Here is a 216,206-nt window from a genome sequence, read left to right on the forward strand (position 1 = left end):
AGTCTGTATGAACAGGTGAGTGTAAACCTGGGTGGGCGGCCCGGGTCCTGAGGAGGAATGGGTGGACCTTGATAAGGAGAGAGCCAATCAGGGCTGGAAAAAGGACCGTGGCTCCTCTAGGGGCAGGGACTGTGGCAAAGGTATAAGGGCAGTGATGAAGGTGCAGCTTCTCTTCATCTGAACAGGCGAGAGAGCACGTGCCTGGAAGTTGCGCGCGGTGCGTCCGGCAGGTCTTCTCCACAGAGACAGAGAGCGCGAGAGTGAGGATGAGTAGCAGTGCGCTGCGCTCCGAGATGAAGGTCTCCTGCTCCGCTGCTGATCCGCGCTGCGCGCGCGTGGACACACTGAGCACGCGGAGCCACATGGAGCTGGACATCCATCCCGCAGCTACAGTGAGTTCCCCCGTGCTCTTTATCACCACGGTCCAGAGAGAGAGAGACAGACGGAGATAAAGACAGCTGTGTCTTGAGCGCGCTTTCTTTCTTACGTTTTCTTTCTTCCTTGGTCTCTCACTTTCCATTCACTTTTCTTTCTCTTTCTCTCTTTTTTCTCTATTTATTTATTTATTTTTCACTTATATTCACACTTTCACCCCCCTTTTTTCTTTCTTCTGTTCTTCTTTAATTTTTGTTTATTTTCTTTCTTGGTCTCACTTCCATTCACATGCCTCTCTCTCTCTCTCTCTCTCTCTCTGTCTACCTATCTATCACTTCCATTCACCCTTTCATCCCCTTTATTTATTTTTTTCTGCACTTTTATTTTTATTTTCTTTCCTTCTTTTTATTTCTCAGTTTCTCACTTCCATTCACTTCTTTAACTGGATAAGTGGTTACAGATAATGAATGTATGAATGAATGAATATAAATGAACTTATTTATTAAGATAAGGGTCAGTGGATCTGGGGAAATTTTAGCTTGGCATCATTGCTTCACTGGAGTGTGCAGTGTGTTGGGCTCCTGTATGTTGTAACTGTGTAAGCCTGGGTCCTGGTGATTCCTCATACAGCCAACGCAGAGTCTATCCCTGAATGGGTAGATGACATTTCTCTGATCTCAAGCACATTGTTGGTGTAGGTGTTTGTTAAGTAACATAATAGTTCTTAAAACAATAGAATGATTCAGGAAAGACGGTTGTAAAAACATGGGGTTTCATTAATTGATATTAACAGAGGCAACTTCATTTACATCGAAGGCTGTGTATTTAAATACATACATTGGTGTTCTGTTTAATTCTGTGACTCTGCTGTATCCGGAGCCTCGCCTGCTTCGTTACTGTAAAGACACCTATTTCCTCAAGTTTTTGGAGATTTTTTTTCTCCTTTTGCTTACCCTTCTCCCGCTCTTTCTTGCTCTTTTTCCCTCTCACAAACACCCACATTTACCACATCTCTTTATGAACTCCTCCTGTCTAATCTCCGTTTTTGGTGTTTTACACTGACTCTGAAACTTGATGTGACACTTACATTGGGACTGTTCATTTTAGAGCCGACGTACAGCGTTTCACTACGGTCCATATGCTGTCTTTTAAGCTTTGGTGTTTGGTCAAGCCATGGCCTAATGGCTGAACATGGGGACAGGGGCTGTTTCTCAATACAAAGTATGTCAAGTTCGAACTGCCGTTCTTGGTTGTACAAACTTTGCGAGTTCGGCTCGCGAGGACGTGGTGGTCATTAATGTATTTGGAACTCCGGCGTACTTGATGAGTCACCATCTCCGTGGCGCGAAAAAACTAATAGCGCTGAGGTTGGTGCGGAATGCATTGTGGGATATCTGACTGACTCACTCGAGTCTACAGAAGTCACGTCCCAGTGCATCCTCGACAAAACTGGTGGAGCAAGAACTGTACTTAGCTAGATGTGGACTTTTAAATGGAACCCCGTAAACATTTAGCCGTTGATTCAATGTTGAAATAACGTAATGACTGCCGTCTAATCAACGTTTGCTTAAGGTTGAAAATGAAAGTTGAAAAGATGTCCAAACACAGATGTCGAAATGACAACTATCAAACGTTTTTTGGATGTCCATGGACGTTATTAAATGGCCCCGAAATAACTGACATGTTTAAAATGCATTTTGGACGTCCGTTAACATTAACTGGTCATAACTTAACTGACTTATTAAGATTGATTTTGGAGGTCCATAAGTCCTTGACGGACAGAATATTTTAGACCTATTTTGATCGTCCAGGGACGTTCCTTGTTTACTGGGACAGTACTTGGGCTGAGACTGATGACGTTTCCCAAGAACACGAGAACACAAGTACAGACAAGAATTGAGAAACGGCTAGGGCAGGGGTCGGCAACCTGCGGCTCTTTGATCCCTCTGATGCGGCTCAGCTTTTGAAAATAATTACGGAGTATTTAATTAAAATGTATTTTATTTTGGTTTGTTCATTTTCAAAATGTAATTTTATGAAGATTATGGCGATCTTGTAACATCTAAAATATTTTAATATTTAAAATATTTTGTCGCTCTTAATACACGTCACAACTTCCAACGTACGACACCCGCCAGTGTGCGGTTTCTTGAACTTTTTGACCGCTGACTGCACGGCGCCAGTAAAAGGATGACGGCACACAGAGAGAGGACAGCATTTTTGTTTGCTGCCAGTGGATAATTTAAGTTCAGCGTTTTTTTCATTATTACAAGGACTCAAATAAACATTGAGTATTTTACTTAACCGTCAACACAACGTCTTTTTTTCGGAGTTAAAAATGTTTTGTTGCATACAGAAAGGTTATTTCATTTTTCTGCAGTCGTTCATCAATTTCATAAATGTAACACAGTATAGTTTGTTTATACAAAGCACAAAGGCAAAAAAAAACCTGTTATATGCAGTGTTATTTCATGTAAAATTTCAAAAGTATTTTTTGGCTCCCAGTGTTTTCTTTACTGTGTTAAACGGGTCCAAATGGCTCTTTGAGTGGAAAAAGTTGCCGACCCCTGGGCTAGGGTCTGACTGACCTTGATTTAATGCTCAAGAGTTTTATTATGGGCGGCACGGTGGCGCAGCAGGTAGTGTCGCAGTCACACAGCTCCAGGGACCTGGAGGTTTTGGGTTTGATTCCTGCTCCAAATGACTGTCTGTGAGGAGTTGGTGTGTTCTCCCTGTGTCCGCGTGGGTTTCCTCCGGGTGCTCCGGTTTCCTCCCACAGTCCAAAAACACACGTTGGTAGGTGGATTGGCGACTCAAAAGTGTCCGTAGGTGTGAGTGAATACGTGTGTGTGTATGTGTGTTGCCCTGTGAAGGACTGGCGCCCCCTCCAGAGTGTATTCCTGCCTTTCGCCCAATGATTCCAGGTAGGCTCTGGACCCACCGCGACCCTGAAATGGATAAGCGGTTACAGATAATGAATGAGTTTTATTATATGCAAAATCGTCACTGTTCAATGACAAACATGTATCTCCATTTTTAGTTTATGACATCATTTGAACATGTCATGATAAAGGGGCCAATAGAAATACTCCAGAATGACTATTTTGGGGGAAACATTGTATTGTTGTATTTCTGTTTTGAGAAGGTGGTTCATGAATAATTGACAGTGGACAGTGCATGGGGCTTGTACATTTCTGACATGACATGTGTAAAAAAGAACACACAAACAAAAACACACACACCTCAGTAAGTTGTTAGCTCTGCAGACGGTGGACTCTAACAATATCTAACAGTGTTTTTCAGGCATTTTGTGAGGTGTAAAGCAAATCCTAATCATTACTGATAGTAAGTAAAGATGGAAGGCTGTGAGAGATGTGTGAGATGTATTTTCCCAAGTGTGTTCTGGGTGACTGAGCGTGAAATCCACAGGGAAATTCTACACAGCAGAAGAAACTGTACACACTCAGTACACACAGTTGATGTCTGAAAGCATACCCTAATTATGTTGATTATTTTTGTTTGACATCTGTAACTATTCAGAATATCAGTGGAGGTCTCTGCTGTCTGTTTACACAGAGGAGAATTTTTAATTGCTCACAAGTTACTTGTTGATGGTTGGGGAGACTTGATAGTGACTCTTAATCTTAATGTTGATGTGCAATGATTTGTCATTGTGCAATGTACAACGAAATGTGTCTTCTGCATTTAACCCATCTGTGGCAGTAAACACACACACACTAGTGCACTAGGGGTTGTGAACACACACCCAGAGCAGCGGGCAGCCATCCCCGGTGCCCAGGTAGCAGTTGTGGGTTTGGTGCCTTGCTCAAGGGCACCTCAGCCGTGGACAGTGCTGTTCCTTAACTCCCACCGCCCCCAATTTTCCTGGACCTTTCAGTCCATAGTCTTCTCAAACCGTTAGGACATGGCTGCCCAGCCATGTTCTTTGAGCTCTGCCCAGCTCCTGTCACACAGCTCCAGGTGTGAGGACTTTGTTGTGCTCTCTCCATGTCTGCCTGGTGTCTAGAAACACATGTTGGTGGGAGGATTGACCACTCTGAAGATTGTCCATAAGTGTGATTGTGTGTATCTAGCGCTATATATGTGTAACATTATTATTATTATTTCCTTCTCAAAATTAATTAATTAATTGTCTGCAACTGCTTATCCAGTTCAGGGTCGCGGTGGGTCTGGAGTCTATCCGGAATCACTGGGTGCAAGGCAGGAGCACATTCGCTCACACCTACGGACATTTTTGAGTCTCCAATCCACCTGCAACGTGTGTTTTTTTGGACCATGGGAGGAAACCGGAGCACACACAGGAAACCCACGCAGACAAATGGAGAACACACCTTACTCCTCACAGTCACCCAGAGCAGGACTCAAACCCCCAAACCCAGATCCCTGGAGCAGTGTGAAGGCGACACTACCTGCTGCGCCACCATGCTGCCCTTGTGTATAGTCAGAAATTAGTTTGTGCAGTTGAGTTTCATTCCAGCGGTAAATATTCTTTCAGCTCATGCTTAAGCCTCAAGCCACAGCTTTCAAGCCTCAAGCCTTCGAGGACTCATGCTTCGGTCAGTTTCACAACTGTTTGTTTAGGCTCCTGTACCAGTTTGGTCCATTCTTGAGCAGAATGCACCTGTTTGTGCCAAAAAATACTACAAAAGGCTCGATGCCATGAAGCCCTAAATGTACATTTATGAACCTAATAAAGTGGCAATGTATAGATGACTTTCATCTTCTGTCACTTTGTTCTCTGAAAAAGATTCTGAGAAAACAGCCGCCGGAGAAGAAGATCCCAGTGACCTCTTCAGACACTTCTCAGTGAAATTATCTGAAAAAGAAAGAAAAAAAACCTAGAAGAGCTGGAAATAGAAGGCAGAAGGACATGCAGGCCAAGAGGGCTGGTTCAGATTAAAGAGCTGGAGGGTGAAACGGATGGAGCAGTTTTACTCTGGTGAAGAGCATTAGGATTCACTGCTTTACATGTTTACATTTATCGCATTAGGCAGACATTTCCAAAGCTGTGTACGATTTTATTCATGTTATAGCTGTGGGTGAATGCACTGTTGGGAGTCATGCCTTAGGACACTTAGTGTACTGGAGTGTACATGCCTGAATTAGGAATGGAACCTAATTCCATTATGGACCCTGGGGGTGTGTGTGTTGAAGGGGGCATTTGTCAAAGCCCACTGCATATATATTAAAATATATTAGCTAGCTAAGAGCTGATTCCTATATTGATAAGGCAGTAAAATACTGCATTTATAATGATGTGGAACAACATTTGATTAACGTTAACGTTGGAGAGTGAGGCTGTGTCCCAAACAACATAATATGGAACTTACACTACAGAAAACCTTGATATGGGTGGTATATTATTTTGTTATACACTATTCAGTGCAGTTTGGGACACGGCCAGAGACTAATGTTAACTTGCTGCATGTTTAGAGAGCTCTCTCACAACCTGAACACAGCTAACGTTCACTAACTCTCAGATCCTCCTGTGTTTCCCTAACAGCTACATACAAGCTGCTTTCAACTGTAATTTAGCGGTCATTGTTATTTGTTGTCTGTGAGGAGTTGGTGTGTTCTCCCGGTGTCCGCGTGGGTTTCCTCCGGGTGCTCAGGTTTCCTCCCACGGACCAAAAACACACGTTGGTAGGTGGATTGGCGACTCAAAAGTGTCCGTAGGTGTAAGTGTGTGAGTGAATGTGTGTGTGTGTGTGTGTCTGTGTTGCCCTGTGAAGGACTGGCGCCCCCTCCAGGGTGTATTCCCGCATTGCGCCCAATGATTCCAGGTAGGCTCTGGACCCACCGCGACCCTGAATTGGATAAGCGGTTACAGATAATGAATGAATGAAAATGAATGTTATTTGTTGTGCTCTCAGCCCAGAGCTGGTAAGAACTAACTTTATAAACCAGACTCTGACGGTGAATCGGAGGCTAGTGAAGCTAATGATTGAAGCTGCTTTATATTTGAACAGTCTTAACGAAGGCTGAAATAAGACCCACCTTTTCTGACTCTGCCAAAATGCATGCACTTTCAAAATAAAAGTTTGCAAAAAAAAAAGCATATATTTTCTTTCCGTGGTGGAGGACAAATGCAGCTGTTTCCAATTTTGAAACCATGCTCCTCCAAAAGTTACATCTTGCAGTTTCTGCAGTAATGTATCAAAGGCAGAGGCTCTGTTTGGTCAGATCAGTAAAGCATTCCAATGATTTTGGAAGCTGTAATTTTAAGATGAAATTTGACCTGTTACATATTAATAAAAATGCTGCTGGACCTTTTTTGTTTACTATTATTATTTGTCAAAATTCATTCTGTGTTTCTACTTTATTGTAATCCATGTTATCATTGGCTTGTATCAGTGTTACTGTGCTGGACCCAGAGAGGGATCTTCAGCTTAATGCAGTCCTGAACATTTGAGAGAAGGAAGTCAAATAGTTCCAGAAAGTCAAATAGTTTCCATCATTCCGTCCAAGGCTGTTTTTTTCTTTAATCAAAATCTGTTTGTTGTAAATTTTTCTTCAGTGACAATATTATTCTTATATTTCCCCAGAGGTCAAGCATACAAGAAATCATGGCGCCACCAGCTCTTCTATTTATCATCTTAATTGACCAAAAGCTCCTTATGTAAATCCAGAGATCTGATGGAATGCCAGGTTGCCAGATGCTGGAATCTAGTTTTTTATGTTGATAACAGTTTTTTTCAGATATATGTTAATGCAGCAAAGCATATAGACCGCCTGCTAAATGTGGCCAAACCTTTATGATTTAATGTGTTTTAAAGAATATATTTTGCAGTTTTGCAGTCTTGATTATGGCTGATCTAATAGCATTTATCTACAGAAACGCATATTGGTGTTGGATACATAGTTCTGGATTACAAAGAACACTCCAGCTCACCCCAGATCCAGCTCGCCAGAGAATGTAGCTCCACTGCTCTAACGCTTAATCGTTTACTATCATTTAACATTTCTGTTGGCTCAGTCCTGCTTGTTATACATTGTCTACAAGAAACAGACACTTCACTGACTATTCAATACATTCCAGACATTGACATAATTTATTATTTTTATTTAATATGAGCATTATCTGAGGTGTGGGGCAGCAGGTAGTGTCGCAGTCACACAGCTCAAGGGACCTGGAGCTTGTGGGTTCGAGTCCCACTCCAGGTGACTGTCTGTGAGTTGGTGTGTTCTCCCCGTGTCCACGTGGGTTTCCTCCAGGTGCTCCGGTTTCCTCTCACGGTCCAAAAAACACGTTGGTAGGTGGATTGGCGACTCAAAAGTGTCCGTAGGTGTGAGTGTGTGTGTGAGTGTGTGTGTTGCCCTGTGAAGGAGTGGTGCCCCCTCCAGGGTGTATTCCTGCCTTGCGACCAATGATTCCAGGTAGGCTCTGGACCCACCGTGACCCTGAACTGGATAAGCGCTTACAGATAATGAATAAAGGTGGCACGGTGGGGTTTTGTGTAGTGGCATTGCCCTACATCTCCAGGGTCCTGGTTTCAATGCTCATCACAGATCATTTTGTTCATTTATTTTAAAGTTTATTTAATAAGGAGCAGTTGTTGTTTTGGCCGAGGTGAAAGCCTATCAAGAATGTGTTGCATTTTATTCATTTTAATCTTATCTTAAAATTGTAGGTATTTTGTGGCCGCGTTTGACCCTAAGTACAGACAAAAAATTGGAAAGAGTCCATAATGTCTTCTAATACATTGTGTAATAGCGTCTGGGAAAATGAAGCCTAGCATTTCGGGCGATCAGATGGCTGTATAAATGTTTTGATGGCAGAGACAGAGCCTCCAGTGCTTGGAGTGAATTTGAACTTTGATTTTAGGGCTTTGGCTCTGCAGTGTGGACACTGACTGCTAGTGCTGGGGATCTTTTATAAGGGGGGGCAATAATCTCACATTTTATTGGTTGCGTAACTCTGTGAGAAAGCCATGTTAATCTTAGCCCTACTTTATAATTTCCCAGGCATGTTTGACCTAGACTTTCGCACAAACTGTCTTTTTACATCACCGTCAGATGTGTTCGGTGATGAGGTTTAAGTCAGTGGTTGGTAATGACCAAGTGACCAAGTCAGAGGGCTACCAAAGTGGGGCAGATATGGACAGAGTAGTCTAAACCCATACTCAGGTTGAAGTATTGTTACTTGGGTAAAATAAAGTAGAAAGTATTTAAAGGTACTCGAGGTAAGAGGGCTTGGCTCCCTCGACAGTAAGAGTGTAATTCACTTTTACAGCACTGTCCTGAAATCAAGGAGGGAGGGGAAGGGAGATGAGTTTTTTTCCTACCCTCCTCCACATGTTACATAGTGCACTTTCTGCAGTGCTGAGTCTGGAGTAGCAACGAATGAGGCTCTATTGTCTATATTCTTGTGAAGGAATATTCTTTTTCACTGAACTTCACTTTTAAATGATTTCCAGTTGTATTTGTAATAGCATTTTTCCCCATAATGCTCCATTATTGTAATTAAATCACTTATTTTATGTGCTTTTATGTGGCGCAGCAGGTAGTGTTGCAGTCACACAGTTCCAGGGACCTGGAGATTGTGGGTTCAAGTCCCGCTCCGTGTGTGTTCTCCCCAGTTTCTTCCAGGCGCTCCGGTTTCCTCCCATGGTCCAAAATTACATGTTGCCAGGTGGATTGGATAGTCAAAGGTGTCCATAAGTTTGAGTGTGTGTCACCCTACAAAGGACTGGCTCCACCTCCTGGGTTTGTTCCTGCCTTGCGCCCAGTGATTCTGAGTAGGCTCCGGACCCACCACGACCCTGGACTGGAGAAGCGGTTACAGACAATGAATGAATAAATGAATGAATGTCTGCATCACATTTTTGTGTTTCTGTGAATGACAAAAAAAAAAAATCCTGCACTTGCCTAGACTTTACAGACTGTGAGAGCACTATTCATCACTCCCTGTTCAATCTACCTTCTTCATAACTTCATAAGTTCATAAGAGCAACGTAAGAGTTTTGTTGCTCTTCTACAAAATAAATTAATGCTCACTCAGATTTGCAGTGAATGCACTCAAACTTTAACTGCTCACACAAAACACACATCGGTTTTGCAGGTAATACTTGTCAATGCCTCCTTGCCTCACCTGATGCAGTTGATCCTGAGGCTGATGTTGGGATGGGGGTATGCGTTTTTGTTTTTCATTACCTAATAGAAAGTTACCTTAGGAAAAAAGGTATGTTATAGGTACATTAAGGGTCACTAAAACTACACAGTGTAAATGTAATGTTTAAAAATAAAAAAGCTGTTTTAGAGTACAGTAATGTTCCCTAAAGACATATTACATTTTCATCTCCAGTAAAGATAAATATTTGTAACATTTTGTTATAGAATTATGTAAAATAAAAGAACATAATATAATGGGGCATATGAAATCATTCATTCATTCACCATCTGTGAAGGACTGGCGCCCACTCCAGGGTGTGTTCCTGCCTTGCACCCAGTGATTCCAGGTAGACTCCGGACCAGCTTCTCAGAACATTTAAATTTACATCTACACATTGAAAAAAAGGCATTCTTTTATAAAGACATTGGCTCTTTTTACTTGGCGGCCATCTTGGAAATGCGATAGTTCAGTTATTTCAAAGCAATTCAGGCTCCTGTAATTGAATGTGGATAGAATTTTAAACACAGAGATTTGCACCCTGTTAGGAAGAGGGCATTTTAAATGTTGTAAAAGCTCAAATTGCCCTGACAGCAAGAATATATTGGCACACCACTGACCGTAGACCACTACTGGTCCACCATTGGACCACTCAGATTACTGTCCTGTGTAAAGGATATAACTCATTTTTAATTTCCTCAAACAGATTTATTTTCTGGAAAACAAATTAATACATATAGTAATATATATAAAACAATTAGTATGCCTGATATAAAATGATTTTTCTAAAAATGTTGACACTGTGCTGTGTGCTGTAGACTAAAATTATTTACTAATCTAGTTTATAAAGAATTAAAAAAAGAATTTTCAGTCATTGTCTGAAACCACTTATCCAACTGAGGGTCGCGGAGCCTACCTGAAATCAGTGGGCACAAGGTGAAAACACACCCTGGAGGGGGCACCCTTCACAGGGTGACACACACACTCACACCTAAGTACACTATTGAGTCACCAATCCACCCACCAATGTGTGTTTTTGGACTGTGGGAGGAAACCGGAGCACCCGGAGGAAACCCACGTGGACACAGGGAGAACACACCAACTCCTCACAGACAGTCACCCCCGGAGCAGGACTCAAACCCACAACCTCCAGGTCCCTGGAGCTGTGTGACTGTGACACTACCTGCTGTGCTAATGTGCCACCAAAAAAACTAATGAGGTTTAGTCATTTGGTCAAAGTTAGTCATTTGGACTGTGAATGAAAAAGTGCAAAACTGTGTCATTTTGTCTAAAATTCTGTTCTCAGTGGGGCTGTTTAGACAGGTGGAGAATATGTTGTTTGATATTTGTGGCATTTTGAGCAAAGCATGGCACAGATGTTTCATTAAGATCCCAGAACAGTTCACTTGTGGAAAACGAGTATAAAATGCTGTCTTGCACCCAATGATTCCAGGCTCTGGACTGGATAAATGGTTACAGATAATGAATGAATCGGTGGGGACCTATGAATTTGTTATAGATATATAAATATGTGGATGTGACAATGCTTCTTGTTGGTTTATCTTCTGTTTTCTTACTCTTCATTCTCTCTGTATTGATATTTCTCATAATTAGGGTGACCAGACGTCCTCTTTTACCCGGACATGTCCTCTTTTTTAGACTTAAAAAAATGTCCGGGCGGAATTTCACAAACGTCCGGGATTTTGTTTTTCTAGAGCTTACATAGAACTTCGAGAAGCATTTCGTTCACAAACTAGTCCCGCCCTCCCCTACTCCGATTGGTTCGCTTGAGTGAGAAGGGGGCGTGGTGAAGTAGCCTAAAATCTTCTGATTGGACAGTCTGACTGTAGAGCTACCGTTATTGGTCGATAACCTTCTCTGTAAACATTTAATTGGTCAGTCTGCACGTCAGTAGTCCTTGTTTACCTCAGGCAAAGCTCATGTACCTACCCTCATCTCGAGCAGCTATGCCGAAACGTAAATGAAAGTTCTCGGAAGAATTAAAAAAAATTCCCATGTTTTGTGTAGCAAATAAAGGTGTAAAGGAGCGAGGGGCGTGACCTCATCACCCCCCCCTCGAGACGTGTCCTCTTTTTCACCATCTCAGATCTGGTCACCCTATCTTAATCTACTTTAATATATATCCTTCCTTAAAATTTCAAAGGAACATGATAGAACTGGCAGCAGACAAGCTTCTAAGCCTCTCTCTTGCTCTCTTCCCCTCCCTCTCTCTCTCTGTCTCTCTCTCAAACACACACACACACACACAGTCCTGAGAAAGCACAGCGTGAGAATCTGAAAATGCATGCTTCTGAACATGCCCATCTCTAGTGGGAAACCCAGACAGTGTACCTCTGTGATTGGTCCAAAGAATTTTTGAATCATCCATTCCACTTTGTTGTTTTGTCTGTTCTACATCATTTGCATAAATCATTTGCACATTTGTTATGTATCACTTGCCGCTAAATGTTATCTATAGATCGGCTGATCTCATAAGATTTGATTGGTCAGCATCAAGTGTGAACAGGGGTTAAGACTGCATTAGCCTACATGTGAATAAGAGAATCTGCCAAATGCAGAAAATATTGGTGTAGGTGAGTGAGGTTTGTAGGTGCAGAAGTGTGATATGGTCCAAAAGTATTCCTGAAAAATCCAACACAATGCCTCTGAATTTTCTGACTATTTCAGGCTTTATATGTGACACAAAACAGGGCACACAAAGCAAGACCACCCACACACACACACACACACATACACGTTTTAGTGTGCTTAATTTCCTCATAACTCAATAATCCTCTAACCAAAAATATCAAATAGCTCAGCTTTAACAAAATAAACTTCTATAATCACATTATGTCTTCAAACTACTTCAGTGTCTTTAAAGAATTTTTTGCCTTAATATTCCTGCTAGTCACCCTCTGAATTTTCTTAGATGACACAATGCTGGAGAGATTTATTTGGACTGGAACTCACTAAATCAACTGACCACCCATAAACACTTTTTTTTCTCTATGCAGATCAGCAGATGAGTTGCCAACCTAATATTATTACTGAAGATGTAATGGAAATTTGTGTTCAGCATAAAGCAACTTTTTCTCAATGATTAACATGCAACTTTCACAGACAATCTGGATGAGGCCTAGATTGAGGACTGACTGCTAAATATTCATATGTCATACTGAGGTACTGTTATAAAGTTAGGAGCCCAAGGACTCTTGGCATAGTGTGTCTTGTCCTGTGCATAGAAGGCAGCACTCTTTTTCCTTATGCCGTAGCAACCCATTTCTTGCAACGTAAAATATCAGTACCGCTGTTTTAATTTCAGGAGAAATTGTTGTGTGTCCTGTGTGTATTTTTAGGTTGCCATGGTGCAGAATGCAGTTCAGCCCTTCCCCACTGTGGACGTTCCTGACCATGCTCATTACACTATTGGAGCAGTCATCCTGGTCATTGGTATCACTGGCATCGTGGGCAACTTCCTGGTCATATATGCCTTCAGCAGGTGAGAGGAGTGGAAAGCTATTGGTTGTAGGGTTCAGGTTTGATGCTTGCTTACTGTTGGTATGGGCAGGATGGCCTTTCCCCTCACCTATCACTCAGCAGTTTTTTTCCAAGTTCTCAAATTAATACAGTGCATTTTTCTGGCCTGAACTAGGGCTCCAGGTAGACATAATGGGTGTTTGTCAGTAGACATAACAGAACTGGGAGATCATGTTCTCCGCCAAGTGTGTAAAGATGTGAAGTGATATTGTACTTGAAGTGGTATGAAAAGAGGTGGTGATCGTCTTCACATGTCTCAGATAAAACATGGGCTGGCCTTTACTTTCCTAGTTTGGCAGTACTGTGTGATTCAGGGAGTGCTAGATAATTGGAAGCAAGTGGGAAAAAACATATGAAAAAAATATTGTGAGAAATACACTGCCTGGCAAAAAAAATAGCAGTCTAATGTTTTACACTTTATATCCATTGTATCAGTTCCACTTTTCTTGTAGATTGCATGCTTTGTTTTACCCCTACCATCCTTATGTTATTATTATACAGTGCTTATGCTGTGTTCCATTTACCTCATCAAATGTTGAACCTAGGTTATCATTGTTAGCTTGTCCTCAGTTAGCATTGTTAGAGATACAAGCTGATAAGAATGCATTATGTGATATTTTACGCATTCAAACACCACAGAAACACGTCCCCATATACAGCATGTGGGCAATACTGTGTGTACGACTGATTTAATGAGACAAATAGAAAGAAGTGATAATTAAATGTTTAATACTGCTGCTTTTTCACACTGTTGATGTGTGGGCAGCCGTCTTGGAATCCGAAATTGGGGTTTGTGAGGCTCACAACTTCCCAAAAGGAAATCTGATTGTGGGGACATTTCAGTTGAAAATATCTACTTGGAATTCTAAAATTCTGGCCTCTGAGTTTAAATGGAAGGTAACATTAGTGGGCCAGGACCTCCTGTGTGGTGATGGTTTGTTTTTGTCGCTTGTAGTACAAGCGCATCAGACACAGCAGTCCTGCTGGTGCTTTAAACAGTTTAGTAGACATACCTGCTTTGTTGGTCCACCTTGTAGATGTAAAATCAGAGGCAGTAGCTCGTCTGTAATTGCACAGTTTGTGTGTCTTCTGATCCTTCATCAATGGTCACAGGACCGTTTGAGCAATGAAGAATGGGGTCTAGGTGACTAATAAAGCATGCCAAACAACAGATGGACAATGTGCATGTCTAAAGACAGTGAAGCTTATCAGAAGGTCAGTGAGTTTAGAAAAAAGAAATGCTGCTACATGAAAAAGTGTGAGTACGCACAACAAAGCACATATGACTCTTTAATAAAAAAAAAAAAGATTAATGAAGATATAAGGACTGATATGTGGAAGCTTGAGATAGAAACATTATGAGTGACAGGGAGCAGCTATAATGAGCTTATGTGAACAATGAACCCAATTGAACTGAATAGTAACTGTTCTCCAACTGTGTTGAGCTGTCCAGGCTTATTGTGTTAGCAGCAGTTTGTAAAGAAGGTGGCTGGCTTCATGCGTTTGTGTGTATATGTGTTTTTAGGAGCCGCACCCTGAGGACCCCTGCCAACATGTTTATAATAAACCTGGCCGTTGCAGATTTTCTCATGTGTGTCACTCAGTCTCCAATATTTTTCACAACCAGCATGCACAAGAGGTGGATTTTTGGAGAGAAAGGTAACACCCCCCTCACACATACACCTATACGGACTCCTTCATTCAGACCAGCTGACAATGTTTTATCTGAAGGATATGTTGTGTTTGCGGTGGATATGTTCAAGACAATTCAATTTTATTTATAGAATGTGCTTTAAAGCTTGTCAAAAAGCAGGTTTACACAAATTCTTTGGGCCTAGACCCAAATGAGTATCACTCAGGTGACAGTGGCAAGGAAAATCCCCTCAGACAAACCTTGAGACTAACCAAACTCAAAAGGGAATGCTTCCTTCTGTATTTGACACCAGAGCAAAACAATATGCAAAGAGGAGATGAAATTATAAAAAATAAGCTAATCAGCTAATGGTGTGTTCACCCCGTGACTGTGTGGGTTTCTTCCGGGTGCTCTACACTGTAAAATATTGCTGTAAATTTACAGCAAGTCTGCTACAGTATTTTATTGTAAATCACAGTATTTACAGTAAAGTATTGTATTACTCAATTACAGTAATATGCTGTAAATTTGAAATACAGTAGTGTTTCAAATTTTTTTTAAAAGAAATTTTTTACAGTGTAGATTTCTCCCATAGTACAAAATCAACTACTGTACTTTATGGTCTGTATTCAAACACAAACACTAATTGCAAACATTGTCATTTTACAGATATCTGTATTTACGTTATTATAATAAGGTCTGATAGCATTCTTCATGTATTATTTTCAAGACATATTTCTGTGGACATTAGATACATGCAACATCATCCCCCTCACTGAGAAAATCAAGTTTCAAAAAAGTGTTTGCAGATTGCAGAGTGGTCTCTGACTTTTGCAGCATATTCTATGTAAAGTACAACATTAGATACGTAGGACACTGGTGCGCAGATTTGGTTCTGTATGGTTCGCATTTGCCCCTGATCTTCTTAGATGTCATGTAAAGTTGTGTGGCATAGTGGAGGTCTTACCACAGCATTACGTCACACATCATCACTCACACGACACTGAGATTGAAATGCAGCAGCTCCTGGTATTTAGCCTGATGTTCTGAGCAGCTGTAAATGTCAGCTGTTATCTGGGAAAAATCTTAATTACTTTCTTGAGGTCTGGCTGTGAGTGATGGAGGCGGTGAGGTTTTGCCAAATGTAAACACTGTGAGGATGTTAAAAGACCCCAGGACTGTGTTTTGCCTCTGATCCTAATCTCAGGCTCTGGGTTCATTTGCTGATCAGGTAGAAAGCCTCATGCAGCTGACACTAAAAAGTCTGGGGAAAAAAAAAAACAGGTCACCCAAATTCACACAGTGGAATCAATACAGGATGCTGTAATGGAACATGCTCCTGCCATGAGCCCCATGATTCTGTGTAGTGTAATAGGGACACAATTATAAATAGCATCAAAAATGATTATGGCAGTTTACTCATGCTTGACTCACTTGAAAGCAATCAATTAGGCCACGTTCCAAATAATGCACTCACCCTGAATACATTAGCATGAAAGCATAATCTACCACTCGACAGAGCAGGTGCTCTATGTTTTGTGTTGTATTCTCTTAGAGCCATACAGCGCTAGAATTTACAAGCCATGTAAGAAAAAAAAAGAGATACAAAGTTTTGCTCTGACATTGACAATATTTACCTGTGTGTACAAGGAACAGTTTTGTTCCAGTAATGCTTGATAAACATTTTTCAAAATAAAACTAAATTGAAGTATAGCTTTAATGCACTCATTGATTGACAGATATTGACCGATAAGTCATTCACTCACATAAGTCATGTTTAGCAGGTTCAGATATCTCCACAAGGGGGTGCCATTAGCAGTTAACTAGTTTATATAGGTGCTTCATGAGAGCAGTACTTCGCATCAGTTGCACTATTATGCATGTTTAATTTTGGCAATCTTTAAATATGTTATAGCAGTAAGAATATTAACCCCTTAAACTCACTAGCTTATAACATCAAATCTTATTGTTAATTATTAACAACATGTACTACACTGTAAAGTGTCTTAGTTGACTTAAATTTCTTAAGGCAGTGAGGACTTGTTGGTGGGTCCTGTCCAGTTTAAAGATCAAAAGGGGTTTTACTCAGCATTAAAGAGTTATTAATATATTTAAGTTCTTTGCCTCTGACAGTATTCAGATGGACTAGAATCATATGTTGTCTTGAAATGAATTCATGAACCAGAAATTTTGCATCTTTCAATGAGATGGTAGGGGGCAGACGTGCAATATTGCAGAGTAGGAAAAAATATTTTGGACCAAGTTCTTAATATAAGGCTTGGAACATCAGTGTTGAATTTCTGAACGTTGGCACACAGGTTTCGAAGGGCAAAGTGTGCAGATGGGCAAAGTGGAGGTAGTTTTGATGCTATAAATGTGTGTCATCAGCATAACTGTGGAAATTAAAGCCACAACTGAGAATGGTCAGTGAAAATGATTGAATGACCAAGGAGTGGCATATTTAAATGATGAACAGAAGAGGGCTTAGACTGAACCCTGGGGAACTTTGCACTGAAGAAGTTGTGCTTGCCTAGGACAACAAAGTGAAGTAGGAAATAAACCAGAAAAGTGAAAGTTTAAAACCCTCAGTATGACAGTCTCATTACTTGGTATTGTACAGACTGAAAAGGCTCAATATGAGCATTTTTTATCAGGAGATTATACTTGTTGATGTGACATCGATCTAATAGCACACCCTTGCTACACCCATATCCCTGTTATTCCTGCACCTTTTGAAGCTATTCAGTCATAACCGAATGTTGTGTGCTTTAGTCACTATGTCCAACCTGACAGCGCTGGGGTGTACTCCTGCTAATAACACTGCAGAATCAATATCTGGCTAAAATACAAAACAGCTCAATTTTTGGTATTTGCAGGGATGTGCAATACAGTTTTTTGATTGATAGAATTGATGAAAATTAAAGTGGAATGTGTATAAAATGTTCAAGTTTCACAATTTGGAATGTTCCACTATAACAGGTGAATATAAAATGTATAATAGGAGCATTCAGCAAAGGCTGTCAGTCATTGCAAGCAAAATTGTGTCTCACCACCCCATGATGGAATTTTCAAACAATTGCAAAAATAAAAAAGAACATTTCTCGAAGCAAGATTCCAAAGACGTTAAGTGTTTCACCATCTGCTCCACAAAATACTGTGAAAAGTTTCTGGAAATCAGTAGAAATCTGAGTCCATGTAGTGCAAGACCAGACACCATCGCTGAATATGTGTCCTTTAAGTCTTCAAATGGCACTGCAGGATAAATCATTATGAATATAGCCACAGGCTCAGGAGTTCTTGGGAAAACTGTTGTGACTTAACCCAGTCAGAAGCTGCAACTAGAAATATTATTGGGTTTTCTATCATTCATTGACACTAATTATTATTTAGCTACAACAAAATCAAATGTGTAAGAAGTTTTAAGAAATGAAGAAATGAAGGGTTGTAGTACAAGCTCCTTGAAGGTTAAGACTTTAAATCAGGAAAGTCACAAAATGATTGCAGAGACACAGTAGCAAGAGCACAGTAAATCACTGCAGTAATATTAAACCTGACCTAAATTTGTAGAGTGTAATCAGTGGTTGCGAATCTAACCTGTTGCTGTCTGTCTTGGTCTCATCTGCAGGCTGTGAGCTGTATGCCTTCTGTGGAGCTCTGTTTGGAATCTGCTCCATGATCACCCTCATGGTCATCGCTGTGGACCGCTACTTTGTTATCACACGACCCCTGGCCTCCATCGGCGTGCTGTCCCAGAAGAGAGCCCTACTGATCCTGACATGTGCCTGGGCCTACTCTCTGGGCTGGAGCCTGCCACCCTTCTTCGGCTGGAGTGAGTGCTGACGGATGTGTTTGGGACGAGTTTTATCAATGGTGCAGCTATTTCAGTACAAATGATCTTCTTTGGCAACCTGTGTTCGTTTAGTTAAAGATGACATTCACCATTTTAATAAAAACCCTTTTTTTATAAAATTTTGTTTCTTCACCATTTGCTCCTTTCTAGTCTGTTTGTGAGTTCAAATCTGGTCTAATGTGTTTGCGAAGCGTCGTTGTCTGAAAATGAGTTTAAAAAACAAAGTGTCTCGGTCTGGTATGCTAGGTTTTCCTCTCTGTATGCTCATGACAGTGTAAAGCATCTGGAGTATTTTAGACAATGCTGAGGACACCAAACTTTGAAAAACATGAACAGAGATGGTGATATTGTTTTTTGCCTGCTCCATAGGTGGGTAATTCACTTATTTTTTCTGTGTCAGATTATTTATGTAGGAGCACTTTCTAAATTTAGGAGTAAAACACAGACCAAAAGTGCTACAAAACAAGATTTTGGGCAATTCAAAAAGTGATTAAAAACTTACAGGCAAGTTCAATTTCATACAGCCATACAAACAGCAGTTATATTTCTTCTCAAATATACCGTTGCACCCTAAAAGACGCAGAGCTTCTGAACATAAACAAACCAGTAAGAACGGCATGTCCGTTTGATAGATGAAGTCCTGCTGATTGTTCTTATGTGTGGATCTTGTTATTTTTTTCCTAGTCTTTTATCCCCTCAAACATACCACTTCAACTTAAAAGATGTGGAGCTTCTGAACATACACAAACCAGAGAGAACAGTATTTCCCTACAGTCGTAGATGTAACTTTTAACTCATTGAACCAGGGCCAAAAAGGTTTTTTTTAAAAATGTTTCCATAGAAGGACTTGATGTCCTTGAATGTACATGCAATAAGAAGAACCCTATTAACATTCATTCATTCATTCATCTTCTGCAACTGCTTCATCTGGAGCACTGGCACTAGGATTTCACCCAGGATAGAGTGCCAATCTATATCTGGGCACACACACATTCACTCACACATACAGACATTCATTTACATACACGCTCATTCATTCACACACTAGGACATATATTGAGTGTGTGTCACCCTGTGAAGGACTAGCGCCCCCTCCAGGGTGTGTTCCTGCCTTGTGCCCAGTGATTCCAGGTATGGGGCGACCCTGAACAGGATAAAGCAGTTACAGAAGATGAATGAAGGAACGTTGATGATGCATTCTTTTTACTCTACTTGATCAAGGCTGATCAATGTTTTTGTACAGTAGACTGATGCTGGTGTGACAGAGAGTAATGGTCCCTCAGGCACACACTGTCTTTGGGTCTCATGCATCAAGCTCCAAAACTGAACTTATTACTGGAGTGGCATGTCCTTGTCTGCTGTTGTGAAGGGCACCTGTCTCTTTGAGTCTTTCTGTCAGCTGTTTTGTCTCTATACTGTTTGGCATGTCAGCCATATTCTGCAGTGGAGATGGAAGACTACCACGACCTGCTGATGGAAGTTCCTTTGCTTTCAAAACAGGCAGCATTTTGAATGCCCTAGGCTTTTGCCATTGTAATCATGTTCTAGCTTTGATGAGACTTCACTGACAAAAGACAAAGAAGTGAAGCATGTTTTTCCTTTGTTTTTTGATATCCTTCTGTTTGTCTTATTAGGTGCCTATGTGCCTGAAGGGTTGCTCACTTCTTGTACATGGGACTACATGACCTTTACCCCCTCAGTACGGGCCTACACTATGCTTCTCTTCATCTTTGTCTTCTTCATTCCTCTGATTGTTATAATCTACTGCTATTTCTTCATCTTCCGGGCCATTCGCATCACAAATCAGTGAGTAGGCTGTAACCCTACACTCTGCCCAAATGTCTGAAGTACAGGATGGTTATCTTCTAATTTTGTATGTTTATAGTTTTATATCTTAAGTTTGCATTAAAGAAATACTTCACATAACCCTTGAAAAGTTTTTTTATTACAAGATGTTTCTGTGTCCATAACATAGAGACGTGGAGAAGATAAATGGGAACAACACCAGGGACACAATTAAGAGATTTCACAGGCTGAGGAATGAGTGGAAGATGGCTAAGGTGGCCCTCATTGTCATCCTGCTCTATGTCATCTCGTGGTCTCCTTATTCAACCGTGGCCCTGACAGCGTTTGCTGGGTAATTGCACATTCATTCACACCTACACATGTTCACAAATACATGTGGTCAGGACACAGTCAGTATCCTTTTATTGGGCCTTAGCTGCACTTTTATCTCGTGTTCCAGGAACACTGCGTAAGTCTCTTTCAGAGAAAAGAGAAGTTGTTTTAACCCAGTGAACCCTAGGCCACAACTTGTAGTTTGACATGTGAACAGCTTATTCAACCTATTCAACCACACCTTGATTATTAACATCTGACAAAGCATAGCTGAGTAATTCGGCTTGGTTTGCTTAAGAAAAATGACTACTGTTTGTTTGTCAGTATGAAATTGAACTTTAACTGTAAGTTTTGAATCACTTGTAACACTTTTGGTCTATGTTTATTTACATGCAGTTAGCGCTCTCCTAAATTTTGAGTTGGTTCCTACCTAAATAATCAGAAAAAATAAGTCAATTACCCACCTATGGAGCAGGAGCAGGTATCTCTTTTCAGGATTTCCATTGTTTGGAGGGCTCTCTGCTGTTTTTTTCTGCCGTGCACAGAGAGGGAGGACAGGACTAGTGTGTCTGACTAAGCCACTTTGTTTTTTTTCTTAATTTTTTTACAGACACTAGGGTTTCATAAACATATTATGAAATGTGTTGCACACTAGACACAGATTGAAGAACTAGCAAACGTCTTGTGTTAGCATTGTCATATATCACAATGAAAGTAAGGGATGGCCAAGGGTCTCCTGAATAGGTTGTTTTCAGTCATGTGATCCTGACATGAAAATGAGTGTACTGGTTACACATATCCCGTTTATGTCATGGTTACATCCAGTTACTGTTCACAGCACAAATACACTTTAAATTGCAGTGTCCCCCCCCCCCCCCCCCAAAAAAAAAAAACTATTGTATTGTATTGTGTTGTATTGTATAGATATTGTTTTGTATTTTCTTAACCATGTCTTTTGCACTTTAATGTGTGTGCACTGTTTTATGTTGCACTAGCTTTGCACTAGTTGCACTTTAATGTTGTGTATTGATTTATGTAGCACCTTGGTCCTGGAGGAACGCTATTTCGTTTCACTGTGTACTGTAAACACTGTATACTGCTGAAATGACAATAAACTTCTTGAACTTGAACTTGAACTTGAAAATAGGCAGTAAGAGAGAAACAGAATGGAAGCGATGGAAGCAAGAAGCCTGTATATTGCTAGTTTAGAGAAAGAATGTACATCCAGAAACATCATCCAGAGGTGATGTTTATTTTATGGGGAACAGTTTTTAACTTAAGATTAGCTGCTATTGAGGCAGTCTGAGAACATCTTCCTCTCCAGGTGTATTTTAACTCATGAACACTAATGAAACTAAACAAAAGTTTAACTGTTAACTGTTGTGTGGTTTGCTTTTATTGGACTGTGGATTAAAAGAGCAACAAATACATTCAGCTCAGTGACTTGCTGGGAGTTTCATGCAAGCCTAACATCACCAAGCACAATGCCAGGCTTTGTGCATTTCCCATTGAAGTTAGGAAATTGTCAGTGTGCAGTTGACCAACTTTCAGTGTGAACCCAGAAATTAAAATTAAAGCTAAACATTATCTGGTCTTATACTGTTTAATTTATTGCTGATGAGTGTATTTTCTCTGTGCCCTCACAGGTATGCGGATATGTTGACGCCGTATATGAATTCAGTACCCGCTGTGATAGCCAAAGCTTCAGCCATCCACAATCCAATCATTTACGCCATCACCCACCCCAAATACAGGTACAACAGATGGACAACCTTCTGTAATTGTCTGATTATTGTATTTTAAAAAAACAATTGAAACAAAAATCCATCATTTAAACCCCAACATTTGGTAATTTCCTTACACCTACATAATAGACATGTAATTATGTAATAATGATGTGAGATAAACATAAAAGCTCTGGACTGCTGAGTGTAATTCTTGCCTCGGATGGAACTGGAAGTCTTAATAAATGAATATGGGTCATATACATGACCTCACCTTGGCACATTAATCTGAACACACGTCAGAAGGCAGTTTTTTTTTGTTTTAATTTCACTAATGTGAGTGTGGCTCAGTGAAGTGTTTAATCATGCCATAATCAATCGCTTCTGAGAAGTGTGTGTGTGTATGTGTAAGGGTCCCACTCTGGGGTTTGCACTCCATTTTGACAGATGTAATTAACCTGAATGTTAATTCAAGCACATGGATTTATTAAAACCAAGAGAAACATGAAGCTGTTCACACACTGACTTAAAAGGGACACTACTTTACAGCTCTAATACATCTGTCCATGAGATATCATCATATTAGCATTTATTGCAACATTCGCTAACGTTACTAGGATCCAAGCTCTTTTGATCCATGAACAACAGGCTCTTAGCACCTCTCTGTATGGATTATTCTAAGATGATTTTATCTATCGTGCTGCTATAATCAGGATTATACAAGATATTGTAAATTTTTCAGATTTATTTACCCACTAGTCCAAAACTAGACTTTTATATGTTTGTCGTGTCTGTTGTACAACATTACGTCCCTTAACTTCATCAGTGTGACAGAATTCACCATTCTTTAAATGGCTTTATTCAACATTGTTTTCCAACTACAATACCCAGCATGCATTGCACAGATCATCATATCACCATTGAGAATCCCAGTGGTGTTAATTACTGGTAACTGCTAGCCTTACTACAGATATCTGGGCTAATATATAGAACCAACCTAAACTTTGTAGCCTCCATTGACAAACAAATTTGTGAAAAAAAACCCACTGATTTTATATTCAGCACATAATAGTCACCAACGACAGGCTTTACTTTTTTAGCTAGAGAACAGAAGCAAAGCATAATGTAATGTAAATAGCCAGATAGCATAGCCTAAGGCAGTTCCTGTTTAAGTAATATATTCTATATAAACTTATAACTTGTCATGAAATAAAATTGAAGCCAGTTACTACAGTAAGTGGCTGTATCAAGTGTATTTATTTTCTTAGCAGTGGCCTGAAGTTTTAGACGGAGAAGAGGGCCTGGACTGAAAGGTTTTGAGTGTGATCCATTGAACTGGATAGAAATAATTGTGCGGGAAAGAGATTAAATGATAAATGTGTACTGCAATTTTCACATTTTTATGATTTCACCTGCTAAATATTTTCAAACATCACAGATTTCCAGTAAACACTGTAGCTCCAAAAATAGCATTTTTTTTGTATTATTGTCTGCACTGTTACAAGTGCTAATACCTTTATGTTAAGACCTTATGCTGTGTTATGTTGTATTTTTTTTTTTTTTTTACGGCATTTGGGGGTGGTTTCTCAGATACAGGAATTTTGAATTGAAAGGAGAATATAGTCCAAGACTAGGCTTAATCCCTTTCTGGGAAATCTGCCCATAACATATGATAAAGATCTATCCAGCTAAAGGAGAAAAACATTAACTAACCCAACAATCCACCCCTGTGCAACTGTAAGTTTCTAAAGTTCAGTGGAGAGGTTTTTCTAGACTTTAAACTGGAAAAATACTGTGGTATCACTTTGGGATGCAGATGTAGTGAAGTTTACATGATTTGGTGTGTATGTGTGTTTCAGACTGGCAATAGCGAAGTACATCCCATGTCTGCGTGTGCTGCTGTGTATTCCTGAGCGAGAGCTGCTGTCTGTACGCAGCAGTTTTATGTCCACTCGCCGCTCTACTGTCACCAGTCAGAGCTCTGACATCTCTGCAAACCTCCGCAGAACAAGCACTGGAAAATCTCGCCTGTCCTCTGCCTCTGACAGTGAATCTGTGAGCATATTCAAAGAGGTTTTATAAAAAATTGAATTTACAGAATATTGCCTTTGGGCAGCACAGTGGGTCTGGTCTGGGATGGTTTTCTTCATGTGCTCTGGTTTCCTCACACAATCTAAATACAAACAAAAATGTGGATTGGTTGTGTATAATTGTGAGTAACTGTGTTAGTGTGTGCCCGGCAATAGACTGGTGCTCTGTCCAGGCTGTGTTCCTGCCTTACATCCAATAAATGTAGTCTGTTAAGTTAAGACATGTTAAAGTCAGAGTTTTACAGGAGCTATGAGGCTAATGTAGCAGTTAAAGGATATTATAGCCACCAGATTAGCATCATGTCTGAGTAATAAAATGGCAGTCATTGTCTTAAACAATGTCAGGAAACACAAAATCATAATGAATTATATAAAACTCAAACACTATAATACACCACAGAAAGAAATAGACAGCTAAAAACTCCAGCATGTGTGTATGCTATTTCAGGACAGATTTGTTGCAGGTTTACAACGCCTATGGTTTTTCGCTCTGATATTCGATCTGGCATTTTCTGCTGGTATGTGTTTGCACCTGGAATTGGATCAGTGCCATCTCTAATCATACTGCTGTTGAATCATGATTCATGGAACAAAGGAGACAAGAGGGTGGAAGCATTTGCTGAGGTGGTGATAATTAATAAAGTCAAAGAATACTCAGGCATAGACTAAGATACAGTAACCTAGAGCCTGAGATACATATTAACATAATGAAAGAAACAAAACAGAGACAGGAAACATAGGAGATCAGAGCCTCTGTTGTTGCCACTTTGGACTCAGAACTGTAGAAACTGCACTATGTAACATGTTGCAGTGAATAGAAAACCACCTCTGGTATTGGTTTAAATACAGTGCTGTAAGTATGAATTACATTAGCAAGATCCCCAGGGAGCCCCAGAATTGTTGCTGCATTAACTTCTTAATAAAAACCCCACCACCATATACAAACCATGTCTTAGTGAGTTAACAGCTTTGGAACTGGAGTCAACTAAAACTTGGTAGATAATTCAGCAAAAACATGGGATAAATACATTTCAAAAGGAATGTATATTAAAGAAATATTTGCTTGAAATATTAAGTATACATACAGCTATATATACACACAGTACTGTGCAGAAGTCTTAGGCACCTAAGGTAATTATATATATATTTAATTTAAACAAATGATTTGTCAGTAAGTGTGGTGCTTGTATAAAGTTATATATAATCACAGTAAAAAAATATAATATAAAACAAATGAGAAATATAACTTTTTGTTTTTCTATAAAGTAGTAAGTGTGAGTGAGTTTGAAGAACAATGTTTTGCTCAGAATCTCCTTGATTGCATGAATTTGTTAAATCAACAGCACAAAATATTTAAAACCATTATTTATTAAATAATAAATACTAGGTACTGGACGATAACCTCAAATAATACGGAGTGCCACAAGGACAGATTTGGAAAAAGTTAAACCAACACTTTCACACACAGAATATCACACTTTACTGGAATAATGTTATTTGGTTTTATTCTAATGTTGGCCATTATTTGTTATATGCTTGTTCGTTTTTTAGCAAATCAACACTTACTGCTCAGATAAATAGCTTTTTAAATCTCATCCTCTCTGGTGGCTAAAATTTATTTAAACTTATTCAGTTCAGGGTCACGGAGAGTCCAGAGCCTACCTGGAATAATTGGGCGCAAGGTGGGAATACACCCTGGAGGGGGCACCAGCCATTCACAAGAGTACTGTATATATAAATTTTTATACATGTACAGGTGTGTGTATTTATATTGTGTGTTCTTGCCGCTCTAGGGCTGGACAGACACAGAGGCCGACCTGTCCAGTATGGGCTCAAGGCCAGCCAGCCGGCAGGTGTCCTGTGACATCAGCAAGGACACAGCTGAGTTCCCAGACTTCAAACCCGGCAGTTCATCCAGCTTCAAGTCCAAACTCCGGAACCATGATTCTGGCATCTTTGAAAAGGTGACAAAAAGAGATGGCCGTGTATTTGTGTGTGAAGCTTGATTTGTAAATGCTACTAATTTAGATTATGTAAGAAATATCTGCATGGCGTTTTGGCTGTGGGAAGGAAGTATCTACAAGGCTTAAAGACGACATTCAGGATTTTAATCAAAAAGCACATTTTATAAAATTCTGAGTATGTTTCCTCACCATTTGCCTGCTCTCAGGACTGTTTGTGTGCTCAAAACTGGTCTGATGTTTTTCTGAAACCCTTGTGTCAGTAAATGGCTAAACAGAAAGTTGGTCTGCTAGGTTTTCTCTCTCTCTCTGCTCATGGCAATGAAAAGGCATCTGGAATATTTTTGACAACAAAGAGAGCTCCAAATATTGAATAGCATGAACCAAAATGAGGGCATTACTCTATTCCTGCTCCATAAGTGGGTAATATTGACTTATTTTGCAGATTACTTAATGTGGAATTTATGCTAAATTTGGGTGACTGCTAACCGCATGAATGTAAACACAGGCCCAATGTGCTACAAAAACTAAACAACTCGAGTTACATATTAGTTTTTGTGGTAATTCGCACAGTGAATAAAAGAAGATAAGTTAAACTTCATGGGTGGTGGGTGATGGGTGATGACCATGGCGGCCATTTTGAAGTCTGCCATTTTGGATCCAACTTTTTTTTTTCAATGGGAAGAGGGTCATGTGACACATAAAATATACTGGAATGATACTGGAAGCCTGTGCTAGCATTTCTCCTGTGGTGTTGCTATCAGTGTGTGAAGAGTGCGAGAATAGGGTTGCATTGACAATCCAACACAATGGACAGCACTTTGAACACATTTTAGTGGTCAGAAACAAGTAAATATCTCATGAAAGAATAAAGTTACATTAAAACCATAGTTTTATGTGTCACATGACCCTCTTCCCATTGAAAAAACAAAAGTTGGTTCCAAAATGGCTGACCTCAAAATGGCCACCATGGTCACCATCCATCTTGAAAAGTTTCCCCCCTCCCATATACTAATGCGCCACAAACAGGAAGTTAATATCACCAACCATTCCCATTTTATTAAACTGTATCCATATAAATGGCCCACCCTGTAGTTTTTTCCTCAAAGATGTGGAGCTTCTGAATGTAAACAAACAAGAGAGAACAGCATTTCCCCACAATCATAGACATTCCAGTTAAAGACATTTCTGCAAGTTTTTAACAGTAAGCTAGTGTAATGTAATTTTGAACTGAAACAAAACTCTGCCACTGTGTAAATACTCACAGAATGCTGTATACATATGCGGCAGATTATGCTTTGATTCTATTAGGGGTTTTTAAAATAATGGAGAGATCTAGTTTATTATCTGAATTAGGAATTCCTCTGAAGACCATAACAAGTGAACCACAAACCCTCATCTTAGCCATAATCCTCTATGACTCAAATAAAAATGACCTTCCAGTCTCAAATTCCCTTAAAGATTACCACCCCGTACCGTTTTGTCTTGATCTTTTGCTCAGTCTTAGACAACGTTCTGCACTGTGTTTTACACCTTTTTCTTCAGTTTCAATATCCTGATATTAGTAGTCTTAACCAGACTTCTTTATCCCCTGAAAAAAATCCTTTTAAGATCCTTAGACAGAGCTTCTGAGGCAGTATTCTAATATGTATTCATGCAGACTCATGTGGTAACCTTTTAAATGACACAAAAGAAAATGTTAACTTAGAGGACATATTTAACTCTAATTTAACTTTTTTAAAAGTGAACATGGGTTAAGTTCCCTGGCGTCTTAATAAAACATCAGTGACATACTTAATCGACGCAGCATTTTTTTGTCCCTGTCTAAAGAGAAGTACTAGTTTCATCACCTGTAGAGAATATGCCTTTATTTACTTTCAAGCACGAGAGCCCAGTAGTGAGGTGTGAGGAAAAGAAACACTGATTTTTAGTCATTTTCACATTGTTTCTATATCTTCTTTGTTCTAATTTTCTATGTTTTTATTCAGTATCAGGGCGGCACGGTGGCGCAGCAGGTAGTGTCACAGTCACACAGCTCCAGGGACCTGGAGGTTGTGGGTTTGATTCCCGCTCCGGGTGACTATCTGTGAGGAGTTGGTGTGTTCTCCCCGTGTCTGCGTGGGTTTCCTCCGGGTGCTCCGGTTTCCTCCCACAGTCCAAAAACACACGTTGCAGGTGGATTGGTGACTCAAAAGTGTCCATAGGTGTGCGTGAGACAGGTGTGCGTGTCTGTGTTGCCCTGTGAAGGACATTGCGCCCCCTCCAGGGTGTATTCCTGCCTTGCGCCCAATGATTCCAGGTAGGCTCTGGACCCACCGTGACCCTGAATTGGATAAGCGGTTACAGATAATGGATGGATGGATTATTCAGTATCCTTTTTTTTTTTATCTGGGCCTGCTGTGTTTGATTTTTTGCTGAGATAATCCTTCTCTTTGCTCTATACATAAACATGGGAACAATATTGTTCTTGGAGACACAGACATAAGACACGGGACAAAATCAGAATGACATTTTATCTCATGATTACAGACTCTTTACAGGCAGATCACAGAGAACTGGCTGGTATGTTTATTAAACAGTTAGTGGGTTGGTAAGGGCTCCATAACCCAAAATTAATGTACTAGTGCACTCAAAAGGCGCACATTATTTTTTTCATAATGTGTCCACTTTAAGGGAGCACCTTTAATTATATTCCTTTGATTAGACACAGTCCAGCGGCCTTGCACTTAGCAGGTTTATTATTTAGACATTATATATTTTCTATTTATTAATCATATTGTTTTTCAGTTGGGCGTCAGCTGGCACACAGCTCCAGGGTAATGTGGTCTGGGGTTCGAGCCCTGCTCAGGCCACTGTCTGTGAGGAGTTTTGTGTGTTCTCCCCATGTCTGTGTAGGTTTCTTCCGGATGCTCTGGTTTTCTCCCGCAATCCAAAAACACATGTTGATAGATGGATTGACAGGTGTGAGTGTTTGAGTGACCGGATGAGTGTGTGATCCCCTCTGATGTACAGGTGCCCTGTCCAGGGTGTATTCCTGCCTTGCACCCAGTGATTCCAGGAAGGTTTGTGGACCCTCCACAAACCTGAACTTTATAAAACATGATGGGAATTAACAGAGAGTTCCCCAATTGCTGCCAGTAACATCTTATACTTTCTCCTCACCTTGCAGACGTCCTGTGATATGGAGGATGTATCACTGGCATATGCTGACCGTGTCTTTGCTTCTGCTGTAAGTACAAGCATATTAATCAAGGATATTATCAATAGCAGCTAATGGCTCCAGTAGCTGATGTACATGACGTGGTGCTTTAACTCTCCTCAAACTCCTAACACACATACAGTCCCAGGATTTAAAAAGGACTTATCAAACAATGTCACGGTCAGTCATTTCACCCTGGACTTGCTCCCAGTTTCATCTCCACACACAAAATGTTCAGCTTTAATGTGTTTAATGAAGCACTGCCTCCTGACCCACACACAAGGGGTCAGTAGTTGATGAGGTGAAGGGAAACTTTTTCTTCTTCCCAAAGCATATGTGCTTTCAAATATATATCAGCAATGAAGGTCTATCAGGAGGCAATCACACACGCCTGATTCTGAATGAAGCAGATAAGAGATCTTCAGATGGAACCCCATGGCTGTATGCTGTCCTATTTAACTAATTATAGAAAGGGTTTATTGTATGTTCTATGAGATATATTTAATATTATATTAAACATTAAATATCCCTAATAGCAAACATGCCAAAAGTTTCCAAAGAAATCAACATTGATAAAATGATAAACCTGATTTAATTCGAGATACAGGTATTAAATAATTCTATTATGCTAATACTGCACAAGTTTAATATTTGAATAATGAATGGAGCCGGATATGACTCTGGAATGATTGATGAAGCTGAATAACATTGGGAATTACATTAAAATACAATTAATAAGGAGACAGACATATTAGGGAGTGGTATTTTAAAAAGCCATTAGCCATTGTAGTGTAGCAATATTAATATTACAAAATTCATCCCGTCAAAGTCTGTTTAAGTAACTTTCTGTAAATCTGTGTGTTTGTGTGTTTATAAATATAACGGTGTATTTCTGGGGTGGTCTTTTTGTGTATGTGTGGGTGGTCTAGTGTTTTTTGTAACATAACTTTCTGTTGGCAGGGAGTCCACAGCTCAGACGGAGGTATGATTTCTAGAGGTATGATTGGTCGGATCCCCAGCATCGTCATCACATCTGAGTCCAGTCCCTTCCTGACCTCTGTGAGGTCCAACTGTCGTAACGCACACTCGGGCATCTCCAGTGACAACGCAGGAGTCACCACAGGGGGTGTCCAGCAGGGGGCAGCAGTTCACTCTAACACTGCTGAATCACCTGCTCCTGCTCATAGTCCGGGCTCTGTCCCTCCTCAATAATGTCTCTGACCAATACTTTGCCTCACAGTTCTGAGCAGGTTCAGATATGTTTCAAAAGACGCATATCTCACACCAAGGGGAGGCACATTTCTAGCTTGAGATTCTGACTCAGCATATTGCTTACTTTACAGGAGCATGCAGAAAATGGAGATATCTGTCACTGCTGTGAAGAAAACCCGGTATCTCCAAAATAGTAAGAAAATACTGGGAAAATGGTTCACATACATACAGTAAAGGGCAGCAGGCATTATTTTCAAATGCTATTAAATATATGATGGCAGTGACATGATTGACATCTACAACAGTAAACAAACAGACAACTGAATTTTTTTATGATGTTTGGTGGAAGTACATTTTTAAGTTTGTTTATTTAAATGATAGTCTTCTGCAAACCTCTGAGACCATGAATTGTAAATTCCAACACTGCAGTAAATTCAGATTAATTTATTGTTTACTGAACAACTGAATGTGCAAACACCTGCAAAAATCAGGAAAAATTGATTTATTTACAAACGTATTTCATCACCCTCCAAAGTGAATTACACTAGGAAGTCTAACAGCAGGTCATATTTGTTGGCTCCTTATTTTGTGCATCCGACTGCATGTCCCTCCTAACCCTTCCATTTATCCGCACAGTCCTGTCAAATGCGCAGTAACATGGCAGCTCATCTATCAGTAAAGTACTGTTATTATACAGTATTGCACTGTAAAACAATTAACTGTAATTCTATAACAGAGCCTCAGTTCACCGCAGCTCCTTCAGTGAAAAAATGCATGGTATGTGTTAATGTTGTGAAAATTAAAATGTAACTTTATTTTTCTCATATTAGATCTGTTAAAATTGTAGGTAATTCTAGGATAGTTACATTTTGAGGAACATATGTTTGAATGCACTGAATTCATAAGTGATTAAGTTACAGCAATTTACTGTAAAATTACAGAAAACGTTTAAAGTGCAATCTTTAAATCAATCAGTTAAAACAGTGCCCTATCAAACAAAAGAGACAGAATTCATAAAACATTGAGAGGACATGAAAAGAAATTTACTCTCTCACATCTGCAGCAAAACTGAAAGCAAATCTCATGAAAATAAAAGGGAAAATACAACAAAGGCTGTTTTCTTTTGAAGTCAAAAATGTTCTTAATTTATAATGCTGATTAATGTGAAGATTTTATTTTTTATTGATTTTGAACAATTTCTGTCAGTCCAATATTCTCTGGACAGTAGAAGCTGATGTGATCAAATGTTGCAGAAAAAGGAAATTGTATTATGGTTACGTAGAAACAGATTCCTTTGCATAGCAACCATAGGTTTTCAGCTTTTTTATGCTACTAAAAACATATATTTACTGGGAATTTTTATTTTTGGAAGGGTGGTCTAGAGAAAGGGGATATATGAATAGTTTGTATTTTCAGTTTAGAGCCCTATCATTGTATCCAGATTACAGTCAAACTGATTAAACGGATACAGTTTGTCATAGTAAGTGTAGTGGTCGGTGCACTGGGTCTGTCTCTGAACCGAAGCACACAGAGTCAAAGCCTTTTTTGTTGTATTAGCGAGGCTGAGCTGCTTAGCGCTGATGTCCTGTGGTGACTCAGTGGGTGGTGAGGGCGCCCTGCTGGGCTGAAAATCCTCGGAGACCTCTGCTTTCCCATGCTCCAGGTGAACACTCATGTTAAAGCAAACCCGCATACTCTACTACTCTACAACAATCTAAATGTGTAGACAACAAACAGGGTCCAGGCAGACTGACATCAGGAGTATGTGGAGAATTCCATAGTTTTTTGTTTTTTTTTAAAGATCTATGACATAGATTTTGAAGAGTCAGCTGTCCAGTTATTATTTGCTAGTTTGGTATCAGAGCCTATGAATCCTGTCTTTGGAAGAATAAATGTGTAATATAATTTTGGTTTTGCAAAGATCTGGATGGATCTGGAGGATAATGTACCTGACTGTGAGGAAGCTGCAGAACGTTATAACACTCTTCTGCCTCTTAAGCAGATTCTGAAGAAGTTCATTACTGCACAATTGTGTTATAACGAGGGGTGTTGCCAGGTGGGGAAAAGTTAGGACGATTCTAAGTGCCTGGCACTGACAGGGGGCCCTTTGAGGGCTATTAATATTATTTTAATAGTGTTGCCTTGTGTGGGTAGGAAGCATCATTCATGGCGCCCAAGATTTCTAGCGGCACCCCTGGTTATAACTGCTGCCTCTGAAGTAGTTACTGAATGTCACACCGTAACAATCTGCTTTCTCAGAGACAGACACTAAGACAAAGTGGAATAGCACATGACTGCTGCCTCTGAGGAAACAGAACATTGTTATGTGCCATTCTGCAGCTTCTTCAGGGGCAGCAATTATAAAACAAGTTTCTTTTTAGATATGTTATTTGAAAATCTCCACCCAATATATACTAAACTTTCACGCACATCCCTGCCTGTGGGCTGGTAACCAATTACATTTGTTCTGCTGCAAAGCAAGCAAGTGTTAAAGTATATAGACACGTGATCCTGTAAAGTCAGCTGTTTAATGACCTGTTCGGTTACTGTCTTCTTTGCTGTGTTGTTAAATTTTTGGCTGTTGGTTCCTTCCCATGTGTTTTCAGAGTGGAAGAATATTTGTCTTTTCCTTTGTCGTCTTGTACGTCTTTCTGTTGTCAGAAATGGAAAGTAGTGGATAAACGGAAGGCAGTAGTCTCAATCCATTGTCTTCTAAATTTTGTCATTTTCTTGTAGCACTGTGTTGTCTGTTTCTGTGATGGTGATTATATATGCCTTTAAGAATATGTATCAAGCATTGAAGAGAAATGGAAAAGACCAGTGTAATTTTTCATGTGGTTGTTCTTATTTATTTTTTTAAATAAATATATACGTTTGAACCAGGTGTTCAGTTAAAATTAAAATGCATCACTCCTTTATTGTCTGTAACAACTTATCAAGTTTAGGGGAGCGGTGGGTCCAGAGCCTACCCGGAATCACTGGGCACAAGGCAGGATCACACCCTGGAGAAGGTGCCAGTCCTTCACAGGGCGACACATTCACTAACACCTATGGACACTTCTGAGTTGCTAATCCACCTACCAACATGTGTTTTTGGGCCATGCGCACCCGGAGGAAACCCATGCAGACAAGAGGAAAGCACAACAAACTCCTCACAGATAGTCACCTGGAGTGGGACTTGAACCCACAATCTAAAGGTCCCTGGAGCTGTGTGACGAAGACACTACCTGCTGTGCCACCGTGCCACCCTAAAATTCATCATCTTTCCTAATTTTGGAATAAGCCATGCTGTCCTCACTCTCAGGTCTCTTTCACTCTCTCTAGTGAACTGGCCATGCAGGGTAACAGACAATTTGATTGACTCATATACAGAGTGAAGCTATTGCTGTATTAACCAGATTAACTGAGCCTGTAGACAGCTGTTGATGACTGAGACTTAAATCATTCATTAACACACATGAAAACATGTTTGCTTCATGAACATTATTTATTCTTGTTAGTTAATTGCAAATAGATAGAACCATCTGAAGACTGAGGTCTGCTTTTTCAGTGATACACTATATTGCCTAAATTATTCTCTTGGCCGCCTTTGCTAGCATATGAATTTAAGTGATATCCCATTCTTAATCCATAGGGTTTAATATGATATCGGCCCATCCTTTGCGGCTATAACAGCTTCAAATCTTCTGGTAAGGCATACCTCAAGGTTTAGGAGTGTGTTTATGGGAATTCTGACCATTCTTCCAGAAGCACATTTGTGAGGTCAGACGCTGACGTGGGACGAGAAGGACTGGCTCGCAGTCTCTGCTCCAATTCATCCCAAAGGTGTTCTATTGGGTTGAGGTCAGGACTCTATGCAGGCCAGTCAAGTTCTTCAACACCAAACTAGCTCATCCATGTCTTTACAGACCTTGCTTTGTGCACTGGGGCACAGTTATTTTGGAACCTGAAGGGGCCATCGCCAAACTAATCCCACAAAGTTAGGGCCATGAAATTGTCCAAAATCTCTTGGAAGTTTTAACTGGGCTGAACCCAACTTCTGAAAAACAACCCCATACAATAATCTTCCTCCATCAAATTTTACACTTGGCGCAATGCATACAGACAAGTACGGCTCTCCTGGCAAGTGTAAAACCCAGACTTATCCTTCGAATTGCCAGACAGAGAAGTGTGATTCGTCACTCCAGAGAACACATCTCCATGGCTCCAGAGTCCAGTGGCGGTGTGCTTTACACCACTGCATCTAATGCTTTGCATTGCGCTTCGTGATGTAAGGCTTGGATGCAGCTGCTCAGCCATGGAAGCCCATTCCTTGAAGCTCTCTGTGCACTGTTCCTGAGCTAATCGGAAGGCTACATGAAGTTTGGAGGTCTGTAGCAATTGACTCTGCAGAAAGTTGGTGACGTCTGCGCACTATGCATCTCAACATACTTCGCGCTGTCATTTTACATGGCCTACCATTTTGTGGCTGAGTTGCTGTCATTCCCAATTGCTTCCACTTTGTAATAATACCACTGAGTGTTGACTGTGAAATATTTAGTAGCGAGGAAATTTGCATAAATTTCATAGGTGGCATCCTATCGCTGTACCACACTGGAATTTACTTAGCTCCTGAGAGTAACCCATTCTTTCACAAATGTTTGTACAAGCAGTCTTATACACCTGTGGCAATAGAAGGAAACAGAACACCTAAATCCATTTTAGATGGGTGAGTGAATATGTTTGGCAATATAGTGTACCTGGTATAAATACTCGCTGAGCATTCTTAGCTTTAACCTTAAAAGCAAAGAAACAGGTTGTTTCAACAGCAGCAGCCCTGTTTAAATTTCCATTTTGCCACAGCCATCCTTGGTAAAATGTCCAAAAGAGCAAAATTAGCTTAGCTCTCTCTGGGTGGGTACATTGTCAGAAAAACTGTCACTGTGGGAGTACCCACAAGGGTACATATCCAGTACCTTTAGTTAGGGAACATCCATCCATTTTCCACCGCTTATCCGGGTCCGGGTCACGGGGGAAGCAGTCGGAGCAAAGAAACCCAGACCTCCCTCTCCCCAGCCACCGCCTCCAGCTCCTCCGGGGCTATACCGAGGCGTTCCCAGGCCGGTCGAGACATGTAGTCTCTCCAGCGTGTTCTTGGTCTGCCCCGGGGCCTCCTCCCCGTTGGACATGCCCAGAACACCTCACCAGGAAGGCGTCCAGGAGGCATCCGAACCAGATGCCCGAACCACCTCAACTGGCTCCTCTTGACCTGGAGGAGCAGCGGTTCCACTCCGAGTCTCTCCCGGATGTCCGTGCTCCTAACCCTGTCTCTAAGGGAGAGTCCAGACCAGAGAAAACTCATTTCAGCCGCTTGTACCTGCGATCTCGTTCTTTCTGTCACTACCCAAAGCTCATGACCATAAGTGAGGGTTGGGACGTAGATTGAACGGTAAATCAAGAGCTTTTCTTTTCTCAGCCCTCTCTTCATCACAACGGACCAGTACAGAGCCTGCATTAGTGCTGACGCTGCACCAATCCGCCTGTCAATCTCCCACTCCATCTTTCCCTCACTCGTGAACAAGACTCCGAGGTATTTAAACTCCTCCACTTGAGGCAGGATCTCACTTCCAACCTGGAGAGAGCACTCCACCCTTTTCCGACTGAGTACCATGGACTCGGGTTTGGAGGTGCTGATCCTCATCCCTACCGCTTCACACTTGGCTGCAAACTGGCCCAGCAAGAGCTGGAGGTCCCGGCTCGATGAAGCCAACAAGACCACATCATCCGCAAAAAGCAGTCATGGAGTCCTGAGACCACCAAACCGGACACCTTCTGCCACTTGGCTACGCCGAGAAATTCTGTCCATAAAAATTATGAACAGAACCGGTGACAACGGGCAGCCCTGATGGAATCCAACTCCGACTGGAAAGCAGTCGGACTTACTGCCAGCCATACAAACCAGACTCCTGCTCTGTTTATACAGGGACGGAGTGGCTCGTAGCAAAGAGCCCAGTACCCCATACTCCCCGAGCACCCCTCACAGAATACCCCGAGGGACACGGTCGACTGCCTTCTCCAGATCCACAAAACACATGTAGACTGGTTGAGCAAACTCCCACACACCCTCCAGGATCCTAGCGAGGGTAAAGAGCTGGTCCTGTGTTCCACGACCAGGGCAGAATCTGCATTGTTCCTCCTGGATCCGAGGTTCAACTATCAGTCGGACTCTCTTCTCCAGTACCCTCGGGGAGACCTTACCGGGGAGGCTGAGGAGTGTGATCCCCCTAGAGTTGGAACACACCCTCCGATCCCCCTTTTTAAAAAGGGGAACCACCACCGCAGTCTGCCAGTCCAGAGGCACTGCCCCCGATGTCCACGCGATGTTGCAAAGACGTGTCAGCCACGACAGCCCCACAACATCCAGAGCCTTGAGGAACAAACATGGAACATCATTTTACCATATTATTTTATAATTGTGTTGATTTCATACACCCCATTTAATCTCCAGGACATATATTATGTTCTTTTATTTTACACAGTTCTAAAATGAAAGATTACAAATTATTCACCTCTCCTGGAGAAAAGAATATAATGTACCTTTGGGGAACACAACTGAAATTTAAAACCACTAGTGTACCTTTAAATATACATTTACACTGTGTGTACCTTCAGTGACCAATAATGTACCTCACCTATACCATTTTTTCTAAGAGTGTTTGCCCCTTCACTCAGACTGATGCTAGCAATTTGCTACCATATATTAGCTAACATAATAGAACAGGGTAATTACTGTTCCTCTCCAGTTTGTTCTAGTGAAACGTTAGTTCAATTTAAAAAAGGCACAATAATAAGCTTCATATGTCTTAGAGAAAAATGTGTCATTCTTCATCCTCCTAGCTTGGTAATGCTATGTGCCTGCTGGAGATCTAGCTAATGCATGAACTGGCAAATGATCAGGGCTAGAATTATGAGCCAAAAGACTTTTGCCTTCAAAAAACCCTTAAAGAGGCTATTAAAATCTTGTGACAAGTCAAGAGAAAAGTAAATTCTTCCTTGGTGCATTTGGACAAAGTGTTATTACCACACAGAAAACATAGATGATGTTACTGACCCAACATATTACTGACCCAGACATGGAAAGAGAGGTCAGTCTTATATGCTTGTGAAAGTTCTGAGTCGATAACAGAGATTCACTAAATTCATGAAAGCTTGGAGAGCAAGACCATAGTAGTCTTTTCTAAAGGATTCTTCTCATTCTGTTTTAACATTTCTGCACAAACTCAGTGGCATCGTCTGAATTTCATTCCTGTGATTCACTTTTAAAGGAAAATAGCCTCAGCAGAATGGATGAGCTTTCTCAGACCTCCACTGCTTTATCCAGAGGCATGCTTGTCCCTCATCTCTGCAGTTGGCTGGCAACAAGAGGTTCGATGGATCCACTATATCTTATATCTTGTTCATTTTTTAAATGAAAATATGTAAACACCAGCTCTGCAGTAATCATTTTTACAGAGCAAAATTTTTTCCAACAGTTAATATGAGGTTTAATGAATGCTTTCTGTGTGATGTAAATGTATTAATGTACAACATTAAAATAATAGTATAATAGTATGTAAATAGTAAATAGTCATTGTATGGACATTAATTAGAAGGCTTTCTATAGATTGTTTAGAAATCTTCACCAACCCTTCTTTGCAGAATGCTTTCAATAAGGCATATTATTATAAATAATCACATTTCCAGTTTGGGAATCTATAGCTCATAAACTCTGAATCAATTAGTTCCAGTCAATTTTCGTGGTCTGTTGTCACAGTATCTCCAATTACAATGCTGGACTCACAATTATCTGAAAGCACAAAAACTAGGTCAAACAAAGCAAAACAAACAAAAAAGTGTAAATAATTTTGAGTACTGGTTAAATGTTGCAAAAACGACAATGGAAAAAAGATAACCAAATGAAATTGGCTAAAAACGAGAGCTCAAGCTCCTTGCTCCTGGACTGTCATGCTAAACATAACCTGTCGTTCTGAACAGGGCTGTGTTCAGACAGTGTCGGAATGGGGCTGTGTTGTTTGATCCTTGTGATATTTTGACCAAATTATGTCACAGATATTTCATTAAGACTCCAGGGAAATGTGTATACTTATGGTATACTTTTAAGTTGTGTGAAAGAAAAATCAATAAAGTTATGAATGTTCTGAGACTTTTCAACAGGTTGTCCAAACCCACGCACAGCTTGCACAGAATTCACAGCTTGAGCAGATGTGACCTCCTCCGGCCAGAATGTGAGTAGACTGATACATGAGCTCCAGTGTCTATACCCTTCTAAAGGCCTTGAGTCAACAATAAAGGAATGAAGCCCCTTTAAACCCATGGTTGCCATGATGCAACCTGAACCACTGACCATCACTATCACTATCACTGACCTCCAGTTTTAGATTTCCAGTTGGGGGATATATTTTGCTGTGGATATCAAGGCAGACCACAGTAAAGCAGGCTGAGGTCACTGGACTGAAATGAGCTCACAGGATACCCAGAGATTTTATGGCGCTTTAGAACTGTCATGCAAAAAAATCTCCGCAATTTGCTCTACAGCAGCAAACTGAATCTCCACTGTGAGGGCATGTGCCAGGAAATCAGTGTGGAAACAGCCCCAGATTTTGTGGGGTTCATCTATGTGCTTTACTGTACTCTTAGTACAGCCTGGATGGAAACATCCTCCAGGCTTTCTCAGCACATAAGTTAGATATGTGATATGTTTTTTAACCATTTCAACACAACATAAATATACAAATGTCTCAAAATGGTGTTTGGAGTTAAAGTAAGGGGATTTCATCTGTGCTGTCTGGTACTCTGAAACACTGAAGAACTATTTTGATGTCTGCATTTGAGGATACAACAAAAGCCACATTACTAAAATACCAGCAAAGGCAAGGTTTAGAGAAACATTTTCTCAAGTGGAAACAGTGAAAGCAGTTGTGTTTTTCCTTTTATGACATGTGAAGGTTAAAGAATTCACTATGATAATGCCTGTTTTCTTTAGATAGGATGTTTTAGACACCTTTTTTAAAAGAATTTCCAAAATGGATAGGATTTTTTAGAGGCATTTTTTCTGAAGTTAAAACTAATTCACCTTGAAGGCAAGAAATGTGACCATGTAAGTGATTTTAGGTGCATGAAAAAAAAAATACAGAAAATGCATAATTATTTCCAAAGAAATATGAAAATTGTAAAGAATTTAGAATAGTGTTTTGTGTCATATTTGATAACAGGCCTAACCCAATGACAAATTATTTCTTTAAAATGTTATTTTAACTAGGGTGACCAGACGTTCTATTTTACCCGGAAATGTCCTTTTTTAGATTTAAAAAAATGTCCGGGCGGAATTTTACAAACGTCCGGTATTTTGTTTTTCTGGAGCTTACATAGAACTTCGAGAAGCGTTTAGTTCACAAACTAGTCCCGCCCTCCCCTACTCCGATTGGTTCGCTTGAGTGAGAAGGGGGGCGTGGTGAAATAGCCTAAAATCTTCTGATTGGACGGTCTGACTGTAGCGCTACCGTTATTGGTCGATAACCTTCTCTGTAAACATTTTATTGGTCAGTCTGGACGTCAGTAGTCGTCCTGTGCGTCAAAGGAGAAAGTACTAAGTAAAATTAATAATGGCATTATCAGATAACTGTGCCAACCTAGCGACTCTTTAATTGCTAATGCTAAAGCAGCAGACTAGTAAATATTAAAATTTGGGCTCAATAATTTACTTATATTTTATGAAAATGTGGGCACATACTCTGTTTGTCCATAAATATGTGGACAGATTTATTATTATTGTAGTTCAGTTACTGCAAGTCAACCCATTTGTCACAGATATTCATCTGTGCCCTCACACATTGAATTTTTACAGAAAAGCATGTAATGTAATAGGGCACTCTTGAGATGTGAGCTAATGCCAAGTATTAGCTAGAGGGGACTAAATCATCTAGCACCTGACCTCACAAATATTTGCATGGCTGAAAGTAAATCCTCACAGATATGTTTCAACATTGCTGTTATTGCAACAAAGGTTGTAAAGCTACCTATTTATACTGCAGAAGTGTCAAAGAAATAGTCAGAGGACACTATTATTATTATTATTATTATTATTATTATTATTATTATTATTATTATTCATGGATGCTCTTTATTATGTCCTAACAAAGGCATAGGGAACAAGGGCATAGAGCAGTTTGGTCTTGGTGTATCGTGGTGCTTTGTTGATGGTGGATAATACTCTGTCTATACATCCTTCCATACACCATCCCTACACACACATGCATGCACACACATCAACTCAACATAAGCAAACCACAAATAAATGGCCCAACACATAAATAACACAAAAACAACACCAAACTGGGGACTGAGCAAATTTAGAAAATTGGTACAGACCCCCAAAAAGTCCAAAGCTACAATACCCTTCATTCCGGACATGTTGGATTAACAGGTGTCTATAATTGTTTGGGCTTAGTTTTGGCCGTATAGTACTTGTGCCTCACTGAACTGAAAAACCACCACCAACAGCCATGACAAAACTCTATTATATTTAGTGGTTTGCTCAAAAAAAGCAAAGCTGGTGCTTTCATAAACTGATGATGTGGCTTAAAGTGTCTAAAGAGTGTCACTCACCTCAACCTTTCTGCCTCTAAGACCTCCTCTGGGACTCAGTGTTATTCTCCAGTCTCTGAGCCCTGCCACCAGAACAACAGGAGAGCCTATAAATACAGCGGCCTTTTCATTCATCACCTTCAGCACTCTGATCAGCTTCTCACCACAGAGACATAATACCACACTCCTTTTGTAGTGGCACGCCAATTCTAATCCACAACAACAAAAACATCAGGGCTCTACTTATTAGAGCTCTTCCTGGAGAGCCACTTCAGCTTCAACCTAATATTGATTCTCTCCATCAGTGCCCTGTAAGGAGGCTGAACCTGCTGGATCTGAGGAGATGTCCAGGACAAGACCTGGTCACTGCTACTTGAGGGAAATGATATTTCTCACCACAACTACAGGGCAGGTGAAGTGTTAAAGGAACTCTAGGTTGTATTTTTACTTTAAAATTGCAGCATCATAAAAGAGTTGCTTCATTGACCTGTAATAAGGAGAACAGAGCCTCTGTTGTGGCTACTCCTGGCTCAGCACCGCAGACACTGCACTATGTAACATACGGAGGAGGGTAGGAAAAGATCCCCCTCCATTTTTTCCTTCTTCTTAATTTCAGGACAGTGCTGTAACAATGAATTAAACTATGCAACTATATATAAAAAATGCCATATCTCACCTAGTGTTCCTTTAACTTTAAGTCGTTTAGAAGTTGGCAATTACATTTACTCAGTTCTGATTTGTCTTTGAATGATATTAAACACAAAAGTTGTACATGTAATAGTAGTTGGATATATGAAATGGAGTGTTCTCGAGCCGATACACATGACCAGCTGCTAAATATCATCACTCTTAATACCAAGTGTCAACTAGAGGGATGCAAACCCTGCACCATGGGCAGTGGAGCAGTGCAGTTGCATTGTTTGGGTGATGGAGGGCAATTATATTGAGGTATGTATGTTGTGTCTGAGCCCGGAGCTAATCATCCAATACCAGAACATGACCCATCTGAGGTTTTCAAGGCTGAATGCCATCAAATCCTCACAGAATAGTCCCAACATGTGAGGTAAAGTCAGAAGGAAGCCGTTGCTATAGCACAAATCATAATGTAATGTAATATATCCTTCAGTTGGGTCATCACTTGAGCTGCTTCGTTTTTGCTTATTAGCATTTACTAAATGAAAGTAGAAAATAATATTAAGGTTTGTTAATGTGTTCTATATGTGGGATGAGTTTTTTGTGCTTGTGTGCAAGTGTCTCTTCAGTGCCTTTCTGTCTCTTTAATAATTCCCTTAATGAGAAGCTCGCCGCCCCACGACACACATGCTGACGTATGTCAGGTCTCCGCGGTCTTTTCCCTAATCGTTTTCAGACAGGCCCCGCCCCCTCAGCCAGGATTGGCCGGTAGTTCTGCTTCATGCAAAAACAGAAGACTTATTGTATTATATTATATTTGTATTATAAATAAATAAAAAAATACGTGACCACTGGAGCCATTGGTATTGTTAGTGTGTTTTCACAGGCAGCGGGAGTCCTATATATTTTACCACTGAATAAATTACTATATTTAATGGATTTAATGATATTTAGATATGAAATTTAGAATATATAAAATATTTACAACATATGTGCATTACACATACTAAGATAAACAATGTGATTTAGCTTGTTTAATATAGAATAAATGTATAATATGTTCTCCATAGTAGGTTTATGTAAAAAAGTTTCAACCGCCCTCACCCACACAAGCCCCGCCCACCTGGAATAAGATTGACCAGTAATTCACATTCACGAACTGTAGCTACTGTTGTGTGTTTGTGTATGTTACTGGTCAGTCCTATAACAGGTGGGCGGGGCTTGTGTGGATGAGGGCGGTGTTTGTCTGAAAACCGACGGAATACGTGTGGGGTTTTGTCTGAATACGGGTGTGATAAACAATCTGGTCTCCAGGGAATCGGATCAGGATCAGGCAGTCCGCCGCTGAATGACACCGCTCACTTCGCCTCGGCTCGGGGAAAAACGCGAGAGAGACCCGCGCTTCTCACCGCCACCTCACCGCAACAAAAACACCAGCCATGAAGTGTACGGTGATGAGTAACGTTACTTTCTAGCTGTACTTTCTAAACTTTTGTGGTACAACAGACACCAGCGAACACACAAACGAGGCTGAAGTTACCTTCTTATTCGCCTGGTTCTCACCCAAATGTTCCGTTCCACCTTAAATGGAGATTTATATACATCCCGTAACAGATATATTTAAGGTGGAATTGAGAAGCTGGGTAATGAGAAGCCAATTTCAGTCTCAGTGAACACCCGCCGTCTGTTCAACAACCGACGGTGCACCTGCTCTCTGCTAGCATTTGTAGCCAAACACAGTTTCTCAAGGTTTGTTCTGTTACATAATGTAGCACAGTTGTATGGTGAGTCTAGAACCAAACTGGACCTGCTGTGGACAGTTCAGTTTTAAGTCTTTAATAGCATATAAAATGAATGAATGCTGGACGGGCTTTTCAGCATCATGAGGCGTCTTCAGCCTGAGTGAGATGTGGAGTCAACTGAACCGGTGCAGTTGAGAATATTGTGAGATAAACACTAGATACTTCTTATTTTTAAAAGTATAGAGCAAATTCCTCAATGTTGAATTAACAATCAACGTTTAGTTTCAATATAAGCACAGCAAACGAGGTAATTCAGCCCTGTGAGTGTTAATTTAGCTGTATCTGTTGTAAGTAGGAATTAATTATTATATTTTAGAATCTGTAGTTCATTTCTAAAGTTCATAACTCGTATGTCCAGAACATATCAGTTAAAAAATGACACACATACACTGATCCACCATAACATTATGACCAACTCCTTGCTGCCATGCTCACACTTAGTGTGTTTGAACTTGAGTTGTTTAGTTTTGAACCACTTTCATGCATTTTGCAGAAAAATTTCCAGAAAATGTCGAGTGGGTGCCTTCCTAAGTCAATATTACCTGCGTATGGAGCAGGAACAAAGCAATATTGTCATCTCTTTACATGATTTTCAATGTTTGGAGGGTTTATTTACTGACACCTTGGCTTCGTGAACCGTTTGGAGAGCTAGCAAATGGTGAGGAATTGTATAAAAAGTGTATTTTTTTTTTTACTACAATCATGAACGTCACCATTAAAGTGCAATGACCTTTTCAGCAAAAACAGTTTTTTAATTAAAAATATAAAATATAAATGTTTACCTATATTAAATATGTAAAACAAGTAAAAAAAAAAACCCACTGTTTTCAAACAAATAGCAGAGAGAGTGTCTAAAATGTTGGTGATTTCATTCGTTTATAAACAAACACACAGTTAAATACAACGGACAACACTGAGATCCACAAAAATTATTGAGAAAATGTCCACTTTATATAATTTTAAACAAAAGTCCAGTGCTGTAAATGATCAGTTATGTTAGGAGTACTTATTTTCTTTAGTCGAGTTGACTTATGCTGAACAGTCTTATGGTTTGATCATGGTAAATAGTAAGCCTAGCCAGTGAGGGCCATATATTGATAAAGAGTAAACAGTACAGAAAAACCCTGCAGTGCTCTCTGTGATCATCCTGCTCTGTGTGTTTGTCCTGGCATTTGTGTTAGTGTTGAATGAGATTAGTGTGTCAACGGGTGTATATGTGTGTGTATGTATGTGTGTGTGTGTATGTAAAGAGAGACATTCTCACGCTAGAGAAGTGTAATCTGCTGACTAGCTGATAATAACCTGATAATAGCAAGGCTTACATAATAGCACTTATATATATAACTGGAGATCAAAATTAGACAACACTTTTATGAACACTTTTTTTAAGAAATAATGTAATCTACATTGGTCAACATTTAAAGGATTTTTTGTAAGGGGTACACCATGCCAGTAGAATGTTTTTTACAAAATAACCAAGGTATTTTAACATAAAACCTTCATCATAATTAGAGAACAGCAATGACTGTAGCACAGAGAAGGATTTACAACAGTCACCAATCAGTTCAGGCTGTTGCTTTGAATGACTTCAGCACATCTGCGGCCACCGGACATCACTAGTCTCTCACACTGCTCTGATGTGATTTTGGTCAACTCTTCTTCCAGTCCCTTTCACAGTTCGATGACTGTTGTGGGTTTCTTGGTCATAACTTTGTCACCAAGGATTTTCCAGAGGTTTCCTATTGGGTTTAGATCAGGACTCACAGCTGGCCGTTTCAGTGTTTTCAGTTTCAAGGAACCATTTTACCTATTTTGCTGTGACAAGGTGCATTTTCCTGCATGGAAATTGCTGGCTGATTGAGTGATGAAAGCGAGGAAGGAACCATATGTTGTTGAAGAAGGTTCTGATACACACTTGCATTCACACTGCCATGTAGCTGTATGAGAGGTCCAAAAAGCATTCCCCAAACACTTCCTCCTCCACCTTTCACTGACTTCTTTACACACTTTGGGTTAAGTCTTACCCCAGTTTGTCGACAAACATAACGTTTCCCATCAGACCCAAATAAATGAAACCTGCTTTTATCACTAAAGTGAACTCTGGACCACTTCTCCTCTGTCCACACATGTTCCTCGGCAAAGTTTAGTGTCGCTTTTTGATTCTTTCTGCTAATGAGAGGTTTGGTCACTGCACTGGGTGGGCTTTCAGTTGAAATACTCTTAAACGTCGAGACACTGTAAGACGAGACAGATCCTTACCCTGTTGAGTGCTGAACTGGCGAGCAATTCCAGCAGCAGTGTTGAACCAATTACCCATGGAGATTCTCAGCATTATACTGTCCTTACTTGCATTTGTCTTTCGTGGGTGACCAGCCTTCATGGGGGACTTGAATGAGTTTGTGATGTTGTAAAGATGCAATTTTCTAGAAATCACAGACTTGGAACGACCAACTTCTCTTGCTATGGCAGATAGGGTCACCCCTTTGGCCTTCATCTGGACCAGATGCTGCCGGAGGGTTTCAGTCACTTTGGAAAGGCTCACCATCTTGCAAAGTCAGTGAAAACTGGAAAGTTATGCTGCCAGTTATATAGGGTTTGTCAGCTAATTCACTTGTTATCGACCTTGTGTCACATCTGGGTCCAAACCACTGCCTGGTATAGCCATGTTAGTGATTTTGCTGCTATATTTAGTGACTTTTCAGACCATCTAGCGAAATACAAATCTTAGCTACTTCATGTTAGATAATGTCCAACTCGTTAGAACACCAGGACTGACCAAGTGCGGGAGGCATCTCCAGAGACGGAGCAATGGGAGGCACGTCTGTCTCTCCGCGGTTCATCGTCTCCCAGAGATAGAGCTGCAGCATCTCTCTCTCCTAGAGGCAGAGCACATAGTTCGCCCGGCAGATCACACAGATCAGAATGAGCTGCGAATATGTAAACAGTGCTGCCAAAGTCACGTTTGCTTCATTTCACTTTTTAATTTATTCATTTTAAGGAACCCCTGAAGCAAGATAACATAATTGACTTTGATATTAAGCTTTAATCAAACCATAAACATATGCCTTATGAACGTAAGAGATGGGACCAAAGGAGAGATTGGACCCGGAAATGGTAAAACGTCACGCGTGGCCTCACACTTAACAATTTACTTATCAGAACACTTATCGGTGTTCCTTGTCAGTTATCTCATTTAAGTTTTTTATACTGTGCTTTAGAATATGTACAACTCTTGAAATAAGCTTAAATTACTGCTGTTTTACTCCCGGTAGAGTAAATTCACATAGGACTACACAATGACCTTGACATTTAGGAAATTGTGTGTTGTCTAATTTTGATCTCCTGTGTGTGTGTGTGTGTGTGTGTGTGTGTATATACAGGAGGTCCTCGGGTTACGTCAGTCCCAAGTTACGATGTTTCGTGGTTACGACACATCTCCCATTTACTGTTTAAAGCCTTGTTTCAACTTAAGTGGTTTTGCGTCGTTAACGTCGTAACGCGAACTTCGTGTTTGGTGTGCGCGGCGGAAGGATACACGGTTACGTGGCTCGGGACCGAGGAGGATAGGTGTTAGGATAGGATAAGTGCTTACAGTATGTTATTTACATACAGTACGTATGTATGTTCCGACTTACACCGAAAATCGGTTTACGACGCGACGTAGGAACGGATCAACGTTGTAAGTCAAGGACCCCCTGTATATATTTAACATGTGAAGGGTTTTAAAGGAATAGATCAATTTTTCCACAATACACTCTGTTTATTAATATTATTAATCCTATTTTCTTATAATCCAAGTGTAAACTAGAATTTAAAGTGTAAACACTTTAATAACATTCAGTCAAGTACATTTTCTCTAAAATGGATTTTTAGACAATCCTTTTCACCATTTTAGCCATTGTCAATGACCACAAAATTGTCCCCACCCACCTAATGTCAACCGACAGGGTCAAAACCTAGCACATGCTACCTCAGAATCATCTACCCAAACTTCTGCTAAGACAGCTCAGCATGCCAAGAGGTGAACACCAACTGTCAAGTGGTTGCTTCTTTCACATCCAAGCTTTACCTGATGTAGGTTTAGATTAATATTTTTTTAATTTCCTCTGTCCAAATAAGCCTTGGTAAGCATTTCCACTTTGGAAATTCAGTGTGTGTTTCAAAGACTAAATGGATGAATTCAGACAGGATTTCTTATGTCATAAAGCTAAGGAACCAATTCAGTCAATGGATATGAGGCAGGTAAGTGTCGGAGGGGTTGATGGACTAATTGCACATATATAGACCTCTGTGTACTGAATACAGGCAAAAGTGTAGGGATTGTGTACTGGATTAGGAACACCTATCTACACATATAGACCATTTTATCAGCTCCACTGACCATACCAGAGCACTTTGTAGTTCTACAATTACAAACTAGTCCATCTGCTTCTCCACATACTTTCTTATCCCCATTTCATCCTGCTCTTCAATGGTCAGGACTCCCACAGAGCAGGTATTTTTTGGGTGGTGGATCATTCTCAGCGTTGATGTGTTAGCGTTTGTTGTGTTAGTATGAGTGGATCAGACACAGCAGGACTGCCAGAGTTTTTCAGGCATTCAGTGTCACTATGGGACAGAGTCCTGTGATGAAGAACTAGAGGGTGACCAACACAAATTGTGCAGCAAAAGATGAGCTACTGTCCCTGACTTTACATCTACAAGATGGACCAATGAGGTAGATTTGGACAGTGAGTGGACACAGTGTTTGAAAACGTAGCACTGCTGTGTCTGATCCTCTCATACCAGCGCAACACACTCAAATACACCACCACCACCACGTCTGTGATCCCATTGTAATAGGAACTCGATTAGCGAACACTCAAGTATTACTTCACATTCTTCCATTGACAAAGTGGTCTAAATTTAGCCACTCAATGGAGGTCTCCCAAATTAGGCAGGACAAACTGACAGGCCTTAAATGATTATTCTTTTCCCCTATGTCACAGCCTGCGCTGTGGGACTACACATTCACTTTCTCTTATCTATTCGCTGGGAACAGAAAGAGCGGAACAGGCATTATTCAGAGGCTCACTTCTGAGAGATCTCTGGAAACCTGTTACTGTTCCTTGGGGAAGAGGGGAAAACTTTAAGATCTAGCTCTCAATTTTAGATGTGCTTTTACAGAGAGGTAATTCGTTATGACTGGATTTTTTTATTATATTGCTTTATGATGTATGTAATAATACATGCATCATTAACAGCATATCTACACCACTGTGGGTGATGTGACACAACAGGGGCAGACCAGAAAAAATGGTTGAGATAAGCTTGATCTACCAGGGTCAGCAAGGATGACCAGCAACAACAAGTCTAATAATGGAAGCATTTGGAGGAAATGATTAGTAATTAATCAAATTTATGTGACAGAGATCTAGTTTGATAAGGTTACACATTTTGGTGTATATTTATTTTAAATATTTAATGACAGTGATAACTGCAATTAACAGCTTAATTATAAATAATGACACTAATAGCTGTTAAATTCATATTCCCAATGCTGATTGTGTTGGAAAAATGATTGTTTTATCATTAACGAGACCAAATAAAACAAGGAAATTAAAGTATAAACATTTAAATAATTTAAAAACATATTTACAAACAAGCGTGTTTATATATATATATATATATATATAATACAATTATTTCAATTGCCTGTATATACTTATTTGTATTGTTGAAGGTATAAGCTGATTTACATATTGTAGCTTTTGATGCATTTGGTCCAAGATTATTTGCTGCTTGATGTAAAATATAGATTCTGCTGATATTCTGTTCAGTGTAAAGTGAAAAATAATTGCTATTTTACTCAAAGTGCTTAACATGTGGAGTCCATTCTGGCACAGGACAGCGTGAGTTTATTGGGGGATGCCCGATACCACATGCCATTCTTCAGGTCAATCTATTTATGTGGTAGAGGAAGGGAGTCCTGACCATAGACCATTTAACCACAGTCCCTTTTATTGCTGCACTTGTACAAGGCACCCCATCATGACATTAGTGCTGATATTCTCCATTACACATGGCATACATTCTTTATTAGTGGTGTTTCCGTAGCATTTTGTTTCATATTTTCTGCCTTGCGTTGATTTTTCTTTAAGAAACTCTGGGGAGTATATATTATTTTTGCTCCTGGGCCCCCCCTACTGTTGCAGAGTGTGATTGATTTTTACAAGCACTCTCCTGAAATCTAGGGTGTTACATAGAGCAGTTTGTGTAGAGCTGAGCCTGGAGTAGTCTACAACAGAAGTTCTGATCTTCATAATACAGGTCAGTGAAGCATCACAACGATTTTGATCTAGTGGTGAGGCTGTCAAGTTCCCCTCATTCACACCTTTCTCTCTCTCTCTGTCCAAAAACACAAAAGACACTTTCTAAAGCTAATGTTCAGTTTGTCCAATCTGGGCTACTATAGTAACAGCAGTGCAGCATATTCCGGCTTCTGCCTAAAGGCAGGCCTCAGTCTACATGGACATGAAAGGCTTATTCCGAGCTAACATAGCTTGTGTAGATATGAAGTGCTTATTAGTTACAGATGATTTTACACATATGAAACATGTTTTTTTAATATTCTGTATTCCGTTTTTCAAAAGAAAAAAAAAGTCCTCCAAATCTGACACAATACATATTTATGAACTGCATGCATTTATCAGCAACTTATGAGTTGAGTTGAATTCATTTTCTGTTCGGTTGGATACACTGCATGGGCATCATATTGCAGAATTATAGTGTACTTTAAAAGGTTTTGCTTACTGTAATAAAGAAATCATGTAATTCATTCACTAGCATCAGTTACCCTGTTTTCTGCACTGGCTACAGTGCAGGCCCCTTTTGTTGATAAAGTGCCCTCGGAAAGTAGTCTAGAAACATCCCTTGGCCTAAGAGAAGGCTATATTAGCCTTGTGAATCATGGGAGGCCTGGCATTCTGGGTGTCCCCTTACACACCATATAAGGCCCCCCCCCCCACAATGCTATCGTTTTCTGCAGAAGGCCAGCTATTCTTAGGCTGTCACTCCAGCTCATCTGAGCAGGCAAGCACTCTCTTCCTCTTTCCAGCTCTTTTCTAACTAGTGCGCTCTTTATTTTGCTTTAGGTATAGACATAGTACATCAATCATTTGGGCTAAATTTGTTGTGATATATATTTTTGCATATAGTCATTTACTCTTTTGATATTTTTTTTTTGGTGCGTAAATTGCTGTTAACATTTTTTTCTCATACATTTTTCACTTTTTTCTTCTTTCAGAGGCTACTTGGCACCTGCTGCACTTCCACCTCCATTTTTCCCATCCATTTGGAGGAAGACTTACAAACCAAATAAGAACAACCACCTAAGCTTTTTCGAACAATGAGTACTTACACTGTGACGCTCAACGGACCTTCACCATGGGGCTTCCGCTTGCAGGGAGGCAAGGATTTCAACATGCCCCTCACCATATCCCGGGTAAGAAAGCCCACAAAATCTTACAGGTGTACTTATGTTTGTACCACTGGTTGTTGCAAACCCTTCAGACTAACACTCTAAGTCTGCTCAAATAGATCAGAGTGTGGCCCGAGTTTGAATGAGAGTACTATGTGTCTCATTCAAATATCCGCAAAGTAATTATGGAGTTTCTATTGCAAGATTTGCAGCAGGTGCAGAGGATGTTGAGTGTCTGTTTGGTTTTGTTTTTATCTGGTTCATTCATTTACCTACATGCTATTCCATGAAGTGCGTGGTTGACTTTTGCCCTGGTTTTATACTTTTAAGAAATAGTGGTCAGTTAGCTGAGATCAGGCCATTGTCCATTTCTGCTAAAACTTGTGTGTATAGACCCATATGTTTTCTTTTTTGTAGCCTATATTTTTGTTAATAGAATTACTCTGAAATATGGTAGTGGTTTACTAGCTTAAAAATGATCCAGTATCAGACTCTATTAGTTTAAGTATCCTTTTATTTTGGGCCTTAAGAGGGACATATACCCCTTTTACCACATATTAACACTGTTCTCTAGGGCTCTTAATAATCCCTCTGTGACATGCCTAATATAAAGCATTAACCTCGTCTTTACATCTCATGTTAACATAAGTCCAGTGCCGTGATTGGAGAGGCTCAGATGAGGGGGGGGGGGTCACTCAGATGTTTCTGTTATCTACAAAAAATGACTAATTACCTCCCACGTCCTCAGGTTGTTTTATTTCACCATTTGTTGGTTGGTAGGTGCTCTGGATCCTCAAATGAATTTGTCAAGACACTAAAAATTTGATCATAGTGTTACAAAAATATTATATTCCCATCTTTGAGTTTGATGGAATTACAGTGGAGAGAAGCTACAAGACAGTTAAGAGATGTAACTGTTTGTTATGGTGAAGTACTATGACAGAAGCAGGTGTGGGCTTTTTACTGGAACTGTTTAGTACTTTCTTCTGTTTTCTTGACCTATGACAGTGTGTGCACTGTGGTTTCTTGTGGTAAAGAAAAGCTCACTACTGGATTGACAGGTTGGGTCCTGAAAGATAGACGTGTGTAAAGAGATAAGGGGGGCAAACAGTGTAGGTTGGATTTGTTCCACTGGCAATGATGCAGTCCCATTCTGTCACCCCACTAACATACCATGTGCTCAGTAACAACGTGCGTATGCTCGGCCACCACCTGTGTCATTCTCTAGTGACGTAAACACCCTTTTGTGGACTGGCACCTAAAGGGATTGTGCCATTTGTGCTGCATGGAAAGAAGCCGTCAGAGCTGTAGAGTATTTACTACTGGTTTGACAGTGTCATGACATCATTGTGGGGAATGGACATGTTAACCCTCTGGAGTCTATAAATGTGACCACATGACCAATGATCGACCGATATGGGTTTTTTGATGGCCGATGCCAATTTTTAGACAGCAGTAGTGGCCGATGGCTGATATGTAAAGCCGGTATTCCCATTTCTCAGGCAATGAATAAACTAGAGGCATTATCATGATTTATTTTTACAGAAAACCCTTCAAATTTGTAATAGAAACCATTTAGAGGTCCTGAAATATATATGAAGTGGTCAAAAGATTATGAAAACCACAAAAAATTGTAGGCGCTTGTCTTATTTTTGTAAAAAAAAAATGTTAGTGACTATAAACTGAAGAGTTCATGAGTCCCATTACTTTTACATTACTTTTCTTTTTAAAATTGTTTCTCCAGGGGTTTACTTTCATCAGGTCAAATTTGGACTTGATACCTCCTACTGATTTGAAGTTATTGGAGCTGGAGCAGACAGTGGACAGATGGCCTTTCCATGTGTCTCTTTAGACCCCAAGCTCTCCATAAGGAAAATGATTACTTTTGCTTCAAAAATACAGTGTATATATCTTGTCGAGACCTAATGTCAACATCTTAGTGTTTTTCTTTACTTTCTATGAGAAACTAGTCTCCTGTCCCTCACCAAGTGGCCATTCACCCCTCACCAAACAGTAAAAACCCTTAGTTATGGTGTGTTGTGGCCTTGTGGACTCTTCAGGCTTCGAGAATCAGCGGTTTTGTCATTGATGAGGAAGAAATCTGAGGAAAATCTGATATTTGGAATATCTTATTTTTTTGGCTTTAATTTCTTAGTCCTACATTTTAGCGTATATCCTCATGATCCTGAGAGTCTGCCCTTTCGATTGGTGTATGATATGTACACATTACTCAAATATGGCGCCGTAAAAAATCTGAAAACCTGACTTATTCGAAGCTTGTCAACATCTTTATTAATATCTTTGTGATAATTCAGCACAGAACCGACAGTAGTGTCGGTCACACACCTCCTGGGTCCTGGGGTTTTTGAGTTCAAACCCTGCCTCAGGTCACTCTCTGTGAGGAGTTTGATGTGTTCTCCTTGTGTGTGTGCGGGTCTCCTCTGGGTGCTCCGATTTCCTCCCACGGTCCAAAATCACATGTTGGTATGTGGATTGGATACTCAAATATGTGCACAGGTGTGAGTGTGTGTGCGTGGGCATGTGAGTGTGTTGTGCCCTGTTCAGGACTGTCTATGTTCTGCCTTGCATCCAGTGATTTCAGACAGGCTCTGGACACAATAAAGACGCTACAGAAAATAAGTGAATGAATGTACACTTATAATAATAATAATAATAATTATTATTATTATTATACATTTTATTTATATAGCGCTCCTCAGGATACTCAAAGTTGCTTTATATGCATAAATTTAAGTTATAGACTTATAAGCTATGAAGTGTACCTGGCATATATCAGATACACATCATCTGCCTTTCACCATTGATGATGTGTGTTTAAAAAAAAAAACAAATTTTTATCAACTGCGTTTAAAAGTGAATTTAAGATAATGTCCAAGAATCGGAAAATGCCATTAGACTTCAGAATGTTAATTATGCATATATTCCATGTGCAGTATCTACACAATGCACATGTATTAGACACACAATAACCTTCTGAGGTCTAATGGCATTTTCTAACGGCACCCAACCAACATAAATCTACTAACTACTCTTTCTCTTCCTGCCTCCCAATTGTAGGCTTGATATTAAGTTGTGTAACAAGTTGAAGTGAATCATACCAGATCAGTATTGGATATCTGGTCCAATTATGGGCTGTATTGTGGGTGTATTGTTACACTCTTTGTATTTATATAATTGCTTTTGTATGTATGTATGTGTTTGTTTGTTTTCACATCATAATAGGTTTGTCTTTAAATGATGTCTGCAAAATATATTTCATTTGTCTACTCATATGTCATAAATGACCAGTCACATTGGTAGTGTGTGCTATAAGCACCCTGGCCAGTCAAAGCTCTGATGAGTGTTTTATATGTATGTATATCATGACAGAACTTATGTAATGTTGTGTAGCTTTGATTTCTGTCCATTTTAATCTATTTACTTTTTATTAGAGCTCATTATCCGGCTTTAGTGTGTGCCTGTGGTCATTAGTAAGCATGGCTAAAAGCAGCTGTGTGAGTCAGGGCAGAGGCTTGAAGGCTTTCCCCCTGCAGTAAAAGCCCAGTAGCAGAAGGCCTAGTCAGTCACTGCAGTGACAGGTGAGAGCCCAAGTTCCCCTCAGCTCAAGGCGCCGGAGAGCCCAGAGGGGGGTGTTCCTCTAAAAATATCTCAGAATAATCACAATTTCAGCTACGTCCAGGGGGTGTGCTCCTGCTAACACCAGGTGTGAATGAGACAGAAGGAAGTTTGCGTGTGCAGGTGGCTTTAGATCAAGGCTCTCACTGTCGGTTATGATCAAGTAATGCTAAAGCTAATGAACATGTTCAATATTAATTGTCATTAAGATTCTCAGGATTCTTGAAAAAGTCTAACTTAGACAAGCCATGTAGATTTCTTTGGGACATGGCAGAACCATTCCACATCATCAGGTTACACTCTACACTACACTCTACACATCAGGTTACACTACAGGAAACATACAGAATGTTAATTTGATGTAACACAGACATTCATATCTGCTGTAAGCTGTGATATGGATACTATGTAATGTGCAGGGTTGAGTGTATTTGAAGATACTTGGGTTTACCCCAGAAAGAAGCACATTGAACAATGAAAAAACAATGTGCAGTGCATGACTAAATACTTTAGTTCATTTCAGTCCATTATAAACACTGGGCACCCAGTGTGGCCTCATTATAACTCAGGCTTATTAAGGTCAGTGTTGCTAATATAAAATTATATAATGTGAAAATACATGTTGTTACTAAGAATATAAATTTAACAAGAATAAATTGGTTAAAACAAAACTAAAGCTTTTACATATCCCATAGCAGTTAAGCCCCTCCTATTCACCTATTTTTACCTCAACTGCTTTTTAAATGAGGCATAATTCTGGGCAGCCAGTAAGAATAGCAGTGCCTCAGGCATAAAGTAACAGGGATGAAAACAGCCTGTTTATCTGGTGTGAATGACTGTTTTGGTATAAATAATCACCTCAAATAGAAAATAAGACTCTGGGGAAACAAGGTGATTTACAGAATGCTCTTGTGCAAACCTGCAGAAAACCTACATTTATTATTTTTTAATGTACCGTGTCTTATTTCTGAGTGAGCAAAAATATGAATTTCAGTTAGAACGTGAGTGGTATTAGCCCTGTGCTCTTTTGGGTTGGTAATTCATATTTTCACTGGGATCTTTGTGTAAGTCAGCTCACTATTGAATATCAAGGCCTTTTGAAATAAAGATATTTGATGGCAGACAACAGTAAAACAAGAAACACATGGCACATTGAAAGCATTAGCATGCAGCCCACTTATAATTGAGAGCAGCAGATGACAGATATAAATACCTCTGTGATTTGAATGAAAAGGAACTGCTGATAAAAGCAAATATGTTTGGAGCCCAGCAATCTCATAAGCCACGAATAGTCAAGTGCTGATTTACAGACGCTGTGAGTTTTATCCACAGCTGGGATGGTTCTTTAACACAAAATAAGCCACTCAAGGGCATATGTTTTGATGCTCTCTCTTGTAGTTTCAAAAGAGAATAGAAAACAAACTTCTTTTTTTCAATGAGGCATAATACTGAACTGTATACAGTTAGAAGGCCATCATTTGCATTCATTGAATCAGTGATAATAGAATATAAATTAAAACGGGCAGAAAAAACTCGACTGTTTTTGGCATATATCACCTAAAGTTAAGAACATAGACAATTGGAAAGGATACATAAGTTGTGACCTTTTCAGCATTCAGCAGTTGAGCCCTACCCACTCATACTAAAGTAAGAAATAAAAGTGAAGGAGTGTTTCAAACCCAGCTGCTATTTGAATGAGGAATAACACTGGACTGCCCGTGAGAATAGTTATCACTGACAGTGTTTTAAGTTGTATTTGGATGTTCATTAATTCATTCATTATCTGTAAGCGCTTATCCAGTTCAGGGTTGCGGTGGGCCCAGAGCCTACCTGGAATCATTGGGTGCAATCATTGGGAGGGGGCGCCAGTCCTTCACAGGGCAACACACACACTCACACATTCACTCACACCCACGGACACTTTAGAGTCGCCAAAGTCGCCAATCCACCTACCAACGTGTGTTTTTGGACTGTGGGGAGGAAATCGGAGCACCCGGAGGAAACCCACGCGGACACGGGGAGAACACACCAACTCCTCACAGACAGTCACCCGGAGCGGGAATCGAACCCACAACCTCCAGGTCCCTGACTGCTGTATTTGGATGTATTTATTGTATTTTATAATTGCGAGTTGTTCATGAGATCATACAGGGAACAAAGAGGAGCCATATATCAATAAAAAACTAGCTTTTGCTTTTGACTCTTATGCCTGTGTAATGTAATCCTTTTTTGAAAATTAAAAGTGTATCATATGTAATATTTGCAAATAGCTGCCATTCTAGGTTAAGCAGTGTATTTTTTATTTTTTTTAATGCTGCTTGTGTAATATTCAGTTTGCTAGGTATCAGTAATCTAGGAATAAAGTGAAGGATTTTCCTTAACAATTGATGACTGAAATGCAGCTGTGTAGTTCTAGACAGAGGTGCAGAAACAGGCACAAGTTGAGGCCTTTAAAAGCCTGTAATTCTGATTCTTGATAAGACTCTTCGATCACAAAGGGGCAATTTGGGAAGTTGTGGACCTGAAAAAGAATAACTATAATTGTGATTTTTCAGATCAATACTGTAGCTGTGATTTATTTTTTAAATATATAAATGTACTTTTTTGTGGGTTTAAGTGTGATGTTATTGGGAAAAGAGGTGTTTGATTGCTTTTGAATGGTCTAACAGAGTAGTTCCCAAACTCTTTCACCCTCCCGATATTGACACATTTACACATCTTTTACTTCCAAGCCCTTCAGTTGATCTTCAGTTCCACAATCAGTTCATTCATTCGTTGTCTGTAATCGCTTATCCAGTGCAGGGTGGCAGTGTGTCCGGAGCCTACACGGAATCACAGGGTGCTAGGCGGGAACACACCCTGGAGGATGCGCCAGTCCTTCACAGGGTGACACACACTCACACATTCACTCACACACTCACACTTAGGGACACTTCTGGATCGCCAGTCCACCTACCAATGTATGTATTTGGATCATGGTAGGAAACTGGAGCACCCAGAGGAAACCCTTGCAGACACAGGGAGAACACACCATAATCCTCACAGACAGTCATCCGGAGTGGGGCTTGAACCCACAACTCCAGGATCCTGGAGCATATTTACAATACAAGCCTTGTTACTGAACTATGAGGGTCAAAAATACAAAAACAAAATAATCGTTCATTAATTATAATTGTGTTAAAATGAATTACAATTAATTGTGATATTGATTTGCGCTCATATTCCTCCAGCATTAATATATGGTAATACTGCTGGGTTGGGTTCATGTACCAAGCGAGCGGAGCGAGCTAAGCTAGGTTTAAACACAACAAGGTATCTTGTAGAGTGGGCATAGGGAGTTTTAATTCACACCAGGGTAGCTCGTGGAGAGGGCAGATCTAGGTTTACTGGGGCTTCGCTTGTATAGCTTTTTTTCTGCTTTCCCTATCTGTGCGTAACATCTCAGAATAGTGTAGACAAAACATATGTTTTGGATGTTCCTGTCTTATGGTGAGCCAATATAAACGAGAAGAGCATTTCTATTGTAGGGGTTCTTGTCTTGCAGGAATGTCCCTCACTGTAGTTTACAAGAAAGACATGGAACAGAAATTTGTCATATTATTATTTTCGTTTACTGCCATGATTTTCAAATACTGGTAACTTTTATCCAATATGTCGGTATATTATATTATTGTCATATTTGCTAAACCTAGTAGGCACATGTATATTCCTAGGCAAGAATGCAGGATTGACCGTAAATATGGCTAAATAATGTTGAGGCAAACGATGTCTGGTTCAAATGTGAGAGACAGTAGATTATATTACATTCATTCATTGTCTGTAACCCTTATTCAGTTCAGGGTGGCGGTGGGTCCAGAGCCTGGAATCAGTGGGCGCAAGGCGGGAATACACCCTGGAGGGGGCGCCAGTCCTTCACAGGGCAACACACACATTTTCACTCACACACTCACACCTACGGACACTTTTGAGTCGCCAATCTACCTACCAACGTGTATTTTTGGACTGTGGGAGGAAACCCACACGGACACAGGGAGAACACACCAACTCCTCACAGGACAGTCACCCGGAGCGGGAATCGAACCCACAACCTCCAGGTCCCTGGAGCTGTGTGACTGTGATACTACCTGCTGCGCCACTGTGCCGCTCCAATTATATCACAGTTTCCTCTAATTATTTTAGATTGTATCTCTGCCCTAATTAAGTCTAATTTCAACTGATCACTACATTTTTTATGCAAAAATAAGTATGATACACTTTAAATCCCATATTAGTGCTTAACCTATTAAAAATAATTGTATTGAAATATTCTGGTTAAAAATACTCTGAGGGTTTTTTTCACATTTTAATTAATTTGTTTACATTAAATATTGCACAGACCATTTTGTTTAAACAAAGGTTAGCAAATAAACAACAAATTAAACTACATTTACTAAAGCAAATTAAAGTACATCAAACTGTATATGAGTTTCTTCTCTGTAGAGGATGTGGAGAACTCCTTAATGTAGAAATGAACAAAGCTGCAATTTAATCAGTGCTGTCCAAGCTTTTGCATACGGCATTGATTGTATAAAGTGGTAGACTTTTAGCGTACATAGTTTTTACTGTAGTGAATCACTCTTCTTGGGTGATGGATATCAAATTACTGCACAGGATTGTCTGACCAGTGATTGTCATTCTCATCCAGGGTTATGTTTCTAATTATAAGGTTTCTAATTATTGGTATAAGGTTTGATCTGATCGATTTCATAATGGCTGGACTATAGCAAAGTTCTAAAATTACTGTACATAGACATGTTAAAGTAAGGAAAGGGCCTTGTTCCCTTGTAAAGGTGCTATTTGGAGATACAAGGTTTTTGCCCAGCCCCAATATATTTGTGTGTGTGTGTGTGTGTTAAATGGCACACATGGCTTGAGCTAAAGGTGCTAAATTGTTTTTCACACATACCATTCCATCATCCTTTGCACAAGGGCACATATTAAACAGGTGTTAAGTGATCTAATGCTTATAATTCAAACTGAGTGCATTGGAGTGTTGCCATTAATAACCATGAGCTGAAGACTAGGCTAAAATTACAGAGTTACATCGATTATGTGAGGATTTTATTTTTTATTTTTTTAAGTTTAGTGAACTTTGTGTTGGTCATGAGAGCATAAATGGTGGTGTTAATTTCTCTCATGTCTCAAGAATTCTGCTCTCTACTTTTTGACATTTCATATAGCCCTGATACGACTGTGGAATAGAGGAGCACCAATGGCTAGAGTGAAAATAGACTACATACTTTATCTGTTTAGATTTTAGAGTTAATTTGATCACTCTTATTGCTATTCTTGGCCTCTTATCTCTGCATTATATTTTTTCCAAGCAGCAGTTGATGCTGATGGAACAAAATGGAACTTAATGTATTTTACTAAACCCAAATCTTCATTTAAAATAGTGTATACAGGGGTTGGACAATGAAACTGAAACACCTAGTTTTAGACCACAATAATTTATTAGTATGATGTAGGGCCTCCTTTTGCGGCCAATACAGCGTCAATTCATCTTGGGAATGACATATACAAGTCCTGCACATTGGTCAGAGGGATTTTAAGCCATTCTTCTTGCACGATAGTGGCCAGGTCTCTACGTGATGCTGATGGAGGAAAACGTTTCCTGACTCGCTCCTCCAAAACACCCCAAAGTGGCTCAATAATATTTAGATCTGGTGACTGTGCAGACCATGGGAGATGTTCAACTTCACTTTCATGTTCATCAAACCAATCTTTCACCAGTCTTGCTGTGTGTACTGGTGCATTGTCATCCTGATACACGGCACCGCCTTCAGGATACAATGTTTAAACCATTGGATGCACATGGTCCTCCAGAATGGTTTGGTAGTCCTTGGCAGTGACGCGTCCATCTAGCACAAGTATTGGGGCAAAGGGAATGCCATGATATGGCAGCCCAAACCATCACTGATCCACCCCCATGCTTCTCTCTGGGCATGCAACAGTCTGGATGGTACGCTTCTTTGGGGCTTCTCCACACTGTAACTCTCCCAGATGTGGGGAAAACAGTAAGGGTGGACTCATCAGAGAACAATACAGATTTGCGCTCCTTGCACCATTGAAACCAACGTTTGGCATTGGCATGAGTGCCCAAAGGTTTGGCTATAGCAGCCCGGCCGTGTATATTGACCCTGTGGAGCTCCCGACGGACAGTTCTCGTGGAAACAGGAGAGTTGAGGTGCACATTTAATTCTGCCGTGATTTGGGCAGCCGTGGTTTTATGTTTTTTGGATGCAATCCGGGTCAGCACCCAAACATCCCTTTCAGACAGCTTCCTCTTGCGTCCACAGTTAATCCTGTTGGATGTGTTTGGTCCTTCTTGGTGGTATGCTGAAATTACCCTGGACACCGTAGCTCTCGATACATCACAAAGACTTGCTGTCTTGGTCACAGATGCGCCAGCAAGACATGCACCAACAATTTGTCCTCTTTTGAACTCTGGTATGTCACCCATAATGTTGTGTGCATTGCAATATTTTGAGCAAAACTGTACTCTTACCCTCTGCTAATTAACCCTTCACAATCTGCTCTTACTGGTGCAATGTGCAATTAATGAAGATTGGCCACCAGGCTGGTCCAATTTAGCCATGAGACCTCCCACACTAAAATGACAGGTGTTTCAGTTTCATTTTCCAACCCATGTACATATTAATCTGTGCTGGTTTAATATGTAAAAAATGACATTTAGATATTTTTTGACATCCTTTCATCAATGACTGGTATTGTCTTATATGGTGTTCAGGGCTGACTACAAGCTTGAAACTTAAGTAAGCCTGTTCATCTATCCATCCTTTTGTTTGTCCTTCCCTTGGTTCATCCGTAATTTCATCAATACATCCGCACATATATATCCATATTCTATAATGAATGAGTTATTCTTCCCATTCTTTCGGTTTTCTTTGTTGTATTATGTAAACAAAATGGATCTGAAGTTTAAAACATATTTTTTAATTTTCAGTCAACTCCATAGAGAGTGGATGTATAAACTAATCTCCAGAAACAGTCTTTTTTTTCATTCATCATTCATGTTTATGACATCACAACCATTAACACACACAGAATATAATGGAAACAAATGGCTGCCAATTCATAATGAAGTGAGAATGAATCCTATTATGTATTAGGTGTACAAATAGGTTTTTAAAGGTTTGTTTATTTATTTGTTTGTTTGTGTAATGTATAATTGTAATTGAAAATTCACATTCACATTTTTGGTTTTGTAGTATTAAAAATGACAATTTTAAGATATTTTGCAACCAAAACATGGACATGAATTTGTTCTGTTCTTAAAGATAATATTGTATCCAAAAGTACAAGTGAATATTGGTGCAGATTATTTTATGTTAGCAATCATGAGCGTAGCGTATTAAAATTTATTTTAGGTTTTGTTTTAAATACAGTAACATTTGCTCTAGGGCGGCACGGTGGTGCAGCAGGTAGTGTTGCAGTCACACAGCTCCATGGAACTGGAGGTTGTGGGTTAGATTCCCGCTCCGGGTGACTGTCTGTGAGGAGTTGGTGTGTTCTCCCCGTGTCCGCGTGGGTTTCCTCGGGGTGCTCCGGTTTCCTCCCACAGTCCAAAAACACACGTTGGTAGGTGGATTAGCGACTCAAAAGTGTCCGTAGGTGTGAATGTGTGTGTATGTGTCACCCTGTGAAGGACTGGCACCCCCTCCAGGGTGTATTACTGCCTTGCACCCAGTGATTCCTGTTAGTGACCCTGAACTGGATAAGCGGTTACAGATAATGAATGAATGAACATTTACTCTTTTTAAATACTACACAATAGTTGCCATAAAAGGATGAATTTAAATTAGAATTGCAACACAAAATGTTTTATAATTTATTTGTGCACCTAATAAATATTAAAATAAAGTTTTAATATTTTCAGCATGTTAAGAACCATTAGAGAGGAATCTACAATGTTCTGTATGGCTTGTCTTGTATGGCACTGATTAATGACATAAAATCAAATCCCAATATATATATATATATATATATATATATATATATATATATATATATATATATATATATAATATTTAGTATACAAAGCCTTAATTGTTACCCAGTTATGATTTTGTCTCAACTCCTATAGCCTTCTACTCTTGTAAAAGCTTTAAACTATGCTGTGCATTCCTAGCTCTTCCAGCTACCCACCAGATAACATGCTACTTATATTTGCCTCTACTGGACAGACCACCCGCATATCAACACATCTGCAGTCCCCTTGCCTGGTCTGTACCATGACTGCCATTAGCTGAGTGTGCTGACAGGCAGGACTGTTTTTAGCATACTGTTGAAGGTCAGGTCAGCACTATTGGAGAGACTATGTAGGTTATATATACCAGCAACTCCATCCCAGCTGTGGTGGCTGTCATGGATCAATTAGAAGCTTGTAACCTAGTGGGTATAATGGGTATACAACTGAAAGCTTGTAACCCAATGCAAGTAATTCAACTGAAACAAAATCGTTCTTCATCTTTCACATTAGCTATTGCGCTTTTCCCCTGCATGGAACCTACACGACTCGGGTCTGCACTTTCACTTTTTCAATATGGTCCCTGGAACTTTACCTCGAGATGTTTTGAAGATGTTTATATGCTCCTTGGGCCTATGGTAGAAAAGCTGAATGCTGAAAGCTGAATGCGTAACAAGGAAGACTGATCTGTGAGATCTGGGGTGTTGAGCCGTGTTCAGTCCAAAAAGCAAATACAACACACGAATACACTGAGTAAACAGGCCAAAATTTACCCCTGTCATTTTTGTGGTTTTCAAAGCCCGTGATTCCTGTTAGAGACTGGGATTTGTGACGTCACTGGCTCCATTTTGCGGGGGAGCTGTGCTAGTGGAAAAGCAACAGGCTTTAAGCAAGCTGAGCCGTGCTGAGTCAAGTCAAGTAGAGCCGGACCCATACAGTGGAAATGCAACACTAGATACGAGACAAGCTTTTTATGTGTAAAAAAAAATAATGGAAATTACTTATTATTTGGGGACAATTTATACACCTTTCAAACAAGTTAACCAAAGTCTTAATGAAAAGCCTTTGACATGCTTTGGTTAAAAAAAATCAAGCACCACAACATCATTCTCCCCACGTTTAAATAGTCATGTTCAGAACGACAGGTTTCAGCGCCTGTTCTTTTAAATGACAATGAGTCACAGCTCAGTTCAGTGAGAGAGCCCAGGAGTGAGGAGAATATGGTCTGGTTTTTAGTCATTTTCGCTTGGTTCTCTTTCTTCTGTGTTGTTGTTTTTGCCGTATTTAATCGGTGCTCATTTTCCCCCCTCATGTTTGCTGTGTTAGTTATTTCTCTGTTTATCCTTGATTATTTGCTCTTGCATAAATGTGGGTCCAGCGCTGTGATTGGAGAGACCCAAACAAGGAGGAGGGGCAATTCTGAAGTCTCAGCATCTGACGTAGGAAGTGGAGAATTTTTCAAAGTTTTCTCATCTGGACAGACTGTTTTTCTGTCCAGGTGAGAAAACTTTGAAAAATTCTCCACTTCCTACGTCAGATGCTGAGACTTCAGAATCTGAAGTCAGAAAAAGGACTATATTGTTTTATTTCACGGTTTGGTAGGCTCTCCAGATACACACATTAATGTGTAAATACACTGATAAATGAAGTAGTTATTAGGCATAAATGTTTTTACTAGGGCTGTAAAACATGTAAAATGATTAATCACGTAATTTTGGGTATTTAATCATGATCTATCACAATTGTTTTATTTGTTCATATTTGACCCTACTTAAAATTTCTGCATTGAGTGGACAAAATTACCTTCTACAGAATGTATTTATTCTTTTCACAAACATAGTTGTCTAACGGTTGTTGTAGCATACCATCTCCAAGATGGAATATTTACCTCAAAGAGCAGCAGAGACAGGCCAGTTTCCTTTTAGATTTACTGATGAGAATATCTGTGTGCCTCTTTTCTTTACAGATACCAACAGCACAAACATAAAACATTATTTCTGAGGAAATATATACTGGCTGAATAACATGATGTAGAAAAAAACTAACAAGATTATGCATTATGATGGTGATTAACACCGGAGACCATATTTTTACCTTGTGTTCAATATGATTCATTATTCTTTCATTAGTATTGTGCAATTTAGCGAAACACTATTTAGTTCACTAAGTAGTGTTAAAAACAGTAGTGAATTCAGACAATTCCACTGTCCATTGCTTAGTAGCAAAGAAACTTTGAAGCTCATATAGTGAGCTCCGATGTATACTATAAATTACCACTGCATTATGGGAGGTTATAGTGCCCTCAAAATCACACTTGAATGCACTTTACAATAAAAAAAATGGCTGATGTACTCAATAGTGCTTTAAAATGTAAATAGGGGGCCATTTAAATAATAGCTTAGTTTTAGACACCACTAGAAAATTGAGAGTACTGGGCCATTTGTTAACAGTGAACAATTTTCAATGCACTCAAACAGTGCAAAGTAGTGTACAAATGATGTAGCCTAGCGGATAATGTATACACAAAATGCACTGTGTTGTATAATGCCTTATGTTAGTCTGTTTTTTTCTTGAAAACCTCAAATGCGTTATTATCAAATGCTAGTACTAGCAGTAGCCCATGTGTTTTTATTCAGCTCTTCATACTCTACAAGTATAGGTGTTACTAATGCAGTGGCAAATGTCAACAACTATTCCAGTCCCCACTCCCAACCTCTGTCTTCTGAGCTATTGTCCATTTATCTGTATCTCCTCCATCTTTCTCAGTGCCCCACTTTCTCGCTCTCTGCTTTTTTGTGACCTACAGAGCAGGCCTTTTGTGTGTGTTTGTGAGCGAACAGGAGATTTGAGCTGGCATATCAGCCACCCATTCACCCAGGCATCAATTGGAATGAGCTGAGAGTGGAGAGTCCTGGTAATCCTCCCCTCACCCTCTCAAAGCTTTTGTTTTCCCGTGCTCCTGTCCTTTTCCTCTCCCTGTTAGCTTTGCTAAACCAGACACAAAACACAACTATAAGTGTATACAAGACACTGTTGAAATGAAACAGTGGTTAAAGCCTTTGTCTGATTATTAGCACTTAGACAAATAACAGTGGGCCCAGGTGGATGGGCTTCTAGCCTACATTCAAACAGCAGGTAAAAGTGGCCCAAATCTGATTTTGTGATAAAATGTTTTTTGTTTTGCTTTTCATTCTGTCTATAAAATGTGACCAGATCCTGATGTCTTTAAGAAAAGAAAATTTCCAACCTCTGTCTTTGAAAATATCCCCAATGAGACGAAATGGTTGCATTATCATGCCAGACCAAAAGGGGGACATAGTATCTATTAAATACATCAAAACACGAGAGAAACACAGATGTTTGATCTTAATCACTCCATATTCTCTATGTGGTGCACTACACAAGGCATGAAATTACTGAATCTAGATCTTAATAGTGCAATATATATTTTTAATACAACATCATTTTATATTTAACTGTATGTGAGTATCTGAAATCTGGTGCTATCTGCATGTATAAGTTGTAGTTTTATTACTTATGGAATTCACAATATAGGGAGTGAGGTGAATTTCAGGCAGAGACAAGCACATTGTTTGACATCGGTGTTTCTGAAAAGATGTATTTTGGCCATATACACAACGACACTGACAATGGTGTTCTGAGTGGACGCGAGGACAAAATCCCTTCGTTTTAAAAAGTATCTGGATTCGTGTGGACGGGCCACATTCTCACTGACCAGATGAAAAGGTCTGTCTGTTCCATCTGTAATGCATTCTTTTTTTAAATGAAGGAACTGTATTTGTGTTTACTGTGCAGGGTTGTATCACAAAACTACCTTTATTTATTTATTTTTAATGATTTCTATATAAATACATACATGGCTTTTCTAATAACTGTCCTGGTGTGTGAGTGAATGAGTGTGTATGTGAATGAATGTCTGTATTTGTGAGTGAATGTGTGTGAGCCTAGATATGGATTGGCGCTCTATCCTGGGTGAAATCCTAGTGCCCGATTCAGTCCTCCAGGTGGACGGTCGTTCCTGGTTGAGAGTATGCTGTGCGCGTTTGGCTGCCGCTTCTCGCCAGTGTGTGGATTGAGTGTTCTGAGCGTTCTGAGCAGTGTGGATTGTAAAGCGTCCTTGGGTGTCTAGAAAGGCGCTATATAAGTGTAAAGATACATTAAATACTTAAATATAAATTAATTTCCGAAGTTGGTGGTTATGCATTGGCCAGGTGTGTGAATGTTTCTTTCACTCTAAATGCAAAATTGCCAGGTCTCTCACAAACAAGAGGTCTCCAAAAAGAGTTGAGCACAGACAAAACAAGCTTAATATTTCCATAATCTACATTTGAGCAGCTTTCATATAGACATTAACAATATAAAATTGATAAAGGATGATTTGACCAGTCCATTTCCATGTCTTAAACACTTTAGATTATAGCGAAAATACTTTAGAACTGAGTCTAAAGCAGTGGCGATTGCTCTAAGACTGCAAGGGAAGCTCAGCTTCCCCTAAAATGTAAAAAAATAAGTGATCAAATATATACTGTTGTGTGTACATGTCATTGAATAAATATGCACTACAACGTGCTCAACTTTTGTTCAGAATCAGCTTCTTATCACTGGTAAAGACGCGGCTTTCCCGCAGTTTCACAGTGATTTAAACAGTAAGGACGCTGAGCGTCCACAGAGTTCAATAGCGAAGCAGCGAAGTGCAGCGAAACGAGACGAGTCATTGGATAAATGCTGGGCTTTGTCCCGCCCATCGGACACTCAGCATCTCTGGGGTTCTATGGGGCAGTGGGCTGGCCTCGGCTGGCCCAGATGCTCAGCTTCTGCATGATGATTGGATGATCTGTCTGAGGCTGAATCCCTTTTTGACTGACAGCGAAATGAGCGAATCAGTGATCCTTTGGTGTAAAGATCTGTGGGAACACAGGCGACACACTTCACATGGGCCAAGGCCGTTTAAGCAGCCTAGCTCTGCTGGCCATTGACAGGACACTAGTCAAGTCCCTGGAAAAGACGCCTTGTTGGTACGACAGGGTCACAGATCATTTTCTTGAAAAGGAACGGAGGGTAGAATTTACGTATAAATAAACCGACACATTTTATGATGTAGGCCGAAATTGAGCTTCCCCTCCTTGAAAGACCAGCATCCGCCACTGGTCTAAAGGTATCATTCTCAACCTCCATGGATTGATGTATAAAGCCACATGAATTCTGATCCAGCTGTTAAGACAGAGTTGCATTGCTAAAAATGGATTGGATTTAAATACCAAATATGAAAGTGGCTCAAATCCAATCTAAAAAAATGTCTGATTCAATGCAATTTTTTCTGTTCACACAGCAACACAAAGTGACACATCAGCAGTATAGTCCGGCCCATTAACTCGAGTGTGTCAGGATGGACAGCATTTTGAATACAGCTCAATTAAGTGCAAGCAATCAGAACAAATGTCATCTACTGTTAGCCTTAAAGGCACAGTAACAAAACACAAACTATGAATGTTTTTAGCATCAGACAACATTAATACTGGAGATCAGGGCAAGAAATTAGGTAAAGGATATGGTTTCTAAAATTCTTGTAGTTCTACACTATCATTTAACATTAAATGGAATGTGGCGTGTACGGATTGGATGACTGTGATGAGGCTTATGGGACGTTTAGCTGACCACACAGCTAAAGATCTCGCACTATGCAGCTAATGGTCAGAGGGCAGAGGTCACTCACAGGTTTCCAAAGAAGGTTCCTTCGAAACATTGAGTCATCAGCCAGAAAGCAGCTCTGCCATCACCTCTAATGTCACCACAGTAACCTTTACAGAGATGTCAGCAGTCTCCCACAGGCACATGTGAAAAATAGAGATGACATTTACAGTATGGAGGCTGGAATTTACAGTACGGAAGATTCTCTGTTAAGTCTTCTCTTCACTGTAATATATGGCATCAATATAGGGCCAAAAATGTTGAGAACCAAAAAGTAGAATCCTTAACCGAGAAATTCAATTTCTAAAAGAGAGGACTGTTATTAATAAAGAGAGTTTTAAAAACAGGTTTGTAAACTGATTGTACAGTATTTCATTTTTTGTTTTGTATTTTAACTTTTCATTGCGCTTCTCCTCAGTTACGTGTCTCTGTCTCGCATTCAGTTCTGGAGCTCTGGCCCTGTTTTAAAGGGAGGGCGGGATCTAGTCAGCCATTGGCTGCTGGAGATGAGCTCCACTCACCAAGTATATTCAGCACTCCCTGGTACTTTTTGGGTGTTGTTTGTGTTAGACAGCGGAGGTGGGAAGGGTACTCTGTATGTATATGTGTGTGTGTGTGTGTGTGTGTGTGTGTGTGTGTGTGTGGTGTGTGTATAGTGGTGGTTCTGCCATTACACAGGGGCTGTCTACCCCAGCCCTCCCACCCCCCACCCCCCAAAAGCGAGAAACATCTGGAGGTGACAGCAAGACTGTCATATGTGAGACAGTAAGACAATTATATACAGAAATATTCTGTTTACAAACCTGTTTTAATAACTCTCAACATTAATGACAGTTTTCTCAATCACCAAATGTAATTTATTGGTTATGAATTCATTTTGTTTTTTGGTTCTCAGAACTTTAGAACCTATTTTGACGCCATAGAGGACCGTGTGTATGTATATGTATTTTGTCGTAGTGTTGAGCATACAATGTACTCGGTGAGCAAGCTTTATTTCCAGCAGCCAATCACTGACAAGATCCAGACCTTCCATTAAAACAGGGCCAGAGCTCAGAAGCAAGAAGCTTTTCGAACTGAAAGCAAGACCACAAAACCCAAAGCAAGGTTTTGAGACTGAGAGGAGCGTAACTGAGAAGAAGTGCAACGAAAAGTGCAAAATACAAAATAAATGATTCAATATTAAATATATTCTGTTTACAAACCTATTTTTAAAACTCACAATATTAATAACAGTCTTCTCCTTTTCAAAATTTAATTTCTCGATTATGTATTCTGCTTTTTGGTTCTCAATTTTTGGCCGTAATTTAATGTAAAAATAATGATTCATGCAAAAAATTTTGAGAGTTCAGCTGTCGTCCTGGAAAGGTACCCACCTACAAATCAGGACAAGCAGATCTAGCTTTAAACCTGCTCTAAACAGAATGACAGAAAATAGCACTCTAAATATTTCTGCTTCTCTCCCAGCCAATCTACACAGACTTGACATTCCAAAGATGATTGAACCAGTCACCAGACTGAACCAGAGACAAGTTAATCCAGAGGAATATTCAATTAATCCCACCCTCCATTAAATGATCATGGTTTATTTTGACAGGCCTGCACCTAAGTGAGTGTATGATACAGTCTTAAAGTATTTGTGAAGTTGTTCCAACAGCTAATCCATCCTTAGACCTCAGAGGGTAGTTATAGAAAGATCATGAGTGGTGGGCTTGAACATGATCAGGGTCATTAATAGTGAGGGGAAAGCCAGTGAACAGTGAACAGTGCCAGCATCTGCAAGTGGATATGAAGTGCTCTATCAGTGGTTTACACTAATTAGGACAACAATAACAAGACACATGATTCAACCTGGTGTGGGTCGGTACTGGTTATGGCAAACTTATGCTGAGCATGGATGTTAAATACAGCTGTTGTGTATGGATGTTTGTGTTTATTATAGGGACCATACATGGTCAAGTTATGCTTTAAATAACCAATGACTAATGATCATTTCCAAGCTACTGTTCTATTTTCTATGACAGAACTAATATTATAGGTCTCTATGGGAGTGCTGGAAAACTAATAGGAACCATATGGGTGATATGTAGATATTTTGTACTGTTGTCTGTTTAGCTTCCTGTAGAGACTGCAGCCTTGTCACTTCTACTTTTGACGCACACACTTGGCTTGGCCAAGAATGTGATGTGTATCCCAAAATACACAGCTGAAAATCCCAATGGATTTAACAGGTTAGAGGAGAAATGACATCCCCTCCAGTCCCACACTGGTTCATCTTAATATCTGACTCAATAACTTATTTGTTCTTTTTGATTATTATTGAGTGGTATTTTGAGTGTAGATTTTTCAAAATGCCCAGAAGCTTTGTCTGTTGGGAAAGAAATGTGAAAACATGTCTAGGAGTGTTAAGGGTGGAAATATGAGCTCCGGGGTTATTAGCTAAATCTGATTATGTGCTAACAACAAAAGTCTGCAGGGACACTAGTCCTAATTTTACCACTTTCTTTAGAGAAATGCCATGTCAGTCAAGATTTTTAATGAAACTGAACCACACATGAATGAGTTATGAACAGGTTAGTGTTACATGAGCTGAGTGGATCGTGGATCAAATGAATAGCAGGACGTTATAACAGCTCTTATGTTTTTGATGACACTTGTGCATTCATTAATGGTACTAATGGATTGCAACTATAATCAGTATTATTTTGAGCAATCCTAAATGCTATCTACTGAGTGTGCCATTTCATATCCTTGGACTACCATTATGATGTGTATCTTTTATAAAGGTCTGAATCATTGATTTGCAGATCAATACTGAGAGAAGATTGCTCTCAGTACTTAACTGGCTCAGTGTGGTGCACACCCAGCTTGTATAATCTCTGTAGAATAGAGGGAAATGAAATGAGAAGCTGGAGCAGCTGTACATGAATTTAAGTGGATTTTAATGTCTATATGTTTCAGCTTCTAATAGCTATTATGCAGATATACTGAGAGGTTTTTAAAAGAACCAGTCGTTTTGTAAAATATACATCTGCATCATTGTCATCAAAATGGTCTAGTTTGATTAAGGGATTTCTTTTGCGTAACCATTTTTACAGTGTTGTGTCTTTCGGGAAAAAGACGCAGTGGATTTCTTTTTGGTTGAAGTGTTAGGAAAAGCCCTTGCCATTCTCAAAAAAGCAATATTGAAAGTCATTGCACAACCAAACATGCAATTTATGTCACTAGGGTGACCAGACATCCTCTTTTACCTGAACATGTCCTCTTTTTTAGACGGGCGGAATTTCACAAACGTCCGGGATTTTGTTTTTCTATAGCTTACATAGAATTTTGAGAAGCGTTTCATTCACAAAATAGTCCCGCCCTCCCCTACTCCGATTGGTTCGCTTGAGTGAGAAGCGGGAGTGGTGAAGTAGCCTAAAATCTTCTGATTGGATGGTCTGACTGAGGAGCTACCGTTATTGGTCGATAACCTTCTCTGTAAACATTTAATTGGTCAGTCTGCACGTCAGTAGTCCTTGTTTACGTCAGGCAAAGCTCATGTACCTACCCTCATCTCGAGCAGCTATGCCGAAATGTAAAAAATGTAGGTTCTTGGATGAATTAAAAAAGAAATTTCCATGTTTTCCCATGTGTAGCAAATAAAGGTGTAAAGGACCTAAAAGCACACATAGCCTAGCATTTTGTAAGTGTTTTTACAAGGCTGTTCGCCTGTTCACTATCTTTTGTAAATAATATTTTTCACACTTTGAATAGCATTTGTGCATTTAGTCATCAGTGTGCCTTCTCTGTTTAACACTTGGTCGTTCATTCTCAGTATCTACTTGGGAGACTGGGATGGGACTTTATAATTATCCAGAAGAATGAGATAAAGCTGAAATGCCTTCTGTCATTATCTCTTGGCAAACCTACCCTGCCAGACTTGTGTAGTAGAAGCTGATAAAGCCTACTTTCAGACGCATACTGTGCTGTATTTATGAACATGATGACATGCAAGAATTCGGCTAACGTGATGGTGATGTCCATCCTCAGATCACACCTGGGAGTAAAGCAGCTGCAGGGAACCTGGTGCAGGGTGACGTCATTGTAGCCATCGATGGAGTCAGCACTGATGGGATGACACACCTTGAGGCTCAGAACAAGATCAAAAGTGCTAACTTCAACCTGGCTCTCACCATGACAAGGTACCGTCCCTGTGTGTGTGTGTGTGTGTGTGTGTGTGTGTGTGTGTGTGTGTGTGTGTGAGAGTCATTGTAATTCTTCTCTTGACCTGGTATACAGCCTTTCTCTCATAATAGTGAACATACATACACTTTCTAAACCTTTGTATATTTCAAAACATGGAAAACTACATTTCAGTTAACTACTATTTTGTTATGATTCATATTTATATTATTTTCACACAAATTGCATTTACACTTTGCCATTTGGCAGACACCTTTATCTAGAATTGCTTACAGTTCTAATCATGTTCCAGAGGAACAGTACGGCAGTGTTAGAGTCTTGCCCAAGGACTGTATTGGTGCAGCATGTTACACCTACACGAACTGGCTTGGTTCCCAGTTTCTCTTCTGCATAGTAGGCAGAAATGTTTACGCTACAACAAGAACAATACAAATTAAATATAATCCACAGATGCCGTTTTGTCTTTCACAGAATTATAAAAGACACACATTAATATGGATTCATTACTGTCACTAAATCAAGACACTGTGCTAAAATATATGAAAATTCCAAATAAGGTGAATAGTGTCTTTGTATTCAGTGTTGCTGAGTAAAGACACTGTAAATGACATAAATGATACAAGAATATGTAACGGTGCCAAATACTTCTTTGTGTATACATGTGCGCGCCACAGTTAGTCCGCCCTGCTATTAGTGAGCCGCTGTCAGTCCTGTTTAGTCTTACAGTAATAGAAGATCAGACAGAGAGATTTAGTGTTACATGTCTAGGGGTGATATTAAATTTCATTGTGGCATGCTGACCAAGCAAGTAAGGCCCAGACTGGGGAACCTGCTTTCAGAAAGTAGCGGCTCTCAGGATGTACAGTCATGCTATTAGAAAAGACCTATTTTCAGTTTCATAAGATATTTACATCTTTGACGGTTACTTTTATTAATACAATTAAACAGGGTTAGGTTTTGCCTATTAGAAAAAGTGAACTGTAATTATTTGCACTGCTGTTTAAAGGTGCTGTATATAAATCTGGAGAACTCACCCCTCCTATCAGTGCTCCTTCAGAATAAGTATCAGTTTGAATTACTACAGAAGCTCATTTGCAACTCAAGCTGTTTAGTTTGGTAGCACACTCGGTGTGTATTTTTGGCAAATCTGGTTGTCTGGATTTTGCGTCCATCCCACCTTAAATAATATAACTTTCTGCATCTTTTAAGGTGGAACGGTAGGTTCGAATAAAAGGCAAACTGTGGCTTGTTTGTGGTTCAATTGAACGTGCCTGTAAGCTTTTGTTTTGCAAAAATAAGTCCATGTGACCCACCTATAGAGCAGGGATAGAGCAACATCCTCATCCCTTTTCATGCCTTTTAATGTTCAGAAGTCTCTCCAGCATCTATATGCCTCTAGATTCTGTGTCTCAGCCCTGCTACAGTAAGTGATGGAAGAAAAGAGCATTGGAGTCGGTGACGGAAAGGAATATTGCCTCTTACACTGTCCTGTGCACAAGCAGGAATGCCCTCTTTTGCTGACAGGCTGGAGTAATGTTTTTGTTTTGTTAGATTCCCTTTGAGTGAGCCAGGGCTGTGTACAAACACTGGACTTTTTTCAACCTGAAAACTGACCAGAGAACTAACAAATGTTAAAAAAAATATTAGATTGAATTTGTATACCACACTATAAATGCAATTATGAAATTTCATTAACTTTCTTTCAATTCATTTTTCAGAGTTAGTTACTACACAGTATAGACTAAAGAATAGATGGTCTTTCCCTTTTGCTGCTGTAACAACTTCTACTCTTCCAGCCCAATACCTGGGGGCTTTATTTTCCTCTAATTCCTTCTTAGAAATAGGTGTGGCCTCCTCAATGCTCATGTGCAGCTGCTCCAGAGCATCTCATTTCACCTCAGTGCTTTTCTATGAACTTAATACAAGCTACAAGTATGTTTATAAAATTCTATTAACAACAGTTAACATGTCATATCTGATATAAATTCCAATTAAAGAAGACTATTTTCATAGTTTTTAATGTTCTTTAAGTACAAACTCCTGTAAAATGGTGTTCCCCTGGTTGAACAATGAGACAACACTAATTACACTTACTACAGGTGTAGGGTTGCCCTGAAGCTGTGACTTTCGTACATTAGTTCTCAGTCACGCTTGCTGGCTTTGTTTTTATTATAAATATAGTGTAAATATACAAATGCCAGCACTTTTTGAGGGGCACCCCCAGCAGTGGATTTGTGTGTGTGTGTGTGTGTGTGTGTGTGTGTTTATACTTGTGTTAGGAGGAGGTGCCAAAGTTTAGACAGAGAAAAGGTCACAGGGCTTAATTTCTGTATTGTTTCCTCTTGGTCCATTAGCCAGGCTCATGCTGCAGGCTGTTGTGTTCAGTGGGAAAGATATGATGTGGAGACCAAGCCCCGCTCTCGCACGCACACACACACACTCACACACACTAAATCATAGCCTTCTGCTTCGCCATCTTACTCAGAGTAAGTAAGTTTTTTTCAGTGGAACCTTTGAAATATATCAGTTTCACCTCAATATACTGTACAAGCCTGGTGCAATCAAATCAGGATCAATGCTAAAAGGGGGTTAGGAAGCAGTGCTTGCCCCACGTAGCCTGTTATGACCCCTAACCCATCCCCAAAAGAAGAAAAAAAGAAATAAATATTTTAGATATACTGTTTAGCATGAATGGTTTAATATATGTTGTTTTGATTTTTGCTTGACTCTAACGCAGAATTTGTATTTATGGTGGGGATAAAACAGGCAAGCATTTCGGTGCAGAATTTATAACTGAACACATTCATTTACTGAATGCCTCATTTAAACAACAGATCATTAGCAGCAGACCTTTACTACGAATAAGATCACTGCTGTGATTGAGTTGTGTTCATGAAATGACAGAGCACACTCCTTGCCAAGGCCCCTTCCACTGTCCTGTGCACAAGCAGGAATGCCCTCTTTTGCTGACAGGCTGGAGTAATGTTTTTGTTTTGTTAGATTCCCTTTGACTGAGCCAGGGCTGTGTAAAAAATTTTTTCCATCTGAAAAAATTCCACCTCTTCTAATAGCATGACACTGCAGAGTTGAACTTTGTTCTCTCACTCAGCACATTTATGGAGACCAGAAAGTAACTGCCTCACCATTTAAATGGAATGTCAACAATTGTGGGGGAAACACTGTTCTCTGGTTTGTTTACATTCAGAAGCGCCACATCTTTTAAGGTAGAACAGTATGTTGTTAGGAGAAAAAAAGAACGACTGGTCTCCCAAATTTAAAATCAGTTCCATCTATGGAGCAGGAATAGAGCAATGTCCTCATCTCTGTTCATGCTTTTCAATGTTTGGAGGTCTGTTTGATGTCTAAAAACCTCCAAAATTAAAATGTTCTGCTGTGAACAGAGAGGAAAGAGAAAACCTGGCATACAGGACTGAAACACATTTTTTAACCCATGTACAGACACTGGGGCATGTAAACAATTTAGACCCGTTTTGAGCATGCAAACAGACTGGAGAGTTAACAAGTGGTGAGGAAACATCCTCTGAATATTATAAAAAGTGTTTTTGATTCAAGTCCTGAATGTCATCTTTACAGCAGAATGGAGATTCTAGGAGCTGGCAAATAAGGATCATATTTCATCTTTTTTTTTCTTTAATTAAAACCTAAATTAGTTTTGACTGACTGGGTTTTCTTGTTTCACAGTTTGTGGGTTGATAGGGTCCAGATCCCCAAATTAAAGTGCACATGCTCTGAAAAGGTGATTTATTTTTCTCCCATATTATTTCCTCTTTTAAAAAGCCACCTCAAAATAATATGCAATTAATGTCAACAAATGTTTGTTAATATTTTTAATATTAGAGAATCGTATCTTCAAATTTCAAACACACTTATTCATATGCAATATACTGCTTCAGTAACTCAGTAACCATTATAATGGTTGTGGTTTATTGAAATTCAGTATCTGTCATTCTTTTATAGTATTATTAAGAATGTTAATTCACAGTCAAAGTTCATTCATTGACTTGCTGAACCCAGATAATTCTGTGGCTGAATTGTGTGATATAACCCAGCACTTATATGTGGGTTAAAGCTGTTTATTCAAGTGATGCTTCATCTGTATGCAGTGGTCATTCTACTGAAAACTCGAGGCATTAACAGTGCAGGCCCGTGGCACTGTTTTGAGGAATATAATACGATTAATTATGTGTTTCTATGGAGACCTGGGAGTGCTCTTAGTAATGGGTTGTGGTGTTATGAACACATCTTCAGACCTTCCTGTTCTTTCATACTATTAGTGTCACTGACAAGGCTAACACACTTCGGGGGAGCAGGCAGTTTTGGAGTTAAAAGTCTCTTCGTCACTGATCTACCCAAATTAATTTAATCAAATAAATATTTAGTATTTTTTAGGTTTGTTAAGAGTACACAGTTCTCTTAAATTCAACATATTTAAATTCTTACGGGAGCTTTTAATATTGTTCCACATAATATTTCACAATCTTTCTGCAGAAAGCCTTTACAACTGTTGAAGTTCATAATTATTATAAGAGAATTTTTCTGGATATGCATGCTAAGTAGCCTGTAGGGGATGAAGCAGAGATGATTTATAATAAATAATTTTTCTGTCAATTGTTTTCTTTTTTTTTTTTTTTGCCAGGCCTAGCTTGTCATGAAGTGCTGCTACCGAAATATATTTGAGAGCACTTTATTGGCTTACTTTATTTTTATGTTTTGCTGATTTAATATTTGGGGGCGGCACTGTGGCGCAGCAGGTCGCAGTCACAGCTCCAGGGATCTGTAGGTTGTGGGTTCGATTCCCGCTCTGGGTGACTGTCTGTGAGGAGTTTGGTGTGTTCTCCCTGTGTCCACGTGGGTTTCCTCCGGGTGCTCCAGTTTCCTCCCATGGTCCAAAAACACACGTTGGTAGGTGGATTGGCGACTCAAAACTGTCCGTAGGTGTGTGTGTGAATGTGTGTGTGTCTGTGTTGCCCTGTGAAGGAATGGCGCCCCCTCCAGGGTGTATACCCGCCTTGTGCCCAGTGATTCCAGGTAGGCTCTGGACCCACCGCGACCCTGAACTGGATAATGTTCCTGAACTGGTTACAGATAATGAATGAATAATTTAATATTTTATTTTTATATTTAACTGAAATTGTACAAATTAATTTTAGTATATCAATTTCAGTTGTTTATGGATATCTGTGTGTTGTCAGACTTGTGCCCAGTGATTCTGGGAAGGCTCCGGACCCACCCTGACCTGAACTGAATAAGCGGTTACAGATACTAAATGAATGAATAAAATGTGTGTTGTCACAATTAAGTATGACAGGGATTAACTTGGGCTTCTCATTGAAAGACTACATGATAGTGTGTGCTAACTAATCTGAACTTTCCTTTATTAACTATGAATGTCTTATGTTTTACTCTAGGTCAAAGCGCCCCATCCCTGTTTCAATGTCCACGCCAAGAATCGACACTTCAATACCTATTATCCCTCACCAGAAGGTATGCACAGGTTAATAATGAATCATCAATTCATCACGAATAATAGACTCTTCAAACCAATCAAATTCCTGTTCTAATCTCCTAGCTCTTATTGTATGATTTGAGGAGTTCCACTTATGGACTAAATGCCCCAGGGTCAACATTAGCTAAAGACCTTGTGCTAAGACAAGGATTCAGTTTTATTTAGAAGTGTTTTACAAAGGATTCATCTCTTTCTCAGAGAAACACCAACTTTTTCATTTAATGCCTTTGTGTTAAAGTCCTATATTGCCCCCTAGTGGATTTAGCACGAGATGCAGTCTGTCCATCATAGCCGCTAGATTTAGGGCTGAACAATTTGGCCAGCATTTCTAACTGCACTTTTACTGACCATTTCTCTGGCTTTGATTTGAATTTAGATTATTTTCTGTAAAGATTCAGAACATACTTGCTTTACCCAAAAAGACCAGCGTATGCACTTACACTGATCAGCCATTACATTATGAACACCACCTTGTTTCTACACTCACTGTCTATTCTCTCAGCTCCACTGGACTATACAGGAGTTCTTGTAGTTCTACATTTACATAATGTATTCCATCTCTTGCTCTGCATACTTTTTCCCCATTTACCCTGTTTCTTAATGGTTAGGTCCTCCACAAGACTACCACAGAGCAGGTATGATTTGAATGGTGGATCATTCTGAGTGCTGCAGTGACACTGACAAGGTGTGTGTGTTGCACTGGCAAGCGTGGATCAGACACAGCAGTGCTGCTGGATATCTTTTAAATACTGTGTCCACTTTATTAAACACACCTACCTCGTTGGTCCAACATGTAAATATAAAGTCAGAGACAGCTGCCGGCTAGATCTTTTTGAGTGGTGTGAGCACTGCTGTGTCTGATCCACTTGTACCAACACAACACGCACTAACACAACCCCACACCGTCATTGTCGCCGCAGCACTGAGAATGATCCACCTGTCAAATCCCTGTGAGGGTCCTGATCACTGAAGAACAGGGCTCTGCTTCAGTGTTACTCCTCTTAAAAATGATTATTTTCTTTAACCTCCACATTTGTTTAGTCAATGTGTTGTTCTATAAGATTTTGTGTTCTGCTATGAACAAGACAATATGTTCTGCCGCTGTCTTGATGCTCTGCAACCATGACAACAGAACCCTGATTGATCAGTCTGATTTTAATGCATCTGTATGATGCAGAAAATAGAACAGGCTCTAATTGAAAAAGTTTCAGACTCTGTGTGAAAGACGCCATTAATATACATATGGTATTTTTTTTTTTTTTTTTATTTTTTTTTTTCAGAATTTGACGTGTAGTTTCTCATCTGTGTGAATAGGCCTTTAGTCTGATATCCAGTTCATCTCCTCATGTCCCGTTTTTTTTATTCACATGTCTCCTTCTTAAAGGGCCAGTCTAATCAAATCAATGGTGGCCTTTATGCCTCTGCTGAAACAGAGTCCTACACTTTCAGCAAAAAGGAGCTCAACCAGTCCTCACCATCAGCACCTTCCTCAGGGGGCAAATCCACCCCCACCCAAAAGAAACAGCAGTACAACTCTCCCATTGGCCTGTACTCAGCCGAGACGCTGAGAGAAATGGTCATGCTGCAGGAGAGAGTTAAAGGCCTGGCTTCAGGCGAGCCACTGGGGTATGTAAGAAGGCACTGAAACCTAGAGGCAGCAGCCATGTGTGGTGAGACCCTACAAAGTCGGTTGAAGGATGGCCGCTGGTAGCATCACGCAACCTATAGTGAATACCGAATAGGGAGTAAAGAATTCACCTTATGTAGCGTGTTGTGAAGGGAAATGCTACCAGCGGTAACTTGCTTGTCCTTTTTATTTTCTGACACTTCAGTGTTATATCCTTAATTTTAAAAGAATGAAGTCTAAATCTGGTTAAATATCTGCAGACACTAAATTGAAATCTGACCAGATGTGTTTAACCACTGCCATGGTTCCTGCTGGATAAATAGCAAGGGGTTTCACGCACCTGACTGTTGACTGGCATTTGTTGTATGACAGAAGGATGACAGCAGTGAAAGTGCAGTAAGTCGTCTGTAAAAGCTGTGGCTTCCTAACCGTCCAGGATTAACAAGGACTCTGGTTATGTTAATAATCAATTTCACATACTGCGGAGGGAGGGGGGGAATGAAGATCTACAGCTACCGATCCCCTGCTGATGTATACGTACCTCACATGTCACCTGTATGTGTATGTTTCCAAGAAATACTGTCTGTTTTTAATGGTAAACTACAGTGTAGAATTCATTCATTCATTCATTATATATATATTATATTTTTTATTATATCATAATTATATAGCTAAAATATTTGGTGAAATTTAGAGAACCATATGGCCACATGCCCTTTTTTAAATAACCTGAGTGGTCTTTACCTACATTGTAAAAATATGTGAGTTTATCAACAAATGATAAATATACTATACTTAATCAGCGTGAATATTTTGATGCCCATTGAGGGAGTGGCTCAAGTGTCCAGCCAATTTAGTATCACAGACCTTAAACAAGTCTGTTAGAGTTTGTGCCCCTTAGGATTAGCTTCCTTGCCTCTTTCAAGTAATCTGACCTGGATTCCTAGGGTGATGCATGCACCAAAAACGTTCACGCATAAGACCTATTCAGGCGGGGTTCGTTATACGTGGGCAGCTGGGGTAATATAATTTTACCAGAGAACGTCAGTAATGTTTATGGTGGCTTCGCCCTGGATAAGAAATCTTGGTGAAAATAAGAGATGGGAGTAGCTCCTCAATGTATCATCTCACAGTGTGGATCAGACACAGCAGAGCTACTGGAGTTTTTAGACTACTGTTCTGAGTACAGCCTTTCCACCAGAAATATACAGCCCTCAAAGTCCTGATCATCTAGTAATCAATGTAAACAAAAGTGACAAAAGTGACAAAAATGACTGAAAAGGTCTATTCAAATGGAATTTTAAAAACAGGAATACCCCATGTCCACAGGTAAAACTAATCCTGTCCTAAACTGATCTCTAAAGTTTCTAATGATATTCTTCAGGATGTTAAATAAACTAGGTTAAGCATGATTAGAATTTGACAGGGATGTATACTCTTTCACCATACATAGCTCAAAGATCTTCTTTCATTTGTCTAATTTATAAAATATTTTTGAAATAGTGACCAGGTACCTGTCCTGGTCCAGGGCAGAAAGAGCTGGCATTTGTTTTGCACATTTCAATACCTTTTTAACAAGATCTGTGCAGTGAATCATCTCTGAATGTCTCATAGCACAGTGGGAATCTCATAACCATAAAGTGATTGAGTTTCGCTGTTACCAAGACCAGAGAGAGAGAGTGCACCTGTCGCTGGTGACTCTAAAAAAGGCTGTGGACTGACAGAGCTCCGGTTTCTTACTGTCACATTCCTAACTATGACAGCACTATATCTCTCACTCTCACATAGACTTCACAAATCAGCCCCTTTACCTTGCACCATTTTAGCAATCCATCATTTAAAAAGGTGTCTAACTGACACTTTATTTGCTATTTCTTTGTATTTCCCTGTAAATTGAAATACTCACTGATATTTCTGTGCCCACAATCAAATTTCCATAATCAGAATTACCATTTAATTCATTTGACATTGAAGATACACTTCTATTTGATCAGATTTTCAGTCCACACCAGAAGATTGAAGCGCAAATCCAGTCTAAAGCTAGAAATATACTTGGTGTGAACAACACGTTGGCGTACACATGATGGCTGCCTCGTGCACGTCCTCAGAAATCAACGTGACGCATACACAGTAGGGGCAGTGCAGGCACTCAACAGCATCATAATGGCAATAAGTGTTGAAGAAAGGCTGAGTCCTTGCCACTGCATTGACAAATATGCTTCTCAGACCAGCTGGTCTGTCTTTTAGTGGAAGCTTCCAGTAACACTCGTAGTACAGAGACAAGTATGTGTGACTGATAGGCTCCAGGGTGGCACATGCTTCTAAGCGTTGGCCCTATCACCAGGGGATTGCAGATTCAAATCCAGGCGATCCCTGAGTCATCCAAGACTGGGAGTCCTAGTATGTGCAATTGGCCTTGTTCTCTGGGTGAGTATGCTGGGGCCCCCTTCTCCCCTAAAACCTGCCCGTGGTGCTGACTAGAATCTTTCAGCTGATGTGACAGATTTGGACAGTTTGCATTCTCATCTGAGTTGCTTAAGTGTTCAGGATCACCAGTTTGAAAAGAAGTGGTGGGCTAGCTTCAAGTGTCTCAGAGAAAGTGTGTGTGTGTGTGTGTGTGTGTGTGTATGTATATAATGATCACAAAATCCCACGTTATACAGCATTTCAATCTATAACTTGCTAAAATTAGATAAGCCACATGAAATGGCTTGGCGAACTAAATACAACTTTTAATTAAAAAATTACTTATATAAAAAAAACTATTATTCAGGCTTTCATAATATTTGGGGCCCATTCGTTGAATATTTACAGTGTACAGACTTAACCCAAGTGATGGAAAATGCTGTGTAAATGTTCCTCTAAGCTTTACTCTACAGTTAATTGATACCCAATACCCAAGCCTAATACCTGAATATACACCAACACAACTATAAACAAAATTGTGTTGAGTTTTTACTTTTTTTCTTTTTACTGTAAACCTTGGAACTAATAAAAACCATGTTGGCAAAATGATGGGATGACTTTGCTGGAATGGCAGCTGCAGAAATGTTTTTACGCTTGCTAGGGAAAAATATACTAAAGCAGCTGACAACTGATGCTTGTTGAAATAAGTCTTTATAGGTATTAGACCTACCTTGAAAACCTCTCAGACCAAGCAGTGTATACAAGATGCCATATGTAAAGGTTCAACATGCCAAAGTCAGCTTATGATAAAAAGTTTAATGTTGGACTGTATTAACTTCGGCCATGAGAGGCAACAAATCTTAACTGCAAAGTCCATACTGAATTATTCAACAATATGGAAGCGTCAGCACTCCTAAAATTCTTGTCAGTAATGAAACTTAGATATAGATGACAGCCTCAACATATCTAAGATAAAATTGTATTAGTAAATTACTAACATCTTACTACATTTTTGCCATGAATGTGGCCAATGGGCAGATATGGCATTAAATACAAACTACCGATCCTAACTTTATAGGTATTTGTGTAGATTTATGTCTGTTGTCTAGAAATGTATGGATGTCATGAATCAAAATGAACAAACTCCTGCATTAAAATGTAAGTAAAATGTCAATCAGTTGCTCTGCATACTTTGGTAACCCCTTTCACCATTTTTTATTAGTCATAACCCCCACAGAACCTCCAGATAGCAGGTTTAATTGGGGGGCGGTGGAAGATTCTCAGAGCTGCTGTGACACAGATGCAGTTGTGGTGTGTTTGTGTTTGTGTTTGTTGAGCTGGTACGAGTGGATTTGACTAAACAGCCCACTGTATTAAACAGAGCTGTCTTGTTTGTCCATCATTAATAATAAATAATAAAAAGACAAATTGGATGAATTCATTTTTTATATACATACGCTGCCGTTGTTTGCACATTGTCATATGAATATTCGATTAGTTGAGATGGAAACAATGCAACTCCTGTATTCACACTGTTGCATGCTTTTTATTAATAATTCAGCCTTCTTGACAGGTAGCTGCTGTGGGTGTGTAGGAATATCTCACCCTCTCACTCCCCTCCTGCTCTTACATCACTCTTTATGTCTTCTTTTTTGGTTTCCACCTTAAAGGATCTTCGCACATCTTTCAGCATTGTCATAAACCCTTAAAGCTGGATTGTGACGAAGTGGCTAACAGTTGTTTTTATTCTCTCTCTCTCTCTCTCTCTCTCTCTCTCTTTTCCTACCATAGGTTATTACCAACACACCTGCCAAGTTAGTACAATGCCTCTGGGTGCTTTAGTGCTGTGTGTGGTTTATCTGCATGCACTTTATACCGTGTCTTTGTGGAGTCTAGTGTCCCATAGCGACCCACTATGGTATACCCCAGATACAGAGGTAAACTCTGCTGCTGCTTTCTTGTGTTTCCTACCACCGCTTGATATCATATCGCAGCAGTAAAACAGCAGATTTAATCTGGCTTGCGTTGGGATGTGATGGTGTGGGTGTTTGGCGCTATGCTGGGCTGTGGTGGGGTCAGGAATGGTTGGACTGCAGACAAGTTTGCCTGATGATCTCTGCTGCTGCTGCATGTCAGTTATTTTTCAGTCTTAATTCCAGAGAATAGTCTGGTGTCAGCATGATAGTCGCATAGAACTGATGGGGTGCTGTGACCCAAACTGTTGATGTGATGCGCTTGTATTCATAATTATTTCTTCTGGTATTTAAAGGAGCTGTCTTGTGTTCATTAATATATATTTTTTGATATTTAATATAAACTCTTATAGGATCTCCATATATTATAACAGTCATTGGACTGGGCATTGAGGTTCAGTGCCTAATTATTATGGTACCCATCAGTTTTTAAATAGTAGGTGTTTGCATACATATTCAAAGCCCTACAAATCCCTTTTGGTTAAGAAGTGTTTATTCTAAATCTAGACTTTATATTGGGTGCCTATATTCTGATATAAACATAGTTAAAATACATTTAATTTACTCTGCAATCCAATGTGATCAATAAATATACCCACTTTAAGCAACTCTCATCGTGTTGGGGTAATTCCACACCTGTTTTAGATTTAAACATTTTTTTTAAATTGAAGAACTGATGTAGAATTTTATATTTTATCTCGATATTTAACTTGTTGGACAAAGGATTAAAGCAACACTACACAGTATTTTCACCTTGAAATTACAGCTTCAAAATCATTGTCCTGCTCCACTGACCTACAATAGGGAAAATACAGCCACGTTTGTTACAACTCCAGACTCAGCACTTTATGTAACTGTATCAAACTGTACTATGTAACTTTTGGAGGAGGGTATGAATCCTACCGCTTCCTCCTCATTGATTTTAGTTCAGTGCTGTAAAATTATTATACTGGGGGAGCCCCAGGAGTAGAAATGACAGGCTCTAATCTCCCTATTACAGGTCAGTGAAGCATCGCAATAATTTTGAAGCTGTAAATTATATCAAAATATTACACAGTTTTTCTTTAAAAGATACAGAAGCTACAAAATACTGCAAGAAGCAGATTAGCTCCTTTAAATGGTTCTTCAAGAAACTTCTTATGCTCTCACTATTGCCTGTCTTATCCTCTAGCCTTCAGGCCTGCAGCACTCATTCCCAATTCACCCTCCCTTCCTCTCTCTTTTCCACCACTCCCCCCCCAATATTGAAATAACTCCACCACCACAGCACCGAGTACATGCCCAGTTTCAACCCCATTGCCCTGAAGGACACTGCTCTTTCCACCAACAAGCCCATAGAAGTCAAGGGCCCTGGAGGCAAGGCCACCATCATCCACGCCCAGTACAACACCCCCATTAGCATGTACTCACAGGATGCCATAATGGATGCCATTGCTGGTCAGACTCAAGCCAAGGGTTCTGAGCTTTCTGGGTAAGAGCGTGAGTGCCATATCTTTGTCGCCTGCTTGCATGAGCCACCCTCCCTCTTGCTAGTCCATTAGCTTTTTTTTATCAGACTACAGCTGTGTGCTAAAGTTCCTTTAAACTGATTCTAGATACTTGATCTTACTTTGCTATCCTGCATTCTCCTGTTTCTAATATGGTGGTGATCTTGGTTGTTGGTTAGTTGGTATGTTCCTTTTGGGTTGATAGTAAAACAGAGCACATGGAAAGCATTTAGTCAGTGGAATAGTCTGAGATGACGGGTGAGCATGATACTTCTAGTCACATTTCCTTTAGGATATTTTATGATTGTTATCTTCTGTAGAAAGGGTGTTAGACTTTGTTGTTTTGGTATGTGTTCCGATATGTTGCTTGTTGCATTGCTTTAATGTGATACTGTTTGTTTCATACTAAAGTGAAACAGAACAAGCACAGGGAGTTTTTCTTTATTCTATTCTATTTAAAGGCTATTCCTGCTTTTTTGTTATGCCTTTTTTTACACTCATAAATTGCACAGTGTTTGAATGAGTTTGATCTGTGTGTGTGTGTGTGTGTGTGTGTGTGTGTGTGTGTGTACCTTCTTTAAAGTAAAACGTGTATTCCTGACACAATAGAAATTTTGTGGGCGATGTATAATTCCAGAAATAATAGAGATAAACCATAGTATGTAATTATAAGAACATGTGATTTTAAGAACATTTTATGCCACTGATACAATGATAATATAATAGCATATTAACGCAGTTCAATGTTGCCAAATCTTTTTAAAGAAAAGTAGCTAAAGCTTGCTTGAAAAGTCGCTAGATGATGCAATGTGCTAATTTTCATCACCACGTCGTATTCACATATTCCACCTAGCAGGAAATCACATGATCACTTGTTTGGCTGAGACCGTTGGTTGATTATTGAGAGAAACCAGCCGCTACAACAGCACTTAATTTATATGATAGGACACCCCGGCTGTACAGGATAAACCATACAAACTGACTATGTTTACAAAGAACAACTTCTCTAAACATCTGAGAAATAGAAGCAAGAAGAGGAGTGGAAACACACCAGATTTATACTGGAGAGAAGCAGGAGCAAGTATGTGTGTGAGAAAGACGTAGAGCTGTGAGTTTATGAGATTTAAGATGTTTCAGCATGAACAAAATGTAATAAAAACTTCAAAATAGCGACGCCACATTTACCTTATTAAATAAAACAGCTAATACACCACTAGGCTTTGTGAAAGAGTATATTTATGGATTTAGTCAAACTTGGTCATTTGATTAATTTGCAATTAAAAGCACACACTTGTGTACATAGTGCGAGAACTGAGTCTCATGGGCAAATTTAGCGACAGGAAGTAGTTAAGGTTTGTACAAAAAGTCACTAGATTTGTCACTAGTCACTTTAAAAAAACTCGCAAAAGGGGTCTGAAAAGTCACTAAATATAGTGACTTTTAAAAATAAATATATTTTTAAAAAAGAAACTAAGACGCTAAGTTGGCAACACTGACAATTACACCCCTTCAAAAAGCATTTAACTGAACTTAAAAAAAAAAAATACATTCAGAAATTGGATTTAGCATATAAATATCCATAATTACATAAATAAATAAAAACAACAAATCGACATAACTGCTTCTGAGAAATCCAGAAAACAAAACTTCTATTGGCAAAAATATTGGTGAGGTTCATGCTTATGTATACCATCACACAAGTTACTCAATGGTCAGTATTAAATCAGCCAAAAATATTACTGGAAATATGCATATATGGTACAAAAAAAGTACGCAAAAAATTGTACGTAAATTGGCAGGTACATGTAGGTGGATTGGCTGTGCAAAGTTTTTATAGATGCGAGTGTGTGATCCTTTCTACGGTGTGTATCTGCCTTGCACCTAATTATTCAGGGTTGGCTTTGAACCCACCCTGACCACTCCCTCTCTTGTGCATCTCGTGTATATACATGGCTTTCCCCTGCTCCTCCCAATGCCATTTCTCTTACCTTTGCCCACTTTCTCTGTACTGCACTGCTGTCTTCACAACAAAGACTTTACAATTTACATAAATTAATGAAGGAGGGTCTATAGATGTAAGCATTGCTCTACCTTTGCATTTGAGAATTAATGCCTTTGGTGATTAATTTTCCGAATTGTTTTAGGCTCATATATTATATACATATCTTTTATATCAGACACTAAATACTGGAAACCACAGTATCACTGCTGTCATCCTTCTGTGAAAATGATTGCTATAAACTGATAAATTCTTGCATTTGTGCTTATAAATTAGACATGATTTTGCTATTTCGATACTGCTTTTCCTCTTCTGTTTTTGTGAATGCTTGTTGCAGGTGCTGCCCATTTCCCCTGGCATCTGTTTTTATATATTTTTTATGAACAGTTTATGGATCCACAGCCAAAAAAAAAGGCTTACACTCAATGACAGTTAATCTGCATGATTACATTCAGGCATATCCCTGTGTAATTAGCATCAGGCACATACAATAAACAGAGCTTAACCCAAGCAGCTAGACCTGTGACCGTGCTGGCTGTGTTTGATGGGTGCGACTCTCTCTGTGGTTGCAGTAGTCTGCCAGTTAAAGAGCGTGTTGTAGACAGTACTACCCCAGTGTATCAGGCTGTGCTCCCCAGCGAGAACCAGGAGCTGGAGCCCGCTGAGTGGGCCAGAAGAGCCGCCCAGCTGCAGTCCAAGTCCTTCCGCGTCCTCGCGCACATCACTGGCACCGAATACAGTGAGTCTGCCCTCCGGACTCACCAAGAGTTTATCTCACTTTCACTCAAGTCTCACGTCAGAATATGCTTCACTGATCACAGTTCAGTTAGTTACGCAGATCTGTGCTGGAAGGTCTGCATCTTGTGTGCTCATTCTCAGAAAAAAACAAGGTATTAAAATAAATTCAGTATTGATTCATTATAAATAAATTTAATATTAATGGTTAAGCCACATAACCCATGGAATCAGAAAGTATTGATTCCTAAAGTTGGTTTGCAGTATGTTAAATTTGTTAAAGTTTCATATTTAATTCAAATGTGCACTGATGAAATGGTTTAGATACTGAATATAATCATTTAACAGCCAAATAAACCCCCCACATTTAAAGGGATTAATTGAAAACAATTATAGCTAAACAGAGCAGAAACCCTGTTATGGATTATTTAGAATAAAGCCCACAGAAATAAATAGTGAGCTGTTACTCTCACTGTAAATGCTGGTGAAACAATAGCAGGTTCATAGCTAGGCTGGCCTTACATATGTCATCTATCCTAGCCCTTGTTTACGATAACATTCTTCTCCCTTTTCTTCTCATTTTTCTTCCACACAGTGCAAGACCCAGATGAGGAAGCTCTTAGAAGATCAAGGTAGGCAGCTAGCAGCAGCTCCTGGTGGCCAGTCAGAGACACCATCAATTGGTTGGTGTTGAGAGCCAAATTCAGCACCACTTTGGAATATGTGATCAGCCAGACCCTCCTAGTCTCACTCCTCTCTGTGTTGAACTTGAAGCTAAATTACAAAGTTGTCCTTATATTCTATATACACAGAAAGCTCACACCAGATCTAACCATGTCAACTTTCTTTACATTCAAATCACACCATCTCAGAAACCCTGTGGAATAGTGCTAGTATCATTCTGCATGGTTAGTCAAACTTAAAAGGACAAGAAACACTACAGGATGCTCAGTGCATTTGAACTCTCATTGATATTGAGTAGAGGAGTGGAGGTCACTGTCCCTAATCCATTTCTCCACCCCTCCCTGTTCTCTGTCTGTCTTTCTCTTTCCCTCTGTTTCTCTCCCCTCTGTGTCTGTCTTCCCGCCATAGGGAAATGTTTGATTCGGAAGCTAAAGGCCCTCGTTTTGCTAAATTGAAAACCTGGCACAATGGCCTGTCTGCCCAAATTCTTAACGTAGTCCAGTAGAGCGCACAGGACAGACAGCAGTAAACAGGTGGCATTGCTCCAGAAAGCATACAGGCAAAGCATGTGAGACAGAGAAAGAAGAGAAGGATAAAGAGAGAGAATGGAATGCTGGCGAGAGACGAGAGGCTTTTTCAGCACCAGCACATGGACGGATTTCATATTTAAGCTTGATGCTTACTCTTGGGTGAAGTTTGAGAGTTCTTTGGAATGTGGTGGTTATCATGTTATCTGTCTCTTATATAACTTGTATCTGATATTGAGTGAATAAAAGCTGTTGCTCTGTGTACTGAAAAAAGCAATCCTGTTGGTGGCTTGTTGGCATTTTGCTTAGATTTTGTTTGTTGAGCTGTTGAAATTAGAAGTATTTAGAGCTGCAAAACAGAACTGAATTATGAGAGGAGCGAAGAGAGAAGCTAATATTTTAGATTCAGTACTGTGCAAGTCAGAGACCACCCTTCATATATTTTATTACCAGGCAAAACCATAAATTCAAAAAGGCTCAAGGACATAGTATTTTATATGCAACATACTGAATAGCACCCCCTAAATGTGAGTGAGTGGCACCACTTTGTTAGAAGGTTTAGACTAACACTTAGAATTTTAGGCTAACAGAGAGTGAGCGAGCTATCGTTGCTTAGCTTAGCATCTAATATTTTCTGGAATATCACTTGAAATTGAATACAATGTACTTGGTGACCATTTTGATTGGAAATGAAATAAAATAATAATAATAATAATGGTCTTTTCATTTAGCACAGTACTGTAAATTATTTAAAAATATACTGTAGTCTCCTGAATCACAACAAGAGTCTGTGTTACCATGTAGCCAGACAGTCGACTGCTGCGCTAATGTCTGGACTGTGCACTGCAGAGCCACGTTCCACAATCTCTACTTCATTCTTGCAGCTCTTAAATACAGTTTACTACCCTTTTCTGCACAGGTTGTTGAGAAAAGCTTTATTAAGGCAGGACAGTCTGTTTCTGGAATTAACATGTAGTCAATGCTAAGTTTATCTTCTACTTAATTAATTACAGGCATCCATGTCCATTAAACTGACACACATTGACATGATATATAGCTCAGTAGAGCTTAGCAAAGCATTAGATATAGATCAGAATCTCTGATACAGCATACCTCATGTTTTAGTCACTTCATTGCTGCTCTACAGGCAAATACAGTCACTATAAGGACAGAAGCCAAGCTGTATCAAGTTAGTTATCAAAAGGGCTGAAGCGCAAAGTTTAAATACCTGTGTATTAGGTTTCTTCGGCTAGGATTAGCAGCCTCTATGTAGATCTGTTGTGGCTAAGAGGACATTTGAAGGAGATGGAAGCCCTAAGATCCCCACACCTTTGGACTTCTGTTCATCCCTCCGGCCAAAGGGATAATACAGGACAGAAAGGAGTCTGTAATGTGTGAGTAGAGAGGGGGGTGTACGTCTTGCGAAGGTAATTCTGCTTGTGATTGTGACGTAGGGAAGTTTTGCTGTCTTTGCCATGGGTTGTTGCTGGCTGGATGGTTTGTTGTTTGTTAAAGTGGATGCGTTTGCTAACTGCCTGGCCACCCTCATCTCATTCCATCTCTTGCTTTTTCTCTGCTACCCTTGACCCCACCTCCTCCCTCCCTACATGCAGTGCTTGCTGAGTAAAATGTGTGTCCTCACTATAGTCTTTCTCTCTCCTGATGGCTGGCCCTTCTCTCACTTTTCATTTCTCTTCCTCTTCTTCAACCCGTCATCTTCATAGAAATACAGCGAAAGCCAAGTTTTGAAAAATATATTTCATACTTTGTATCATTTGCTGCTAAACCAACTTCATTTCCCTTCATTTCATACCTGTGCGGGTCCTGTCCTTTGTCATTAAACAAGTACATAGTAGGTTAGGTTTAGTGTCAGTGGTTTGTTCAGAGTTTTGTATTATTAGTGTTACTGTATATAGTTAGTCATTAAAGGAACACTAGGTAGTATTTTTAATGTAAAATTACAGCTTCAAAATCATTGCGAAGATTCACTGACCTGTAATAGGGAGAATAGAGCCTCTGTCATTGCAACTACAGGCTCAGCACTACAGAAATTGCACTATGTAACTTTTGAAGGAGGGTAGGAAACCACAGCTCCACTTGCTTAATTTCCTCACAGTGCTGTTTAAATTAATTTAGCCCAGAAACATAAATACCAAATCTTACCTAGTGTTGCTTTTATAGTAACAATTGTTTAAATATGTCTTCTTAGTTTGTTCCTTTTTTTTTTGTCAGTTATGATATTTCTATTTTTAGGGCTTTTTCCCCTTAGGTTTTACTTGCTTAGGGTCAGGAGCTTGGGTTATGTTAGGTTGATGGTAAAATCGAACAGATTTTGTATGTGTGAATGGGTGTTCTCTGAAGAGGCACCAGCAGTTTCAATCCAGCAGTTTAAGGCCAGGTGGCACTGCTGTAAATAAAGGCTCTGATGGCTTCCATTCTCTCCAAATTTAGTCTTCTTTAATGTCTGGATTACATGTATGCTTAAGAGTGTTTATAAATATTCTTCGGATTGACTCAAATTCATCCTTCACTGACCTGTAATCTGGAGAAAAGAACCTCTGTTGCTGCTACTCTGGGCTCAGCACTGCAGAAACTGCACTATGTAACCTTTGGGGCAGGGTTGGAGACCACTCTCCACTCCCTCTCCTTCCCTAATGGTGTCAGTACAGTGTTGTAAAATTGAATTACAGTAGGAGGAGCTCCAGAAGCAAAAAGCCCAAATCTTACAAAGCGTTCCTTTAAGTATCGTTAATTATTGTACACTTATTGTAAAGTGTCAGCACATGTGTGAGTGTGAATAAACGTGTAGGGTGGCATAGGTTTTTATCAGGTGATCATTAGAGAGAGCATACTCATGATGGATCTCGTGTGTATGTGTGTGTGTAACTTCAGTAACAGTCAGTCCTATAGTTGCAGTGTATTTTTTATGCTCTTGGCCACCTGATATGTTTTCTACTGTATTTCTCTTCACTCCCTCACCGCTGTCTTTCTGTGTCTATCTTCTGCCTCCACTCAACTAACTAGATCCCTTAGTGATTGATCTGTGATGATGGATTAATTTAGACTTAATCCCCCCTTCATGGATATTTTTTAAACACAGATGTTACTTACACACATAACAGAAATGCACTGAGCCCACCTGACATGTTCACCACAGAAAGTGATGAAGGCTTCCTTATCACCAGCAACCACCATCTCCAAATCAAACCAAGATTTGACTCTGATACAGTGCCAAACTCCTTCATTTCTTGGGATCCATGTATTTGTCATTTATGGCATTTGGGAAGTGATAGAGGTTATTAAAAAAAGGGTAAACATTTTGAAATTGGAGAGGTGGATGTGCATTTGTATGTGAGAAAGGGTCAGCCATCAGTCCACCACCAGGCCTGCTGCTGCTAGGTGCCTGCCTCTTATCTTTTCTCCTCTGCCTGGGCATCTTCCCCTCCCAACAGATTTTCCCCACTCACCAAATGTTTGCAAGTCACTTCACTGATTCTAAGCCACCAAGACAGGAGTTTGTGGTTTATCGTCTCCACACTTTGAGTCTGGGAGAAGTTATTTTTCCTAACCCTACTGTAACCACAGAGAATGTGTTTTTACTTTCTTTTGCACTCCAGACACTGATGACCTGAAACATTTCTGCTCATGGGGGAATATTAAAGTTCCCCTCCGGTCAACAGCCGAAACCTTAAAAACAGTCCGCTCATGACTTTAAAATGGATTAGATGTAATTCAGCACCTTGAACTTCATTCAGTCTGCAGGGATGTATGAATATGCAAATAGACCCCACATATATCCAGCCTCTGCTCAAAAAAATCTGCTCCACAAATTAGTGGTATTGATTCACAGCTACTTGATTAATTGCCACCAGAGTCACTGTTATTTAGCTTGATCAGACTTCATAAACTGGGTTGCCTAGTAATATTTAGTTAGGATAAGTGGATTACAATAACTGGAGTTGAAAATTGAATATGGTGGGTATGTTGTCTCATGTCATGGAGCCTGTTGTGCTCTCATGACAATTATATATATATAATCTGTCTTATCTGTTCAGATTTTTGGGGAATAATGTCATAGCTGTAGATCTCTCAGTTTGTGTACATAAACCTGAATAGTATCTTACACTTCTCTGTTTTTGCTAGTCTCTTATTTCTTTGAATTAGGCTGAGTCATAGTCAAAACTCTTATTTGCATGAGATTAAGACAGACGCCTTGCTGTAAAAGCATGTAGACCCAACCCTGTTGTGTGTGTATAACAGTATTTGTGGGTGCCCTTGGTCAAATGACATATTTTGGTGAATTTGGGAGATTATTTTACAATACAGCAGTTGTCAGACAGTCTTATCCACAGTGGTCTACAGTTTGAATCATGTTACAGTGGGAAGCTAATGTAGCACTGACGATCTTCTGCCTGCGTTGGGATTCAAACCCCAGACTCCCAAGCCGATGGCAGTGGAGTTACTCAGTACAGCACACCAACCAGTCAACTGCGAAGTGAACTTATCATTCGACCTTGGGTATTTAGACTTTGGCACACAGCTGTATGACTCTGGCTTTATGTATGATTTTTTTTTAATGCACCATAAACTCCTGTGCAGTACGCCTGTGCAGCATGCTCCAGTCTCCACCAGCTCTACGCCTGCCGCTCTGCCTGCTTTGCCCAATCAGCTCGCCAGCCAGCCGCAGATAGCCAATCAGGTGCCTAGGCTTGATGTTGAACAACCTCCAGAACCCACCCCTGTAGACCCCACTCGAGAGAGGTAATACTGCATGCTCCTGAACTTGCCCGCTCTGTATAATGTTGTGCCAATGATTAGTCTCTCTTTCTGCCTTTGCTTTGTTGTACTGACATGTGGTGTGTGTGAGAGAGAGAGAGAGAAAAAACAGGCCTCTACACAATGTTTGATGTCTGATTTAATGTTACTTTGATTATATATGTCATTATGTATGTGTTATATATTTTAGGGGGTGGGACATTGTATTGTCATAAAATGTAATTTTATTACAGTATTTAAACATGTGATATGGTGAATTGTGTAATACAACATATGGTTTTTACTGCATTAGCACATTATACATTAAAGCAACAGTAGTTAGTATTTTTACCTTGAAATTACAGATTCAAAATCACTGTGATGATTCACTGACCTGTAACAGGGATAATAAACCCTTGGTTGTTGCAGTTTTGAGCTTAGAACTGCAGAAACTCTAATATGTAACTCTCCCAGAAACTTAATATGTAACTCTCCCTCCTCTCCCCTATAAAAGTGAATTATATTCTGCAACTGTAGGGGGCAACTGCCCAGGAGTAAAAATAGCAGATCTTACACAGTATTGCTTTAATTTGGAGCTGGAGCCTACTCACTCAATAACTGTGAAATAAGACCACCCAGTCATTTGTTTATGGGCGGTATAAATCATAAAGCATGGGCTTCAATGAGCCGTTCCTATTTTGCTCCCAGTCTGGAGACATTTTAGAATGGTCCCACCTCAAACATAGCTGGGCCTGAGTTTATGTGAGAACACCTAAATGATGTTAATCCACATGGAAATAAAACATAACAAAATGGCTAAAGAGAGAACCGAGTCAAAATGAGAGCTTCTTCTGCTCACTTCTCCTTGTTTCAAACTTGAGGGTGGGGTGACCAGTTACTCATTCCCATTTAAAGGAACAGGTCCTAAAACCAGTCATTCTGAACAGTTTAGACTGGGCAAGAACAGTCATGTGTTGTTTGATCCTTGTGGCATTTTGAAAAAAGCTCTTCACAGATGTTTCATTAAGACCCCAGGGGAGTGTGCTACCTTGTGGAAAAGTGCTATAGCATGTCACCTTTAAAATTAATCTAAAAATACTGTGTGTTAATTTTATAAAGTTTAATCTTGCATATATTTCTCAATTAAAAACAAATATATTTTGATAAAATGTTAGTCAGACTATAGACGTAATAAACAATGAAATAATTTAAAAATTATAATAATAAATAAATAACATTAATTGATCGTTCATGTGTTAAAACTATTTCTAATTCCAAACACTTTGTGATGTTATACCTTATCAATATTTACCCTAACACCTTACGTAGGAATTTTTAAACTGACCAATGTCGAGACCCATTAAAATGATTCAAAACTCATTTCTGTTTAAAATGGTAAACTATAATAAGGTTTAAAAACAAATTCTTCCTTATGAAAGGTAAGTATTCCAAATTTGTGATTTCTTAATTAATTAGGGTTTTTACATTTTCCAATTAAGGGAGAGGAGATTGTGAGTCCTTTGTGATTTAAAATGTGTTAGAACAGAGAGCATCTCCATTGTTGAGAGTTATACCTCCAGTCCAATTAATGCTGTAACCAATAACGTATAACTTTTGTTCAGCTTTGACTTTAACAGCAGTTAAAGCGCCCCGCACTGCAGCTGCCTGTATGCTACAGAAGGCCTTCACTGCTACAGATACCCCACAGCAGTACAGTGTATATATCATTTGTCCAGCATCAGTGTTTTTCAGGGATCTGAGAATGTGGTTACCAGAATCATTCAGAATGTTTTCAGTTTAATTTGAAGCCTTTGAGTCGAGATAACCTGCAGCCCATTTCAGCTGTAACGCCACATGCTGCTGAACTTGCAGTTTGCTCATGCTGCAGTGTCTAAGGTTTTCTATGTGTAAGCTAACATTGCATTTAGTGATCCCACAGGTGGCTTCCTCATCATTCTCCATTCCACTGGCTTTCATAACTCTGCTCTGTCTTCTGCAGCTCAGTGTCACACCCAGAGCCAAAGCCCTTACCTCCCCCTGCCCCCGCAGCCCCTGCGGGACCCCAACACCTGACATTTGCAGCCACAACTATTTCAACTGCTTTATCTACTCAGTCTAGGTACACCAATTGCCCCTCCTACTCTCCATACTGTCTTTCACCCAGTTGAGAATTGACCCCATTTACTCTAATATGATCTTACTTTCTCTCATTTTTCTGCTTCTCTTTTTTTAAGTGGAAAATGAATATTAAGGTCCACCCATGGCTGCATATTTTCTTTACAATGTCAGGGCACTGTAAGATGGCTTTTAAATGGCTAGACATGGAATAGCAAATAGGAATAGCTTATTTACATATTTTCAATTTAGCAACCAATTTCCAAAGTGGTTTATTCTGAAATATATGTAAAACATTAGAGAGAGAAAGATTCATAATATAAGTCTGATATTATCTGAAAGTCTTAAGAAAAGAAACTTAGCTGTATGTGATCTTTAAAATGAAATACATTTTAAAATTAACTCATAGTTATTAAACACCAAGTATAAGATTTTTTCCCCAGTTGATATATCCCCATAAATGCTAACTGACATCCTTGGTACATTCCTTCACATCCATATATTGATGTTTGAGTGAGGCGAACTCATTTCCCATTCACCTAAAATGAATCTGTCATGCCTTTCTCACTGGCTTTTATTAAGAAACCATGCTTATAAGAAAGGGCCGCCCCCCACATCTGCGCTGGAGGCCCTGTCAATCACCCCATTCTTCAGAACCAGATCTTTGCCCAAACGCAAGCCTTCCCTCCCCTCAGGAAAACCAAAGGGGCTGAGGTACAGACACACAGCTGATGAAACAAACTAGAGGGATGTGCAGAGTGGCTGAGGATGCTGGGATACAGGGCTAAGATTGTATTTTATTGGGGGTGTGACTTCAGAGGTTGGACAAAAGCATCTTGAATTTTGAGTCAGTACTGTGCTGTATAGCTACTTTATGGCCACTTATGTTGGGGGTAGGATGATATTCAGCATTTGCGCTCAGCTGTCTGTCAGTTTTATCGTCACAACCTTCTTGAACAATGTTTTCATATTGATGGAGATGGAATATTTGCCCCTAGCATGGGTGGACTTTAAAAAGCAAGGATGACACACAACAACTTTTTATTGGAACTTCATTAATTTCAAAGTTAGTTTTAGCACAGGACAGAAAGTTGATCAGGCTAGACTACACTCAGCACATTTTACTCTCAACTCCATAGCTATGGCCAAATTCTAGTGCAGATGATTGGTATAGTATAGGGGTGAATACCGTTCCTCACACTAGACAATCTAAGGTTTGAGTCCTAGCTTGAGCAGGAAAACCACATTATTCTAATGGCACTTTTCCACTGCATGGTACCTACATGGCTTGGCCTGACCCAGCTCTCAATTTAGTCCCTGGTACAAGTTGGTTTTCCATTACAATGACTCCCTAAAAATGTAGAGGGTGATGTCACAAAACACCATTGCTAACAATAACCGCAGGCTTTGGAAACCACAACAACACCAGCGGTAAAATTAATTATCATTTACTCGTTGTGTGTTTGTTTTTTAGTTCAGGCAGATTAGTAGAGATTTTTTGTTCCTTGTTGCACATACAGCTCTTGCTGGATTGTTTTGTTAACCTTCAATCCAAGGAGCGTTTAAACCTCTTCACAACAGCACAGTGTAGTATTTTGAGATGCCATTGTGAAGCGGATTATAAAAAATGAGATTGCCACTGTAGTGTGGACAACAAAAGCTTTTCTAAAAAAATTGCGCTGGATGTCTGCATTTCGTTGTGATTGATAAAGTCCTCTAGCCAATCGGTGCTCTGCAAAGATTACCTGTCCCTACTTGACTCTCTTGGAACCATGAGTGAGCAGGTCCTAAAAATGTACCCTATCCTAGGTACCAGATTTGCCTAATGCAAAGGCCAAAAACTCGAGTTGAGTCAAGCAGGTACCATGCAGTGGAAAAGTGCCATAAGAATGCTATATCAGCAATTAATATTGCCCATACCTAATTTGGAAGAATGTACTTGAAAGGATATGAGAAGACCAACACTGTGGAGTTACTTCTATTAACCTAAAACTGTTTATGGATCTGTTCACATCCTATCATAACAACACTAAGTGAAAATGTATAATGCTTGGAATGATGTAACTGAAATTATTCAGTTGCCTCTAGACACATCATCAGTCTTGGATGTCTTTACTAAGAGGTTTTTAACTACTCTGTAGTCCCTGACACTTTATCTACATGGTCTCTATCCTCATGAGTGTTTAGCTTGATGTATTTTACACTTTCTCTGTTTTATGCACTTAGCTTTAAGGTCATATTTCACGACCAATAAAGTGTGCAGTGACAATTTTTATGATGTCACATCTTTTAGACAAAAAACAGAGCTGCTTAATGCTGAGGAGAGTTACGATATTTCACAGTCACTTCAGAGGGTGTGACAGTGAAAGCTAATGTAGCACACAGCTCCTACATCCTACGCTCACCAACGTTCACTCTGCACGTCCCCTACACCAAGCATGCTCACACACACACTCCAGCAAGGCCTCTAGATCCCGCATGCTCACACAAAATAACTAAACATTATCTATACACTGTAAAACCTAGTTATTACTTGTTGATGTTATCTCCATTAGATCTAGGGTAAATCCCATTTCTTAATTTTACACCTATCACTCATTTTTAAGTGTTATTTTGCCCCTTGGTAGAGGGAATCTTCCCCTACAATAGAGGTCAAACCTTTAAGATGTTAACCTCTAAAACATAGAGTTCCACCTTAAATGCTACATGTAACCACAGGTGATTAAAAGTAGTTGCTTCAGCATTTAAGGGGTAACTGGAAACTAGCGATACGTTATGCTTGTTGTGAAATAAAGGGATATAACGAACTGAAACTATATTAAACTAAGAAAATATCACAGTTTTTAAAGGAGAATATACTGACATTTTTGGCTTTATTTGATTACTTGCGCCACCATCTTGCATGTGCATAGAGTGGCATAGCTAAGTAGTACCGCTAATAAGTGAAATAATATTCACCCTCTGGGCTTTTCAGTGGTAGCATGTGGCTACTGATTATGATTAATAGGTCCTCTCAAACTGAGTAAACAACCTAGTTTTTACAGTGTATTTTCACGCACACTCAAGGACAGGAGTTCTTTCCCAGTCATTTTGGAATCTGATGGAGAGCTTCACCCTGCATGCTTGCCTACCATCTTTGCTTAACTTCTTTCATCCTCACTGTCTTTGGTTAACCTTGAGATTGATTGTTTGTGGACTGGAGTGAAACTGAAATTTAATTGGTTATTTCATACCAATTTACTGACATTTCCTGCCATGGATTTCCATAAAATAAACATCAATTTTGTTAATGCGACCAGACTCTTCTACAAATATTAGGTGTACAAATAAGTTTTAAAGAATTTTTTTTTTGTGATTTATAATTGTAATTCAAACATTCACCTGCTCATCCATCAATTTATTGTAACTGTTGCATAGTATTACAAATAGCAATAGTCATTTCATTCAACAAAAAATGGCCTAAAAATGAAGTAGTTTATTCTGAGAATTTGTTGCGAGTTCTGAGATCAAGGAAAAAGTGCTGCATGTCAATTTGTTCTGATCTTAGGGGATAGTATTGTATCCAAAATATGTGAGAGTTTTGGTTTAGACGTAATGTGAATGTAGCGTATTAATCTTAATACTTTTTTATTTTTTATTTTTTATTTTTTTTTTTACATAAAATGATAATGTCAATTGTGTTCTCCCCGTGTCCGCGTGGGTTTCCTCCGGGTGCTCCGGTTTCCTCCCACAGTCCAAAAACACACGTTGCAGGTGGATTGGCGACTCGAAAGTGTCCATAGGTGTGAGTGAATGTGTGTGTGTCTGTGTTGCCCTGTGAAGGACTGGCGCCCCCTCCAGGGTGTATTCCCGCCTTGCGCCCGATGATTCCAGGTAGCTTCTGGACCCCCCGCGACCCTAAATTGGATAAGCGGTTACAGATAATGGATGGATGGATAATGTCAATTTTAATATTACACAGCAGTTATGATAAAATCACAAATAAGCGAGAAATTGTTTGAATTTTGTTACATATGAAAAAAAAGGAAAACATTTCAAAAAATTCTTTAAAACATATTTGTAAACTTAATAATTCAGATGTTATGTATCTAAATTTTTGCCAAAATATTACCAAGATTATACCAAAAAAGTACAAATAGCTTTTAATACTTGCTTTGTTAGTTTTAGAGTAAATCTCTACTGTGCTACAGCATGAGATGTTGATACTATGATAATAGTGTATTATACTATGAATGCTACATGTTTTTCATAAAAATGTGGACTTGGAGCAAATCTGTTTTACCCAATCTACAGTGCAACATTTTATGAGGGGTAAAGCTGTATGAAGAAAATATAGACTCAGGTGTACTAATTTCTTAATATGTCTTGATATGTTTGCAATATATCAGCATTCGGATATCTCTCTGCAATTTTGTGTTCTGTTGTTCGCAATAATGTGTTTGTTCTTCTGCATCACACTCTTTACCTCACTGTATTCACCTTCGGCATTTCTGGGTTGTTTAAAATGTACCCTAAGCCCTATCTGGATGGGAATACATTTCCAAGGGGTCCTGGGATGTTTTTCTCTTTTATTTGGGATCCTCTGTAATTTTATTTCTATCCAAATCAACCATATATGTGTTTTCCCCCCAACGTCCTCTGAGAAAATTACAGGCTGAATTGCCTACTGTTTGGATTCAAGACTTCTGAGCTGAAGTATCCATACATACATTTTTATTTTTTATTATTATTATTAATACATTTTTATCAATGAGAAAAGGGAGATCACACAGGATGATAAATGTAATGATTCTAATGGCAATTGCATTTTCATCAACATTTTTACAAACTATCCTTTGACTAAAACAACTTAAGTGATTTAACTTAACACAATATGATTTTTGAATCAGAAACTTGTTTGTATTTTTTTAGTTTTTCATTGCTGTCTGGAAGTGAGAGTTTTATCACAGAAGAGGCATGTAAACATTTTTATTACAGACAAATACCCAAAAAAACAAATCCAATCCTAATGGGGCTTTATGTGCACTGGAGCTTTTTTTTTGTAATTCAAATATTTATAAAACTGGCGCTTTTTAAGAAGTACCGTTCTCCAGCAACTTGCTACCAAGGTACTAGGAACACATTAAAAATACACAGATCTTAGCTAGACACAAATATGTGAAATGATTAGTTATTGAAGTTACATTGGTCGACTAGTTTGCCATCATCCGGTAATCAAGCAAAGTTGCAGACTTTATCATTTTATATTTCCTGACAGATTAATCCCTAACATTACTATTTAATTATTCAGTGAGCTGAGGAACTGCTGTTTGATGTTTATATCAGAGAGAGTCCAACTTGACAAACTCATGTAGATGGACTAATCAGTTCTTATATTGCTGAGTGAGTGAGTGAGTGCATGTTTGAAATCTGTCATTGTGACCTGTTTACTGCCATGTCCACTCATATTCATCCTAGTGTTGTGGCTCCAGACATTAATGTACATGCACAAATTTGTACATGAAGAAATACACACACACATATAAAACATGATATATACAAAATATATGAAGCAACACCATGAATGAACTGATAATATTTTGCATTGATACAGCCATTTTGGAAGTGTTCAGTAATGAACTCTTTACCCCATTTTCTAAGTTAAAATCCAATTCACTAGCTCAAAGTATGTTTAACAATAACTAGTATGGGTGAACATGGCTCTGCTGGACATCTGAAAAGGTATGTTAACTGACACACATTGTCTGTCTCTCTCTCTCTCTGTCACCCACTGTGTCTCACATTGTAGCTTCAACATGCAGTCCGCATCTGGTTACAGATCACAGTACCAATCCACTACTTCCAGGTACTGGCGTGGTCCAGCTTTCAACCCCCCTCCCCCGTCCACCCCCTGCCCCACTCTTCTCACTTGCTCTGTCAGAGTAACTTATCTATCTTCTCATGTGGAATAACAAAGCCCTTCTTCCTCTTCTGTTTCCAGCCCACTGACTCGCAGGACAATACTTATGCTTTGAAAAAAATCTTTAACCATGTTGTCTTTTAACCCTCTCTGACCCATATGTATGTGTAAAGGAACTGTGCTTACTTATCTGTGGCAATGGAGGCTCTCTCTTCTAACACTGTCTCTTTGATACCAGGCTGTCCCCTCTCTCTATCTCTCTGTGGGTCTCGGCTGTTTAAACTCAACACTAACTTTTGCGTTAAAACTTTTTAATGATGAAGGGGAAAGTGGCAGGTAAGGCATGGTCACACCTTGATGGTCTCCAGTATCCTTCACACAAGAAAACAGTCTCCTGTTTGTATAGTTCAAGAAGTATGGAGAAGTATGCAAAGGCAGTAATTAAGTTAAATCTCAAGGATGTATGTAGCATTTACTTTGGAGATATTTACGTAGAGAAATATTGGGACAAAAATATGTTAACTTAAGACTTGTCAACATTTAATTAGTTTTACCAGGAGAGCTACTGTAGTTTCAGTTAGGAAATATACATCCTTCAGTCACTGGGCCTTGGAGCATTGCAACTGCATTTTTTGGGGTGATGGAACTCCATCCAATACAATTAGGATGAGTTGTAGTAGCTTTTGTAATCTAGAACTAATCGTCCAAAATCATTAGCTGACCTCATTGTTGTTTTGAGGCTAAAAAACAACAACAACTCCTTACCACAGTGTTCCAAAATATGGTACAAAGCCAGTAGCAGCTTTTACTGCAGCAAAAGGCAAAATCGAGGTTATAAATACCCATAATTTCAAAAGAAAATGTGGGCAAACGTGTTCACACACTTGGCATTAAAAATGTAACTGTTCAATCCTGTACGAATGGTTCAGACAGATTAATTTAATAAAAACCTTCTTAGTAAATCTACTCCAACTTGAATAGTGCTTCAGTGGCGTGTGTGTTTATGAGGTCATATGAGTTGTGGTCATTTTTTCTACAGTGCGTACATGCAGCCCCCTCCCATGCATCAAGCCCCGCCCATGCAGCAGCCCATGCCAATGCCCATGTCCATGCCCATGCCCATGCAGCACAGCTCCATCCAGATCCCTATGGGTCCACCCCCACCTAAAGTTGTCAGCACTGCCACCATTGTGCCTACTGCTTATCCATCTGCTCCAGGTAGCTGTTCTAAACACACACACACACACACACAGACTGTCCTTATATGAAATTTATGATGATGGTAAAATAGCACAAAGTGGGCATATATACAACATTCATTAAAGCTGTTGGATATTACAATGATGATGATGATGATGTGAAAAGCAATAAATTGTTAACACTGACTCAGATTGGTTGTGAATGTTTGAAGCTGATTATTTTGACTATGATATATTATGGTTAACTACAAAAGCCACATTTACTCTTGTGCAAAATATAAATTATGAGCAGAAATATTAATATCTGCTCAAAACTGCAGAAACATGGTATTGATAAATGGTACTATACCAATATTTTAGCTGCTGAGTTTGTTGGTTTAACCCTTTCTTGATCTCCTCGGGCAGTCCGGTATTATTTGGGGTGATAATCCAATACCTAATTTTACTGATTAATACATATTTCATTATCTTTATTCAAGTGTGTGTTTGATTTATGATAAATCCATACGATGAAGAATAAGATCTGGAAACTTTGTACTTCACACCAGCTCATAACCAATCTACTTTTTAAGAAAAATGTATTTTAGTCTACTTTTTTTTGTTATTGAAATTATATATCATTTTACATAAGTACCATGCTTATTGAGAAGATAAATAAAGACTTTAGCACAGTACTGAATAGTTTAATCTACATAAGTCTTACATATATAGACACGTCTATTTGTAAATCAAAAAAACAAATGCATCCTTATATGTTGGTATGGTGAAAGTGGCTTTTACAGCTTAATAAATATACAATTCAAATCTATGTATAGTCATCATATTTGAAGCTTTTTACAGATAAGTATTCATGCTTGTCTTGATGTATTCACACCTTTCTTCTCTTTCACTGGCAGCACATGCCCCAGCACCCGCCCCAGCACCAGCCCCAGCACCAGTTTACATTCCCCCACATGCTCCTGCCCCACCTGCTCCTGGATCCGCTCCATCCGCCAACCGCCCCCCTTGGGTCATAGACGACACTTTTGCCCAGAAGTTCGACCCCAGTAAGACTACCACCACCAGTGTCAAAGTTCAGCCTCTACCCACAGCTGCTCCACCACCACCTGCCTACATACCCAACCCTGCTCCTGCCCCCAGCCCTGCTTTCAACCCCTCCTCAGCTCCCTTCAACCCAGGACCATTCCCCCCAGTGGCACGTGGAGTCGCCCAGAGAGCTGAGCGCTTCGCAGCTAGCAACAGGACGCCAATGTGTGGAGCCTGCAATAATATCATCAGGTGAAAACATGCCACACAGATTTAAGATTAGATATGAGATATTAGAATGGTGAATCAGAAATTGAATATTTTCTAATATAGCATTACGATGCACAGGAGACTTTTCTCTGGTGTTGGTGTTAAAGTATAATAAATCTAACAGTAAATTAACATATTTGGGAAGGTTATTTTACACTTGTCCCAATAAAACACATTCTAGTCCCATTGTTGTTTGTATAAAACAACTAGTTACTAAAACATAGCTTTCTACTTCCTGACTGTTTTCCACACTTTGTCAATGCTGTTAATTGCTCTAAATTTGTAATGTATTTTTAATCTGATCACTTTTAGGGTTTTTTTTTTAGTTGTAAAGAAGTACATTTAACTTGCATGTACTGTTTCTATTCAAGTCTAAATCAGTGTGCTGTGAATGATATTTAGTTATATATTATACTTACCAAGGCTGTGTACTTTTGGAATAAATATGAAAGAATTAATCAAATATCAGTACAAAAGCCACAGTCACACTGTGCAGTCCATAGCTACAGTCGTTTTATTGTGGCTGTCTATTTTTATTTCTTTCTTTTTTTTGTGATCGCAGAGGGCCATTCCTAGTGGCTCTGGGCCGCTCATGGCATCCGGAAGAGTTTAACTGCCACTACTGCCATACATCCCTGGCGGACACCAGCTTTGTGGAGGAGCAGAATAATGTTTATTGTGAGAACTGCTACAGAGAGTTCTTTGCTCCCACGTGTGCCCGCTGCAACACTAAGATCATGGGGGTGAGTCTGAGCCCTCACACAAGCAAACAATACATACCCTACCGAAGGACATGTCCAAACATGTTTCTGTACATGCAGTAAATGGACAAGCAGTAACTATGCCCACTGTGCCCTAAACAGGAAGTGATGCATGCTCTGCGGCAGACCTGGCACACCACCTGCTTTGTGTGTGCTGCGTGTGGGAAACCTTTTGGAAACAGCCTTTTCCATATGGAGGATGGGGAGCCTTACTGTGAAAAAGGTAGTGAAACTCTTTGTCCTGTTCTTTGAGAATGAAATGTGCCCAAACTAAAAGACCCCAGGAGCCACAAAAGAGTAACTTTTACCAACAGAAAGTAGCAACAATATTTGATAATGTGATTATGTATTATTGTTATATTTCTGATAAAGTGTAACGCACATGAGATGAACAATCAGGTTGTTTGTAGGCCCTGAATGAATCGTTTTATGCCCCACTGGGTGGGACAGCGAAATGGGCATGACAGAACCATTTATTTAAAGAGCACTTGTCTTCCTGGTTGTCTATGACTGTGAGGAACTGCAGTTCTCTCTGGTTTGTTAACATTCAGAAGCTCTGTGTCTTTAAAGACATGTACATGGCTGAATTCTAACTTGTTTGTAAGTTTGTTTAAACAGTTTTTATTCACTGTTTGAATTACCACAGAAACACATTTGTAACTTGAGTTGTAGTACTTTTGGTATGTTAACTCTCATGCAGTTAGCTGTCTCCCAGATTTTGAGATATTTCCACATTAATTAATCGCAAAACAGCAAAAATAAGACACTATCACCCACCTATGGAGCAGGAATAGAGCAACATCCTCATTCATTCATTCATTATCTGTAACCGCTTATCAAATTCAGGGTCACGGTGGGTCCAGAGCCTACCTGGAATCATTGGGCGCAAGGCGGGAATACACCCTGGAGGGGGCGCCAGTCCTTCACAGGGCAACACAGACATACACACACATTCACTCACACACTCACGAGCAACATCCTCACTTGTCTAAAATAGTGCAATATTCTCTCTTGTCTAAAAAAATTAATTTTCACAGCCATGAGCAGAGAGAGAAAGGGTAGCGTACTGGACTGAGACACCAGGGCTTTGCAAACACATTAGATGTGTTTCGAACACACAAAGAGACTTAAGAGCTAGCAAATGTTGCAAAACATTGTCGCCTTTAAAGCAGATTTAATGCAGAAACTGCTGTTGCACCTATTGCAGCTACATACATTCAACTTTGTACAAACAGCTTGTACAACCCCTACATGAAACGGGATGCTCTGGAACAGCTGCACATGAACGTAAGATCACCCCGCATTATGCCAAACCACATTCCTGAACTAAAACTGTGTTTTACTCCGTCGCTATCTGCCCAAACAAAGGTGGATTCATTTTTCCAGTGGAAACAAATGGTTGGCTATAGTGTGCTTTGAGATTCAGAAACATTGTTTCTGTAAACTATGGTAAATATACCTCTTCTGTATGTTGTATGCTGAGTTTATTTTTTGTTTTTTTGGTCAGATTACATTGCTCTCTTCAGCACTAAGTGCCATGGCTGTGATTTTCCTGTGGAAGCTGGTGATAAGTTTATCGAGGCTCTTGGCTACACATGGCATGACACCTGCTTTGTTTGTACGGTAAGAACAACCGCAATGAGAAGAATCTGTCTATTCCTTCTTCTATTGTGTATTTAATAAGAAATAGTCAGCTCAATTGTTTTTTACAGGTATGCCACATAAACCTGGAGGGCCAGCCTTTCTACTCCAAGAAGGACAAGCCTTTGTGCAAGAAGCACGCTCACGCCATCAACGTGTAGAACCCATCCTACTGGCCATTGCGTTTGCCTTTGAATTGGCTCGGGCTCTTTTGGGGAAGGACTCAATGCCAATTCAAATTATAAGGAACATATCAAACAGCTCACATATTTAATACTAATTTTAATAAGAGCTGAGAAAAAATAGATTGTTTAATTTAATAAAGAACTGATGAGTATTCATTGTGTGCTCTGATATGTGCATATCTCTTGAGGCCAACATGCACTAAGGGCTCTACGTAAATTAAATATAATAACTAAAATATATATTATTTCTAACAAAACCATATGGTATGATTGTATAATTGTGCATGTTGCATTTTTATGAATATGATACATGCTGATGTTACTTTGGGGTGATGTTTTATTAATTGTCACTTTCTGTTTAAGTAGAATTTGTTTCTTTCTAAGCTTCTGTTTTGAGGGTTTAGAGTTGTGTGGATTTTTTTTGCGCTTTGGTGAATTAATACAGCACAAGGCTGTAGTGAAGGGAGTTTGTAGTATTTCAATTTAATAATGGCTTTGTAATTAATATTGTTGGGTGCTGGGTATGTATTTTAAGCAGGATGTTGTAAAATTACTTGTGCCCTGGTTTTGTCATGACTGATGACAGGATTCTTTCTTTAAATTCAAACAAAAGCCTCTGTGTACCTTTGTGTCTGAGTGTGCCTTAAGCCCTAAATGAGAACCTTAATAATCTTATTTTTATGTCATGAGCGTGCATTAATTGTATGCACTGAAGTTAATGAGACCTAAAGGAGAGTCATTTTTTCATGCTAGCATGACACACTATACTGGTGTATAGTCTTTTTATTGTGAGTTGTGAGTCAGTTTTATACATGCAAATGTGCTATTCATTTATTATTTTTTGCTGGTGTATGTGTGTGATGGCCAATGCATGGATTTGCTTATGAGTGCATATGTAATGCCCAGCGACACTGTTAGTTTTACATGTGTATGTCAGATATTTTCACAGTTTCTGATCTGGCATGTTCACTTTTGAGTCAGTATGGATTTTGCACCCTTAATCAACATGTGTCTCTTCTGACTTGTACCGAATTAACTATTAAATATTACATAGATTAGGTAGATATAAATAATATAAGTTAAATTACAAAGGAAATTCAGAACCTGACTGGTTGTTTGAGAAATGCTTGCAGAATAAACTTAAATAGCTTTCAACTGCTGAAGTGTATATATGAAACATTAGCATTTAGAATGTTCTGTCCTCTTATTTATTGTGCACATTGTCTTAGGGAAACCACTGGTCCCACAGATCCAGCTCCTCAGACTCCAAGGAGCTCTGAAACTTGGGAACTTGAAAGAGGGGACAGGGAAAGGCAAAGGGAAACTCCAACCAGGAGGAAGAGGGAGGCCTCGCCCTTAAGCTTGGGAATGCCTTGCACCCTGCAGAACCCACCACAGTCTGGAGGAATTGTCTTTAAGCAAGGGGAGTTGATGGATGTCTCTCGAGATTGTAAGGGTTCATAGGGTATTAGGCCACCTCCGGGTTGGAGATTCATCCAATTTTGAGTTCCTGAATGCTGAGATAAATATCTATTTGCCAGATTTACAGTTAGCTTAGTTGATAGTGTGTCGGTCCCTGACACCAAGCAAACCCACGTTCCACAGATTGGAGTTTCCCTCTCCAGAAGATTTCTTAGCTCTTTTCTAAGGTTCATATTTCCCAGGGATCTCAAGTGATTGGATCTGAGGAAGCACAAGCTGACCAGTGCTATTGTGTTAACAATTTCAACCCAGAAATGAACAGGTTTATAAGGATGAAATTCCAAACAAATGAGTTTTTCATGTAAAACACTTTTGTTGATTTGAATTAAGAAAATCCATTACCACAACCACAATTAAAAAATGTTTGTCTTTGCTTAATTCATGTGTGCTACTTGCATTAATAAATTCTGTTTCTGTTTAACTACAAATATTACTTGAAGTTACACAATCTATTTATTGCATGCACAAACAAATACTGTCTTGAGATCATTGTTTTGCTTAATTCACTGAACTGAGTAATTTTGAGATGGTAAAAAAAGTAAAAGTTACTGTGAAATTTTGTTTTGGGACGTTAGCAACTGTATGGTTGCATAGTTGCCATGTTCACATTTGTGATATTACTGTGTCACAAGCATTTTGAGTTTTTCTGAACCACAAACACAAGTAGAGAATCTCTGATGTTTCTAGTGTATTGCGGAAATCCTTTTTTCTCAGCCATTTAAGGCATGGGGTAAACCCTATAGTCATTTGGAGCAGGCCTAAAGGTTTCTGGGCCTAATAATATGTTGTATTTTGATAGTGAGAGTTTTAACATTGTTAAGTTTTTATTGGATACACATTTTTTTAGGCATCTGTGTTTGATCTAGAACAGCCAAAAACTGCCCTGCTACTTAGCACTGATATAGTATAATTCCCATAGAGGTGCTATCGTAGTAATATTGATGCTAGAGGTGCTATCTTCTTATTTTTGTCACTGATCTCCCAACTAAGGCACAGCTGGAATAATCATTGTAGCCACTGCTATAGACATATTAAAAGTTCTGTAGTTAAAGAGAAAAGTCTGAAGAGAACTATATATTAAATTATATTAATGACCATCAGTGGTGTGTTGAGATACGTTATTTTCATTGCAGTAATATTGGCTGTTGTAAAAATATAACATAGAAATTCTCTTGTTTTATGGGACATGTCACTAGCGACAAAATATTATTTATACAAGAGGTAAAAAAAAATTAATCCACCATTTTCCCACATCCTCCAGGATGTTTCTACAGCCCCGTGTAAAATTATTCATAGAATTTTAACCAATTTTGAGAAAAATTGAGAGAATGGATTCACCAGATGCTGCTAGTCTATTAGCAAATGCTAGCTAATATTGTATTGTTTGTACTGATTTTCTAGACTTGCTAAGTAATAGCTTAACTAAAATAAGTTGTTACTTTCAATCAAATCAACATGACTGGACACATTTATGATGGTGTGGCTTCATTTGTAATTTTACTTGTTGCCTAGGGTGACCAGACATCCTCTTTTACCAGGACATGTCCTCTTTTCTAGACTTAAAAAAAATGTCCGGGCCGAACTTCACAAACGTCCGGGATTTTGTTTTTCTAGAGTTTACATAGAATTTCGAGAAGCGTTTCGTTCACAAACTAGTCCCGCCCTCCCCTACTCCGATTGGTTCGCTTGAGTGAAAAGGGGGCATGGTGAAGTAGCCTAAAATCTTCGGATTGGATGGTCTGACTTTAGAGATACCGTTATTGGTCGATAACCTTCTCTGTAAACATTTACAGAGGTCAGTCTCAGATCTGGTCACACTATCATTGCCTGAGCTAACATTAAAGCTGCAGCAATCTCTAATCTGAAGCGCATGTGAATTACAGGAGCAGTTTTAACTGATAAGTGTGAGATTAATTTGTAGATACTGCAAAACACATTTGAATAGGCAACCCAGTTTCATGAGTTTGGCTTTTCTACAGTCAAACCCTTCTAATGTAGATTATATATATGTCCATATGTTCTGACTACTTCAATGTATATTCATTGCTAAAGTAGCTCATCAGTTGTTAACAGGTTAAGGTTCAGAAACAAGCATTGTCAATTCCATGGTATGCTCTAGAGCAGCTGCAAAGTAGCCTAAGGTCACTATGCCCAATAACAAATGTGGGCAAGAGGGGCATGAAGCCCTCCACCCAACTTTACACTGTGGAGTAGTGGAAAAGTGCACTCTGACAGATGAGTGATAGAGCTGAATGCAATCAAATCTTCACAACAACATTTGGGCAAATACTGCATTCAATTTATTTTAAAAACCAACAAAATTTTTTAATTAATTTAATTTTAATTAATTTTTATGTAGTACCATGTCACCTTTTTATTATTTAGATTTTGTTAGTGGCTTACTAAAACATGAAAAGTGAAAAAAACTATTATATCTATAATATCTGTTATGGTTATTTATGTCTAAAATGCACTGAAATGCCTTAAAGGGGCATTCTGGCAATAATAAAAAATGCAAGCATCAATACATTGGTTGAAATGTGATTACTTTCCTTTGAGTGCTTCTGCAGTCCTTTCCAGAGTGAGATGTTCCAGTTAAAGTATGAGTAAATCCCCTTCTGATGTTGTGCTCTGAAAGTGGGAGGAATTACAACTAGACAAAATAAATGCAAAAGTATGAAATCTGTTTAACCCCTGCTGCTCTGTAGAATATCACATGGCAAGAGCAATGGCCATTTTCTATAGTGTTGTTCTGTAGTGCAGGTATATATTTTTTAGTTTAGTGTTGCCAAATACTAAATAAATAAAAATAAATTCTGGTGTCTAGCTTTAATTCTAATTTAAATTTAGTTAAATAACAGGAATTATTAATACGCCCCCTTCAGGGTGTATTCCCGCCTTGCGCCCAATGATTCCAGGTAGGCTCTGGACCCACTGCGATTCTGAACTGGGCAAGCAGTTACAGATAATGAATGAATGAATGAATTAATAATATGTCTCCAATATGTTTGCATATATTGAACATTTAGAACATTTTAGAAATGTGAAAATAAACAATCCTGCTGCTCAATTTTTTAGAGTTGTTTAAAGAATCAGTTAACTCAATGACATCACTATAGTTGAATGTTAATGACAAAAACACGTGTTGGTAGGTGGATTTGTGACTCAAAAGTATCTATAGGTGTGAGTGTGAGGATTGGCGCCCCCTCCATGGTGTGATTCCGCCTTGCGCCTAGTGATTCTGGGTATTCTCCGGACCCACCGTGGCCCTGAACTGGATAAGCGGTTACAGACTTATCCAATGAATGAATGAATGTTAATGAGAAATTTCCCTGAATGTCCATAATTTCTGCCAAGTAGTTATATAATGTTGATAATCATTGTTATGTTGGTCAAAATAATTCATAGTGGTGGTCTTAGGAACCAAACATCTAAGGTGTTTGCTGATTATATAATCTACATATCAAATTATTACACTAAATGGTGTCTAAGTTGTTGTTTTATGATCATTATGAAATAAGGTTGTGGCCTAAAATGCGCCAAGGTTTCTCAACTAATATTAGTTTGGTAAATATGACCAAACTGGGTTCTAAAACACATTTGTTATTGCTTGACACTTTTTCGTTCATTTTTGTTCAATATTAACAAAAAATGGAATGTTTAAATGGTGGTGCAGCAGGTAGTGTCGCAGTCACACAGCTCCAGGGACCTGGAGGTTGTGGGTTCGATTCCCGCTCCAGGTGACTGTCTGTGAGGAGCTGGTGTGTTCTCCCCGTGTCCGTGTGGGTTTGCTCCGCAGTCCAAAAACACACATTGGTAGGTGAATTAGCGACTCAAAAGTGTTCGTAGGTGTGTGAATGTGTTGCCCTGTGAAGGACTGGCGCCCCTGCCTTGCGACCAATGATTCCAGGTAGCCTCTGGACCCACCTGAACTGGATAAGTGGTTACAGATAATGAATGAATGAATCTTTAAATAAAGGGTTAGGGTTTATTCACTCAGTACAATGACTGAGTATAAAAACACAAATCTTAATCATTAAAATTAATAAGGGCATTTATTTGTTTAGTGTTCTCCCCGTGTCCGCATGGGTTTCCTCCGGGTGCTCCAGTTTCCTCCCACAGTCCAAAAAACACATGTTGGTAGGTGGATTGGCGACTCAAAAGTGTCCATAGGTGTGAGTGAATGTGTGTCTGTGTTGCCCTGTGAAGGACTGGCGCCCCCTCCAGGGTGTATTCCCGCCTTGTGCCCAATAATTCCAGGTAGGCTCTGGACCCACCGCGCCCCTGAACTGGATAAGGGTTACAGATAATGAATGAATTAATTTATTTGTTTACTTTCTGCAACCACTTCATCCTTTGCAATTCCGTGTGGGGTCCGTAGCCTGTCTGCAGTCATTAGGCTTGTAGATGGACTGGTGCTCTGTCACAGTGTATTCCATCACTTAACACAAAACGTTCACCCTTACAGAGACTTTCAGCATGTGTTTTACGATCATGAGAGGAAACATGAGCACTCGGATGAAACCCACACAGACACAGGGAGAACAGATCAAACTCCTCACAGACAGTGACCCGAGATGGGGTTTGAACCCACAACCCCAGGACCCTGGAACTGATTTGAGAGTAAAGGGCAATAATTTCAAAGCTTAAAGAAAATTGAGATTATCCATGAACTTTTCTGGGTGAAATAGTTCTTGCTTAGTATTGATACAAAGCACATGTCAGTGGTCCACAGACCATAGAATCATGGCTTCACCGTGGTCATCTGAGAGAATACCAGAGCGTGGACTTCCATATGCATGCTGGCTCTCATCACTGACTCAGTTAGTAACACTTTTTACAGTGCACCATTTCACAACAAAACACTCTGATGGATGCGGTTTCCATTTACGACTGAATTACGCAGGAAGTTTTAAGTATGGGTGGACTCGGCCTTTACTGTGTTTACTGAGGGACGCGGTTCGCAAGGCGGCGCAAGTGAGCTGTGAATTCCCAGCGCATAGATTCGTCTGCTCCTGCGTCTCTTCTGATCGGGTGTTAAATATTTTAATGTTTGATGGTTGCTGGACACTAGCAGCAGACCTGCGTGGAGCAAACCTTATTCTTAACTGGTACAAGAACACAAGCTCCTACCGTTTGGCTCGATTTATGTGTGATTATCAGAACAACACCGTCCGTCCTTCGCACTGGATCAGTCTCTAGGTTCTTGGCCCCGTGTGAGAAGTTTAGAGAAAAGCGCCTCAAATGATTTGGATACACGGAGAAATTTCGTTTAAGCTCGCTTTATCTGGTAAAGACGAAGTATGAGGGTAAGTAAAAATGCAATCAATAATACACATTTGTACCTGTTTTTAAATTATTTGTTATTTCTGTACGTGTTCTTGGAAGTTTTTCCTACATGTTTATGTTATACCTGTGTCTGTCTGGCCATCTTACCTGTGGGAAGGGTGTGAAAGAAATTGTATTTAACGCTTTACACACTTTAGACATTTACAGTCATGTTTGTCTACGTTTGTGTTTTAACCAACTTTCACAGAACATGGTTTGAAATGAAAGAATTGACTTACTAAGATGAGCTAGAACGAAGCTTTGCTGAGGTTTTTCTCGTTCATCTGTTTTTATACGACTTCTTCCGTTCTACCTTAAATTGCGCAGTAGTAAGGGCACGATTTAAGGTGGAACGGAAAATTCGAATAAGAAGCCACCTTCTGCCTCGTTTAATGCTGCTAGTCTGTTAGCGAACACTAGCTAACTTTAACGTTTTGTTGGTTTTAATTTTTTTGGCTTACTAAATAAACCACATTTAGCAACCTGAAATTAACTGAGTCTGTTACCGACGACTTCTCCTAGTTTGACTGGATATATGTTCTTGTTATTAGGTGTTCATTTTTAAATTGTCGGAGCTAACGGCTAGTAACGACTTCGTAGCTCTGAACTGAGGTAGAGAAATGTGCACGAACGTTTTCGAGTTAGCGAGTTATTTGTGTTTTAGACCGTGTTGCTAATAGCTAAGTTAGGGAATAAATACACGGTCTAGTTTACTTTTAGCTTAATTACTTTTAGCGTGTATACACATGGTTTTAAAAATAAAATCATTTGGGTAATAGATTTTCGAAGTTACATATCTAGCATTGTGGCCTTTTTGTTGAAAGTACTTTTCTGGTTTGTTAAATTTGTCAACGGTTACACATTGTTGCGCCTGCAGATAATAAATGTATGCCTTCGGGTTGTGATATTAAACAAAGAACCACCAGAGACACCAACAGCTTTTTATTTACACAGTTAAAGTATTCTTATTAGTCTGATATCATTGTGGTTTTGAGAGTTGTGGGTCAATGTCCGTATGCGATATTTTTCCTGTAGATAATTTAAACAGACTTCGACGCAAGGGTGCCTATAAATTATAAAAATTAAGACAATGTGCAGACATTGTAACAGAGTAGCACAGGATACCTTAAATGTTTCCCTCAGTCAGATATCTGTCTTAAAAGCTCATCTCTGTTCATGAAAATTATATATTTACAAGTTATTCAATATAATTTGTATATTATATTTTGATATAATATATCAAAAATCCCATAGTGTATTTAATGTGACTCTGAAATGTGGCTTATGTAGTTAGTCCTAACCTCTATCCTCACTTACACCCCCCGCTGCTCACCTGTGTCTCGAAAGCATCAACCCTCCAAGTGACTCAATTTGTTCCCTAGATTTGTCATTTAAGATATCTTTGCTGAATGAATTTGACCATTTTAGACTCTTGACATTCAAAGTGAATATGCTCAACTCTGGGGTTGACTGGTGTCTTCTTTCATGTAAAAACACCACACAGACATTGTAAGAAGGTAAAGAACTTGAGAGGGTGTTTTAGGTAATATTTGGTTACAATCATTGTTCATATTTAATTATTTGCAATACTTTTATGAGTAACATTAAATCCTTTTTATTCTTCCTAAAGTTCTGCCTTCCACTTAGCACTCTAAAAAGCTGTTTTTAATTTGCAGATGTTGGGGGGAGGGAAGGAGCCTTTGCCTTTTGTTCCTTTGCCTACCGTCTCTTACCGAGTAAAAGTTGTGAAGGCTACACAGGGGGTCAAAAAACAGATGGCACCTAAATACCATGCATCTGACTCAAGACAACCAAAGGCAAAATAATCGAAAAAGGCAATTTACAAAACTGAAAGTTAGATACTTGCTGTGTACATATGCCAGACAGCTGTGCATTCCACAGCTTCCATCAAAAACTTCAGTTACGGAAATACACTATTAGTTAATATCATATCTGAAAAAAATCAAATCCATGATGGGTGAGATTTAGAGAGACGATATGCATATGAATGTTTTCTAATCATTATGATATCAAAGAGGTTTTATCTATTTCATCACCAATTTTTTATTATTTATTTATTTTTACTATTATTATTATTATTTTTTGTGGAGAAAGTGAATTCCAGATTGAGCTGTCTTAGGAGTTTTAGGCATGCTTATGCTGATTTCTTGGTAGTAATGTTTACAATGATGAGGGTGCTCTGAGATCCTTTAGTTTTGGAAGTAGTTCTTATGTCACTATTCAGGTTTTTAGTGCTTAATTAATTTTTACAATCTGTCCTCCAATCAGCCACAGCATTATAGCCACTGACAGCTGAAGTGTATATCATCGATGATCATTTTACTGTGGCACCTGTCACGTCATATGATAAATGAGGCAGCAGGTGAACAGTCATGTTTTGACGTTTGTGTTGGAAGGACAAGCTTAGGGATCTAAGAGACTTTGACCAGGACCAAGTTGTAAAGGCTAGACCACTTCGTCAGAGCATCTCTAAAATAGCAGGCAATTTGGGATGTTCCTATGCAGGGTTTAGTACCTACAAAGAGTGTTTAGGGAAAGGAAAGCTGGTGAATGGGGTCATGGGTGCACACAGCTCACTGATGTGTGATGTGTAGCCCATCTGTTCCAATCCCACAGAAGATCCAACTTGTAGTGTGACACAAATTGTGGAAAATGAATTCTGGTTATGATACAAGGTGTGAGAAAACATGGTGCATTGCAGATTCATTGGCATGTGATATGACTTTGAATGCTCAGATGTCACAGTGCTTCCTACATAGTGCACTGCATTGGTGATGGAATTATGAGTTCTGCACCAAAATATTACATTGAATGTGAGAAAAGGAGCATTGCAGGTGGCAGCTGAATATAAATGGACTTGTTTTAGACATATTGCACAGCAGATGCCAGTATTTAAAGACTTTCATCATGTACTACAGAGGTCTTATGGACTAGTACAATGCAACATAAATGTATCAATATGTGCATGCATGCCAGTTCCAGGGACAGATTTGTTCACATTGCCGTCAGATACAGGTCACATTTATGAATTTGAACTGTCAGAAGAGCCAAATCCAATTTGAGAAAAATGGGTGTAGTTTAATGAAGCTTGTAATATGAGCCCAAGGCACCAGCATGAAATTGATCTTAAGTAGTGTGTAATTTTCAACCTAATGCAGTCTTAATATCTGTGCACAATTAGCCATCTTCACAGATGGCAACTTACCAGCACATCCAGATCATTACCTGACTATGCACTGTAGGTGCACTAAATATGAATACATGTCATGTCACAGTATGCATATTAGTGATCCATTGTTCTCATCCCTGTACCCTCACCCTGAAGATGCTCTCATTGTTGCCACGCCTGTGCTGGACGTTCAGATCTACTTGGACTTATTCCTCATTGCATTCCACCAGAATGCTTTGGTTTCCTCACCACATGGGTATTTCTTTTATTATAGAAACGAAACAAAAAAGCAATGCAGCAGAGCCCTGCCACTTTCAACAGCATCATTTATGATGGCCCCTCCCACTACAATGCTTTTCACAGTTCACATAAAGCAGTTGCGTAAAGCATAATGAGTTGGCTAAATCAAGGGGTCAAAACACCTTTAGAGGTCTTGTGGGTTCCATGCCTTAAAGTCTGTTTGCGGAGATCTGCAGTGCTTTCTGGTTTGTTTACTTTTAGAAGCTCTGCATATTTTAAGGTGGAACAGTGTATTTGCTGTGAAAGCTGAGACTGTTGTTTGTATGTGGCTGAAGTTTAACTTGTTTAGGTTTGTATTTACTATTTGAATATACATTAACGCATTTAGCGGTTTATCAAATTTACAGAAGGTTTCTACCTAAATACTCTGAAAGAGCAAAAGTAAATCAGTATTACCCACCTATGGAGAAGGAATACATCAATATCCTCTTCTCTTTTCATGATTTGCGACCTTTGGAGTGCTCTTTGATGTTTTCCTTCTATGAACAGAGAGAGGGGAAGCCTAGCATGTCTGTCTGAGCCACTTTGTTTTATTTATTTTTTTAACTTACTTACCTACACCAGGGCTTCGTAAACAGACAGACTGGCAACTAGCAAATACTAAGGAATATCTTCTGAATTGTATAAAAAGGGTTTTTGGTATTCATGTCACCTTTTAAAGGGCAAAAGCCGTTTCTGGCCACTTGAGTGTGATAGACACAGTGTTGGGCAGATGTTTTAATGCTATGAATGGTTGGTTTTTATCAGTTGATACGCTTTTTGAGCAGGGGCTTAATGCTTGCTGTTTACCGCCAGCAGTCTGTCCTGCTGTTCTAAGAGGTACATCCTGGTTTATAACAGGATTTAAGTTATGACAGATTTGTTGGATTCCTTACACAAGAGTCAGTGAGAGTGATTTATAAATCTCTCGCTTTATTGTTTTCTCATGGTACTCTTGCAGAAATCCCTGTGGTATGTCTTCAATTTGTAAAACAAAGCATAGTGTATAATACCTGTTCACCATTTGGGCTTCTTTTGTAGTCCTTTTTTTTTTTCCTTAAAATGCCAGTATTTTAATCTTTTGTGTTAGTTTAAAGAACTATCTAAATTCTGTCAATAGGACACATTAGTTAGCTGTGTCCAAAAAGCCCCATTCCTGGAACTGTGGGCTTATTTAGGATTAATGGATGCTTGTAATAAGACCCATTAGCAATATTTTGAGTATACTTAGAGAATGTTACTTGTACCCTTGGATTGATTATAGCTAATTCTTGAATATCACAGTAATTTAAATAAATACAGATGTTGTGCAGATTTCTTTTTCTTTCTTTGGGTTTATTCAAACATTGGCTTTGTTCAGACATTCTAAAGTATGTTAAGGTGAAAACATGCCAGTGAAATACTGCTTGTTAGAAGAATATCGCCAAATTAACTACATGAATACTACCTTGTAAATTTAAATTTTCAGTCTGACATGGATTGTTATGGAATATGCAGATGGAGCAAAGAAGCTCCTGTATATACTTACTCTTCATTTAAAAGTAAAATGGCTAGTTAAGAAAAGGGTGCCATTGCCCAATTTGCTAGTATTTTGGTTTCCAAAATGTCGTGGACCAAAGGATGCCATGTGATACTTTGCTGCTTTGCAGAATGTAATTGCATTATTGCATAATCATTACAATGTTAAGTAATATTAGAAGCTAAGCAATAATAATATACTATGATGATAATGTTTTAATTACATATGTCATTGTTTATGCTTAGTCCTGTAGCCAAGTTTCACGGACTGAGCCTAATTTATTGGGATGTTACTAGAATCAAACTTATATATTTCTTATATATCAGATATGCACTGTTAAACAGTGGTGAAATACTTCACAAGTTAAAAATTTACTGCTGCTTAAAAGTCTGTTGGACAGCTCTTTGGGTTCACACTGCAGGAGTTTCAGTTAGGAATTCAAATGAAGTTGGCATTTTACCCAAGAGAGCTCAGTATGCACTGCAGTGGTCTTTAATTGGCTTTGAATTGGGTGCATTTTCCCTGTGATCATGAAACCTTTCTCATGCTATTACAAGGGCTGTCCCTGCTTGCTCAGTGCAAGTTGTCACGTATATGGAAAGATATGAACATATCTGTGCCGAAATAAAATTAGAATGACTGAGTTGTACTGAAATGATAAAAGCTGATTGCATAAGTGATGATGATCTGTGAAATCCAACAGAACTTCTTACACAAACTTTTCTCCCCCCTCCTAGCTTACTCATTATGTTTGAATCTCTGTCATTTCCAGCCCAGATTGAGTTGCCCAATGCTTCTAGGAGTGTATTTCAATCTCAGCAGGAGAGAGGATCAGATTGCTTTGTGCAGGCTATGACGAGGTAGCACTGGGGAGGAAGGTAGTTGTTGGAGGGGGTGGGGGAGCTTGGTTAGATCAGATTTCACATCCCTGCCTGAGTTCTTTAGCCCTCTGCACCTTCTAAAGTACTCCCACCCCCCCACTCCACCCCACCACTCTGACTAACATTGGAGACAGGATGGCTGAGCAGGAAAGGAAAACATTCACTCCCTTTCTTATATCATCTACCTCAGGCCTGAGCCCATATGTGGCATAAAAACATATCTATCTAACACGTGTGACTGGCATCTTATTACTAAAGGATACCTTTAGGGTTTTTTATAGTTTAGAGAGGAAGGTAATTGAGTCTTCAATTTCACGCTTTCAGCAGTATCCAAAATGAAAAGGTTAGTAAAAAAACAAGTGAAGATTTGAATACAAACTGTTATCATCTAATTTAAGCAACTTTAGTGCAGTGTGGAAACAGGCAGAGATTTGAGAGCTGTTGATGAATCAGCTTCAGTGCACGATATCAAACACCAGCCAACGAGTGTCTCACTAATGCCTTCCACACTACATAACTTGTTTTATCATCACCTTGACTCTAAGTGTTTTTAATTGGTAAAATGCATGACTAATCAGCGACAGTGTCACAAATTACAAAATCTTTCACCAGTGGGGAAGCCCCAGAAAGACTCTGGTCTCCAAAAATAATTGGGAGGGTTGGATGTAAATAAATAATTAGTCATAAAAACATAGTTGCCTGCTCAAATGACATGTGCACAGAGAAAGTGCAGTAATTAAGAATAACAATAAATATGGGACAGAAATAGCAGTCATGGCACAGTGTAGGTCTTGTGCATTTCTAATGTACTACTTTCCCCTCACCCCATGTCTTGTGATGTCATTGGCTGTGGCTTGTCAACACACTTACTGCCAGTCACAACACTATTCACACTACAGGAATTGTCAGCAGGTCCAGATATTAAATCGGCTGTAATTTTGTCAGTTGTTTGCATGGCAGTGACAATCAGTTAGCAAGCCGTCCTATCAAATCTATCAGTGGTTCACATATAGCGACTGAGTCAGTGCAAAGTGAACGTTGATTGCCTCAGGTCAGAGCTTAATCTCCACAAGTCGTAATGTTAACCTGGCATTACACATTCTTTACATGATACACACCATAATTTATGTGCATGTTTTTGTTGTTAGCCAGTGAAAAGATGAAAACTTTTCCGGAATAAGAGAAGACTTTTTATCTGGCTGTTAACAGTAAAAAAATTAACCACAGATAACGCGATTTATACCCATTACAGCTCAGAAATATGTTTATTGGGACACATGTCCAAAAGTGTATGTAAAATGGACTTGCATATATTGATAAACACTGATTTCTTTTAGTGAATTCCAACGAGCCTCCTCCGTGTAACCACAGCCTGCAGCGTATTCTCCAAATACACTGCTTCTATGAATCAATGTTTTAGCAAAAGCAGAGTCTATCATTACTATATTTGATTAAAATCAGCATATTTAATAATTATTCTGGTTAATTATAGCCATGCTGTTTTAATATTTCATGTGAGGAAATGTAAACAGTTGTTAACATTAGCATGGACACACAGACAACACCGGGAGAGGTGGGAGACAGGTCTAGCAGCCAATGGAGATACTTGTTGAAGAAAGTGATTTTTCAGCTTTTCATGGGTCAATTTGATATTAGCTGCTCTATGAACAGATAGAGATTAATACCCACATGTAACATGTAATATTATTAAACAGAACATGGAATAGATGATGTGTGTCAAACATGACTACATCTACTTTTGGAATAAATTTGAATGCAAATTGTTAACTTTTTTATTTTGTTTTTGTTCGTTTTATTTTTGATATTAGATTGTAATTTTTTTATTATTTAACAGACATTTTTTCCTGTTGTTAAACCATTACCCTCAAATTTACAATTCTACCAGACATGTGTTTCGTCTTATAGATTCTCCAACGATGAAAGAAGATTTTGTGCATGCTCAGTGATCAAACGCTTTATGATCAAATTTGACTGTATGCAACTTTGATGAATTAGGGTCAGTGTGGAGCTTGTATTAGTCTGAAACATTGCCTCTTCTATTAGGAGAATGGTCTCAGTGTATTGAGTAAAGCCCCAGCTGTCCTTTAATGGTATTGATCTTGCTTTAAATACTCTCAGCTATCAGAGTAAATTATTTAGAGTGGCACCAGATATGCAGAATGCAAAGATGGGTTGGAACCTGGGCTAGTCCAAAAAGGATTGAAATTGTTTGTCCTCAGTAAGAGAGCCTGGAACTTTAAAACTCACTTAGTTTCTGGGGGTTGTGGTGTTCTAGTACCATGAATACACTGAGCATGATTTTATTTATTAAATTAAATGTTAAAAAAAGAAACGCTTAAAAGGGATCTTTGCTTTCAAAGCATTAGCTGCCATATCTGCGGAGAGCATATAGTTGTGGTTCAAATATAGGATAATGGAGATTAAAAAGTGTGTGGTGCATATGGGTCTAAACAGTAGTTTCCTTTACTTTCCTGTGGTGGGACGGTAAGTTAGGCTTGATTGTCTCAGTAGTGAACATTTCTGTATAGCTAGGTCTTTATCCATTTGAAACAATAACTCATGCCTGTCTCTCTTACATTTTTGACACACTGACACTCAAAGGTGGAGTGTGTGAGCTTGGGACTTAATTTTACTCACTCTCTATGCATATTTCTATAACACTAATATGGCTTATTATAGGGGTGAGCGATATGACGATATCAGATTGTGAACGATAAAAATTTGCCCACGATACACCATCACAGGGAGATTGTTGGATTGTGCTAATGCACACACAGTCTTATAAGTTGTTTGCGCACTCTGTACATATTACACATCAGTCGAATGGGCAGACTCTTGGGACACCAATAATGTAAGTCACTACTCAAACGTGCGACTCCTGAATTAAAACCAAAATAATTTATAACTCCATACATGAGATCTCTTCCTCGCAAGACAAAAAAAATCTGTGGCACCATGAAGCTTGAAGAGCCCACAAACACACAAAGGATACCAGCGCTTACGTAGGTTGTTCCCTTCAAAACAAGACCAAATATGAGTCTTTCCGTCAATCCACTCATTAGTAATCCTCATGTTGGTGTAAAGAGGACTTGCAAAAAAAAATATCACCAGTTCAAAATAAAGTACAACAAATAAAAAGAAATATATGTGGATCTCCGCTATGGCTGTGTAGCTTGGGCTCTCAGCTTTAACGGCGTGTCCATCAAGTCTGTAGCCCAATCAGGGGGAATGCTCAACCAAGTGGGCGGGGAAGCTTTGGCGCCTAACGGATGCGCACCACGAGAGACAACAAAGACAGTTTTATATGGCAACAGCAATCAAAATAAACAACAATCAAAACAATAAGTAAGTTTTCAAAGTTTAGATCCCTTTCACCGTCTGCCCTTTCCCTACTGAGACCATTTAAACACAACCAATCGAGAAAATTCCCTCCTTCCAACACGTCTGACCTTAAAGGGGAAGTGCACTGGGTAAGAAATGACTATATGAGAATAAATCTAGGCGTTTGGTCAGGGTAAAAAGCCATTTGGAGAGGTACCTGAGATTAGTCAAGGAAGGTAAAATGTAAAATGTTGCCATTAAGCTTCGATAATAACACATATATTTCTGCAGTAAAATTCATTTAAAAATATATATATTTTCCTTATGGAGAGGTTGGGGTCTTTGAAGATTCCAAAGGAAGATTATTACAATAAAAATGAGAAAACTGCCTGAAATATTTACTTGTTTTGGTCATATTTTGACCTCTAAAGAGTCAACTTACTGAAAATTCTGAAGGCTTTTCAGTAACATTACTTCATAAATTTTTTCATTGCCTCTAGTTTATTCACTGCCTCAAGATTTGAGTATGTAATTTCAGGTGGAAAATGGAAAAAACACTTGGAGCGTTAAGAGGTTTAAAACCAGCATGAAAAAGAATTGTGATAAAATCAAGATTGTGATTTTGCGAAAAAAAAAAAAAAAAAAAAATATATATATATATGTATTTTTGCCATATGGCCCACCTCTAGCTTATCATTTTGAGAAATTTGGTCACTGTCAAAACAGCAGGACTTGAAAGTATGAAAGTGAGGGTATTCATCCCTAACATTCAGCCCTTGTGTTTAGTAATGTAGCACCTACTTTTGTAGAGGGTCTGACCTCACTGATCTTAGTAGCTATTGTCCAAGGCATAACTCTGTAGTAAATTGTTTGGCTAAAGTCCTTAGCTATGAGTCCAGACTAATTATGTGAAAAGGGCAGATTAAAAAACAATTAACTGGCAGCAAAAAGGATAAGTGGGTATTTATTGCTAGTTTGATTCTTTCCAGTGCAGTGTTTAGCAGGCTTTCATTAAAGAATTTTGTGAAATATATAGTGTGTGCAAAAAAGGATACTGATGAGCAGAGTTGTTCAAAAATGTCCCTTGATAGAAACACATTTTCCAGATAAATCTAATGGAAAGAATGCATAGAATTTGTATGCTGCAGCTGAGAATTTGGTAAAGAAAGAATCAAAGTAAGCATCATGGTGACGCTTGTGGTTTGTTTCTAATCACGACTTATATTCCTCCTAAATATAAGATTCCAAATCAAAGCAGTGCAATACAAAGGTGTTTTCACATACAGTATTTGATTCTGAGGTAAAAACTTTAAAATCTTTTATTTCAACAAATGACATTAGTAATAATAGAAATTAGTATCTTTATGAAACAGTGCACGTTTGTTTAGGGAAAAAAAAGTTTATATGAAACAATAAGATTCCTGGATTTGATCACTGACATTTGTTTTCACAAATGACAAACAATGCAAGGTTGTTGATAGAGACTGAGCTGTTGTTCTTCACTTTTTGCAGTGAGAATCTGGATGCCACTTGGACATTTTGCTGTGTAACTCTGAATGACTTCAACAACCTGTTCCCGTGTTCACCACATGTTCTGGCAGCATGGCTCAGAAAAATGGATGTATCATAATGGTATGTAAACTCTGACTCTGTAATCATTAATACTTACTTTATACAGGCCAACAAACTGAGGACCATTTGTTTGATAAATAGGGAATGCTTTTAAATTTTTCACTGAAAGGGTCACTAGATAAAATGGGGCAAAATATCTATCATTATCAAAAAATGTGTGAAAAGAGCTTTCAACTTATTTATTTGTTATTTAATAAAAAATATCCACAAAGCATCGTTGCACAAATTTGTAAAATACCCACTTGTAAGAAGAGAAATTTTGGAGTTAGTAAAATTTTTAAAACATCTGCCTGAGTGTAGACTGATGGATATCTTTGAAAATCTGTAATAAAGTTATACACATGCATTTATTACTTTATTTATATATAACTGAATATAACTGAAGGTGCCTTAAAGTGAACTGAAATGTCCACAATTCATGTTGACTGCATTTTATAATCTCCAAACGTTTTATGTTCCACTGAATTGCCACTGCATTGCTAACCCTTCTTGTTGCAATTTTTCAAATTGCTTTGTGGCATACGTTAGATGTTGACATTTGTGATGAGATCAGTTAAGGTTGCCTTCTGATGACCCTCACATGTATATAATAATTGTGCCTTCCACTATTTCCATTCCAGCCTCTAGATCCTTGGCAGTACTTCTTTGCATTTTGTTTTTGAAAGGTTTTCTTTCAACCCAAACTTTGGTTTTTTAATGACATTTCAGACAGTGAAACTTTCACGCAGTCATAGTTCATATCTTATTCATTCTCTTCTCTTGATTTGTAAGAGTGAATAATTCTTCTTGTCAGCTTTTTAGAAAAGGTCATAGCTGTTGAGTTTAACCACAACATTCTGAGAGATTTGAAGGGTGACACAGTGTATTACACTCTGGAACTGTCTACGCCAGACCTGGATTTTAGGCCAAATAAGCTCTGAGGCCTTAACAAAAACACTAGTGGATCAACAGAAAGTCTGGACTAACGTTTGAAAATGCCAACTTTTATTTTCGCTTCCAATATATTAAATTTGGCAAATAATTAACCAGCATGTTTTAAAATACTCCCCATCTGCACTACACTTGAAATGTACTCCTTTTTTTTCTCTCTCCCCTCAGTGGCACCTTTTTTAAACAGGCATTTGGCATTGTAGTTATTGTTTTCCAGTTTATTTTTTGACACTTGCAGTAAAGGCCACCTATCAATAACTATGTATAAATTACTCTGGCAATATTTGTTACCTGCACCTGCAGAAGCATTTCCTTTGCTATTTGAAGTAGCTTAATTTTTTTAAATGTATGCCCTATTGGGATTAGAAGAGAAATCTCTAAATAGAGGAAAAAAAAACTCCTCTGTAATAAGGTTTCTCATTCAGTTAGCTATGAAAATCCACAAGGAAAGGGGTTTCAAATTCATCTATAGTTTAATGTATTTTCTTTCTCTTTCCACTATAGATAGAATGGAGATAGTTTTACCACCCTGACCAAGTAAATGGTTGGGGTTAAACATACTTTGTTTTGCACTCTGGGAAGTATTTAATATGGACAAAGACTAGGAGAGTAAAAAGTATAAGGTAGATTATAATATACTTTATAATGTACCCCTGCTGTCTGCTCCCCTGTATGAATTTACCAGAAATCTCAAATAAATAATAATGGACATTTAGGCTAGCTAAACTCTGTAGTCCCTTTGTAGTTTTTTTTTAAGCGTTCTTTGTCATGGCTAAAGGCCAATTTATACTTCTGCGTTGACTCCATGCAGAGCCTATGCCGTAGGCTATACAAGAGCCCCATGTCACTGCAAGCGTTTGCAATTACACTACTAGGACTGAATCTCAAACGTCTTCCTGTACACTATGTAGTGGTGCAGTAAAATTACTTTTATAAATCTTTAAAGTGCACTATTTAGGGACTAGGTCATTTTTTGGGACAGAGCAGAGTTTACATGAGATGCGAGGAAATTAACTAATACAAATCTGGCACGTTTCTCCCACATGGTATCCCTTCTCATTGAGGTTTTTTTTTTTTCCCGGAGACCTTCATTATTTTTCCTTTGTTCAAAATTTTTATTCGTCCCTGACGCCTACACAATGCCTGAGGATTGCCTGTTATGAATGTGCTGCTGCCTTGTGCCTGTGTGTGGAGTTGAGGTCATGTTTCTGTACTACTTTGGTTCTCCACAAACGATGTGCGTCCAACTTCTGACCAATCACAGGCATTGTGGTGTGTGATAATGCGGCGCATAGTTACGTTTTGGTAGAGGTGCTCGGCAGGCTATGCGGTAGGCTACGGCACAGGGTTCGAGTTGATGCGTAGCCTACGACGTAGGGTGGGTGCAGAAGTATAAATTGGGCTTAAGAGCTCATATTGCACCCAGGTGCTCCACAAATTAACTTTTGTTCTTTTCCTGTCATGTATTGTGGTCAGAAAACTCAGACATGCTCACTTTTGCAGCCCTAACTATGCCTGGTCAGCTAACTCTCCGGGAGGCATTGTTATGATGATTAATTGTATTGGCCTGCAGAGAAATGGAGGGACAGAGATGAGAAGCAGAAGGAAAAGGGAGAATGATGGAGAGAGAGCCGGTCAGGGGGCACATCTCAGTGTGCCTCAGTATTCTTATGCTAATCCATTCCCGGGATGAGGCGCAAAGCAGCCAAACAGACAATGGCAGTGGAGCCAGAAAGTCTGCCCTGCAGTGTAGCAAGCCTTGAAAGGCATTTCGGGCAGGACGCCGACACTGAGGGAAGGTAGCCGCAGCACACTGAGCTCTGCCTGCAAGGAGGGGCCCCAGGAGGGACCAGCGAGCCTAGCCAAGCCAGGCGAAGGGAGGAGGGATAAATAAACACCACACCATACTGGGCAGGCAGTGGTAAAATTCTAAGAGAAGGTTTGAACACCACTAGTCTGATCATGGGAAAGTAAGGCTTCTACAGGGAACTTCAACATGGCATAATTTAAAAATTTGCATTATGCTGTGCTTTGTCCACAGGCATATACAGGTATATGTTTCTATGTAACGCCAGTATTTTAAAGGCGACGTTCACAATTTTAATCAAAGACGCTTTTTATCAAGTGTAGGGTTGCAAAATTCTGGGAATTTTCAAAATTGGGAAATTTACCATGGGAATTAATGAGTGATTGGGAATAAAATGGGATCATTCAAAGCTAAAAGTGAGAAACTTGCATCATCTTTTGGCTGCTTCCTCTAGTCAGAGGTCACCACAGTGGATCAACTGTGATCCTCCCTATGTATCCAGGCTTTGGGACCAGCACTGCAACGTAATGCGTTCCAATGGCTAGGTACACACATTAAAAGAACTACCAAAGAACTACCTAAAGTCAGGTAAGTTCTGACAAGGTTCATATTTTTATTGACAGTAATATTATTGAAACATTTAAGCAACTATTAAATCAAGGTGTAATCTCAGTTGCTTGCTATCTGGTAAATTAGAAAAGCTTAATGAGCAAATTTATTTAAGCGACTAGTTGTTTACCAAGGCTAGCAAGAGATTAGCTTACCAAGGCTAGCATAAGCTAGCTACCTATATTTTTTTACCTGGAATTCTGTGAAGCTGCTTTGTGACAACTTGTGAAAAGCGCTATATAAATAAATTTGATTAGATTTTTTTTTACCTCAACATGTTTCTGTATTCAAGAATTAATCCTTAATAATTATTTATTTAATATTTTGAAGACAATTAGCTTTAGTGTTTTTAAACTTTTGTCATTTTATTCAACAGAAGAATTACACATGCATCATCTGATGTGTGGAGATGTTTCACACCAGCGGGAAAGTCTGTTTTGTTTGTTTCTACATTTTGAATGGCACCTTTTTTTGAGGGGTTTGGTGGGTGGGCAGGAGTTGCATTCTTTTGATTGTTTTTTTTTATTTTACTTTTGATTGGTCATTGAAAGAATTAAGTATTTATAAAGTTCTGCCTGCAACTAACTGTGTCAGTTATTATTTGTATTATTATGCCCATGTCTGCCATTGTCTCAGTCTGAAATCTTAGACTTTCTCTTTCTCTGCTCATGGCATTTAGATGTTTTTAGATGACCACTGTACCTCCAAACATTGAAAAGCATGAACCAAGATAAGGAAATTGCTCTATTCCTGCTCCATAGGTTTGAGAGAGTGCTAAATGCATGAAAGTAAACACAGATTAAAAGTGCTACAAAACAGAACAAGGACAAGTTACATATGTGTTTGTGGTAATTCAAACAGTGAATTAAAACTTATATGTTCAACTGCCATGTGTAAACAGTTGTCTTTTTTTCACCCTCAAACATGCCGTTCCACCCTAAAAGACGCTGAGCTTCTGAATGTAAACAAACGAGAGGGAGGTTGTGTTTCCCCACAATCGTAGGTGCGCCATTTAAAGCGTACATTGTATACCCCTTTCCTAAATTTAATGTGGTCTCCTGGGGTCACTTTAAATGTCTGCTATATGCTTTGGTCAAAATACCACAAGGTTCAAACAACACACCACCTTTTTTACTCTGCCTAAACACCTTTTTTTTTTTTTTTTTAAATGAGAATAAACCACAGCTCACCTTAGTGAAAGGAGCAGAATCTTTTATTTTTAAGTACACTTATTTCCACATGCTTTGTTTGTTTTGCTCCACATTTTTTGATTGGGCTTTCACAAATCTGGACAATTCTAAATGCTCTGCGCTTGACAAAAGAAGCAACACAAAATTAGAATGACTTGTTTTATTCAATGCTTCTTGACTTAGTTAAACCACAAGAATCAGAATCTCTTGTCTTATATTGGTAGGCACTCCAGATTCCCAAATTAATGTGCAAATTCACTGAAAATTATTATTTTTTAAAAATATGCCCTATATAAGTAAGCAAACCTATCATAGCTATCTGTAAATGTAGAAAATAGTTGAAATCCCAAATGAAACACATCTCTCAAAACAGTCATGCAGTTTTATCTGGACTACCCAAACTATATATATATATATATATATATATATATATATATATATATATATATATATATATATATATATATATATATATATATATATATATATATATATGTTGTGTGTGTGTGTGTTTCACTGTACTGCTGTATTCTGTACTGTTGTAAGCTTTTACAGAGTGTGAAGCAGAACATATTTCTTTTCTGAATGGCTGACTGTAAGAATGTACACAGGTGCTCCATGGTTACACAGTACAATACCCTCTTTGATTCTGCTGCCGTTTACAGAAATGTATGGCGCCAGTGACCGCTTGATTTCCAGCAATGTATAATGAAACACTAAATGTTATCTTATCTTAACACTGTCTGGTTCAGTGAAGTTTTCAGTGAGTGATTACATTGAATTCTGATTATACTGACACAGTTTTTGTTACATTTTAATATTTGTGCAAATTAATATCTCATTTATGAAATATTAAACATAACTAGTCATTACTTATAATACGGCTACAATGAGCTGCTTGTAACTATTGTCTTGCACTGATGGGTAGATAGTTTGACCTACTCTTTCACATGCACCAGAAGTTGGAAGTGTTTATTATAACCAGCTATAATGTAAAATACCCTTACCTTGGTTTACCTGGTTTGCTTCATGTTGTAGGTCATATGAGGTCTCTTAATAGCTTTTAGTCTAATTCATCCCTATGGCACCCAAAAAATTCTCAAGAACATACTGTAGGGGAGTTTTTTTGTTTTTCTTTACAGTAAGGGATGTCTTCATTAAGCCAGGACATGTCTGTGCTGGCTGAGCTGTTCATACAAAGTGCTTGTGCAACATCTCTGAATAGTTGTGATAAAATACAAAAAGATTACAAGATACCTCAGTTGTGTATCTTTTTTTAAAAGACTCAGTTTTAAAGCATTTGTGGCCCAGTCTAGTAACATGCTGGCAATACAATTTAAAGATGCCTTTGCTTTTAACTCTCAAAGGTACATATCGTCACTGTTCATTTGAAAACGTACATCTCCATTTTTGTAGAATATAAAATAATCTTCACTCTCTACAAGGATTGTAGGGAAATTAACGTCATTTTACTCAAAGTGAAGTGAGATCATATTTTTAAACTTTACAAGATGAGGAGGACTATGTAAGAGTTTAAAAGTGCTAGTTGTGCTCTGCTGTAGTGCATTTCTTATCCATTACTCCGATTAGTGGCAACATTTTAACCAGTTCTCTGTTTACCTGCCTAGTGCGTCCAATATGCAAAGCACACCCTGGCTTCGAATGCCATTTAGCACTAGCCTGCAGCTTATACTTTATTGTTGGGTCGGATCGAGGTCAGATCATATTCACACCAGAGTTCGTTTGGGACCAGACCGAGACCACCTCCTACCAAGGGTCTCGGTGCAGTTGATTTGGTCAGCATCCGAGTGCGATTACTTCTTTCACACCTACCCAAGTGAACTGCACCAAGGGTGAAAATTAACAAGAGTTTGATTTAACTGGGCTAAAAAGTGCAGGTGTGAAAACACCCTCAGACACTTTCATGTTCTCTACTATGAGTAGTCATTACTTTAACAAATTGAAACTTTTGCCTTGGCTTGGCCCTCCACAGAGTATCGAGTGTTTCCAGCTTTTACTGATGCTTAATTTATTCCTTGACTGCATGTATCTTCCATTCAGGGAGGTTCAGTTTTGCTAGAGGTGAAGACCGTCATTAAAAGTGGGCAGGCTTTTTTTCTACCTTCTCTTCCTAATAATGTACAATTGACAAGCTACTTGCTATCCTCACAAGCAAAATACAATGCACACCTCGTGAAGGAGGTGATGTTCATAAATGTGCCATTTCATAGAAGGATTAATTCACATTAAAGAAAAATACAGGCCACTTACATTTAGGAAGGGGAACTGTCAAGACGGCCAAATCCAATCTGAACAAAATGTGAATGTAACCTTAAACTTTCCGAAGTCTAGTTTGAGGTCCTTAGGGGACTGGTACTTTTTGTTAGTTTTCTTTCAATTTCCCTCAACTACAGATGTAACTACAGATAAACACATTTGTGGGTGGAGTAGGGACTGAGGAGATGGCTGGTATTCGGTAAGTGAGGTGTTGTGTCTTCCAGGCATGATGCTTCTACACAGACCTGAACATCCCGGTGGTAATCAGTTGTTACTCTGTGCCTCTTAATCTTCAAGGCAGCACACACACTTGGACCCACACAAACATGCGACTTGGCCCTCTGTGAAGGTGCCTCGATGGCTGTCTTGTCCCCTTGCCTTGAGGAGGTGCACTTTGTTCTCTTGTTATCCAGTCAGGGATGTGTGAAAAGTGGGGCACAGGTCGGGGCTCTTTGTCCCCCTTGGGCAAATCAAAAGTGACAGACACTGGCCCACGTCGCCACTAATTTGCACCCCTCCGCCCCTCCTCGGCAGAGGCTCTGCTCTGAGCCACTAATTGCACAGAGACATACAGGCCTACAAGGGAACAGACACATCATGTTATTAACGCTGGATAGGGCCAGTGCGGGTAATTGCGGAACATCCTTCAACAAATAATTTGGGCATGTTACGGTATTCAAGAGTAGCGCCAGTCTGACAGGGGTGGTGGGGTCAAGTCTGGAAAAAAGGGGGAAAAAACAAGAGGTGATGATAGGCAGTGTTACAAAAAGAGGAAAAAGATTGATGAGTGAGTATTTCAGCACCTTGCCTTTCAGGTATGTGCATCAGTGACACTAAACCTGTCCATCTGTTGGAGCCAAGAATCCAAAGAGTCAACGTTGCCACTAGCCTAGAATCAGTCACTTTAGGTAATTCAATAAATCACCCAAATGGCTATAGGTTTACAGTGTTTGCATGTTATGTACATTTGATTACATCTACAATACTTGCAAGTTGGCTCTGTGTGAGTAAGCACTGCAACTTCTTGAGGTGATAGCAAGGTCTTAACAAGGTAATTGCAGTGGTAATTGCAAGGTAAGTGCAGTGATGTCATACCAACTGTATGTTGTTTGAGTGTTTATATAGTTGGTTGTGTGTATTTTATTTCTTTTTGTACTGTTACCCGCTGCTCTTCTGTTAGAGAATATCAGTCCATGAGCATTTTATATAGATATTAATCTGTAGATATTAAGGGCGCTTCTTCCTTGCAGAGAAATACCAAACATTTTATTACAAAATGTTAAATATTTAAGCACCGTCCCACTCTTACAGAACTGAAAGATGAATAGTTTTTAGCGATATCTCAGTCTGAAAGAATGCAATCTTCAAATTGCAAGAGCTGCAGATTTACTTCCAGTCTACATTGTCAAGAACCGTGTCTAAAGTTTATATTTAAGTGTTGGTCCAGTCTCATGTATGTAACTGTTATATTAAAAAAAAAAAATAAATAAAAAAATAAAAAGGACTAATCAGGGATCCAACCAATTTTGTGTATTTAACTACAATTTCATGACAGTCTGGCAATCTACACTGTGTTCAAAATTAAAGTCAGATGATCTTGGTTATAAACACAAGCCTGGAACTTAGTTTATAGAAAATAATCGCAATTTAAATCACAATTGCAGTATTGGTTTGAAAAAGTGTCATTCGATTTTTTTTTTCCCCCCAAGCTCTACAATGTTGCCCAAATATTTTGCTGTTTTTGAGAAACATAATTAAAAAAAATCATATTTAAATCCAATTTAAACATCTGTCCAATGCTCCAATTCTGTAATATAAACATGTATTTTACCTATGGATTGCACTTAGCACAAGGTGCATTTTACTGTAATTCCGTATTCTACATGGAATTTACTGATTTCATCTATTTTGCATGATTGGGTCTTGCCAATATTTAAGTCTCGAAGTGTGAAAAAGTATAGATTATTGCACTGTGGAAGTTTCACTTATTAAACCTTTGTGGATATCTTTTCTCTTTTTCATTTTTTGTTTTTCTGCAATTTCAAGTAAAAGGACTGCAGCATATAGATTTTGTGCTAGAACATTAAGTAAATGTTCAACCAGTTTAGCTTTAAATAGTAGGGTCAATTGGTCATCTTGGAATGTTTTTTGAGGACCAATATTTTTTGCAATGCCAGTTTACTCTCTTCTTGTTATAGTGCTGTCTTAACAGTGGTGTGACATCACAGGGGGACCATATTGGCCTTAAGTTATTTTCCTGATGCAATTGCCTTTTCTCATCCTTTTCAGTGCTGTGGAACCGAAGAACTTGAGGACAAAGCTTTGAGTTTCTAGTGCCATCACAACGTTTCCTCTGTCCTCTCTGGTCTTCTTGCTGGGGCACCACTGGATGTCCTCAAGCCCAATTTCAAGCATCCCAAAGACCTCCAGGAGACAGAAGACTGAAGAGTCAGACACCTGCAAGTCTTAAGTTGCTGTTTGAGAATGATCCGGTTCCGTTTTTTCACTATTGTTCTGGCTGGAATCTACCTTCTTCTGTGCCCTATAGCTGAAGGTAAGGCGGCCCCTAATTTATGTGGTTAATTCATATAAATGTTGTTTGGAACCGTTACCCATTTATACTTTATTAAATATATATTGTAAGAATTATTTGCAGAAATATTGGCTTCTGACTGGCCATGCTCATACTTAAAGCTGTTTCCTTGTAATGCCGTAATGAATGTTGATTATTTTTAATGTGACCATTATGTAATGCGCTGTAATTGTGATCAACAAAGTTCCTTCCTCATTGGCCTGGAGACATGAAAACATGACCATATTGTACTGTCACATTGGTAAACATAATCAGAAAACATTGGTTGCTTTAGTAATTTTATTATTGTGCGATTGCAAAAGCTGTAGCCAAATAGTCACCAATTTAAAAGATTAGATCTTAGACTGTTGGAGTTCAGATTTCAGATTGATGCTATATCTGAAACAGAATACTCTAATGCTTTTGTCTTTTTTCCTTTTTAATTTATTTTAGTTTTTTAATTGTCATAGAGATAGAGGACTGAGTTATGGTTCGGGTTTATGCCTCTTTTTTTAATAATGTGCCCCCTGATAGCATTGTTTGGTAGAGGTCAATAAAAAGTACTTACTTTGCTAGTACTCCAAATGAAGCCTACCAGAATTGGTCTACTCCCTCAGTACCGTAACTCGCCTGGAGCTGCTATAAAGATGAGTGTACAAGGCTTGTAAAGTGTTTCCTCTGAACATTCTGTGAGATGAGCAGAAATAACAGCTGATTGCTCCAAAAGCATTATTATGTAACTTGTGCTTTATAGGGTCTTGAAACTGAGTATTTGTTTGATGTAATCCCAGTAAGCTGTGCTTTTTGTTTTGATATAAGGTCAGGTTTTAGGCAAACGGACTACTGTAATCTCAATGTCTGTGCCGCTCACATATGTTTTCACATATGAACACATAGGAAAAAGTATGACGAATCAGTTCTGGTCATTTTCTGGAGTTGTACTTTCACACATGTAGCACTAGAGCGAGACAATATTTCAATACCAATATATCGTTATATAAAATATTTCAATAACGATATGGTTTTTAAACATTTGCAATATTTTTAATTTAAATTATTTAATATGTCTGCGTTACAGATTGATGTTAATTACAGGGCGCTGCCGTAAGTTCAAGGCACTTAAAATATAAAGTTTGTTTAAAAATATGAATATTGACAAAGCCAAAGTGTTTGTTTGTCGGCGATGTCATGTATCTTGTTTGTTGTGGAAGGTTTTCAGTGGGTTTTGTCATTGTTTATTTCAATATATGGAAATATATGGTATTGACCGAAATTAAAAAATGTACAGTGATATAATCTTGGCCGTATAGTCCAGCTCTTTGTAGTGCATTATATTTGGAAATATTAAATATATGTATTTAATATTTGAAAGAGAATGACAGAAATGTTCTCTGTGGCATGTTCAGACATGTTCTCACATTTGGAAATGTTCTGCGTACAGTAGCAGAGCAGCATGTGCATTTTTTGCATTTTTGCCTGACATTCGATGCATTTTATACAATCCATGGAAAACAATGTGAATTCCAAATAAAAACAATAACACATTTGCAAATGTATTTAAACATAATTGTGTATATAATTAAGCACAAAAATAGGCTTTCTGGACCAATTCCATGTTATTGGCCGTTGATTTGCTGATTAGTTTTTTAGTTTTTTTAGTTAAAAATGTCAAATACTCTTGTATTTCTGTTGTACTTGGGCTCATGGTTCACCAAGTCATAAATCAAGGCTCTCTCTGCAGTCCCCTGAGCAGCACTACTACAGGAAGCTGTTGGACTGATTATTGCTGCTCTCTCTTCCTTTTTTGCACATTGACTATTTCCTGTATAACACTGTCAGACCTGCTCCGGGGCAAAGACTCTTCCAGACCATTGTTCTCAGGAAATACTCTTTTTTTCTCTCTCTCTCTCTCCCCAGAGTGAATGAAAGTACAGCTCATTTTAGGAATTACCTAATTGAGATGAAATATTTAAATCATTCTTTAGTCTTTTCAACTAACAAAAATTAAAATAAAGTTGGTTTATATATTTTCAGTGCACCTGTTTTCCTGACTCTTCAGAAATGGTTCAGGTGAAATTACAGGCAGCTTTAAAACCCTGAAACTTAATCCTAAGGGTTGTGCAAGGTCACAACGAGAAAAGCACAGCCCCTGTTAGGAGCTCCATTTATTCATACCACTGAATGCTTATGTTAGGAAGATACATACAATTGTTTTAATTATGATGATATTATAATTAAAGCAAGGTGGCTATGTTTTTTAAACAGTCTAAACTATTTATTTATTATTATTAATTTTTTTCCGGGGTTGGGGGCTGTTCCAGAAGGCAAAAATTATGAGTCAAATAGATAGTGTTAATAGTATGGAAATGCCCCCCAGCTCTGTTACTGTTGGATATGTTTGGTTTGAGGCATATGTTGTCTGGCTAAACTGAGAAATCCTGCAGGGACACACCCTGGACAGGGCATCAGTCCATCACAGGGCTTCACACATTCACTTTTTGAACAAACAGTCCTCCTACCAGCATGTTTTGGGACTGTGGGAGGAAACCGGACACAAAACTCCCCACATGCAGTGATCTGAAATGGGGTTTGAACCCACAACACCAGAACTCTGGAGCTGTGTGACAACAACACTATTATTGCAATAGTGACACCCCTTGCCGTTACATTACAATCTCTGAGTATAACACTGTTAAAACTGTTAATGAATTGCCCCCCCCCCACATTATTATTTATGCAGTTTGGATTGTGTGGTAAACGTGAGCAAAACAAATGGAGTTTTGTATATCACCATGTTCAGCAGTAGCAGGAAAGGCCGATTCAGACTAATATAGCCTGATATATTGATTATTAGTTAATCTGGACCTAACATTAATCTAACTGAATCAAACAAAGACATGAAAAGCTGATAGACCAGTCTATTTCAAGTTCAGATTGAGTTAAGTGCTAACAGAATCTGACTTTATAACATGAAACGCAGTTAATGGTGCAGTCATTTTTGTCCCTGTACCACTGTTTAAAAAAAACATTGTTCCTCTTTTTTCTTTTCTCCTTCCATGTACATTAATGTCATATGTTATCTATGGCTGAAAAACTTATAAACAAGCCCTTTTTACCAAAAATACATTCCTGTCACATTTCGCCACTTGTGTTTTGGTTTAAAAAGCTTAGTTATGAAAAAAAGAGCGGAATTTTACCAAATCTGTGTTGTTGTTGTCAGTGGTTAGCTCAGCATAAATATGTCTACATCTGTTTCCATGTCTAAATAGTCTGCAGAATTTTGGCAAGTATGAACGTTACTCTTTTCAAATACCTGAGGTTGAATCAAATGAATTGTTTACATTTTACAGTGAATGATGCCAGTACATCACCAAACTCATATTATAAGTATATTTAAGACACTTATAGACTTCTTGCTTTTGTTTTTCTTTCACCCAATATAGCCATGAAATGGGTTTCCTTGTGTCTTTAAGAAAATAGTAGGTGTGTGTATGTGTGTGTGTGTCTGGCAGTAAATGGAGAGGCTCATTAAGGGGGGGGAGGGTGCTTTGCCAGACCTCAGACTCCACCGTGACTGTAGGCAGAATGAAGCACACATGTGGATATGGAGGCTGGGAGCTCAGATGTTTCCTGGCAGCTTGACAGGCATCCGGCTCTGTCTGTCATGGCCTTTGGCCAATCACAGAGCAGCAACTGAGACCAAGGATTTGGACATTGCCAAATGTCTTCACTGTTGTCAAGCTTGAGGACCTCTGATGGGTTAGGTCTCGAGAGGTGCTGCTTTGGTCAGAGTGCAGTTATCCAGATGTTGACAGTAGTATTGTGTTGTTTCCGTTACCTTTTATACATGCCAACGTTACAGCGAAAATGACCTCTGTCGGGTGAAAGTGGGGTTCTTTTTCAGGACATTGTTTGGGGCACTTTACAGTCATGGCACTGCTCAAGAGTCTAGGAGTAGTGAGTGGGAGTCCACTGCAGCGAGGGAGAGTGGGAGGCCTTTCTGGTTTCTATTTGAGGCCTGGCTTGTTTGATCCCTGTCCAGGCCGTTCCTTACTCTAACTTTCCACCCTGGCTCCGCAGCGCTCTATCCTGAACTCCGCACTCGTCATCAGGGGGACCATTTCTCTCAGCCTGGGATCAAGGTCATGCCAGTGCTTGCACAAGGGTTATTGGTTAGCTCTGTTACAGAAATGACCTCACTCACATTTCCTGAGTACTTGTATTAAGTCTAGACATTCTTAATGTGTCTTGCTGAATTTGTATTTACATCATGGTAGGTCAGAACGAGTAGGCTGTATGCAGTCCATTTACCAAGCAGAGAGAGCTGGCCATCATTTACAAAGTATCCAAGTGTACACCTTCCATATATGGAAGACAAACAGGCGTCAGCAGGATTCTTCCTCTGAGAGGTTTGATACATAGGACCATGGAGCCTGTTCTCACTCCCAGCAGAGCTTGTAAGTTTGTAATCTTGCTGCTCTTTTCCCCATGCTGATAGAGTGTGCACTTCAAAGGCATGGTCTCTCAGCTTCGTGATTAGACCGCATTTTATCAGTCCATATAACTGCTCCGCATCCATTAGGTCATATTTTCTCTGGGTGTTTCCCTTGCCTTGTTATTTGTACAATTGCCAACCATTTTTGTGTGTGCCTTGTTCTAGCATTCAGCACAGTAAGTTGATTTCAGTGGAAATATTTTGTATTAGATGGTCAGAGATCAAATGGTATGGTTTTCATTAGTTAGTATATTCAGCAAGAGAAATATAGATGAGATTTATAATAGATCTATAAGTCATCTAAGTAAATAAAAGTTAAAAACAGCCTCCCTTATCTGCACTTAACCAACCTTGAGAATCAGATTGGCAGTAAAAATTGTTCTTTGAGATTGGAACACTGTGTACATCGGATTATTAGAATTAATAACCATAATTTTATCTCTGAGCTTGGCTTACACCTAATTGTTATTTAATCGTTCTTGTTGTTTTCAGTGCTGTAGGTTGTAAACCAGTCAGGCCAGTCTGTCTGTCGACTTAAAGGAAACATAGATGTTTCTGAAGAACTACTGTTCTTACAGCAAAACAAACTCCCCTGCCGTTTGTGTTCATTTGGGACTTCCGCATCTTTTAAGGTGGAATGGTATGTTTGAGTAAGACTCCAGCAATAGGTTGTTAGTGGTTGTGTAGGTTTTTATACACTGTTTGATTTACCACAGAAAGTCATTTGTGACTCAAACTTGTAACTTGATTAATTTTGCGGTCTCCCGAATTTGGTGTCAGCCCCTAAAGTTATTCAGCTGTAACAGCAAAAATAAGTCAGTTTTACCCTCATATGGAGTACGAAGGAAGCAGCATCCACATTTCATACTTTTCAACCTTTTGAATTCTCTCCACTGCCAAATGTCTCCAGATGCCATTTCTCAGCCATGCTAGAGCAACCATGCAGAAACGGCATAAGACGATAACTTAAGCCATTCATGGAGAGAGAGATTCTTAGGCATGGTTTGGATATCAAGGAACAAATAAAAAAAATGGAACAAAGAAAAAATACAGGCATCTCCCAAAAAAAAAAAAAAACCTCAATGAGAAGCAGTACCACAAGGGAGAAATGTGCCAGCTTTGTAGTTGTTTCTTTCCCGGCACCTCATGTAAATAATGCCCTGTCCCAAACAGCACCTTACTCTCTCAATAGTGCACTTTGTAGGTTTATAAAATTAGTAGTAATACACCACTACGTTATGTACTACTCAGTGTAGAGAAAGATGTTTGAGATTCAGCCCTAGTGTTGTGTAATTGCAAAACAACGCATCCACCAACTCTCAAGTATAAATGCTCAGAAGGGCGTAGGGTTCTTGCATAGCTTACGCCATGAGATCTGCTTCAAGTAAACACTCAATCATAAATCAGCCTCAAGTGTCTGTTGCTCTTGTATTGAGTTTTAAAACAGTGTCCACGCACTGTCCGCTCTTAGACACCCTTACCTTTTTGGTCCACCTGGTAGGTGTAAAGTCAGAGACAGTAGCTCATTTGTTGCTGCACAGTGTGTGTTAGTCCTTCAGCAGATGACACAGGATGATGTTGGTTGAATTTTTTTAGTTGGTGGGCTATTCAAGGGTAGGTAGTGACGTTGACATGCCTTAAAAACTCCAGCAGCACTGCTGTGTCTGATCCACTCATTTCAGGGCAACACATGCTAACACACCATCATGTCAGTGTCACTGCAGTGTTGAGAATTATCTACCATCCAAATACTTTTGGGGTTCCTGACCGTTGTAGAACAGTGAAAGGGAGCCAACAATGTATGCAGAGCAACAGATGGGCTACAGTCTGTAATTATAGAACTACAAAAGTGCACCTGTTTGATCAGTGAAGCTGACAGAATGGACAAAGCGTGTATATAAAAGGAGCTCTGTTTAATGGTTTTGCTGATTGGTTTAAAAATGAAAAATGTTGGATATTTGCATCAGGGCGTATACAAGTGTATCCAAAGTAGAAAGACATAAATATGCACTGACTAAAGGTCAACAAACCAATCCTTAGGCCAAAAATCTGAACTTGTGACAAGAATCAAATCATTTCTAATAGATTTTAGTTTAATTAGATAAGTCAGGAGTCCTTTATGTTCACTCCAGTCTTTCAAGGAAACCTCATGAAGGCATCCTTACAGTTTATAATACGGCGAGACTTCTCCTGACCCGTTCTGCCGCTCTACTGTCTGTGAATTCTAATTCTCCATCATAGTCTAATTTGATACAGTTATCCATGTCTGATCCAACAGACCTTACCTCTGGCACAGTAGGGTTTTAGTTTTATTGTTTTGTCAGTAATAGTGGATATTCTCCTTTGAATAATAATGTAACTGGACTGACTTTTTTTTATAATGAAATTGAACTAACAGCAAAATCTCCATGGCAGGTGACTGCAGGCTCTTTATATTTAGCAGCTACATTTTGAAATATTATAGCCGATTGCTGGACAGTGGCCTGTTCCACAACCCTGGACATATCCATGCTTGCTGCATATCTTTATTTGTTTCCAAAGGGTAACACGTTGAGTCAGATTGAGTTTGGATTTTTGAAGTATATCGTGCATGAAGTACCATTTTTGTTGAGCCCTTATAGAACTATGACCATTGCATTCTTTGTGTGTACACAGTATGAAGTGAGCCGAGCTGCAAGAGAGGCTCCTTTATCTCCCCTGATCGCAATTTAATCACTGAACCTTAATAGAATTTGCCTTAAGAGTAGAACCCAGTCAGAATTCCAGATCACCAGCAGCCAAGAGCAGCAGGAGTGCATGGATGGACAAGGCAGAATAAGAGAAGACAAGCTGGTAATGAGATCTGAGAGCGAAATTCAACTGATAAACTATAGCGCCATGTTGCTGAGCCTCTGAGCTCCTCACACAGCAGCTTGGGGAGTGATTAGCTGTCTTACCGACAAGTCAGGACTAGAAAGGCTAGAGTAGACTCATGCTTCAGAGGAAGTACTTGGAGCAGACGCAGACACACACACACAAACACTCTATTTCCTCAGCGTCTGGTTGATCAACTGCCACTTCAAAACAAGAGGAAAGGAGGGAGGAGATAAAAAGAAAATGAAAGGGATCTGAGGTTTAACTCAGCAAAAGCTGATGGTATCCAGTCAGTAGTGTGAAAATGGATGTGATTAAAGGATGATGTCACATCCTTTGGAGATTTGATTCTTAGTCAGATTACGGCCACCTAAAGAATATTAGATTTTTAAGTGGTTTAGAGCTCAGGGATTTTAATCCACTTTTAATTTAGTTTATTGGCTTCTTGAGGTGTTCTCAGTAGTTTTTTAAATTTTCTTTTTAAGGGCCTATTATTAGGGTGTATTTGTAATTCTACTCTAATTCACCAGGACTGACAGTATTCTAATTTCAGTAAGCGTGTTGTACAGCTACTAGTACAGGAGGTCCTCGGGTTACGTCAGTCTCGAGTTGAGATGTTTCGTGGTTACGACACATCTCCCATTTACTGTATAAAGCCTTGTTTCGACTTAAGTGGTTTTGTGTCGTAAACGTCGTAACGCGAACTTCGTGTTTGGTGTGCGCGGCAGAAGAATACACGGTTGCTTGGCTTGGGATCGAGGTGTTTTTTGATAATTACTGTGTTAGGATAGGATAAGTGCTTACAGTATGTTATTTGCGTACAGTATACGTTTGTTCCGACTTACACCGAAAATCGGTTTACGACGCGACGTAGGAACGGATCAACATCGTAAGTCGAGGACCCCCTGTACCATATTTGTAACATGTGATAAAAGACAGCTTCATACAGCTTCATTGCACCTCTAGATACTTTATTTAAAGTATGGCATAGTGATATTATTTAATTTTTGTGACAAGCAGCACATTGCATAAATGTTTATTGCAGTATCTGTATTGGGGAGGTCTAGCCAGTAAATAAATTTAGCATCATATTAGTAGTTTTTTTTTTTTTTCCTTAGGATGCAGACATTCAAAGATGCATTTACGTGTATTCTCTGTGATCCAAATCAAGCAGAGATACACTGTCCTCCCCTTGTAGGTAGTACTTCATGGAGTTTAATCAAAACCTGCCCAGTTGTTTGACATGGACTGTGCTGATATAAGACAATAACAAATATTCCCTGTGTATCTTGTTTGTTATTTTTGAAACTAACAAATGCATTTTTCTTATGCCCTTTATGTTAATAGTTATTTTATGTTTTTGTATTGCCGTTACTAAAATTAAAACAGTTCAGTGTTCTACAAAAACAAAAGTTACTTTTGCTATTGAGGTAGACTTAGTGTTCTTTCCTTTATGCTCCAGCAGCTGGACAAAACCCAGACCATGTGCTGCAGGGAACGGGTGTGAAGCACGGACCTGATTCCAGAAAGCCAGGGGCTGATACGACCGTGGAGCCTGAGGATGCCCCACGCTTCCTTAGCTGCTACTGCTCAGGCCACTGCCCTGAGGATGCCAAGAACAACACATGCCGGTGATTGACCACATTCTTTTCACTGATTAAACTCACCAAACGAGTAGAACCTGTGCACTAAAATGAGCAGAAAATAAAATTGTTTGCTTCCTTATATGTATTTTTTTCCCCTTTTTTAAAAACATATTTACACCTCGAAAAGGAACCAGTCAGTTTTGAATATGATTAATTCTCTGCAAAGGAACTAAATGCTTTAAAGGGAAAAAGGGAAATCATATTTTATAGATCTAATTTACAATGATGCATTGGTATTGCAGCACAAATGGCCAGTGTTTTGCCATCATTGAAGAAGATGAAAGTGGAGATGTTTTCTTAAGCTCCGGCTGCATGAAGTATGAAGGCTCACATTTTCAGTGCAAGGTAAAATATACCCCCCCCCTCCCCTCCTTAGTATCATTCAGTTTTCACATTTTAACTAGTGTTTTGATATGGAGCATTATCTAACAGCAAATAAACTCCATTTCCCAGGATTCACAGTATGCCCAGACAAGACGAACAATTGAATGCTGTCAGTCTGACTTCTGTAATCGGGATCTGAAGCCTGAGTTACCTCCTCGAAACGCAGGTAAGATTCCACTCCACTACTACACTTTGGTAGAGAATTCATGGGAGTAAACCTATATGCTTCTGTCACTTTAAATGACCAGATTTGATGTCTTCTTGATGCAAACTTGTGTTGAAATCTCTTATGTAGAATGTGTGGGCCTTAATTATTTTTATAAATCCCATTTATAATTTCCATTATTTGTTTTGCAGAGACGTACTTTGGTCCTCACTGGTTGGCTTTCCTCATCTCAGTCACAGTGTGCTGCTGCACTCTCGTCTGTGTCACTGTAATCTGTTACTACAGGTAAGACTGTCAGCTGGTATCTTCTTCTAAAGTCAGCGGGGTCAAGGATATGTGTAGCTTTGAGATTCTAGGATTGTAACACTCATTGTCCACATTGTACCATCAGGGTCAGCACACGAGATATATTTCTTTATACATTGTATGCACTTGCATTGCCAGCAGCTGAGTTTCTAAGTAGTCCTTGTTTTGTGACATGATAAGCTTCACTGACACAATGGAAAATCAAGCAATAAAGCAACACATGAACTGGTTGGACAGGGCAGTGGATAACAACACAAACCCACACGCAATAGTTTGAAGATTGATTCCCCATTCAGACAGGAAATGTTTTTCATTAAGAAAAATTCCACTAATTTAGCTGATTTAAATCACTATTAATTAGACTTCCTTCTAAAAATAAATAAATAAATAAATGTTCTGTGGAAAGTAAATATTGGGTATAGTAATTATTTTCCAGTTTTCTATTTTTAATGTAATTTAAACATGCCTTTCCAATGAATTTCAATCTAAATTTAATAGTGAGCCTGTAGAAGAAAAACAGGCACTGAAATGCACCTTTGAAGATGCCCTCATCCTGGTACATGGGCCATTTAGAAAACAAGATGTTATGTAGATAATGCATTTTGTACCAAAAATATAGAGAATGCACTCTTTCACTTTTGATTGAAATGAGAGGGTGAAAAGCATAGGCTGTGGGCAGCTAGTGAGACTGTGATCTCTACTGGAGATGAATTATGTGCATCTTGATCAGATATAAGTGGAAGACAGAGGGGCAACACTACCACAGAGACCTGGAGCAGAATGAAGACCTCCTTCCAGTGGGAGAATCTCTCAAAGACCTTATCAACCAGTCACAGACCTCAGGCAGTGGTTCTGGGCTCCCTCTGCTGGTGAGCAGTTTCAAATGCACACTGCTTTTTTTATGAACTGGTAGAAATGATATAGTATCTGCCTTTTTTGAGTGAGTTATCATTTTCTGCTCAATCCTGAGTCATTTTAAATGTCTCCGTTTCCAGGTTCAACGCACCATTGCAAAGCAGATCCAGATAGTGCGTCTGATAGGTAAAGGCCGGTATGGTGAGGTGTGGCTGGGTCGATGGCGGGGAGAGAAAGTGGCAGTGAAGGTGTTCTTCACTCGTGAAGAGGCCAGTTGGTTTAGAGAGACCGAAATCTATCAGACTGTCCTCATGAGACACGAAAACATACTGGGTACGTGTATCATAGATACCAACTTCCTCTGTGCTACTGTGTTTTCTATTGTTGTGTATAATGTATACAAGGCTTCTTTTTCTGTTAGACATTTGAGAGCAGAATGGGACACACTTCAGATGTAAACATCACTACTTCAACACAAAACACAGCGGCGTAAAGCCAAACTGGGCTTAACTCTACAGTGTGTTATTGGTTTCGAAATCATAAATATTTTGAAAGTTCTTGAAATAATTTATAATAATATCTTACGCATGTTTGGAGGCCGTGACCATCAAGCTTTTAGAGAAAATCATAGTCTCTCTTTACAATCCTCACCAACACACTGGATACATCTGTTAATGTTAATGCTAAGTTCACCACAGCTTTTCTCTCAGTCAGGTCTTGCCTAGTCTCAGCCACAGATGCTCCACACTCAAAGTGACGGAGAGTCTGATATTTTCAGTGCTGAAATCTGGCCTCACTGTCAGGATTCTGCCAGTTGCTTTCTGACTGGCTGTCTGTACATCCGGGTATACGCACTTAAGTGTATCATTCTGGCTTTTGTATTGGTATGACATGAAATGCCTCCTCCTACACGTCATGTCAAAATAGCAATTTTGATTGGTCCTTTTTTGTGTGTGAGAGTCAAATTTATTTTCCTGCAGTGGTAGGCGGTTCTTGGCCACGTGAAGTGGTGAAAGGCACCAGACTCTCCCTAGAGAGTCTGGCAATGCGAGACTAGGTCTCACCAATCAGAGGTGAGAAAATTCTCACGTGGTTTGCTGTGACGTGCTTTGGTGCGCTTGGATTTTTCCATGTGAAAACAAAACAAACCAAGGGGGGGAAATGACAAGATTACAAACTACCTAACTGATTCGGAGAAGAGCAAATGAACTACAAGTGTGAAAATGACCTAAGAAGAAAATCAAATTAAAATGGCACTTGTGTATTTTTATATTCCTCAGAGTAACAGTAAACGACCAATAAAAGTCTTTATACAGTGCCTTGCAAAAGTATTCGGCTTTTCTACCTTTTGCCACATTTCAATGTAAAGATATAAAATTGTAATTTTTTGTGAAGAATCAACAACAAGTGGGACACAATCGTGAAGTGGAATGGAATTTATTGAATGTGTCAAAAAACTGAAAAGTGGGGCGTGCAATATTATTCGGCCCCCTTGCATTAATATTTTGTAGAGCCACCTTTTGCTGCAATTACAGCTGCAAGTCGCTTGGGGTATGTCTCTTTCAATTTTGCACATCGAGAGACTGAAATTCTTTCCCATTCTTGCTTGCAAAACAGCTCGAGCTCAGTGATGTTGGATGGAGATCGTTTGTGAACAGCAGTCTTCAGCTCTTTCCACAGATTCTCGATTGGATTCAGGTCTGGACTTTGACTTGGCCGTTCCAACACCTGGATACGTTTATTTGTGAACCATTCCATTGTAGGTTTGGCTTTATGTTTTGGATCGTTGTCTTGTTGAAAGATAAATCTCCGTCCCAGTCTCAGGTCTCTTCCAGACTCCAACAGGTTTTCTTCCAGAATGGTCCTGTATTTGGCCCCATCCATCTTCCCTGTCCCTGCTGATGAAAACAGGCCCAAACCATGATGCTGCCACCACCATGTTTGACAGTGGGGATAGTGTGTTCAGGGTGATGAGCTGTGTTGCTTTTACACCAAACATTTGGTTTTGCATTGTGGCCAAACAGTTTTGCTTTCATCTGACCAGAGCACCTTCTTCCACATGTTTGGTGGGTCTCCCAGTGGCTTGTGGCAAACTTGAAACGAGACTTTTTATGGATATCTTTGAGAAATGGCTTTCTTCTTGCCACTCTTCCATAAAGGCCAGATTTGTGCAGTGTACGACTGATTGTTTTCCTATGGACAGACTCTCCCAACTCAGCTGTAGATCCCTGCAGTTCATCCAGAGTGTTCATGGGCCTCTTGGCTGCATCTCTGATCAGTCTTCTCCTTGTTCGAGATGAAAGTTTAGAGGGACTGCTGGGTCTTGGTAGATTTGCAGTGGTCTGATACTCCTTCCATTTCAATATGATTGCTTGCACAGTGCTCCTTGGGATGTTTAAAGCTTGGGAAATCTTTTTGTATACAAATCTGGCTTTAAACTTCTCCACAACAGTATCTCTGACCTGCCTCGTGTGATCCTTGGTCTTCATGATGCTTTCTTCTTTGAACCGAACCCTGAGACTATCACAGAGCAGGTGCAAAGACTTGATTACACACAGGTGGATTCTATTTATCATCATCAGTCATTTGGGACAACACTGGATCATTCAGAGATCCTCACTGAACTTCTAGAGTGAGTTTGCTGCACTGAAAGTGAAGGGGCCGAATAATATTGCACGCCCCACTTTTCAGTTTTTTGTTAAAAAAAAGTTTAACACATCCAATAAATTTCATTCCACTTCACGATTGTGTCACACTTGTTGTTGATTCTTCACAAAAAATTACAATTTTATATCTTTATGTTTGAAGCCTGAAATGTGGCAAAAGGTTGAAAAGTTCAAGGGGGCCGAATACTTTCTCAAGGCACTGTAGTTTCAAATTGGAACGACAAATGGACACAGCTAGAGCAATCATAAATCATGATATTAACAGTTAGCAGTCAAAAATGTTTAAATAATGTGCCTTTAATCTGTTGGTTATGTTGTTCTACTGAAACATTTGCATTCTGGCATTTTCACATTTATAATATTTTGATTCTTCCTCAACAGGTTTCATAGCAGCAGACATAAACGGTACAGGAGCCTCCACTCAGTTGTACCTGATTACAGATTACCATGAGAATGGCTCTCTGTGTGACTACCTGAAGTTCACCACTCTGGACACGCAGGCTCTGTTGAAACTGGCCTTTTCTGCAGCCTGCGGCTTGTGCCACCTCCACACTGAGATCTACGGCACACAGGGCAAACCCGCCATCGCCCACAGAGACCTAAAGAGCAAAAATATTCTCATTAAGAAGAATGGCACATGCTGTATAGCAGACCTGGGATTGGCTGTCAAGTTCAACAGGTCGGCAGCCTCTTACCATTACACCCAGACACCCGTCTGACAGTTTTCTGACACAATGTTTGCTGGGCTGGTTGTTTTTTTTTTTTGTTTGGTCTGAAATTCTGGTCAGCTCTACCCACCTAGTACCATAATTCTTTTAAACTTCTTGCCTCCATTTATTTGCCCTTCTGTTCTTCCTCAGTGACACTAATGAAGTGGACATTCCTCTGAGCAATCGGGTGGGAACCCGGCGCTACATGGCTCCAGAGGTTCTTGATGAGACCCTGAATAAGAACCACTTCCAGGCCTACATTATGGCTGATATCTACAGCTACGGCCTGGTTATATGGGAGATGGCCAGACGCTGCGTCACAGGAGGTACTGATTAAAATTGTGTTTAAAACTAAACAAATACAAAACAATTTGCTTTATAGACCGTTGCACATTGATCTATGGCTGCAAACAGAAATCAAAGCTTTCCTAATGCCTGTTGCAGAAATACAAACATGGATAATGGCTTTTAAAAGGGGATAGTTCCAGTATTTATCGATCTGTTACTGTTCTCAGGAATAGTTGAAGACTATCAGCTTCCGTATTATGAGATGGTCCCTCCAGACCCTTCATATGAAGACATGCTGCAGGTGGTGTGTGTCAAAGGCCTTCGGCCTACTGTATCCAACAGGTGGAACAGTGATGAGGTAAGTGGGAAAGACTGATCAATTCATTATTAATGATGTTATTACTGTTATTTCTGTTACTACATAATGAAACTATTCAGGAGAAGGAAACATACAGTGACATAGACTTAATCCCTTGCGTAACATAAGCATGATGTGTTGTTTTTTTCTGGGGGGGGGGGGGGGGGGTCCTGTTTTTATTTAGTCACCTTCCTTCTTCATTTGCATTTTTACATTCTTGTTTGTGTGATATGGTTACTATATTACTGTGATGAGGGGGCAGTACAGTTCTAGCCTCCATACTTAAAGCTAATTTCACACAAGAAGCAGTATGTGTGTAATAGGCTGAATGATTACTAACGTGTGACTTATATTGCTTTCTCAGTGTTTGAGGGCCATGCTGAAGCTGATGTCCGAGTGTTGGGCACACAATCCTGCATCCCGTCTCACCATCCTCCGAATCAAGAAAACTTTAGCCAAAATGGTAGAATCACAAGACATTAAAATCTGAGCTGTGACCTCATTCGGTCTGCTGCAAAGAACAGTGTGCATGGTTTGACTCTCCACTCCTTATTGTTACTGTGTCCCCTCACTTGAAGAGATGAGGACCATGAGAAACCGCTTCAGCTGATGTCCTGCATACCCCAGGGTGGCAAGGGGGTCAAAACCTGATGCTGAAATGCATTCTCAATCCAGTTTTCCACCGTCTTTGCTCTTCCTGCTCGATCTGTGGATTAGACATGGAGTCATGTATTCTGCTTTCTGTGAAAGCTGCACGATAACAGGTTTTGAAAGAAGGGGACTCAGACAGACTTAAACAGACTCGAACTGCCCAGAGGAGTCTTCCAGAAGTCTTGGGAAAAGATGGAGACCTGACCTTTCTGCCTTAGCGAAATTCACACCAAGCCAGTTGTTGTTTTTTTGTGTGTCTCTCTCTCGTGTATTCACATTTGTCTCTTTATTTTTTTGGGATAAACCTCAATTCCTGCCATATGGAAAATATTCATAACTTTATTCAAAGAGTAAATATACGGTGACTTGTATTGATAAGTAATGATAAAATATGTAAATAAATTTGTAAGTTTAGAATGTATGCAGAACTATACAGATTGAGAAAGTGTAGCAGCGGTCAAAAAGACCACAGATGGCGACAGGTAAAATGCTTCCCCCTCTGTGTGGGTTGATTTTACGGTTGTATGCAAAAGTTTGGACACTCCTGGCCAAATTTACGTTTTGTTTTCTTCTTGAGAAAATGTAACAAATCCTTGCACATTTGATATTGTATTGTTTATGCCAGGGGGGTAAACTTAGTAAACTGTAATCGCGCTTTACAATGTGTAGTTAGTAAACAAATAAACAAAACATAATTTTTATCAGGGATCCAAAACGTTTGCATACATCTGTTTGTGGATACCATCAATTCGTCAGCACTGACAAATCTGAGGTATGTCACTCTTATAAATGGGAATCGTGTCTAGAAATACTAACCTGTATTTCTTGTTTTTAGGATTTTTTTTTTATCGTAACAATTTAAAAACCTCAAATTTCTCCTAATTGGGTAACGTTTTTTTTGCAAGTGTCAATTGATTGCAATGTACCATTCCCCAACAAGCACAGAAATGTAACATAGTCCATGCAGCATTAAATTAAATGCACACCCTTTATCTAAAAACACATTAGTGAAGTAAAATCAAGATTTAATTTTACACATATTTATTATTACTTTGTGCCACTGAAAACCCCAACCTCTAGCTTCGCAAAAAAATACACCGTCTTCTCTGTTAAAGCATCTCTGAACACAGGAAGAATACATCAGTTTGGTGCCAGAGTGATTATGCTGCTTTATCAAATAATGCCAACTTTTTAAATGCAGAGGAAAAAAATAAATTGTTATAAAGAAACTCTTCAGGAAAAATAAATCTGCTCTAGAATTATAAATACAAAACACTATAAAATCTGGATCACTTTATAAAAACACACACTACCATCCAAAAGCTTGGAATCAACATTTTCAACTATGTAATGCAACTTAGTTGTGAACAAGTATAAAACTGTAGGTAATGCTCAAAAATGAACATGAATCCAGGTAATCACTGAAACCCCGTATAGCATCAAGGGTTCAACGACCCGAAAGAAAAGCCCAAAGTTGAATAAATTCCAGAACAAACTGTAGCTGTCCAATTAAAAATACGTATATCCATTTTTGTAGAATTTTAGTTTGATGCACCATTTGAACACAGCAGCCGTCATGTGGAAATGTCTAGAAGAATGAACCAATAGAAACGCTCCAAAGTTATTTTAAATAAAATGTGTTTACGTAGACTTCCATTGAAAGGTTTTTTTTTTTACTATTCTGGGAGATGCATGTTGTTGTTTTTTTTGGACAGTGATGGATAACTTACAAACATTAAAATAGAAGGATACAGATGTAATAACTTGTTCACAGAACAGATATCTAAAATGCCTTTGAGGAAGCAGTTCACAGGTAACATTTAAATCTACGTTGTAAGTCATTTTTATATAAATAGCCAACATTCTTCTCATGGAATGTGCTTCCAAACTTTGAACGGTAGTGTGGGCTCCAAATGTCTCAGACCACTTTGGAAAATGTGGGATTTTTATTACTGTTACTGTACTATTGTTTATCATTTGAACTTGAAACCTTTATATAAAGCTCTTTTTTTTACATTTTGAAAAAGAAATGTACAAAAGCAAAGTAAAACAACATCTGTCTCATTGACCGTGTTGAGAACAAAAAAAAGTTTGTGTTATTTCTTCAGTTGACCCTGGTATTCAGAGACTCTTAATTTGAAGGATCTGCTTCGCTGAGGTTGATATGGTGATAGAGTTCATAATGGAAAATGAATAAAATAGAAAAGCATTTTCACACATGGTCTCAGGCATTTGGAGCTCATTGTATGAGACAAAAATGCAACAGTGTTTATTACAATAGAAAAGATCAGAAAATAAGGAAGTAAATACATGCCTTAAGAGTCTTTTAACAATCCAACCGTTACTTTAAGAGTGATCTGTGGCCTAAAACAGAACATTTGAAAAGCAGTGAGCAGTATTTTCTATACGCACCTTTTGTGCTGTTTCTATTTACTTCATATGAGCTGACGTTCTCAACTGAAAAAAAAACCTACAGTGGCTTTACCCCCTTATTTAACCTTGTGTTTCTAAGCACGGCTGAGCTCTGAATTTGAGCTGTTAGGACATTTTTGACTATTGTCTTTTTATTTTTATTATGCTTTAACTTTATTTTCTATGACATTGTGCATCTTTGGAGCCTTCACAATTGAGATGTAGCATCTGTAAAATGATGTAGATATTTAAATGTGCTTTGCCATTGCATTACCCAGCCCTCTGTGTTTGTTACAGCCCGTCTAGGTGAGTCGTATAACATACGTAATACATAGCTACTTAAAAACACCCCCTACCCCGTGTGGAATTGTCCCCTGTTTTTTACAGCTCCTGTTTGAATGGGTGCCTTATGATTTTGCCAAGAGAATACAGATACCACATGTATAATATCTGTCCAATGTATTCAGTAAATACTTAATTTTACTACGCAAGTCTGACGAGTGTTTTTGGGTAATTTCAGAAGAGTTTGAAGTCCTGGTTGTTGTTGTTATGTCCAAATAATTGCACTGACGAAAAGTCCAGTACCTCTGGGATGGTGTGGAGTGGTGGAAAATCAGTACTGAGCTGATTAGTGTTAAAGAACACTAGGTAAAATGTGTTTTTTTTTTCCTCATGGGGCGCCCCCTAGTGTAATTAATTTGTAGAGCACTGTACTATAATCAGTGTGTGTGTGTGTTGGAGGGAAAGTGTCTGTTGTGATGAGATAGCAACATCAGAGGGTCTGTTCTCCTTATTATAGCTCAGTGGAGCATCACAATGATTGTGAATCTGTAATTTTAAGATAAAAATATTACATATTGTTCCTCTAATGGAAGAAGGTAGTGGGGCGAACACCCAGTTCATTTCAGTGACGTAGGTGTCCACAAATTTTGTTTATGTACAAGCGTGCGATTATGTACTTTTTTATTATATTTCCCCTCCTTTTGCTATTCAAGAACATTTATAAAACACACTTTATGTACACAACATATATCTCTGGAAGGAAAGGACCAGTCTCTTGTTACACATAGACACGTATGTGTGTTCAATTTTTTTTGCCATTTTAAAAAGCAATCAACTTTTATAATAAACGTAAAACATCTGGCGACTACCTACTCTCTGATCAGATAGAAATCTCTATGGTCATAAATGTGAACTCAGAGCTGCTGTGTGTCGTTCATCTTTCATCTCTTTATCCCAGTGTGTGTCTCTCTACACCTTTAGACCGGAAGGAGCAACCTCAGGTCGTCTGTAGGATCAGGAGTCCTGCGAAGGTATTATCCTGTGGGTTGCTGTTCTCCAGAGTCCCCTGCACTATCTCCAGCTGGAGCTCCTCTCCTTGCTCCAGCTGGAGAATGCAGACGCGGGTGGCAGGTCCTGTTGGTTTCCTCAGGCTTTGATGAAGGGAAGCTGCCACCTCTTCTCCTCTCTTCAGCTGTGCTAAGGAAGGTCCAGGTCCAAAGTCCAGCGTCAACACAAGCAGGTAAACCCCTGCCGTGGGGGCCTTAAATGTGCCCGTTTTGGGGGAGTACATTTGCCCGCGGTTTAGAGACACCGTCTCGAACACCACCTTCCCGGTCACGTTGACCCCATCTCTCCTGCTGGCCAGGAACATGAGGGGGCTGTCAGGAAGCTGGCTGAGCACTAGGAAGAAAAACAGAAACCTTTAGCAACATATTTTTTGAAGGAGCTCGAGTGTTTTTTTTTTTTTTCAATCTAACCTCTGTGTGTATCATATGGTCGTTTATCACAGTCACTGCACATTGAAACTGAAAGTGCGTTAAATCAAAGCCGTTATTAGAATACAGCTGATGGTTGGTAATTGAATTTGCAGCTGCTCTCCACAAGATGGCGCCGAAGTCACACTTAACTCTCCAATGGAAAAACCTATGTCCACTTTTGTCAAGGTTTAGCTGTTTTTGCTACACAAAATGTTTAAAGAAATCTTCAAAGACTAGCACTGCCAAAAGAATGGGACACTCTGGAGTAGCTGTACATGAGCTCACACAGTTCACGGTACCAGCCATGTACTGAACTGTGTAGTGGAACTTCGGTCCAGAGCTGATCATACACAATGTACCTGACTTCACCAATGTTTGTGTCTGGATGCTTTCAAAAGATTAGAGGAATACAACAGCAAAGTGGGACAAACCCGCTATTAAGACTGTTGATTTAATAAGAAGTATTGGGTGAGCAAGTGTCTGTAGACTTTGGCAGAAATATAAACTATGGGCTTGAATCTGTGGTGTTCTACCTGTAGAGGGCAGTGTTTCTAGCATTGATGCTAACATTAGTTAGCACAAATGCGTTTTAAACCGTTTTTGTGTAATGTATATTTGTATTTCACACATCAAACATTCTCCCACTCTTTTGTCTTTTTATGGTAAATGTATTAAACCTGGCAATTGTCATGATATTTTAAAAAACAACAACATAACATCACCCTCACAATTGCTAACCTTGAAATCACCATCTTTAATTGTCTAAACCTAGACTGACCAGACGTCCTCTTTTACCCGGACATGTCCTTATTTTTAGACTTAAAAAAAATGTCCGGGCGGAATTTTACAAACGTCCGGGATTTTGTTTTTCTAGAGCTTACATAGAACTTCGAGAAGCTTCGTTCACAAACTAGTCCCGCCCTCCCCTACTCCGATTGGTTCGCTTGAGTGAGAAGGGGGAGCGGTGAAGTAGCCTAAAATCTTCTGATTGGACGGTCTGACTGTAGAGCTACCGTTATTGGTCGATAACCTTCTCTGTACACATTTAATTGGTCAGTCTGCACGTCAGTAGTCCTTGTTTACGTCAGGCAAAGCTCATGTACCTACCCTTATCTCGAGCAGCTATGCCGAAACGTAAATGTAAGTTCTTGGATGAATTAAAAAAGAAATTCCCATGTTTTGTGTAGCAAATAAAGGTGTAAGGGGCCTAAGAGCGCACACAGGTTCAGCTAAGCATACAACGACAGGGAGTGGCGAGAGTTGATCACCCCACTAACCAGAACTCAAAGATTTGTGATGCTTTTGCAGCACGTTTTTATAATTATTATTAAAGAACAAATTCTTCTTGCTTACCATTTTCAAGCTACTTAGGTTTAGGTTATTTTTGTTGAATAAAATAAATAAAATGGTCATTTTTAATACTATTCAGCAGTTAAATGACAAAAGAGTGGGGGAATATTTTAATTTATAATTACATTTATATGTTACACAAAAAGGCTTCAAGATGTATATGTGCTCTTAATATTTTCCTTTGAAAACTAAACCTATACTCTTAAATATAAAAATGCTACAAGGGGTATTTTGAGCAATGCCACAGAATAACCACTTTTGTTTCCATAAAGAACCACGTTAGTTTAAGAGATGTGTGAGTGTGAGGAACTTTTAAATGTGTCAAGTGATTAATTTCTAAACGTTTATAATGTTATTAGCCAAAATGTTTTTTCATGGAAACAAAAGTGGTTTTATTCTGGCACCACTCAAAGAATCTTTTGTAGCACCTTGATTTATGAGTGCACTGTAGTGTCCCTCTTTTTACCTGCTGTTTCCAGAGATGCGTCCCTCTTGCTTCGAAGTTTAACATGCTCCCCAGAATGATCTACTCTTGCATCTGACCTCTTCTTTTGCCTGTTTCTTTTCTGTGTGGTGTCTGATCTCTTCATCAGAGCAGACAGCTTATCCAAGTCCACTGTAGCTTCAGACTCAAGCAGATCTTCTATATTAGTAAAGACACTGCCAAAAATCCTGAGATGGTCCTGAAGGTTCTTCTGCATTTCAGTCAGCTCAGCTCGCAGTTTCAACTCCAGGTCTCCGGGGGTAGCACTTTGCAAACAGCTGCAGCGCTCCTTTTCAAGCTGAAGAACCTGCACTTGAAGCTGTCCCACAGTTTTTTCCAAAGCAATGAAGTCGTCGTCTGTGTAGTCTGGCAGTTCCCCGGACAGATGGTCAAGTTTCTGATGCCCTACTCTCCTTTTGCGATCGACCGAGGACCAGTCAGTCAGTAAAGATGGTTCGTCTGCAGCAGTATCCTCAGAGTTCAGCATGGAGGCCAAGCTTTCGCTGTGTCTGACAATCTGTGCTTGCATCACCTCCATGCTCTTATTCAGTGCACGGATGGAATGGGCCTCCCTCACCTGCTCTGGCAATTTCATAAATACCAGCACCTCCTCACCAAGCAGGGTCTCCAGGACCATAGTAAGCCTTATGGCATCCTGCAAGACTGAGTTGAATTTACCAAAGAGTTGTGTTATATTATTATTCATTATTCTGTTTTGACTTTGCAGGTCTTCAATGTCCATTTGTCTTTTTGAGATTGAGGCTTGGACATCTTTCAAAATTTGCTGCAGTGTCCTGCTCTTGTCTTGCTCAAAAGCCACGGAGTTCTGCACATTCTGTAAACCTAACTTTAGATCTTCCACCGATGGGTGCCAACTGTCCACCCCAGCCCTATCCAGCACTCGCTTGTTTTCATCAGCAAGTTCCTTGACCTCAAACACGTCCTCTCTTAAGTGAGCCACACTAGTGCCGAGGGTTTTACAGTCACAGAATCTACTACCAGAGCTTATGTCCTTGTACAGTTCGTTCATGTCTTCCTCCATCTCCTCCAGGAGGTCACTGATGTTTTTGACCTTGTTGTCAGTGAAGGTATTAACCCACTCCTTGATTCCATCCACTTCCAGGAAAGCCTCGATGTATCTGTCCTCATATTTTCGGTCAGTTTCGGTTACGCGCTCCTCCAGTGACTTTAAGAGCCTCTGAAGTTGGGCAATGTTTTGAGATATCATAACTTGGTCTTCATTAATGGTGCTGAGTGTCACACTGTGGTTGACCACTTTTTCATCCAGTAGGGAGATGGCCTTCCAAACAGCCGTGTTCTCCTGTGGTTGTTCCTGACTGGGAACTGTTATTGCAGGAGTCTGAATCATCTGAAGTTCCTCTTTCAGATTCTCCTGCTCCTGCCTCACTTCTGATAGTGAAGAGTTCAGGTAGTGAAGGTTCGTCTGTGATGAGAGAATGTGATCTGATGAGCCAAATATGCATGCAATAAATGGGTAAAGAGTTGCTGCATTATGTTTAGAGAGTACTAACACCGTAGTAACATCCGTACTTGGTTAATGGCTGTCTAGATTCTAGGCAAACCCACATTGTATATGATGAATAAAGGGATGGTAACTAGATTTCTGATATCTAAGGCAATTTGCTGCTACTTGAATATCCTTCTGAATTACTATTTCTATCACTGTTACTGAATGGCTACTGTATGGCACACCCTGTGTTTCAATTCTGGTTTTAATTTGCCCTCGCCCATTTCCCCTCAGGGGAATCCATAGCAAATTCCATAGCAACGGCAGCCTAAAATCCATGCTGCTACATTTCACACGTGCCACTTGTTTTTTCTATTTAATATTAAAATTTTATAAAAAGCCAACGTGACTAAATTAACAATTTTATGACCTGCATTTGCAATCTCACATCACAACCACACCCCCCAGCATTTCCTTAATGACTTTTGCCTACTCCAGCATTCCATTAATGGAGTGTACCATTCAGTATTAATGCATCTTATAGTAACAAAGAGAATAAACCATTCTGTAATGGTAGATTTTTCACTTGCTTTCTGATATTTTTCTGTCAGTTGGAGTTTTTTCCCGTAGTTATTACCCTGAGGATTTGGCTGTGGGAGGAATGTCCAAGGGTTTTAAGGATCAGGGAACATTACGGAGTAATACAGCTTACTGGAGAAAGGTTGTAGTCTTGTATTCTTGCTCACTTATGTGTGTAAAAAATGGAAATTGTTTGTTCACAGGAAGTTAGGTGGGCTGTTTGAACTACCCCCAAAAAAACTAAATCGTCTCAATTAAATTAGTCAGTGCATTTATCCCAGTGATAATGCTTTAAATAGTTTACAATAATAAGCTAAAATGTTTAAATGGTTCCAACGTGGGCAAATACAGGCCGTTCCACCTTAAATGGGGTGACAGTTTCTTCAGTTTTCCCTCATAGGTATGAAAATGTAACTGCTTCACTTTTTAAGGTGCCATGGAATATTTGAACAACAATGTTATTTAATATGAAGCCTACATAAACTTTAGCTTTGTTATGTGTTTTATTTATAGGTGCAATGGATGTGCCTGCTGAATGTTGGATGGGGCCTAGGTTAAAGCCCTCTCCTTAAGACTGTTTGGATTTGGGTGTGTTTTCAGTGGACATTCCAGGCACGGGTTCCAAGTCGGCATGAAACGGTAGGGTTGCATCAGGAAGGGCATTTGGCGTAACACCAGTGCCAAGTCTAATGTGGGGATCACTAGCTGGGTTGTAGTGGTGTCCCCAAAGATGGATCAATAACATTTGCTTTAGTTTGACTTTTTTTAATACCATTATTGAGAGGGATGTAGTGTTTTTAAGGTGGTATCCAACTGGTAGCTTTTCTTAAGCACTGTCCCCTTAATCCTCCCCATTTAGAGTGATCAGAACCTGCCATCCCTTCTATTATTCTGGCTACACCCCTGTGTTTTACATGAATGATATTGATGTTTAATCCCACCTGTAGCATCTTCTGGTTTCGTTTGATTTTGACGTCCAGGTCAGTCTTGATGCTGGTCAGGTTGTAGACTAGTGTGGTCTGCTGCATGTGAAGTCTTTCGTCCATCTCATTGCGCATCTCACCCAGCTGTATCTGGAGCATCTCCAGCTGCTGGACGGTGCCAGTCAGTTCGTGTTCATTCTGCTGAAACTCTTCACCTCCACCACCTCCTTCTAGCTCCATATACTTCTCCTGCCTCAGCATTTCCATGTCCCTTTGCAGACCTCTCACGTCATCGGACAGACGCTCCAGGGTCCGGTTAAAGCCGTCCAGCACTGGCTGAAGATGTGACATCATCAGGTCCTTCAAGTAGTCGAGGTGCAGGAGTCCAGGGTTTGGTTGAACTTCAGCTGGAGGAGGTGCTGTATATTTCACACCAAAGGCATCTGATACAAGAAACAGACTCTTAATCTGTATCTTAGCACAGAGCATTAACATCATTTAAACTCCTAGTCTCAAGGAGGAGGTTAGACTATAAACATCATGAGTACTTAAAATCCTAACCTTCATGACCTTAAAAAATAATTGCTTGTGCTTAAGATTTAAATAAAACATGACATTAGAATAATTTTTATCATGAAACCACTTAAGAATAGATTTGGAAACCATTGTACATTGTAAAACAAATACTCAGGGATTATACTAGGGCTAGTGAACCCACATCCAGAGTGCTGGGAATCCATCCCTGGGACCTAGGGGAACCTCAGCCATCAATGGAGTCATCACTTGTGGAAAAATGGTAGAATATGTCCCTTTTCTGCACACTTCATAGGAAGCATAGCAACATCTGGACAGTTTTCCTGACTTGGCCCAGAAAAAAACCTCATGTTTTGCAGCTGGTAGATTGTCCAGACACTGAAAAAAAAACCATGGGCATGCATCCACTGTAATGTGTCCATTCTTTATAACTTCCAAACAGATTCCATTCTTTTCAAGGTCATTTCTTTCCATTTTTTTAAAGTAATCTGCAGAGATTTTCCACACCGTCCACAAAGTTCTGTTTTTGAAGTTGGCTTCATTTTCTGATCCTCACAGTCCAAGAATTCCTGAATATAATGGGGCTGAAATCTGAATTCTAGAACCCGATGCCTAGTAAATGTTCAGACACTGGAAGGAATTGACTGAAGAAAGAGTGGAGCTTGATATTCCTCTGGCTCTCAATGATTGAAACTTCAAGTTCTATTGTTATGATGGAGTTTGATGGTCTGCTAGCTCTCGCATCATTGTTAGGAGACCCATTTTCACCCACCTCCCCCTCTAACACACACACTATCTATGACCAAATTGTAGCTAATTGCTGTCGTGAATGAAAAGTAAATACATGAAAGGGTGTTCTCTGACTCTTACTGTTATGGTTAACTGTCAGTAAAGGAAACAGATTTTACAACATGGTTTGACCTAGCTTTCAAAACAGTGGATTCATTGTCATGCAATTTCACGTATAAACTCATTAATGACAAACCTGAGGTCATTTCTACAACCCTTGACTCCCTCAGTGTTTCCAAAATGACGAGAGAAACATGAAGCAGTTATTCATGTTGTAATCAAAGTGAGGTGAGATAAGGAAATGAGTTGTATGAGTGTTTGTGTGTCCAGCTGTGTGTGTGCTGAGACTGATCTGGCCTCATGGGAGCTGTCCAGGCCCCGCAGTGTTTTCTCTGTCCTACTACGTCTTGTTTCCTCTTAAAGTGAGATACAAGCGATAGGGGAGTGTTTGTCACTAGTGGGCATTCTCCACACCGAATTACAGCTCCAAAGAAACAGGAAAGCCTCTGGTTAGAGTCAGTCTCCAAGACTCTGGGCCCAGCTTTTTTTTTGTTGGGGGGGGGGGGGTAGCTAACGTTACTCTGAATACAGCAGAGGTTTGAGTCTGAGTTACTGTCGTATGCAAAGTATTGGGAGTTCCTAAGTGGAGGATATATGGAATATGGTAACCATGAAAAACATTAATTTTTGTTTAACATGTAAAAGATAATTGGGCATATGGGCATTATTTTAAATATCTAGAGTGCTATACTCTTATACTGTGTAACAAAAACAACCCAAGCAGGTTTTGTTGTTTGCCTAAGTCAGTAAACAAGGGATATAATGGACCATTGTGATTTTGTCCTGCTTCTTATGAGTGTATGCACTTCAGAATTATACAGCCTTCTGTCTGAGCATCTCCAATCCCAGCACCAGACCCACGAGCAAAGGTGGAGTTAAACCATATAACACAGACATGAGAAGAATGCAGAAGTGATAAAATGAGTGGAGACTGAAGACGACAGAGTTATAAGGTGCTTATAACTGTCACACTGTGCACCGTGTGAGCGCTGAGTGAACGATGTGTGACTCATTTTCATTTAAAGGAACAGGTGGTAAAATTGTTCATTCTGCATAGGGCTCTTTAGTCAGTGGGAGAACGGTGCTGTGTTGTTTGATCTTTGTGGTATTTTGACTAAAGCAAGTCACAAACCTTTCCTTAAGACTCTAGAAGTGTGTTAACTTGTGGTAAATACAATGGACCTTACCTCGGAAATAATTTTAGACCATTTTGTATTGGTTGGTTTATTATGAAAATCTAACACAATGTAATATAAGTTCCCTCTGGAGAATATCTTAATGTATTCTGACTTTGAACATCAGCGCAATCTGAGTTGAGCCTGTGTGCTTAAACGTCTGCATATGACGGGAGCATTGCGATGCATTTCTGAAACCGGTTTGGGACGGAAAGGCTGATCCATAAACTAGCATGAAACCATTGCTCCATATTCATGTAACTCCTCGTTTCATTCCATTAGTGCTCCTTTTTTGAGAACTTTGGAGCTCTTTCAGTGAAGGCCACAAAGAGTTTAGTGTGAAGCTGGCGAGCCTTAGAGATTATCCCGTGCTTTCCTTGTCTAATCTGGATGGAATTAAAATGTTGTTTTGTGTATATTTATACCATTGCATCTGCTCCGGAAATAGTCTCAGAGTGGTACCTTTGTGGTGACGAAATGTGTTCTCATGCTATATCTGAACCTGTGTGTATCAATCCCATAGACTGTTACATCATTCTCAACATACAATGTATGGAGGGGCTTTCTTATTTTTTTTTTTTCCCACAAAAAGAGCGGATATCCTGGGCAGGAAGCTTTAATGAGTGGGGGGACAGTGAGCAGGAGGTGTCGCTTCACAGGAACAACAGTCTGGAAATCCAGCCAACAAAGGTTTTCTTAAGTCAAATACTGCCTTATTTACTGCTGTGTGGATCCTGAGCTTTCCGGCGGTGAGGATATGCAGCAGACAGGCTACAGACACACTGCTGGTGGTTCAGTGTTGGGGGTTTAATGTATTTGGCTCATTGTTTACAAAGATCTATTGTAACGTTTGGTAGCTCATAATGATATATATCCCAAAGCCTAGGCTGCAGCTGATGTAGGACAGGTCCTCAGGTGAACAGTTCTATATATATGAACAAATTTTTCAAAGTAGCTTGTAATTTTGTAGTTTGAATGAAAGTGGACAACTAACTACAGTAGCCTGTTGGGGTTAATTAAATCTTGTAATTTAAATTAAATTTATGTTACTTATGTACAATTGAAGGTTACTGGATGACTAATTGCAGTATTGTAGTAAAGAAGGTTTTGGATAATTAGATAAATTGCTGTAGTTTAAGTGAAAGTTACTGAATAACAAGCTTAAATGTTGTAGTTTAAGGATTTGGTTATAGATAACTAGCTAAAAATAAAGGTTAACTATTGGATAACCATAATATAGTTTAAAGGAATGTTACTGAATGAGGGCTGCATGGTGGCGCAGCAGGTAGTGTCGCAGTCACACAGCTTCAGGGACCTGGAGGGTGACTGTCTGTGAGGAGTTGGTGTGTTCTCCCTGTGTCTGCATGGGTTTCCTCCGGGAGCTCCGGTTTCCTCCCACAGTCCAAAAACACACGTTTGTAGGCGGATTGGTAGGCGAAGAAAGTGATTGTTGGATACTGGCTAAAATTTACCTAACATTTAATTGCTAGCCAGTTAGCAAAAAAATTTGTTTATGAACACAAAATAATTAGTCAATTGTTTCACATAATTTGGTTCAGCAGAAAAGTATAGATTTATTTTTATTTTTTATATGTCTCCTCTGAAGGACTGGCACCCCCGCCAGGGTTTGTTCCTGCCTTGCGGCCAGTGATTCCAGGTAGACTCCGGGCCCACCGTGACCCAGTTGCAGAAGCACAAGCAGTGGATAAGCAGTTACAGAAAATTAATGAATGAATTAAAACAGATACCCTGAACTAGATCAAATAGTTACAGAAAATTAATAATTGGGGTGGATGTAGTCTCATGCAGCATGTTGCTTATGGATCCAAAGGTTCAGAAACTGCAGAGAAATGCAGCCTAGGATATAGCACCCAGCTCTTTTAGTTTTAGTTTAGTTATAATCTGAGGATATCATGATGGTGCTTGTTTTTGTTATAAACTGCTGCATGGTCAAGAAATAATGGCAACATGGTGGATGATCACTGGCAACTTCATTAGGTCCAGCCACTTATTGTCCATAATATCAAGTGTAGTTACAGAATGTAGTCCATCAATTTTCTCCCCAGAGAACACTGTTCTACAGTCTAATTCTGGGAGGCTTTACACCCCTCCACATGGGATTTGGTATTGAACACGGTAACCTCCAGCTCTTCCGTAGCTGCTCTAGAGGATCCTATTTCATTGTGTGCTTTTCTATTAAGACTATGCAAGCAAAGATCTGCACAGATGATTGTCTCTCTACAACAGGGGCACTTTAAAGCAGCTAAATCCCCTGTTTCTAAAGGTTGTCTATATTTAATGAACTTGGAAGTGGACCTCATGGACAGTCACTGCTGATGTCAGATACATGTGTTTGATATAAGGGCAGATAACAAATATCTATTGTGCAGGGTGAAATGGATTGTGAACAGATGTGTTGTTTTTAATTACTTATGAGGAAAAAAAAACAGACGTTTTTGATTAACAACATCACAAGAAGTATCTTTTCCTTTCACTGGTTCTACTTAAAAACTGACAAATCAAGACAAAATTTTTTTCATTTCTACACCTACCAGTTCTCTTGTGGTGGTGCTGGCGGCCATCGTGTGGACTGTGAGGATAGTCGTAGTTCTGGTCTTCTGTCTGATTCTCTCTGGAGCTAAGGTACAGAGTACTGCTGGGATCATCATGGTCATTCTGTTCCTGGGACTCACCCGTGACTGCCCTCTCAGATGCTAAGGACAGTGGGAAGTACAAATATATATGGTCAATACAACAAAACTTGCAATGAATAGTGGTACAGATAAGTAACATGATGTTTAACTAGGAGTATAAGAGCTAGTTATTGCCTACAGAGCTCAACATGTGGATTCTAACAGACGCCTACGTTGGCCAGCAGCTCTGGAACAGCGACAATTGTGTGCTCTTGGACTCCTATCCTTAGACGGGGGGAAGAATCTCAATCTTGCAATCTCTTAAGAGGACGGGGCCAGCCTCTAGGCAGTTGTGCCACATGGTAGCCTTTGATATTTAGTATCTCTGTTACCCCAGCAATATTGTTTACTTGTTTAATCTCTTCTAACTACCACGCCTGGTCAGTTTGAGTCATTTGGTATTTGGTTGTATGCTACAGTATTATGGAATTTCTATTGTCTATGCTCTTGTCATTGTTCGCGACACCAGCCAAAAGGCCAGAAGCTCTATTTTTAGGCCTGTGGTATTAGCGCCGTGTGCTGAAACACTGTTAATTCAGCAAGTCTGTTTTTGTGTTGTTGTAGTGGACACGCATTGTTTTTGCTCAGGTTGTCCAAATGAGGACTGGGCAGTCATTCCCCTCCAATGGCCTTACCTCATGCCCAGAGAGCACTTCTGGTTCACACACCCATTCTCCTCTCCCATGGGTTTGATGACATTCCCACAGGCAACAACCATTTACACAAGTCCACTTCATCATATCCTCATTTTGTTTCAGAGCAGAAACTCGGTGGGCACCCTCCCATTAATGTTTACATTTATGGTGTTTGGCAGAGGTTTTTTGTATGCAGAATTTATATACAGTTATTATTCAGTTACAGTGGCAAGAACATGTTGTGTTTGAAGTATCGCACTGTGGGGGAGGGGCGAGTGTTTTAAACTTCAAACACTCGACAGATAAATGTAATGCTGCAGTGTCCCTGTTACAATCTTTAGCAAATCATGCTTCACTCACTAGACTCTGGCCAATAGCAGCGCGGTTTACTGTCTTCATTTGGAAGCACACTCAAGAGGAATGGCTGTAATGGAGAATGATGAACAATTCCTGTTGTCGAGTGGCTAAATTGAATGTGATTGATAAAAACTAACTAGTATCTGATTGGCTGCAGTCATAAATCCACTGCTGCCCCAGCCCAAGCATATAACTAAGAACTCTCATCCAGCCTCAGAGTTAAAAAAAAATAAATAAATAAGGCTAATAGTTAAGACACCGCGACCCTGAAATGGAGAAGCGGAGAAGAAAATGATGATGATGATGATGATGATAATAGTTAAGATAAATTGGTTGAGTATGTAAAGAGTGTTACTCAAACACAGAATTTCTCAATCATTTTTGTACAAGTAAAGGGGTATGCACTGCAAATTAACCCACAGCAAAGAGTTTATCCTGTGTACCAAAACATCTTGAGCCATGGTGCGATTTCATTGTGCCATGTGACACTTGGAGCTGATGAGTGACAGCAGGAGCACTAGCTTGCATGCCTGCACAGACCAGGCTCATCCAGGCAAGCGGGATTTGATAACCAAAGTTTTGTAAATGGAATAGAAACTCCACTTTATTTTTTAAGTGTGTTTATTTTATTGTGACCACAGGGAAGACTGTGTAAAAAAACAAAGGCATTTACTCAATATTAAATGTTCTAATAACATTCTGAATAGGATGTCCAAATTTTCGTTTCTATTAATTTTCATTTAATTAAATTTAATTTAAGTGAAGGCTTAAAGTAGACAGTGTTTACCCAAGCATGAAATCAAACCCTAGTCTTTTCCTGTGTTTTGGTCTAGCATCCAGTTTGTTCCAGTTTGGTAACATGCTGGGGTTTACCTGGGCAGCGAACTGAACCCAGTGAGAAACATTCACTGAAAGATGTTTAAGGTCTGCACCTGTGTGCCGAAGCTCTGGCCCCCCCGGATGTACTCTTCCGGATGTTCTGGAGTCTTCTGGCCCATCTGAGACTGAAATAATAAAGCACAGACCAAAGGTACAGCGTCACAATTCCTGGTTCTTGGTTCCCATTCAAATTTCTATAAACAAAGCCTTTTCCCATGAGATCAGCCATGAGGCTTAAGGGCAATTCAGCACACAGACAATCTGCTCTAAATTAGCTCCTAAAAGATGAGTCATAAATCTTTTAATTTTAGATGCGTTCAAAGAAGAGCGGGAGAGAAACGAGCCAAACGAGTGTCGAGCTCCATCCAAATTTTCTTTCTTATCAGTTCTCAGTATTAAAAAAAACCCATTTCTGTCAGGTAGAAGAGAAACGTAATCAGCGGTTATGTTTTCCAACTTATCTTTGTCTGGCAGCAGTTAAACTGTTTTACTCAAAGTAAAATCAAGTTAGATCTTTTTTTATATATAACTTTTTTCATTATTATTGTGACGTGTGTAAAAATGAGTTGTTATATAGTTAGGATTTTAGTTTAAAATATATATATTACATATTATTTTTTAAAACTCCATAGAAAAGTCTGGGTTTTTCCTTTTGTTACCAGCAGCAGAGGTGTGGCTGTGGTGGAGATTAATCACATTTTCATAGATCTGTGTGTACTGCATGAAGGCAAAGGTAAAATGATACATCTGAGACAATTGTAAGGCATCAGGAGGACTTTTTTTCTTGGAAATAACATCTAAATCTCTAATTTTGATGAACAGAGATGAGATTTTTTTTTCTAGGTACAAAGTTAATAATTACAGGAAAGTGGTTATGACAATAGTTCAGAAAATGAAGTCATTATGTTGAGATGTTAAGTAATTATTCGGAGATAATATGTTGTGGTACTTATTTAAATGTGGACCAATTGCTACTGTTATTTTTTGTTGAATAAAATGACAATTGACCTTTTTAATCCTACAGCTACCATAAAATGACAGAAGAATGTTTGGATTAAGAATTTCAATTATACTTTACACAAAAACACTTTAAAACAGAACACAATAGAAGTTTGACCAGTTTGGGGTCTGAAGGATCAAAACATTCTTTATCTAAATGTTTGGTACCTGTTTCATCACAGTTCTGTCCCCCGTGACCTGGACAGCATCTCCAAAGGAGCGCGGTGAAGATCTTCTGCCTCTGTCTGTAAACTGGCCGAGTGGAGAGCTTGTACCTACATCACAACAATGTATTCAGTGACATCATTTCCTTTCACCACTGTCCGGAAAAAAACATATATTAGAGGTTTTATTCCTAGGCATTTTGATTAGTTGTTATAGAAATATCAGGTATAATTTGCATATGCATATTTTTTCTCGGCACAGTGGCGTGTATAAATAAATTACACATGGCGGCAGGTATGCCAGCACACAGTGATGTGGATTTCACTCACAGGATCAGCTGGCAGTCTGGCATTCCATTAGGGCAGGGGCTCTGGGACTTGATGATGTATTTCTCAGTGCCACAAGCCACTGCCACAGTGATTTCACGCTTGTGCACATACGCACACCAATTCCTGGAAGACACAACAGCATGATTCCTATACATCAGTGGTTCTTAAATTGTGGTACGAGATGACCTCGAAAAATGAACTAATCACATAATTGTCTGTATCCACGTATCCAATTCAGGGCCGCGGTGGGTCCAGAACACACTCTGGAGAGGGCGACACACATTCATGCATTCACTCTCACACGTATAGACACTTTTGAGTTGCCAATTACCTACCATCGTCTGTTTTCTTTTTTGGATTGTGGGAGAAAACCGGAGCCCCCGGAGGAAGCCCACACGGACACGGGGAGAACACACCAACTCCTCTCAGACAATCACCCGGAACAGGGCTCAAACCCACAACCCCAGGATCCTACAGCTGTGTGACAGTGACACTGCCTGCAGCACCTCCGGGCCGCACACTTACAATTATTTATTTATTTTTTTAGTTAAATAAAATACGATATGGACTAGGCATACCCCTTAATTTCATGTGCAAGGGAAAGGTCGGGGCGTTCCTCTGCTGTTTTCTTCCAGCGAAATAATGTGATCCCCCAGTGTTTTGTGAAAACCATGTAAAAAAGCTTCCTGTTTCAGCTGTGTGTTTTCTGGATGTAAAAAAAAAGGCTCATGACACACACTAGCAATTTTGATTTTATTACAAAAAAGGGCATGAAAATGAGATAAGTGCAAAAACCAAGCACAAGAACACACTGAGAAATACTTCCGAATAGAAAAAGGCAAAATCCAGCAGCAACGATAGAGAGAAACAAAGTGAGAATTCTGTACACTTGAAGATAAAATACAAGAAAAACCTCAGCTGAAGGAAAGCGTGGCCGATCTTCACATCAATAGAGTCTAAAAACACAGTTTAACACTACAACCGCCGCACCTCCTTCACTTACTAATACAAGCACAGAGAGCAGCTGTGGGCACCTGCTCCAAGCACCATGTTGTTTTCACATATATTTAAATAATAAGAGCATTATCCTTAAATCTGTAACTGTCAGTAACTATTTTTGAATAATTCTACCAGAATGGATGAATGACCAATAGTGCACATGTTTCTGTGATAAGACTTCATGTGGTGATTGTTTTCAAGAAAGCCTTAACTATCAGTTTGGCCAACGGAAGGTTCCTTGTCCCGTTTAATTTGGTCTTAACATTGTTTTGTTTGTGAGTCAAGGACATTGTTTTCCTGACCCTCACTGTAGAGGCTAAAGATTATTAATCGTCCAGAGGGACGTGATATTGTCGTCTCACTCTGAAGCATGTATGTGATTTTTGGAACACAATACGTGTCGTTAAGCTCAATTAAGCAATATCCGGATGTTTGTGTCAATGATCTTGTGATGAAAAACCATTCATTAATGTTATGTTTAATGTTTTATGTTTAATTTTTATGTCAACACTACACTTCTGGACATTTCTAAACCAGATTTTTACATCTAATAGAAGTGTGTCAGACCATAGCTTTTATACCAGAGGTGCCTAAGCTTGACTGCAGATGTTTTGACACACACACACACACACACACACACTCACACACACACTCACACAAGGGCCAGATTCACAAACACCCATCATAACAGCTTTATGACTCTCTTTGCCTAAGACCACTCTGTGACCCATTAGTGACCTTTCTTCATAATTCAGTTTGTTCTGTGCCAGTAAAAAAAACCACCACCCCATTATGTTCACAGCCAATGAGAAAAGAGTTGATGAATCCAACGTTGTAGGTCATTGACCTCGGCCTTGTGTCAACAATGATGCAATAATTTATTTTTTGTGTTGTATTTTTCCAAAACGTTATATTTAGCCATGAGAACATTAGTGAGGTCCTCTGTTGATGTTGGAAGATTAGCTGTGGATAAGAAACTCCATTTCAGCTCCAAATTTTGAGGATTTTATAAACCTTTGCCACTGATAATAGTGGCCCTAAATCCATACGCAGTTCCATGACATTTCATGCATTTCTACTATGCTTTACAAGTTATAGGCTACAATTATTAGGCTAAATATAACCGCTGTCCAAAGAAAAGCATGTATCTGTATTTTTGGTTGATTTTTAATTTACTGCATCATTTGAATACAGCAGCTGTCCTTCACATTGTGTGAAAATTCTCCAAAATTACCTCTCTCAAACAATTAAGAAGGTTTTCTTCTTCTACAGTAAAGTTACTATTTTGTAGATACATGATATTCATTGGACAGTGATGATATAAATATTACCTTCTGTGGGGTTAGTTTCATTAGCTTTTAAGGGGATTTCAGTGCAGTATTATGAGTGGGAGTATTTCCTTCATGACTTGTTTGTTTAATATTTTTTAATATTTCATGTCTTGTCCTGCTGGCATTATTTTGAGACACTCTTCTACATTTAAGCCCAAAGAAAAATTAAGAAAATAAAATTAATGAGAAAATGGTGATTCACTTAATTTTGAGAATCTCAGGGGCAACCAATTATTAAGTCCTTTGAAAATATGTCTGAAGATCAACATTTTGAAACTGAGACTGCTTACAGCGGTACCTGAGGGACAGCCCTTCGAGAATAAGACACAATCTCACTCTCTGACAAACAAGGTCCAGATGATCTGTGCCGAAGACGCTTCTGTTTATCCACTTCTTCTTTTTGACCTGCTTCACATCATTGTTTGAATGCTCCGTTAAGAAAACTGAATGCAGAGGCTGAGGGGTCACTGCAGATAACGTTGTGGGTGGGGTTCTGTGTTATTCCACACATGTAAAGCAAGAGTTCACTAGAGTCCACTGCTTCTGGTTGACCTCAAAAACCAGATGAGAAAGTCTGTCCACTCTGAGTCTGGGTAGTTATTTCAACTCAAACTATCTTTTTGAATGGGGAGAGACCACAGGACACACATTTACACACATTTTACCAGTGATTTCAAAAGCATTAGACACATCTCCGGTAATATCATACTGTGTGATGTTTGGCTCAAACACTTCCACACCTTCCACATTTATTTTAACTTCTAATAAGGCTACTTGTGCTGATCTCCAAAACGAGGGCAGGATTTTCTTACTTGTAGCTTTAGTTGTGAGCTTATTGGTTGTTCAAATTCCATGCTAAAGTAAAAATGTTTTGTCTTGTATAATTTTAATTTAAAATTGTTGTGTAGTATTAAAAATTAAATGTTATTTCAAAACACTAAACATTAAGTATTATATGCTACATTCACTATCACTAACATTGAAATCACCGTCTTTTAATGGTCCTCTAAACCAAAATTCACAAGTGCTTTTGGATACATTATAATTCTTGAGAACAGAACAAATCGATGCACATGCTTTTGCAGTGCTTTTGCCTTGACGGGACTAATAACATATGCAGAATAATAAAAAGTGGTTTAATCAAGCTTTGCAGGTGATTGACCAGATGAACCGCTTTAAAACCCCTGAGTTAGGTGATCAGATTTTTAAGCTGAGTGCTACAGGTTTAGCTGCTGTGTTTAAGCAGGGAATCACCAAAGTGTACTGGCCTCCAGCTCCCTGTTCCTCAACATTACTCTTCAGACTCTTTCCAGGGTAATGACCACAATATTCTCTCACCCTAAATCTTAGATTTCAACAGGCCTTTTCCACTCATGTCTTGCAGTGGGAGTCTCGAGAGAGACTCAGATAGCAGTTTGTTGTTTTTACTTGCTCTCTCCTCTTGGAAGCCATGAATCTGTTGCAGCAAAACACTGTCATCCTCAGCCAAGTCTTTCGGTTTCACCGTGTGGGATTGTTTTGAGTGCATTTATCCAGTCAGTGGTCAAGGGTGAACTTGTATTATATGTGTGAGAGAGAGTGAGACCCCCACAAGGTCTTCCTGTTACTCATAAGTGGGTGTGTAAGTCAGTTTTGATCCCTGTACAGTTTCAAGACATTTTAGTGACTAAAAAATAGTGTTTTCAGCTATTTGAGTTTGGTTGGGACTGTTATTGGAACAGATCCTTGTCACGCTCTTGCTAACTGATTGAAAAGCAGACCAAACAAAAACAAGGTTACCCATTTTGTGGTAATGGAAATCTTTGGCAGTGAGAGAAAATAGAATTAATAGGGGTTTAACGACATGTAGCAAGGCTTGTGTCATAGCACAACATCATCCAATGTTTCTCTTGAGTTAAAGTCCATTAACTGGTCCTTTGTTCTCCTTTTGCTGTACCACTAAGCTCTGCAGCTCTGGTAAAGCAAGATGTTGGAACATTTCTGTGAGGATTTGATGGTGTTTATCCACATCAACATTAGTGAGGTCAGGTACTTATGGTGATTGCTTAGTTTTGGATCACCGTTCCATCTCATCTCAAAAGTATTGGATGTCACTACAGTGAACAGATAGGTCTTTATAACCCAAAGCTGTTATACCCCTCTGCTGCTCCAGAGCCTCCAATTTTTGGCTTTGAAGTGCACTTCTTGGTGCAAGAGCAAACTCAGCAGGGGGCTTAAAAGCAAGGTTCTGTGTCTTGTTGCCAAATCATGAAAAAAGCACCAATATGGGATTGTTTTAAAATCCCACAGTTTACTCAAGCTTTTCTTTTCTAGATTGCACGTCAAGACAAATAAACTCATCTCACACATTTATAGCTTACATGCAGTGCCAAAAACTAGGGTAACCGCACTAAAATGTTACCCTCACGATTTACTCTACAGCACTGAGAATGGCAACCATATTCTTGAGAGTTGTCTTTATACTTTGTAGTATTGCTTCGAATAGGGCTGTAGTTCTGCAAGATTAGTTTCCTCTGCTGTAAAACTCCTCATTCCTTTCATAAAGGGCCTGATTCTTAGCTGTTAGCTGATATTGGAGGTGTTTTCAGGACATCCTTGTGATCTCTGTGTTTCCTCGATTGATTAAAATCATATTAAATCAACACTAAATCATGTGACTTCTAGTTTTGTGTGTTACAGACATTTTCCAGCCATTCCACATACTGTAAGTGGATTTTCCCCCCAGTTGTTATGGCTTGTTATTGATTCTGTTCCATTGCCAAGAGTGTGATTTCTCATCAGCATGTGCTTCTGAGCAGATGGACAGAACTGTACCTTCATAGATGCTACTGATATTTTTACATTATTCATTCATTGATTTCTGTAACCTAATCATCCCGATCAGGGTTGCGGCAGGTCCAGAGCCTGCACAGAATCACTGGAAGCAAAGCAGGAACCCACCCTGGACAGAGCGCCAGTCCATCACAGGGCATCACACACTTCCCTACACGTGCAGAGACAGGATGCTGTTGGCTGGATGTTTTTGGTTGGTGGACTATTCTCAGTTCAGCAGTGACACTGAGGGCTGTAAAAGCTCCAGCAGCACTGCTGTGTCTGATCCACCCTTACCAGCACAACGCACACTAACACAGTGGAATGATCCACCACCTAAATCATACCTCCTCCATGGCGAGGGGGCTATCAATCTGTAATTGTAGAGCTACAGAATGCTCCTGTATGATCAATGACGCTCAGAGAATGGACAGTGAGTGTAGAAACAATAATGTTATGGCTGATTGTTGTAATCTAACTAAATAGTGTGGCTTGTGTTAACCCTTTTAGAACTGTTCCACTGCGTTTGGCCTCTCCTAAACTCTTCTGTCACTTCCTGTGTCAGAGGGATTACATCATTGTCAGTCCTGCCTGTGTGTATTGTGTTTATCTTTATATATGCTCTACATAGTGCTGATGCTTTGCTTCCTTGTCTCTGTTTGACACTTTAGGTGTTTTCCTGACCTCCCCCAATCAGCTGCCTCCGAGCTTCCTGTATGTCACTTCCTGCTTCCCAGGGTCGACAAGTATTGTGTTCATTATCTTCAAAGATACACTATAGTATATCAGTAATGCCACAAATTAATTAACTAAAGTAACTGAATAAGTAGCAATGCCTCAAGTCCCTCCCTCTTTCAGTCTGACATCCTATCCATCTTCCATTTTTACATTCTCTTTCCATAGACTAAGATTTTAAAGCCCACCACCCCAGCTCTTCCCCCTCCCTCTGTGTTATCTGTTGCTCTGGGAGTTTAATGTATCTACATTTAAGAAGGATCCTTATGTAGCTCCAGTTCTAGGTTCTACAATCCTTAGAGCTTAGTTGCCTACTACTCTCTCAAATTCATGCATGTCCTGTAACTACTTCATACTGTTGTAGTCCTGAGTTCACCCTGAATTACTGGGTACAAAGCAGGATCACACCCTGGACAACCAGGGGACAGTCATGGTCTAATATCTGTAAGTGCGGCTTGGTACTAAAAAGTCACCAGTTCGATCCCTATGACTTGCGCGAACATCCATGGCTAAAGCACCCCTGAGGAAGGCGCCCAACCCCCAAAACGCTCCGCATGTGGTGAGGATGGCTGCCTGCTGCACCGGGTGTGTATGTTCACTGCCTATAATCACTAGTGTGAGTGTATTCACTCATGGATAGGTCAAATTTTGTTGTATAGTTGTACAATGATAGTAGAGCATGTCCCAATGCCTCAGTCCATCACTCACTCACTCATTTATTCACACACTCATACCTACACTCTAAGAAAAAAAGACGCTGTACGGGTACATTATTGCCACATACATATACCATTAAAGATACAACAGTGGATTTAAAGTCTGGTTGTGTTCCCTAAAGCTACATAACATAGCCTTCTACCAGTGTCGAAGGGAATATTTGTAAGATTTATTTATTTTTTTTATAGATTTAATATTATTTATATACAATTTCTTTGTATAAGTAAAATGTGCAATGACATCCATCCATCCATTATCTGTAACCGCTTATCCAATTTAGGGTCGCGGGGGGTCCAGAGCCTACCTGGAATCATCGGGCGCAAGGCGGGAATACACCCTGGAGGGGACGCCAGTCCTTCACAGGGCAACACAGACACACACACATTCACTCACACACTCACACTTTCGAGTCGCCAATCCACCTGCAACGTGTGTTTTTTGGACTGTGGGAGGAAACCGGAGCACCCGGAGGAAACCCACGCGGACACGGGGAGAACACACCAACTCCTCACAGACAGTCACCCGGAGCTGGAATCGAACCCACAACCTCCAGGCCCCTGGAGCTGTGTGACTGCGACACTACCTGCTGCGCCACTGTGCCGCCCTGTGCAATGACAATAAAGGTTTATTTCATTTCATTTCGTAAGTCCTGGAAATGAAAAGGGGCGTGTGAAATGTCCAGAACTTAAATATTATAGGTATAGTATCTGGTATAGTTTTTTTCTCGGACTAAAAGAACTCAAAATGTATCTTAGATGGTATCACCACAGTGACAGCAAAACGTACCACGTCAATGACAATTTTCACACAGTCAATCCATATATCAACATGTGTGTTTGGACTGTGGTAGGAATCTGAAGCACCTGAAGGAAACCCATGCACACACAGGGAGAACACACATTGAATCCAGAGCCCTAGCTCCTTGGAGCTGTTCTGCGAGGACACTATGCAGTGCCAATTCATCATCCTGAGTATCAGTGTTAACAATAATAATAATTTTTAAGAATTTATTTAGAAGAATTAAAATGGTGAAATGGTGCCACAAATCTGAATCACCCATTGGTATCTTGTCTTAACTTACTGAGCGGTTTTGCTGTGTGTGTAATGATAACTGAGTGATGACTAAGTTCCTGGGTGAAGAGGTCATGGATGGACATGGCTGTGAGTATTTTGTTCCCTTCTGCTGCTTCTGTATCAGATGCACAGACCCGCTCCTTCCTTGCCTCTCCACTGGCTCCTCGGAGGAAGGAAGTGAATCTGAGGGAAGCTTTTTTCTCAGATTCTCCCCCTCCTGGGATTCTCATTCACAGAGGATACCCACAAATGTTCACACACACACACACACCCTGAGAGCAATGGCACCTCTAACCTCTATATTTCTGCGTCAGAGTTTCCAGTGTAGCTTCCATTCATGCACACACAGTATAGCTTTTACACTCTGATACGCAGCATAAAAAAGTCACACGTCCTAACATACAGAGCTATCTACCCCAGACTGTTTTTATTGCCGTCTAAGAGATGAGGATTAGGACAAATTTCACTGGACACGGCTGTAAAAAGCTTGCTGTTTTCCATGCCAAAGAGATCCTCACATGATATTTTTATCTGCACTCTGGATCCATGGCTTTGGGTCAAGAGCACGATTAAGGTACTGTATTAACGCAAGGCTATATTGTGTTTTTCTTGGGTTCCATTCTAAAGGGCACTCACTCAACACAGCTGGGATGGATAAGATTGTTTTCTTTTTTCAGGCTATGCTGTATTGATTTACAAAGCCTTAAGATGAAGTGAAAGATCATGAGCTATCTGATATTCACTTGAATTACTTCCCGTAATAGAAATGGGGCTAGGTGAACTATGGAGATCTTGGTACTGAGTTGAATATAAATTCCATGCACTAATCGCACACTGGCAGCTCAAAAGCTGGAAACGCATGCTAGGACTGTCCCAATGAAAGCAGATTAACTAAAGCCAGTGCAAAGGACTGAATGAGTCAAGAGGGGATTGGGAACATAGCAACAGGGCTCAAAAGGCACACAGAAGGGACAGGTCAGAATGTCTCTAACTGTGAGGTCCAGGAGGGGCACTTAAAAAAAGCTAAATACCCAGGGGTCTTCTGAAAGTAGTGCTGGACTTGACTGAAAAATAAACATGGTAGACATTAATAAGTTTTACTGTGTGTAAAGTACACTGTATATCTAAAGGGCCCCAGCACTGAAATATGGAGCAGTGGAACTGTCTTCACTGTAGTAAAGATGCAACATTCATTTTTGTTTGTTTCTTTTGAAGAGTCTGTGTGGCAAATCCCTCGCAATGTTCTGGTATCTAGTGTTAACGTATATCAGAAAATTAAAAGGCTGTTACAACAGCAAAGAAGGTCTTTAGAATATCATTAGCACATCATTAATAAGAGGGTACTGGATTAGAAGACCCCTTGTATTTTTCACCTTGGTTACATGAATGCTAATTGTTTTAACTCTTTGGACCCCTTTAAGCACGGTGGTGCAGCAGGTAGTGTTGCAGTCACACAGCTCCAGGGGCCTGGAAGTTGTGGGTTCGATTCCCGCTCCGGGTGACTGAGGAGTTGGTCTGTTTTCCCTGTGTCCATGTGGGTTTCCTCCGGGTGCTCCGGTTTCCTCCCACAGTCCAAAAACACACATTGGTAGGTGGATTGGTGACTCAAAAGTGTCTGTAGGTGTGAGTGAATGTGTGTGTGTGTGTCTGTGTTGCCCTGTGAAGGACTGGCACCCCCTCCAGAGTGTATTCCTGCCTTGCGCCCAATGATTCCAGGTAGGCTCTGGACCCACCGCGACCGTAATATCGGATCACTTAAAGTGAACAGCTCCTCAATCACACAGTTCCTCCATCATACTGACACAGAGCTTCTAAACGTAAACAAACCAGAGAGAACTGTGTTTCCCCACAATCATAAACATTCCCTTTAACTTCTGTTTTACTCTTAACAGAAGTTGCTGAGGAGGTGGCATGGATTTTGTTTGAGGTTTGAGTAGCATATAAGTATGATAGATTTTATCTAATTATATTATTCTTAAAGTATGCAGTAGTGATCTAAATTGTTAATTTATATTTGATAATACTGAAATAAGACTTGAATGTTCAGTCCATATAGTACAACATAGGGCCCCTCTGCTTACAAGTAGGTATTTTGCACACTGTATATCCAACTCCCAAGTACTGTGTTAGTGTTTTCTTCAGTATATGTGGCTATCTCTTTCATTATCTCTTTGCCACTGTGGGTGAGACATTTTCTTAATAGCCCTCCTAAGAACAAATGTTTATGTCTCCAGTACAGCCCCTCTGTGACCACTCAGACACTCTGCACCTGGGCATTATGGTCCGGATATTTGTACCAGTTCTTTCAGAGCTGCTCATGCATGCCAGCACTTGACCTCACTCCAGAAAGTCCCCCATGGCTCTGCCCCACAGTGCTGGACCTCCCCTTGGCACAAGCTGCTCTTTAATAAGCCTTTAATAAGCCTGAGTTTCCTCAGTTTAGCTTAGCTTTCATTCAAGATGTTGAGTTTGCTCCAGTCTTGTCATAAATTGTAAATTGTAAATGTAGCCTATGGATTAATTTACATATGATCCAGGAGTCTTATATATATATACACACATGCTACTCTGTGATTTTATTTCCATCCAATTCTACACCATTCATTTTTCCACTCTTTTTCTGAGAAAATTACCTGACAATTTTCTATTGTTTTTCACCACACTTCACCACAGAGGTAGTCTGACATTACTCTTCTGAGGTCACATGATCAAATGTGATGCAAAAATATTGGTTCCTAGAAAATATTATCCACTAGAATTAGCCATTACATTAAAATATCCTCCTTGTTTCTACACTTACTGTCCATTTTCTAGTTACACTGTAGACCATCTGTTGCACTGCATATTTATTAGCCTCGTTATTATTGTCAAGACCAACAAAAGACTGGTACTTTTTGGACGGTGGATCATTCTCTCACTGCAGTGAAATTGATGTGGCACTGTTGTGTTATGGCACTTTTCCACTGCATGGTACCTACACAGCTTGGCTCGGCTTTGCTTTTTCATTAGACAAATCTGGTCCCTAGAGCCTGTACCTTTTTTAATACTCGCCTGCCTGCAGTTCCAAGAGAGCTGAGAAGGGACTAAACGTAATGTGTAAACCTTGCAGGGTGCTGATTGGCACACGAGACAGGTCAGTCACCCTGACATGTAGACCTCCAGCACAAACTAGCAATCTGTAAAATCTCCAAGTTGCACGGTACACATTGAATGTTACCAGTGCAACATAAACTAACAAACCACCACCATGTCTGTGTCACTGCAGTGCTTAGAATGAGCCATTCCCAAATCATACCTGCTCTGTCGTGGTCCTGAGCACTGAAGAACAAGGAAGATAACAAGAAGGGCAACAGGAAGACTACAGTCTGTAACTACAGAGTGCCCCTAAACTTTGAGTAGAGCTGCCATTGTAATGTTCTAGCTTATCTTTTATCTTGTTATTTAGATTTGCTGGTTCGGGCACCCACCTAGTCCAAAAGCTCTGGAAAAGTTCATGCCAAACAGAGCAGGCTCTCAGGAGGCACATGTTCTCAGCCCAAGCCTGTACATCATTACTGTAATACTGATGACACATCTGACCGAAAACCCCATCATAGGCAGCCTCATTAGGCTTTAAAGTAGTGTCTCTAATTGCATCTGTTTTGAAAAGGGCCCTGAGGAGCGCAGTATCAGAGAGCCAGACCTGCTCCAGTGTAATTTGGGTTGTAATGGATGTGCCTTAGTGAAACAGTGATAGTTTCCAGTGACCCGGCTCTGCTGGAAACATCAGCACCAGCAGCAACCTGGCGCTGATCTTAAAGGAAACCGGCCTGTCCTTATTGGGCCATTAGGAGGAATTACTATTGATTAGCCTTGGTTTAAAAGGAAACATATGTGTACTTCTGACACTTTGGGGAAATAGCGAGAGAGTAAGCCTTACCAAGCCAGTCAGCCCTGCCAAAAGAGCACTGTTTAGCAGTGTTTGTGTACACAGCCTGGGCTCTGTTGAGGGCACTTGTAAATTCTTGCTGTACGCCACCCTCCACCCTCAACCTATTGTTTAGTTTCTCTGTCAGCTTAGCACTGATTACAGCAGCGATGGAGAAGATAGCCAACTGCCTGGGGAGGTTATCTTGTAGGATTTAGGCTGATGGCAAAATGCAATGTCGAATTCGGACCCCACTTTCTTTTGCTCCCGTGTTTTTATACCTCTTGCTTCATAAACTGCTCCTCTGCCTCATGCTGGGTGGCTCTCCAACAAAAATAATCAGCCGCTGAAATGAATCAGTTCATGCAAGGTTTACAGCATGGCTAGTAAACATCAGCCCATGCCAGTTTGTTATCCACATCCACTCCAGCCACGACGAGGGTTTTCTGCTAAAACATCCTACTCTGGTTATACAGAACCTTTTGTAAGAGTTCAGTCACGCACAGGAATCATTTTAACAAACATCAGTAGATGAATTGTGTGTCTCAAGGTATGGCAGTGTGGTTGCGTATGCTTTAGGAACCCCTAGGAACCCTTAGGAAATTAAGGGGTTAATATTTATCTAAAGTTAGCATGGTGCTATTTGTGTATGTGCTTGGTTTTTGTGGACTAGCAGCTAATGCTGCCAGCTGTATGGAACGACGGACAGCCATACTTGTTAGGTGTTATACTTAGGGCATTTTCTCACCTGCATTATTCATTCATTATCTGTAACTGCTTATCCAGTTCAGGGTCACAGTGGGTCCAGAGCCTACCTGGAATCACTGGATGCAAGGCAGGGGCGCCAGTCCTTCACAGGGCAACACAAACACAGTCGCCAATCCACCTACCACTGTGTGTTTTTGGACTGTGGGAGGAAACCGGAGCACTCAGAGGAAACCCACGCAGACACGGGGAGAACAGACCAACTCCTCACAGACAGTCACCCGGAGTGGGAATCGAACCCACAACCTTGAGGGCCTTGGAGCTGTGTAACTACAACACTACCTGCTGCGCCACCGTGCCGCCCCCTGCATTATTTAGTCTGGTTAAATTGAACTCTGGTTTGTTTTCATTTTGGTGTGGTTCATTTGGGCCGGTGTGGAAGAAGTAATCTCATTCAAATGCAGACCAAGACCCTTGAAGGTCCATGTACCTTCTTCCTGTGTTTACTTTCTTGCTTCCGCCTTAGTCACGTTTGACCAATCAGCAGTGAGAAGATTCTCACATGGTTTGTGGTGACAGCGTTTTGATGCACTACAGTAATATCTAAACTATATACCATCTCCATATGCATTGTCTGCCCATAGGAACACTAGGTAAGGTTGGGTATTTTTGCTACTGGGCTCCACCTACAGCTGCAGAGCCCAGCACTTTTTCAGCACTGTCGTGAAATCAAGGGGGAGAGGGAGTGGGAAATTAAGGTGGTTTCCTACCACCCTCCAAAGTAACATGGTGAATTTCTGCAGTGTTGAGCCTGGAGTAACAATGACCAAGGCTCTATTCTCTCTATTACAGGTCAGTGGAGCAATACAATGATTTTGAAGCTGGAAGTTTAAGGTAAAAATACTATTAGTGTTGCTTTAAAAGCCTCCCAAATCCCTGAAATAATTTTTATACTCAAAAATAGAAGAACCACTTCTATCAGGAAGCTGTTAATATGAAAAAGAACTACACACAAGGATAGACAAAAAAAGAACTAGAATACTGAGAAAGCTTCTAAGGACTGACTCAAATGTGGAAAAATATCCCTGCAGATTTTTTTTTTGAAAAACTAAGCAATAATCCATAAAAGATTGGAAGCTGTGTGTTAAGAGTGTGTTCAACACAAGTCTTTGAAAATGCAGAGACTTACAGTGTGTGAGTTACAGTGAGGGCTTAAGTGAATGAATCCCAGACACTTGGAAGAGAGCACCAAACCGCAATTTAGCAGAAGGAGTTAGAGACTTACCCAGTGCGTGCTGGAATGCCACGGGCGCCTGGTTCTGCTGAAGCATCTTCTGTGTACTCAGACAGATCCTGAGGGGAATGGCCCTGGGTATGGCTGCCATGCCCATGCTCTGGGGGATAGTGGACAGTTCCAGGGTGGTCTGAGCCTTGTAGGTGTGGGTCAGTTCTGTAGCTGGCTGTTCCTAAAATTTCATGTGAGGATCTGTACCCTTCCTCGTAGTCCTGCATGTCCTTCGATTCCTCGTCTGGCTCTATGCTTCTGACCCTGCCATCACACAGAGCTGCCAGCAGCAGGCCCTGGACTAACACTAGCAGTTTGACCTTCATCATATCTGTCTGCCTCGTCCACTACCTGCAAATGCTGACCGCCCAAAACTCTGAGGCCTTGGCTAAAGCACTAGGTGTTTTAAAGCTTTTGCTTTTTGGAAACTCCCTGCCCCACCATATCCCTGTCAAGCTCTCTCTCTCTCTCTCTCTCTCTCTCTCTCTCTCTCTCTCTCTCTCTCTCTCTCTCTCTCTCTCTCTCTGAACCCCCCACCCCACACCCTTCTCTTCCCGCCCTCAAGCACACCCCTTCCCATACGCATCTCCCCCACTCTTCTCAACTTCGCAATGGGTACAAAGTCTAACAATCCTCGGAAATGAAGCTCCCACCCACTCTTGCCCAGCTCCTTCTGGAAAGGTCACAGACCTCTGGACAATGAGGCAGAGAGCAGGCTCTCGTACTCCCCCCGACCTACACACACATACACACACACACACATACAGTGGTCTACAGGCTGAGTGAGGAAGCAGTTCATTTCTCTTGGCTGGTTACTGGAATTTTCCTGTCCTTATCACTCCTCCTCTGCTCTCCTTCCTCTGGCCCAGGCTGCACAGGTTCAGGAAAGAGATGTCAAATAGCCATAGGGAGATCGGACATGTGTTAAAGGAAGTTTCTGAAATGAACCACAGGAAGATATAGTAAATGAAATGGCATTTAAAGGCTCATGTAAACCTTGGGTCTGTGCTGTGTGGGTCTCTCTCTCTCGCTCTCATTACGTTTTGACCCTCACACATGATGCTGCTCCAGTCCTATAGCCACAGAGTGTGAGATAGTAGTAGCACACAGCGGTGGGCTTTTGGTTTCAGGATGAGTCCGTGTTTTACTTGAAACTATAGCGTTCCTCTGTTTACTCTGTGCTAGCTGTCAGAAACAGTGGGTTTTTCACAGATCTCCAGCAGATCCGTATGCACTCGGAGATCATTAGAGAAATGTACCGCGGTTGTGTAATTTGGTAGTAATTTGGCAGATCGTCATAACTTTTCAAAGTTTGCAAATAATTGCTTTCCATGTTTGTCCAAATAGCTGCAAGCATTTGCTTCTAGTCCCGACAGTCAAGCACTTACACAAATAGCACCACACTGAACTTAGATAATACTAAGCCCTTAAATTCCTAGGCTTATTACATCCTAAGGCCTGTTATACATAAATAACATAGAAAACAGTGCAAATTGGCTGATTATTCTTATGTTATACAAGTATAAGAGCCTTGACCTGCTGGAAAAGAATGGGGTCAAAATTGAATAAAAATGAGCAAAATAGAAATGAAAAAAATTCATACAAATTACTGCATTCATCTGTCTTTAGGCCCAGATAGCATGCAGATGTGGTCCACTTCTGGTAAAAATACAACTCTGATGGATCACTGACACTCTTGGTCCAAAAGTGGCCCACATGTCACAAACCATATCAGGCCCCCTGCAGGCAAAGATATGGCTGGGCTTATTGTGGCAAACTGGATGTGAGCCAAAAGTAGCCCCAAAAAGTGACCTCTGGCAACGTGGCCATAATTTGGTGTAATTCGATTGGGGTAAACCTACCAAACATACCAAGTTTATGTATCTGTGTGGTTTTTCCACCTTAAATATCCTTAGCGTAAAGTTAAAAGTATCTTTTCCTCTGCATAACTGTGAGGCTCCTGTTACTCTGAACATCAATGTGGCATTCACATGACCACCGTTAGAGAAGGCTGTGTTTAGAAAGTGAAGCATTCACCAATTAACTACTGTATATTCAGTAAACAGTGTACTGTGGTTAGAAACAGACCAGTGATGAAAGAGTAGGAGTGTCTCCAGACTTCTGCTGCTTTAATCCTCTTGTATCTTGTCACTGAAAAGACACACATCTCAAATGGTGTGCTTGCAGTCTGGCAACCAACAACTCTGTTTGCATGCGAGGATGTCGGTTGTCCCATCTCATATATTACACATAGGAAGTATACCCTGTTCATTTACAGCAGGATTAAGTGAGGACCAGGAGGAAGTGGGCTCTGGACAGATTTGTTTGCAGCTGTCTGAAAAGTATTAAGATGTGAATATGAGTGCATTTTTTTAAATATTATTACTGGGGGCAACCGTGGCCTAAGTGTTAGAGAAGCAGGCTTGGAAACTGGAAGGTTGTTGGCTCCATCCCCAAGACTAACAGGAGATTGGGGCAGGAGGGAGAGAAGGACAAGTGCCGTCCTCATCCCTCAACATCCATGGCTGACCTGCCCCTGAGCTAGGAACCCAACCCCCAACTGCTCCCCAGGCATTGGGGATGGCTGCACACCCCCTGGATGTGTGTGTGCTCACTGCCCCTAGTGCATTAGTGAGAGTGTGTGTCCACTGAGGGGTTAAATGTGGAGGTATATTTAATTGTATGTTAGTACAATGAAAATGTTTAAGATTTTATGTTATTAAAGGCAGCATAGATAATTCTGTTGAACAGCAAAACACCACACCATTTGTGTTCATTCACAAGTTTTGCATCTTTTAAGGTGGAACCATATGTTTGAGTAAGAGTCAGACTGTAGCTTGTTTGTTTGTTAAAATCTGTAAGTTTTTAATTCACTTTTTGAACTACCAGAGAAGCTTATCTGCACTCAAGCTGTTCAGTTTAGTTTTGTAGTTTGGTAAATACATCCATGCTAAGTCAGTGGTCTCTTTGGAGTCCGTTCCAGCAAGTAATGCAACTGAAACAGTGTGCACTGTGTGATAAAATAGCGAGCACACTTCCTCTCTTTTGTTTCAGTACTGAACGTACTTGTTTTCCTGCCTGAGACTTACTGAAATGCAATTTATTGTTTATTGGTGAACCCTCCCTCCTCTGTACTGATTTGAGCTCTCTTTGTGTATCGTTGTTGTTGTGTGAACCATGGGCTCTGATGTTAGTACAAACCAAAAAGGAGGAAACCCCAAAGTATTGCATGTACTGGTGTGGTCTGAGCTCACATTGTGATCCATAAATTGATGGCCTGGCTGTGTGACCATGGTGTTTTTTTACACTTAGTGCTATGCTTATTTATGAGGAATATAGATACCCTAGTTTTGCATTAGAGTCTGGACATGCAAAAGGACCAATCACAAGTCTGCTATTTTGGCATGACATATAGAAGGTATCCAACCGCCAAACACCTCTAGATGTCATTTTCTTGGCTGCTCCTGAACCAGAGATTCTGCTACTAATATGAACAGATATAGCATTGTTGTCGTCAGCAACGTGCAGCTTTTGGTGAGGACCGCAGGGATTAAGGGTACTCAGAGGAGGGGGAAATAGGAAGGAAACAGTATACCAATATGAGCAATGACTTCCTGTGTGGTAACTATTGATAATGACCAGCAGGTGGCAGCACTTCTACACACAGAGAACTACATGTTTCACTGGCTTGCTGAGGGAGGAGAGTAACATCACAAGAGAACTATAGAACTCACCGATAAAATTATAGACGTTGTTATAGTTTACTAAACATACATTTGTCCACACAGCACTGTAGCACATTGTGTGGTTCCTGCTGTTTCACAATTAGAGAATGTCACAGTCCTGGGTTTGGCCCTTGCCTGGGATCACTGTCTGAAAACTCCTAGTGTGTGTGTCCTCCAGTTTCCTATCAATTCAATTCAATTCAATATCAGTTCAAAATGCATGCTGGTAGGATTGGCTGTGTGAAACTGCCCACGGATGCGAGTGTGTAATGCTCTGTGATGGATTGGCACCCTTTGCAGTGACCCTGATCAAAATGAAACATTTACGGAAGTAAATAAATAAATTAATATATTGTTATAATAAAAATACATTTATATCTTTTTAAATATATTTATTTTGTTTTCTCTTCACTTTATTAATCGCCAATTCCACATGTTCCATAACATGTTCCACAGTTAACATACAACATGCCTAACCTGTAAGACTGAGGGCAAACATGCTTCCTGTGAGACATGCGAAGTGATTTTTTTTCCGGAACCACTGCTAACACAAAGCCACTGCACAGCTCAACCTGCTTAGAGGAAAATACTAACAGACACCTGTGCATTTTGAAAGAGATGTATTAGCTAGGATATATCAGCCAGAGTGTAAACAGGCTTTTAAACAAACTGGTTTGAATTAACTTAACCTATGCTAAAGGCTAGTTGCTATGTTCTGTATTTATATAACTACAGTTGTATGTTCTAGAGGTTTGTATGCATAGCTTGGATGGAGAGGTCTTTAAACACCTAAAGAGAATGACTCTCATGTGTTATATTCCCCGGTTTGCTGACCGCTAGCTAAATGCCACAGGCACTCTTCCAACATTCAGGATTCTTGGTAACAAGCTCCTTTTGTTCCTGCCCCCAGAGACAGGATGAGGAGAAAGACTGCTGCCCAGACAGATCTGGCCATTTCTGGCTTTTTCTCTCACTACAGCACTTAGACAGTGAGGTTAGAAATCCAGAGAATTTCATCAGTGACAAACATACCTTAAGACCTCAATGTAATGTTGTTCACTGAATAGTATCTGGTGGTTTCAACTCACAAATGTTTAGGTAATATTGTATCTATTATTATATTAACCTGATGCTCACATAGTAGAGTCTCAGTTATACATTGTGCTCACCAAATTGTGTATAGAATCTAATAGTATGTAATCATTAAACACTACTGTATCTAACTTTGATACTCACCAAACAATGTCGGGTAATATCTGGTACTATTTAATACTACAGCAATTAATACGCTAGCTTTTACTCTTCTGGAAAGTCTTTATGCTGCATATAGATTTCTGTGAAGACTGGCTGATACTATTGAGTGATATCCATATATTATGAAGTTCTCTCTAAACAGTATTTGTTGTTCACTTATTAGCATCAAGTGCTCACTTAATAGGATCTATTTCTCACATAAATATATATGGTATTCAGTTTAAATTGTGCTCACTCATCAGTATCTGATTCTAACACAATAGTAGCTGGTGCTCACACATGAGTATCTGGTGCTCACCACATAGTATCTGATGCCCACTCATCAGTATCTGATTCTAACATAATAGTAACTGGTGCTCAGACAAGAGTATCTGGTGCTCACCACATAGTATCTGATGCTCACTCATCAGTATCTGATTCTAACATAATAGTAACTGGTGCTCACATATGAGTATCTGGTGCTCACCACATAGTATCTGATGCTCACTCATCAGTATCTGATTCTAACATAATAGTAGCTGGTGCTCACACATGAGTATCTGGTGCTCACCACATAGTATCTGATGATCACTCATCAGTATCTGATTCTAACATAATAGTAACTGGTGCTCACACAAGAGTATCTGGTGCTCACCACATAGTATCTGATGCTCACTCATCAGTATCTGATTCTAACATAATAGTAACTGGTGCTCACACAAGAGTATCTGGTGCTCACCACATAATATCTGATGCTCACTCATCAGTATCTGATTCTAACATTATAGTAACTGGTGCTCACATATGAGTATCTGGTGCTCACCACATAGTATCTAATGCTCACTCATCAGTATCTGATTCTAACATAATAGTAACTGGTGCTCAGACAAGAGTATCTGGTGCTCACCACATAGTATCTAATGCTCACTCATCAGTATCTGATTCTAACATAATAGTAACTGATGCTCAGACAAGAGTATCTGGTGCTCACCACATAGTATCTGATGCTCATTTAATGATATCTGGTGCTCACTTACTAGCATTTGGTGCCTACTTTATAATATCTGGTGTTTACATAACAGTAACATCTGGTGCTCATTAATAGTATCTGGTACTCACCACATAGTATCAGTTGCTCACATAATAGTATCCGGTGGCACCTAATATTATCTGGTGCTCACCCCATAGTATCTGGTGCTCACTTAATAGTGGTGGCACTTAAAAGTATCTGGTACTCACTTATTACTGTCTGGCACCACATTATTATTAAATCACCGTAGTTTTTTATGTATATTGAGGTCCATTTAGCGAATAAACTTGAGTCATTATATAACCTAAGGAAGAATGTGTTTATTTGAGTTTGAATGTAGGATACTCTGCACACCTTTGTCCATGGTCCAGTGGTGAGTCACTACACACTCTATTATCCAGATGGGTAGGATGGCTAGGTAATCTGATGTTTATGGCTGTTTATGATATCCAAATTGTGAATGTGTGTGTATGTCTGACTGTAAATATTTGGTGTCGAGTGCCAAGGTCCAGACCTTAATTTCTTTTATTCCAGTAATGTATGCTTCCTGACCAAGACAGTAGGCCACAAAAGATAAGTGCTATCATGGCCATACTAATGGTGCATTACAGTGCAATATAAGCAATAACTGTGGTGCAATATTGCAAGCAGTTTTCAGACCAGGGATATAGATATAGTACAGTGCAGGGGATAACCCTCAGGGCCTTCTACGCCAATTTAATTCTAGGAATTATAAAGTTGCATTTGAACTAGGCAAAGTGTTTGAAACCTACAGTAGAACTGCTGTGTCTGATCCACGCATTCCCACCCAACATACACTATCTCCACCATGTCAGTGTCACTGCAGGTGGCCAGGAGAATGTGCAGAGTAACAGATGGACTCCTGTATGGTGAAAGGAGCCACATAACATAATAACACTGTTGTTTTGTCTCTTTTACTGCAGCAACAGCTTCTACGCATCTATGAAATCTTTAGATATAGATACTGGAATATTGTTGTGAGGGTTTTAATGCATTCAAACACATAAATATTCATGAGTTTGAGTGATGTTGCGTTATTACTCCTGGATAATGCTGTAACATCCTCCCAGAGAATGGACTTATAGTACTCTAACCAACAGCTGGCATTGAACATGGTGAGAATAGGCTCATGTGTGCCTGCTTCAGAGAACTCCTTCTTTGATAATCCTATTCTATGCTTCTATATATGTCTGTAAATGTGTTGGATGGAACTGGATAAAGCTGTCACATTTGCTGTCAGTGTATGTGTGTATATTTGAGTGGGTGGGGTTATGGGTGCGGATGTGGTGTGATTCTCTGCTCTTATGCCCTATGTACATAGATCCCTGAGGTAATATTCTCTGTATCTCTGGTCATTGATTTCCTTTGGCAGACTCATGGATCAGGTTTTGCTGGAAGGGGCTCCACAGCAGGTCTGCTCCATTTACTCCAGCTTCCCTGCAAATGGACAGAGAAAAGAATGTCAAAGTGGGGCTTCCAAGACACACACCCCCTCTGTCAGTCATCCAGCACCATGGAAAGAGCTTTAAAACATGGAAACAAGGTATCAGTGATGAAACATAGTGTTCAACATTTCAGCTGTGAAAGTCTATTCTGAAATTTGACCCGTTTTAATACTGACTGGATGTAATGGAAAGAAGTGCAATCTCCCACACACACAAACACACACACACACATGCACACTGTATGGATGTAATCAGAGAGAATAGGACATTAGTTCAGTGTTTTCTGCGGAGTAATGGAATAATAGAGAAAAGGGGTTGGTTTACTTGTGACCACTTGAATTCCTTTATGGACTCTGCCAGTCCATTTGCTCTTATTGCTATCATGATGAAGAAATACCCAAGAAGTTTCCAGACTCATCTCAGAGTGGAAAGATGGACAGAAATGACTTAGAAATACTCTCAAAAGGGTGGCACGGTGGTGCAGCAGGTAGTGTCGCAGTCATAGTGTGGCGACACAGTGGATTGGAAAAAGTGCCCATTGTTGTGAGGGTGTGTGTTGCCCTGTGAAGGACTGGTGCCCCCTTTAGGGTGAGTTCCTGCCTTGTGCTCAGCGATTCCGGGCAGGCTCCGGACCCACCGCGACCCTGAACTGATAAGTGGTCATAAAAAATGAATACCCTCAATAAAAAAAGGAAAAATTGATTTATTGAGACATTAGTTTTTAATGAGCCTACAATCAATCATTTGTTTGCTCAGCATACAGGGTCAGCTGCCTTTCATCCCTTTGACAGTCAGGACAACCACAGAGCAGCTATTTGGTGAAGAATCATTCTCAGGGCTGCAGTGACATTGACATGGTGGTGGCTTCACTGCTATCACAACTGGCCATAGACTAACTTACAAGCTAAAAATAACTAGCTAATAGTGTCCTGAGGGCAGTGCCCTGTGACCACTGACAAAGCACAAAAGGATGACTTGCACAAATGGTGCCAAACAGATGAAATATTGTTTCTTAATTTTATCAAAAGGTGGTGCATAAAGTTTGCATTTGATAGACAATTATGGACTAAATTCAGTAATTTTATATCTACATAGTGCTCCTTTATGGTTAGTGGAATTGATACAGTGGTCAATGAGGGTAGAATCATGGTTATTATAATGTTATGGCTGATCTGTGTATGAATGTACCCTTCCAATATTTGTTATGAATGAAAACTATATACAGAACCATAGGATTAAATGGAAAATATTGGGCAGGCATTTAATGCCACGTAATCATTAACTTATCACAGCTTTTTTTTCCACACAGTGGTGTTACAATATAAAATATAAAAAATATGCACAAGCCAAACTTAATGACCTTAATGAAAATTGTTTTTGATTAGGATCTGTATTTTTACTGTATTACATTAGAATGTAGTACTTTATTGTAATATACTGTCTGTAACATTGGGTATAAGCTAGCTTCTCAATGTTTGCATGGGTATAAAGAGTTAAAAAAAATGAAAAAGGAGACATTTTATAAGGCCATTAGGAGCCTTTTTTTGTACTGTTTTTGCTGTTAGCAACAGCAGCCGTACACATAGCTGCCCGACTTAATGAAGATAGCACATGCTTAGGGGTCATTTAGCATGCTTACGCTAAATTAGCTTCCTGCTCTCTGGAATTTTGAGGCTGATAAGGGCCTGTGTTTAGCATTATTCCTATTTCCTGAAAACAGAAATTTCTCCAGTCAGTCTTGATCCGTGTTGAAATCATGAACACACTGGGATCACCTACTGTCTACATTCATTGTCCATTTTATACGCTGTCCTGTACTGCTGGTACGAGTGGATCAGAAACAGCAGTGCTGCTTAAACTCTGTGCCCACTCACTGGCCACTGTATTAAATACACCTACCTAGTTGGTACACCTTATAGATGCAAAGTAGCTCATCTGTTTGATTAGCCATTCTTTCCTTCATCAGTGGTCATAGGACTCTGCCCCAGGACCATATTTTTGTTGGTGGACAGTTCTCAGTACGTCATTGACAATGAAGAGTTTAAAAGCTCCAGCAGAACTCACTATTAGTAATGTTTGCTTATTTTGATTTAGGAAATTTCTCCTGTTCTTTTAAAGCATGTTTGACCTTTTCCACTGGGACATAAAGGGAAGGGATGTGTTTGGAGATATTCACAGATATGGCTCTCCCTTGAAGCACTCGGTCCAATGATTTTCATCCGGTCAGAGGCCTTCAATCTGAGCACATTATAGGACTTTTTTTTTTCTCCCCCAGGCTTGCCACAGTCTTACAGTAAAGCAGTCAGCTGATGTGTCCACTGCGTCACAGAGCACTGTTACTTAGTGGTCAAAGATGAAGAGTGGGCAGGAGTGGGAGCCTTAATGGAGTGTAATGAGACAGCTGAGACAGACTGATCCTGAGAGTCATATTATGTGAGTGAATGTAAAAATGCAAAGAGAAAAATGCTAAAGGAGAGCATGGTGCAGTTAGGATGCAGGTTGACTGAGAACGGAGGGAGTAAAACATATTCTTTCTGTGTCTGTGTGGCCGAGATGTTTCTGTGGTGAATGGTGTTGGCTGGAAAGTTGTTTTGCTTCTGTGAAGTGAAGCGAGCCATTGCACAGAACAGCATATTAACTGTTTAATTCACTCAAATGAGTGTACTGAAAACATTGTGGGTGTGGGGTGAAGTACAGAACCTGCTGAGAGCTAAGAAAGCTTTTCATTTTTAAAAGTACGATAACCTGATCATTTAAAGGGGACTTTCCCCCCCCCAACACTGTTCTGGGGTCTTAATGGCAAGTCTATAACACGTTTTGGTGAGAAGGATCAAACAACACAGCATCTTTCTTACTCTGTCTAAACAGCCCTATTCAGAACAGCTGGTTTAAGAGTATGAGCCACAGCTCTTTTCAGCTTAAGAACTCAGCAGTGAAGAGTGAGGAGCAGAAACTCTTGTTTTTAGCCATTTTTACTCGGTTATCATTGTTCTCCATTCTTGTTTTTCCAATATCTAACAAGTACTCTAATATTGTCTTTGAAATTTCACATACAAGCCACATTGGGTGGCACGATAGTTTAGTGGTTAGCACGTTCACCTCTCAGCACTGGGATCTTGGGTTCTAGTCCCATCTGGGGGGGACTTCCATGTTCTCCCCGTGTCTGCGTGGGTTTCCTCCGGGGTCTCCGGTTTCCTCCCAAAGTCCAAAAACATGGAGGGTAGGTGAATTGGCTTCTCTAATAAAATGTCCTGGTGTGTGAGTGAATGAGTGTGTATGTGTGGGAGTGAATGTGTTTGTGCCCAGATATGGATTGTATCGTTCTGAGCAGTGTGTATTGTAAAGCGTCCTTGGGTGTCTAGAAAGGCGCTATATAAGTGTAACGATAGATAGATAGATAAACACTGTATCCAGCGCTTTAAATGGAGATACTCAGGTGAGGAGGTGGGATTCTAAAGGCGCTGCACTCTACATATGATGCAGAACAAAATCAGACTTACTGTTTTCACCCCGTCTTCTCTGACCTAGGCAGCCCACAAAAATAGAAATGTTTTTCACAGTTTGTGGGTTTATTTTTCATGTTATATGCCCATTCAATCCAACTTGGAACTGAGCAAATTCCACAGATGTATCTTTAAAGCAACAATAATTAATATTTTTGCCTTACAATTACAGCTTCATAATCATTTTGGTGCTTCACTGACCTGTAATAGGGAGAACAGAGCCTCAGTTTTAGCTACTCTGGGCTCAGCACTGCAGAAAGTGCACTCTGTAACCTCTGGAGGGGGCAGGATACTCCTATAAGTACAACTAAATAGTAAAAAGCTCTCAAGAATCATCAGTCATTTTTACCACCAACATATTTTTTTATGAAATACATAAATTTTACATGTTTCTCCACAGTGCTATTCACAAAAGATGAAGAATTAAACTCCTTTTAGGTCTCTTAATGAACCAGTTTATGCTCCAAAGAGTGGGACCTCTCACATTGTGGCAGCCATATTCAGTATAGGTTTAACACAGTATTTTCAATGAATCCAAATTAATAAAGCTGTAGGCCATCATTGACTCATTAGTTCATCTCTCATGAGAAATGCTGAGGGTGGGACCGTACCCTGGTAAATTGATAGTTTTGCATTATGGCTCAGCTTCTCCTTCGCCACTACCCTCAAGTAGTCGCATTACTGAAGCTGCCACACCTAGCCTACAGACTGTCTCTTGGATAGTCCCTCGTCCCATCACAAATGAATCAAATCCAGAGACACTTAACCCCCCTCGATTTAGGAACAATACTGGCCCTTTACCTGGAGGGAGCATGCCATATATATTTGTTTGGAAATAATCATGGCCTCAGGTTTGGAGGTGCTAAGTGACAAGCTCACCACTTCACACTTGGCTGCAAACCATTCGAGTGCACATTGGAGGCCTCCTTATGAAGAAGGCAGAAGGATGGCACAGTGGTGCTGCATGTAATGTTCAAATGTCCAATGATTCCAGGCAGGTTCCAGTCCCAACCAGGATGGAGTAGTAACAGTGGCAACATTTTGTTAGCATTCAGCACACCTTACAATGTCCCATATGCCCCACCCACGTTCTGTGCCCCACTTGGTCATTGCCAAATGTCAAAGAAGATGATTTTCGCACAGATGTGTTAGATGCTTTCACGCAATGTTAGAAACATATTGCTGGGGCCTCTCTTCTTCTTCCGTGAAGCCCAGATCCTTGTTGAATTCAGAGACATCAGTGTCAGTTTACGTTCTCTCATTGTCCTGACAAATGCAGCACATCTATATATAGTCATGCACTGGCTATCGTCCAATTACATTGGATGGGGCGTGGCTGGGGCCCAGATGCACACAGCTAAATGGTAGTGGAGTGCGTTTCTGCTGAATCAGTGCAGGTCACAGTGCTGAATATATTACAGTCCAGCATTTTTAGCCACTATGGTGCACAAAATGAATAAGCAATATTTGCTCAACCTTTTTAATAAAATCAAGATGATGAGTTGTTGCAGTCACTCCCAAATCGTACGTTCAGCACTAATGCACATTGTCCCTAGAATTAATGGAACACTTCAAAGAACACGGTTCAATTGCTTTAAAGCCAAACTATGTAGTGTTTTCACCTTAAAATTACAGCTTTAAAATCACTGTGATGCTTTGCAGACCTGTAATAGGGAGAATAGGTACTCTGCTGTTGCAACTCTGTCCTCCGCACTGCAGAAACCTCACTATATAACTTTTGAAGAAGGGTAGGACAAACTCTAGCTCTTGATTAAAGTCATGTCTTGAAATTAAAGGTAGTGACAAACCTTCCTCCTTGATTTCAGGACAGTTCTGTAAAAGGTATTACACTCTGCAAATGTAGGGGGAGCCCAGGAACAGAAATACCAAATCCTACCTAGTGTTCCTTTAAGTACTCTTTATCTGGTGGTGATAGTTTTGGTTTTCTATCAGGTCTTATACAGTTATTAAAAGTCCCATTTTCTCTGTAGAATAGAAGCACTTAGAGTGAGTTGCCTATCCTTTCATTAAAAATGAGAATGGATAAAATGTAGAAAAATCTAGAGCACCAGATCTTTACATATTTATGGGCTTTGGTCTTCGGTCTTCCCGTGGGTACAGAGCCACACAGAACGAGAACAGATTCGTCATGAGCTCTAATCCTCCACAGAGACTGTATTTGGTAGATTTGGTGTTTTTGCTCCTGGACTCCTGCAGTTGCAGAGTGTAATTCACTTGTATAACACTTTCTTGAAGTCATGGAGGAGGGCGGAGTAAAGTGGGGGTGTTTCCTACGCTCATTCAGAATTTACATAGTGTAGTTTCTGCTGTGCTGAGCCTGAAGTAGCAACCGCACAGGCTCTCTTCTCCCTTTTACAGGTCAGTTAAGTATCAAAATTAATTTGAAGCTGTGATTATGAGGTAAAATACTACTTACTGTTCCTTTATAGTTTTCATCTTGCTGAGAAAATAAAAGAAGATCAAGCTTCACTCCTGCTGTAAATCTGAAATAAATCTTAACATCATGGATCTGAAAGGATGTGTAGTCTTCAAGAAACAGAAAATAGAGAAAAAGCTAATTTAAAAAAAAGGTTTAACAGACTGGCCATTCCAGAGCCTAGGCCTCAACATTGCTGAATCTGGCTGTGTTCTTTCGGTATCTGCATAGGTTACCTCCAGGTGCTCCGGTTTCCTCACACAGTCTACAAACACATGTTTGTAGGTGGATAGGCCATGTAGAATTACCCAAAATGTGAGTGTGAAGTGATTGGGTGAGTGTGTGGTGCCCTGTGATAGACTGGGGCCCTGTTCAGGGTGTGTTCCTGCCTTGCGCCAAGTGGATCTGGGAAGGCTCCAGACCCACTGCAACACTGCTCAGGATGAAGCAATTACAGAAGATGGATTAATGAATAAATGGCAAGGTGGTATCTTATACATTCTACTGAAATATGTAAATAAATAAATTCTGTAACCACTTATCCAGTTCCGTGTTGCGGTGCCACAATTTAAATAAATACAATACAATATAACAATGCATAACTGCATCATTTCTTTGATGCAAACACACACTCGGACACTTTTGTGTCGCCAATCCACCTACCAACGTGTGTTTTTGGACTGTGGGGGGAAACCGGAGCACCCAGAGGAAACCCACGCGGACACGGGGAGAACACACTAACTCCTCACAGACAGTCACTCGGAGCAGGACTTGACTTTTCACCAATATTTTCTCGTTTATGTTGTGCCCAATGATACCGGGTAATCTCAGGATCCACCGTGAATCTGAACTGGATTAGTGGTTACAGAGAATAAATGAATGAATGAATGAATGAATGAATGAATGTTGTCATTGCCATTCCCACCTGTTAGCTAGGACTTTCTCAGTCACACACAATGTCATCAACTTAAGAGGATGAGGGCACATGCCTCCCCTCAGACTTTTGTATCCAATTACCACATTTCTTTAAACTGCTAATAGACCTGTAACAATAGCCATTATGTTGTGGTCGATATTGTAATGTATAGCCCTGTCTAGTGTGTTCCTGCTGTCTGTCTCATTTGTCTCCGCCTTTGCTCCTCCCTCTTGTGCCTTCTTTGTGTTCCTGCCCCCTCGTTATCTGTCCCAGGTGTTTCTTGTTTGTGTAGTCTTTTTATAGTCCATGTCAGTGTTTCCTGGTTGTGGGACATTGTGATTGCATGTATGTTTGTGGTTCATGGCTGTATGCAAGATTCTAAGATGCTATGTTTTGGTGTTCTGTTTAGTTTGTGTTCTGCTGATTAGCCTTCTTGATTAGCCTTCTTGTTTAGCCTTGTGTAGTGTTTATCTTATGGTTTAGTGTCTTGCCCCTTTAGATCTGTTCGTGTTTAGTGTTTAGCCCCCTTGTTCAGTGTTTAGCTCTTGTGTTTAGCCATTGTGTATAATGTCCAAGCCTTTGTGTTTAGCCTTGTTGTTTATAGTTTAGCCTCTGTTTTGTGTTCATCGTCTCTGTTTAGTGCTTAGCCTGTTATGTTTTGTTCTTGTTTAGTTTCTCTATTTTTAGCCTTGTTTAGTATTAGTCCCTTTGTTTTGTTTAGTAGTCTTTGTCTAGTTCCCTTTTTGTATTATTTAAGTCTCCTGCGATTACCTCCTCCCTGTTTATTGCTCTTTGACCTCCGCGTGACATGTTACATACCACCACGTGACATATATATTGTCCAATAAATAATTGCAATATGTTATTGTTATGTTAAGACTGTTTTATGCCACTGGTAAAATTATAGATTATATTCCAGGGTCCTGAAGTTATTGCTTTTAGGAGTTTGGGGTGTTCTCCCTGTGTCTGCATGGGTTTCTTACAGATTCTCTGGCTTCCTCAACACACATTGTTAGGTGGATTGGCAACTGAGAGGTGTCCATAGGTGTGAGTGTATGTTGCCCACTGATGCCCTGCACTTAATGATTCCAGGTAGGCTCGGGACTCAGTGACCCTGTTTTGGATAAGTAGTTACAGGAAATGAATGAATGAATGAATAATTTAATGATATAATCATATAGCAAAATAATGCAATTACACCCCTTTAACGAGCAATTAAAATGGTTATTAAGAATATTTACACATAGGAATTGGAATGTTAAAATATCCTAATTGAATAAACCGAATAAAATGAAGTCACTGTTTTCCAACAAATCAAAAAAATGTCTAGTGAATATCCCAGAGAAAACCAGAGAACAGAGTGAGAGGCTAAATTATTGTCGCTAATGTAATTAGTGTGACAGTCCTAACACAAAACCACTCAACACACTTGGAAGAGAATGCTAACAGTGCAGATTTAATAGTTATTCTAGCTATTAGACACTCATGCAGGCCAGCATTGTGCTTCTGTTTAGAGGAGGGAGAAGGTCATCCTGCTCACCACGAGAGGGCAAAATCAGTTGTGCTGTCTTGGACTCCTTGTCCAACCAGTGATCTCCCAACAATAAGGCTAATGCTTAGACCGCTGCGCCACTCAAGAGCCCAGAGATCTCATATTAAATTAACATAATGCAGCAAGCTATACAAGTATAGATATTAAATATGAATACCCCTTGTCACTGTGATGACAGCTCTTGGATTAGTGCGCAGATCAACAAGGCAGTGCTGCTGCTCTTACTGTTTTAACACCATCAGCCTTTATCTGTGGTTATGTCCAGTTCTGGATGTTAATGCCAGCTGTAGCAGAATGATGGAGGTCAGACATTTTTAGACTTATAAATAAAAGATTCCCCGGCTGTATTAAGAATTAAGTACCTGTTTGCTTTTCAAAATGAGTTTCAGAAAAAAAAAATTGGTTTGTGTCATTAATTTCCATACATACATACTTCTCTCTCTCTCTCTCTCTCTCTCTGTACGATTCCCAACATTCCCAGCCCACTTGTTTTTGCCCACTTTACTCCAGCCCTCCCTCCCTCTCACTCTTTTTTTCGGTCTCTCTCATCTCTCTTGTTAAAGTGTGTCTCAGTGTAAGCTCTGAGAGCCCAGCCCACTTTCATAAGACCTCTCTCTCTCTCTCTCTCTCTCTCTCTCTCTCTCTCTACATAGTGAGCCACTCTCTCAGCAGAGACGAGACACACACAGAGAGCTTGAGTGACCAGCCGTTAGTTAGACTCCAGCAGTAAAGGACAAGTTCCAGTCAAGTGGTCAGGATGGATGTTCTGAAGAAGGGATTCTCCATTGCAAAAGAGGGAGTGGTGGCAGCAGCAGAGAAGACGAAGGCCGGAGTGGAGGAGGCGGCTGCTAAAACTAAAGAAGGGGTCATGTATGTGGGTACGTACCCAGCACTACACTTGCTGAGCAACACTCAGCATCACACCGGGTTTAGTTACTCATTCACCCTGGAAATACCTGTGTCCTGCACTCTCATGCAAATAATCAGAAATGGGCCGAATTCAAATTGCTAAACATTCATAGTGTTGTCAGCAAGAAATGAGTATATATATTGTGCAAATAGATGAATTAATTTCTTTCATTTCTTTTTGCAATGTATACCTGTTCTAAAAAGCCTTTCTGATTTCTGCTTTATAATATTATTATATTGTTATATTCAGTGTTAAAGGTTAACTAAAATGTGATATAATGTTAATATAATGTGCTACTTTGGGCTTTGTCCATTTAATTCTTTTTTTTTTTTTTCATTTTATTATTTATTTATTTATTTGTTATTTTTTATGTATTTATTTAATTATTTATTTAGCATGGGAGTGTTGGTATTAAGGATCTGAAATGTTACATCAATTCTTAGGGTGCTAAGTAAACCCACGCATTCTGTCATATGCTGAATTTGGACACTCCTGGTCAAATTACATGTTACTTGTTTGTTTTTTAGGTTAAAAAAATGTCCTGTACTTGGAAGATTATACGTGCTGAGTTTTAAATACAAAAGTTACAGCAGGATTTAGATTTTATGGTGGTTATATATATATATATATATATATATATATATATATATATATATATATATATATATATATATATATATAAATATATATACACAATTGTGTTTTTTTGTGAATTAAAATATTCAGGAAAGTTCTGTATAAGTGGCAAGCAAATAAGGTTGTAAAGTAGGATTTACCCAAGTTTGTACTACCTTCTGCACACGATTATACATTTTCAGAGTTCAAAAGTGTTATATGTGTGTTTCTCAAAGTGCCAATTAATGTCAGTATTGAAGGGTTGTATCTTTTATCTAAATCATGATTTTATTGACACCTCAATTGTTTGCATATTGTAATGGAAACAAGCTCTTTTTTACAGATCATCACTGTCACATCAAAAAGTGGTTTTGGAATTGAAATAGAACTATTACTCTTTTTTTCCCCATTATTTTAATACAATATTTTTGTTTTTATAAAATAGACTTGAATATGCTACATGATATAACTGCTAATATGCTATGACACAACAATGACGTGTTCCATAAATAAATATTAAATGTAAACTACGTTCACCCAAGGGAAAATTTGTAAAACTTTAAAATAAATAAATATATATTTCTAAACACTAAACATTTTCGTGAGCCTTTGATGCCATTTATCTACAAGAGCACTGAGGTAAAACGGGACGTCTATGATTGTGGGCAATTACGGTACTTCCTTCTTGCTTACATTGTGAGGCTAAGTGTATGTTAACGTGGAACTGTGTTTGAGGGGAAAAAAAACTACCGTTGTTTGTACGTGGCTGAAGTTTAACTTGTCTGTGTATTTTTATTCACTGTTTGAATCCTCATTTTGGTTAATACTTTTTAACGTTTTGGGTTCTCACTGTTAAAATATATAAAAATTAACCTAAAAATACTCCAGGTGCCTCTGCCATGAGCAGTGAAAGAGAGAGAGAGAGCTTCATAAACACATCACACTAGTTTCCGTCACGAAACCTGACTGGAGAAATAGCAAATGGTGAAGAAACATCTACTGAATTTTGTAAAAAACTGTATTTTGATTACAATCGTGAACTACTTCTTTAAGCACTGATAATGTAGGCCACTCCATCTAATCCTAATGGTACTGAATGGAGCTCCATCACTTCAACAATTCACTGCTGTGTAACCCAGTGCTGGGGGGGTGGTTAATGTACATCAAGCTGACACCTGGCTTTGAGCATCATGGCTCTGCATGCAGCTGCTCCAGAGTGTCTGATTCTACAGAACGTTTTTTTTTATGCAAGCAGTGTGTGCAGTTCAACAGCTGTGTCCACAATGGGTGCACCTAAGCTGATGAATTTAGTAATTATAAGGGTGTCTACAGATGTTTGAACATGGCGTTCATGTTAATGTGTAGTATCTTATCCCTGTGTTCTGACAATGTAGCATGGACAAAAGACAATCTGATGCGTGTTATTAGATTGTAGACCTGATCTGAGCAGCGCTGAAGGGTCAGAAGGCAGATCAGTGCTTTATCTGCCACATGTATCAGCCACAGCTGGACATAGACAGTGTGCAGTAGCTTGATCTGAGACTCCTGCTGTTTCCCCTGTGCAGTTTCATTATGCTCTGTCCAGCCCTGCGGCTCTGTCTGTACGGCAGCGAGTGGACAGACTGAGAGTGACAAAATCAATGCACACCACAATCATCAGGACACAGCCAGGTCACTAACTAATATTGACCACACCTCTTTCTTTCATATGAAAGGAGACAGAGCTCTTTTAAAATAATTTTATTGACTTAAAGGTAACTTACACAATTGTAATCAAAAACACTTGTTCAAGTTCAAAAGATGTTTCCTCACTATTTGCTATCTCTCCAGTCGGTTTGTGTCCTGGAAACTGGTCTAATGTGTTTATATGCCCCAGTGTCAGTAAACAAGTAAAAAAACAAAGTGGCTCAGTCAGAAATGCTAGGCTTGCTCTCTCTCTGCTCACAGCAAAGAAACTTTCTAAGAGCTTTCTAAACATGGAAAATCATGAAAAGAAATTAGAACATTGCTTTATTCCTGCTCCATAGGTGGGTAATATTGGCTTATTTTTGCTATTTCAGACTATTTAGGTTGGAACCCCCTCTAAATTCTGGAGATTTCTAACTGCATTAAAGTAAACACAGACCAAACTGTGAATAAAACTTTACAGACAAGTTCAACTTCAGCTGACTACAACAGTCATTTATCTCTGCAAACATACCTTTCCTCCTTAAAAGATGCTGAGCTTCTGAAGGTTTGCTGAGTAAAATGCTAATAAACATAAAAATAAAAATCCAAATTTAAAAACACAATACGAACATGTACACAAATGTTTTCAAACCTTTCATTTCTACTTTAAACGTTGCAATAACATCAGGTGCCAGAATGTAATTGATCCACCATTAAAAGTGGAACTTCACTAGCTACCTACCGAGACGTCAGCATACAACTAGTGATGTTTTATGAGGAAACGGGTCATAATACATTAAAACAACATTAAACTAAGATAATATAATCGTTATCATAGTTATTAAAGGACGAAATACTGACATTTGTGGGTCTGTTTCCAACTAGAACTGTGACCCCCTTCCCGAGGCAAAATGGAGAAATGGGATTCACCCTAATTTTGAATATTGTTCCTAGCACTTATATTTCATTTTATAATGTAGTAAACTTTTAGAGTTTGTGTTGCCTAGATCGCACTAAAAATCAGCAGACAAAATATGAGTTGCTTGAAAACGTATACAGTAGGGGCATCTCTGGTCAAATGTTTTGTATATTTGAAAGCAAGTTTTAAGAGCGAACGTCAAGCTTGTTATAATAGAGGGACTGTTTTTGGTGCCATACAGAACCCTTTTCTAATAGGTGCTAAGTAGAACCATCTTTAGCACATTCTAAATCTAAAGAACCTGTCCAATATGCAAAGAACAGTTTAAGCATGTTTAGGGCTGTTTGGGATGCTGCTGACAGGTCATTAGTGATCCATATTGAGGGGAGGAGATATGTGGCTTTGGACGGACACCTTGTGTACATGTGGCTCAAAACTTGGCTTAGAGCTCCATGTACTGGGTAGAAAAGTAGCGCAAGGCCCGGCCAACGGTAAGGCTTTATTCTGTCCTCTTTGTCAAGCTTCAAAAGAAACACCAGATCTTCATTTCTCTTTGTTTGTTGGGATTAGACAATGAGTCATAGCTGGTCACTCTTACTTCAGCTGAGTGTTGCCGTCATTTCCACACTCTTGGTACGGTAGATGTACATTATAATCACACAATGTAAATGTACTTTTAAAAGACAGTGGTATTAAAGTCCAGTTGTGTTCCCTAAAGGTACGTTACACTGTCTTCTCCAGGAGAGGTGAATATTTGTAACATTTCATTACGGAACTGTGTAAAATAAAAGAGCATTATTTTATTCCCAGAGAGGAAATGGGGAATATGATATCAACACAATTTAAAAATCTACAAATATAATAGAATGAGGGTACAATGTTCTTTAGCTAAAGGTACGAATGCATAACATTGAGGTTACCACCAGAGTGACAGTTTTTCTGACAGTGCAGAGTTGTTTACAATTTTTACCATACTACAGAGGTAGACCAATATACTGCTAGGAGTCTTGCCCAAGGACTCTTACTGGTGTAGCATAGTGTTTCTGCCTGAGAGGGGCAGTGAACCCCAGTCTGTGATGTGAAGGGCAGCAGTATTGCTCACTACATGACACAAACCATTTGGTTTTTGGAGATTATATTTCCTAGCAGTAGTTCTCTGACCTTATCAAATTTATGTTGTATTTTGTTTTACATTTATTGAACCAAGAAAGAATGTAATCAATACTGTTCATCCTATGTAGGTCAGTGTCATTATGTAGCAAGTGTCATATTCCTGAAGGGAGTTGGGAGGGGGGTCTAATTACAAGCAATCAGGGACTTACAGACGTTGCTTTTGTAAGGATGGCAAGCAACAAGACTAGTACATTATAAAAAAAATGTTATTTTTACCCAGTCATTATAAATATATACACTGAACAATCACCGGATTAAGAATGCCTACATTGTATCTACAGTCACTGTCCATTTTATCACTTCACTGACCATACAGGATCACAATTACAGACTGTCTACTTCCTCTGCATACATTCTTATCCCCATTTCACCCTGTTCTTCAGTGGTCAGGACTCACACACGATCAGCACAGGGCAGGCATGATTTTGGTGGTGCTGGTGTGACACTGACTTGGTGGTGTGTTAGTCTGTGTTGTGCTGGTAAGAGTGGATTAGACACAACAGTGCTGCTGGAGTTTTTAAAACCTGTGTCTGTCCATTTGTGCTGGTTATCCTCCAGTCCTTCATCAGTGGACACGGAATGCTGTTGGCTGCATATTTTGGCAGTCCAATTTTAGTAACACTGCTGTGTCTGACACATTTGTATCAGCATAACACACACCTACCACACCACTTACCTGGCTATCCCCTGACAATTTTGGGGGAACCGGGCTTGTAACAGGAACATTGCTGGTTCGATTTCTAGAGTAGGTCTTGACGGAAGTGCCCTTGAGCAAGGCACCTAACCCCCCAACTGCTCCCCTAGTGTTCAATAGAGTGTGTGAAAATGTGTTTCACTACACGGATTGGGTTAATTGTGGAGAACAAATTCCGGTGTGTGCAAGCACCTTGGCCAATAAAGTGATTCAAAATCATCAATATGGCAGTGTCCTACATACCTGTCCTGTGCTGGTCCTATAGAGGTCCTGAGGATTGAAGAACAAGGTGAAAGGAGGCTAACAATGTATGCAGAGCAACAGATGTGCTATAGTTTGTAATTGTCGAACAATTGCAGAGTGCTCCTCTATGGTCAGCTGAAGTGAGAGTATGGACAGTGTGTTTAGAAACAAGGTGTTGGTGGCTGATTTGTGTATGGCTTTTTTTCCTAACACCTGGACCTTTGAAGTCATTACATTTTCCAGCACATGGCGAGTCTGCATGATGGAAAACGTCCATTTCTCTTTGTACCATTTCCCCTACCTTGGGACATGAAAAATGAGCAGAAAGGGCAGAAGTGGCAACACACATTCTGTCATACTGTCTGGTCTTAGAGACACTCAGACCTCTTACAAGCTTTACCAGTGCTGCTGTTTCATTATCTGAACTACGTCATGCCTTAACATGCAGCGGGTGTTAATGTGTAAGTGTGTGTTGCACTGGTAAAAGTGGACTAATAACTTATCTCTGCCTATTTCACAAACTATTAGGTGTACATATAAATTTTAAAGTAGTTTTTATGTTGCATATAATGCATGTAATTTAACATTCAAATATTCTTCTGCCCTGTCATTTTATTGTCAATTTTGCGTAGTATTAAAATGACAATTGTCATTTTTTTCAACTAAATATAACCTAAAAGTAAGTAGTTAGAAAGTGGGAAATGAGAAGGATTTATTTGTTTCTGCATCGATTATGATTTCCTTCAGGGAAAAGGCACTACAAATCATGTGCATTAGTATTGTATCCAAAAGAATGTGTGAGTTTTGGTTTAGATGATTTATTGATAGCACTGAGAATGATCCACCACTCAAATAATGCCTTCTCTGAGGTGGCCATGTAGGGGCCCTGACTATTACACAATAATTCTTTAAAACTTATTTGTACACTTTCTACTTTATGTAAGAAAGTACATGAAATTGAATATGACAGTCCTCTGATACAAATCAATAATGGGAACTTATCGATCCAATCTGCACTCACTCACTCGGAAAAAACAGAGAACATCCTGCGATACTGGAAGCCTCATGCATATTTTATACAGTGATAGAAAACAAGGCAGGGCCAAGAAAGCTCTGATCATCATTGGTACTTGATGACCCCTTGATGGTCCACATGCCGCCGCCTCCCGCTCCCTCCATATAGATCCACCACAGAGCAGGTATGATTATGGTGGTAGATCATTCTCAGCACTGCAGTGACACTAATGTGGTACTGGTATGTTAATGTGTATTGCTCTGGTACTAGTCGATCAGACCCAGCAGTGCTAATCGAGATTTCTAAACATTGTGCCCACTCACTGTCCACTATATTAGACACATCTACCTTATTGGTCTTCTTTGTACATGCAAAGTCTAAAATGGATTGTGTTAGTCGTCCTCTAGTCCTTCATCAGTTGCACAGTGGTGTTTACAATTCCAGTAGCACTGTTTTGTCTGATCCACTTATATTAATATGCTTCAGAAAATATTAGGTCTGAATTTTCAAAATAGTTAAATAACATGCTTCATCTCTTTATTAATTTGCTTTGATTCTGTTAAAAAATAATAATTTAGTTACGTCCTCAAGGCCTCCAGTGATCTGTGGATGATCTATATTTAGCACAATACTATCCTCTTTAATCAGTTGGGTGGACTCTGGCTCACAGTGTGGAGTTGTTTGATTTAATGAAGCCCTGAGAGATTTAGAAGTGACATCACAGCTGGAGTCCACTCGGCGAGTCTGTCGCTTGCATCTTCTTTATTAACCACAGTATGAACCTCAAAAATATCCAGCTTCTCCATGTTTTTTTCTGAGCTGTGAGGGACATGTGTGCTTTGATGTTAAAGGAGCCCATTGTTAGGGAGAATGAGGACAAAGCTTCATTTGAGAAGGCAGTGTGTATTACAGAGCGTGTGCGTGTCTGATGTGGTTTTGTTTGCTGTGGGATGAGAACCCAGGCTTGTTCTGCTGATCGCTGGCATGAGAGATGGACCATGCCTCAGATGCCAGGAGGCTGTTTAGACTGGGCTTTGTTCAAAACAGGACAGAATTTGGGTCCAGTTCCTTAAACGTCCTTAAAAAAAAGGGAGTGTGTCATGAAATATCTAATTTTGTCACGATCAGATCTGTATATTGGAATACCCTTAAGAATTATGAATGTGAAGTACAGGTAAATACATACATAACCCTGTTTCGAAAACAATTTGGACATTGCAAAATGAAAGAATGCAATGATATACAAATGTTTTAAAGACGTTGGTTAGCTGTGAGTAGTACGAAGATGTGGTATCAAAGTTAAAACTGACAAGATGTATTGATTATTTTAAAAGAATATGGGTCCATTTTAATGTGATTCCAGCAACATGTTTTGAATTTTCTTTTAATAACACTCTGTTATAATTTAGGAACTGTGGAGACCAGTCGTTGCATTTTTGAAAGTTAAATGTTGTCCCTTTCTTGCTTGATACTAGATTTCAGCTGTTTTTAATGGGTGACAGGCCTGGACTGCAGGCTGGCCAGTTTATTGTCCTCTTTTAATACTGAGCCATGCTGTTACAATACATGAAGAACGTGATATGGCATTATCTGTACAATATACAATTGATATACAGTGTAGATGAACATCAGAAGAGAGGGCCTAAGTGGAGCAAAACTATTTTATAGTCTAGCAAAGAGTGAACTGACTATACTACATCATCAAAACATTCAAGGCTGACTTCAGCTGAAGACAGAGATGAGTCCAAGTGCTCTCATGAACAGTAGCCAGTTAAACAAGCAAACTAAACTGCTTTTTTATATGTCAACAATGTGTCCTTTATGTCTTCGTCACAGGTACAAAGACAAAGGAAGGCGTGGTCACAAGTGTGAACACAGGTAAAAAAAGATATTAATAAAATAACAAGGCCTACCACCACAACATATTTTAACATGGTTTACATACAGGTCTTTGTTGTGAATTCTAAGGAAATGTTCCCTGTGTGTAGTTGCCCAAAAGACGACTGAGCAGGCCAATCTTGTGGGGGATGCGGCGGTAGCCGGTGCAAACCAGGTGTCAGAGAAGACAGTGGAGAGTCTGGAGGGTGTGATAGCATCTGCTGGACTGGTCAACCCGGTAAAAACACACAATAACACTAACTTGTCCTCTGCTAAAAGTTCCAATAGGTTTATAATAATTGTAGAAGAGAACTGAGCTCCTTGGTGCAAAAATAAGTGTTTAAAAAATTAGGAATTTCTGAGTTGGTTTTGAGTGAGCGGCAGATATTATCTGTACTATTTATTCACCATTTGTTTGCCACATAATAGCATCTGATGCTAACTTGATTGTTTTTTTTTTCTCCTTAACAATTACTCGAAAAAAATGGTGTTATCTAAAAAGATTGGTTTGTAAAAACAAAACTGTTTTATATGTTTTATCGTTTTAAAATGTAGTCGTTTTATTTTATTTTATATTCATATTAATTAGGTAGGATGAACAGAATATTTTTCTTATGACCTGCAAACCCCCTCTTGGACACCTGCTATTCTAACATAAAGGGAGCTATCCTAAGCTAATCCTTTAAAGATCAGATTTTTTTTTACATTTTTCTAGACAGGAATGTTTTAATTTACAACCACCAAGTGCCCCACTCTCCATCTTGCTACATTGCACAGACAATGGAGCTTTTAAAATATCACTAGGGAGTAATTTTACCATTGTGATGCTCCACTGACCTGAAATAGGGTGAATATACCGTTTGTCTTTGCTACTCTGGGCTCAGCGCTGTAGAAACTGCACCATGTATATTTTGGAGGAGGTTAGGAAACCGTTCTGACTACCTGCCCCTCCCCCTTGATTTCAAGACGGTGCTGTAAAAGTGAATTACACCCTGCAATTGTAGGGGGAGCCCAGGTGCAAAAATACCAAATCTTACCTAGTGTTCATTTAAGGGCCAAATATTGAGAGGCTACAGTGACAATTAACTACACACAGAATAGGTTACATATTTTAAAAGTATATGTGCATATTAGGGGCGGCACGGTGGTGCAGCAGGTAGTGTCGCAGTCAGACAGCTCCGGGGACCTGGAGGTTGTGGGTTTGATTCCCGCTCCGGGTGACTGTCTTTGAGGAGTGTGGTGTGTTCTCCCCGTGTCCGCGTGGGTCTCCTCCAGGTGCTCTGGTTTCCGCCCACAGTCCAAAAACACACATTGGTAGGTGGATTGGCGACTCAAAAGTGTGAGTGTGTGTTGCCCTGTGAAGGACTGGCACCCCCTCCAGGGTGTATTCCCGCCTTGCGCCCAATGATTCCAGGTAGGCTCTGGACCCACCGTGACCCTGAACTGGATAAGCGCTTACAGATAATGAATGAATGTGCATATTAAAAATCTTTTTTTTAGATTACTCTGTTCTCTACTAATAACTAATAGTAGAATAATTAATAACACAAAAGGTATTAAAATATATATTACTTTGTAAATGGTTAACTCTACACTGAACACAGAAAAGTGTTCTCATATGTAGGTTTTATTTTACAAGCAAAACAATCCATGCCATCTCCAGTAGCACTGCTGTGACTGATCCACTCACACCAGCGCAACACATGCTAACACATCACCATCCAACGTCAGTATCACTGAACCTCTGAGAATGATCCACAACCCAAAACATACCTGCTTTCTGATGGTACTGTGGGGGCCCTGGCCATTGAAGGGCAGAGCAACAGGTGGACTACAGAGTGTAATTGTAGAACTACAGAGTGCACATACATGGTTAGTGGAGCTGATAAAATTGGCAATAATTGTGTAAACAAGGAGGTGATCTGAAGGTTTTGTCTGATCAGTAGATACTCCACACAAAGTTGGACTCCATCATCTCATTGGAATATAATGTAATATAAAGGTCAACTGGTGTGTGCAGATAATGACAAGAAATGAAAAACAAGACACAAACATTTCTTCAGATAATCAGTGAACTTCCACATCTGGCCAGAGTCTGTAGAAGGCTATTGAGTAAGACAAAGCAAATGAAATGATATTTTCTAATAAAAAAAATTGATCTCACTCATGGATCAACAAGGACGATTTTAGCATTCCCCTGGTGTCTGAGACTCAGTCTGGCTCTTGTGACAGGACTGCCGGGACAGGGGTGACTGTCTGCATTGTGATGAGAGGAGCATGTGCCAGCCCTGTTGAAAGCTTTGTTTCAGCTGAAATCTGGCTGTAAGTTTGGGGGGTTATGTTTAACCTGTTTTTACATTGTTCCTCCTTCAGTTAAACTCCCTCTATTACCATGATGGAAAAAAAGAATGCTAGTCAATGCTTCTTTACAAACTACCACCAAAATATCACTGGAGCTCAACACACTCGGAGGAGAACCTTAATTAAAGTCTAGGGTAAATGTAGGCCCAAGAGCATGCCATAAAACATTGTAGAGTATTATTGTTCATTAAACACCTTTTTTGCACCTGGGCTCCCCCTGCTGTTGCAGAGTGCCTTTTTACGGCATTGTCCTGATATCAAAAGGGAGGTGGTATCCTACCCTCCTCCAAAGTTACACAGTGCAGTTTCTGCAGTGCTGAGCCAAGATTAGTGACAACAGAGGCTCTTTTCTGCCTATCACAGGTCAGTGGAGCATCACAATGATGTTGAAGCTGTAAGTTTTAAGTAAAAAAGCAGTTTGGTGTAAAATGAGTAGGTGTTTTTTTGTCCACTACACTGATCAGCCATAACCAATTTCTGCACTCATTGTCCTTTTTATCAGCTCCACTGATCAAACAGGAGCTCTTTGTATTTCTGCAATTACAGATTGTAGTCCATCTGTTGCTCTGCATACTTCATACACCTGCATTCACCCTGTTTTAAAGCTCAAGACCAAGGGCAACTATTATCTGAGTGGTGGACCTTTCTGTTCACAGCACTAACACTGACATGGTGGTGATGTGTTGGTGTGTGTTGTGCTCATATGATTGGATCAGACACAGCAGTGCTGCTGGAGTTTTTAAATCACTCACTGCTGGACTGAGAATTGTCCACCAACCAAAAATCTATGGGCTATTCATGGGCTGTAAGCTCTGGGCTGAGAATTTAACTCTGTTTTTCATTACATTTTTATTTCTTCTTTTTTAGGCAGAGCTGTCTAAGACTGAAGGAGAAGCACAGCAGCCTAAAGATGCAGGACAGTAGGTAAGAGAGAAGAGGGGAAATAAAGAGAGAAAGAGAGAGGAACAAAAAAATCAGACACAGAGGTGGTAATAAATTTACAGAGAGCAGAGAGAGATAGAGGGTGTGGTTGGTGGAGGAGGCGTCAGGGACAAAAATAAGGGTAAATAAAGATAAACATTGCCAAGGTAGATAAAAGGTGAGGTGACTAAAACAATGTTCCCTCAGGATGTGTTCACATTACCAGGTGATTTTCATATGTGGTCTTAGATCAGTTACATATCTGCTACATTGCCATGTGACCTTGGAATTATTGTTTGTTTTTTTCCAATGTCAGCGATTATGCACTTAGCGTATTAAAGGCCAAATACACGAATCTGGAGAACTACTGTTCTCAGGGCAAAACAAGCTCGGTTTTGTGTTAAATCAGAAGCTCCAAAATATGTATTTAATCATTTTTATTTCTTTATTCCTCGGGGACAATACACATCAATCAACATTTGTAAGATGGACCTCTATGTTTGAGTAAGAAGCTGACAGTGACAAGTTTAACATTTTAATAATGTTATGAATTACCACAAAATCTAATTTAAAACTCCAGCTGTTTAATTTTGTGGCACTTTCGATATGTGTTTTACTTTCAAAGTTAGTGGTCAGAGTCAGTTCCTCCTTAAATAATGCAACTGTAAAAATAAGTCAATGTTACCCACCCATGGAGCAGGAATAGAGCAACATTCTCATCTCCTTTCATGCTTTTCAACGTTTGGAGGTCTCTATACCGTCCAAATGCCTCCAGAAACAATTTATAGGCTGTGCCTGAACCAGAGACACTTTGAGAGAGCTCCTGAGTCATTTAAGGAAGAGACAATTAGTTTGTGTATTATTTTCTGAGCCAGGGCTGCATACAAATACCTGACCTTTTTTCCAGGACACAGACAGGAGAGCTAGCAAAAAGTGAGGAAACATTCTCAGACTTTAATAAAGTGCATTGGAGTAAAACTGTGAACGTCACCTTTAATACCTCATTTTTGGGTGTTTTTCTTTCTTTTTTTTAATTAAATAAAATGACTGTTGTCATTTTAAATACTACTCAACCATTACCATAAAATTACCCACGACAAAAGAGTGGGAGAAAGTTTGAATTATGAATTACAGTTATGTTGCACAAAAATAATTGTACAGTTAATACAATGTGAACCCAGCCTTATTCTCCTTCTCAGTTTTCCTGAGGTGTTTCCTCTCTTTTTCAGGGTTGTTTCTCTTCGGATGCTTCCCTCCTTAGCGTGACCTGCTGGATGTCAAGTTGGAGCGTCCATATTCACGACTGTCCACACCTTTCCACAATCTGTATTCTGACCCCCACAACGGTGGAGCCAATAGTGTGTTCTGAAGCTTTAAGGCTCTAAAGACACAGTTAAAAATACTCCTTACATACTGTTTCCTCAGAGTTTGTGAGCAGGAATGTCATGTAATTGTCACAGTTTAGTACAGCATTCTGCCACCTGCCCACTCACATACTAACACTTATCTGTCTTTTCATATCAGACACACACCCTTCACCTCCCTGTCTCCTCCCATTGTGTCATCAGCCCTTTAATGATGGTGGCCATAAACCATAGCAGAATAGGAACTACAGCTGCAAATGACAGCTTTAGAACTGTGGAGTAATACAAATGCAGCCATCACAAATTAATATGGTGTGATATAGACCCCAGATGCCATGTAAATTTAATAGAGGAAGTGCTTGACATTAATTATGATTGGCTGATACATTCGCTATTATACAGAAGGCTCAAACTGGTTGACAAACAAAACTAAACCCAATGTCATTGGTCGATTTCACTCCACAACACCGTCCTTCACCTGCATTCTGATGACATCAATAGCTGGCTCTGGGTCATGCCCACTTTCACCCAGGTCTCCAATGTTAGAAAAACCAGTTCCTGTAAAATAGACCACAGCTCCATAGCTGGTATCATTTGGAGCCTCAATTTATAGACTTCATAAAGAAAAAGCACTCTTCAAAAATCAAAATCACAGGGGTATACCACAGGTCAGAAATGAATAGAAATGCATTAGTGTAAATGTAAGTATATTCTTTACGTAAAAAGATGCAAATGTAAGATTTTGATTGGCACTGACATCAAAGAGAGCATGTTCGGCTTTAAAATCCCTCAACACTGACATCTCTTACTTAATGTATCCCAACCAAACAGTGAGTGCTCTCCTCTGTGAGCACCAATGACATTGTGTTAGTGGCATTTTGGAGTTAATTTGTCTTGGAAACTTGTGCTAGCCTTCAAACTTCCCAACTGGTAGCAGTGTATGACCGGGAAGATGTAACTAAAGGGTCTCCCAGGACATAACCCCATACCCCTTTAGAACCAACCTGAATTCATTCTGAGGCCTTCATCTCATTGGTTCTTGTTCCAGCTCCATTCCATTGTCCACCCCACCGATTTCTCTCCACAGTTATTTGGCAGAAGCATATGAAAATACATATATACCAACACAGCAGTGAAAGTCATACTTCCACTCAGCTAACACCTCCCATTTAATTTCTGTTTGTGCATTGTTGTAACACCTTGTGTTTAAGATTAGCTTGAGCTTTAAGCTACTGAGAGCCTGTTTGTCTTATTAACCTCGTGAACTAGTGCCTGACACCTTACAGAGAAATGAAATACAGCTTTTGGGGAGGAATGTAAAGAAGGTACAGCAACATTCCAGTAAAAGCACCGCCTTGGCCTAGTCTTTTTGTAAGTAACTGATACGGTCACTGGGTTTTTCCATGGTTTCTGACCATGCAGAAAGCACAGACTTGACAGGAACGCTGGTGTCTGTTGTAACTAACCTGTAATGTGCAACAACATTGAGTTGGCTTGAGAGTGATCAGTATTGTAAGTCTTGTTAGTTGTGTTAAAGCACAGTTGTTTTTAAGTATACTGCACCTAAAGCTACTCAGCTGATTTATTACTAAAACAGCCTGCTATCCCTTCTGCTGCTGGAAACAGAAAGAGAAAAGTCATTAATATATTGATGTATTCAGTTATTGAGGTACTAAAATATTGAGGTGCTCAGCTCATATTGAGGTATGGAAAATATTGATGTCCTGGGATATAGAGGTATGGTTATACTGAGGTATTGATATAATGACGTGCTGAGATATTGATGTACAGAAATATTGAGGTATTGATATACTTACGTACTGATATACTGAGACATTGAGCTACTGATATATTGAGAATGAACAAGATCTGCAAAAGCCTTGCATGTTGCCTTAGACACTGTACACTAACCGATCATAACTGCGTCTGTGACTCATTGTCTGTAATGACCTTCAGGCTGTCTCTTTGTTTTTTGGAATATCGTGACTATAATAAATGTTTTGTTAAAAACCAAAAAATACCCATCAGTGTTTTTCCTTTTCAACAATTTAGCAGAATTAACCCAGAGAAAGATGTTCATGTAGTTAATTTATATTAGCCTTAAAATATGCTCACAATGAGACAATATATAAAAAGCACATGCACAGATGTGGAGTCGGGGCAGTCTTACCAACACCACAATATTGATCATTTTGACCTAAAATTAACTATATGAACAGCTATGTGTATTTACTGAAGAAAAAGGTATTAACAATATTGCATTACATACCAATTTGGAACCATCAAAACACTTAATATATACTGAGTATATAGTCAAGTTATTTTTGCCAATCTTCTTATGCAATTGAATGATATTTTTCTGAGCTAGATCAAAGTATTTACAGATCTGAGATTGTGAAAAAGAGGACACGTCTTGGGGGGGCGGGGGTTATGAGATCTTAGCTGAATCTATGTGTGCTTTTAGGTCTTTTACACCTTTATTTGCTACACATGGGAAAACCCGGGAATTTCTTTTTTAATTCATCCGAGAACTTACATTTACGTTTCGGCATAGCTGCTCGAGATGAGGGTAGGTACATGAGCTTTTCCTGACGTAAACAAGGACTACTGACGTGCAGACTGACCAATTAAATATTTACAGAGAAGGTCATCGACCAATAACGGTAGCTCTGCAGTCAGACCGTCCAATCAGAAGATTTTAGACTACTTCACCACGCCCCCTTCTCACTCACGCGAACCAATCGGAGTAGGGGAGAACGGGACTAGTTTGTGAACGAAACGCTTCTCGAAGTTCTATGTAAACTCTAGAAAAACAAAATCCCGGACGTTTGTGAGATTCCGCCCGGACATTTTTTTTAAGTCTAAAAAAGAGGACATGTCCGGGTAAAAGAGGACGCCTGGTCACCCTAATTTAAAAGACAATAAGTGTATTTAACATAAAAATAGATGTCCCTTACACTAACAAAAAGACCATGTCATAATAAAAGTCACTAATGCAATGCCAAAAATCACATAAAGACAGACTGGCTATATCATGATTTTTGGCACTTTTCCATTCACAGTCCATCTTACAGATTTTTCCTTCTTTACTTTCTATTGTTATTCTTTGTCAGTTAGATAGTAATTAACTTGTTAATTTGAATTAAATTGCAAAATTAATTAATTTTCAGGATAACAATTGTATATGAGGCCTACTCATTTTTGTATGTCTCAAAGTTGTTGGTAACATTTGTATTACTTTATTATTTTTTTTAATCAGTTTGAGGAGATTAAAACCTAGCTAGATGTTGTCCATAGGACACCTCTCTAAACAGTCTGATGATGGTGGACCAGCAGTGGCCTACAGTCAGTGGAGTACCAGGCTTTTTCAGTGGACTGATATATGCTTGCTGTCTAGGTGATACCATATTATATTTTAAATGCATTAGAAGAGTGGTGAAAATAATATGATTAATATACTCCGTATATGTTAAAGGCAACATGCACTATTTTAAAAAAAGAAGCAACTTTTTTTTATATAAAATTTTGAGGTTGTTTTCAAACCATTAGCTAGCTAGAGAGGGAGCAAACAGATGGAATCAAACTGGGCGTATTTACGTTGTCACTCTTTACAGACAAAGGCATAGTACAACAAGTTCACCTTGATTGTTTGGAACATAAAGGAGGAGTAACCATGAAAATGGAAAACTGAGAGCCACCCTGCCCCTAGGGCTGCTTTAGTATTCACTCCCTCTCAGCTCATCCTCATTAATCACACACCTGGTCCTCTGCTGTGTTTTTACCACTAGACATGCCACAGCCCATAGCGAAATCTAATATATTGCCATAAAAGCACATAAAGGATTGGTCATTAATTTAAAAATACATGTACATATGTCATATATGACAAGTGTCATATATTGTACATATGCATAATAACATACAGATCATGCATATATTTTTGTGTGTATATGTATTAAATACATTCTCATTCCCAACTCATCAAAATTAGCTTGGTCAAGACCCCCCTGCTTCATGGACAGATGTGACATGGGGGCCCCTAGCATCATACTTGGTGAAAGGCAGGCAGAAACACTCCTATTGATGTTGGTCAAACAAAAAATTTCCCAAAACCAAGGGGTGGGTTGGATCTCAAATGTGTCCCTACACCCTACATAGTGCACAATGTACATCATACAATAATGGTTTCTGCACTCACTGAGTATGTTTTTGTCCGATTATATTACATTTTCTACAGGTAAATCCTGTGCCTAGCATCGCCATCATCGTAGTCACATATTGAATTTGCTGTGTTGCAGGGCTGTTTTTAACTCATCTCTAAGTTTTTATTCACTTTTGAATTACCACAGAAATACATTTGTGACTTGAGTTGTTTAGTTTTATGGCACTTTCAGTCTGTGTTTACTTTCATGCATTCAGCACTCTCCCCAATTAAGAGTCAGTTCCACCTTAAGTAATAACTACAGCTAAAATGGGTCAATACGTGGAGCAGGGATAGAGCAATATCCTCATCTCAGTTCACGCTTTTCAACATTTGAAGATCTATTTGTTTTCTTAAAAACCATGCACTTTCCCTGCCATGAGAGAGAATGCCTAGCATACACTTTCTTTTTTTTTTACAGACACTGGGGCTTTGTACACACAAACATGCAAGTCTACTGGAGAACAGCAAATTGTGAGGATAAAAAAAAGATTTTTTTTATTAAAATACTGAATATCCCCTTTAATATATGTATGTATATATTAGTATATGTCTCTAAAACAGGATTTTCTTTCTTCATGACACAGTAGGTCACACCAAAGTATGTCAGGAGACTGTGTAAGTATTGAAATGTGTGCACATTGCCATGTGCTGTTTGATCTGAGAGTCTGAACATTCCAGCTCAGGGAGGAGAAGAAAGACCTGCCAAGACGACAGCTTTCACACAGCTGGAGCTCAGCCAGGTACAGACAAAGATACATACTCAACAAAATAAAAACAGTGAACACACTAGGCAACAAAAAGCTGTGTTTTTTATGTTATGATCACATTATAGGATCTGAATCTTGAATCTGTAATATATATATATATATATATGTGTGTGTGTGTATGGGTTATGTGTGTGTGTGTGTGTGTGTAGTATCAGCCATAATATTATGACCAACTTCTTGTTTCTACACTCACTGCCCTCACTCACTGCACTTATTATTTTTAATACAGCTTATATACAGTAGTACAGACATGGTTTTAGTGTGTGCTGCACTTTGTAGGTGGATCAGACACAGCAGTGCTCCTGGAGGTTTAAACACCA

At 39.5% G+C, this 216,206-nt stretch overlaps 5 protein-coding genes across 9 annotated transcripts; 4 read left to right on the plus strand and 1 right to left on the minus strand.

Annotated features, from left to right (window-relative positions):
• Positions 1 to 266: 266 nt before the first annotated feature.
• opn4a (opsin 4a (melanopsin)) lies at positions 267 to 30,832 on the plus strand. The gene is made up of 11 exons (XM_066678276.1): positions 267 to 392; positions 12,865 to 13,007; positions 14,571 to 14,704; positions 18,304 to 18,507; positions 20,163 to 20,334; positions 20,504 to 20,665; positions 22,293 to 22,400; positions 24,230 to 24,425; positions 26,254 to 26,424; positions 29,591 to 29,650; positions 30,581 to 30,832. Exons 1-11 carry the CDS (start codon positions 267 to 269, stop codon positions 30,830 to 30,832), a joined length of 1,728 nt encoding a protein of 575 aa, XP_066534373.1.
• A 12,569-nt stretch (positions 30,833 to 43,401) lies between these two features.
• Positions 43,402 to 109,586, plus strand: ldb3a (LIM domain binding 3a). 2 transcript variants are annotated; one of them, XM_066679703.1, is made up of 13 exons: positions 43,402 to 43,534; positions 51,176 to 51,373; positions 72,753 to 72,904; positions 78,335 to 78,410; positions 79,817 to 80,058; positions 94,470 to 94,631; positions 102,529 to 102,585; positions 103,679 to 103,857; positions 104,735 to 105,116; positions 105,697 to 105,877; positions 105,998 to 106,118; positions 107,403 to 107,518; positions 107,608 to 109,586. In XM_066679703.1, exons 2-13 carry the CDS (start codon positions 51,278 to 51,280, stop codon positions 107,695 to 107,697), a joined length of 1,854 nt encoding a protein of 617 aa, XP_066535800.1. In that variant the 5' UTR covers positions 43,402 to 43,534; positions 51,176 to 51,277; the 3' UTR covers positions 107,698 to 109,586. The 2 variants fall into 2 exon arrangements, with proteins under 2 accessions (XP_066535800.1, XP_066535801.1); XM_066679704.1 differs by lacking the exon at positions 102,529 to 102,585.
• A 4,575-nt stretch (positions 109,587 to 114,161) lies between these two features.
• On the plus strand, positions 114,162 to 152,997 carry bmpr1aa (bone morphogenetic protein receptor, type IAa). 2 transcript variants are annotated; one of them, XM_066678180.1, is made up of 13 exons: positions 114,162 to 114,512; positions 125,255 to 125,374; positions 134,477 to 134,741; positions 143,570 to 143,738; positions 143,996 to 144,098; positions 144,207 to 144,303; positions 144,495 to 144,588; positions 145,340 to 145,478; positions 145,605 to 145,797; positions 148,512 to 148,809; positions 148,991 to 149,166; positions 149,356 to 149,486; positions 149,851 to 152,997. In XM_066678180.1, exons 3-13 carry the CDS (start codon positions 134,672 to 134,674, stop codon positions 149,974 to 149,976), a joined length of 1,596 nt encoding a protein of 531 aa, XP_066534277.1. In that variant the 5' UTR covers positions 114,162 to 114,512; positions 125,255 to 125,374; positions 134,477 to 134,671; the 3' UTR covers positions 149,977 to 152,997. The 2 variants fall into 2 exon arrangements, with proteins under 2 accessions (XP_066534277.1, XP_066534278.1); XM_066678181.1 differs by having other exon boundaries at positions 143,573 to 143,738.
• mmrn2a (multimerin 2a) lies at positions 152,983 to 181,684 on the minus strand. The gene is made up of 8 exons (XM_066678179.1): positions 181,293 to 181,684; positions 167,729 to 167,851; positions 167,403 to 167,509; positions 166,289 to 166,360; positions 164,224 to 164,385; positions 159,132 to 159,556; positions 156,126 to 157,587; positions 152,983 to 154,232 (listed from the first exon to the last, which is right to left on the minus strand). Exons 1-8 carry the CDS (start codon positions 181,619 to 181,621, stop codon positions 153,829 to 153,831), a joined length of 3,084 nt encoding a protein of 1,027 aa, XP_066534276.1. The 5' UTR covers positions 181,622 to 181,684; the 3' UTR covers positions 152,983 to 153,828.
• A 9,475-nt stretch (positions 181,685 to 191,159) lies between these two features.
• Positions 191,160 to 212,923, plus strand: sncga (synuclein, gamma a). Of its 3 annotated transcripts, XM_066680057.1 has the most exons (7): positions 195,932 to 195,947; positions 196,619 to 196,694; positions 197,808 to 198,032; positions 206,228 to 206,269; positions 206,380 to 206,507; positions 209,498 to 209,554; positions 210,781 to 212,923. In XM_066680057.1, exons 3-6 carry the CDS (start codon positions 197,912 to 197,914, stop codon positions 209,552 to 209,554), a joined length of 348 nt encoding a protein of 115 aa, XP_066536154.1. In that variant the 5' UTR covers positions 195,932 to 195,947; positions 196,619 to 196,694; positions 197,808 to 197,911; the 3' UTR covers positions 210,781 to 212,923. The 3 variants fall into 3 exon arrangements, with proteins under 3 accessions (XP_066536156.1, XP_066536154.1, XP_066536155.1); XM_066680059.1 differs by lacking the exons at positions 195,932 to 195,947; positions 196,619 to 196,694 and adding an exon at positions 191,160 to 191,179; XM_066680058.1 differs by lacking the exon at positions 195,932 to 195,947 and having other exon boundaries at positions 196,603 to 196,694.
• The last annotated feature ends 3,283 nt before the right edge of the window (positions 212,924 to 216,206 follow it).

The sequence above is a fragment of the Hoplias malabaricus genome, chromosome 8 (genome assembly GCF_029633855.1).
Source record: "Hoplias malabaricus isolate fHopMal1 chromosome 8, fHopMal1.hap1, whole genome shotgun sequence".
Taxonomy (NCBI): Eukaryota; Metazoa; Chordata; class Actinopteri; order Characiformes; family Erythrinidae; genus Hoplias; species Hoplias malabaricus.

Coding starts and splice junctions, on each gene's coding strand:
- mmrn2a (XM_066678179.1), bottom strand. CDS start 181,621: ATGATGAAGGTCAAACTGCTAGTGTTAGTCCAGGGCCTGCTGCTGGCA. Junction 167,510..167,728: donor CCAGACTGCCAGCTGATCCT/GTGAGTGAAATC, acceptor GTTGTGATGTAG/GTACAAGCTCTCCACTCGGC. Junction 154,233..156,125: donor CGCATCTCTGGAAACAGCAG/GTAAAAAGAGGG, acceptor TTTTCTTCCTAG/TGCTCAGCCAGCTTCCTGAC.
- ldb3a (XM_066679703.1), top strand. CDS start 51,278: ATGAGTACTTACACTGTGACGCTCAACGGACCTTCACCATGGGGCTTC. Junction 103,858..104,734: donor TGCTTATCCATCTGCTCCAG/GTAGCTGTTCTA, acceptor TTTCACTGGCAG/CACATGCCCCAGCACCCGCC. Junction 106,119..107,402: donor GGAGCCTTACTGTGAAAAAG/GTAGTGAAACTC, acceptor TTTTTTGGTCAG/ATTACATTGCTCTCTTCAGC.
- sncga (XM_066680059.1), top strand. CDS start 197,912: ATGGATGTTCTGAAGAAGGGATTCTCCATTGCAAAAGAGGGAGTGGTG. Junction 206,270..206,379: donor GGTCACAAGTGTGAACACAG/GTAAAAAAAGAT, acceptor CCCTGTGTGTAG/TTGCCCAAAAGACGACTGAG. Junction 206,508..209,497: donor CTGCTGGACTGGTCAACCCG/GTAAAAACACAC, acceptor CTTCTTTTTTAG/GCAGAGCTGTCTAAGACTGA.
- opn4a (XM_066678276.1), top strand. CDS start 267: ATGAGTAGCAGTGCGCTGCGCTCCGAGATGAAGGTCTCCTGCTCCGCT. Junction 18,508..20,162: donor GCCACCCTTCTTCGGCTGGA/GTGAGTGCTGAC, acceptor TTGTCTTATTAG/GTGCCTATGTGCCTGAAGGG. Junction 29,651..30,580: donor ACCGTGTCTTTGCTTCTGCT/GTAAGTACAAGC, acceptor TTCTGTTGGCAG/GGAGTCCACAGCTCAGACGG.
- bmpr1aa (XM_066678180.1), top strand. CDS start 134,672: ATGATCCGGTTCCGTTTTTTCACTATTGTTCTGGCTGGAATCTACCTT. Junction 144,099..144,206: donor GCTCACATTTTCAGTGCAAG/GTAAAATATACC, acceptor TCCATTTCCCAG/GATTCACAGTATGCCCAGAC. Junction 144,304..144,494: donor GTTACCTCCTCGAAACGCAG/GTAAGATTCCAC, acceptor TTTGTTTTGCAG/AGACGTACTTTGGTCCTCAC.